The 270,926-nt window shown below is 41.6% G+C and overlaps 3 protein-coding genes across 8 annotated transcripts in view; 2 read left to right on the top strand and 1 right to left on the bottom strand.

Moving 5' to 3' along the window:
* The first annotated feature begins 52,029 nt into the window (after positions 1-52,029).
* tspan9a (tetraspanin 9a) lies at positions 52,030-238,701 on the top strand. 5 transcript variants are annotated; one of them, XM_078257655.1, is made up of 10 exons: positions 52,030-52,296; positions 74,092-74,148; positions 111,617-111,682; positions 162,148-162,227; positions 211,278-211,469; positions 214,446-214,520; positions 226,847-226,948; positions 227,243-227,374; positions 228,561-228,644; positions 237,809-238,701. In XM_078257655.1, the coding sequence occupies exons 4-10, from the start codon at positions 162,165-162,167 to the stop codon at positions 237,878-237,880; spliced, it is 720 nt and encodes a 239-aa protein (XP_078113781.1). In that variant the 5' UTR covers positions 52,030-52,296; positions 74,092-74,148; positions 111,617-111,682; positions 162,148-162,164; the 3' UTR covers positions 237,881-238,701. The 5 variants fall into 5 exon arrangements, with proteins under 5 accessions (XP_078113781.1, XP_078113782.1, XP_078113780.1 ...); XM_078257656.1 differs by lacking the exon at positions 74,092-74,148; XM_078257654.1 differs by lacking the exon at positions 111,617-111,682.
* An 8,361-nt stretch (positions 238,702-247,062) lies between these two features.
* On the top strand, positions 247,063-266,902 carry tspan33b (tetraspanin 33b). The gene is made up of 8 exons (XM_078257652.1): positions 247,063-247,158; positions 256,786-256,843; positions 257,279-257,406; positions 257,604-257,678; positions 261,192-261,287; positions 261,722-261,850; positions 264,901-265,062; positions 266,390-266,902. Exons 1-8 carry the CDS (start codon positions 247,063-247,065, stop codon positions 266,456-266,458), a joined length of 813 nt encoding a protein of 270 aa, XP_078113778.1. The 3' UTR covers positions 266,459-266,902.
* A 151-nt stretch (positions 266,903-267,053) lies between these two features.
* The window catches only part of ttc38 (tetratricopeptide repeat domain 38), a 19,743-nt gene continuing 15,870 nt past the window's right edge, over positions 267,054-270,926 (bottom strand). For both annotated transcript variants that reach the window (XM_078257650.1, XM_078257651.1), the window contains 4 exons: positions 269,929-270,094; positions 268,464-268,623; positions 267,534-267,607; positions 267,054-267,173 (listed from right to left, as the gene is read on the bottom strand). In XM_078257650.1, coding sequence (XP_078113776.1) covers positions 267,086-267,173; positions 267,534-267,607; positions 268,464-268,623; positions 269,929-270,094 — 488 coding nt within the window. In that variant the 3' untranslated portion in view covers positions 267,054-267,085. The remainder of the gene's footprint in view (positions 267,174-267,533; positions 267,608-268,463; positions 268,624-269,928; positions 270,095-270,926) is intronic.

The following is a 270,926-nucleotide window of genomic DNA, read 5'->3' as shown; positions in this document are numbered from 1 at the left end:
GCTTAAAATGCCACGATGGAGCAGTGCAAGCCAAATGTTTGTAAGTGTTGATGTATCCACCTGTCCTGCTCTACTCAGGAATCTCATGTACAGATGTACAGTATGTGTAGACTAAAATAGTCATTCAACAGCATAATTGCAACACTAGTGAACCCTGCAATGAGTGTGGTTAGGTTCACTTCAAGATTGTCGAACCAATGGCGTTTTAGTCTATATGCGAACATCTGAACACTCTTTTTGTGTATTGTGGAACTGACTGTTGTAGTCATTTCTTATTATACGTGTTTTGTCTTGTCTTTGTCTGTCTTTTGCTATCTTTTATATTGTGCTATGGACCGTTTTTTTGTGTCCTGAATAAAGAATATGATGAGCACATACTCTCGATCGCAACCCTGGCTGTTTAGCCTTCGCACACGTACTGTAGTGTTTCCTCCACAGAGAGACCAAAGGCTCCTCGCCTTCTGCTGTGACCACGTCCTCTTGGTTGCCCTGCCCGCTGCCTGATGTGAGCAGAAAATTATAACAAAAATCCCTACACAAATCAAATGGTAACAAAGTTCTTATTGATAAGTGTGGCTTCTAAGCTTGGGTGATTCACAATTAAAATAACTTGCTTTCAAGTAGCCATTAGCAAATGTTTAGGTTTTAAAAAACACTATGAACACTTCCCTTCTGCTGACCTGCTTGCAAATGCAACAGAATACATGTAATTAGAGTTAGGATAGCCAGCCTTTGTCATAACTAGAAAAAGTACAGATGAACATTCTTGTCTAATGTCATTCTCGTGGCTGTAAATGTAGCTATCATTACTGAGTTTGTTTTTATGCTGTGCTATAATAAAGCACATTACTATAAAGAAGAACCAATTAAGCAGTGCTAACACTGCATATGTACTGTATATGTCAACCTGTAGATAGAATACATTATATTCACAGCTTCTACATTGTAAAACTAACCAATACCCTAGCATGTTGTATTATCAGACCAATAGCAACCACAACAATTTGTAGTTAGCTGGATAATAATTTGTCATAATAGACCATATAGCTATGTTACAGACCTACCTGGGACAGCATGGTAGCTCTGCTCGGGTCCTGCAAGTCCCACAATGTTTCATTGTTCTACAGAAAGAGGACGATAATTAATACAGCGACATTGAGTAAGGCCTCACTAAGCCTACATGATTCCCATGGCAAATTAGCTCAGTAACGTAACTATAGTAAGCCAACGTTACTTGGCTTGGCTAGCATTTGTTTTAGATAAAGTTAGCAGTTAGCTAACGTTAAATGCTAACTTACACATCTTTACTAACTAGTAACTTCACACAACTAAACAAACATCTAACCATGCTTGCAACGTAGATCACAGACAATATATAAAATCAATACTTACACTTTATTAATCTTGTATGAATCCGTGTAGAGTGATTTGTGTGTCCTCCAAAGTATCGTTAGCAGGCAGGCACTGAACTGTCACTAAAACGTACTCCAAAAACGTATTAGTCAATGGGGACGCACCCCTGTAAGACCCACCCTTGGAAGAGCTTTGTGCCAGAATTGCAAACAAAGAGTTTGGAAGCGCAAACGAGAAAGCTGGGAGCACAATCGCAAACGTGATAGAGAGAGCAAAAGACTGATCATTGAGAAAGAAGCAGAGGGAACTGTAAACAAAAGGACATATTATCAAACGAATAAAAGACCAATAGTTTAAGACTACACAAATGTTTTGTTTGCAAGGTTTACCTTTGGTGACATTTTTTTGCTTGATTTTTGTTTTCTTGGAATTAAAAGGCACAAAAATAATGCCATATGTCACTCTCTGTGGACGGGATCCATATTTAATGACCCAGCAGTAGCTGCATGGAAATGGGCCACTGTAGAACCCAGCAACACTGGCTCATTTTTAATGCTGCACGGATATTTTAGGACAGCAAACTTTTATTATCTGTTATATTATACTATTATCAGTTTTTCCAATGGGTTTTACCATGAACTAAACTTTTCAATGGGTCACACAGCTGAGGAGTGCACAAGATGGCAGGATTTTCAAATGATCCTTTTGACTTTGCCATGCAGAATTTTATTATTTTCAATGTGTTGATTGTATGAGATGGGTGATGCAACTGTCTTTATATCTGAAATACTGAAAACATAGCCTCAATATGTATTTATCTATTCAGGAAGAATAGCTGCATCTCCACACTAACCTGTTATTTATTGTGAGTCTTCATAATGAAGCTCTTATCGCTCACTTGTTTTGTGTGTGTGTGTGTGTGTGGGGGGGGGGTCACAGCTATTTGTTTTGTTCGCACTATCATCACTGATCTCCATCTCATTATAAAGGGACTGAAGCCCAGATTGATTTACAATGTGCCTGCTCATCTACTCAAGCAAAATTGTGCTGGCTTAGATCACACTTCCAGGCAAAACGTTTGATGAATATGAATCATCAAAATACAACCCTGCAAACATTTTGACATTGAACAGCCTGCACCAAAGTTTAAAACCTAAAAAACAGAAAGTTTGGCTGAACCAATTGCTTAATTTAGAACTAATTATCTCACCTTATGCCATTTAAGAATGATTAATAAAGCACTTTTCATTTGAATTTGTTTCGTGCTGTAATATTGTTAACCCAAATGTGATCTTGGCCACATCTCACATATCACATTTGTCAAAAGTTCACCACGTATGCATACAATGTGTACATGGCATAAACATGAGTACTTAATGAGCATTTGGGCAGCGAGCTTAATGAATAATGGAGTAACCTGATCACTGTTTGCATGTTCCACCAGTATGGAGTGCCTCTAATGAACCGTTTTGGAAACATTGACATTTTGTGTGTGTGTGTGTGTGTGTGTGTGTGTGTGTGTGTGTGTGTGTGTGTGTGTGTGTGTGTGTGTGTACGTTCATGTATATCTGTGTGAAACTGTGGCTAAATCCCTCTAAAGCCAGGTTATGAAACCCATTTCATGTGTTCATCAGAGCTTGACGGTGCTGCCTGCACTCACTTTGTTATGACTTCTGGTGAAGTCGTTTAGCATTAGGCTACAGAGATTTAGACCTCAGTGTTGTGTCCTCAGGCCTAACATGTTAACTTTTAAGATTAAGTGTAGCAAACTAAACATTTGTAAAGGCAGAAGTTATATCAACCACTTTTCCGTCATGTACATGAATGCAAAATAGTATTATGTGTCTGCTAGATTGTAAATCTGATCACAATCCAGCTTTTATTTTCCCAGGTGTATGCAAATTAGGGTTCTCCAGTCCAGAAGGAGGTGGTCAAGTCAACTTTATTTATATAGCCCAATATCAAAATCACAAATTTGCCTTACAATCTCTTCAGCATCCAACACCCTCTGTTCTTTTCGACCCTTACTTATAGATAAGGAAAAACTCAGAACGGGGGGGAAAATGGAAGAAACTTTCAGGAAGAGCAACTCAGGTGCTATACCTCTTCCAGCAAGGACAGACGTGCAATAGATTTGTGTACAAAATAGACCAACATAACAAGAAGCTGAAGCTGTTCGGTAACTGACAAAATGCAATTTAGTAATAACATTAACAGTTTAGCTAACAACTATTTGTAACCTAACACAAACCCATGAGTGAATCATATTAATGAACTACGAGCAAGACAAAAGCTTTATCGTCTTCTTGGGCTATAGCTCACACTGCTCCCTAACCCTACACATCAATTTGCTCTCATACACAAACCATTTAGTGGCTGCAGAACAGAACAGTTATTTTAGTGTAACTTTATCTGCTGTTATCACAAGGACGAAGGATACAGACCATGAAGGAAATTAGAAAATCAGACAATGAGTGGCTATTTCCACTGATTGCCTACTGACGCAATTACACTATTGGAGGATTAAAGATTACGTATGCACCTTGGTGAGATGTATTCATTTACACCTTTTCAACATTGCATCTTAAAGCATCCACCTTAACCGCTTCCTGGATGCACTTACAATTCAGATAGCTATCTGAGAGATGCATAAAGTGGCGTAGTGTAAAAGGGGTCAGTATTTATGCCACAACTGCCCAGGTTACATTGTAGGTAACTTCACACAGCCGAGTTTTAACATTGGCTGCTTTAGCTGAGTTAAAGAGCTAAATTAATCACCATTAATTAAGACTGTGATTATCACCCTGTCAATATGGCTAAAAATTCCAAATGTATATGAACATCCATCAGGCTCTAACAGCCAATTGGCCCTGCTTGGTATGCAGGAGCGAGGAGGGCTATAAAACGGCTCATTTCAGGTGACATCCTCCTGAGGGTATTCAGCCAATATAAAGGCTGAAAACTCATTCATTCTGGAGCACCAATTCATATTCATTACTCTCTCACATCTGCAGAACATGACAGATTGATTGAGAGTGCCTGAAAATGCAGACCCAAACTGTTTCTCTGTAAGCCAACTTTCCATCAGCAATAACCACATTCTTGTGCGACTTGATTAATTATCGCTGGTGTCTCTGGAGCACGGCGCCAACTGGAGAGGGCCCGTGTGGAGACGGGATGAGAATGAAGAGGTTGAACATCAGGGAGAGTAGGCCACTCTCATAGAGGGTAACAGTAGCGCGTACAAGACTGGAAAAGGAAGTCCTTGAAGAAGAAAGAGAGGATAATGTACACCAACTAGTTCACTTTACAACAACTTTCCAGAGGCAGCAGTGGAGGTAGTATTCAGATGCACTACTTAAGTTAATTTAGCATTACAGCAGAATACCTTGTTTATCTAAGTAAGTACAGAGGTATTATCATCAATGTATTATGTAATGTAATGTGTTAAACTGCATTATGAAGCAGAATAGCTCTAGTTGTATAATATTAATATAATATTGTTGTAGCTCTAACTCATTTGAATAACTTTATATACAGTAACCCACACAGCGGCCACTTTATTAACCACAACTGTGCAGTCTAATGCAATCCAATACAACTGTTATGCTATACTTTTATGATGCTTAATGTTCATAGTTTTTTTTACACAGTCATCAAGGTGTTAATTCAATTATATGTTTTAGCACTGAGGTTATTAGTGATAGTGTTTCTAATATTCTGCTCCCCTCATGTATGTGAATGGCAGGAACAATAAAATAGTCTATAATGTAGTGCAGTTCACCACCAACTATGACCTGGATAATAAAGATGTAATTAAATCGACACGTCTGACTATGTCAGCCAAAAGTGCAGGGCTGCTGTAAGGAATTGCAACAGATTGTATAGATGTATTAATAAAGTGGCTACTGAGTGTGGAATTATACATTAGGATTTTTTAAATCATAATTTGCAGTCGCTACAGTACAGTCAACAACAGATGAAGAAAGAGAGACGGGAGATGTTGCATTGTAACAAACTCAAACATTTCAAGAATCAGCGATTCAACTTTCAGTATGAACACTTTTGTTTCTGGAAATAGCCTGGTCCCAAATAGCTAGCTGTTAGCAAATGGCGTGTATACGCAAGCAGCAAAACCAGAGACCAAGCAATCAAACCATTCTAAACAGGCATGTTTTGAACAGCCTACACCCTAGTAAGTATGAAACAGCTTGAATGTCAAACTTAAAGCTGCATGCTGAATCATTTCTTTATCCATCAAGGGGCAGCAGAACAGGCTGAAAATAGGACATTGACGTGTTATTGCCTCGTAAAGCTGATACGGCAGTTGCCTATTTACACATTCAACAGACACAGAGAACTCATTTGAAGTTGTGTGTCTCTCAGCATGACAAATGGAAGTCCAATATTCACTCTATTTTAGCTCTTGTAAGCCTTATGGCTATACCAGCATGCCACTCCTTATCTAAATGCCTTTGTTTCCACTCGAGGAAAGGATTCAAGTCACACCTGCCACAAGTGAGCTCGGCTGGCTTTCTGCAGTCTCTTCACTCATTAACTGCAATTCTTCCACTTGACTGCATGGTCCGACCAGCACTGTTCAAATCCGGTCTCTCGTTGTGGCAACTGTCCACTGAGCTAAGTTGGTTCCAGTTAATTTAGGGTTAACAAATAAAGGAAATACTTAAGGAATGAGTGTTGTCCTTCATTGTCCATCACAGTCTCAACAAAAAGAGTTATAACTGTAATTAGTTGCAGTCCACGGTCCAAAGGAAAGGCAAAGAAGTTGGTTTGTTATCAGACTCGGCATCTGAGCATTGGAAGAATGATAGCTCTATGACCTATATTCTACCTCATTTTGTGAGGAAAACAATGACATTAATCAAATAAATCCTGATGAGAGTTAATGCAACAATTCATGATTCAGTGGAAATTCTCCAAACTTTGAATCCATGTTTTGACAGTAGAGATTATAAACCCGTTGAGCGACAGCACCACTGATGTGTGCATTGATGTGTCTCTATTTGCCTGTGGAGGAAGCGGAGATGGTGGCTGTCTATCTGGGCCCAGCTGTGGCTCAGCAAGATAAGAGCTACCTGGCTGCTATCTTTCTGACTTTGATGCCTACAGATGGCAGAGGATGATGGACAGCGGACCTTATTATGGATTTGACATTCAGATCAGGGGGATCAGATACAGTACAGACGCAGGGCCTCACAGGGCATTGACGAAGTCCGTCTGCGGGTCTGACTGTCTGCTGGAGCCCTGCGTTTGTATAACAAGCCTTGGGGCTTTGCTTCTGTCATTTTGTTGAGGTTCAATTGATTCAGATTTCAGTTTAAAGTACAGGGTTTACATGATACATTAGCTGGTCATTCATTCATTTTGAGATACCACTCCATTGATCTTAAATGTGGCATTGTGAGCTTCAATGATAAAGGCCTCAATCCTCCAAGATAAGTGTCCTCATGAAGACGAATCCACTCTGGGAATCCATGGCGGTAGCTTTAATGGCACCTGACCTCAACCTGGTTAAAAATAAGTTGACATTTCTTCCTCTGACACCTTAAAAGTGTCTTTGTCCCTTATGAGGAGACACATTTTGCTGGGAATCTGGAGGTCAAAATGATAAGGACATAAAGGATATTCACTCTCCCTGACTTATAAATTGAGGACAGGAACACCAAGCTGTCTCTGTTACATTTAACAGCAGTTTGTCATCGGACTTGTAGAAAAAGCCAGGACACAAAAGATACAAATTCTTATCTGGTGTTTACCATAGTTTAAAAATGTGCTTTATTTTCTGGCAATTTTGACACTCTACAACAATTGAATGAGAAGCCAGCCAGTTCATTACATCTTGATGTTGAAATAAAAGGTTACACTTTACTTGAAGGTATCTACATAAGAGTGACATGACACTGTCATGAACGTGTCATAAACATTATAAACAAGTCATAAACGTTATGACATAACGCTTCTTTTAGTAAGTGTCATTTGGTTTTTGTCATGACAAGTTATGGTTAGGGTTAGGGTTCATGTGTCATGACTGTGTCATGACAGTGTCATGTGTTCATGACAGTGTCATGTGTTCATGACAGTGTCATGTCACTCTTATGTAAAGTCAACAGCAAAAGTGTAAGAAATTGTGTTTATCTGTGTTAACATAACCTGCGAACATTAGCACGTCTGGCTAACTAGCTTACCACCTAAAATAGCAACGATAACAGGGTGTTAACTTTCAAGGCACAGAATTCATTACATTATTTTGTGGGGTTACAGGTTAGGTTAGAAAAAGCCCAGTCTAGTAAACTAATTCAAACAGGGATTATTTTAGAACTGAGGTTTTCAAAGTGGGAGGCTCCAAACAGTTTTAGATGCCTTTTTCCAAGTTTTGTCACAGTCCCAGACTTTAGTATGCTCTTACTTTTACAAAGTTTTCAGACTGTTCTATAATCAGGCTAACATGTTAAACTCTACTTTCTTCCTGGAACATTGAACTTAAGCCTCAGACATTTAGCATGACAATAATAAATATAATTTGCATATTTAAGACCTTTTACCTATTTCTTGTTTTAAGGCCACTCAAGGAGTGTTAGTAACTAAGTCAATGTGTAAGTAAGTATTAATTAGCTTGCTCATCAGCTGATAAATTAGCTAACCGTCAATCAACTTTCACCAACTGGAAATTAAAAGCTGCTTTTGTCTACCTCTGGAATTAAGAACCCACAGTTTTTTAGATTTTCCAAAAACCTCTTCAGCCTCTGTTGTCTGGATTATTGTCAGATAGACAGATGGGTCTTGCTTGGATTGGACATGAGCATGCAAACACAAACAGACAAAACCCCACTTTGTGAGTTTACCCTCCCACTGAGGACAGTAAAGTCTAGACCGAATAATCAGGCTCCAATCAGCCTCAAAGCATACCCTGCTGGTCTTACACATACACACACACACACACACACACACACACACACACACACACACACACACACACACACACACACAGGTTCTCGTGAGTTAATTAAAGAGTGGTGCTGACGGGAACGAGAAGAGCTCAGAGGGCTCTTTCTCCATCAGTAGCTCCCAACCAATCTTACCAATCTTCTTTAATCAGGTTTAACTTCATCTGACTGTGAGGGGTAAAAGAGTTGATGCAGGGTGAGCTTGTGATTTCTCAGCGAAAGTGCTCAGATTGAGTGCTTTCACTTCCCCTGCTTCCTTTACTTGGTTTGTAATGTGATTAAAGCTCAGGGAAATGCTTTGAAGAAGCATCCAAATTCACTCTGGTTGGAGGAAATAGATCCTAACTCACACCAGGTGTGGAGTGGATATTTGTGATCGGAAAATGGGTATTGAATATTTTCCAAATTGGTAACAGTGTTTGAGCTCATCGCTCAGTTAAACTTATACAGTTTACTCCTCAAGATGTAAGGCAATCAGTGAGACTCAAGAGATTTTTGTTTTAAAAAAAACAAATGTCTTACTGTGATGATTTTTTAAATATATTTATATTCTGCAGGACACACTTAAATTCTCACAAATAACTAGTTGATACAAACTACATGATGTGTTTGGAATGAAATAGAAATATTTAAACATTTAGTAGGAGTAGCTGCAGCTACTTCTACGAGCTTCCACTGAGCTAAAACGGCACTTGTTGGGGCAGGTTTTAGATTGCCTTTGTGCCTCTTAACAGACACAAAATGCAATAAAAATGTCTGTGCAACATGAACAGGGCCCTTACGTGACAACAAGATGTGTTTTAACTCAGACATTGTTTTAATTCACCTACTCTGTCTCGATTCTGCTGGTAGCTAGCTCGCCCTGTTAGCTGCTAGCTGTTAGCTGCTAGCTGCCGTCCGTGATAAGTGTGTTCAGCCAAAATATCACGCAGCAGTTCCGTGTGTATTTGTAGCTCATCCATTTTGTGTGTGATCGATCTGGTGTTGGTGAGTAGGAGGCTTAGCAGTGTCGATTGCTGTAGTAGTTCCCTTAGCAGGCTAGCAGGCACGACCTTGCTTCTCAGAGCGATCTGCACACTGTTTACCTTTTCCTGCTACACCGGGACTTCAGCGCAAGCCTACAGATAGCCTTCATGTTTCCATGTAGTTACATAGTCACTGATATGGTCATAACCATTACAGTGCTCAATTACCTATTTTTGAGGGGGAATAAACTTCAAGTTTTCGTCGAGAAGGCATGACCTGTCCTCTGGAGGACATAGCCAGACCACCGTGCTCTCACTGGATTGTTTTCGGGAGTGGGAGGTGACAAAGGCGGGGAGAAATTCAGAAGCAAGGATGCCCGGTCGTGCCTGCTAGCACAGCTAAAACTACCTCACAAATCGACACTGCCAAGCCTCCTACTCACCAACACCAGATTGATCACACACAAAATGGATGAGGTACAAATTCACACGGAACTGCTGCGTGATATTTTGGCTGAACACACTTATCACGGACGGCAGCTAGCAGCTAACAGCTAGCAGATAACAGGGCAAGCTAGCTACCAGCAGAATCGAGACAGGGTAGGTGAATTAAAACAATGTCTCAGTTGAAAACACATCTTGTTGTCACGTAAGGGCCCTGTTCATGTTGCACAGACATTTTAATTGCATTTTGTGTCTGTTAAGAGGCACAAAGGAACTCTAAAACCTGCCCCGACAACTGCCGTTTTAGCTCAGTGGAAGCTTGTACACTTAGCTGCAGCTACTCCGCTAGCCTGCACCGATTCAGGTCGGGTTTTTTTCAAACAAAAGTACACGCATATTTATAGCGATCAAGATTAATGTATAAATTGGCCGGAATTCTCCTTTAAGAACAAATTTGTTCTTAAACCACACTTATGCAGTTTTCATTAAGATTCTGGCATTCACCAATGTTTTCTCATTTGGGATTTGTTCTTAGGTAAGAACAGAATCTATGAACACTCAAGAGCACTCTTACACACAATTGAGTGTATACAGTTATACCGTTTTCGTCCGTTCTTATTTCTCTCCTTTATAATTTTGTAAGTAATTATTCGAAGACATTGGGATTGGGATTCAACAAACCTGCGAACAATTCTGCTGTTTAAGAACGAATCAGACGTAGACTTTTCTTAAGAACAAATTTAAGAAAAAACGTGGGAAGATATTGGTGAATGAGGCCCATTGCTGCTACGCCAGGCAAGAAAATGATGTAAAACCTGTGTTACATAACCAGGTAGAGTTGCCACAAATCAAGCAGGGCTCTCGGGGTCCTCCCCCAGGAGATTTCTATTGTCAGATATTCATTTCCTGCATTCTGCTACTCTCAACTAGCCTGACCTCGTCATACTCAGATTCTAGTCAGAATGTGAGTCTGAAACCGCTCCATTGGGCTGTGATTATGGGGCGTGTTTCAACCGAACCAGGAAGTTCTCCATAGCAACCACTCTTTGTACAATGCACCTCCGTCCTAACTCCCTACTTTTAGACTTTTTTGAAGCTGGATATATCATTTGTTTCGTGTAAATATGAATGTGTAAATAGAGCTGTTTGTAACATAACATAAAATGGATTATTGATAATTGTATTTCTATAGTTTTCAGCTGACTTTACCAGCTGACTTCTCTATTGGCCGTTGAAACAGGTGAAGTCTCTTATGTTCTAAAACCAGCCTCTGTGACTTGAACAGCTGAGTCGCAGCGACACCATCAGCTGTGTGTGTGTGTGTGTGTGTGTGTGTGTGTGTGTGTGTGTATGTGAGAGAGACGTTACTGTTCATTACTGTATCTGTCCATCATCATATAAAGCCCGCCCTCACAACCTGATTGCTCCGAACAGATCTTGTTCGAGCATAATTGCTCCACAACGGATCAAGTCCAGACCGAACTTCCCGACCTCAAATGTTGTGGGCAGGGCTACGTTCGGCTGGCATCCAGGCTAACTCTCAACATGAATGTCAAGGAAACTAAAAGAGCACTCGGAGAGCACAGACCTCCACACTATCTCACAATTTGAATGCAGTGTGAATTTTCCCAGTCGGGAATTCCTTTCTCTGATTATTCCGACACCACATGAATGCAGCACGAATGCCCTAATGAAAGTGAAAAATAAATTATGTATTTGCCCCGTGATTCCGATCCGCTCCAAAATGTAATGGGTTTTTCCTTGGCCCATGCTACACCCTTCCACCAAGTTATTACTCTGGCTCTCTGGCCAGTAGTTTTTCCGTAATCCTGCTGACAGACAGAGTCAATAAGGCACAGCTACATTTGTTATATTTAAGATTAAGACATCAGATCCTAGACATTGGCAAATGTTTGGTCTGTCAAAATAAAGTATTTGGTATATTTGGAAGAATCAATTGATAAACTCTGAAATAGCACTGACCTGGTAGACCACAGATATCACTATGGTGGATGACTGAATTTATAAAAATAAATTCCTTTTACTTTTCACTTGCCGCCATTTAAAAAAATAAAAAAGTCTCTGTAACCAGGGCAACGGTGATGTTGAGTGGCAGACAACTTGCCATTGTCATTGTCATTAGTTGTCATTTTCTAACCTGAATTCTGATATTATATTTCTTCGCTATGTCTCATGAAACTCTTTTTGTTTTATTATTTCTCATGTCGGTGAAAAACGTAGTGCATGCATTAGACAAGGGTGTTCATGGAAATACGAATTGTGTCCCGTATCGATTCAGTAATAGACAGTGTGTTTTATTTTTCAATACGGGGGTGGCAACCCTAAAAGGAGACAGTTAACTTAGTTTAGCATTGAGGCAGAAAGCAGGGTGAAACAGCTAGCTTGGCCTAGACTTTCAAATCTTTTTTCTAATCTTTTTGTACTAGTCTTTAAGCTAAGCTAACTGCCCGCGAACTGTAGCTTCATATTTTGCATACACACGTGAGAGTTGTATCAATCTCCTCACCTGACTCTCAGCAAGAATGTTCCTCCCCCCAAACTTTGCAAACTATTTCTTTAAATACCCACGATTCAAAAAGACCATAAATGTCTTTCATTTCTTTTCATTACATCTTTCATAACTTGCTCTGTGGCATTTTGGCCACTGCAGCATCTGCCAGGTGCCACCGGGTTAGAGGGGGGCAGGTGGCTCGGAAGGCCCGGTGGTGGTGAACGTAACGTTTGCTGTGTCATCTCTGTGTTGATGCATCGTTACACAGGACGCAGCCGCCTTCTGCCGAGAGGAAAAGTTAGGGCACTGCAGATGCTCTCATCTCCTCTAATGGTGAGGAATGCCTCACTCACAAACACACACACACACACACACACACACACACACACACACACACACACACACACACACACACACACACACACACACACACACACACACACACACACACAGTCACAGATTTCTCACTGCTTTCATGGCTGCTGTTCTGATTACTCTTGCTAAGTTGAACAAATATCAGAAGTAAGTGAAGGGCCAACAGCGACTCATTTGCTGCGACAGTCATGTCCGTTTGCCAGAGTGGCACTATCACAGGTCGATTTCACAGTAAAGTCACAACATTTGAAAGGACATCCTCAACCACACTGTTTGAATGTGGCTCCTTTCAGTAACTAGTTTGATATCCAGTCCTTGTTATTATTATGAGTAATGGGATAATTTTTTATTGATTTTATTTGTTGGAAACTGGGGGAGGGGCATGTGGTATACTCCAACTGTAGCTGCCCGTTTTCCATCCACGGTTTTTGGGGGGGGGGGGGGGACCCTGGTGGGCTGGAATGGTTACCTTTATCGGGTTATGTCTGTTGGTCGCAGGTGCTGCACTCATATGTTATTTGATGCTCTGGTTGGGACCAACGTCTAAATTATGTCAGAACTTAACATTTTAAGTTGGAACGCTGGTGGTCTGAATGCCCCCCCCCCACAAAAGGGTTAGAACATTAGGATTGTTACGGAAGAAGAAAGTTGACATCGCATTAGTACAAGAAACACATCTTTTGAGTGGGGATGACAGGCGCCTAGCCGATAAGTTTTATCACGTTATAGCATCTTCCTCATCTCTCACAAAGACCAAGGGTGTGCCTATAGTAGCCAGAAGAAATCTTAAATTCAGACTGCAGGACACATTGTCTGATACAACAGGTAGGCTGACTTTGGCCAAAGCAGAACATAATGGCAATAAAATCGCTTTCTTATCTGCATACGCACCAAATAGTTTTGATAGGAATTTTTATAGTAACATGACTAATATTATGCTGGAGTTATCTGAATACTTATTCATAGTTGGGGGGGATTTTAATGCAGTTTGGAATCTAGTCTAGGTCTGATGGTTCGGAGACTAGGGACCAGGAATTAGCGTCCTCTGCGTTTTCGGGCTTGGGCAAATGGCCTCGGGCTCACAGATTTGTGGCGAGTTACTAACCCATCTGTGAAAGACTACACCTTTTTCTCTGCTCATCACAAGTCGTCCTCTAGAACTGACTATTTATTTGCGTCCCCGAAGCTCTTCCAAGACTTACATCATGTTAATTTACTACCTATAGCCCTCTCTGATCATGAAGCTGTATTCTGTACGGTGGTTTTTAGCTGTATGTCTTCTCGGGCACTGCAATGGCGTTTCAACACCACTCTGCTGAAGCAGGAGGCATTTAAGAAGCAGTTGGTGGAGAAACTCTGAGAGTTTTTAGATTTTAATGACTTTAGATTTTAACGACCCTAGGATACTGTGGGATTCGATCAAGGGTTTCATCAGGAGTAATGCTACATTATTTGCCTCTAACCGACGTAAAGCTCGACAATCTAAATTACAAGAACTGGAAAATACTTATGCCAATTTAGAAAACACTTTATCGGCCAATTATTCAGAAGACGTAGCTCTGCAACATAAAGTGGTCAAGAAAGAAATTAACAATATTATTGTATCAGAATTTTTGATCCACAGGACCAGGCAACGATACTACTTTCACGGATCTAGACCCAGCCATCTTTTAGCCATGAAAATTAGGTCGATTGAACAATTCTATGACTTTTCTTCAATTAAATTGCAGACTGGAGCTGTCACCACTGACCCTGCACAAATTAATGACACTTTTCGTAGTTTTTACTCTAACCTTTACGAATCGGAGGTAGCCTTTGACAAGAGCAAATGTGGAAACTTTCTAGCTCATCTGAACATGCCTTGCCTTGCTGATGATGACGCAAATGATCTGGCCAGGCCGATCTCACTTGAAGAGCTCAAGGCTGCTGTCCATAGCACGCAACAGGGCAAATCCCCTGGCCTTGACGGCATACCACCAGAGCTATACTTAGCTTTCTGGCACCTCCTAGATACATTTTTCAGTAGAGAAGGGCACTTTCTCTAGATACGTGAATATTGCAGTCATTTCCTTACTTCTTAAGAAACACAAAAAGATCCAACTGAATGTGGTAACTATAGGCATTGATAGTCTTCTGAATGCTGACATTAAAATCTATGCCAAGGTACTCTCCCGTCGCCTGCAGTTCTATATTCCATCGCTGGTGCACTGCGACCAGACTGGTTTCATTAAGCGAGCGCCTAGCCTCTGATAATGTATTATCACTTGATGCAATGAAGGCGTTCGACCCCCTTGAATGGTCCTTTTTGTGGTCAGTTTTGGAGGTGATGGGATGGAGAGGGCTTCATAAAATTAATTAAGGTGCTATATGCAAATCCCTCAGCGATGGTGCTTAAAGGTAATCTCTGCTCCACCTTATTCCCGATATCGAGATCCTCTCGCCAGGGTTGTCTTTTAAACCCAAGCCTCTTTGCGCTCTCACTTGAACCCTTGGCACAGATGATTCGACTTTCATCAGTTATAAGACCTATACAAATATATATATTATATATAAAGACCACTACATTCTACCCCTCACCTTTTAACGATATTAGAAGAGTTTGGAGCGCTTTCAGGATTTAAAGTTAATTGGTCAAAGTCGGCCTTATTGCCTCTGAATGAGGCAGCTAAGACAACTGCTTTACCTGCGATTATTCCATCTGTTAAACAGTTTAGGTACCTAGGTATTGATATATTCACCTCGCTGAATCGCATCGTTAAACACAATTATACCGAGATGCTGAATGCGGTTCTGGGTGACTTGGAAAGATGGGCGAGTTTGCCTAATTCGCTACAGGCTCGAATTTACCTCGTAAAAAATGAATATATTGCCCCGGATACATTTTGTAGGTTCCATGGTCCCGCTCTTTCCCCCTTCTGGTTACTGGGAGAAGCTGCATGCTGCGGTTTCCAAATTGATTTGGAAGGGAAAATGTCCACGTGTAAAAAACTTCCACTGCGCAGCGTGGCAGATTGGACGGGGGCTTAGCAGTTCCCAACTTTAGATGGTTTTATTGGGCTTTCACCCTTCGACCCCTTGTCGCGTGGTTTGATCCCTAGTTGGCGGTTTCCTGGCGAGCGATGGAAGAGAAGTTGGTGCACCCTTGGTCTTTGACAGATGTGCTATTTGCGAATGTTTCGGTTAGGCAGTGCCGGCTACTATTTGGTCCAATCATTTCCCATCTTTTTCAGGTTTGGCGCTCGGTGGAAAGGTACTGTAACTCTTCCTGCAGATGGCATCTTTATTCCCCCATTTTTAATAACAATGATTTGTTGATGGGGGGTAGGCCAATCACTTTCCCCCAATGGGAAAAGGGGGGCATTCACCTTTTAGGGGACGTTTTTCATCTAAACGGACTGTGCTTCTTTCTAGACCTCAAGAAAGATTTGAACCTACCAGGCACATTCTTCTTTTTTTACCTCCAGCTCAGAGCAGCTCTTAAGGCACACCGTGTGTACCGTGGCAGCATCCCTTGCCTGCACATCCGCTTCACGAGTTGTTCATTACTAAAAGTGATTCACGGGGCATGGTATCCACTCTATATCAGTATATAAGGGAAGCCTCACACCAGACACTTCCACTAGACAGAGTATGGAGGAGGGATTTCCCAGGGCTAGAGCTGGATTTTGACAGTGTTTGGAATAATGTCAAATTGGCTTCTAGAAATCCCGAACACCAGCAGATCAACTATAATTTTGTCCATAGGACTTATTTGACCACTCGTAGGCTGTGCCTGATGAAAATTATTGGTGATGCTTCATGCACACAGTGTTCGCTAAAGACCATGGGCACGTTTCTTCAAATGTTTTGGGAGTGTCCCCATGTTGCACGGTTCTGGCAAAATGTTGCCTCAGAACTGGCGACATTCGTCTCTGGGACAGTTCCCGCGACAATACCAGTTTTGCTGCTGAATGACACTTCTTCAATCCAAATTTCTAAATGTCAGAAAAGGATAGTCCTTGCCAGGCTCACGGCTGCAAAGAAAATGGTGGCGGTGCGCTGGAAGCCCCCACACACTTTGACTATTAAGCAATGGCTTCTGACCTTTCTTGACATAGTTTATATGGAACTTTCAACAGCCTGCATCAATGGTGCTAGACAGGTGTATGTGGATATGTGGCTTTTAATGGCAGAGACATTAAAAGGCCGACTGTGATTCCAGCCGCCCGCCCACGGGGTCCTGGGGAGGGTGGGTTGATATTGTTTTGAGTATACAGTTCTTATTTCATTTTAATTCATTAATGTAATTTTCATTTTATTTCATTTATGTATATATTATTTTATTTTTATTTGGGGGGGGGGGGGGGGTGTTACATGTATGTACTGTTACCTGTAACATGTTGCTGGTTGTCTCTATGATGTGTGTTGAATAAAAACATTTGATCATAAAAAAAACAGTTTTGGCAGCAGTGTGTTAGCATTTGAACAAAGTGCTGTAGATCCAGTGTTGTGCAGGTGGTGGTTAAAGTCATGGGATAAGTGTGTAGAGTTTTGAAAACTGTGTTCTAGCAATGAAAAACGAACCAGAGTTTGGTTCACATGAACTGCTGCTGTGTAGACTATAGTTAGAGTTTTGCACATGTAGCTCCAGTTGTGCCCACTGTTGTTTAGCAATCGAAAAAAACCTGTAAGGAGATAGTGACGGTCGACTTTAACAACCAGACTTTAACTGCTGTTTCGCATTGACTGAGCATTTGTCACATTACTGACAACAATGATCAACCCTTATCTTAGGAGGGAGTGCTTTTTAATGTTCACCATCAAGGAGAAGAGGAGGAAGGAAACCAATTTCCATCTTCTGCATAAAGCTATTTTCAGGAGTTCTCAATCCTTTACTCTTCTAATTAATCTGAATGAATTGCAATGTAAAAAAAGAACAGAATGTGTGTGTGTGTGTGTGTGTGTGTGTGTGTGTGTGTGTGTGTGTGTGTGTGTTTGTCATTGTACTTCTAACATGAACAGATTAGTTCAACCATGAATGTATACTTTGTGTATACTGGATTTGCGCTAAGGTAGGAATAGATTGTGAAGCAATTATTGCTGAGTTGATCCGTCTACACATGTTTATGTGTGGGCGTGTGTGTATGCGTGTGTATTTGTTGGGATTGTATTATGTCACTGTATTTGTTAAAAAAAAAGTCAATAAAGAGATATAACCATGTCTTATTGCCATGAGCAGCTACATGCTCTCATTGTAACATATTGGATTTATTTGTTTGTGCTTTGCTGTCTTAAAGTATTTGCTTGCACTGTGGTCACGGCCACCAGTGGTTTATAGTATAAACCAATGGTCACCCACTAGTGACTGTGGCCACGGTGTGTGTGTGTGTGTGTGTGTGTGTGTGTGTGTGTGTGCGTGTGCGTGTGCGTGCGCGTGCGTGTGTGTATTTCTGTTTACACTGTGTGAATATATGAAGGGAAGAGTGTGATACTCGCAGCATCATTAGAGACACTGGGATGACAGTTGTAATTCAATTCAATTTTATTTATAGTATCAAATCATAACAAGAGTTATCTCAAGACACTTCACAGATAGAGTAAGTCCAGACCACACTCTATAATTTACAAAGACCCAATAATTCCAGTAATTCCCCCAAGAGCAAGCATTTAGTGCGATAGTGGCGAGCAAAAATTATCTTTTAGGAGAAACCTCAGGTGGTGAGGAAAACTTCCTTTTAGGGAGAAACCTCGGACAGACCCAGGCTCTTGGTAGGCGGTGTCTGACGGTGCCGGATGGGGGTGTAATGAACAGTGGCAATAACAGTCACAATAAAGATAATGGAGCTATGACTTGAAATAGTAGTTGTAGTAGTTCAAGGCGTAGCAGGGCACAGCAGGGCGTAGCAGGACAAAGCAGGGCGCAGAGCAGGACCACGGCGACCGCTACAACCATGATTTAGGTGCCACCCTAATCCAAGGAAAACTGCTGCTGGGCAAGTCAGGCATCATTCAGAGATTAGCATCATTAACCTCTGCTGCAGCTGTCGCTTCTCTGGGCTCTTGTGGTATTTCAGCCACGAAATGCTGCATTAGAAAGACGTTTTTCTTCCTGTTTTTTATTTATTATTTTTTCGCACACTCAATATTGGATGCTTTTGTTCACAGAGGTTAGCATTATTTGACATATTTTGGCACAACTCAAAAACAGGAAAAAACAACATACTGTTATGCAGTTATACATTATTGTACCTAACAAAAGTTGTAGGGAGGTGGTCCGGGTGTTGCAGGACTTTGACACAGGAGTCTGGGTTTTGAGTCCTCTGTCTGGCATGTGGTTACATCATCAGTTAAGGATAGGAATAGATTGTAGTTGTTAGTCAAATATTGAAAAAAATAAACATGTTCTGTGTCCTCATTCATCTTGCAAAGCGTTGACTTTTTCCATATATAACAACAATCTTTCCTTTACATTAACCAAGCTCTTCAGTTGCTTAAACATAACCATAAAATATTAATCATGCTTAAGATGACAGGAGTGGATATTTTCAGGAAAACAAATTAAGTAAGTCAACAGTAAACATTTTGCAAAAATGTTATAACACTGACCAAAGTAATGGGAAAGAGACCACAATGTGAGAAGACATACAAGCTGATACATTATCAGAAAGGTTACAAACAATGTACTACGGCAAGTACGGTAGGTCAAAAATGAACCAGTAGGTTGTTCTGGAAGCTGTAATGTATGATTACAACAGACTTGTTCAGACATGTCTATACTTGACTTGTCCACTGCACAATAAAGGCCGCTAAACCTTGAAATGAGTCTAGCAAACCTGGAGGTCTGTGTAAAATGAATATGATTCTCTGATTGTTTGTGTTTCTCAGTCTGACTCTTTTTTTCCCAGCACATCCTCAGATCTCGACAACTAATCTAATGTGTGCAATATTAATACTACCGATATGAATCATGGTCAAAATGATTCATTTAAGTTGTAATAAACCGGAATGATCTTTTTGGACTTTATCTGTTTCTTGGATCTTATTTGACTTTTGATTTTTTTCCCCCAGAGGGTAGGATAGATTTTATGTTATCTTTCCTTACTCATGCATCTGCCTGAGGCTTTTCTCCTCCGCTGCGTCTCATCCATTCTCACCTCGTAATATATTCTTTAGCAATGTGTCTGCCGCCAGCTTTGCCCGAAGATTTAAGACCCCTGGCCTGACCGGTAGGTGATGTCCACGGTGCCTACAGCTCCCCGTAAACACTGACCAGTCATTTATTTTCACCCTGTCCCCCAAGGTCCATGGCCATATAGCAAGAACCATGACAGACAAACAGTAGGGACCTCGGCCCCACAGCCTCAGCCGCTCAGCCCTGATAGTGTAGCGAGCCGCACATGGGCTGCCAGCTGATAAATGAGCTGACAAGCCTTCTCCCTGTTACTCATTTCCCTCCTGAGGAAAGGCACGGAAAAGAGAAAAAATAGAAAGCATTAGAAAGGGAGAAAGACAGAAAGGGAAAAAAATGAATTGAATTTGCAGCAGGGCTATTTTTAGTAAGCCTGTAATGTGCTCCATTAGTTTGAGAGGGTACAAGAGGGAGAAGAGGGCTGAGGGGGGTTTAAGAAGGGGACAAGTGGGAGAGAGGGATTGAGTGGAAGATAAAAAGGTAAGGGGCAGAATGAAAGAAGGGAAGAATGATCTTGATGCAGAAAGGTTAGAGATAATAATGAAGGCAAATAGAGATAACGCTAACAAAAAGCTATATCATTATAAAGGCAAAGACGGATAACCCTGCACTTGGCAAAGAGAATACATTCTGTTTGTTTACAATCATTTCTTGGACTAATTGCCTTTCTGCTGCTTCACAATTTCTCCATCCGAACAGCCACAATGTTATTTTCCTCTCTCGTCAAAGCTGAATTCTAATTTTGTTCGACATTGTGCTGCCATTGATGTATGTCTGAAGTGTGGTAAATAGATCTGACAAAAAAAGATAGTAGGTCTGTTATCTTCCATTACAGGTAATTACAAAAGACATCCTCTACAATGTCTTGTAAAGTGTTTTTTTTTCTTTTCTGCCAGTCCTCATTCCTATACTTTGTGCGTGGTTTGGCTGCAAAAGCATTTTACATCAAAAGAAAACTGGTCTCTTCAACCTGCAGCAACACGATTAGAAGGGCAGTGTATGTTTCTCTTCACCACTTCACCTCTTTGTTAGGTGACTATATAGTTGATTCACTTCACTGAGAAATAGAGGAGCGTTTTTGAATAGCAGATGGCAAGGGGTTTGGGATCAGACACTATTCAGCTAGATATTCAGTAAATAAGACAGCACAGACAGTGTTTGAAGAAAATGTTTTCTGTATACCTTGGCTCATGCAGGCTTATTGGACCCATCCACGACAATCTGCCTGATACTTTCCCTGCGAGACCATAATGAGCAACGATGCCCCGGTCAGCCATTTTGGCTCTGTGTGGCCTATGTGGACTTAGATTTCCTGGCATCTCAACTCTGAAGACACATTAGCAGTAAATAACGCAACATGCTCTTCATCCTGGATCCCCAGTGGGTCTTAAAACTGGAGTCTTTCTTGTCTAGGACTCAGTGGCATCGCTGAAACAATCGTTTTAAAGGGCTTCTTATTGAAATAGGGAGAGGTTTGGAGAAATTTACGCTGGTATCGAATGAACTTTAATGCTTCCACAACATCTATCATACCGGCTTTTACAATACAGCTCAGACAACGTCTTGTTTCCGAATCATGGTGAGAAGAGAGAGAATCAATCTGTTGACAGAAGCCCCTTCCCCCTGCCCTCCCCAGCCATGCTTCATCACCCTAACTCATCTCACCCCGTCCACCCTGTGATTGGTCGGAGAAAGAGAGTTTGGTGCAACCTATCTAGTGACTGGCCACAAATCTGCAGCTTCACTGTGATTGCATGTGTTTCAATGACTTTCTGCCATTCGTATTGTTTGACCTCAGCAGTGTGTTGAGCTCTAAACAGAAAGGCACTGGGCTGGAGGCTGAAGGAGAGAGAAATGGAGGGAAGAAAGCTGTTTACATTAGATGTTCAAAGTTACAATCAGGGCACACAAAGATGTGGTCTGCTGCCCACAAACCCAATCCAGTAACCTGTCAGAGTGTCACAAGCTGCAAACAACAAGTGGCCTCATGCTCTAATGGACCTGAATGCAACACAAACACATTTCTCTAAGCATCTCTATCATCTCTGCAAGACGCATAAGGGTTCATTCTGCAGCATAAGCATTGGGAAATGATCAAGTACTAGTATGTACCCTATATATCAAGCCTTGCAAGGGTTATATGGATCCATGCAAATTCATATTGCATATTTAAAGCTGCACTAATGTTTTAATGTTAACAATGGGTGACATGACTATGTGTAATGTGAAAGGGCTCGCTTTTTAAAAGGAGCTGTTTGGATTGATGGACATACACAGAATTATTGCTCTTTAGCTCTGCAGAGCATTCTAGTTTCTTTCAGCTTCAGTCTTTTGGTTTTGCAGCCTGTTATGCTTTCCGTTTGAATTTGTTTGAAACTGTTTGAAACTGTTTAAGGGCCTTTTAACACAACCCGTTCTCACCCCAACTGGAACAAAGTAGAACATTTAGTAGCTAAACAGTCAGTTACTTTCCTTAAGTTGGTAAAAACCAACAATTTGACAGTTTAAAGGTCCAGTGTGTAACGTGTTTAGTTGTTCACTATCAAAATCTGTGTTGCCCGTTCACAAACTTGTCCTTTTTCATGAATATTTACCACCACCATCAATTCCAAGTATTCCTATTGGCTTAGAATTTTACATTTGCATTCGCATGAACTGGGGTAGACGCTCCATATTCATGCACCATCTTGAAATACATTAGCTTGTAAGGGACATACTGCTCCGCCTTTCGCCTTTTCGCTGTCACATGATAAACTCACAGGTACTGCTAATGGGTATCGTTGCTTCCCGGCCCCGGCAGGTCTTCTTCTTCGCCCGGAAAAAGAAAAAGGATAATGAAAAGAGCAAGAGACCGGCTTTTTGAAGCGTGAAGGCTACCGTAGCTGTTATACGTACTTTGAACTGCGTGGCGCGAGAGAGTTGATTGCGATATATGATCTCAACGCTAGAATTCCCACACACTGGACTTTTAACACAAACATGACTCTAAATGAATGTTGCTGCGTGTCTGCTGGTTTGCTACATAACAACTATCAACTTCATAATATGTCAGTGTTGTGTTTACAGCTTGTTACACTACTCACAAGTGGCAAAATATGGATGCTGATTTAATGTTTTTGGCAACACATTAGAATTTGGTCACCTAGACCCTAACCCTGTTTTGTTTTAATACGTATTCAAAGTTACTATACTATTGTCAACATAAAATGTCTTTTCAACAGTGTATTTATTACACCATTGGTGAGCTGTCACACCATTTTAAATACATTAAATCTTGAATGTGACTAATTTAAATAAAATAATATATCTGCTATTCCTTCCCTAGTTTAACACACAGTGATGGAATAAGATCATCAAGTGTGGCCATGTTAATATTTTAAAACGTGAGCTCTTTCTGCTCCTGCCAGAGACTCTCAGTACTTTATCGTTCAATTTATCATCAATCTTTACAAACATTTCCGGTTTCAGAGTGTTTGAATAAATGTTAATGCCTAGATTAATGTTTCTCTCCAACCAAGAAACTTTGACTTTCTTCATTTGCGGTATTATGACAGCATATGTGTTAGTTACATTACAATGACATCTTGTTTATCCATCTTTTTCTGTAACCATGGACTCTCCTTTATTTTGCCCATAATCAACCCACATCTCAAATGTGGTTGGTATCAAGGCGGAGTTGTAAAGAGTAAAATGGGAAAGGAATGGAAATTCCTGTAAATGTGTCTCACTAGCTGGGTGGAACTTGTGAGTAGAAAAGAATAAAACTAATTCAGGGTATTTGGTCTGCAGGCCATTTTAAGTAAACACTGTTTGTACCTCTCACCAGATGTTATGCTGCTTTGCTTAAAGGTTGAAAATAAAGAAAAAGTGTCCTTTGCTGTCTCTCCATCATTCATATGTTTTTCCCTTCCGTTTTTTGCCTTTTCTAAAAGCCCAAAGTTGACTTCAAAAGTGTATTTTGTAATTATGTATTTCTCACCTGTGGAGATAATGCTGTAGACTGTTGGACTCTGACCAGCAGTAAGCCGTCCATGGGTTTAAATCAGAACGAGAGAATGACTGGCGGACACACAAACAGAACTGGAAAGACTGGGTTGAATGAAGGTCTGGAAGAATGGCGGACTCTTGGGTTGGCGGGGTGTAGAGCTAATTTACAGGCTGCCAACTGAACAGTGGGTCACCGCAGTCTGAATCAGCCCAATGAAAAATATATATTTACAATCACTGGCCTAAGAACAATGACCTTCCCACATATTTTTCCATTAAGATATTTTGGTAGACATGGAGTAAAGCAATAGTACAGCATCAATGCACTTTTAGATGAAAGAGAAACCCAGCCCTAAGCATCAAGGCTACTTTTAATGATTGGGTTTGACAGAAATTCATTTGGTTCTCAAAAACCCAATGTAACAGTGAACTCTAACTCTCAGGACAGGAGGAACACATTCAGTAGGTGACATTTTGAATCAGAAACAGGCTCTGAATGGGTCTTTCATGTGTAGAATATGATTCTTTTCTCAGTTTCCCTAACAGCAACTACAACACTCATCATCAACCCATCCTCGTTCCCTTTGGCCTAGCCCAGTGGAAACACATTGTGATTAAATCTGTCCTTTAGCCTGTCTGTTTCCACGGTCATTGCCACTCCTGTCTCCCGCTCTCCATTTGCTGTTTATTCAGACTGTATTTTCGCTGTCTGGCACGTGGGGTGAAATACTAATCCAGTCTTCTGGATCCCTAGCCGTATTCGGTTTATTAATGAAAGTGCCATTTGTCACTTAGAGTGGCTGAGCAGAAGAAGGAGCAGGAAGATGTTTATTGTTGTTTTATTCAATGACAGACTAGCTGCGTAGTACACACGTCTGTCACATCTGAGTATTTTCTATACAAAAAATGTCTGATACACATACAGATATACCTACCTTTTTATATATAACACTTGTAGTCTATGATAAATTGTCTCTTTTGTTGAGATTGTGCATGGCATTTCACACATTTATCATGAGCAGGAGTACAAATGATGTTGGGCTACTGCTGTATAGGCTGTTTTCATTTCCTGTGTGCTGGCTGGCTGCCTCTCTGTGGTTTGCTCAAAGGTTATCTGACGCGTTGTCTAATTGGTAGGATGGAAACAAAAGTGGTGTTGGGAATTTTATAAACAACAAACTGTGGAAAATGACACCATGTGCTTTTCATTTCCAGACGGCTCTTGAAACATGCATTGGCAACTTGGTTTTAACAGTGGATTGAAGATTTAAGTTTGCTGGAAATATCCACAAAATCCATATATAGAGCAGTTCTCACGGCTTTTCGGAGCACAGGGAGATATTTCCAAAAGTTTTAAATGCTCCAAAGGCCAACGTATAGTGAGATAAGGAGAAATCCGGCAGTGGAATTAGTATTTTAGATGTCCTGACTGAAGTTTGAGCCTGAATCACAAAAAGGATTGTTTGAACAGACAGAAAGTCTGCAGATAATGCTCGTCATTTTAAAATCTACTTCATTTACAATATGTTATGCAACTCCATCATTTGCTATTTTATGATGGCTTCTTTCAACGCTGTTGGAATAGCTGCATTACAGTAATCATAGCCATTCGTCAGCCATAGATGAAATGTTTTCCGTATAAATAAGTTCATGATTCTGGAAATAGCATGTGTGCCACCATAATGTCTTTATCTGACAACCCAGATATAAATTAATTTCAAATGAAATCTACAGCATTAAAATAGTGCATTTAGCTATATTTTGGTAAAAAACAGTTTGGAACATATTGTGCATACAGATGAACAGACTTTTGTAGTTTAACAAGAGTCCCAGTCATGTCAGCAGCTCTGTGAACCTCTGTTTTGGCACAGAATGTCACCATTGTGTTGGCATGCTAACATTTGCTAATTAGCACTAGTACTAAGAATGAACACACTAGTACACAAAGTACAGCCGAGGATGATTGAAATGTCATTGTTGTGCTGGTAATGGGACAAATTCATGTTTTGAGCTGGTAATGGCACTAAATAAAACGTTAAGGGGTCATCAAAGTTGACTGTAATAATTGTGATGACATGAAAGTGGATCCCAAATTTGATGGCAATCCAGGTTGTTGAGAAGTTTCACTTAGATTTACAAATGTCAACCTGATCCCTGGCACTGAAGAAGATGATCACCAAAGTCTGTAGAAATCATCACCTGGTAACTACAAATGTCTGTACCACATTCAATGGCAATCTATCCGATGGTTGATGAGCTATTTCAATCTGTACCAAATATGTGGACCAGCAATGACAAGGCCATCCCGAGAGCCATAGTGTGGCTAAAATTGAAGTTTGAGTGTTTTTTTTTCCTGCTGGTAAAACTGGTTATTATTGTAATACATTGTAATGTCTGAAATACAAGCTGACCACAGCGTCTGTTCTCCCTGAAGCTACAAACAAACACATTTTACAGCGTTCTAACAGTCAGTAGTACGGTGAATCTTATAAGTAGCAATTGAGGTATCTGTCTTTCTCTTAGCTTACAGTTTGTCACACTGTTGGACTGGTACTGCTTGGATTTCTGTGCACTCCAACATCATACAGCTGCATGATAAATATAGCAGTGGTGGCTCCAATGGGTCACTGCAAAGACAACTGCAGACAAGAGGCTGCAATCCCAAGCATCTCCCCCAGCCTTTTCCTGCCTCCCTTGGTCCACTGGTCTATTACTGGCTCCACCTGCCTCTTCTCTCCCCTCCTCTTTCTGTTTCCTCTGGTCCATTAATGTCTCCCCCCTACCCCTCTTTGTTTCCATCCCTTCCCTCACATCCCTCTGGCACTTTGGGGGCACCAAAGGCCAGATGCCTGTTCTTGTTACTGTTCTATAGTGAATCTGCTGCAGTTTAAAATGCCATATTTATGGCATAATATATATATGGTCAAGTGATCCTGTTTTAACTCTTTAAATTTGGGTAATTTAACTGAGACCCCAAATATATCATGAACACTGTAATACTTAAAGTTCTACTCAATATTAGATTAGTTTTTCTTGCAACTCAAGGTTTAAAAGACTTCTTATTTCTTATTGGATGTATAGAATAGTGTATACAGGTAGATGCTTGAGCCAGAAGGCAACCAAGTCTGGAACACCCCCATCTGTCAGAAGGAAAAGAAAACTGTAACTTTAAATGCGGAATACATTTTATGATGAAGCTCCAGTCATGTGCCAAAAATTCAATAAATGAGTTGAATGAAATATTTATCAGCACAGTGATATGCTGTAGACATCTTTGTAGCTCAAAGCTGTGCCTTTATCCAAAGTGCTATGATCCTTACATGTATTCCACAGATTTTCCCCATTTAGCCTGTGGGGAGAGCAATTATTTTAAAGGGAATGACGTGTCTTTATTATGGAGCAGAAGGATAACACTAAAGAGCGCTGACCGTGAAGGAACCTGCATCTACATATTTTACAGATATTTATAAGTTTCACTCATGCTTTTCTCTAATGAGCTCCAGAATCACTGCTTGCATTACATTATGTGGGCCATCACCTAACGGCAATGGAACTTACTTGTGAAACAAAACATATTGATACAAATCTAATATGTATTTATACACTGCGTGCGCTCAAATATTATAGCTCAGATGATGTTAATGAAGTTAATGGTGCTGTAATGTATTTACATTAGGCCTCATTAGCCTATAAGAAAAAGAGAGTCAATCTGAGAGATATGAGCATGTGTCTTTCCATTTGTGTGAGCAGCTTGCATGTTTGAACAGTCAAGTTCACTGGAAGCCTGATGGAGAGTTTGTGGAGGAACTCCTGAGGCTCTCTGCACAAAATGCAAATTGTTAGGGTAATTTACACCTCATAATGCACACTAATGAGGTACATCCAGGTACAATTTAACATCCCTTGTTGATTGAGATAAGGCTTGTTGAATCAGTGACTTCTTTTAAATCATTTCTTAAAACACATTTTTATAGACTTACTTTTATGTGTTGCTGTCTTTTTTTAAATCTTTTTATCCTTTTGCCTTTTCTTTGTTCATCGCCACTTACACCTGACTGTCCTCCTATAACTCCTTTTTTTTCTTCTTTTTTTCTGTCTTTTAGAGCTGCCCCATCTTTTGTTGTGTATGTGTGGGTATGTGTACTGATTTGCTGTGTATATTTATGTTTTGTTTGTTGTTTTTAAGTTTAAGTTATTATTATTATTATTATTATTATTATTATTATTATTATTATTATTATTATTATTTCCACTATTTAATCTCTACCTTAAATCACAAAGTTGGATAAGAAACAAAATTCTAATTGCAAATGTAAATGTGATGGGAATATGTTGAATTATGATTTTAAGCCATGTTAGCTTTATGTTCTCTTGTTCCACCATTTTGGTCCAGGCTGAAATCTCAATAACTGTTGTCCATGAAATGTGGTACAGACATCTGTAGTGTCCAGAGAATGCATCCTTACAGTATGAATTTGGTCTGACATTTACTCAAGCGCCATTATCAGGTCAAGATTTCAATTTGTCTAATACTTTGGTTCATGACTAAATACTTCAACTAAATACAGAACTACAACATTCCCATCAGCCTCAGCTGCTTGTGTTTAGTAATAATTACCAAATGTTGGCATGCTTACACGGTTAACTAAGATAAACCCACTTAGCCCATTTTGTATTTTAGGCTATGCAAAGAAAAGTAATATCACACACATATCCACATGAGACTCCTGACATGCTGTTTCTCCCTTTTCAGAAAAGAGGCTTTGCTAGAGGTTACTGTTCCGTTCATTCATTCATCCGACAGACCTGAACTTCTGTTCAGCCCTTATTAGGCCCTTAAGGACCTTTCCCTTGTAGTACCTTCATGTTTTGTCAGGTGATATGTCACTGAAACTAAGTACGATCACTTTTGCATTTCAAGTGCTCTATTTTTTTGCACTCAGGGCCCCCTTGATCTCATTGTAGCCGGCGCTGTTTCATCAAACTGATGTGAAGCAGTGGTGTTCAGTAAATAGTGGTGAGAAAAGACAGATCTTTTACTATGGCTTCTGGATTCTTTCTATGGTAGCTGTTTTTGAATTTTTATTATAATAAAATGTCTGAAAAGATTCCTTGTATGTTAAATCACGTTCTAGTGTATATATATATATATATATTGTGTTAGCTGGAGTTAGATGAAAACATTTAATATGCATGCCTTTAACACTGCTGGATTATATATCTAAGAGAATGTAGAAAGAAAAAAAAGACTTCCATATCTCAGTTTTGAACCTACCTTGGCTGATATGATCTTACAGAAAAGGCGATCGCCTGTATCAGGGCTTAAGCCTATGCTCAAGATTTCAGAAACACTCGAGTCTCTTAGCAGCAATTTTGCCTCATAGCCTGTGTTATTACCCAGGTGATATGAGTCAGACCACTTGCAATTAAGGAGATTAACCTCGCCCTCTCTGCCTGGCAAAGTCACATCGCCTGCCTGTAACATTATTACATTTCAGGTCCTAATGACAATAGAAAGTATTGTTTTTTCTGGAAGCATGCACTGTTTCGAGGTTGTTTTCCTGCAGCCTGGTGTGTTCCTGCACACAGCAGTCATCAGCATTCATGTCAGGAAATTAGAAAACTAGGGGCTGTCTTGCACCATTATGACTGAGAGAGAGCAGATTTCTCTCTCTGGTTGATACTGTGTGTGTAAGGGAACAATAAACGTTGCAATAAAGGAAAAGAGAGAACGAGAAGGGGAGAGACAAAGAAAGGCGGAAGAAGACTGCAGCGAGAGAGAGAGCGGTTGATAATCAGTGCAGGGATTGAAGGGCTGGAAGGTGTTGGGAAGATAACAGCCTGAGTGAGAGAGAGAGAGAGAGAGAGAGAGTAAAACAAACATGGAGCCAGAGAGCAGACGAAGCGAGACAAAACAGCTTTGGGTGTAGACGTCTTTGTTACGAGAGACTCATAGAGCCGTAGTTCTGTCAGCACAGGCTGTCGGACCTGCTGGCCCACCAGCAGTTACAGCCCACACAGGGGTGGTAGTCCTCAACACAGCCGCTTTTACTGCCACTCACACACATGCACAGCCGAACCCATAGGGTCAGGCTGGGAGAATAGGCTTTCCTCATAAAGGAACATTCCTACCCTTTATGTGCCATGTGTTAAATATTTAAAGGCAAGTGGCTATTTCTTTGATCACAGAAGTCATTAGTGTGAGTTCACCTGCTCTTTTCCTGTTCTGGCTCACGGCAGCGTGTTGAAGGGCAGAGATACTGTGAAGGCCTAATCTGTAGTATTTCTTTAAGAATATATAACAATGCCGACAATACATACTATAGAATGTATACACTACACTACTGAAGAACGGTTGATGGTTGATCATGATCAATAAATATATCCCTTTTAAATTAGGCAAACAGTGCAGTTTAACCACGATGTGTTGTCGTGTGCCGTCCCAAACCGGAGGTTCTTTTACAGATGCATATATCTCTCGCTCAAGCTGTCAAGTTTGTGTTATGCCAAGATATTGATGGTGCCAAAACAAAAGATGCTAACCTAAAACCTGGTTGAGTCTATCTTTCTCAGGCCCCTTTACCGTGTTTCCACCAACCTCCAAAAGGAGACAGTCCTGGAACAAAACATTCCCTTATCATGCAGCTGCCTAGCCTCCCTCAATCTGCAGAGACACACACACACACACACACACACACACACACACACACACACATATGATCATACATCAACAGGTTTGCTTATTAAAGTCTGGCCGAATATTCTCATCCCCTGACTTGTGACTTAGGAATGACCTCATGTGTTCTAAGTTTTCCCCTTTGTCTCGTTTGATCACAACATAATGTTTCTGGAAATTACACCACAGGGAGGCGTGCGCCTACAGGTGGAAGATTGACCATCTGGTGACACTGGTGGGGACAAAACAACGCTCTGAAGACAGTGGAGATAATTGTGGATTTCCAGAAAAACACAGCCCCACCGGCTTTTAACCCTGGTTGATTCCCCACTCGACTCTGTGGGCTCCATCATTTCCCAGGATCTCAAGTAGGAGCTGAACATCAGCTCCCTCATCATAAATGCGCAGCAGAGGATGAACTCTAGGATAGTGCACTTCTACACTGCCATTGTTGAGTCCTTCCTCACCTCCTACATCAGCATTGAGTAAGCTGTGACTGCTGCCAAGGACAAGGGCAGACTTCAGCGCATAAATTGCTCAGCAGAGAAGGTAATTGGCTGCAATCTGCCATCCCTCCAAGACCTGTACGTCTCCAGAGCAATGAGGCGGGTTAGGGGAGATCCCTCCCGCCCCGGACACAAACTGTTATAAAAACAATCACTCGCCTTCTGCCAGGACCAAAACCTCGCACCCCATGCCAGTTTCAAGGCCCAGGACCTCCAATGACCGACCGCCATCCCCTCCTCCCTCCCTGTTACATTAACTGTTACAGGGTTTGAGAGTGTGACATGGCAGGTACAGTACACACCATCACACTACACTGCTGGGTACCTTAGCGATAGCAACACACAGACACTGACACAGAAATGTACCCTGCCTCTCTGCAATCATCACATCCATGAAGCTCATTTTACCAAAAGTCTTCTGCACGGAAACAATGTCATCAGTCAGTGTTTCAAGTGCTTTAAGGCAGCTACACACCGGGCCAATACTCGGCCGTCGGACAGCCTGGCGAGGTCAGTGACTCGAGTCTGTTCGGTGTGTTCCGTGCCGTCGTCCGTTGGAGGAGCTGTCGGCCTTCATTTTGGCCGACCTGACATGCTCAGTCCGAGACAGGGCAGTCGGGACTCACCCAGAAATGGCAAGCGGGATGACTGTGACTAAGCCTCTCAAAATCTGACGAAAATCTTTTAAACTGACCTTTGTCGATCTGAAATGAAGACAGATTCAGCAACTGCATGGCCTATTTCTCGCTTCTCGCTTTTCAGAAACACGTTTCGGTGAACTATTTTAGTACAATATGAGATCGTATTCTGAATAAGTCGCCATTAATGGCCGGTTGAAAAATCCAAAATCCGGAAGCAGCAACCAGACCCACGTGACACGTTCGTCCAATCAGCTGCCGGTTTGAATTTTTTGGGCGACAATACAGATAAGCGCCGCTGCTGTTATGGAGACGTATTACATCTCTTCGCTTTGGTGTGTTCCGAGGCACTTTTTTGACCAACTCGGGGAGACTGATCAGTCCAACTGACCTTTTCTGCCAACGGTCGGCCGTCTGGTTGGTCTGTAATGGCCTGAAAACAGAGAGGTGTGACAGTCTGCGTTGTAGGACGAACAAAATAGTCTCATTCTAGCTGGAACATTTACTGCTCAGTCCAATCATGCAGGTGCTCTCTTGCTCAGCATTGTAAACTCTGCTTTCTCTTTACAATTCTACTTTTGTACTTATGTGATTAAATGTATTATTCAGCAGACAGAAAGCAAACAGAGTGAGCCATAAAATAGCTTTTATTAGGGGAAATTTGCATCCAGACATGCCATTTAATTTCTTTCCACTAAACTGGCACTAATTACTGAATCATTGTGTGTAATTCATTTTATTTTATGTTGTCAAAATAACATTTTGATTGCTTTGTGTTAAATTATTGCTTTTGGTTAAAACTCATGCCATACTGCTGAACAAGGTGCCACTGTCCATTTAAGATTGTGAAAGTATTATTAGTTATATAACATATACCATAACTGTCATTTATATAAGACCTAAAATGAAAACATACTGATGTAGATTTATTTAGAGTACTTTTTGGTTGATTTTTCAACACAACACAACTTGCAATACTACTATGGGGGTCTGTTACCTGTTTTATTGGAGCACAGCCTTTGGCCAAACAGCCAATGAACAAAAACAGGGGTTTGATTCCTGTTTCAATGGTTTGGTGACCCTATTTAAGCCTACTGGAGGCATTTCACAAGGCAAGGCCAAAGGACTCTTACTGTTTCCCTCACTGATGTGACCTACCAGCCCTGCCCAGTTAAATCTATCAAATTACAGTCCACAGGTTTCAAGAAAACTAAACAGACTAGCCACTACTCGCATAACTACTCCAAAACCACTGTGTTTGGTGGACTACATGGAGTTTTCCTGTACGTCAATACATTGACTGTAATTGAATTGTGTAGGGTTACATCATCATCATCATCATCGTCATTCACGTCAACTCAAACATCACAGACACTGCTAACAAAGTTAGGAAACATGGATGACAGTCGCCAGCAGAGCATCTGACAGCATTCTGGATGTTAATTGTCACTTGATGCAAACAAGAAACATCACAGTACAGTGACTCTTGATAAACAGGAACGTTTCTGTTCCGTTCCACACAACACATGAGGGTCCAATCAGTCACTCAGACAGAAAGAAGACATCATGATTCAAAGGACACTTGTCATTTCACTTTGAAAGCCTGTCTTAGTGCTCCTAAAAAGATCAGATAAAACATTTCAAAATAAAAACAGTGGAACTGTTGCATGATACGATCTTTACTTGGTTCCTGACTTTGTCCAAGTAAACCTTTGCGTAAATAAGCCCACATATTCTGGGCATGGTTTCAAAGGAATCGTTTAACTTTTTGGGAAATGTGTTTACTTGCTTTCTTGCACAGTGAGAAGATCAATATCACTCTCATGTCTGTACCATGAATATAAAGACAGAGCCACCAAGTGGTTAGCTTAGCTTAGCATAAATACTGGAAACAGGGGTTAGCCTGGCTCTGTCCAAAGTTAAAAAATATCTGCCTCCCAACACTTCTAAGGATCAATAATAAACAAATTCTATCTAGTTCGCTTAAGCGGAGACTCTGGAAAAGTCACTTGTCTGGCCAAGAAATAGTTACAGCCAGTGGTGTAGTCTAATTAAGTATTGTAGTGGGTATACTGTACTGTTTATAAATATTGGCCAGAATCGGCGTTGGGGGGGGGGGTAGGGCATATCATAGTGGGGGGTCTGCGTGTCCTCCCCCAGGGCAGGTTTGAGCATCAACGACTTCATTTCCTGTATTCGGATACACTTTTATGCACCAATTTACGGTGGAAGAAAAACACAGATGACAATTCAAAATATATCAAAAATATAATGGAAAGTATGTTGTTGCGGGTCATTGGGCATTTTTAAGTGGGTATATGGAAATCCTGGAGGTTTCTTAGTGGGTATACTGTGTATACCTGTGTATCACGTAGATTACACCACTGGTTACAGCATGCAACTCCCCTGATAACCACAACTTAACTCTGGGCAAAAAAACGGGAATAAGCATATTTCCCAAAAATGTCAAATTGCTACCCGGAATGAACCATTCACATTTTTTGAATATTCACTTCTCTGAACTTTCGGTGACAACTTCATATTTTGTTCCACCTAGGTGAGCAGTGTGTCCTTTTTTTGGCTGAAGCTGTAGCCATAAAAGACCATCCTTGAAAGGGAATCATTCCCATATGGCTCCATCCACACTGATTCATCAGGTTGATGTAGATCTGGCTGGCGTCCCTGTTGTTTGTTATTAAAACTCTTCAGCTCACATGGATCCATTTAAAGGCTGCTCCGTTGCTCAGCAGAGCTTAATGCTCTATTTAAACTTTTAACAAGGGACTCTATGGATATGAAACCGCTTGTCAATCAGATCATGTTCCTCAGAGAGGGGCCAATAGTCGATGACTGCAAAAAAGCAGAATAGATTTATTGTTGATAACAATGTGTCCTCAATCCGGTTTAAGGTCTTGGCTGCTTTGTTTGTAGGCCTTGCTGCTAATGTTAAAATGCCTCTTGGCCATTTAAGTTTGTGTGTTTGTATTTTTCTGTTGATGGTTTCCACATGGAAGAGAGCTGGGATGACTAGAGCTGTAGGTTGAAGGAAAGCATGCTATTTCTGCCTCTTCTCTGCTTGTCTTTCCAATATCATCCTTGCTGAAACACACACAAACCTGCACACACACACACACACACACACACACACACACACACACACACACACACACACACACACACACACACACGCAGCATCAGTGTCACCAGCAGATGGGAGCTGAGCAGCTTCATTAATCCTACTCCAGAGGGATCAGATAATTAGACACTTTAATTGGAGTTAAAATGCCACTTTTCGTCTCCCACACTCTTCCCACAGAAGCAGCGCATGTGCTCTATCTTACACTCACAGTGAACGATCAGCTCCACTTTACCAGTGGCGCATGAGAGGATTGTTGTTTTTGTGTTGTATTTTATTGCTTTTAAAACGGTCCATTCCAACAGTAACTACTTCCCAAAAAGGCGATTTATGAGATCAAACAGAATTTAATTTGATTTTATGTAAGTGCTTGTTGTCGTGGGTGTGCAGTAAGCATTCTATCGATATAGACTCATAATCGGGCCTGGCTCTCCTTGCTGTCAGCCAGGGCATTGTAATCTTCCATAGTAATGAGTAAAAAAAAAAACTGAAAAATGGAGGATTGCCTCTGGTGTTGTACTCGCATGCACTGGGGCAGAGATACAAAGAAGCAAATAGAAAAGTTAATAGGCAACCAGAAAACACCAAAAGCACATTAGATTTTCTTCCCTGCAGGCAGATGTTAGTGCAAAAGAAAATATACTGTGTGGGCTCTATGTGTCAGCCAGCTTTCACCGCCGCTCTATTGGCAATGAGACCTGGAGGGACCTCATTCTGTTTACGGAAAATATCACAGCTTATCTGCATATAACACCATTAACTGGTACATACCTTGAACAACAGCAAGAGCAAAGGATCAAATTGGAGAACAAAGGTTATGTGGTATGTGCACAATGTTTACGATATAAATGTCACTACAGTATCTACAACGTGTGGCTGCAGACAAACTAGTCAATGGTAACATGCCAAATATGCTTAGATTTTCTTATGTATTCCTGATATTTTCTGCATGCATTCATTAATATTTGATGAATGAGATCCATTTACTCATACCAGTGATTGATGGCGTTGTCACTTGAGAGAACATATAAACAGACCTTTAGTCACTGAAGAATAGCAATTCACATGCCTGTCACGTTGCTCCTCTTCACTAATCACTCCTGTTTACACACAAGGAGATTGTTAGAGTATTATACGCCTTACTCTTATATTGATTTGAGTAAGATCTGTATACTTAACTCGGTAAATACCAATAAAAACGGCTGAACTGAGCTTTTTTACAGACCTGGATTAGACACTGATTGCTCTTCATAAAACTGTATTTGAATGTGAATTGCACACTGCTCAATTGTTGTGACAGTCCATTGCTCTTATTAGCAAACAACGTGTCCGATTTCTACATCTTATTATGCCAGCTAGTTTAGAGGCATACTGTGATGAGATATTTTATAAAGTAAATACTCTGTGTGAATCAGAATCCAAACAGCAAGAATCCAGGTCCGCTCGCAGGTCCTCGTTTGTGTGCCAGAAACGTCTTGGTTTAAATCCAGCTGACATCTTTTATGTCCTGAGGTAAAAACTGCGCTCATGCAGTTGTTCAGCGTAAATTAGCCGCAGTGTCCTGCTTATACAAATGTTATTGCTCACTTTTGTTTCTGCACTAATTAACGGGGAAACGTTACAGATACAGATTCCGGAATACAGCTACATTTCCAGAATGGTTGCAGTTTTTTTACACACTGCATGACAACTTCCCTATCTATTACTTGTTTCACAGCAATGTGCACTTGTCTTCTTCTTAGTATCACTAAGCAGAATAGCATGATCAGCTCAAGACTACACACAATGCCATGCACAACTGACAGACTGAGGAGGTCATTTGTCCCCAGGGCCATACAACTCTACAATGCTTCACAAAAGGGAAGAGGAGAGATAGACTTCTCTGCATAGTCTGTCTGCCTCTCCTCCCTCTCCACCACGTCCACTACCTCCTATGTTATGTACTGACCGTCCACTGGCCCACTGTTTACTGCTTACACTGTTTACTGGCTATATTAGCCAGTTATCCTTGCACTATTGGACTTATTTGCACTACCACCATGACACACACTCTCATAGAGCACCTTACCACAGAGTGCCTTATGCACAATATAATTGCCCTGTCACTGCAAGTGTCTCATGCTTATACATCCCTTAGTACATCCCTTAGTACATTCATGTGGATTTTTTATTTAGTATTTTTTATTTTATTTTTTGTCCATATTATTCATGTGGATTTGTTTGTTTTTTGTTATTTGTTATTTTATCATCCTGTTATGATGTATGTGTATGTTGTGTGTGATGTCTGTAAGCTATTGAGACCTTGAATTTCCCCTTGGGGATCATTAAATTATCTATCTATCTATCTATCTATTTATCTATCTATCTATCTATCTATCTATCTATCTATCTATCTATCTATCTATCTATCTATCTATCTATCTATCTGTCTATCTATCTATCTATCTATCTATCTATCTATCTATCTATCTATCTATCTAGTATTCATTTGAAACTATCGTCTAGCATATACACATGGCCAACAGATTTGACAGTTACATGGGGTTACAATGTCTTACACTGGTGTTCAGTTCTGCTCCAAAATCAATATACAGTTTACTTCAGCAGGAGCAGAAAATGTGCTGACATGAGTATGGCAAATGTAAGTAATTGCTAATGATTTGTGTAATCAGCTGATCATTCAGTGTTGACATTACTGATGACAGCAAGCAAAGGAATATGGGAGATGATTAGTGCATGTGATCATGCAGGTAATCATTACTGGTGGTGAGGTTTGAGTCAAAACGTGTGTCAATATATAGATTCTAACAGCCGGGGCTTTAAACGAAATGTGAATTTACATAGAAGACACTTGCGATAACAGATCCTTTTTACATTTTATGCACTTTCAAGTTAACTTCTGAAAAAAAATAGAAATAACAAGCAGATATATGTGGCACAATTCCATGACAGCAGCAAATATATTTCTCTGGATAGTTTCAATGTAAACAGGATTACTGTATTATGGGGAGTTGTTAGTGAATACAGTTATGTAAATGTCTCAAACAGACAAACAGAATTGTAATTGTAGTTATGGTGTAACTTCACAACAAATATCTGTACACATTTGCATTGAAAACATGCTGACAGGGATTTCACTGCAGCCTGAAATAGTAATTCAACTTCAAAAGAGACATCATCCACACTTGCCAAATTTCTGATTGCAATGAATCTGCATTTGGGGTTCTGTATATGTTGCCTTGCCTCTTGTACGGGAGAAACCAGCCTCTGTACTCTGCTGCCAACCCATTACAAAACTGTCAGTTTGTTATGATGTGGAAATGGACTCTTTTTAGAGGTGGTGAGAAAAGATGATTGGATTGGCCATTGTTGAAGCCCACCTAGAGTCCACCTCCTGATGGTGTATTTCACCTGACTTTGTGCTTTTGCCAACTTCTTGAAACAGTGTTCTGTAATCAGAATTAAGATTAAGAAAGCCTGTAACCTGACACGCCAGATGGTTTGTTAACACAGAACCATCTGAGAAGCCGTCATTGGAAACTGCTTGAAAAAAGGCAGGCACTAACTCAAAAAAAAATACCTGGCAGGTGAGTGAATTAACCATCCATCTATTACGTATGCTACAGTCGTGGCCGCCACCAGAGGCTGTGTCAGCCGATCTTGCCGGGGCTTCAGCCCCGAATGTTTTGAGTGTAGCCCCGAATGTATTTTGAAAAGTTGACTGACAAATATGAAACCGGACAATTGTAAAAGGTGACATTTTTGGAGGAATCATAGCCAAATCAGTCTAATACATTGATCCCATTAACACAAAAATTAGGAGCGCAATATTAATGATTTAGTTTGAAGTTCCTGTGCCGTGACGTTTACAGTCCATGGTTCAGACTCAAACACACGGAGCTCTGAAGCAGACCTCGCTTTAGTGTCCAATCTCTGTAAAAATAGAGATGAGCAGCATGGCTTCTGTGGTCTGTGTAGCTTCAGGTTTATAATGGACGAGATCTGCTGTGGGCATGCTGCGGCAGATGTGACGCGTTTGTGCGCCATGTATTTCTGCCGTAGTATCGGTTTTCCACCTCTGATGTAAAGCAGCGTACAGCCACTTCCCTAGCTTAACTTTGTGTCATTCAGAGACAGACCAGAGTCTCAAACGGGGCTCTGAGACTGTAGGGCCCTATGAAATCTGTTTAATTTTTTTTCAATTTCCATTTTTTTTTTTTTTCAAATTCCTTGTTTTCGGATTTCTTTTTAGCCCTTTCGGATTTTTCGGATTTGCTTGTTTTCTTTTCACTTCTAAGCAGTATTGACCTTTAAAAACTCGGCGACACAAACTCACAATTGGGCTTTTTTATTTAAACTTTAATATATTCAGCAAAGCACATTCAAAATGACCTAAATAAAAGCTTTGGATGCTCACCTATAACAATGTTGAGGACACTGCGATCTCGGTTGTCAGAGGTTTCGTAGAAACGAAGATTTTCTTTCCATGGATCTCTTGCAGCACTTTTTTGCGTGTGCAGGTCAAAGACCCGCGGCAGGCGGGTCAGCCTGAGGCTGCTGGAGTTTTCTGGAAATGTGCCTCTCTGCTTGCAATGTTTAACAAGAAACGGACGTATTCTTAACAATCTTCCACAAACTCACGCCTTGCATCTATTGATTTTGTCGTTGCCTCAGTGGTAACCTGGACGGATTTGCCCGCTGTGGATTTAGCTTTGTTCTTGAGATGAACTTTTGATTTCAAATGGTCGTTACATCAGGAGCCACTCGCGACATTTTTTTCCCCCCACGCAACAAACTCACAACGTGAACGAGAGGACGTATAGTAACTAGGCAACATGTTTAACAATGCCATTTGGCCACGGTTTAGGTAGAGACCTTTCTACGCTTGTTTTAAACAGAAAAATGAGAAGGAAGTAAAAAAAAAATGTTTATTTAATATGTCAACAAAATATATGCAAATTCCGTGCGATTCCGCGTGTATAAGAGAACACGCGTTTTTCATGTGGAGAGTCCGTGATTCCGTCCGCATCACGGAAATCATAGGGCCCTAAGTCTGTCAGAAGGTCTGAGATCTACCGTATCAGCAGAGCAACATAATGCACAGCAGACTATGGTGCAGGTAGATTATTTTCTGAAATATAGTGACTGTATTCTTGTAATAGCCTATTATCACTTTATTTTTCTCAAAATATCACGACTCCTCCAAATCTCAGAGAACACAGACATACTTTGAATGTGCACAAAGTTTTGAACATGAGCAGAAATCTTGCTCAAACAATCCAGAGGTTTATTAATTCATTAAAATGAATGAATGTATCATTGAGGTGAATAATTGTCATGTGCACATTTAAGGAGGTTACTTCCCCAACAAAAGATGCAAAAGAGAAGGTAAGAGTAAATGATGCCTAGGCTACATGTGTGCTGACTCAGATATAATTAGAAAAGTCGATCCAAAGGAGAATAAATAGTTGAAAGCAACACAGAAAGCCTGAGAGCCTTACTGCAAAATATTCCATTATGTTTTTATTTTTTGAATTGTCCCCTATGTTTCCCTTTACATAAAGATATTTTCAGCATAAATTGATTCAGAAAAAGGTAGAAATAGGTGCATAAAAATTCACCAGAATGCAGGAAATGAAGGAGGACCCCCACACCCCAGAGAAGTTGCAACACAAATCTGGAAACAAAACCTTGGCCTTTGGGTTGGTGCTATCTAACTAACATCTACAAACTGGGTAGCTAAAATGAACATACACTGGCTATTAACAAGCTGGGCAAGCCAATTACTGTTTTGCATTGCATTAAGTTTATTTAAATGGGTCCGGGCTAAGCGCCGAACCTCCTCAAGTCCTAGACCTGGCCGTCATGCACGCACACACTCACGCACGCACGCACGCACGCACGCACGCACACACACACACACACACACACACACAAACACACCAAACTTCTATTTCTGGCCTTACAAATGTAACTTGTTCATGGTGCATATTGTGTATAGGACATTTGTGTTGACATTCTGCTCCATTTGTCAGACATCATTAAGTGGGATTGAGGCTGTTATGTAAAAGTTGACACATGCTATGTAGTGAAACTAACAACAGCACCTCCACCCTGTGTTCCATATCAGTTTGGAAGAAAGCTGGCAGCTCTGTCTTGCATGAACGTCGTAGTTGAAAGTTGAAGTTTTCTATTTCCCTCAGTTACTGAAACGCTGGCACAGAAAAGACAGAAACCCAAAAGCATAACGACAATTACAAGTTGTTCAGACCTCAAATACCATTTCAAAACCATTTATCCCTTTTAGCAACCACCCTAAAATAGGAACAGCCCATAATTTACTTGTGTACTTGGTGTACTCTGATGGAGATTGCAAAGGGCGATGGCATGTCAGTTGCTTCAGTGCTGACTTTGGCATCAGGATGAACAAGCCAGGAGGAATAATTACTGACAAGATGGCCTGCCCTAAAAAAAAATATGTTGCCTGTTCATCCATGCCATAAGGACAAGGCTGCAATGTAACTGTGATCATTTGGGAATAAGATCAGCTGCATGACCTGCAGTACTACATCTTGATCCCATGAGTTAAAGCTAAAGAATAAATCTTTACTCTTACCTAATACCATTTGAAATTTAGCACCCCAAATTCCTAATGTGTTATTTCTAATCCATATAGGTCATATTGTAGTGTATTGCCAGGCACAATGTAATGTATCTCTATCATTATAATGCTATTAGGAATCTGTTGGTGTTCTAAAATGATTCACTGAAAAGTCTTAACTCACTGGGGGTTCAGCAGTGTGAAAAGGGGGAAGACATGGCTAACATTATCCTATCACTGAAGTTTACATTCAAATGATTTGTTGTAGCCTGCAAACCTAGGCCTTTTATCGTCACGTTTCTAACTACTGATCTGGACAAGTAACATATTATGTAATTCTTCCCTAAAAGTCTCAGGACAACACACTTTTTTTTCCACTGAGAAGCTTCATGGCTGTGGCCTGTGGCCCCATCCGTACCAAAAGACAAGAAGAATGTACGCTGCCATCCTCAGGCTGTAGCAAAAGATTCATTACGGCTTACATATACACTACTGTATGTTTACAGAGGGTGATTAGTGGAGCATGATTGCCAAGGTACACCCCTGTGTTCCAGATGGCTGGCTTTCAGATGCTCCTTATCATGCACACTCAGACACTCGTCATAGGGGCCTCACAAACAGACAGACAGAGAGACTCCCGGGCAGAACTTTGATGATGTCAGCCGCGAGGGACCATTGTTAATGCTCTGTAGATGTTTATACTGTAGTATTTACATTATCCCTTAATTTGCAGCAAAACGAGAGGGTGGTTTAGTGATAATGTATGGAAATTATATATATTATCTGGAGAGTAAGAATTCTGCCTTTGAGCTAATTTTGAATATGGTATGATAATTATGTTGATCTCAGTTTTAGTGTCTGTTCAGTCTTTAAAAAAATGCTGATTTGGTTTGGCATTTTTGTTTAATTTGCTGGCTCTGCATCATTCCAGGGCATATTTTTACAACCATTCTATGAGGGGGAAAAAAAATGAATTTCCCCATTTTACGGCAATAGTCAGATGTTGCCTTGAATTCAGATGATGTGCATACACTCTCCTGTCACTCTGAGTTCTCCCTTTGGTTAGACTAGCCTGTGTGCAGGCATCTAAGAAAGAAGACAGACCTGTGATGATCAGGTGAGTCATGAGAACGCAGCAAATGAACAGTGGAGTGTAAACTACAACAATCTGGCATGGCTCCTAATCAGCCCCACAGTGGGAAAGGCAGGGTCACCGTTCAACCTGACCTTGCGCTGTAATTGTTCTAACACATGAACACAAATGCACCGTACCGCTCACTTCTGTGTGTGTGTGTGTGTGTGTGTGTGTGTGTGTGTGTGTGTGTGTGTGTGTGTCCACCACTCTTTCTTTTCCCCCTAGTTTCTCTTTCTTAACAACTAATTACTGCTTCACTGGAATAACCACAGAGTCCTAGTTCCCATAGTAACTGTAATGTAGAAGCTTTCACGCCATAAAAAGTCTCCCCTGACACCCACCCACCTTATTTTATGAAGGCCGCTGGCTTTCACTGTACTGTGACAGAGATCAGATTTTACACGGTATTCCTGGTGTGTTCTTCACGAAATACATGGACATATTTTTACAGTAGAAGAGGCTTAAAGAGGAAAACCTGCTGGGCTTAGAACCAGGTAGTTTCAATATAAGGGAGCCATAAGATTCAGCTGACTAAACCTTGCCGTCCTTACACTTTGTCTCTTTTGGAAGTCGACAAAGTGCAGAAGTTCAGAACTAAATCTCTATCATTTGGGTAATTAAGTTGATCAGCTTAGTTAACATCCTCAGAGAGGCCACGTCCACACACAGTCACCTTGCCAAGTCATCTGTTGTACAACATAAAAAACAGTGTGCACGGATGATTGATGTGGATGACGCAGTGTGATTATATCAGCGGCTTCTCATGGTGCATCTTCACATGGCCTCACACACAGAGCACAAACTCTGCTTTAATTGCACAAAGATGGTACAGAGTGGATGTTTGTTTATTTGTGGGCTGGCTGTTGGTGGGCCGTGATGTGTTTATTTGCTGTAAAATCAACCTGTGTTTATATCTCTGCAGTACAATGTGGCAGAAATGCTGTAACTCATAAAATGTGTTTCTGTCCTCCGTTCATTGCTGTGTCTTTGATGACATTAGCTTGCGGCGCGGTCAAAAGCTTTGCTTAAGTCATTCCACATCATAAAGTAGTAGAGCAACTACTCAACATTGACCGGTTAAAATTCAATCTAATATTAAAGTTGTAAACCCTAAGTTTAATACTACAGAACACACTATGTCCGACCCATTCTTGATGTCTTGAGTGGGGGGTAGGGGTAATCACTTCATCAGGCTCATTAGGTGGGCACCCTCCTTTTTCGATGTTTTGTTGATAGGCGCACGGCACCTCCGGAGGGTTTAGCAGCGTCAGCTGGCACTCCCCTTTTGCTAGTCAATTTACAGCCCAGTTGGGGCCTTTCTTTTCAGCCAAAGCCAGTTGCTGCTTGGCACGGCAGCCTGTGGAAGCTAATTGACGGCTTGTCGGAAGGCCTTTCCTCAGACTCCCATCCTTTTCAGCAGCCTAGTTGTTGATGTGGCTGCAACCAACCTCTACTGAGAGCACCCGGGTTCTCCAGCCTCATTGTACTGCCCCGACTGCTAACCTTCACTAACTGCAGCCTCCCGAGGCACAGTTAGTTCCACGATGTACAGGGGCTTCTGCGAGGTAACTTACACAGCTGGAATACAGCGTAAGGATACAGAGTGCAGCGTAAACAGTGAGGCCGGTAAATAATTAAAAACCGTAACACTGAATCGTTTCCTGCGTGCGTAAATAGGCTATTTTAATCCGCAGGGGAATGGCGGACTCCGCCACTAACTGTTCAAAAATGTACATGTTTCTAATCGCTGGTGATGAAAAAATGGCCATAAATAGTATATCATTAAAATCTTAAAGGGGCTGTACTTTCAAATACTGAAAAAAACAGCGGGCTGAGAATGCCTCCACATGGCTCTCACAAACTGTTTCCCAATACTGCACATGAAATACCTGCATTTTTTCACGGCCACATGCACTAACATGCATGTGCGGCTGGACCGGCGATCAAGACAATGAACAGAGAAGTTCGAATTACAACACGCACAGAGGGAGTGTGACTTCATTCTCTGCTCTGTACACCATTACTCCCCTATATCTTTACATAGCAAATGTTTGTTTACTGCTATATTAAGTTATAAAGGTTGAGTACAGCCCCTTTAAGCATTACAACCTCATAACGCCATCTGTTTTATGCCATACGTTTCAAAAAGCTAAAACACTGTGAATGTATTTGAAGCTTGTGGGATTGCATGTAGCTTTACAAACTGCCATTTGTCATAAATTTCCAGCAAATTGCTTTTGATGATCACAGCAGGAGGGCTGAAAACCGGCTCAATGTCGCTAACACCAACGGTACATTCTTGCACTTTATTGACAGCGCTATTGTTGAGAAATAGACATATTGAGCTGCCTTTCCCCCTGTCTAATCTCACTCACAGCCGGTCAATTTCACTCTGCTGTGTTCCGGTGTGCCAATAACCCATGAAACAGACGCTGCTGTGAAATCACCACAGTAATAAGCAGAACAAAAAGCTATGACTGTTCTGTGACCCTGTCAGAAGGTCAGAAAATTGCAAAACAAACATTCGCGGAGGTCTCAACTCTGTTACTGCAGGGTGCAGAGTGGCATCTTACCACTCTATAGCCTGCAGGGGATTACTGTTAAATAAACTCAGCTCTCACAGCCCCACACACTTGCAGGTGTTTAACAATGGCTTATGGCTTCTTCTCTCGAGGGAAAAGCCTGTTATCCCTAATCAAACCTCCGAATACGCATTTCATTCGGCCTGAAATCGATTTTGCACGTTACTTTTAAGTAAGTACAGTTCAGGTTTTCAGTTAGTAAAAAAGGAAAAAGTTAATTGCATGGGACTGTGATGGGATGCAAACTCCAGTCTCCTACATGAGAATTGATGTTGCTACACACCCATCCATCACCCTTACCTTCACACTCTTTACTTTCGTACATGAAGGGGAAATGACTTAACCCTAACCCTAAATACGTAAATCAACACGCCCACTGAAAATGAACTGCTTTCATTCTTAGACTGCCACCAGTATCACGTTGAATATGACATTCAGTCTGTCCAGCTAAGTTGGCATCCTGATGCAGGATCAGAGCAGGCAGCCGGTGCAATGATGAAAACGGGAACGGGTCAATGGCAGAGGACAACCAGGAGCAGGTGCAGCAAAACATTTTTGCTTAATAATGCAGCTGGTGAAGAATTTATCAGCAGTTCGCCTCATTGCGATTCAAGTCCTTGACCTCTCAGCTGGTCTTCAGTGCTGCTCATTACTGCTGCAAAATCAAGAAAGTAGTCAATCATTGTGATTGGTGTCATAGTTTAAGAAGAATGTCTTCAGGAAGTATTGGGAAAACCTGTCCTGTCCTTTTCCTACGTACTGATTTACTGTTGATCTGTCTGTACTGTATGTCAGCCTTTACTGCCTGTCTTAAAAACATAGGTTTGGTGGATGTCAATTACACATGTTTTGAAGCCCAAAGGCATATAAAGGGCCACAATTTTCACTTACCTCAGGGTTCATTTGTGACAAATATGAATGATGTGTATTACTGTAATAGTGTTTAAAGTAGTTTCCCACAGGGGGAGTGTCAACTGCAAGCATATAAAGCCTCGTTGTTCACTAACTGCTGGATGTTAAAACCAGCTAAATGCAGCATGAAATCTAATATGAGCAAAGCTATTTAGGATATTATATGAGCTGCCATGGTAAGTTCCCTGTTGAGATTTTGAGTCATAAAACCAAAGCCCTTTTCCACCCTGCAATCAACAGTTAGTGTGAAACTACTGAGGGAAAGCCTTGGGCCTTTGGTCCCCAGGACACTCCCAGAGTGGGGAGCGCTTTGACATATGGACACGGAGGAAGCCAAGCATTTGCAGGGGAAAAAAAAGAATGATTTTTAATTTTATGAATTGACATTTTATATTTCTCTGCACAGCTAGTTGAGAAAGTCAGTATTATTTGCTCCAGAGTTCATTTCTCAGACACTGGCACTGCTGGGATGCTCATTATCACACACTGTGTTGGAGATCTAAATGTGTCCTGAGCCCAGCTGCGATTCTGTGTCCATCTCCTATAGGTCAGCCCGAAGGAGCTGATTGACTATTGACCCATTGATTTGCACGCCACCCTGCAGTGACAAGTTTGGGCTGACGGCTCTTTTCTTGTTCGGCTCTGCAGTGTGAGGTGCATGATATTGAGCTGCAAATACAGACGCGCTGTTTGAAGGGCATTGGTTAAGACAGCTGATGTGTAACAGTAGCGCAAGGATTAGTGAATAATTAATAACAAGGTTTCACTGTGTCTTTTATCCTTTGCCGGTCGCACACTGTCATGTCAAATAACTGTTCATTGGAAATAGTGTGGTGTTTATTGTAATCTATGGTAATACCATCTAACACTCAATTTTACAACTGCATATGTTAAAAAGTTGCATAAAGCCTTTCGTGGCTCTAAAGGGAGCTGCGCAAAGTCTGATGAACTGCATGTGATGTGACGTGAGTCACTGTCGGTTAGGGCTGAAGACTACAAGTTTGAAAATGAAAGAAATCTGAGATGGGGGGGGGGCGAGGGGGGTTAGAAAGATGTGAGCTTACCAGACCTCTGTAGCTAGCTAAATTAGCAGGTACTAGCATACCACCCTTAAATCTCTTACAGAGCTGTTGGCAGGCAAGTTGCATTGTTGGTAATGTAGGCACTAGGTTTTGGCAAGGAAGGAGAATGTGTGGAATAAAAGAAGTGATATCTCTGGTTCTGCTGCATGAATTTTTGATTGTTCACTTTACGTAGTTCCAGTGTTGTATTTAACAAAGTACAAATACTTTGTTACTGTACTTAAGTAGAATTTTAACGTTATCTGTAATTTACTTATATTATTTATATTTCTGGAAACTTTTACTTTTACTCCATTACATATCCTAAATAAAATGTTTACTTTTACTCCACTACATTTCCCCTAAGCATCTTAGGCACTCGTTACTTGCAAGAAATGTTTTCATACGTTGGAGTGAAAGATTCTTTCTCACAAAAAATTAAAATTCTTCTTTGTTGATGTCAGACTTGATGTTTAAGAAGGTGTGGAAAGTATTATGCTTCACTATAAAGGAAGCCACAATGAAGTTCATAATAAAAGCTTTTTTTTTTTTACTTTTACTTATAATAGTTAAGTACATTTAATATCATAACATTACTTTTGATACATAAGTACAGTAAATATCAGATACTTTAAGACTTTTACTCAAGTAATATTCTAAAAGGTGACTTTAACTTCTACCAAAGTCATTTTCTGGTAAGATACTTGTTCTTTTACTCAAGTATAGCTTTATACAAGACTGCATAGTTCTTACTGCTCTCTATACTAAAATCAGTATTGGGTTCCAGTATAGAGAATCAGTATATGGTTCAGTTATCCAGTCACTAGTAAAGGGTACCTCAGGCACACACAGCATTAGTCTACCATATAACCTTCACATCTATAATGCAGGTGAGTAAAGCCTGATTGAGAACTCAAATGTCTGGGTTTAGTTTGTTCAAGATGGCCACTCCTCTGTGTGCGCTGACAAAGCTGGGAGGAACATCTTCCACCTGTGCCAGCCACCGATCCGCACAGAGGGCCCCGGCAGCTACATCAACAAACACACCCTGATTGGAGTTTAAATTAATCAGCTACACCTAATTGGGTCTGATTAAGCCCATTAAAGTGTATTTGTGGAATTAGTCACTGTGTGGCCTTTGTCAGCTGAAGATTAACTGTGGTCTATAAGTCACAAACATATCAGTGATGAGCAGTAAGAGAGAGGATGAAGACAAAGGACCGATGTGGAAAGGTATTGTATGACAAAACACATATCACAACTGTAAGACACAGCTTCTAGCGATTTGTATGGATGCAGATTTTAGCTGTAATCTCTATATCTTTCATTTAGTTTTTTTGTTATCTCTATATAGTACATATAGAAATATGTTGGCATTTGTGCACCTGTATAACAAGTGTAAAGCAATACACAGGGCATTTCTACTGCAGTTCAGTCCTCTATTTGAACATCTAAATGTTTGTCTATATGTTTGAATATTTTAGAGCCAGTACAATTCTTAAGTTTAGTAGCAACACACCACGTAACTATAACCAGTGTTGGCAGAAGTATTTAGATACTACTAATATCGAACTAGCAATTTTACACTGTGAAAATACTACACTACAAGGTCCTGCATTCAAACAGTATGTGAAGTATATAAAGCTGCGTTTCGACCACAAGCGTCATATTCTATAAGATCATCTTCATTTGTACTGTCGCTGTCCTGTGAGAACCCTGTATCTCAGAAAAGTCAACTTTTCACAAGCTGCGGAAAAACAGTTTCAGTTTCGTGACGCTGCATTTTCCAGCTGATCCAACAGGGTTTTTAAATAGTTTAGTTTAAGATGTAGGAGAATTTGGTCAGCCCATGATGGAACACTGCATCCTGCTTCCTCCTTCCGTTTATCATGACAATTAAAAATCAAAATTGCCAAATTTGGAGACGTATGGTTTTCAGTGGACAGGAAGGGGATGAAAAATCTGAAAAAGTAACTAGAAACTAAAGCTGTCAGACAAATGTAGTGGAGTAAAAACTACAAGATTTGCCTCTGAGATGTAGTATAGAAAGGTGCATGAAATGGAAGTGCTCAAGTTCTCAAATTTGTATTAAGCCCAGTGTTGGAGTAAATGTACATAGTCACATACACACTTTTTAACACTAACATTTAATGGCCATGGTGTAACTCAAAGTGCAGAGGATGACAACAAGGACTTCAGGGGGCTGTCTCAACTGAGGCCACACAAACTAATTCTGCATGCAGGCGTGCTACAACAAGATGTTTTGGAGAAAGGTGCTCTCTAAATTGGCAGCTGTTGATTATAAAATCTGTCACTCATCATCTCATCATGATGATACAATCCATAATAGTAATAATATCTTACAACTGCTGTCCCTGCTGTTTCCCCACCTGTCTAACACCTTATATTTAACACAATATGGTGCAGCTTCATATCTGGAAAAATGACTTTTCACATAATGTGATGAATAACCTAAGCCATTTGCCACACTCTTGCATGATGCCTAAAGAGAAATCATTAGGTGAGCAGAGTAGAACACAAGTCAGTTGCCCCAAAAGTCTGAATCGAGTTTTCCCCCCAGCATGCTGTGCTGCGTGCGTTCATCTTTGTCCTTAATGAGAGAGAAATGCACGACGGCTTGACTGATTATCATTGGCATGCAGGTACCTTAGTTAGTGCAAGTCTGGCTCTCCTCCAGGTGCTTCCCATGCTGGCTGTTAAGTCATTAGCCCAGCATGCTCCACCAGGACTACTCTCCCATACAGTATATAGTACTGCTGCTGGGAAAAGAGGCCAAATTACATCATCTTATGGACCCTGCTGTGATGCAAATTAGTGGCCATATCAAGATGTACAGTTTGGGAAGTTGTTGAGTTATTTTGACAGCCATGAGACACATTGCCATGTGACCCTCATAGAGCATCTGCCCCCCACTCACTATAGGAAATGACTGGGGAATGCATGATGTGTAACTATGGGTATTTTCATTCCTGACTCAGAGGGATTCCTGACCAAACCCTGGCTGGGAATGTTTGTAAGCTGCAGTGATTCCCAATGCATTGCATGACAGATCATGAATTTCCATGCCAGTGGGAAAAAAAGCAATTATATAATGAATAAAACGTATTAGAATAAAAATATCTGTATTTATAGCATTCTATGGCAAGTGTTAGCTTGAAGAACCTGCAATACTGGAGGTATAACGTTTTTATTTTGGTACAGAGCACACCAGCTTTAAAAATACTGACAACGTATTCACTTTATTGCTGAATATTACATGATAAGAAAGCTTTTTGGTAGCAGATCAAAAGCTTAGAGAAGAGTCCCGCACACTGACCATTACGCAAGCAATAATTTATTTAGAAAAATACAACGTTTCGGTCTTAGACCTTCATCAGGTAATTGATATTACATGACAAAAGCAATCCTTCTCTTACTGTACATCTGTCTGTTAAATATGATGCTTTAACCATCAGACGATTAGCTTAACTTAGCACAAAGACTGGAAACGGGGAAACCGCTATTCTGGCTGTAGCTTCCTATTTAATGGGCATGTAGGCCTACGTATTGAACTTCTCATCTAACTCTTTACTAGAAAGCGAAGTGTAAAATGTAGAACTATTGCCTTAACACTGTAGTATTACTACTGGACTTAAACGCCACTGATGGGAAAGGCTGGTACGGAGAAGATCTTTTAAGTGCACTGTCATTACATACAGTTTAAACACATTAGGTCTGCATCCAACATGTGCAGTTGAATGATTATGTCTTTTAAATTGGTCACAGACAGTCATGATGAGTGATGAGTTCAAGTTTCCCCACCCATTCAGGCTTTCTCCTTGTGTTAGAAAACTAACACAAGATGATTATATTTTGAAGAGAACCCAGAGGGAGCTGATATAAGAAGAACTTGCACTTTCTCTTCCTATTTTTGTTTTGCTTTTGATTATAACATCAATGCAGGGACTACAGTAGCTCCAACAGACACATGGAGATGCATGCAAACATTCAGTTTAGTACACAGAAAAGAGGAAAACTGGATTTTAATGGTGGGAAATTTCAAATAATACATTCGCTGTATGCCATCCTCCTGCTATATTTTTTTTACTGTTTTGAGGCAAATAATATTTCATAATTCCCCATGTTTTGCTTTCTCCTGTACTTAACTACAAAAATAAATTAACTTGAACCGAGTGTATTCATGTGTGTTCCCTTTCCCCCGGCTGTAGCATGTTCCCGAAGGGACACACTGGGCTGTAGGCCAATGTTGGCTAATATGTTGGCTTTCATGCCTTTGAATGTCCTCCGTACTCTGTTAACGTTCAAGTTCATTTTTTGTCAAAATGTATCGATGGGGGGGGAGGAAGCTTTGAGCCAAATTTGATCCACAAAGCAGCCCACAACAGTCAATATTCTCTGCTGGATCATATTTGACCCCCAACTACACATTTGTTACTTTTTTTTCCCGAGACATTTACAATTTACTAAAATTGTGACATCTTTTGTTGTGTTAGAATAGCCATGTCTGATGATATCATGAAGCCTTGTTCCAATAAAACAAGTAAATGGTAATTTATACACATTCGAACTTGAAAACAGATTTGACCCTAACACAATATAAGGGTTAAGCTGTTAATTGCACAACAGGGATGATGGATTTGATGTTCAAGCTCTCTCTTTTTGTATTTTTTTTTTTATTATTTCCAACAACCTAACCTTGACAGCTTGTAAAAAAAGATGCATTGTAATTCACATTATGTATTTAAGGAAATGACATACTGCCCATACTATTTACATTAGCCTACCTCGGTCTCTGTGGTCAGCTGTCAAAACGTAGTTTTTCACAGCTGCCAAATTAATACAATATATTTCGACCTCTGAGACTAATCTCAATAAATCAAACTGGTTTCACTTTTTATGGGCTCCCAAGTCCCTGCACTTCTCATATAAAGCTCCGGAGCTGTGACACGCCTGTAGGAGTCAGTAACAGCCCCTTCTTCTTCCTCGAACTTCATTTCCTCCTTAACAAACCAGAAAACGCCGTTCCCAAGTCATCATCAAGCAGAGACACACAGCGGGTACCAAAGGTTGTCAGGAAGAGAGGTCTGATTTTTTTTTTTTTTTTGGGGAAAGGCGCTATCCCAGATTTTTGTTTCGGCAGGACAGAAATAGGTCCGACTGGGAAGTTTGGACTGAAGTCGCGTGGCAGTGATTTCACGCTACTTTCACTGTCGACAGGTTGCAGCCACTCAACGATAACTTTCAGAGGAGCTTGATCAGGTAAGAGACTGTTTCTTTGGTATTGTTCAGTGACAGCAGTGTTTGTTTATGTCCCATATTCAGCGTAACGTGATGTAGTCTACTGTGGCGTCCAACTTTACTGTAGGATGTATCCAACGATAACTTAGTGAGCTTTTTACTGTCCCAGCTACAACATGTAACATGATTGAAAAAGTAAACAACCATAATATAATGCCCTTATAATGTGTGGGCGAGTTAGAGTGTTTGTAGCGACCTTATAGTATTTAGTGGGACTCTTTCTACAATATTAGGCTACTGCACTTTTTTTTAATATTGTCTGTAGAACTGACCTTTGAGTGTTTAGTGGTTTTATAATCCTTTATGAACTCCTGTTAAGACTATAATATTCCCATTACTGTTATTTTATGACTCTAGGCTACTTATTTTTTGGCATGGAATCATGAGTTTATGCCAAGAAGCTTTGAATGTGAGCTTGAAACTTAGACCTCATACAAAGACATACGTTTACTTTTTCAGTCTGTCATTATGTGTTGCGTATTATGACAGCATAAAAGAAGAAGTTACTTTGCATATACATATATGTATGTAGGCTATATTCGTGGTATGAATGACACATTCTGCATTCTGAGCTGACACATTTTTGGTATGAGTTTTTATTATATGTTGTTTCACGTAAGCCTAAAGGAATGTCAAGGATCAGAGCATAAATTCTGAGTCCTTTCAAAGGCAACAGCTGAATGAGATGCTGCTCCGATCCACGCGAGCAACATGCCTCCTTCAACAATAGGCTCATCACTGGAGTTCCTCACTGATAGACCCTTCTTTTCAGCGTTGTGTGTTAGAGCACAGGCGCTCTGATGGGCCTAATCACTACGTTTGGTTATTATGACCGAGCATCACCTGAGGTGGCTGGAAACGTGACTCTAAACCTGATCCCTGAGGAGGAGAAGCCTTTTCCATCTACATATCTCGGTGATGTCGTTTCTAGTCCTGACTTGGCCTCTGTGTCTGAGAGTGAACATCCTTTCATCATCACCGTTCATTGATGGATCTACCAGATGTCGAAAAAGCTCTGCATGCTTTGATGCACCTCAGCAGTTTACTTTTTTTTGCCACTGTTGTTGACCACTAAGGGCAGTGGTTCTTTGCTTATTTAACGATGATTGTATTCAGGGGGGAAAGTTCAGTTTGTCTTATTTATCACATGCTCACTCCTTTTTAGAGGAAGTGTTGAATTCACTGGGGCACATTATGTTGGAAGAAATATAACTCAGAGAGCCAACACCGAAGTCAACTGGGGCCATATCAAAACATCAGCTCTTTTTTACCATGGTGGTATGCTGTGGATCATGTCTATTCTGGTGTAAGGGAGGGGAGAGTCTTCCACCATCCGTCTGACCCCACATTCCTGCTTCTCTCATGGCATGGGGGTCAGTGCCCCCCCCCCCACACACACACACACACACACACACCTACACACACACCTATGACCCACTGTTGAGAAAAAATATGTACATTTGCTACTGATTTTCACTCTTGTGGTTCATTCTTTTCGCCAACTTTTGGAGGGTGAATGTTCTTTTTCCCAGTCACATCTATACTTGCCATACCCACCAGCAAGCTACACTCAAAAGAGGAAAAAAAAACACGAGTGGTTTAAGCAGTCAGCTGCGTCTCATTGTGTTCTTCAGTGAGGCCTCTGTTTACATAATGAGACCAACGTACAGTCACTGACATCAAGGGTTGCTAACTTTCTCTCTGACTATTTGGAATCAGTGACAATCCTAACCTTTGTCAGGAGGTTTTCCTCTGGTGCCCACTGGCTGATTCTCTGCGGTGGTAAACAAAAGCAGCAATGTGAGCCTCGGACTGTGTTTACTTCCTCGGCTTTCTCTGCCACCACAGAGCTCTGCTCTCTGTTCTGTCCCTTCATGAACGTTCCCATTCTGTGGGATGAGAGGGGGGCAGGACCGTCCATGCTCGGCAGATCTCATTCCACCAGGCCTCACAATGGATGAGTTGTACTGCTATATCAACATTTATTTCTCTCATTACCCCCCCCCCCCTGCCAGTTTAATCACTTCTTCCCTTTGGGCCAATCATCAACAGGAAGAGCAAGGCTGTGTGCATCACTGTCTTTGTCTGTGTGAGATGTCGCTGGTTCAGCGTGTGCCATGACTCACTCTGACTTTACATATTGTGCCAGAGACGCCCCTGCTATAGTCCTTATTTCAGTTTAATGGGCGTGTCTACCCATTTTTATATGTGCCCTATACTCAAGTTGTGCATTCATGAGATGTAGATCGGATATCTAACTCTGAGCCGTATATATACACTGCGAGCAGCACATTCTGTGACTATATTTTGACCTCGCTATGTGAATGGCAGGCGGTTGTTTACAGTCAAGTCTATTTTGTGCAGTATGCCCTCCTGCAGATTGAACATGTCATGCTGTCCCATAAACTCAGTGTATGCATGTTAGAGTACATGCCATCCATACATGTCGTCTTTGCAGTACATGAACAGGGGGAAGTGAGGTCTTGACTGCTGCTGTCTGCTCCGCTTTTCACGCTACATCATGCAGTTTTGTTTCAGCGCTGACCGGGATTTGTAGTCAGACTTGTTGACTTTAGCCGACAGGGCTTCCTCTCCTGGAGGCCTGTGTAGCTATAGCCTGTGTCGGTCGCTTTTGTCTGTGTTGGCAAGCTGATGATGTGTAGGACTTTTTGTATCTGTTCTCAAAGCCAGGAACCAGCAATGGTGGAGAGATAAAGCCCTTCACATGGCAAATGTTTCTAAGATGATGTACTTAGAGTAACGTGTTGATAATGTGTACAAATTCAGTGTTACCTCTAAAAAAAATTTCAGCAGTGGCGGGGTAGTTTCTTTTTAGCATCTCACATCACACTTTCAGTCACTATGACCACTACTACGGTCAGAAACATTGTGCCAAAATATGAACGCTAACGTCGCTGTCAACGGGCTTATAATGTTAGCTACCGACCGTTACCTTGAAACCATCCAGCAAATATGCTCAGAGAGAGCGGATGACAGTTCGCTTGAGTTCAGTAGAGCAGACGGCTCTGCAGAGTCGTGTAATTACGACTTTATGACTTTTCATAAACAGCTGAAGGAGCGGCGGTGTGCATAGCGGAAACCCTGTTGTGCGTCTGCCCTATTTCTGATACCGTGGCGGCAGAAATTTTACCGTGGTGGGCCGCCACTGTAAAATCAACACAGACAAAACTCTGAAATTTGTTGTCGGAAATTGTAGTCCCATGATAAGAAATGGTAAAACATTGCAACAAATAATGATGTAAATTACACAACTTATTTTTTAACTGCAATAGATAACTTAACCCTCCTGTTATGTTGAAACCGAGGGCCACACGTTTCTCCTCTCGTATTCACGCTAATGTTGAGCAATGGTGGAGCTCAAACTGCAACCCAAGCTTAGATTACTTTAGATTTATCAGGACTGGATGGTTTTCAGAGGAGAAAGCGAGCACCTGGTTGTAATTAATGACGTTTTTGACTTATAATGTGACTTTATGACTGTGGAGATGGTCCATGGCCAAACCCATAGATCAGTTTTGTAAGTAGAGCTGGGCAATATATCTATATTATATCGATATCGTGATATGAGACTAGATATCGTCTTAGATTTTGAATATCGTAATATGACATAAGTGTTGTCTTTCCCTGGTTTTAAAGGCTGCATTACAGTAAAGTGATGTCATTTTCTGAATTTACCAGACTGTTGTAACTGCTCTATTATTTGTCTTTACCCACTTAGTCATTATAGCCACATTACTGATGATTATTTATCAAAAATCTCATTGTTTAAATATTTTGTGAAAGCACCAATAGTCAACACTACAATATCTTATTGGTCAAAAATATTGTGATATTTGATTTTCTCCATATCGCCCAGCCCTAGTTGTAAGTCATTTTATGAGCTGAGAGCTGTGTCATAGAGTTTCCTTTTGAAGGGAATGGGTCACATTACCGTAGCCATACAGTATATATTATGTTTGATGGGACGGTGTTGATTTTATTTGTCATCAGTTGCTTTAAATTTGGAAGAGATTTCTGTTTTATTTGACTGTCTATATGCTGTATTTAAATTGTATACCCTGTTATGGTTGTGACTGGTCCAGCAATGGGTGGATCTCATGGTCCTGCTCCAGACCATTTTCACCATTATGTATTAGAGATGGCTCCAGTGACTATAAACAGGACTTTGATCATGGAATACCGAGTTTTACTGTACATGTGAGGTCTCAGCTTTCAGCATATTAACTGTATAACTGCAGTGTATAAAACATGACCGTTTCATTCAGTGCAAGTGATGTCATGCTCTGGGAAAAGGGACAAAGCTGTCAACAATACAAATTAGTTTTGCCATTTAGAATATATTGCATTAGGTTACACTCACACACTTAACTTTTGGAGAGACTTCTGGATTTTGTCTGTCATCACAGCCATGCTCTGTTTCACATAAGAGGGAAAAAAAAACATACTAATGCATAAAATGTAGTGTCTGAAGAGATACGTGTCCTCCAGCCTCCAGCGTGCAGATTAAGGAAATAATGAGTTCTGTAGCCTGTAACGTCTAACCTGTGGAACCCTCAACTGTCTAATAGAAGGCGTCAAGATGATAATCCGAACAATATACTTTACAATATAATGTAACAAGTTGAGTCAACAACAACAACAAGGTTCAAGTCCCGCAAGGACCACAGTAGACAGTGTGAATTGGTAGCTAGATAGGTGCCGGTTCACCTCCTGTGCACTGCCATGGTGCCCTTGAGCAGTCTACTGAACCCCCTTGGAGTGCCGACTATGTGGAAGCCCCTTCGCTCTGACATCTCTCCACTAATGCATGTCTATAGGCCTTGTGTGTGTGTGTGTGTGTGTGTAATGAATAACAACAAAGTGTAAAAATGAGTTTCCCCAATTTAATAAATAAAGCTTCTTCTTCTTCTTCTTCTTCTTCTATATTTTACATTAGTCCTTATTTGTTTCTCATTTTGAAAATAGATTTTTACATTTAGTCATTGTAATTTTGAGACCAGAAGCATTCACACAGCAGTTGTATAAGTGTTGTTTTTGAATGATTTACACTATTATCAGGTGTGACAGAGGCTGGCATCAATCATAGCCATTCAAATCTGCTGCTCTAATCCTCTTTTAAGGCAATCCTCTCCTGTATGTAACAGACAGTTTTGTAATGGAAATTCAAGACTGGCTTCTCACAATAGGAACCCCTTTTTTATGTTGCATTGATGCTTTGTGTAGCTGGTCAGCATGTCTTGTGTGTGTGTAACAATGCACATCGACAATCTGCAGCTACACATTCAGCTGCACCTTATCACGTTGGAAAAAGGAACCGTAAGGGCTCTTTCTGTTGCAGCACAAACAATTCGATGCAATATCTTGAGGATCTTTTGTTTGAGGGTTGTGGGAACTGGTACGTGAGCTGTTGCTCGTTCTACTGGAACACTGGAACACTGCTTCTGCATTCTGAGATTAGCATTGTGGCTGTTTTGCATTGTGCTGTGTGGGGCACAAAATCGCAGACATTTGTGTAAATTATTTTCTGTGTGTGTGTGTGTGAGAAAAAGCTACACACTGTCAATTTGAAAGGCAAAATAACAACTTAAACGTTACCCCTCAAATTAAAGGCTGCAGATGAAAGACCTACCTGCACGGCCACCCATCGACAGCCAACTACATTTCATCAGACCAGTAATCCTTGACGCCAAAATGACTGCCACCCCTTTCTCTGTACCTCCCCTCACACATCCAGTCACTTTCAGGGTTTATCACCAAAATGCCATCCTAGTTGTTATAAGGTGTTAAACATATATGGATTCCACTTGAAAAAAAGCAGGCTGAGTTGCAACAATGGAAACCATCTCTGAGGGGAAACAAAGAGAGAAAAGAAAAAATCAATAGCACATTTTCTAGTCCAACAACTTTTGTTAACACAACATCGGGGGGGGGGGGGCATCCCGTCCTGTCCTGTCTGCTCGCCTAAAAACTTAACACAAAAGAGCCTCATTGCCAAGGCAGGGCCAGCTCTCCTCCCACCTAATGCCAGTTCTCCAATCAAAAGCATCTTTGTGAGTCCCTACAGATGATTTGCTTTGGATGCTCATTGGCCACTTTCTGTGACATACTATTTTGAAACCCGGCTCTTCCTTTCATTGGTGGTGAATCCTTATTCAGGAAAGATGTCAGCAATAAGCATCCACTTGTAACTTAAAGCGCCCATATTATGCTCATTTTCAGGTTCATAATTGTATTTTAAGGTTGTACCAGAATAGGTTTACATGGTTTAACTTTCAAAAAACACCATATTTTTGTTGTACTGCACAGCTCTCTCTCACTGCTGCAGATCCTCTTTTCACCTGGTCTCTGTTTTAGCTACAGAGTGAGACCTCTTTTCTTCTTTTTCTTCTGTACTATCTTTGATTGCACATGCTCAGTAGTTCAGATGTAGATCATGTCAGCTAGCTAGCTCCATAGACAGTAAAAGAAAGGCTGTTTCTCCAACTTCGGTCAGTTACAAGGCAGGATTAGCTGGGAGACTTCTAAATGAGGGTGCACATGGAAGTAGTTCTTTTGTAGATTATGGTGAACTTGTGTGTGTTGTAGCAGTGCTTTGCTATTGAGAACGAGGTAGCATGCTAGCGTTAGCGTTAGCATGCTAACGCTACGAGCTAACGGTTGCGGTTAGCCAGCTCGTTTCGGCTTGTGACGTCACAAGCCGTGCTGATTTTGAACAGCTCACCCGGAGACTGAAGGCAGGACACATTCAGAAACCGTATCTCACTCAAAACAGCATGGATGGATTTTTTTCAAAGTTTGTATGCATGTGGAAGCACCAGAGACACAAAAGAACACCCCAAATCCCAGAAAAAGTGTTTTTTTCACAATATGGGCACTTTAACATATTTGGAACGTATTACATTAATGCAGCTTGTTTGTGGGAATACTGCCCCTTTTTGTGTAACATGCAATGAATCAAAGGATGATGGATTGGATTGGACTCCAGTAATCATCCATCCAACAGGCTATTGTAAAAATGAGTGCTGAATCATTAGTTAAAATGAGTTTAAAACTTGTCTGATTCATAGGTTTTCACAGTGCCATTAACATGCAAAATCTTGTTGCCCAATCATTTACCCTTACACCCTAAAGTAGACACATTTGGTTTATGATAAGATGTATAAAGATTCAAAAAATAAAAGAAACCACAATTTCCTCTATGCTCTATGTATGCAAAACTTTTTTAGTAGGCACTAAATAAACCCACAATGAGCATTTAATATTACATAAACACCAGGGGGAATTTCTTCAGTAAATACCTGGTCTAAATTCAAGTTTGTGGTAAAATAATGTCATTATCTATATATAAACCTGCCAACCCACTGAACACTAAGGAAAACATTCCCCCGTGCTGCCAAATGTTCTGTTATAATGATACATTTAAAGATCGCAGATGGACATAAAATATATTGGATGTAGTCATTTCAGAGCATCTGGAGCCTCACATCACTGAGGGCTGCCTTTTTCGCTGGCCACTCTATACCATCAGTGGTATATAGGCTTCTGTCTCATGGGTCACCTGCCTTGCAATTTCACTCTGATTTGTATTCATGTCATGTGAAAGCAAGATGAACATGTGTTGGAATCATACATGCGTCTGCACCTTTTGCCGGTTGACTGCCTCTGACAAGTTGGTGTAATGGTGCAATCATCCACTCACCGAGGCTCTTCAGCAGGGCTTAATTTGACCCGGAACACGCCGGAACATATTCCGGCACCGCCGACCTTTTTTACGACCTTTTTTATTGGATCCGGCACCTCCTGTGTCACTATGAAAAATGAATCGCCTGAATGAAAAAAATAAATTACTGTTTGTGTAGTGTTCAATGTTGTTACCTGTCTTTTTAGTCTTTATACCCCATTGAAGTTCCACAAAAATCTTGTGTTTGCATTTTCGATGCGTTTTGAGGTGAATTTTCAGGGTAAGACAGAGCCCCCACCGGAGGGACGGAGGGAGGGGAGGCACTTCAAGTGACACATGCGCTTGTGCTGGTTGAGATTGCTGTTAGCCTCGTTTCACTCAGGCGAAAAATGTCAAAAAGACAACAAAGTTTGCTTAACTTTTTCAAATACGCTGGCCAGTCGGATCCCAAACAAGCAAAAATCATTTCCACCGATCAAGAATGTGGAGACATTACATTTCGTACCCATGCAGTGCATGTTCTGAAATTAAAATAAACATTGCCCTGATGTACACACAGCGTTGTTTAGATTTTTGAGTCGTCGGATCCACCACCGCTCTGCGATCCGGGACCTCCCACTTTACAAATTAAGCACTGCTCTTCAGATCTGATCTTAAAAAGGCTTTTACTTTTTACTCTTACTCTTAGTATATTTTTAGCCATGCTAGTGGCATGGTTTTCGGTATGGCAGTGTCATCCTGTCTGACACTCATTGTCCCCAGAGGATGAATCTTACCTCTGATGGTCCCCTGACTTTTCCTCTAGTGCCACAAGCAGGTTGACAATTATTGGATGTATTATGGTGCAATTTAGTACAGATATACATCTTGCCAATAAGATAAATTCTAATGACATTGGTAATCCTCTGACTTTTCATCTAGCGCCACCATCAGGTCAAAATCATCAGGTCAAAACTTGAATTTGTCATGTAAATTCAGTGCTTCAGACTGCGACCAAAATGGTTGGATACAAAACATACATGTATGTAAAACTTACAGACACAAAAGATTTGTTCATGGGTTCGCTAGCTATTTGCAGCTGAACAAAACAAACGAGTCCGTTCCCTTAAAAATTAATCAATAGATTATACGTAGGTAGAAGTTAGGACTCAGTTTGTATTCAAAGGGGTCCATGTAAGAAGAACAGACTCTTTTTCTTTGTATCTACATGTACAGTATAAGAGATACAAAGAGAGTGTAAGCATGAAACTGAGATTCAACCAGCAGTGAAAGTGAAAGATTTCATGAATGACGTGTTTGTTTACCCAATGAAGGGCTGAAAGCAGAACCTTTGGCAAAGCTATTCCTGAGTTCGCACATCCTGTAGCCTCTAACCTCGAAGACGGGAGACACAGTTTGACAAGTATGACACTCCGAAGAGTAGGTTACAGTCTAACCTTTTTAATGTAAAAAAAAATGGGGGCTTGGTGTGGATGTTTTGTGGTGGGATAGTTTCATCTTGTCATTACATTTGACAGGTTTTGACATTTTCTGGAATTTCCCCAAGATTAGAATCGGTTTATATTCATCTATGTCCTGTTATTTCAAGACACTTACAATGGTTTTCCAATTTCCTGCTGTGATGTTTTTATTTACACAAAAGCTAAGCAAACTCATGTTTATATAAGAAGAGTGGAGTACTTTTGCTGTGGTCCACTAACTGTATAATAGGCCAAACAGGCAGTTTAGGGATTGTCTTTGTCTTGGCCTTCAAAAGCTTAGGAAAATAATTGGTAAAAGCGCAATAATTCAGTCCTGCAGCTTAATTAGTGTATCTCCTGATTGAAATTTGATTAATCTGTAAATATCCCAGCCTTGTGCAGGTCTACAATTTTATCCCTAATGTCCTTACACAGCTCTCTGGTCTTGGCCATTGTGGAGAGGTTGGAGTCTGTTTGAGTGTGTGGACAGGTGTCTTTTATACAGGTAACAAGTTCAAACAGGTGCAGTTAATACAGGTAATGAGTGGAGAACAGGAGGTCTGTGAGAGCCGGAATTCTTACTGGTTGGTAGGTGATCAAATACTTATGTCATGCAATAAAATGCAAATTAATTATTTAAAAATCATAGATTTAGATTCGGTCTCTCACAGTTGCAGTGTACCTATGATAAAAATGACAGACCTCTACATGCTTTGTAAGTAGGAAAACCTGCAAAATCGGCAGTGTATTAAATACTTGTTCTCCCCACTGTAAGTCCAAACCCCAAGTCATTAACACCTGCTAAACACCTGCAATATCCTTAGTGGTTTCATGCCTAACTAAATATGATTAGTATTTGAGAAGCTATAATAGTACCATGTTTTTGTGTATACATTGCAGCCATTTCAATTGTTTACAGGCTGTTTTGTTGATATCTGAGTGTTCAAAATGAAGAAGTGGATATCTCACTTTCTTTTATTTGTAGGAATGCATTCAAATCTGCGAATGAGTTCTACTTCGAGAAGTAGTGATGCCCTTCGATTGAGAGCAATGAACCACTGTATGGTGTTGGATAACTGGCACTTTCTCCACATTGTTGTTCCAAAATGAGTTTCTTCAGCCAAGCATGCAGGGATACCACATACTGCACAAAAACCAGATATAGAACGGCAAATTTCATTTTTAATGCTCAAGCTAGCGTGTTGTTGTGTTGAGGGGAATGGAAATGAATATAGGTGCGCTTAAAATAGTAAACCTGTTTAAATCGGCCAAGGCCGTTCTCAGTTACCCAGGATGGTTATAAATGGTTGGCTCGCTAAATTAATTTAACTCTCTTTCTTATTAAAACAATAACGTTTTAGTGCATAGTGTTGAAAGCTGCACTGAGCAACTTTGCACACTGTTGGCTGCAAATGGCAGTCACTGCCACTGTTGAGAAACCTGACCCTGAAAAGTGGAAAAATATGTTACATAAAATAAAACTGCACATGGCTCACTTGTGGTTATTAATGATACAGTCTGTGATTCAAAAGATCTAATGATAATGATTCCAACTTTCTTGGCTGCGGTCTTTTCTCAGATTTTTACTTTTTTTTAATGAAGAGGGTAGTGACTTTGGGTAAACTGCTCAGTGCATTTTTTCCACAAAATGCTTCCTAGGACAGCTTTGAGTTTAGGCTAGTTGAGTAAAACATATAGAATGTAATATACTTGTTTTTCACATTGATTTGAGACACAAATATCTATCTTTTAAAGGAGAAATCCAGCGCAAAATGAACCTAGGGGTTAATAACACGTGTACCGAGTCGACTGTTCTCTGGGATATGTTTTCATGCTAATCGAATGTGACCAGTTTTAGGGCAAACCGCTAATTAGCTTATAAAGCTAGTCGTCAGGGCACGGGTAAAGTAAAAAGAAATCGCTATTGCTATACCACTAACACGGCTCAAAATAGCACCACACTTCCACGGTAGCATAATGAGGGTCCCTACATGTAAACTGAAGCATTGAGAACTTTGTAAGTGTACAGACAGTTTATTAAAAAGATAGTTTATAAAGACAGCACCGTTCATGTATACATGCAGGCGCCATCTTGGGTAAACAGTCATGATCAGTTGAACGACGAACGCCATGCAACCAGTAACCAGTAACATAGCTCAAGCATGGCATTCGTCGTGTGTCTTTGTGCCACAAGAGCAGGGTGTGAACTACGGGGGAGCAAGTGGGGGAGCCCTTAATAAGACATGGGCTCCCCTGAAAACGTGATTTGTGAAATGTTGGGGGGGTCTCTAAAAATATTGACAATGCATTTTCAGTTTTGTGTAATGTGATCATTGTGGATTATTATGTGTAAAATTGCAAAAATATTCATTCATGCATGACGGCGATTTAAAACTAATTCACTTCAGTAAAGATAACTATACATGCTATTTTTGTCATGAGCATCAAGGCGTGGCGGCGCCGCAGTGCAAATTCAACTCATGTTTAGTACATGTTAACTCAAAGATTCGTAGAAAAAAATATAAACGTTTGAGGCCATTAATCAGCCCACAAAGTCCTTGAAATCCATTCTGCAGTTAGCATCATATAGCTATGGCAAAAATAAAACAAGGCAGTTTAATTCATTTTGGTTTTACTAAGAAATTGTGTAGCGATGACGTTAATAGCACGACCGATTAACCTGCTGCAAGCCCTTTTAGCACACCTCCCGCCGGGGTGACAACGCAAGAAGAAGCTGAAGAAATAATGTCCTCTCTGGCTGAAGATGGTGGTGGTAACAGCTCATCAGAGGCCGGTCGATCCTAACCCCTCTTGCTCCTCTCTCCTGTTAAATTTGAACAGCCAGCAGTGGAGAGACTGGAAGAGCCGATATACATGGCTGTTTAAGGATGGAAGCTTGGGGTGCATCGCTTAGGCCTAATTGAACGGAGGAATTATGGTATTCTTCGGTAGCCTGACTAACTTAAACCGTTGTTCATGTGAAATCTCAAAGACAGCCTGATGCTTTGTTTATAGACTATTTGTGGGTGGCTCTGTTTGACCTATCAATTCCTGTCGATAAAGTATAATAGGGTAAATCCTGTATAGTGCATACACTTAGCTGTTATGTATCTTTATAAGTCATTGTAAGTCGCAAGCGCACGACCCCCCCCCAGTGAAAAAAGAAAGAAAAAGAAGTGGGCTCCCCCAAAGGCCACGGTCTAGTTCGAACACTGCACAAGACGGTGTCAAAGTAATATCCATGACGACCAGTAGGCTATCCCTCCCTTTTCATGTGCAGAGCTCGCTAATACTTTTAAGCTAGCTAAGGATATAGTTAGCTACACAGGTTGACCTAAAAAGCTGCAGCTCAATCCTTAGTGCTCCAGAGGTCCTGATTCACCGTTTTTAAGAAGTATTAAGCATTAAGCATTACATATTGCTGTGATAAGTTCAGCTAAAGGTTTAATTGGGGGATGTCAACTGTTGTTACCTAACTGTAGCAATGTTTGTTATCCCACATGGTGGACGAGACTGTCCCCAACAGGGCTAAGTTACCTAGCTAGCAGCTAACCGAGAGAGTAAGCAAAGTGGTGTTACGTTACAGATGCTGAGAGAGAACGGTTGAAGTTTAATTTTGTAGTGCTAACAAATTGAAAAAACATGGCAGACATTTTGACTTGTTATATTACGAAAAGCACAGTGGTAAATGAATACGTTCCCCAGTAAGCCATGCCAGTTAGCAAGCATGTATAATAGCAGGGCCTGTAACTGGAATATATGAATGCAGCCAACGTTAATGTTATTAATTACACCTGTGCTTGTCCTGCTATGGCACGTCAACATTTTGTGAAAAGGCCTATTGGCTACAGCTGATAGAATCTGCCAGGAATGGCTTTTATTTTTGCTCAGTTTAATTGTCGCTAAAATTGAGAATTCTGGTTACATTTCCATCTTTTTTCTATTGAAGGAGACGAAAAGCCTGATTTAAACTGCTGTGACCAAACATTGACTTGAGGAAAATAACACTTAAATGAACTCGAAGGTGAAGACTACACGTAAGATGTAACCTTACATCGAAACGTTAGTCACTGTTATGCACCTTTTTATTAAAAAAAAAAAAAGAAAAAGTAAGAAGACATCTGTGTTGCACCGGCGATTCTTTTTTACTCTATGCTGTTTTGTCCTGCCCTGGTTGCAACGGATTGTTGTGGATTGCAGAAGCGCAGAGAACCCTCTCTTTTTCACTTGTACACTTAATCTGACTTTGACTTCATCTTTTGTTTAATTAGAGAGAATTATGCGCATAGCTTTAGAGAATGTTTTTTTTCTTTTTTTTTTTACCACTCCCATAGTATCCAATAAATTCCCTAGAAAGGAATTGGTAGCGCTTTATTTAATGAATTAACTTTATCGGTTATCAGGCAAATGCAGCAGATACAGATAATCGGCAAACTGCCAAAAAACGGCCCGATAATCGGCCAGCGCCGATGATCGGTCTATCCCTAATAAATATAAACTTGAGTTTAAATGAAATGCCATTTAAGAAACTCAATACGTCTAACTACGGTTGAAATAATTAGTTGATAGAAAAATGTATTTGCAACTGTGTCGAGTGTTTAAGCCATTTTTCAAGCAAAATGCCCAAACTATGCTTCTCAATAGTAAGAATGTTCTGCTTTTCTTTGTCGTATGTGGGGGTGATCTGAATATTTGGGTTCTTGACATACTGTATAAATCCATGAAAAATGTCATTGTGTGATTGGAAAAGGCTAGAGTTACACAGGCCTGTAGGACGCTGGTGTTGCTGACAGGCGGTAAAGCACACCGGACATTCTTGTTCTTCCTGTCCTGGCTCACAAACTGCTTGGCATTTGTTGAAATGGTGCAGTCTGCTTGACCCATGAACCTCTCCCCTCGATCTCTTTTTGCCTTTTCTCCAAACACCACTGGAGGGCGGTAACAGGGGACCTCTCTGCCCCTGCTCTGAGCCTGTTTGAAGCATGCACTCACATATTTTGAGAGATCCTGTTTAACATGCAAATCAGATGGACTCACAGCTTGCATGTTGAATAGACTGGCTTATACTCAGCTCACTCAAAGCAGTTTTCAAGTTTACGACTGGGGCTACAAATGGGACACCAGTGAACTCTGTGAATCGACTCATTGTGGTTTTGAGGACACTTGATGAAGGTTAGGTGAGATTTTAAGATCCGCATTATACTTTTCGGAGAGAAGACAAAATGGTAGCCACAGCAGATCACACAGGGTGGCCCTGGTTTCTGCCCGAACTGTGTGAAAGTTCTGTATGGAGAGATTTAACAGAAACGTTTCCACAAGTATTGTTCTTCTTTTAGACACTGTAGTCGGGAGTGATGTCCCATGTTCCTGACTGACCACACTAGTCTCCCTCTGCCAGACCATCCTCCACAGCGCTGCAGAGGAGGGTCTGGCTAGTCCACACAGCATTCCGGGATGGGAAAAAAAACGTGGCGTGGATTATTTCTTTAAACCAATCACAATCGTCATGGGCGGCTCTAAGCACCGGCAGCTGGCCCAGTGTTGCTGCAAAATAGCCTCAAAAGTTGTTTTAGTCGTGCAACAGAAAACTGAGATTGGACAGATAGTCTAGCTAGCTGTCTCGATTTACCCTGCAGAGATCTGAGGAGCAGGTAACCCTAGTCCTCATAAATCGACCGGAGTTTAGAATGCCAACACAAAGAAAGCGGAAGGTACCAGACATCTGTCTGAAAAGAGTGAAATCCGGCGAAATTTCCTGGCGGCACATGTCATTCCACGAAGTGGAACGTCGTGGATATGGATTAGACCACACTGACTGACTCTGAGCTCTCTGACATAGTTCTCAGCTGTGGGAGTGCTGCTGGTCCAAGTTCTGACTGATAGAGCCAATGTTGGATGAGATCTTGTTAGTGTTTCAGTGCAGCACACAGAGCAATACTGCATGTTGTAACTTTAACATAGTCCTTGCATAGGGTTACTTAGGTTTCCTCAGATGATGTATAGTAGTTGTAAACAGCCTAATATAGCACTCCGAAGAATCCAGACTGACTGCTGCTCTCTGTTTGAGTTTTTGGGGAGTGCCCGTAAGCATGAAATTGGCTCCATGGCAGGCAGGCAGGCCTGTCTAATTGTAAATTGGAGGTATTTGATTTCCATTATAACTGTTAAGCCTGAGAATAGATAACAATTACAGGAAAGTGTGCAGTAATTTGTTTGTTTTTTAACAGGTTGAGTGTCAAACATAATAATCCCCTCTTTAATGTTTCTCTCCATCCCTCAGAGTTTCCATGCTAATCATGTACAGTACAGAGCACACATTGATTTTTCCTAATTAATGAGTTCATACAAATAGACTTTTATTTCTTGTGTTTCAAAGACAAATCCAACTTTGGCAGGGCAATTTGTGTAGTTTGACATAGCAATTTCTCCTGACTAATTATTATATTGTTTATATAAGTGGATGTATGATGTTTACAGATGTTTTATCTGTCCTCTGTTTTATAATCATAATCTAACAACTCCTATAAACAATCCAAGGACATGGTGTCATGAAAGACGCAGCACTGTGCTGAATCACATCCAGTTTTTGCACAATAGTTCCCCTGTCAAACCCCGTTTCCACTGCTGACCGAGATTTGTTTTGATGATTTGGTTTGTGGTAGAGTCGGGCTGCTGTTGGCGTCACAGGCCTGATTGAAGGATGTGGTTGAGGCATAACACTGAGACACAGGCTTGTTAGTATGAGTTTTTTTTTTTTTAACAGCTCCCCTGTCCCTTCATGGCAATCAGTGCGTCGTGATAGTTCCTTCGGGAGGACTTGACTTAAGACTTGGCTCCTCCTGACTCAGGGTAACTGTCCTGTGAAACCACTAGCAGGACTGGTGTCATTACTGTGTGCATACATATTCAACTTTTACTGCCTCACCATTTAATATGCATGCAATGCCATTTGGCTGCTTCATAGACTCATGCATTCATAGTTATGTGTTTTATAGGTCTGTGTGTGTCCATCACACATGAAGTCAAGATGTGTTTTGAGCTCTGAGGCATCAGTTCCAGTTAATCTGATGATGTCAGCAATTATATTGGCTTATGCGTTTTACTGGTTTTCAATTAAAAACGGCAAAATCCATATGACATTTAAAGAGTATTATTTCACTTATACCAAGCCTTCTTTCAGAGGTCTTGCATGTCCAAGAAAGTCCTAAATCAACGAAACTAAAGAAACAGATACTGCATTTAGATTATCTTTAGTATTTTTTTAATTTATTTTTTTAAACAATGTACTTTTGCTTTATACCCAGTTATTATCCGTGGTGATCTTCCTATAGGCTATGTACTGTATATCAGTTAGGTTTTAGCCTGGACAGCTTTTGCAACAAAATGCAGCTGCTGTTTATTAACTTTTTCCAAAAGAATGTTTGGATCTGTGTGTTTTTATTTTATTTGCCATATTGTTTTATTTAAACATGTTCTTCTCATTAGAGCTCAAATCTGGTCAATTTGAAATGGTAAATACTGGAAATGAACCCCCAAAACATCTTAGCATGGTCGGATGAATCTCTACAAACATTTCAAAGTGAAAAATAATAGGCAAGCCAACAATTTTATATAATTCTGTTGTGCTTAATCTGAAATAGCAGCTATTATTTCATGATATTGGTGATATTAAGCATTATACAGATGACCATAATACTGACCAATAGCAATAAGGACAATTTTGTCAAAATCATCTGTTTACTCTAAAACAAATCATCAATCAATAAACACAATATTGAATTGAACTTTATTTATTGTGCACATTAAAGAAAGTCTTACTCGAAAACCAGTAGGAAGAAGTATCATGCCCTTCTAGTTCTACACCTGTCCCATATTAATCTAATCAACACTCGGTCAATTACATAAGGCCTCAGCGTCCATTCCCACAACCAAACCATTATGTTCATCCTCTTAACAGACAACACAACTTCAAAATATGACTACTGTACTCTACATGGTATTGTAGTCACCCACATAATAGTTTGTGTTTGGCATTTCAGTAGATTGTTAAAGATTGCAACGAGAGAACATTGCCATTGCATTTTTTGCTTTGCTATAAAATATATACTTTGTGCATATGTGGCAAGTTTGAAAAAGAATGTTTACTCATTGAGATTTGAACACTTCAAACTAATTTGCGGGTACATTCCCAAGTTGCTGAGTCATGAGGTCACTGAGTCATCGAGTTGTTTTTGCACTCAGACAGTAAGACGGCAGCTAATAAAAAGCTCCTTAACAAAGATGCCAGCCTGGTCAGACAGAAATGTGCAAAATACTCAACAAAACTCACAGTTGTATTGTCTGTAATGTCTGTTTTCCTGGTTCAACAGCTGCTAATTCGTAAATAACCACTTTTCAATTTCACCCCATGCTAATTGGTCCACTTTTGTTTTGCACAATTTTTCTGAAATGAAACTACAAAAAAAGTGTCAGGACATTTCTTTTCCTTTAGTCGTAATTCTAAAATGTAAACATGGTACCAAACATACTTGTCATTCTTGCCCCCATTTGCACTGAATCTCTAAAAAAACCCAGGGGATTGAGTGTATGTTACTATGCATATGTCTAGACCAGCCAGTAAACTTTAAGAGGTGTGCTGATCAATAACAGCTGTGTGAATGTTCTCTTTGTGCTGCGCTACCTTGGTGAACAAATGTTCTTGGAGCCGGAAGGCCTTGGTAGAAACACTGTAGTGTCACAGCAGGCCAATATAATGCCGAGGGACGCACCAGTATGACAGAGGGCTTTTACATTGAGATGTTCAGATGGAGCAACCAGGTCGCTGTATTGTCGCTCTGCCTTGGGGCTGACAGGTCTGTTGTTTCTTACAGAGGTCATAAGTGGCTTCAGGCATCTATTAGGTATTTCCTGTTCAAAGGCCTGACCTGCTCTTACCCCATATTGTGATTCTTCTCCCTCCCTCGCATACCCATGGCTGTATTATACAAGCGGAGTGTAAAGCCGCTGCAGCATGCTATCCAAAAGGCCATATGTTTGCATGAGATGCAAATGCAGTTGCTAAAGTTGGTAATCGTATTTCTCTGGTTGCACTCTGGGCATCACGATCAATTATTTACGGCAAGAAAGTTCCCAGATGTAAGTTGTATGCCGGTCGTGCGAGTGCTTAAAGCTGCCAAATCCTTGCAGTGATTGATCACCGCCACATTTGTGTTGGTGTTCATCCAAAGCTGTGTGTGTCCCAGCCTCTTCTCTTGGCGTTGACTGTGTGTGTCATTAAAATGGAATACCTGGCTACTTGGGGAAAAAAAAAGGTCCAACTGCAGTGTGAGTATAAACAATGTTTTGTAAATCGGAAAACACACACTCTGGGATTCATATTGTCGAAGAGAATGCCCTGTGCCATGGCTGTGATGCATGACATCTCATCCCCCATATACTGTAGTAGCTCTTAATGTGATCGTATTTGACGATCTGATCAGGATGCCTGCCTAGGAGAATATAAATAGTTTTATCTCGCCCACTTCAGTCTTCCTGTTTGGAACGGGAACTACTCCCGAGGCTACAGAGCTGTCTGGCTCAGTCTGGCCGCACTGCAGTACTCTCTCAGGGTAAGATATCAGTCCTAACAATGTCAGACGTGCAGGCAAGCCAAGGGGCACACAGGGATTCAGGCAAGCAAAAACAATGAACACAGTGGCTACAAAGCAGTAGCTAACAGGGGGAAAGAAGGGCAGGCAGGTGTCTCCTGATCAGTTGTGACCACAGGACCGCATTAGACAATGACCAGATTTACCTTTTTTAAATTGTATATACTTGTAGTGTATAGTGGTTAAAAAGAAAATAGCACTATTCCCTGAATCCCTGTGGTTACCGTTTTACTGTAGATGTCCCTATACCGTTTTCAATGATCAATGTATGTGTTAGGGCTACAACGAGGGATTTCTTTCCCTTTTCGATGAATCTGACGATTATTTTCTTGATTAATGGATTTATTTTATCTATGAAATGTTAGAAAAGCGTGAAAATGCCCATGGTGACATCCTGTTTGTCCAACCAAAGTCCAAACTCAAACATATTTAATTTACTATCAAGTAAGGCAAACAAAAAGCAGCAAATTCCCACATTAGAGAAGCTGGAATCAGAAATTGATGTTTGTGCTTTGTAAATGACTTAAAATCGAAATAGTTGCTCTCTTATTTTTCTGTCGATTTGACTAAACAATCCATCGACTAATCGTAAAATAAAAATATATATACTTTGATCTGCAACGTCATGAAGATGTACAACTTTGATTGGAATAAACTACATAACTCATCATACTTTATTTTAAGTGTTAGTTCCTTTCTTACATCTGTATTCTGGTTTGGATAGAAATATGATATGATACTCTGTTTTAGGCTCTCATTTCTTTATGTAGCCTAAGTGTTGTGAAATCTTGCTGGCAGATTCCATTGTCACAGAGAAATTGAAAAATAAAAGATTGATGAGCAAAGCCTAAAAACAAGGCGGGCCTGGGATCTAGAGAAGGGAGAATAGACAGCCGGGAAGGGAGAGGCAGTACTAAGAATATACTGGAGGAGCTTCTCACGCTCTTGCTTTCATCACAAGCAGCTGAAACCTCATGGGGATATCCCTCCGACCTGCCTACTGCACCCATTTATACTGAGAGCTAGGGGATCCAACTTGCATCCACTTGCTATTTAGTATTATGAAACCAACCCAACTTTACAAGCATCCCTATGTCAAACTCTTATGTCAAATGATCCTTGAAAATATCAGCAATAACAAGGTTAAGGTGCAACTGAAAGTCAGGCATTGCTGTCCAGCTGGCTGAGGCTCTTCTGATGTGTAATTATAGCAAGCTTTGACATGACTCGCAGTGAACCTTGAGATTATATGTACCGTAGCTCAGCAGACAAACTGTCAGTGTCGTTCTTAACACATCATTCATTTCAACGTGAATGAACATTTGCAGTGCACGGCCTGGGGGCAGGTTTTTCTCTTTTTTTTTCTTGTCATTACCAGACGTGGCTGCTTCAGATGTTTGACTTTATAGTTGTTTTCCGGTGATACTTCAATCCTTAATGCCAGATACCCAACAAGGATGACTTTTAAAAGAGAAAATTTCAGCATGCAGTGCTGTGTATTGTCGAGTATATTATTATAGTATTTCAGATCATGGATCAATTTCCCCTCGCAGCCCCTAATGAATCAGCTCGAAGATTCTCGATTAGATGTTGTTCTCAGAGGTCTGCTGAGTACTGGCTCCAAACACATAAGACGTGTGGTGGGGTGTAATTCCCTTCTTTTGTTCTTTGAGGAAAAGAAAACACTTCTTTTTTTTTTTGTAATCACACATGAAAGATTGAAAATGAGGAAGGGAAATGTCAGCTCCTCCTGGCCTTATTACTTGTACCCCACAAGATTATAGTTTTGAAGCTACAACAGAAAATTAAAACTAATGTCTTGTTGACTGTGTTTGGCATAAGCGAGTAATAGGAAAATCCATTTAAAAGAACTGTGTACCCAGCTAACATTTCCTCCTTTGTTTCAATCTTTCCCTTACCGCTTTCTTCCTATAGATCCCCTCCTGCCACCCTCTTCTTCCTCTTTATTCTATATTCTATCCTCCCATAATTCTTTCCAGTCAACTGTCTTGTAGCAGAACTAGACTGCAAAATGTCAAGTGGAGCACCTACCCTGACTTAGTGGTGGCATGCCTGCCTGACCAGAAATTCAATGAGTAGTGCAAGTGGAAAGCCTGCAGGGTGTAGACACGCTCTGCACCATCCGAGGCCACCGGCTCAGGTTTTAGACTAGCAAGCTTTGCACCAGACAGCCACTCAGTCTGCTTTCTTGTGGAACTCTCTCCCACACAATGTCAGTCACAGCACACAGGGGCCCGGGGCCTGTGGTTTAGTGTGAGATCATAGGACACATTCTGGTCTCGTCTGCACTGTCAACCTGCAGTTTCCACAAAGACACTGAATCATGAACACAACATACTGCTACGCTCATAAGTCACCTAATGTATGAAACGCTGTGGTTTACTCATCTTAGCATGTCTAAAATAGTCATCTGTAAAAATAAATCTCAGGCAGTTGGACTATTTGATGTTGTGACAGTTATTTGCCTAGTGGTCAGAAATGGCATCATTTGCATGCTTGGCAAGTGCTGCGGCATGGCCTATAATTTTCCTGACAGTTCAGTGCATACTGTCATCTCCAATGGTAAAGATTTGTCCAGATGCTACATTAATAGCTCTGCCTGATGAGAAAGGCGGCCGTGCATAGTCACCTGGCTTTGTGCGTCATTCATTGTAGCATTGTGTTCAATAGACATGTTTTTAATATCCATATCAACCACTGACAGTTGTTTTTGGGTTTGTGTTGAACCGCATTTCCTCTTCCACTCTGGCGCTCTGTCGTTCACAAGCTCACGTAACTGTAAATAACTGTCACGTAGCTCTGTCATTCTCCAAACATCTACCTTTTAACAACCTACTTTTCAGCTTTTTATGCTCTGGGATTTTTACAATTAGCAGCTGATTAAATCTGCGTTCTCAGCCCCTGTTTTTCTTCCTCTGTTTGACAGGCTGTCACAGACGAGTTGGAGAGCCCACTGCCTCTGTTTCCGACCACATCTGAGCCGGTGAGAAATTACGCCACTTTCCACTCCACTTGGTTTGTAGTCCCAGCCTCGGGATGGCCTAATTCTGTCTTTACCCTATCAAGCTGCAATCACTGCTAAGTGACTGTTTGTTTGCAAACGATTACTCTCAAGTGAGGTTGATGAACCTTTTTCCTTTGGGTCACTTTGTTTTAGTTTTTGGATGTGCTCATGTATAAGTCAGGAAATGAAGATGTATTAAAGAATAAGATAGAATGGGCCAGGTCACACAGTTTTGGTCCTGACCTCTATAGTGGGTAGTTCCCAGTTTGCTCAAGGGTGTTGTAATAGAAAAGACAATGGACCTTCCAGGAAACACGCTCCTGGGACTAAATCACAGATTGTTTAGGGCTGACTTGCTGCTCTGGTATGGGTCTGCTTCCTGTCCAACTACCTCCAAACCTTTGGGTGGGTGACTACAGGAAATAGCCCCTTACGCACACATGCACACATGCACACACACACACACACACACACACACACACACACACACACACACACACACACACACACACATACATGCCCTATGCCTTAAATCTTAAGGACATGACTTGCAGCGTTGCCTGGACCAGTAATTGGGTATAGGCATAAATTATTTTGAACCATAAGGGCTGCAGACACACATGGAAAAGCAGCCAGAATTTTCTCACCATATGTGGTCACTAAGGTAGCTAAGTGTCAGCAAGAATAGTAAGTGCCAGACATTATTTGCCCCATACTTTTAAGTTTGCATCTTAAAATGCCTTTTTGCTGTCACATCTGTCGAAGTTATGTCAAACATACCTTGCTATTGTTCCTGTTTTTATATGTTCCCGCTTACTACACATGATTATGCTGTTCACACTGTGACACAAGAGTGGCTCTGCATCGTGTATATCTCAGTATGCTAATTCATGTGTCAACGTTTGTGGAGTAAGTGACATTGCATGTAGCCTACTGCCTGCTATTTCTAAATGCCACAACTTTTTGAGTAACCGACCACTGTTGGACTGCTTGTATCTGAATATTTGTTTTTTATATACTGTGCAGTCATGTCATACTATTAAGCTGTCTGGCCAATGGTGTTTGATCTGTGCACTTTAGCTCCGAGCTATATTGTGCTCGCAGAGACACATACTTGAGTGTGTTTGGAAGCACACATCAGCAATACAGATACAGAAAGCTGCAGGAAAGTGTTTTCATTGAGCCCAGCAGCAGCAGTTTTGTGTGTTATCTTCACATTGATCTGACCCTGAACTTGAGCTTAGACAGCCTCTGGATAAAAAACTTGTAAGGAATAACAGCGGCCATTGAGTGGCTCGTGTCTTAACTCGCGGAGCTGGGAGATATGTATCTCTTACAATAGCATTTATTTAATTCCATGGCAAGTGGTAACGCTGTGTGAAACCTAATATTAGAAAGACCTCAATATAATACATTCCAATACAACAATTCCACAAAATACATTGCTGACATAAACACAACTAAAGTAGTCATTGAACATTTCAATATGAAGTGTACTTTCTGGTAACTCGGAGCAGATTTACACTGAAAATATGAATGCTAAAGAGGGGGAATGACATTAGCTGCTCCCCTCTGTCATGTTGCGATCCTGAGGTGTGCTAACATGAATAAGGCAGCACTCTGAATCATGACTATCCATGTAAAACAGGCACCAGGTGCCAACCAGAACAGAGTGTGAAAGCGGGCTGCTGCTTTACATTTTGGGTCACACTGTTCAGGACAGAGTACCCAGTCAGCAGTAAGCCGTGGTGAAGCCTCTAAGGGTGCTTTGCTCCAAAAACTCTGTGTTCCTTAAATGTTCAGAGCTCAGGTCAAACACTTTAAATATAATGAGACGCAACGGCTTTACTTGGTCAGTAATGTTAGTGGATTGTGCAGTGTGGCAGCGACCTCTGGCAGGCACTGTGGGTTCTGCAGTCAGAAGCATGACATCTACTAATGTCCCGATGTATTTAAAAACAAATAGTGGCGTAGTTGCAGAAGTGTTAGCAGATTTTAGCTGAATACGAGGCATAAAGACGACTCACATCAACCATTCACAATGCAGAGCAAAAGATTCACAAACTGTACAATGTTGCTCTTTTTTATTTCAATTCACTGGCAGTAACATCTGGGTCATCAGTTAGCTCTGAGTAATAAAGGAGGTCGTCCATGGAGACTGGCTGGTCTGGACAGGCTTTTGCTGGAGGGGAAAAAAAGGGAAATTAATAGCCCACGTTGTCTCTATAAATCCCTGTGTGGCAGGGTAGATGCTCAGCCACAGGAGAAGCCTGTTATTTTCACGCTTATTCACTTTGCTTTTTAAATTCTGGTCTCCATTTTCTCCTGTAGAGAGGTCCAACAAGGAAAAGAGTTAATAGTCTGGTCTTTACATTCAGGCTGACTTTCTGTCACTCTGCTGTTTTAGATTGCTTCACTTTTCTCAGTGACAGATAATCCTCCGATCTCATTCTGTCAATTTACTGAAACTATTCCTGATACTTAAACTGCAATCACATTTTTTCCTTCAATGGTGTATGTGTGCGCACAGGTGTTTATACTGCCAGCTGGTGTGATAGTGTGTTCCTTTATGTAAAAGTGTCCTTTTGCTTCTGCTCTGCTTGCAGCTTTAGGTTTCACTTTGGACCACTGACAAGTGAGACTTTGAACACACGTTATTCCAGAGTTGGCAACTGACAATATTGGCTCAGAAAAATAGGATGGAATTTGTAAGAATTTAGCTTGTGGTCATGACCGTAGCCTATGTATTACTGACAAGTGGTTGCTTCACCTAGTTCTCGAGAGGTTTTTCTGTTTGTAAATCAATTCGCAATGACTGATTACATCTAGGGATGCACCGATAACCATTTTTTTCAGACCAAGTACAAGTACTAACAATTGGGTACTTGATACCGAGTACTGAGTATCAATACTAGTACTTTATAATCCCGCTGCGGTCCTGACACTGTTTTCAGACACACAGTTGATTTTGGTCTGCTCTGATATTGTTGTCAATTAGAACAAAGCAGTGTTTTCAAAGTACCATGCCTTTTTTTTCTATTCAAAGTGAGAAAGTGCAGCTGAACGATTATAACTGCGATAAAGGCAGCTGGCCTGAGCTCTCTCGCCATAGTGGTGTGAAAGTGTGGTCACTAAGGTAGCTAAGTGTCAGCAAGAATAGTAAGTGCCAGACATTATTTGCCTCATACTTTAAGTTTGCATCTTAAAATGTCTTTTTGCTGTCATATCTGTCAAAGTTATGTCAAACATACCTTGCTATTGTTCCTGTTTTTATATGTTCCTGCTTACTACACATGATTATGCTGTTCACACTGTGACACAACCGTGGCTCTGCATCGCATATAACTATATATATATTTATATATAGTATGCTAATTCATGTGTCAGGCCTACTGCCTGTTATTTCTACATGCCACAACGTTTTGAGTAACCGACCACTGTTGGACTGCTTGGACTGGCTCGTGTCTTAACTCGCGGAACTGGGAGATATGTATCTCTTACAGTAGCATTTATTTAATTCCATGGCAAGTGGTAACACTGTGTGACACTTAATATTAGAAAGATCTCAATATAATACATTCCAGTACAACAATTCCACAAAATACATTGTTGACGTAAACACAGACGGACACAGCAGTGTTTTCAAAGTACCATGCCTTTTTTTTTCTATTCAAAGTAAGAAAGTGCAGCTGAACCTTTTTTGAAGAACAGTTTACACCGATTATAACTGAGCTAAAGGCAGCTGGCCTGAGCTCTCTCGCCATAGTGGTGTGAAAGTTCATAACTGCTGGCTTCCATTTGTTTTTCGTTTAGTTTTATCTAACATGAGCTGAGTGTCTGTGACATTGGCGAGGATGTTTTCTGGCTTTCAGTTTGAGGAGAAAGAAATGAAAAGTGTTGAGGGGTGTCAGGCAACACCACTCAGTGCACAGTAAACCCTGAGAGAGGAAAGGGGGAGCGGGAGAAAGGGGAGGATGAAGAAAGCGTTTGTTGAAGGAGAGGGAAAAGGGCACTTTATTTCACAGCCCCAGTTATGTTTTTTCTGTAAAAACATCAAGGCTTTGCTTCACTGCGCTTCACAGCACGGCTCCCCAGTCCCTGCATTTGATGGCTGTGCTCACAACACACAACACTGTCGCTTTGGCAGGGTCAAATGGGTTCAAAGAGGATCCTGGCCTTTAATCAACCTATAAGGGGAAGTGATAAATGTGGGCTTTTTGGCCTTTTATAAAAAGGTGTTTTTTTTTGTTTGTTTTGTTGTACAAAACCTGCATATCTATATCACACTGCCTGTTTGTGATATTAGAGTTTGATCTTTGAATGTCCTTTAAAATGTATATGTTTGAATCCGCCATAGTTCAATGTCAAAGGTGTTACTGGGATTTTAAAGTGCTTGTCAAAGGTAATTGTTTAAGGTGTGTTGAACTACTAACATGAATATTTTTGGCCTGCAGAAGCTGATACACGTTGAGCATGTCGACCTTGAACGGAAGGTTGTATCTTTATTTTCATTTTTATAAATTAGGCACATTTCAATGTCTCTCTTGCGCAAATAAGGGTTTCTTTGCAGTGAAATTGAGTTTTGGCTTGCTTAAAACGTTTAAGTGTACATATCAGGTTTTGTTTATGTAATGATAAACAAGCCAGCCCACTTCTTTTTACTAGACTATGGCTGCTTTGAGGACATCGAGAGCATCAAACTGGGTCAACGCAAGATTTCTTTAGCTTTTAGCCTTTTAGCTTTTCCTAATTTTAAAATTTTGCTTGCACACCTTCCTTCCTTCCTTCCGTCCTTTGACATAGTTAGAGTGGCTCTCTACCAGCAACTCCAAGTGTGCCTAATGAGCTCTTACAATGGACACAGATGAGCAGATGTTAATCTCCCACAACTTCTCCGTGCTAATGTTGGTCTTCAATATCAAATGACTTATCTTTCCCTTCCTCTGCAGCAGAAAGGCTTTGCCCTTGAAGTGCCCTCAGCTGCTTTGACTCCACTTAGGAAGACTGTTTGTGGTTATGCATTTCAAAAAACCTTTAGGGGGTTTAGGTTAAAGACCTAAAGCAGGAGCAATACATTATAAATTGTACAAAGATAAATAAGATGCATTAAAATGGCAAAAGTTTATCATGGTCAACGACGTCTCTGCTTGTAGAGGAGTGCTGAACTTTCCTTCAGAGTCTCTAAAACGTTTTTCAAAAATATGTTATGGCTTGCGTGAACTCACTGCAGCACCAGCTATAGCCCACATTGTAATGACTGTGATTCATTCATTCTCTGTTGAATCAACTGAGCTAAATGGGGTAGCTCATCCAAACTTTTCTCTCGCTGCTTGTGTGCCAGTTGTGGTTGTTCAACATTTAGGCCTGGTCTCTTGTGAGGACCGGGATAGCATATAAATCCCCCAGAGTCACTGATGAGTGACGTTTTAGTGGCTAGTGGAGAGCTTTTTAACAATGCCTATGAGCATTTCTCTCCCACTCTGTGTCTCTGAGGTAGAGAGAGAGAGAGGTTTAATATTCATGCAGACTGTGTCACAGAGCCTCCTGCATACTGCCTGTCACTTATTGTGAGATTTTGCTAACCATGACCTAATGGCTCCACTCTCTAGCACCATGTGTCGCTCCCATTCATGTTAAAGCCCCTACCCTGTCAAATGCATACCGTAACATGGTATAACAGCAGAAGAGGCATCGATTGTTGCTGCAGAGAGAGAGAGAGAGAGAGAGAGGCAAATAGGGAAACTGCCATATGCCAGTCCTGTAACAGTCCTACTTAAATCACATATGAATGCTGAAGAAGCAAGTATCTTTAATCAGGGGCATGCAGGAAGTTACTGCTCTGAATCATCTGACAAATAATCACCATAACTTTGCCTCAAAGCAGCTCTCCCATTCTAACATAATTATGCCCTCATTTTCTTGCAGTAATAGAGTTCCAAGCTGAGTCGGGGAGACAGCCCTTCAACCAGAGTGCCATGACAACATTATCACATATTCTGTGGGCCGATCTAAATAGTAGTAGATAGACCCTTCTAATAATCACATATCTTCATATCATCAGCAGAGAGAAATACGGTATAATGCACACACTGTATTGTGTTGTTAGTATGTGTTGAGGGTAGATCAGTGTTGAGACATGAATTAGTTCCTTTGATGAGAATTGATTGCTTTAATATTCCATGTTAGCATAGTATGTTGAAGGAAGAACAGCACTGATGAACACGTTTCCTTGTAGTGTGCGCCATCTAGTGAATTTTGAGCGATATAACATGATTTTTTTTTTTAACAACTAATAGACTCTGCTACTGCTTTTCAGTGTGCGTCTTTCACGTGATTACTTTTGAAACATCCTGCTGTACTGCTGATGAAATAAGCAGTAGCACTGCACTAAGATACAGGCATGATTGGAAAGACAAAACAGCTTGCAGAGTTAAATAACAAATATCTTATCTTACGAAACGGTTATCGATTTGAAGACGTAATCCAACCCTCAGGGCTCTTAAGTTGTTGTGTAAAAATATCTAGTAATGCACTCCGCATCAAACCTCTAACTTCATTACAGAACTCCAAGGAAAGGTCACACTTTCTGGTCATCCCACTGCATAGAGAAGTTCTTTCATGGTTTTGTTGTAGGTGTTACCCGCAAAATCAATAGTGTTCAAATCGACACTTTCAAAAGGTATATTTGAAAAGAGACCAAAAGGAGGAAGGAGAGAGAAAATGGAGATACTGGGTGGGATGGAGAGAGATAGTGAGGGAGAGAGGGATTGTTCACTAGTGGATAATTGGAAAGCAGAAAGGTGAGACTTGAGTTCACATGGTATTAATACAAGCTGTTCCAAGCAGCCATTTATCTGTAATAGGTACTAGGCCAGTGTCACTGACTTAAAATCAATTTTCTGATAGAATTACCTCAAGAACAAATTATCGCAGTCATTGCCTGCTGACATGAGCCCTGTGTTCTTTTTGACACCACTAGAGGCCAGTGTGACCTGAAGTGTGCACATGAGAGTGAGTGAAGATGTCATGTACTGCTTGGATGGGTAGGAGGGGAGTTTGCAGTATGCTTTATAGTCATGCCTGCAGAATAACTGCATGGTGCAAAGCTTTGGCTGGTTTCTCCTTTTAAACTAAATATCTTTCTCTATTTTTGTTCCCCTTCTCTCGCTCTGTGTCTTTATCTCTTCCTTCCCTTCGCATTTCAACCTGGTTCAACCTGTTCATGCTATTTGCATAAGCTGGCTCCAGAAATCTGTGCTTACCCCTGTGTATTGCTCAGTCAGAGTGAGGTAGCTGTTCAAAAGGAATAGCAAATGACTCCATTGCCCTCATTGACACATGTCAGTCTATTTCGGGCTCAACAACTGACACTCTCATACATGGCCAAGTAAGAACTGATGATCTGCGTGCTGAATCGACCCCGCGACGTCAGTCTACCACTTGGTTAGGAGAGTGACTTTCAACAGGGCAGGGCACTTGATCCTCATGCCTATGACCCATCACCGAAGTGTATATTCTAGCCTTGTGTCACGCTGCTGACAACACTCCACCGATGGAGGAGACATACTGGGATATCAAACATGTGATCTGACCTGATGTGCTAGCAGTGGCATTTCTTCACCCCCAGCCTCCAGCACCTCTCTGCCCATAACAGGAGCCATTCTTCAGCCGCGTCTCCTTATTGATCCCCATTTGGCCAGGGTTCATTCTCTCCTCGGCCCTAAGGTCGTCCACCACTGACCCCTGCTCTCAGGATGAGAGGAGCCGTAATTGGAGGGGGATCGAGGTTGAGAAAGGGGGGGGGGATTTGAGAGGCAAGCCATAGAAGGGCCGAGAGTGAGCGAGCAAGAGTGGAGCTAAAGAGACAGAGAACGTGTACGAGAGCGATTGGGCAGCTGGGTAGAGACAAATAGCATTAACTGGACTTGAGTGCTGAATGCAGGGGCAGGAAGGGCACTGCCAGCCGCGGAGGCCTGTGGCCGGCTTTCACATGACTATCTGTATGCCGGGACGCTAGAGAGTAATAGAATCCCAACGTGATGTGCTGGGATGCTTGGGGAGGGGGGGGGGGGAGTAAATTTAGCCACAGCCGCAGGCAGGCAGCTCCGCGGGGCTGGGGGGGGGGATGTTTGCAGCTCTGGGGCCTTCTCTGGCTACCCCTCTCTGGTCCTCTCTACCCTTCTGGAAGATTCATGGAGGGCAGTGCTGCAATCACAATATGAATCACCTCCTTTCCATACCTTAGCAGGCTTAATGGCCAAATGGTGAGAAGTATCGCATTGCAATGTGATGGCAGTGGGTGTAGGGTGGGAGATAAGTAAGCCACACTTTATTTCCAGGCTCTGTTAGGGGAGCATCTGTTGGCTTGTGCGGCTATTGGATTTCAAAAGCAATAGCGCATGTCATAAACTGATGTTCTATGAAAATAATGAATATATTTGTCATGATTGATATACAGCGGTTTCCCTGATGTTTGTCATTCAGCCAGTTAGGCTACCATAAAGCTTTGTTTTGATGCCAAACACGCAGAATGAGATGGCGTCTCTGAATGTCAGTGGTTTTGTCCTTAAATGCATCTGACATTCCTCCCTCTGCATAGAGTCCTAATCAAGCCATGCTCCTGACTTCTTACAAACCATTAAGGAATATCAGGTGAAGATCAAAAGAAGGCGTCATGACTTTGGAGTGTTTGTATTCAAGTTCATGTAAATCTTTTGTCTTTGAAATGAACCCTTTCTCTTTACAAAACTTTACAAAAGTGAATTATTCTGATACCTATGTGAAAAGGAAACAAATATAAAACTATTGTTTTCATTTTTAGGAATTCTGTTTATACAGTAGCTCACTTGTTCAGGTATGCCATGCATGCCAAAATAAAAGCCTGTTGTGATTTTCTTTTTTTTTTATTTCGAAAAGGTGTTGGACCAGGTTAAGGTGTGTTTGTAAACATCCCATGCTATATTATAAAAGTATTCATGTTATTATTCTATCTATTCAAACACCAGGAACGTTCATTTGTGCAACTCTTCAAGGGAATCAAAGCGTGTACCTCACTGATGCAGTAAACAAAAATAACTCATAATTAGCTTGGAGTGGTTGGCTCCTCACCAGTTTGTATTTTTTTTATTATCATTTATCCTCTTGATTTAGCTTTAATTACTGTTGCTGAAGATCAAATAGCATCAGAGGCAATCATATTTCCCATCTGCAACAGTTTTCATCACATAGAGCTGGCATTTAAACAATCAAACATTTATCATATCTTGCTTGTTTACTCCAGCAAAAAAAAAAGATTTCTCAACCTATAGAACATCTGACCATAGTAAGTCATCTGAGCCAATTACCTTGGTGTTCATACTCTAAAAAGTGGAAACTGTTTCTGTTTGTGGTCAATCATCCACATTGTATTCATTTTCACGAACCATTGGCAGACTGTAATGCTTGTTGTTGTTTATAATTGCAGGTTTATGGTATAGCTGTATTATCTCAGATGAGGGCTGCAGTCCTGAATAACAAATACTGGCCATCTGTGCAGTTTGTGGAAAATTATGGCGCAAATGATTTAGCCATTCAACGCAGATAGAACTCAGGCCATAAAAAAATAATTCAGTGTTAACCAAATGTTGTTCTCCACTTTTCTTTTGCCAAAAGAGCTGAGGATACAGACTTTGAAATGACTGGAGGTTAAAATAGAACAATGCATGTTGTGTGAGTGAGTGGAGTGTCAACAGCATGCTTTATTTCTTTTCCTTGGTTTCTATTTGTTTTTGGCAGGGCTGGCCATTTGCCTCCTGGCCTGAATCTCTCTGACAGCCCTGAACAATAGCTGAGCTGGTCTGTTGGCAATCTCATTTTCATTTGGAAAATGGCAAATTCTTGTTAGAATGAAGTGACTTATGAATTAGTGGAAATAGTGGTATAAGATAAAGAGTAAAAGTAAACCTGGATTCCATCTGCATTTTGTAGTAATACACGGCCATGATTGTTTTTCTGGTGTGCTGTCCTGTAATCCTGATTTATGATGAACAGATGATGCAAATACTTGGCTTTTTTTTTTGCTTCATTAAATGTGGATATGAGTATTCTGGGTGAGCTAAACTAAGCCCCAAATTCACAAGTCCTACATTTTGGCAAAGAGTTGATAAGAAAACAAATTGATGGGGTTTATTACTGCTAATCTACAATCACTCACTAGTCTGCTTTGTTTTTTTTTCATTATCATGTCTTTAAAGGGTAGAACCAAAGTCATGCAGAGACTCTGTCAGATATGTTTACCTATTATTTGGCTTTTTAACAACCACACCAAACAACAAAAACACACAAACAAGTTTGTTTCTCTTCAAGAAACACATTTTGATAAAGAAAAAACAATGAATTTAATGAAAATAATGCATTACATAATGATTATTTAGTGATAGTTGCGTTGTCTTCATAGAGCATATGGGGCATGTCTGGCATCATTCAAATGGTCTGCATTATAAGCCGTACTAACGTGGAGCATCAAACAGCAAGTATAAAACTAATGTATTCACCCTTATGCAAATTACACAGATATAGTGGAAATGTACTATTATTACTGGGAACACATTAAGTAATCAGTTATTGATTTTATGTTACCTCAGTCTTGGCAGCCCAGAGTAAATGTATTTTCTTAGTTGAATCAGGCTTTTAGCCATGAACATGGGCCTGTACTATTCAATGTTGTATCCTTTTATTCATCTGTTTCCAACAGGGACCTGAAATCATTTTTAGTAACAGTATTTCTTAACCTGGATTTAAGCTTTGTATGTTCCTCTTTTATTTGATGGGTTTTTAAAACCTACTCTAGGCTGTCTGTCGTATCTATTAGGACTAATCAGCTCTCAGTACATAATGTGTTTAGATGAAAATACGAGAACATCATCGTAATATTTATAAGATGGAAACGCTTACTCTTCAGATGCGATGAAGCATCTAATTGAAAATGCTACAGAACTACAGTGTAATTTCTTTGTAGATTTCTGTAGCATTTTCTCATCAGTGAAAACTATTGTATCTTAGCACATGACTTGTACCTGACAGACAGCTCCAGTTGCTTCCATGAGGTCAGCAGTTTTGAATCCTGTTAAAGAAGCTGTGATTGCATATAGCTCATCATCAGCTGCCCTGTTCCTGCTTTTGTTCTTGCCATCACTTATTGAGGAATGAGACCAATTCTTTTAATAACTCATTGTCTAGACGGACTCATCCAGACTGTGGATTCTGGCCTGTACAGCACTGGAGCCACAGGTGTGGTAGGCAGACGTCTCCAGCTCTCTCCATTGCCTTGCCACTCAACCCAACTGGTCGGTGCCTGGGTGGTCAGCGGTGGTCAGTCAGACTGCATTGTTACATGGTCAGCATCTGACTTTTGAGGACTGTCCTTAAAATGTACAGAGCTTGACATTAAGCTTTTTGTTTAAGACACTTGCCCATGTTTTACTTGCCCGATATTATAATTTGTTAACTTAGAAAATATAGGGTGAGTATTGTTAAATTGGGACACTTTTTGAAAATTTGAATGGAACAGTTTACTGAATGTTCCTAATGTCTGACACACACATGATACCTTTTCTATAAACATCAACCCCCTTACTACAACATGAAAAAGAAAATGTATAAAAAGAATAATTAAACACAAAATCATGATTCCATCTCAAACACAATATGTCCTGAGACCACTTTTTTGCAGGCGCTACTGGCAAAATGGGACACCTTCATTGGCAAATGGGACACCTTCATTGGCAAAATGGGACACCTTCATTGGCAAAATGAGACACCTCATATGATACAAAAGACAGACGAGCAATTTCAACATTTAATGTCTTCAAATAAGACGTATATCCTAATAAAATACACAGCCAAAGTATAGCGTCGCTACAACATATTTTTTCCATACTTTTCCTTGCTCTTGCTTCTCTTGCTCCTGTCTTTTCCTGTTCCCTTCTCTTGGGTTTTGGTGTTTTAAACTATTCATTTACTTATTTATTTAAAATATCTAAATATAAAAAAAATTTTAAAAGGTTTTTGTGGCATTTTAGGCCTTTATTAGATAGGACCGCTTTAGACGTGAAAGGGGATAGAGAGGGGGAACGACATGCAGCAAAGGGCCACAGGTCGGAATCGAACCTGCGACCGCTGCATCGAGGACTAAGCCTCTGTATATGGGCGCTAGAGTGGTGAACGGACCGATTTTTCTGTCCGAGCCCGACCCGAGCCCAACAGGCATTAAGATATTTATGTCCGAGTCCGACACGGTTCAAATCTCCTTTTTTTTTTCCTCATATTAATGACACATGTACGTTTGTTTGTGTGGATAGCCCGCTTTTATTAAGCAACTGTAGGAAGGCAATCGGAAATGTCAACAGATGAGCACATCAGCGTACACGGGGCAACAAGCGCACGTTAATAAGCTGTTTAATTTAAAATGTTCAACGTGTTAACCTTTCCTGCTTGTTTCGCTTTCCGACCGTGATCAGAAAACCAGGGGAGACTCGTTACCTCCAGGGCCGACGTTATAAAATGAATAACGTTGGGGTTAAAATCCCGTTTCAGGTGAGCAAATGAATGAACTTGGCTTTCAGTCTAGGGTTAATTTCGGACACCGCACACACTGTGTACAAAACTTAAACTTATTCCACCAACTCTGCTCGGTCGCATCTACATGTCTGCTTCCTCTTTCTCTATCTCTCTTCTGCCCACTTTCCACACACACACGCACACACGCACGCACAAACACGCACTGAACCCTCTTAAGAGCCGCAGCACCATTTTACGACATATCGGGCTGATGTGACCGAGCCCGACCCGAACCCGAACATCATTTCTAAATATCTGTCTGAACCCGGCCTGGCCCATCGGGTACCGTCGGGTACCATCGGGCTCGGGTCGGGTATCACCACTCTAATGGGAGCACGCTCTACCAGGTGAGCTAACCAGGCGCCCTTAATAATTTTTCTTCACAATATTATACATCTCAGTTCTGGTCTCTGGTTATTACTGCCTTTTCCTTTTGCAGGGTAGAATAGCTAGCGAGAGCTTTCTGAATTGAAACGTTTCTTCACTTACCAGTAGTTCCAGCAAGCTAGCTGACATATTTAGAGAACTTATACTTGATCTAGTTTAGAAAAATGATTTATCTGATGATAGCAAGTGTTTTATGATCCTCAAAAACAGTTTTTCCCTCTCAAAATGACAAAGAGCAGTGTCCCATTTTGACAATAATAGTGTCCAATTGTAACATAGGCAACTGGTAAAAAGGGACACTCAAAATAAGCATTTTACAAAAAGGTGAAGGGCTTTTGGAATTGATTCATAGTAATTATTAACCATTTCAAAATATATTGGAACAAAACAGTGAGTGTTGGCTTTTAGATTTCTAAAAGCTTAACAATATTTAGGTCAAAACGCAAAGGCAGTTTTGCCAGTAAAACTCTGCTACCACTCTGCAAAAGGCAGACCGGTGAAGATCCGGTCACCCACTGCCAGCGGACTGTTTGGAAATGAATTGAACCGCTCCGGTCTGCTGTTGTTGAAGCTGCCTGTGAACATCTTAGTTTTATACATAATAATATAATATATATACAGTGGGGCAAAAAAGTATTTAGTCAGCCACCAATTGTGCAAGTTCTCCCACTTAAAAAGATGAGAGAGGCCTGTAATTTTCATCATAGGTACACTTTAACTATGAGAGACAAAATGAGAAAAAAGAATCCAGAAAATCACATTGTAGGATTTTTAATGAATTTATTTGCAAATTCCTCGGGAAAATAAGTATTTGGTCACCTACAAACAAGCAAGATTTCTGGCTCTCACAGACCTGTAACTTCTTCTTTAAGAGACTCCTCTGTCCTCCACTTGTTACCTGTATTAATTGCACCTGTTTGAACTTGTTATCAGTATAAAAGACACCTGTCCACAACCTCAAACAGTCACACTCCAAACTCCACTATGGCCAAGACCAAAGAGCTGTCAAAGGACACCAGAAACAAAATTGTAGACCTGCACCAGGCTGGGAAGACTGAATCTGCAATAGGTAAGCAGCTTGGTGTGAAGAAATCAACTGTGGGAGCAATTATAAGAAAATGGAAGACATACAAGACCACTAATAATCTCCCTTGATCTGGGGCTCCACGCAAGATCTCACTCTGTGGGGTCAAAATGATCACAAGAATGGTGAGCAAAAATCCCAGAACCACACAGGGGGACCTAGTGAATGAACTGCAGAGAGCTGGGACCAAAGTAACAAAGGCTACCATCAGTAACACACTACGCCGCCAGGGACTCAATTCCTGCAGTGCCAGACGTGTCCCCCTGCTTAAGCCAGTACATGTCCAGGCCCGTCTGGAGTTTGCTAGAGAGCATTTGGATGATCCAGAAGAGGATTGGGAGAATGTCATATGGTCAGATGAAACCAAAATAGAACTTTTTGGTAAAAACTCAACTCGTCATGTTTGGAGGGGAAAGAATGCTGAGTTGCATCCAAAGAACACCATACCTACTGTGAAGCATGCTTTGGGGCTGTTTTTCTGCAAAGGGACCAAGACGACTGATCCGTGTAAAGGAAAGAATGAATGGGGCCATGTATCGTGAGATTTTGAGTGAAAACCTCCCATCAGCAAGGGCATTGAAGATGAAACGTGGCTGGGTCTTTCAGCATGACAATGATCCCAAACACACCGCCCGGGCAACGAAGGAGTGGCTTCGTAAGAAGCATTTCAAGGTACTGGAGTGGCCTAGCCAGTCTACAGATCTCAACCCCATAGAAAATCGTTAGAGGGAGTTGAAAGTCCGTGTTGCCCAGCGACAGCCCCAAACATCACACAGTAGATCTGCATGGAGGAATGGGCCAAAATACCAGCAACAGTATGTGAAAACCTTGTGAAGACTTACAGAAAACGTTTGACCTCTGTCATTGCCAACAAAGGGTATATAACAAAGTATTGAGATGAACTTTTGTTATTGACCAAATACTTATTTTCCACCACAATTTGCAAATAAATTCATAAAAAATCCTACAGTGTGATTTTCTGGATATTTTTTTTTCACATTTTGTCTCTCATAGTTGAAGTGTACCTATGATGAAAATTACAGGCCTCTCTCATCTTTTTAAGTGGGAGAACTTGCACAATTGGTGGCTGACTAAATACTTTTTTGCCCCACTGTATGGCGAAAACTCAGCTTAAAGCACAATGAGACAAAGTTTATGTTGTGTTTTCAAAGTGTGCGGCGAACATAGGCGGCGACCTGTGACGACTGCCCCACTGTCATTTTCAACCAATCACATAATTTGTCCCGCCCCAGCTGTTAGCGACCCAGGCTATGCACAATTCACATTGAAATCGACCCTTGTCTACCCTGATCAAACCCACCTGGAGGGTTACCCCATTCAAACATACAGTCGACCTGGGTGCAACCCTGATTGACCCATCGGTGTGAAAGGGGTATTAGGTTAACAGTAAAGCAGTGTAGCCTATGTGTCTAGGTCTATTATTGTGAAGGGTTAGAACGGAAAGAGTGTTCTTGCTGTTGCTGGCTTTTTGTGCTCCTGGGTTTTAGCTCACTGGACGAGTCTGTCGCTGAGCAGCGGCTCTCACTCACAGGATTACTTGCCTAATCGGACAACTGCATGAGGCATTCCAATTGCCCGAACACAGTTTATTGCCCCAGTCAAGCGGTCAAGCGTTAATGTCATGCCCTTTGCGAGCCCTGTTCGCAAAGCCAGCATGTAAACAGTTCGCATGTACAAATCATTGGGCAGCGGACAGTGAATTTAGCCGACAGGCAAAAGAGATCAAAACAAACCTACCTTCGTTTACAAGTTGAGCAAAATTAAATTATAGCTAAATATTGATAGAGGGCATCAGTCTTCAGCAAACAATTTAGACATTTTGCTTTTTTGGCAAATCACATTATAGTAACGATTGATCAGCAACACAAAAATGCTACGTAACTGAAAGTAACCCAGCCAGCATTTTAAAATGTGTTGTTATTATCAGCTAAAGTGTAAGCCTGTTTTACACAGGGATGAGGCTTTTCATGCAAACCTCCCTCTTAGCTTGGCGCTCAATCTCTGCCTGGGTGTCAGTGCCAGACAGTGAATTTATATGCATTAAAGCTAAGCGCTCAGGTGTGGAAGAAGAGACCTGGCATTTTGCAGAGAGCAGCGTTGAGAAAGTGGGGTGTGAGTGATGAGGGATTGGCCCGACACTGACACTTTGAGTCAGCCTTTATTCAGTGTGTACCTTCTGTCATCATGCGGCCGCCACTACTTTCATCTCTGTCGCGCACAGAATGCCATAACTCCTTTAGCAACACCCACAACAAATACAGACCAGTCCCCCTTCAAAACACAAACATGTTCTGTACCATGTGTACCTTTCCATACAATTGCCTACCATCTGGGGCCACTGTTGTGTGGCATTTTAATGGATATTCATCACATCATGATTTATGCTTTGACTTCTGTACTCAATTGCCATTCAGGAGATCCTCTAATAGGTTGTTCCAGGCCAAACTCTAGACCTCTGGGAAGATTTCATGTCTTCATAAGTCATCTTTGCATTAATTTATTTTCTTCTTCTTAATAGCTCCAACAGGTTATTGGCCCAAGGTTTTATTTTACTATCACCCTAGAGAAATTGCAGGATATAAGACAGAAAGATGAAGGTGACACTTGGCTCTAAAATTAATCTTTTCCAATGAGGAACAGTCACACACACACACACACACACACACACACACACACACACACACACACACACACACACACACACACACACACACACACACACACACACACGCCTGGTGACCAAGGATAGAGAGGTTGTCGTATGCGGTTGTAAAGCCCCTTGAGGCAAATTTGTGATATTGGACTATATACAAACATGAACATCTGGAGAAAGAATAGCCACCCCAGTCCCAGACATAAGGTTCTGCACAACACATCGTGTCTAGATCCCCCTCAGTAGCCCCTGGTGAGCTCAGAGAGACATTTTGGTCACCAGGACACCTAAAGGACAAACAGTGGCCAGATGCCAGGGAGACGGCAAGGCGCCTAATTCATCACTACCCCTTGCTGAGCGACAGACTGGAATGACACTCACATGTAGTGTTCCGTACCCATATCTCTCTTTCTCTGTGTCTCCATCTCTCTCTCTCTCTCTCTCTCTCTCTCTCTCTCTCTCTCTCTCTCTCTCTCTCTCTCTCATTACATGGAATAGCTCAAAGAAGGCTAACGTGGCAATATCATAATTAGCGGGGCACATTAAAATCGGAGCCATGAAGCGTGTCATTAAAAATACACTGCTGCAAGCCACCTCCATCTTTCCAGACTCCCACATGCGAAAAGTGCTTACAGTCTCGCTGTGGATTTATCAATGCATCCCTGCAATTTCCTATTTGTGTTTCCTCTCTCATGTCCTCCTCATGCAGGCCGATAAATAGGCAGCACTGGACTGACTTGGGCCCATCAGTCACTCTTGTCAATCCTTGAGGGTTATTCGAAGCCGCACGAAACGTCCTGTCCCATCCGCAACATGATTTAGCCATAAGAGGAGAGGCTCCAGACATCTCTGTTCTTCACCGTGTCTGTTAGGGCACTGATAAATAAGAACCACATAAAGGGGGGCGTTAAGAAAGAGGGCTTGAAATGTGTCGTCTCTGCCCAATGTTCTTATCCTGTTATTCCTGTTGCGGACTGATAGTTAAAAGGAGAGAGAGAGAGAGAGATTGTGTGATGATGTGTTGACGTGCCTGGGAACTGGATTTTCCTCAGTCACAAGGCAGCTGCAGAAGTATATGAATCTCTCTCTAGCTCTCTGGCTGCCTGCTCAACACTCATCATCAGATGATGTAGCTCTCAATCAGCTGACCTTGTACATGAAGGGCTCTCCAATTTGCTGTTATCTACCAAGCTTACTGCTGTGAGTTCCCCTCTTATACTCTCCTGTCTACTTCCCCTCCATCTTGATCAATGAATCCCAGTATATCTCTCTTTTTTTTTTTTCAATTTCCATTTTTTTAAGTGTACCATCAGACCGCCCATGTATCCATCCAGCAGTGAGCTCCAGTATTAATGTCCCCGCCATGACGCGCTTCCTCAGGCTATATCTCATTTCAGCCCTTATCAACTGCAAGCCTCAATAATGCCGGGCTCTTTTGAGAGACTTGAGGGAGACAAAACAAATGGCAGGAAGCTGGTGTTTCATGTGCATCTGTAATTTGTCACACAGAACTTGTCCCTTTGATACACACAAACACACAGCTACAAATACCAATGCCAGAAGGAGTTGTTCCCTTGTCTCTGCAATGCAATCTGACTTCAGACTCTCTTATTTAGTGGAGCCTGCTGGTGCTCTGGGAATTTATATGAAGTCCAGTCCTCCATTTGTAGGGGAGGACTTACAGACCCATGGTAGTCCCTGTGGAGGGTTCAGCGGATGTGACTGTGTCTTTGTTTGTTTTGAGAGGACAGACTTAAGATGTCTGAGCAGACCAGTTAAAACCCTCTGGCTTTGCTGCATAGTGCAACCAATTAATTGTCGAAGGTCACATCTTCATTTTCCCTTTGTAGACTGCTAGTACACTCTTCTCATTTTTTATTTGAGTCACTGCCACTTGCTCTCAATTTCCTCTCCTCTCAAATCTCTCTTTGAGGACATTTCTCACCTTACTTCCTCCTGGTTTATGCTGTTTTTACCTCAATGTTCCCACTTTTCTCTGTCTCTCTTACATTCCCTCTCTTTAATCCTTAATTCTTGTCTGCATGCACTTTATCTTCCCTCTCACGTTCTCCTGTGTCTGCTGACACAGGGCCGAGTGGATGCCTGACACCTGGGGTTGGCAGCGTTTTCTTTCCTGCCTGGCCATGGCCCAGAGAATGAAAGGGCAGAGGAAAAGGGAAGACGAGGGCGAGCCTTGTGCCCCTGTCTCAGCTGGGAAGGACCAGTGGGGATTTGTGGAGATCTAAACACCTGCAGGGGGCTTGAGAGCAATGCCAAAATGTTCCTATACACATTACACACAAACATTCACAAATATGGGGGCCGGCACAGTCACACATCGGACTTTCTCTGCGTCGGCACATGTCCAAACAAACAAATGCACACACAGAAAGATATCCATGATATGAAAACATATAGGCCTACATTCTGTGTATGTATTCTGCCTGTCAAAACCTGCTTTCAGTGGGGAGATTGTAAAGGTGGTTAACCACCTCATTTGTAGGCCAGAGGTGTCCAGCTGATTCTGTGGAACGGAGCAGAGAGGGACCCGAAGGCAGGATTGCTTAATGCAGTGGTAAGATTCAAAGGGGAGAAAAGAAAGTCGATCCGCTAAAGCTAACAAAAGTCATTGGAGGGCAAGTTGGAAAGGTGAAATATGGGAGAGTTGTGGGAGGTGCAAATTGTTAATAGGGTGTAATACTTAAGTGCAGATGGAGAAGGCAGAGAAAATGATTAATGTTGGAAAACTCCAGGTAGCCAAAGTTAAGAGTCGGGAAACAGAGGTCCAACGGTTGCAAGGGGGTAATTCCCAGAGTCCCTCTTAGTGTTAAGATAAGAAGGAAGTTATGGTTCTACTTGTGGATTTGTGAAAGAGAGTATAAACCAAGGTGTTTTAATTTCCAGCGTGGGGAATTAAATGCACATAACACATTATGGGTAAATGAGACAACAGATAATAACAGTCAGGTAATAGAAGATGTATTAGATGAAAATAATTTAGTGTGCTAAATTATTTTCTATGCTATGCATCGATTACGCATCGATTACTGCATCGATGCATCGCGATGCGGACCTAGACGATTCTTTATGCAGTGACAGAACATAATCGATTTTTGCCTACCGATTTAACTTGTTGTTTTTCCAGTTGCTACTTTTTTTGTTTTTGCATTTTGTCTGTTGTCTGCTGTGTTCAGACTCCACTACATTCAGGAAGTTTTTTTTTTTAGAGCAGAAACAATGAAAAGGTGAGTTCATATACAGTGTACAGTACAGGCCAAAAGTTTGGACACACCTTCTCATTCAATGCGTTTTCTTTATTTTCATGACTATTTACATTGTAGATTCTCACTGAAGGCATCAAAACTATGAATGAACACATATGGAATTATGTACTTAACAAAAAAGTGTGAAATAACTCTTAACTCTTCAATAGGTCTTATATTTTAGATTCCTCAAAGTAGCCACCCTTTGCTTTTTTGATAGCGCTGCAAACCCTTGGTGTTCTCTCAATGAGCTTCATGAGGTAGTCACCTGAAATGGTTTTCACTTCACAGGTCTGCCTTGTCAGGGTTAATTAGTGGAATTTTTTGCCTTATTAATGGGGTTGGGACCATCAGTTGTGTTGTGCAGAAGTCAGGTTGATACACAGCCGACAGCCCTATTGGACAACTGTTAGAATTCATATTATGGCAAGAACCAATCAGCTAAGTAAAGAGAAACGAGTGGCCATCATTACTTTAAGAAATGAAGGTCAGTCAGTCCGGAAAATTGCGAAAACTTTGAATGTGTCCCCAAGTGCAGTCGCAAAAACCATCAAGCGCTACAGCGAAACTTGCTCACATGAGGACCGCCCCAGGAAAGGAAGACCAAGAGTCACCTCTGCTGGTGAGGCTAAGTTCATCCGAGTCACCAGCCTCAGAAATCGCAAGTTAACAGCAGCTCAGATTAGAGACCAGATGAATGCCACACAGAGTTCTAGCAGCAGACACATCTCTAGAAAAAGTTAAGAGGAGACTGCGTTGATCAGGCCTTTATGGTCAAATAGCTGCTAGGAAACCACTGCTAAGGAGAGGCAACAAGCAGAAGAGATTTGTTTGGGCCAAGAAACACAAGGAATGGACATTAGACCAGTGGAAATCTGTGCTTTGGTCTGATGAGTCCAAATTTGAGATCTTTGGTTCCAACCGCCGTGTCTTTGTGCGACGCAGAAAAGGTGAACGGATGGATTCTACATGCCTGGTTCCCACCGTGAAGCATGGAGGAGGAGGTGTGATGGTGTGGGGGGTGCTTTGCTGGTGACACTGTTGGGGATTTATTCAAAATTGAAGGCATACTGAACCAGCATGGCTACCACAGCATCCTGCAGCGACATGCCATCCCATCCGGTTTGCGTTTAGTTGGACCATCATTTATTTTTTCAACAGGACAATGACCCCAAACACACCTCCAGGCTGTGTAAGGGCTATTTGACCAAGAAGGAGAGTGATGGAGTGCTGCGCCAGATGACCTGGCCTCCACAGTCACCGGACCTGAACTCAATCGAGATGGTTTGGGGTGAGCTGGACCGCAGAGTGAAGGCAAAAGGGCCAACAAGTGCTAAGCATCTCTGGGAACTCCTTCAAGACTGTTGGAAAACCATTTCAGGTGACTACCTCTTGAAGCTCATCAAGAGAATGCCAAGAGTGTGCAAAGCAGTAATCGGAGCAAATGGTGGCTACTTTGAAGAAACTAGAATATAAGACATGTTTTCAGTTATTTCAGACTTTTTTGTTAAGTACATAATTCCACGTGTTCATTCATAGTTTTGATGCCTTCAGTGAGAATCTACAATGTAAATAGTCATGAAAATAAAGGAAACGCATTGAATGAGAAGGTGTGTCCAAACTTTTGGCCTGTACTGTGTGTGTGTATATATATATATATATATATATATATATATATATATATATATATATATATATATATATATATATATAATCAAACGATTACAACTTTTTAATCGTGATTAATGGCATGTTTTATCACAATTAAAATTCTATTATTTTGCATTTCAGAACTGTTTTTAAGTACATAATAACAATGGAAAACAATTCTTACCAGTGTATCTTGATTGAGAATCAAATGAATACAAAGAAAGTGACTTTATGAACTTGACTATTATTTATTTACTGTAAACAAATGTGTGAATCTGTCATTATTGCACAATTCCTACAAGTACCTAACCTAACTGAGATGTAACACTAACACTTTGCTTATACAGTACAAACAAAAAACCAGATGCCACAGCAGGACATTTAACCTTTACATTTTTAACAAGGATTGAGAACAATTGACTGAGATGTAACACTAACAACCACCGTTAAGGCAAACGAGTGCAAAGTCCAGCCAGAGTCAATATAGTGTTTAGTAACTCCTAAATAATTGTGATTACTCACTAACGTCCAGTGATCACCGGTTAATGAGACAGCGTTTGCACTTGGCAGCAGTTCCAGTTTAGCTGCTTTCTCCGTGTCGTACAGGCTGTGTACGGTGAAACTACTGTCCCCCTCGATGGCAGTGTATAAGACGGGTCAGAATATGCCAACCATAGCACTTCTTTAAGACCCGAGTTCTCTACGATGCTGACAGGTCTGCAGTTAGTTGCCACCCATTTTGCAAGAGATGTAGTAATTTTTTTGGATTTGGTTTCATCCACAGGTCGGCAAGTAGCACTCTCCAAAATAGTGCCTTGCCTGAGCCCGCTAGCATCAAACTGCGTCACGTTAATATGCTTAGCTCGTAGGTGGTAGCTCAAGCTTGACGTGCTTCGGTGATATTTTAATTCGGCTTTACACAATGTGCATATGGCTTTTGACTTGTCTACTGAGCCATCCGGGAGTTTTTTTAAAAGAAAAAACAGTGTTGCTGCTGTCTTTCTCCATGCCGGCAGCCTGCCTGCATTCTGCAGCAGAAGATGTGTTATGAAGAAGTACGGCAGCGCCAAAGGGTCAAAATAGTAGCCGTTAACATGACACAAAGCCGAGTGAAGTGTAAAATAAACTAATCGCATGCCAGCATTTAATGCGATTAAAATAAATTAATCGCATTGCGATTAACGCGTTAACGCTGACAGCCCTTAAATGCCCTTTTAGTGTTTACATTATTATTAAACATTTAATTTTGACTATATGGCCTTAGCAATAAACAAGCCATTCTTTAATGTCGCCAACTGTTTAGTACCCTTCTTTTTAACTTTCTTAAAAAGTATCAGTTCAGGCACCGTTAAGGCACCGGTACTGTTTTAAAAGTACCGCTTTAGCACCGGTATCCAAACCAAACAATACCCAACCCTAATATTGACTCTAGATTCAAATGTGTGACTAAATTAAATATATAATAAACAAATACAAATCTTAAAATCAAGTTCATAAAGTCATTTTCTTTGCATTCAATTGATTCCCAATCAAGATACACTGGTAAGAATTTCTTTCCATTGTTAATATGTACTTAAAAACAGTTCTGAAATGCAAAATAATAGAATTTTAATCATGTGATAAAACATGAGATTAATTGCAATTAACTATAGAAATTCAATAATTAATCGCGATTAAGAATGTTATCGTTTGACAGCCCTAATAAATATATATATATATATATATATATATATATATATATATATATATATATATATATATATATATATATATATATATATATATATATCTTCAATACAACCTATAGAATCTATATATACAGTCAGGTCCGATAAATATTGGGACATCGACACAATTCTAATCTTTTTTGGCTCTATACACCACCACAATGGAGTTGAAATGAAACGAACAAGATGTGCTTTAACTGCAGACTTTCAGCTTTAATTTGAGGGTATTTACATCCAAATCAGGTGAACGGTGTAGGAATTACAACAGTTTGTATATGTGCCTCCCACTTTTTAAGGGACCAAAAGTAATGGGACAGATTAACAATCATAAATCAAACTTTCACTTTTTAATACTTGGTTGCAAATCCTTTGCATTCAATTACAGCCTGAAGTCTGGAAGGCATAGACATCACCAGACGCTGGGTTTCATCCCTGGTGATGCTCTGCCAGGCCTCTACTGCAACTGTCTTCAGTTCCTGCTTGTTCTTGGGGCATTTTCCCTTCAGTTTTGTCTTCAGCAAGTGAAATGCATGCTCAATCAGATTCAGGTCAGGTGATTGACTTGGCCATTGCATAACATTCCACTTCTTTCCCTTAAAAAACTCTTTGGTTGCTTTCGCTAGTATGCTTCGGGTCATTGTCCATCTGCACTGTGAGCGCCGTCAATGAGTTCTGAAGCATTTGGCTGAATATGAGCAGATAATATTGCCCGAAACACTTCAGAATTCATCCTGCTGCTTTTGTCAGCAGTCACATCATCAATAAATACAAGAGAACCAGTTCCATTGGCAGCCATACATGCCCACGCCATGACACTACCACCACCATACTTCACTGATGAGGTGGTATGCTTTGGATCATGAGCAGTTCCTTTCCTTCTCCATACTCTTCTCTTCCCATCACTCTGGTACAAGTTGATCTTTGTCTCATCTGTCCATAGGATGTTGTTCCAGAAATGTGAAGGCTTTTTTAGATGTTGTTTGGCAAACTCTAATCTGGCCTTCCTGTTTTTGAGGCTCACCAATGGTTTACATCTTGTAGTGAACCCTCTGTATTCACTCTGGTGAAGTCTTCTCTTGATTGTTGACTTTGACACACATACACCTACCTCCTGGAGAGTGTTCTTGATCTGGCCAACTGTTGTGAAGGGTGTTTTTCTTCACCAGGAAAGTATTCTTCGGTCATCCACCACAGTTGTTTCCGTGGTCTTCCAGGTCTTTTGGTGTTGCTGAGCTCACCGGTGCGTTCTTTCTTTTAAGAATGTTCCAAACAGTTGATTTGGCCACACCTAATGTTTTTGCTATCTCTCTGATGGGTTTGTTTAGATTTTTCAGCCTAATGATGGCTTGCTTTACTGATAGTGACAGCTCTTTGGATCTCATATTGAGAGTTGACAGCAACAGATTCCAAATGCAAATAGCACACTTGAAATGAACTCTGGACCTTTTATCTGCTCCTTGTAAATGGGATAATGAGGGAATAACACACACCTGGCCATGGAACAGCTGAGCAGCCAATTGTCCCATTACTTTTTGGTCCCTTAAAAAGTGGGAGGCACATATACAAACTGTTGTAATTCCTACACCGTTCACCTGATTTGGATGTAAATACCCTCAAATTAAAGCTGAAAGTCTGCAGTTAAAGCACATCTTGTTCGTTTCATTTCAACTCCATTGTGGTGGTGTATAGAGCCAAAAGATTAGAATTGTGTCGATGTCCCAATATTTATGGACCTGACTGTATATATATATATATATATATATATATATATATATATATATATATATATATATATATATATATATATATATATATATATATATATATATATCTCTAACTGCTTGAATTTGCTAATGAAAACCATGTATATACAATATATAATAAAATTGAGGAGGTGACACACTGTGATGCATCGGGATATCGAATCGTTGACAGGATAATCGTAATCGAATCGTGAGACCAGTTGAGATTCACACCCCTACTTACTGCCCTGTAAAATGTTAGTATTTTTCACTGTGTAACAGATAAAACATGTCATGGATCATTTCACATATATATGGTGATATATATATATATGATCATATCATATCACAAAAGCAAAAGTTATAATAATAAAAAATATTCCAATTATGAAAAAAACTGTAAAATAATAATAAAAGAGGAATACAAAATGTTAAACCAAATGTTACACCAAACATTTGATTAATCATGGTCTTCACAATTAGCTAATCGCATTCTTTCAAATATGGATTTCCATTTGAAAACGATTAATCGTTTAGCCCTACTTGTGGATAAGAAGTCTGGGAAATGTAAAATTGTATTATAATAAGTTGTATAATTCATATTATAGTAGGTTCACTGTAACAGAAAACGCATGCGCTTTTTAATTTTAATTTTTTTAAATTTATTTTATTCTATGTCCTATATTTTCATGGAGATGAATAAACCAAGTAAACTATGCGTATATATTTAACGGTACAAGTGTCAACTATAATTTAAACCATTAACCATGGTTCTGTAATGTTTACACGAGAAGCTATTAAGCATTAAATAGAGGTATGTGGAATTAGGTGGAAATGGGGTCAAATAACAGCAGCTCTGGAGTTTGTTTGGATCCACAAGGACTTCATCTGCACAATGACAGAACTACACTGTGGAAAAAAGCAGTGAAATCATTGTGAGTTGTGCTCTCGGAACACTTTGTCCATGCCCTGTAGGGCTGCTGCAAAACTGTGTGCAAGGTCTTTTCTATAGCTACTCTGTGCAAATAATCCCCTCTCAAGATGTATAGAGCATTACGATGAGAAAATGTAGGATTGCTTTAGTCTGTAGAGGGGTTTTGTTCTCTGCACTGCAGAGGGATAGGAGTGTATGACAGCCATTATTGCTAATTATGTTTTCCAAGCACATATTTCATCTGCTGCTCACTGTTCCCTGTCCGCACTTATCATACTCCCCTCCTCCCTGTTCATTCAGCCCCCGCTTTAATTCTCTAAGACTGTACCACCAGCTTGTCTATTTCCTTCATTTAAAACGCTGGGAGAGTAATGAAATAATGGAGGTTTTATCAGCTATAAATCCAGTATGGCATTACTTGAGACTGACTCTCTGGATATTAGCATGGAGGATATGAGCCACTAATACCACATCTCATATCACACTGATGTATTTTTTGTCATTCATCCAGAATCTGTTTGTGTCTTCCACTTACTCTGTCGTCCTGTCAGGGGAGGAAGGGCACAGGGGTTGAGGCTTTGCATGTTCAGCAAAGGGAGGAACAATATGCTTTTTCTTGTCTTTTGGTTTCACATTAAAATGGTTATGCTTTTGATAAAAAAAACTAAATCTGTAAGTGAATAGGCTCATTCAAAAGTATAACATTTCCTATCTGAGTCAAATCAATCATACCTCAAATATCTCAGATTCTTTTGGAATCTCAGGCAGCCTTTGAACTCCCGAGCTGAGCAGAACAGAAGACTGTGAACTTGTCCAAATCCAGCCTTTGTCAATGATGAGCTGGATTTTGTTAGGTCATGGGTGGTGACAGCTCACCCCAGTAGCATTGGAACACTTGCTCACTTCCCAATCCCCCGTGCGCAGTGATATCTGGTGAGTGTGTTTCCAAAAATGTGTTTCTGGGTTGATGGGTGCACAGCTGCACCTCTCACTGGCATGAGTGCATCCTAACAGATGCTGTAGCATGTCTGTGTGCGTTTGGGGGAGACGGAAGAATTCTGACAAAGTGGACACTGCAGATGACTCTGATTGCACGCTGGATCAGGAAGGAAATTCCTCTAGGACGAGGACAGAGGACCAACAGCTAGAGCCTGCTGGGCCAACTTGGCATGGCTTCTGCGATGAACACAGGCAAACCGTATCCATGTGGGCAACCTAGACACGTAGGCAAGCAACACACACACACACACACACACACACACACACACACACACACACACACACACACACACCAGGGACATCAGACCTGGACCCAGTCCAATCCCCTGGTGATGATTGTACATGATGGCTGCTGTATCTACTGGCTGAGGTGATAATCTGCTCTCATGACTCCCCTGAGACTCTAAACCTTCTCTTGTACATTAAAGTCATGGTTGGCCAGGGCCACAGGGGAACAGTGGTATGAGGGCGGGGGGGGGAGGGGTGCAAAGTGGAAAACTGAGATAATATGTTGAAGCAGCGTCGCGGGGGAAGGTTGAGCACCTTGGGATGTGTAGCATTGTGTAGCAGGAGATCTGCAGCCCTCAATCTCTATATGCATTTGGGTGTGAGGATCTATGGAGGAAATATTTACAATATCAACACTACCCATTATCAGCAACCATTCATCCAATGTTCCAAAGGCACATTCTGTTTACTAATCTGATATCATTTCAAAAGGCTAACTGAGAAAACATTGGAGAACCCTTTTGCAATTATGTAAGCACATAATGTAATCTGAAAACTGCTGCCCTGGTTAAAAAAAACAATGCAGTTGATCTCAGCTGGTATTCTGTCTATAATGGAGTGGAATGGAAATTTCTAAGTGACCCCAAATTTTTGACCGGTAGTGTATGTGCAAATAAAAGCAAAGTATCAGCCGTGCCAGCTAACATTGCGTAGGATAAACTGGCATTTAACACAGAAAACCTGGCAATGGGCTGGCGGTAAAAAAAACAGAGGGTTTGGATTGTGCAGCTGTAGACAAGCTAACATGGATGAATGGTTACAGTTAATCATTGGCAGTCTGCAGGCTTGCTGTGAAAGCACAGGTCTGCAATGATAATACATAGTTGTTGGATTCATCTGCTAACGTGTATCATCATGAATCATGATGCATGTGGAATTAGCATATGGCATATATATCTACCATGTTCAGCATGCATGGGTTCCATACAAATGACTCCAGAGAATTGGATTCATGTATTTGGAAATCATCTCATTAAACAGTATATTTCTATTGATATAATGACTTGTTCTGTTACACTTGTCATAACTCTGAATCTTTTTTTGGTGTTTCATTTGGAATTTATTTTGCATTCTGCATTCGTCTTCTGAGTCCATCTGTTTATTTACCTCCCACACACACACACACACACACACACACACACACACACACACACACACACACACACAACTCAGACACTGAGACCATGGAGAATTAAGAAAAAGGGAGGAAGAAAACTAAAATATTTCATTGTAAACACACAGTACCTATAACAGTTTCCAGAGTTTACAGCAGAAGACACTGACCCTGAGATACAGTGGCAAGAACAAGTATTTGATACACTGCCGATTTTGCAGGTTTTCCTACTTACAAAGCATGTAGAGGATTTTTATCATAGGTACTCTTCAACTGTGAGAGACGGAATCTAAAACAAAAATCCATAAAATCACATTGTATGATTTTTAAATAATTAATTTGCATTTTATTGCATGACATAAGTATTTGATCACCTACCAACCAGTAAGAACTACGGCTCTCACAGACCTGTTAGTTTTTCTTTAAGAAACCCTCCTATTCTCCACTCATTACCTGTATTAGCTGCACCTGTTTGAACTTGTTACCTGTATAAAAGACACCTGTCCATACACTCAAACAGACTCCAACCTCTCCACAATGGCCAAGACCAGAGAGTTGTGTAAGGATATCAGGGATAAAATTGTAGACCTGCACAAGGCCATCCCGGCCTTGTGCAGGTCTACAATTCTATCCCTACAGGACAGGGCTACAGGACAATAGGCAAGCAGCTTGGTGAGAAGGCAACAATTGTTGGCGCAATTATTAGAAAATGGAAGAAGTTCAAGATGACGGTCAATCTCCCTAGGTCTGGGGCTCCATGCAAGATCTCACCTCGTAGGGCATCAATGATCATGAGGAAGGTGAGGGATCAGCCCAGAACTACACAGCAGGACCTGGTCAATGACCTGAAGAGAGCTGGGACCACAGTCTCAAAGAAAACCATTAATAACACACTACGCCGTCATGGATTAAAATCCTGCAGCGCACGCAAGGTCCCCCTGCTCAAGCCAGCCGTGTCCAGGCCCGTCTGAAGTTTGCCAATGACCATCTGGATGATCCAGAGGAGGAATGGGAGAAGGTCATCTGTTCTGATGAGACAAAAATAGAGCTTTTTGGTCTAAACTCCACTCGCCGTGTTTGGAAGAAGAAGAAGGATGAGTACAACCCCAAGAATACCATCCCAACACTTGTGAAGCACGGAGGTGGAAACATCATTCTTTGAGGGATGCTTTTTCTGCTAAAGGGGACAGGATGACTGCACTGTATTGAGGGGAGGATGGATGGGGACCATGTATCGCAAGATCTTGGCCAACAACCTCCTTCCCTCAGTAAAACGTGAAGATGAATTCGGTGGCTGGGTCTTCCAGCATGACAATGACCCGAAACACACAGCCAGGGGCACTAAGACGTGGCTCCGTAAGAAGCATCTCAAGGTCCTGGAGTGGCCTAGCCAGTCTCCCGACCTGAACCCAATAGAAAATCTTTGGAGGGAGCTGAAAGTCTGTATTGCCCAGCGACAGCCCCGAAACCTGAAGGATCTGGAGGTCTGTATGGAGGAATGGGCCAAAATCCCTGCTGCAGTGTGTGCAAACCTGGTCAAGAACTACAGGAAATGTATGATCTCTGTAATTGCAAACAAAGGTTTCTGTACCAAATATTAAGTTCTGCTTTTCTGATGTATCAAATACTTCTGTCATGCAATAAAATGCAAATTAATTATTTAAAAATCATACAATGTGATTTTCTGGATTTTTGTTTTAGATTCCGTCACTCACAGTTAAAGTGTACCTATGATAAAAATTAGACTTCTACATGCTTTGTAAGTGGGAAAACCTCCCAAATAGGCAGTGTATCAAATACTTGTTCTCCCCACTGTATATAGGGGCAAAACCTGTACCTTATATGTTACTCCTCCCTCAAAGGTGGAGACACATAACAAAACCACAAACTACAAGATGAACATTATCTCTGACATCGTATTAACACAATTATACAACGGTAAGCTTCAGAAGGCAGTATTGTTGCAATTGTATTGGATATCCAATAAGTGTAAAAAATAGGGAGATTGGAAAGCATTTAGCACTTAAGCAGCTCTTGCCGTCTTGATGACAAAGCAGAACCTTGCTGCAGGGTGTACAGGCCAGTTTAAATGTTTTGAGATTAGTTTTCCTTTCTTCACCCAATGAGGGACTAATCGTCGATAATCACAACAAGCCTGCCTGAGGGCTCTTTATACAGTACCTCCCTCTTCTTCAAATGTTGCTCTCTCTGTGCCACATGTTTTCCAATGAGATCTGTTCCACGGGCACCACATATCCTGCTGGAAAGCTAAACTTAAAGACAGTTTTGAAGGGCAAGTGTTCACTTATAAACAAAAATAATATTGTTCCCTTACAAGGAGAATGTAGCTGTGAAATGGTTTTAACCAAATTGCTGTTGTATACATTTTATTCCCTGTCCTTGTTTGTGTCTTGTGCCTTTTTTGTGGGAGTCTTATTGGACGAGGAGTTTTTAATTGGCTCATTTTAATTTTAGTCTGGCTTCATCCATCTCCAGTTCTTGGCTGTTTGAAGGAGCCCACATTGTGCATTGACACACACACACACACACACACACACACACACACACACACACATACCTCACATACAGAAAAAGGCCAACCTTAATAATATTACTATGGCCAGCTATCACGTTTGGCATTGGCCCATATGGTCAGCTCAGTTTGTGGCCTATTCTACAGTCGTCACTTTGAAGTGTAAGTGGTGGTGCAGCCGTACTGATGATTTGCCCACCAATGGCATTGTGTGTTCAACTGCGAGGCTTTCACAGATAAATGATGTTGTGTGAGTTGACATTCGGGCTGATGAGATGGAGCAGAGCTGCCGTAACTCTTCCTCACCAGCACACCATGAACCTTGGCCCGCAGCTGACCCCTGACCCCTTTCTAACAGCAACTGCATATCGTCGCTGTCGAGCAGAAACCTTGTATCTCCATATAAAGTCACTTTATTTTTTTTTAAATAAATCAATGCTATTGACCCAATCCTCAATCGGTGGGTTTTACAATTATTTAAACAGTGACGAGGCAATTCCATCTGATTTTGTCTGAGGTAAATAGCTCAATAAAATGTTTTCAAATTAATCTTTTTTCATTGCTTGAAAAGCAACGGTTTTGGACATACAAGGTTTTGGCCGAACAGCGGCGATAAGTGTGTCCCTTTGCAGTGATCTAGGCAATATCACATTAAACAAGGCATGAACGTGTTGAAGCAGCTATTTTCAGCTAAATTGGTCATCAAAGAAGAGGTGATACATTGTGACCCAAAATAAATAATGCACAGTTGAAGATGATGATTGCTTTCTTCATATGGGAAGAAAAAGGAGAATGTGAATTTGAAGATGTACCAGCAAGCTCAATAGAAACTAGGTAGTTATTATTAGAATCAAAGCCCATTGACAGTCCAAACTCTATTTGCTCATTGTTCTCTTTGCAATTGAAGATGTGCTCTGTACTGTAGCTATGCTGACAGCTTTTTTCACTCTCCATGTATGAAGTAATTGCATGGTTAAAGCTGTTCATTGAATTCTGTCCCGACTCGTATGATTCAGCTTCTGCAGGATCCTCCAAGGCATGTATCTCATCACTCAGCATGACAGCACATTGGCAATGCCACACAGTTTGGCTTACTGCCAGACCCCGAGCCACCCACAAGTAGACAGTAGAGTAAAGAAAAGTATAGCGAAAGTTAAGCTGGCTGCTTCAGCTCAAGACCCTGTTTTCCGTTTTACATTTACACATAGCCGTGTATGTGTGTGTGTTGGATGGGTGTGCGTGTTTTCTCAAGCATCCACGGTCCATGGAAGGGGATCTGTTTTGGCTCCTTTCCAGCATTCCTGGGCCGAGGCGTCATGCCCTTCATGCCCCATCCCACTGTGAGCAATGGCGTGGAGAAGCGAAACCGGGCGAGACCGAGGCACGACGGCAATGCAAAGAGACAAGGGACTGAGAGTCCTGATCTTACCAGTGCAGCTGTTGTGGATTTGGAAATTAGAGTTTTCTCCCATTCAGTGCTGTAGAGCGGGATTAAGCCAGGACAGCATATACTGCGGGGAAGCTTTGGTCTGAGAAACTTTGTCATGGGCAAAGGAGAGGATACAGGAAGTGAATAATGGTGAAGAGATGGATCTGAGCAGATATGAAGGGACCTCTTTTGGCTTCAAACCATAGACTGTATAATAGAAGTGGACGTAGCCTCCGTGTCTGAAAAGTGAAGCAAATGCAAAGGTGCCCTAAACCTGTATTCTTTCTAATGGCCAACAGGGAGCGACTACACTGGTTGTAAAAAGAAGTCTGCTTGTATAGAAGTCTATGGGAAAATGAGCCTACTTCTCACTTGATTTATTACCTCAGTAAACATTTTCATAATGAGTTGATTGTCTCAATCGCTAGTGTCCAGTCTTCTTCAATACAGCATGATGATCATTTAGTAAATTGTGAAAATGGTAGTAATTATGGTATTTAAGTAAAATAGTCAATAAAGCAGAGGATGCCTTAGGGCGTGACTACCTTGTGATTGACAAGTCGCTACCACGGCGACCTGTCAATCAGGATAGAGGCTTAGCAATGCGTATCCATGACACTGTGCACATTTAAATAGCCGTGAACTTGTTTTTGGGTGTGACCCTCTCGCAGCGTGCTTTCAGTTCAGAAAAGTTAATAGACCTTTTTCACAGCAGACATGTCGTAGTAGGAAAAGCACAGGTGTATTGAAAACCATTAATGATGGCTGCTTTCCACTTAGGAGAGGCCCTGGTGTTGTGCATGCTGACTCACTGAAACAGCTTACTGGGACACTTGATGGAATTGAGCCATCGTTAAGGTTTTCAATTCCAGCCGTGCTTTTCCTACTATGACAAGTCAAAATGTCTGCTGTGAAAGAGGTCCATAGTAACATTTTGGTCGCCTAAAAATGTTCAGCGTTCGGTTGTACTAAAAAGGCACTTTAGGGAGTCGGCTGTTCATTTTTTCCGGTAAGTAAATTTCGTTGTACAAACCAATGTGTGGCGTCACGGTGGCTACGTCCACTTCTTGCATACAGTATGGCGCAAACATCCTATGGAGGAAAAGAGAGAAGGGAGGGAGAGAGATGGAAATAATGGGAAGGAGTGGGAAGGTATACGGAGTCATTTTTACAGATGATGGTCTTCTGGTTTACCCTTAGGGCTGTGTTAACACAGCAGAGTCAGCAGTATGGCAACAGCAGTACACAGTAGATTTCTTGCACCTACCTTCACACACACATCCGCGCATGCAGGGCTGTGAGGCAATGGTTGGAACCTCGAGGCTTAGCCAAGGAACAATCAATAGCCTGTAATCTCCGTAAGAAGTGGTACCTTCATTTTACCCGAATGTGCTGTCATTTCAATTTCGCTGTCACTTACCCAAACTGCACAGGGAAAAGAGATTAAGCATTGTAGTCTCCCAATTTTTGAAAGAAAAGCAGATTGAGGAATGGATGGCACACTTTTTGCAGCATGTTGATAATCCTTGCAGGGTGTTAAACCTAGGATGGCTTGATTCATGGAGGCACAAAGCTCACAAAAAAGCCAAAACAGCCTGCTTCACACTAATTTCAGTAAATGCTTCATAACTGGAGTTGTGGCATCCCTGCCTAAAAAATGACTGTAATTAATCTAATGAGGCTAGTGTGCATAGCCTGCAGTGCTATTGTCAGCCAATTGTACCCTTTTATGACTGTATAAAATCTTTTAATAGATACCGTTTATACTAACATTTTTATCTTGAACGCTATCAATATCCAGAGCCATTGTTTATAATAAGTTTTACCTCAAGGCTTGTCCGGCGGCAGCACTGCATTTCCTGAACACTTGTCTTCCTCAGAGGAAAGCCAGTCGTTCTCAGCTGACTTCCCAATGTGTGCCAGCGCTGGCCGACACTGCCTCATTCACAGCTGTGTGAGGTCTGTATACGCCACAGCTGCAGGGCTCTGCTCTCTCCCATGAGATAAATGATACACCATTACCGCACACAGCACACAGCACAACAGCGGCTTTTTAACGCCTCTCCCCTTGCTTGTTTTCGCGGCTGTCAATGCAAGGCCACATAGTGTACTTCCAGTCTGTTAAAACACCTTGAGAGCCTAAAGTGTTCCTCTCAGTGTTAAATTCAATTTTGTACATTCTTGATTCGTCTCGAGAACAGAGGACTGTGTGTGCTGGAATGCCATGGCCATCTTACTTCTCTTGTCGGATCTTGAGGAATTGTGTTTTAATGCTGCCGTGCAAACACCCACAAAGCTGCGAGAAGACTCCCTGTGTCCACAGTGTAAAACAGAATACCATGTATGTCTCTCAAGATAACTAGCTATCATCATGGTTGCTGCAGGATGTCACAGAGGCACACATTTACTCATACACACATGCTCCAAATGCTGTATACACACACAAACAGGGTAAAGGGCCACAGATGGTAAATATAGCTCGTAGGGAGTGAGTGATCACATCTCAAGCCAAATTACAGTCTGTTTATAGCTATATGAACATTACTAACTCCTCTGTATGATGCCTAATGACCAGAAACCAACGTCCATCTCCGGAGCGTGACTTACTGTGGAAATGTTGTGCGAGCGTTGTGCTAAATGAATGCTGACAGCCATCTTTTTCCATGGCCACTGTTTAGAGTCGGCTGTCCAGAAGGGCTGTCCGCAGTCCCCAAGGGAACAGGAAGGAGCCATGAGGAATGATGAGGAATAATGATGTAACGTTATTATATTTGTCTTGTTACACAGTGCGCCAATGGAGCCCTAATTAATTGTGCCCGCTAATGGGAGGAACAAGCTGTCTTGTTTTTGCCTGCTGTGTCACTCTTTGGTTGAGTTTGTTCCGTACTGCGGTTGGTGTGTTGGCTCGCTCTATTGATCACTCTGTTTCTTCCTCTTGTTATCTTTTTTGAATGAGCACTCAAACAGTGTGCTCATTCTCCTCTCACTACTTACCTTCTTTCAGTTCCTCACTCCTGTTGTGCCTGCCCACCCAGCCACACAGTGCTTTTCACTCTCCACCTGACCTTAGGTCTTTTGATGTTTTATCTTTTGATAGAAATTGAAAACCCTGAAGCCAACTGATTCAGTCTTGTCACCGCCGTCATACAATAAATGTGTTTGTAATGAGAAGAGGTTGTGAAAAGATTGGGGGAAATCCAAAAGTATGACAATTCTGACAAGCATAGTAAGGTGATAGTAGGATACAGTATGAACTCATTGCTTCTATCAATCAAGCTCAGAACCCTCAGACGTTGTGCTTGAATAGACATTGTCTTTGCAATGTACTCCATCCCGAACCTCCTGCGTATGTATGAACACTTCGGGCCCTATCTTGCACCCAGCGCAATTGACTTTGTACACCGACGCATGTATCATTCCTATTTTGCACCCGACGCACAGCAGACTTTTCCCTCCACAGACTCACGTCGGTAAATTAGGGAATGAACTCCCGGGGACGGTTCAGCAAAAAGAGGAGGCGTGTTCCGGCGCAAACGTTCCCTAGTGCTATTTTGCAGTTTCAGAAAACAATTTCGCCACAGACCAGGAAAAACCTAGTCTAAAGTCAGTGGCGCGTTATTCAGATGCTATTTTAAGGATGCATGCTTGGCCGTAATGTAGAGTGTGCACACCGCACATACACTATGCTTCTCTCATCTCACGGACCCAGCAGTTCCCATTTTTGCAAACCATACATACATACAAGGACAAATATGACCTTGTTTTACACATTTCCATGAATCATGGATGTGTTGATGACATAAATGAGGAAATATTAGAGGACTTAAGGAGATGTGATGTTGAACTGCATGTGCCGATGCCACTTAACCCAAATGCCCCAGCAGCAGCACGGGAGAGGAGAGACAGAAGAGCTGCAATGTCTTTTTTTACATTTTGTCAAAAAGAAAAATCAATAGCAAACGTCGGTCTCCTCGGCTGTGAACCGCTCCTGGCGTGCGCCCATGGATGTATTAATAGCGTGCGCCTAGCAAATCCGCCACAAGTGCGCCTGCTTTTAAAGGGAATGTGAGCTAACGCTCTGATTGGTTTGTTGCACGTTAAGCCCAAACCACACCTATGAATAATGTAGCTACTTCAGACCAACCCATTTTAGATTTGCGTCGTGCGCAAGAGTCATTTATCCCGCCGGTGTAATAGCAACAGCGCCCGAGATCCGCCCACAAAGCTACTTGCATTTGACATTTGATACTTGCGTTTCAGATCGTTAAATCTCAGACAGATAAACCTTCAAAAGATTGTGCTGGGAATTGAAAACATAAAACTACCACCGCTATCCTTGTAGAAAACATGACATTGCCATACAGAAATAGCCTCTTTGGCATTGCCCTTCTGTGAGCTTATCCAAGAGCTTCTGCAACAGATAGAGGGAATCTTTAGCCACCATTTCTCACAATAAAATGGAAATGAAAGCAGCGGCTGTGCCCTCGTAAGTCTTCCTGTGGGGAGAAAAGTGACCCCTCTTGTACAAGATTGAGGCGCTAAATCAGCCTGCAGACACCTTCTGCTCCTGGTGCTCCTGGAGAACCATCATTCATGCTGGAGAGCAAGCCCAGTGCTTTGATATTCTCTGTAGCTTTCCTTGGCTTTGCAGTTCTGTGTGTGTTTTTGTACCCCAGCGTGTGTTTGATCTCAGTATTGTGTTTGACAAAGACGGCATCGAAAGATAAAGAAAGAGAATTGCATATGTGCCCTGCTACATAGGTGCGAAACGGACAGGCGCATTTGCTTTCAAGACAACGCCCTTTCACCTCGACATGTTCCCCCGTGCTCGTGTGTTTTTTTTTCCTGGGACATTATAATTGATGGGAGTCGGGGTATTGGAGGCAGGGAATATCAGCTGGTAGGGGAATGCTCACCAGTTGACTGATGAAATAAATGAAGCTGTAAATAAATAAAACAAAATGAACATAAATATATTTCCAGTGATAAGACCAGAAACTGACTGACTCACTGTTTGCTTTTACAGACTTTTGACCTTCTCAGTTTAAAGTGCAGACAATCGCTCCTCCCACTTCTCTTCCTCCTAAAAAAGGTAAAGATTTCTGCTTTCACCTGCCACGCCCCTCCTCCATCTGCTATGACAATCTGTTAACATTGCAGCAAAATTAAACTAATTAACAGGATTGGATAGCATTCCTACTCAAACAACTCGTGTGTATTGCTCTTGTTTATTCAAGAAGGCCCCTTGGATGGAAAAGCACTTCAGCACACATTCAAACATTTATTTAAATTCGGCACACTGTTGCACCTGGGATGGCCCTGCACGCAGAGTTTACCAAAAACACAGATGTCGCACGGCGGACAATCTTGTCCAGATTACAGTAGACCCTCATAGACGTGAGGCGTGAATCCCTCTCCCTCAAAGTGTAGGTGCCACACTGATACCACTCAGAACGCCCTGCTGCATGGTACCTGCTCTTTGAAGAGAAGCAAAGCTTAAAGGGGCTAACTAAAATTAGCCAGGCAACAGATAACCTGTGCATTGAGATCAAAGCAGGGCTGAACTGTCGGGCTCTCCGACGGCGCCTGTGGTGGCATAGCCGGTGGAAGGAGGAATGTTGAGCGAGAGAGGCACAGAGATGGGCAGAGCGTGAGAGAGGCTGCAATGCTATTCACGCAAGGGGATGAGTGTTCAAGAGGCCCTGTATCGAGGTGTAAAGTTCCACGGCAGGAGATTATTCACAGGGGGTTTGGATTGAAGGGGTCAAGGTTTTGTGTGTTGCACATCATGCTCTGAGAGCATGATGTGCAACACACAAAACCTTGAAGTCTTCCCGCAAGGCTTTACAGTATGCATGTGTTTGAGAGACAGCTATTTTCCAGTATAATGCTTCTCTGTGTGTTGTGTTGCACCCTCAAACCATGTTTCACTGTTTCTGGAGGAGTTTCTATTACCAGAGAGATCAGTATGTAGTTATAAAACTAAATTTAGTCCCACCTCAAGTACCTCCTCTTCATAAGTAACAGGACCTTGTTGGATCTTCCTGGCCAATGACAGTTTGGTCCTAGTTGTGGAAGAAGTACTCCGATTCTTTACTTAGTTTCCACTTTTTTTTATTTAACAGAAGTATTCCCACAGCCCTATAAGATAAACTCAAGTAACTTTCATGTTCCAAATGTTACCATTTGAAGTGATTTTAAACCAGATATTATTTAACCCTATTACCAGTGCTTAATTTGTAAAGGGTTGGAGGTAACGGAACAAAAGAAAATAAATTACACTGCCTACGTTGCGTTCTCTGACTAAAAAAACCTAAACAACGCTGTGTGTACATCCCACTTTTTTTTACAAATGGCACAGCCCAGTCCAGTTTTGTCCATTGTAAGCCAGGGATAACTTTTCTCTGTAAACTGAGCGTCCGTCCCGATCAGCCGTCTCGTCGTCATCTTCATCTCCTTCCCTGTGTGGGTCATCATCATCATCATACCTGCTAACGACGGGTGCATTAGCAGCATTAATGGTAGGCGTACTACTGCTGTGTCCACCGTGGGCTCTACATTCTTGATAGGCGGAAACGTTTTTTGCTTGTTTGGGATCCGACTGGCCAACGTTTTTGAAAAAGTTAAGCAAACTTTGTTGTCTTTTTGTCATTTTTCTCCTGAGTGAAACAAGGCTTACAGCAATCTCAACCAGCACAAGTACATGTGTCACTTAACGTGCCGAAACCCCCCTCCCTCCGTCCCTCTCCCCCCTCTGTCTTACCCTGAAAATTCACCTCAAAACGCATCAAAAATGCAAACACGAGATTTTTGTGGAACTTCAATGGGGAATAAAGACTAACAAGACAGATAACAACATTGAACACTACACAAACAGTAATTTAAAACATGTTCCGGCGCGTTCCGGCTCAAATTAAGCCCTGACTATTACCTAGGGCTACACTAACTAATCAGTTTAATCGATTATATAAATAGATGCCAAGAAATTTCATTATCCATTAGTTGGGTCTTTGTTATGGTGGCATCATATTTATGGAATTTTCATGCCATTAGTCAGAGTGAATCCTTTATTTCTTCACAATAGAAACTTTAGCAATATCTGATCAAATAGTTAGATGTTTCACTGGCATGTAACTGTAAACAGTTAAATAAAATATATAGATACAAATTCAAAATAAATAAAAAAAATTACACTTTTTTTCCTTTGTATTCGATTAATAATTGATTGATCGTCAGATACATTTTTACATACAATTGAACTGTCAATTTTGTTTAGGCTAAGCTTTAAAAACAGATATCTGCATATGAATGTGGAATCTGCAGGCAACGGGACCAGCTTTTTATATCGAAAGTAGGGTTGGTATTCCATTTGGTTGCAGTTGCTGGTCTTTGTATTCCTTTAAAGATGAATTATATAAATGTGGCTAACGGCTGATTTCCCTACACAACCTCTCTTCAAAACAAGCATCCATTTTTTTTTCTTCTTCTTCTTGCCAAACCAGCTAGAGGTGCATACCGGTGCATAAGCTACCAAGTGGGCCGGAGCGTGGAACAGCTGGAGCATGCGCATTAGGCGAGCTTTCTATGCGTACAGTCGGCGCTGCTACTTTATTTGGGCTGCGCAGACATCAGCCCGCACTCTCTGAAGTATAAATCTTGCTTTAGCCTGGAGCTTTATACTGCATAAATTAGCCTTGCTCATAGCTTAATCCTGACAGAACACCACGATTGAATTTCAGCTTAAAAGAAAATCGGCTGTTCGTATACTGTCATGCCTCATACCGAGCCACACAACACTACTCCGTTGTTGCTTGTGCACAGGACAGGGCAAAGGCCATAGATGTATAAAGAGAAAGGCAGTGGGAGCGAGAGGGCCATTTAAACTCTTTTGCTCACTCCTCTGCTCATTCATTTTTCAGCAAAATTAAGTAAATGTACACAGTTCTATTCCTCTGCTCAATGTCCCAACTGCTCAATGCATGGTTTTAAGTAGCCTTAATTTCAGTAAATCCTTTGTCATGATAAAGTGAATTTCTCCCTGAAGGATCAACATCCTGTTAATCGTGCCATCTTGTTATTGATTTCCTGCTTTAATTAAGCATTGGCAGCAGATTACAAACACCCTTTGGTCTCAGATCAAACACTTGTAATGAGGCTAAATGAGTCTACTAAATTGATAAAATATGGGAATGTGATAATGCCAATTCCTTTTTATTCTAAGCTTTAACTAAGATTTCTATTGTGAATAAAGGATTAACAAATAATTATTTTTATGATCATTTGTACTTAATTGAAGCGGCTCTTCCAGCCTATGTTTGCATATCAAATCGTATACATCATCTGCATAGCAACACAAGATAATGCAAAAACAGATGATAGCCTCAATGTCCTCCGTGTTTTGCAATGTTGTCTGCGGGGAGACTATTGTTTGTGTGCTGTCCCTTGCTGCTCCAGCATCCTACTGTGGATTGTTTTTTCAAATCTCTTACGGATTGTCAGTGATTGAATCTATAACTACATCTCTGGAACCAGCTGTATTCTGCTTGTCCCTTTTTCTCACCATGGAAAGTTTTAGAGAGTTTCTGTTCAGCAGAAAAAGACTGAGAGAGAAAGAGAGGGACAATGAGGCTTTTGAGGTTATTTGGAAACAGGGTTGTTCAGCAGGGTAGATGTTGCTTTACATCCAAAAGCATTGCATACAGTCAGTGACAGTGACACGATTTTCAGGATTTGGGCTCTGCATGCCACCACATTGGATTTAATATGAAATAACTGAGATGCAATTGAAGTGTAGCCTTTCAGGTTTTAATTTTGAAGTCTGGAACCCATGGCCATCACCAAACGCTGGATTTCCTCCTTTGTGATGCTTTGCCAGGCCTTTAATGCAGCTGTCTTCAGTTGTTGCTTGTGTTTGGGTCTTTCTGCCTTAAGTTTTGTCTTAAGCAAGTGAAATGCATGCTCGATCGGGTTGAGATCTGGTGATTGACTCGCCCATTGCAGAATATTCCACTTCTTTGCCTTATAAAACTCCTGGGTTGCTTTTGCAGTGTATTTTGAGTCAATTGTCCAATTGCCTTTGGTCCCTTGAAAAAGAGGCGGCTACATATTAAAGAGCTGTAATTCCTAGCCCTTCCTCCAATTTGGATGTGAATACCCTCAAATTAAAGCTGAGAGTCTGCAGTTTAAAGCCCATATTGATTATATAACTGTATCTTGAATATGTTTTGGTAAACAGCTAAAATAACATAACTTGTGTCACTGTCCAAATATTTCTGGGCAAGGTATGTGTTTCAGCCCTTCAACCCATATATCATTTAGTTATACTGACAGACAAGGACACGCACAAGTACGTTTCACAAGCCTTCAGCCTGGGGGTAACGGCCCCTTTGGGCCTCTCTGACCACTAGTGGCCTTGCAACACAGTACAGGGAGGTGTTGGATGTGTATATGTGTGGGGAGTGTTATTGATATCCCTCCTGTTGTGCTCGCTGAAAGATACTGACTTATGCTTTTCTGCCAGTGAACCATTTACATATTTATTTCCCCGGCCAAACAGTACCGCATGCACTGACGGCCACCGGAGACCTTATATGCCTGTCTTTAATTGGCTATTGATTGACTCTGCTATGGCAGTGGGAGACAATAAATTACTGTCTGCTTGAAAGAGGGAGGTGGCAGACAAGTTGAGTGTGGGGTGTAATTCTGAGTGTCAAATCTGTGTTTGCATTATTTAAACATTGCTCATTTTTATTTATGTAGCATTGATCAGACAGTGACACACAACAACACGCAACACACAACGGAACGATGGCAATACAGGCTCCTTCTTGGACACAATTTATTTGCATAGGTCAATGCACATTGGTTCTGTTTGGAAAGATGCAGTGATGCAGAACGAGGCAATGCATGTTTGGAATAGATGTGCGATTCAGTTTGAGTCTCAGAGAGCCTCCATTTGACATGAAATTGGTTCCTCCACAACGGTCTTCATTGACAAAATAAATAATGTAATATTATGTATGTATGTGCAACTGTTTGCATGTGTGCTTGTAGGGCTGTATGTATATGTAACCATGCAATATAATGACTTGCTCTTCTGAATAAATATAAATGAAAAAAAAAAACATAAATATGAACAACCTTTTACCTAATATTTTCAACATTTGCATATCATTGCAGTTGTCTAATAAAGCACACAATAATGATGTTTTGGAGCTAGAGAGATTTCCAATTTCTCCAGCTAGGAAGGTAATTACTCTGCCTATTTGTGCCTGAGTTGGAGCCTGATGTTAAGGAGCTCATCGGAGACGTATTGCACAAAAAAAGTCCAGTCAGTATTGATATTAAATCCCCAAATCGTATTCTCTAAAAATGAAAAAGGTTAACTCATACTAAATTAGTTATCAATGAAAATACTGTATGTGGTGTGATTTCAAGCTTTTTTGACAAAAATAAAATTACCCAATGTTATACACAATTATACTAGGGCTGAACATGGATATATTATAATCGGGGCTGACCTTAAATGCTTCAAAGCTTCAATCGTTGCCATGGTAATCAACATCCAAATCAGTATTTGAATGCTTCAGGAAAAAAACAGGAATAGCCTATGCAATAAAGAGTAGTAATCCACTATTACTTATGTATGCATTGACTTTAATTCATTTGAATTCATTATTCTCAGACGTAGCACTGTTTGTGTGGGTGTGTGTGTGTGTGTGTGTGGGTGGGTGGGTGGGTGTGTGTAGGCCTAGGTGCAGCGGTGTCCCGCCTACTGAAATTGATAGATGGACGGACAAAACATGTCACGGCCTGCTTTACTTCATCCTGGCGTCTAGCCTGAGCCGTTATCTAACGTTAACAGCACTGAAACTGAAAGTTTGTCCATGTGAGGGTTAGGGTTAAAAGTCATCAGGAATAATTTCAAAATATGCGAAGATGACATCCAAAAAGTCGAGTGCCAGATATGCCAATGGAAACTGGTGTATCACAAATCTACAACAAGTTTTATATATATATATATATATATATATATATATATATATATATATATATATATATATATATATATATTAGAGCTGGGGAATATATCTATATTATATCGATATCGTGATATGAGACTAGATATCGTCATTTTGGATATCGTAATATGACATAAGTGTTGTCTTTTCCTGGTTTTACAGGCTGCATTACAGTAAAGTGATGTCATTTTCTGAACTTACCAGACTGTTGTAACTGTTCCATTATTTGCCTTTACCCCACTTAGTCATTATATCCACATTACTGATGATTATTTATCAAAAATCTCATTGTGTAAATATTTTGTGAAAGCACCAATAGTCAACACTACAATATCGTTGCGGTATCAATAGCGAGGTATTTGGTCAAAAATATCCTGATATTTGATTCTCTCCATATCGCCCAGCCCTAATATATTCTATATATATACTATAATTTATTTGATGTGATTATCTAACTGACTACGTTTTCTGTAAACGTCTCTACCATCTGTCAGGAGCAGCAGAGTGCACAGCTGCTGGCAAACTGGCCTGACAGACAGCAGTTAACTAAACTTAAGTTAAAGTTAACCAAACTAAATCCTTGCTCACCTGCCAGCAAAAGTCTGTGATTGATGGACCGCATCCCCCGCCCCAATCCCTGAGCACGTAAAAGTTTTGAATATATTCAAATACTTCCCACAGAATTGTCGAAGCCCAAAAAACTGATATCCGGCACAGCCCTAAATTGGGATACATAAGAATACTGTGTGATTAAAATGTTTTACATGTATGTTTTGATTCCTCACTGAAACATTGCACTGCACATTCTCAGCTAATGGAGCCTCACAAAAACCACGATCGGCACCAGAGCACAATAAGGCGTCACTCACAAATGACCACACAAACATTCTCCCACAAAGGTTAAATGGCCACACACACACACACACACACACACACCTCGCAGACGCTTCGACCTGTTGATTATTTCTTCAACCTGTTGCTTTGTCCGCTCAGTCAGTCACCCAGCCAGTCTGTCCATCCAAACTGCCTAATTTAACCAGCCTGCGGAGCCTCTGTGAGCGGAATTCCTCAGCTCTGTCATCCTCCAACCACGCTACTCTTCTAGGCTGGGAACTATCCCGGAATGTCCCCTCCTGCCGTGTTGCACACATCCAGGTCCTGTTCCGGTAAATGCCAGCCGGCTCAGATTAACTTTGATGCTAGCCGTGGGTGGGTGGGTGTGTGTGTGTGTGTGTGTGTGTGTGTGTGGGTGTGGGTGTGGGTGGGTGGTGTGTGTGTGCTAAGTGCGAGCATGCATGTTTGTGTGAATGCTGACAGGCAGCCAGCTCGGGTATTGATCTGTAGCCATTCCGACTGGAGCCCAAAGGGCAGCCTGTATCATCTGTCAGTCTACTGAGAAGAGCATTACGGCCGCACTGATCTTAGATCACAAATCCCACTCAGAAAAGTAGAGCGGAGGGGGTAAGGGAGTCATGGAGGTGGAAAGCAAGAAAGATAGAAAGATGGTGAAAGCATGAAATAAGAGTTGGGGGAAAAAGTGTGTGTGCATGTACGTGTGTGAACATTAGTGTGGCTGCACTCTGTCTCTTTCGTGATAAAGCTGCCCTCCATTCACTCCTCCACAGTCTTTGTTGATTGAGACAGATACTTTCTTAGAAACCATGGGTGAACACAACACTGCGCTGACCTTTTTACCTCCATGACCACCCACGTGCTTTAGCCCCCCCCTCCCTCTGTGTCTCTGTCTCTTGCAGTGGCTCTCTCAACACATCAGTGACAACACAATTACACCCCACTCAGACAGCGTACAACACTGATCAACTAAATTACACGCACGTAAACAGCAGCGTATATATACTCTGTATACACACATGGGCATAGCCCCAGGGCCAAATAATAACCCCTCATCATGTGTGGAACATATCGCAGCTCTACTAATAATGACTGTAAAATGACTTCAAAGGTTACGTTATCTCTTGCTAAGATAAGGATGTGAATTGAGCTCATTTCAATGCTTTTTTTCTTCTCTTTGTAAGACGTTAAGTAACTCAGCTTTTTTGATCTTTGTCTATATTCTGTTTTTTCAGGCTCCCTCGCCGTTCTTGTCTTCATTAACTGTCCTCGGGTATAAAATCTATCCATTGTAATCAGAACCTTAGATGAGGTTTGACTTTAAGTTGTCTGGAAGACAAAACAGCCCTGTGTTGTTTTGTAAGAGATAGACACCGTTGATTGTATTGATGAAATCCAAGGTCTCCACAACTAGTCTTGCATGACTCCACTCCGCCGGCCTCCTTCACAGTGATTATTCCATTACCCTTAAATCTTCAAAATCTGTTCCCACCACACATTTATCACGCTGATGGGTCTCTGCGTGGCTTCCGTTCAAGCGTTTCGTGACACCAACCTCGGAGTGTGGGAGCCGCTGAGACTCGCAAAGTGGGAGTGCCGATAATGGATAGACGGAGGCCCAATTATTTTTGTTTGTTACCTTTTTATCCCCCGCTAATGGATGAATGACCTGTTTTTGCTCTGAGACATGTGCCTTTTGTGCTCGACCTGGAAAACTACTGATATAGATTTGATTGGAAGTCACAGTAGTAAACTGTCCTGAAACGGTGCCACAAAAAGTCACTTACACAACAGCTAAAAGTTGTATTTCAGGTTTAAGCACAAACATGTTATTTTTAATAAACTATTTATTAACATCTAGAAATCTTTAGTTTCATTTAATAGGTTGCCATGACGTTCAATGAATTCCCCATTCCTAAATTATATCGTCTGTTCCGAGGCAAAACTCACTAGCTGAAGTCCTTTCAATACCTCTGAATTATTAGAAGCCTAGTATGTTCCACTGTGGATAATTTCAGTAAGAATGACTCACGTTGCCTAGCATCCTGTACCAAATGCTGGGGTATCAATCTTTTGGAAGGTGGGATTTCTTTTTTGAAATAATGGATTTAGGATGAGGTTCAATTTAGCTTCAGTTATGTTTGGAAAATGTGTTTCTTATGAGTCATTGCTGTAAAAGATTTATGGAGTACATACCCAGTAATATATGTGGCTGTATACTGTAACTCAATCCACTCCCATTGTATATGGCCCCTCTTAATAACGGGCTGTATTTTTACACGTATATACTTTCACCTGTACTTCAATTTACAAGTCATACATGTTTTAGCTAATCATCTATCAATTAGCTGGAATAAAACAATGTATTGTATCTGTCTGCTAATAACATAGTCTGTGGTTTTGTGAGGCAAACACTGATAACAAAAGGGTTCTACCTTTTGAGGCAGATAACACATTTTACACACAGGGTTACCGAATCAAAACCATCTCTTGCAGGTATCGACCGTAAACCAGGCTGAGATGAGCAAGAGCCTTTTTGTAAGAGCTTCAGTAACCGCTAAAGAATCAACAAAGATAGCAAAACTAATCGTGATTGTTACAGAAATGCATGAATATTGAGCACAATATAGCTTATAACATGACTTTTAAACCTTACTTTGTGGAACCCTACACAAGCTTTGATATAGTACTATGTAGAATAAAAGATTGGAATAACCCTTAAATCCCTCAGTTTGAAAATGTTCTTTTTAATATTTAGTTTAACTATGTGTTTTGTTGTTAAAAAAATATGCACATAGGTGGAATTGGGGACCAATGTTTTAAATGCAGCTTTACTTTTCCAGGAATTCCAGAATCAATCAGCCATGTCTTGAGGCAGAATAAAGCACACCAGTCCATGAGTATTGAGAAAATGACAATAGAAAGTACTTGCTGAAAGACATTACAGGTTGATTTGAACTGAGAGTGAATTTCTTTTATCTTGAATTTTAATATTTATTCAACTTCTCTTTTCCAAAAAGTAACATCTCAAGAAAGATTAAAAGGGGAATCTAATTAGACACACTATGTCTGATATCATCCTGTGATCCTCTGAATGAAAGTCTGCACTCCTTCTCTGTTTTCTCCCAGTGTAGTCCTCTTGTGTGTCGATCTTGCTCTCGACTCTCAGTGGAGATAATCTTGTTTTCACACTGTAAAGATGAAGTATGTGGTTATGTAGCAAAGTGTGTGTGTGCGTGCGTGCGTGCGTGCGTGCGTGCGTGTGTGTGCAAGAGGAGCGAGGGAAGGGGGGGTCCTGTATTGTGCATGGTGTCTAAACAAATCTCTGTGTCGCCATGGTGAGGTGATTGGGCAGCCGCCATGGAGTCACTGTGTGCTGTGTGCTGTGTGCTGTGTGTGTGTGTGTGTGTGTGTGTGTGTGTGTGTGTGTGTGTAGCAGAGTGGTGTTTAATGTGCAGGGCTAGAAGGGTGAGTAAGGGTTAATGTGGGATGTCCAGTGTATTTTTTCTGTAGACGTGCCCTCTGTCAAGCCCTAATGTGTGTGTGTGTGTGTGTGTGTGTGTGTGTGTGTGTGTGTGGCAACTCCAAATCTTCTCATTCATGCTTCCCTCTACAATGATCTGATTCATGTCTGTTTACTGTAATTTGTGTAGCTGTGTGCCCGTCTGCTTAAAAAGCTTTACTCCATGTCCCTTTTACCGTCACTATGATTGTACACTCCCCTCCACACTGATCCTCTGATAATAGAGACCATATTTATATTTTTATCTTATTGCCGCCACAAGCTTTTCTATATTACCATTGTATACAGTATCTACATGTAATATTATGTGATGAGTAATAACCAATCTAATCTCTTTGATTCTTTTCATGAAATGTCATCCTGGACAGAATATTGAGACTGTTTTGATTTTCTGTCTGATTTGAGATGCTGAAATTCTTTTAAACAAAGGATTATGTAGTGATATAGGTCTGTGGCAGCTTAAATCTGTAATTGGGTTTTGTGTGTGTGTGTGTGTGTGTGTGTGTGTTGGGAGGGGTGGCTGGTATATTTGAAGCAATCCTACTCTGAGGTCTGCGTACAGACTTTGTAAACAGACAGATGGGACGTTTTAAGTGATGCTGTTGGATATTGCCACTAATGCCATGGATCAAAGGAGATCAGAAGTAACCTTTCACCTCACAGGCAAAGTCTATGACAAAAGGAGGCTGACCTGATTGCTGTATGTGTTAGGTCACCATGTCTTTTATATTTACAATCCAATACTGAAAACTCTGCATACCTTGACTGACATTATGGGCTGAGGGGAAGTTAAAATATATGGTTATGGTGTATTCAGACAGAATGCAAGAATAGTCTGTTTGATTGCATACAAAGTCAATGGTTTTTAGCTTGCTTACAGCTAATGTCTATACAGTTGGTACATTGGCTGTTTGGGGCGAATCAACATGGACTGCACAAATGGTCCAGCGAGCAAATTTGCACAAATGAATGATGTACACGTGTGAACACACTGGGTTAGGCACAACACACTTGGTTAGGGAAAGATTGTGGTTAGGAATAAAAATGTAAATTGCAAGCCCATGACAGGACTTCAACTCCGGTCTCCTGCATTATTCACCCCCATAGCTTGGCGTGTTCCAGGCAAACCAAATCGCCCAAGATGTTTGACACACTCGTAATAAATCTCTATGGGCTTTTCAAAAATTCCAGAAGATGTGTACAAAGCCAGCTTACTCGATTTGGGAACGCTACGCTACACTTACCTAACCTGACTCCGCCAGATGGATTGCTTCGCATTTGCTCAGCATATCCATCTGAGGAACTTTCCGTTGGAGAACTTTTGGGAAGAGGCGAAAATACTGGTTAGCTGATTGAATAAACCATCTGTCTATCACCACCTTCTTTACGACTAGCGGAGCCAGTTGATATATCAAACTCTTGCCGAAACCAGTCGAGAGAAGAGCAAAAACATCTTTTCCTCCAAGAAAAGCCTCCAGTGTCATTTTTTGCTCTTCTTTCAATGATGGAATACTTTCTAATTTGGATAAAACTCGCGCGATAGCTACGCTCATCTCATCCGTGGAAGCCGCCATGTTGTTTAGACTGAACAGTCGCTTCTCGTTGCGTCACACCTAAACCCGCCTCAAAACCAACGGCTCCAAATTTTCTCTGTCTCAAGATGCCAGACTGATCTGCGAGTGGAAAACTGGAGCTCGCGAGATCAAGACGGTCTCACGAGGCTAACACTTACCCAGAGAAGGTCAGTTGAGTAGGCGGTCCTTGAATGTCATGTACACACTGGCCCAGACCACCTCTGAATGTGGTCTGAATAATCAGATCTCAATGCCTCCTTAATGCATCTTGGGTGTATTCACATCTGTACTCAGAGCTGTCAAGTTGTGATTGGATTACCCAAGACGCAAGTCAATGCCAGGTCTGAACCGGGCCAATAAAACTATCTCCCAAGCCCCACCCCTAGGTGGCCCTTTTAGCACCTCAAGAGATTTACACAGTTTGTTTATGAATAGGGAGATTATGCTTGGGGTAGGGTGGACTGGTGTCTCCGATCGCTCCACATTACCTGCTACAGTATATGCACATGCATAGGTACATGTGTATTCATGTTTTGTGTGTCGTGTTATTTCTGTGTCGAGGGAGTGATGGGAGTAAGGTACGGTGGGCTTTTGCTTGTCCCTTTCAAGTCTCCCTTTGTCTGGAGTTCATCTACTATCCCAGCCTTAAGAGGATTACCACGTTATGATAGTAAACTGGAAGCACAGTTATCATGTCCTTCTAATGACAAGCCTTCTGCCACATAAGGCTATGCATTACCAAGCACATATATCAGAATAAGTGGGTGCTTACAGTTTGCGGCAGCCTCGCTTTACCTGTGGTGTTTGATTTATGATATTATGTAAACAGATTTCTGTGCTGCACAATCAGTGTCAGTCATGTGTATAGCATTCCTTGTGCACTCATACCTTCTGAAATAGGAGTTTAGTTATTTAGATTTATGATGTGCATCCACCCCTGTATCTCTGTGTTGCACAACACATCAAGGTTCTTCCATTGCCTCCTGTGCCCAGGCAAAGCATCATGCATACAAACAAATTTGTTTGCGTTCAAGGGAGAGTGCAGGAATAAAAGTAGGATGAGAATTGAAAAGGAGGCAGTAGACTTTGAGGTTGCAGACTTTTTCTTTCTTTCTTTTTGTTTTTTGTTTTTTGTTTTGAGTGTGCATGCTCCATATTGCCATGATCCGCCACATTCATTGGAATTGAAACCCCAGCTGGCCTTGCGAAATCCATTGTGATTTTTTTTTTTTTTGGTTCGTCTCCCAACCTTTTTAAAATAATGTATTCCTGTCTTCCAGGTGGACTTATTATTTTCTTCCTTCATATTTCACCACAATACAAAAAAATGTCCTCTTCCCCCTTTGCCCTTTATGAAAGATGTTTGAATGTTTGACTTGTGGCTTGCTGAAGAGTGACTAAAAGAAGAAGAAAAAAAATACCCTGGTATTTCTATAAATAATGGTTTGGATTCTCCTTGGCAACCTTCGAGGCTGAGCACCTGGCATACAGCACCCCCTAAAGTGTCTACAGAATTGATCTGGTCCCGCAACCAAAAGTATTCATCACAATGTAAAATGCCGCACCTCTGCAATACATCACAATCGGGCCACAGGGCCACCGTAAATCAAAACTACAATGCCCTTGACGTCTGCATTAGGCCCATAAACCATTTTGTTTTATTCAGGGCCAGTGGACCGTGCTAGATCCTTGTTGACCACAGTATCATATGTGTGTGAATGTACCATGTGTGTGTGTGTGTGTGTGTGTGTGTGTGTGTGTGTGTGTGTGTGTGTATGTGTGTATGTTGAGGCAGTTATGAGGGGAGTTGTAGGTAGTGTGACAGCAGGCGGAGACTGATTGTCTACGTCCGTCCCTGGCCTGACTGAACTGTGATTAATGTCCTCTACCTGCTCAGTGGCTTTGGTCCAGGTTCGGTGTGGTCTCTGCACTGCACAGCCAGACATCTTGATGAGAGTCATGTCTCCTCTGTTACAGCGTTCTACCAGGCCCTCTTATACGTGCACATATTAACACACAGTGACGGCCACACCTGTGTATGCACTGATTTGTGCTAAATTTAAAACGGGTTGGGCACATGCACATTCTGGATTCAGGGTGGGGGAATAGTTTGAGCAGAGGATATGTGCTTTTATTAAGAGTGAGGAGAGAGTGCGTTTAACTGTTAGATTGACTTAGCAGCTAGAGCTCATTGGTGGCAAGGCTCAGATGTGTCCAGCTGGTTTCCACATATGCACCAGCTCTCTGTCTGCAGCACGACTGAGAGCACTTTGTTCTCATCTCTTCTAGTCTCCCGTGCCGTTGAGATATCTAGACTGAAACTGATGTTTTATGAATCAATGTTTTAACACAGCAAGACCTTCACCTCCTAAGGAGAGTGGAGGCTTTTGTGTGTGGTTTAAAAAGCAATGAGCATCATAAGTTCTTCACAACATAACGATTATTCTAACCCTTTTGTGTTATTTCTATGCTTGATGGGAGTTTGCTCTATCTCTCTGTGGGGATCAGGGGCACAAAATTCTGGGCCCTGTAGAAAGGCATTTTCTACGGGTCCCTCCCCACATCCACAGCTATTCATTCTAGCATCTTTTTGAGCCCTCCTCACATGAGGGCCCTGGGTTCTCGGTCCCCTTTTCCCTCCCCAGTCCGACGCCCCTGCTGGGGATTACAGAATAACTTTCACAACACTCCTGTGGCTGTCGCTAGCCCGCTGAATAGCCCACAGAGGTACAAGATGCTGAAAGCCTGCAACAAGCACAGGGTGCAGCAGCTTTGGCAGTGGATTCAATTCATAGCCTTGGGCAAGGAACACAGTAGAGAAAATGTTACATGAAATCATTTTTATTTTTCAGTTCAGTGTTACGGAGAAAAAAGATCGTAAAATAATAAAGTAAAATGATTCATTTGTAAGTGAAACCAAGCAGTATTGAGGACGACAGACAAGATTAGTGTGCAAGGCGATCCAGGGACCTGCGTGTATTGCGTGAAATGTTAGCTAAACTAAACTAGCCGTGTGACGTGGGACTGCAGGGAGAGTGGATTTTTTCTTGCTGAAATGTGTGAGCTACACCCATCTTATGGCTGTTAGATATTACAGGGTGTTGAAGCTAAAGTTAAAAGAACAACTCTGCAAAATTTGCTTTTAAACTATGTTTCTTTGTTTCAATCATTGTAAACCATATTGAGCCTATACCCTATGGCTCCCGCTACAGTTTTTTGTCCTTTACTCCTCATCCCTTCCTTACGAGCCTAGACACTGGGCCAATAATCCTTTCACTGCCCTGTGACCACTAAGCAGGCTACAGGTGTTACAGGCGCATGAAATAAAATGCTCTAAATTGATTCAGCCTGTGCTGTTTAAATGGAGAATGCTGCTAATAGCTTTTCATTAACATGGGTCCATTGCCTGCATACTTGATGATCAAACAGTAGACCCCCGTTAGACAGAAGGCTGATTCATTCACTTTAAAAGGCGGTAGTATTGATACAACTTAACTTAGGGGTTGGTAGACACGTTATGCTTTTAGTGATTCCAAGTTTAAAGTGATTGTGCTGTTTTCTCTAATGTATTTTGATCGCTTTTATCCCCTTTGTGTAGTTTAGAAGCACAGTAAAATGTGAGGGCAAGTTTTACTGACAAAATGTTATTAGAGTAAAAAATGTCACAGTTGTGCTGTTGGTAATCAGAAAAAGTTAGCAGTGTCGGTTTTCATATGGGACGTAAAATATTAATAAAGCTGCCTACACTGAAGTTACCAAAAAAAGCAAAAGAGTCCATGACTAGGTACAGTTGGTGTGTTTGTCCATCTTTCTCTCTATTTTGAGCAGTTAATGTAATATTTCTCATGATATTAGGACTTCTTTGGTAGTGTCACATACTGGTATTTCACTAGACTTATTTAATATAGAATGTGTAATAAATTATTGCTTCAATACAAGTCTTTCTTCATCCTTTTTTTCCGCTCCAAGTACCGGTAGAGTGACTTACTTTACCATTGGTATTTGCCAAATCACTGGTGCGTGCCACTCAAGAACAAATCTGTTAATATGAGTGGTTCTTGCATGAGGCCCAATGTGTGTACTTCTCTGCCATAAGAGTATCTGCTACAGTACCTGCTTGTCTGTATACCACACAAACACCAAGCCTTGGTATTCAGCCTGAGCTCTTACTGTATGATTCCACACAGTGTTTTCTTCATCTCGACCACCTACCAGCACCACACATGCACTGAACTCAGGCACACTCGCACACCCGCCACACACACCTGCTCTCCTCTCAGTGCTCTCAGCAGGCCTGCCGCCAGGCACCTCAGCAGTCAGCCAATCAGTCACCGCTCTGTAGTTTGGATCAGACAATGCTCCCCTCATTGGCTGAATACGAAGCAGATAGCCAGACTCGCGGCGATGCTTTGGGAGAGCAGTTTTTTTTTTTTTGTTGTTGTTGCAGAATCAGACATCCTGTATTCCATTGTGTATTCAGGGCAGGGCTGTTTAATTAGTGTAATGCTTCACCAGGTTACATTTTTCATTAGCCAAATGCACCCTTTCTTCTCTAATCAGATCAGCAGAATCAGATCAGTCTGTATCATCAGCAACTTTTTTCACACGAGGGGGATCTCCTGCTGTACCAAATATTGGAAGTAAAATTGTTGTCCCGTGACATTTTCAATTTCAGTCAATCTCTCTGTCTCTCAGGCTCCCCTTTTTCCTCTCGCCCTCACTCTCTACTTCTCATTCAAACAGTGCATGCTAAATATGTCAAAAACTGCTTTTTCTTGAGCCTCTCTTTGCATTCTGTACGCTATTACTTTTGCCTGTGTAGGTGTTTCCTGTTCTCTGTTTGTCTCTGTCATTCATTCTTACCCGATGCTGCAGTCATGGCGAGGGAGGAATCCGCAATTGGCCCACAGTATTTCTCAGAGGACTAACTCCAAGGAAAACAGTCAATCTTCTAAAATGCTTTATTCTAAAAAGACAGCTCAGGACTGACATATGTAAATGTAGCCTGCAAAATACAGGCCTTGAATTTAGCAAATGGAAATAACTTTTAACGCTATACAGAAGGGAACCATTTTCTGCATCGCTCTAGAGTTTGCACATTGCTGTAAGTGCAGGGTGGCTCCTGATAGGTGGACATTGTACTGCAAAAATTAAAGAAATTGCTTAATACTTTTACCAAAAAAATCAAACGTCTGACAGTTTGAAAAGCACCAGCAAGCTGAAGCTCATTTTAGCCTCTCTTGAGCTCTCTAATGTGGAGCCCATTTGGTATTCTTGAACCTCTGACCTCACTTCCCTTGGTCTGTGCTTTCCTTTTCACATGCCTCCTCCCTCTTCTGGGGAGATGGAGGTGAAGCAAATGGATGAGATGTCTTGAAGATAAGTTTGTAATGTTGCTAGCTCTTCATTTTTTTCCCCCCCCCAAGCAGGTGCAGTTTTCTGGGACTTTATCACTTGCCTCTCTGTCTTTGTCATCAGTCTCACAGACGTGATGCACTGCAGATTCGTCTGTGTGTTTTTTCATGTGTGTTTTTGTGTCCATAAGGATATAAAAAAATATAGTAAACAGTAACACATTTATTAGGGTCAGTACTGGTATTTACTCTTTCCTTTGATCAGTCCAGACTTTACATTCTCTTCTGTGTTTCTTGCTGTTCCAGGAATGGTGAACCATTTTTTTTAGGCTGGTGATTATCCAGAGTAATTGATACACCTGAGAGAGTGGACCCTTAGCTTTCAAAGTGGATATGGTACAGTTACATAAACACCTGAGTAAACTACATAAAAAGGGAGAAAACACTGCATTCTATTAGCATAGTCATTCTTTTCATTCTTTTTCATTTTTTTAAAGCCTGCTTTCCTCTGGATCTGGTGTGTTTTTTATATACATTTTTTGGTCATTTCCGCCTTTAATTGATACAACAGCTACAGTAGATTTGAAAGAGGAGAGAAAGGGGGAATCTATCCCCTATAAGAGATCTATATAATCTATAAGAGATGCAGGAAATCGTCACAGGTCAGACTCGAACCCTGGACCTTCTGCGTCGAGGCATAAAACCTCTGCATACGTGCGCACACTCTACCAACTGAGCTAACCCGGCCACAGTGTTATTGTTTGTTGAATGAAGTCAAACATGTCATGTCATGTGGTCATGGGCTCCAATGTACCTTTTCAAACACAAATGAACTCCTAATGATCATTAGAATAATGGCTCAGGAACCATGAGAATAACATTTCCCTTTATTTTGCTAACTTGAAAGTGCTTCAGATAAAAAAATAAATAAATGTTATACCTTGAAACATCCAGTGTATTTACATCCAGTACAGTCAGATAGCGTTAAGACAGTGATATGTTTTTCATTGTGTTGGCTCTACTCCACCCCATTAGATTTACAATGAAACTATGAAGTTAAAGTGCTGACTTTTAGCTTTAGAAGTGTTTGAGGTTGTCGTGAACCCCGTTTTATACAGTCCCCTAACTTTATGACAATTCAGCAGAACGCTTACTCTAAACATGCAGATTAAGCAGCCGAGGAGCCATATTATTGCCAAACAGTGAATAAGTACCTGAAACAAGCAAGAAGTGAAGTTAGAATTTAGTACAAGCCAGCCAAGTGTCTGCGGATGTCTATCGGTTGCATACATAAGCTAGTCATTGACTGCAAGGGATCTGGCGTCAAGATTAAATATGACTTTAAGTTTGTCAAATTGTCCCATTCGCTATGCCCCACCCCTCTTAGATCCTGTTGCGATAAATGTCAAGCTTTCCGCTCTCACACAGCACATTTGCACTTTACAATGATAACGGTGGCATTTCCTTTACTGTCCCTATGATGTGAATGTAAACACCATCAAACCTAAAGCTGGAGTCAGCCCGTTGTCATATTCATTTTCTCATTTTCAGTCTGCACACTCAAGTACAGTAGCCTCGTGAGACCGTCTTGATCTCGCGAGCTCCAGTTTTCCACTCACAGATCAGTCTGGCATCTTGAGACAGAGAAAATTTGGAGCCGTTGGTTTTGAGGCGGGTTTAGGTGTGACGCAACGAGAAGCGACTGTTCAGTCTAAACAACATGGCGGCTTCCACGGATGAGATGAGCATAGCTATCGCGCGAGTTTGATCCAAATTAGAAAGTATTCCTTCATTGAAAGAGGACAAAAAACGGCACTGGAGGCTTTTCTTGGAGGAAAAGATGTTTTTGTTCTTCTCCCGACTGGTTTCGGCAAGAGTTTGATTTATCGTTGATCTGATTGGTTGATTTGGCCCGTCTATCACCAACATAGGTGGTGATAGACAGATGGTTTATCCAATCAGCTAACCAGTATTTTCGCCCCTTTCCAAAAGTTCTCCAACGGAAAGTTCCCAGAAGGATATGCCGAGGAAATGCGAAGCAATCCATCTGGCGGAGTCAGGTTACAAGTACAGGGCAAACGCTATGGAAAATGCTATGTGTAAATAAATGTTAGTTACTAGTAGTGGAATCATATTGTCATAGCTCTAACAAGAGTTTGTTTGCTGTACAACCAAAAGTAAGCTTAAGTCATATGCTTGCTAATTGCAGGAAATGCACGATAGTTTACCTAAAAACCACAGGTCAGGAAGAGCAAAACATTAGCATTGTGTTTTTGGCAAATGAATGCTGCATGTTTAGGGTTATAGACTGTGAAACTGGCATTTTGTAAGTCTGCTGTGTTTTTTAATGCTGTACAAAAATGCATGGAGCCAAATAGCCTCTACTGACAAGGAGAGCCCTGTCAAGACAAAGTGCAAACTGGGACCAAAATCTCAGTGTCAGACTAATCTGAGCTGGCATTGGTCCCATCTGAACTGAACAGAGCTGGCTCATTAATTACCAAACTACATCGGAGAGAATTTTCTAAAAAATAACGACAACCATATCTAATGGTAAGATCATCATGGTAAGATATGTAGTTATTGTTTATATAATCCTAAAACGTTTAAGAAACAATTGTGTACATTTTGTTTTGTTTAAAAAAAAAAAAAAAATGTAAAAAGCAGGTTTACATTGCTGGACCCCTGATCTGCACCACAAAATGGGTTGCATCAGTCTAAAGCTAAGCAATTGGGGAAAATGACCCTCCTCCCTACTCATGTTGACTTTTCAAGAACCAGGTCACAGCTATTTTCCAGAGCGAAATGACAATGTTTGTGTTAGCCTTTTATGTTGCATAGCTTACTTAGCTTACCTAGAGAGGTATTTTAAATACAGAGATTCTAATATTACTTCGAGTGGCACTCTTGAAGCAATGAAGCAGAGCTTGTTCTCTTGCGTGGTAGTTACCTTCGGAGCACAAGGTGAAACTGCCTGCCAATGTGACTGAGTCAGTGCAGGACAAACGAGAGGACTTTGCAGTGAGGCATAATGTTAGCTTGGTATGGGTGCCAAAGTGCCCAGAGAGATGGTCCACAGCCTCTGTTTACGCACTGCTGGAGAGACTATTCAACCTGGATGAGGTCCTACTACTAGACAGCCAAACAGGGAGACCCAATGTGTGCTGCTGGGGCTGTAGTACTAGGACAAAACAATGCATCAAAGTGAACTTAGTGCTTCTGTTTATCTTGAGTACTCTGCAGATGTGGACCAGGTGATTGGTGCAGGAGGCATTTAACAGTGTCAAGCAGCAGCTCCAAAGGGGAAGAGGGTGTAGGGCTATCATCAAGGGTCCAATACAATACCTGAGTTTTGGTACAAATACTTAAACAATACCTTTTATGATACCTTAGCTCAGGCAATATAAACATATCTGTATAATTTCTTTTCCATTTAAACGTACAATATGCCATTTTCTGCCGCTAGGATCGGAGAACTTCGGTTGGCAGTTGGATTTCGGCCAGATGCGGGCGCCAGCTTCTGGGGTATTATCTGGGGTATTTGATATGGTCTTGATTATACTTTAGAACGGACGCGTTCACGCTATTAGCTCTGTTTACACTAATTATACTATGTCATTCTGAACAGCGATGTTCACTCTCCACACAGCAAACCAGAGAGGTATAGTGTCTCACAACATGTAGCACATGTACAAACTAAACTGGGATTGATACAGAGATGAGTAGTAACTGTCCCTGGTGCAGATGGAAAAAGCATTGAAAAGAGGTTCAAATATTTACATTTGATGAGGATAGCAAATACACGATAAAACATAATTTTACTTAGTTCAAGTGGGTGGAGTCATCAACAGAATGAAACTAAATAGGTGGTTATAACAGGCATATGATACCGTTTGCCTTATCCAGTGTGTGTGGAGGCAGATGGGGTCACATCCAAATAAACTGCAAAAAAATTCGAACCGTGAATTGTTGCTATACATGGGTATCAATAAAAAATGGAGCTTCATTTATGCATGAAAAGGTTTGCTGTCGGCGTGCATGAGAGGAAGATGATTTTCTAGCGAGGTAGTTAGCAAAGTGAGGGAAGGTTTATATTCCTCCACCATGAAAAACCACACCGACGTGACAAACTGATTAAGCCACTTGATGTTTGAGCTCCTTTTTGACAGTAAATTGTTAATCTAGGGCTGTCTGAAAACCCACAGAACTCCACTCTGTTTCTTTGCAGATCTTTTGCTTTAGTGCAACCATGCGTTAAACCCAAAATAGAACTTCCACACCAGGGTTAAAATTAGAGGGTGAAACACTGGAAACAGATTGGAAACATTCCAACTACATACCTTTCTCATTACTCCCTTGGAGTCCACCTCACTTTCACTTTAGCGGAACTGAGAGCTGGGCGTGGATACTATACTCCATGTAATTACAGTGTGTGCGGATGCTGTGTAACGTTTTAGGGGCTAGGTCATCATACAAGTTAGGCCTGGATGAAAATGTTATCACAATATGTTTTTTTTATATTGGGCGATGTAGTAATAATAATAATAACTCACACTCAATTTACAATTTTAAGAGTATTCTCAGGACAGAACCCTAAAGAAACCAGAAGGTTAATTATGGTTTATAAATTAATATACAAGAATTTATTATCAGAATAGGTGACAAACATTCAACAGAACCAATATGGATTTACGTTAAACTCTGAATAAAGAAAATAAAATAATAAATATGTAAACAACTGCTGTGATTTCCATCACATCAAATGCCTTGTTTTAAGTGTCTCAAACATTTTAGAAGTAGTACACTGAACATTGATTAATGAGAATAAAATAAAACTTAAATGTTTAGGATGATTATGCTACTGTAAAATGCTTTGAATATTGTACATTCTTGGCAACTTCACTACAAGTTTCTTGCAAGAAAGACTAATCTGGCAACCGTCTCAGGCTTTAAAGCTGCCCTATGGCAGGATACAACATTGCCACCTGTGATGAAGCATGTTCTGAGGGGGGAACTGGTGGCAAGTATGCAAAGGTAGCGTTTTGCCAGGCAGCTAACTCTGGGAAAGGATGTTCCATGGATCTTTCAGCATGGCAGGGGATTGGTCTCACTGTCTACATTAGGAGCTAGCAGGTAGTTTTTCAGTTCAGATTCAGTAGCCGGCTGTTCTGTAAGACCTGATGTGGCACTGGTGTAGGAGGAGACTTTTAGCGCCAATAACAACGCCAAAGGCACATGCCCAAGCGTCCATATTTTACGTGATAGGAGTGAGAATGAGTGTCTTCTTTTGCTTCTTCGCTGGTGTAGATGTAGGTGCAGCAGCTCCTCCCTCAGCTCTTGCTTCTGTGGCTCTGACTTTTACAGTGTCAGTCTTCTCCTCCTTCATGTACTTGGTCTTAAATCTTCCAGGGATGCCACGTCGAGGAGGTCATCAGTGAACATGTCATTATATTTCTTGATTAAATATTTAATGACCGGTGTCTTGATGGTTTGGTCATCATTGCCATGCTTTACCACCTCATTGGGTTTGAGGGTAAGATACACTGACATATTCTTCCCCAGAGAGAGCGTCTGTGAAGTATACAAGTGGATTCATTGCCTTGTGGATCCGACTGACTCAATGATGTCGATATCCTGCCACGTGGGAACCAAATGTCTGGTCTTTTTGACCTGTGTGATGGCCTTCTCTTGTTCCAGCACTCTCTCTACCATCTTTTGACGCGACCCCCATCTTGTGACCATCTTGTGCTGAGGTAGTGTGAGCTCCCCTTGAGCTGCTGCCAGGTCTTTCTTCTTTTTCCAAGAGAAGGCACTGGCCACTCTTTTACATACTACAGCTGCTCTTTCAATCCTCTTGTCTCTCCCACTTCTCTCTGAGGATATATAAAAAGGCAATATAGAAAATGTTAAATAAGACTCTCACTGCTGTACGATTGGCTGTTCATGTAATGTTTTGTAGGTAGAGGAAAACAGACTATTGAAAATAAATCTCTTAAATGTATCGTGGAAATTATCTGGATAATTTTTATCACCCAGCCCTAGTACAAATCTGTCATTTTTATGTTGGTGGCAAAAAGTATAATAATAAAAAAAAAAGGTTTGGGTTAAAAAAAGGTTAGGTTTGCACACCTTTTCATTGTAAAAAAATATGTGTGATGCTACAGAAAACACACCCTAAGGATGGGAACAAGGATGGAGGGAGAGACAGAGACTCCAACTCTACATCAAATATTGGCTGTATCTTATCAACCCGTTCAATTATGATCAGTGATTAATTAAACAGGAGCCAAAAGGAAATTTGCCTTCTTTTTCAATTGAAAAGGTTTACAAGATGTCTACCAATTACTCTGTCTGCATGATCCCCTTGAGGTGTTTTATTTTATATTTTTGAGATTCCAATCTTTATTTGGAGCAATCTAACATTTTAAGAGTCCATGTCCAAAGTTTTTCCCCAAAGTCCAGTTGTACTGCTTCCTGAAAGGACTGAGCCAGGACTAAAGTGAGCAAGAGGTTTGCCCTTTGAAAAGTGTCTGACCTTAAAGTAGAGATGGTCCGATACCATCTTTTGCTTCCCGATTCCGATACCTGAACTTGCGTATCGGCCGATACCGAGTACCGATCCGATACCAGTGTGTCATATATTTTATTATGTTTTAACAGCTGTATACTACTATCCCTGTATGGATGTGATATGATTTCTATCTTTGTTATCGGTCTGGCTCAAGTTAAACTCTTTGTGAAACATGAACAATGAACGCCACAGAATTTTCTTTTATTATGCAGTTTGACAGTCAGTTATAACGGAAAAAGAACATAAATAAACTACTTTAACATAGATTTTCTTTAGGGCTTTATTACGTGGTATCGGATCGGTGCATAAACTCCAGTACTTCCCGATACCAATACCAGCGTTTTAGGCAGTATCGGAGCACATCTCTACCTTAAAGTCACTTGGAAGTAAAGTGTTTAGCCAGTTGTTTTAAAGCTTAAAGATTTTTTTTGACTCCAGGTAGAATTCCTCCCTGCCGTCACTTTTTTCTTCAAGGGGAATATCCAATCTTCTATGTTCTTCTATTATTTCACTGTAGCTCAGATTCATACTATTCTAGTGTTTCAGGCAATGCCATTTCATAAATTGCTGATTCAACCTCCAAATATGAAAGCAATTACAGAATAAGTGGACTCTGCTTTAGCCTGGGTTACCCTTGCTGATTGCAGGACTTATTTTGCATTGCAGCGTACATCAGTCAGAGTAATGGTCCTGTAGATGAGATTTGGCACTTGGACAGAACGGTAGTGAATCCATCCGTCCACCTGGCCCTGTCGCTGGGAGCATAAAGCAATGTGAAAGGGAGAGCAGAGGTGGAGGGAGCAATGTGTAATAGTGGTGAAAGCACATTTCTGCTATGTAAAAGCTCCATCCCAAGTTGCCTTACTCCATATCTCAACCTGTGATTGTGCCAGTGCGATGAAGTGGATCAGCTGACGTGACCACAGTGGATATTTTAGCATCAGTGCCACAGGCCTTTCCAATTCTGAGATACAAAGTGTCACAATAACACGGCCCCGTATGTCACAAGCTATCAGTCGTTATGTTATGTAAAACCATTTTGCCATCAGGGAGAATAGATGTCCCAGCTCTTTCACCTTGTAAAAAAAGCAGTGAAGCTGAGACTAGCATGGTCACATACAGTATATGTGAATGTATGCATGGGCATAAATGGAGGCGTGTGTCTCCTTCCAAGTCTGTAAATGAACATGGACTCAGGTAACCTTTCCAGCTGATAAGCTTCGGGGGAAGACGTGCTGCAGCGTATCCTGTCTCTTCAACTCTATGTCCTGGTGTCGCACCAGCCCTGAAGACTACTGTCGCTTCTTATCAAGGCAGATGGCCACCCACCTATAGCCCGGTTCTGTTCGAGGTTCCTTCCCATTACTGGGGTTTCTTTCCTTGCCGCCGTCTCCAAGCGCTTGCTCACGGGGGAATATTGGGTCGGACAGAGAGTACAGTCTAGACCTCTATTGAAAGTGTCATGAGATGGCTTCTGTTGTGATTTGGCGCTATATAAATAAAATTGACTTGACTCCTCATTTGTCACCACCTAAATAAGAACATGATTATCATTCACATTGACTTTTCTTACTCTATTGACTACCCACCCACCTGAAGAAATAGATGTGAAGTGGGCTAATGTCCAGTAGTTTTATTTTATTTATTTATGATATTGTGCAATATACTCTTTTTACTGTATTCTATTTACTGATGTGTGTATGTTATGTGCTAGATAAATAGCACTGTAGATGTCTGGTTCAGTGTCTGTGTCGTTAATTATGTGTCAATATGCCTGTACTGTACAACAAATTGCCTTTCGGGGACATTAAAGTTTTCTAAGTCTAATTCCACTCTCGAGCCGCTGCCCCCATCCTATAAATAGTGCATCTTATGATCTTATGCAAGTGTAATATTTATGGCTTTCATCAGGACTTTATGAAATATGTTGCATAGCTGGTTTGTACTATATGTGTTTGTAACCCTTTCCCTCAACCTGAGTTGAACTTGGCTTTGTTGAACAGGCGTTTTCTATTAAGGGTGTGATTTTGATTTAACGTTGTGATCGTAAAACATTTGCTATCCGACTCATCTTAAAAAAAAAAAGAGTCGGAGGCAGATGGAGAGAACAAGACAGAGGGAGTGGGTGTGCGATTGTGCAGACTGGTGAAAGAAACTTTATTTATTTGATATTAATATATTGTAAGTCTGCGGTTTAGCAGCGATGTGTTTGGAATGGCAATGTCAGACTGGAGTCTGTGCGAACGCTAACTGCAGTCTTGTACTATATGAAAGAGTCCAGCCTTCAGTGGAGCCATATCAGATGTGATAACACACACACACACACACACACACACACACACACACACACACACACACACACACACACAAACACACTTGTAATGAAGACACTGGGTAGCGGAAGAAGACTACATTAAATGCTAGTAATGTGTACTGTATCAAATTCATCATGCCTTGTAGATCCCTTGTCAAGTGAGCTTAGTTCTTAACCCAGATATTGAAATGCATTTCTATTCAGAGCATGGATATGATATGGTCTTTATTGGCTGAGGATATAGATATGTAAATGCTAGACAGTGGTATTTTGGCAAAAAAAAAGAGCCACTGTGTTCATGCTTGTGCATGTGTAGAGCCTTGTGTAGATTTCTGTATGAGTTGCACCCTCTCAAGTGACGTGACACAGGCTGAAAACATTTTTCATTAATGCAGGGTACTTGCGTGCAAACCATGCAGGCCAGGGAACAGGTGTTGTCGTGAATATTTCTCACTTCATTCATCACTCAGGAAATCGGAAATGTTAACATATTTCAGTTCAGTTTTATTTATAGTATCAAATCATAACAAGAGTTATCTCGAGACACTTTACAGATAGAGTAGGACTAGACCACACTCTATAATTTACAAAGCCCCAACAATTACAATAATTCCCTCAAGAGCAAGCATTAGCGGTAGCTATTGCGACAGTGGCGAGGAAAAACTCCCTTTCGGGAAGAAACCGCAGCAGACGCAGACTCTTGGTAGGCGGTGTCTGACGGTGCCGGTTGGGGGTGTGATGAACAGTGACGGTAATAGTCACAATAAACGTAATGGAACAGTGACTACAATGGTAGTCGTAGTAGTTCATGTCATAGTAGGGCACAGCAGAGCGTTACGGGGTGTAATGTGGCACAGCACAGCATGTGTGGACGCGACAGGACGCAGCAAGACGCAGCCGGACACTGCAGGGAATCGCAGAGCATAACAGGGTGTAGCAGGTCCCTAGCGACAGCTGCACCCAAGACCCAGGTCTTGGTACCACCCTAATCCAAAGCGATATTCTGGGTGAAGAAGAAACATAAGGACTCCGGTGAGTAAACTCCCCAGAGCTAGGTTAGTAACAAGCATTTCTGGGAGAAGGATGCACATAAAAGGAACAAATGAAAAGAGAGATGAAAGAGCAGCTCATTGTGTCATAGGGAGGAAGGAACTTCCCCTGCAGTCTAGAATTATAATAGCATAACTAAGAGAGGCAGGCTAAAGAGAGGTGCCGAGTCGGGCTTGAACTCTCCCTTGCCGGAACGGGCTGTACTTCATGCCTCCCTCTACTCTCACTATATTATTGATTATATGATAGGTAGATCTGATGACTATGAGGAGAAGCAGAGGGAAGCTGGGGTGTCTGTAGCTATACACCCCGCCCCGCCGGTCTAGGCGTACGCTGCAACTCCTCACTCCCTAACTAAAAGCTTTTCAAGGTTTCAGATGGACAAGGAAGAGAAGAGGAAGATTGCTTACCGTTCGGTTGGGGAGATTGTTTTTGAGGAACGTTGTCATTTGGCCGATCCAGGCAGTGTAGGCCACCGGACCGTCTGACTACTGCATCCCTCAGAAGCTTTCGCCGCGCGGTAGCAATTCTCTTCTGTGACGACGGCTGGTCAGTCGGCATTGAAGGGGGGCGAACCCAGATTGGGAGCTGGTTCCACAGGAGTGGGGCCTGATAGCTGAAGGCTCTGGCTACCATTCTACTTTTAGAGACTCACTAGAACCACTAGTAGCTCTGAGTTCTGGGAGCACAGTGCTCTAATGGGACAATAAGGTACTAAGAGCTCTTCTAGATAGGATGGTGCTTGACCATTTAGAGCTTTGTAGGTCAGGAGAAGGATTTTAAATTCAATCCTGGATTTTACAGGAAATATGGTCTATTTTCTTAGTTCTTGTCAGAATACGTGCTGCAGCATTCTGGATCAGCTGGAGTTTCAGTGTTTAAAAAAAAAAACAGACACTTCACAGTCTTATAGGTGAGTAATGCACTGGGTGTTTGATGAGTGAAGCCAAATAAATGTAGCATATGCTGAATATTTAAATACCAAAATGTCAAGATGTTTTTAAGTTAGTGTAGGGTAAAGCTCAGTTTTGGAAATATAGAATTAACCAGAATTTTTAAATGGATGAAGATTAGTTGAAGTTGAGGTTGGATGGGTAACACAGAGACAGAATGGGAAACTTTTGAAGTGGTAACAAAGAGATGATGCCATAGCAAAATTGCATTCCACTGAGGATATTTTATAGGTAGGGTTTATAGGGTCCAGTTATGTGTTCAGACACACATTTCAGCCTGGCAATGCCATCTTCATTAGAGTCGGTCTAAATGTGATGTTGGACACTTTTACTCGTTTTGAACCCGTCTTGAAAGTATGACATACTGTATTTCTGCAGTGTAGAGAGAGGTTGAGAGACTTGAGACTGAAATGGCGGTGTGCTGACCTCCTGTTGTGAGGAAGCATGTCATATCAACAGGAGCATTTAGTACTTCCTTGTTAATGCCGTCTTTCCTCTTGTCTTCTCCAAGTGGGCTTTGATTTTCTTCAATGTAAATAGTAGCTTTGATCTTGTATCTGGTCCAAGCCTAATTTACAGCTGTAATAAAATGTAAGAGTACAGTTGTAGGGGGGTGGGATGCAGCTCCCTCTAACTGTCTCTGTGTTCTGATATCCTACATTAGTCATCGTGATAATTTCTTCATTCAAAACTAACTGGAGAATTACACTGTTTATCTCCCCTGCAAGACATTTGCACTTGACATGCTGCCATCTTGGAGCCATCAGTAAGAATATTTGACTAATTAATTTGCAACAAACCAAATATATGTCTGCAGCGCCAATGCAAGAAACGATGTTGCAGCCCTGCCGAAACTAATTTGGCTCTGATGTAGAGAAAGCAGTGCCAGCAACACCTTAAAGCCCATAGCTGGAGATCACAGGAGGAAGCTGCTTCCCCCTCATCTTCCTACCATTTAACCCTTAGGGCTTCATTGTTCCCAGGGAATCTTGTGGAGGTGTCGGAGTCCTAGATGTGCCAAATGTTTTTATTTTTCTTCCTCTGGCTGCAGATTCATAGTAATTGTTGTTTTCTGTCTGCAGAGATGGCAGAAAGCATGCGTGACTTGCTGTGGTGCAGGGAAAGGCAACAGTACACAGGAGGCAGGCAAAATGAGCCTTCCAAATGTGACACTATGGGACCTTCCAGGCACAGACAGACAAAAAAGGAAAATCCACATGGATGCACATGCAAATCCAAATCCATGAACACACATGGTTCAACGAAAAGAGTTTAAAAAAAAAAGTATACACAAGCAGTCACAAACATGCACACGTCTCTTCCTCTCTGATGTGCACTTTTAAACAAACACACAGCGTGACATACTGTTTGTTTATGAAGTAATTCACTTAGGAATAATTAAAATGAGTGCCGTTATGGCAACACATAATAATGAATCATTAAGTTAAATCCAAAGTGGCTTACATCTTGCAGTGTTGTGCACTTACTTTTCACATTAGCAGCCTCTTACAAGCCTTCAGACAGCAGGACCACCATCTTTTATCTCTCTGAATAGAGAGGACACCAACAGAGGTGGCTGGAGGGGGCGAGAGAGAGAGGGAGAATTGGGATTCTGAAAGCACTTGGAGGAGATGAAATAGAGGCTAGACTTGGATGATTATATTTTGGGGAGAAATTGAGTTATTCAAAAAGTTAAAGCGAAGAGGGATGGAAGGAAAGATGGGAAAGCACAAATGGGCAGGAGAGAAGGAATCAGCAGAGGAGGGCATAGACACAGAGGAAAGGATCAGGGTTGTGACTTAGGAAGCAGAGTTGTTTAGCTTTCTTTAACCGAATACCAGCTCTGACAGCCATCCACTTAGCTTAGTGACCTGCATCACGCCACAGGGTCGCAGCCACACGGTCGCAGCCACACGGTTCTTTAATCGGCCAAAAAAGTAATCCATCTACAGGAGCACTGTACCTCATCCAATACACTTGCAGCACTCTTCTTCACTGGCCAAAATCGGCAGAGGTCCTGACTATAATCACGAGGTCGGGGCCTTGTTTGACTCGTCATTGAGTGGCGAGCACGAGGAGAGGGTTAAATGGAAGGTTACAAAACAACAAACAAACAAAATAATGATTCAGAGTGCAGATATAGCTGTAGCTGATGTCATACTAACAGAAATAGCTCAAGGTTTTTTCCTTTGCATTTGACCATAATTGCAACATTAGCCGTTTTCATCAGTGTACTTTAAAAGGGGTTTTAAAGGGTCAATTACTGTAAGCGTGATTACCTTGAATATGTAACTCATCATCAATTGTGAATTTACAGGTTAGTTGCAGAAGAAGATTGCCACTGCCTTTCCTTTTATAATTTGCTGTTTTAAACTAAGAACTGCTTCCTGTGCTATTGTTCTTGTGGGTCGTAAATGGCAGTGGATGCCATCAAAAGAGCATCTCTTCAGCTTGTGATGATCAAGGCATTGCAGATTGTATTTCCTTATTTTCTATTTCCCACCCAGTCCATCATAAATGTATGGAGTTCATATTCGTTCTCCAGTGAAGCGTGACCTCAAATGACCCTTGCTGTAAACGTCATATCACCAAAGCCACTGTCAAATGGCAAGGCAAGTGAGTGTGGCAGCACTTCAGAAACTCATGGGTAACACAGAGGGACGTCACCAAATCGTTGTGTCTTTCGAAGACACGTATTGAAGTGGAGTTGCCTATTTTACCCAGCAGGATGATGCTTTATTGAGAGGGTAGCTGAGGCTATTGGGAAGAAGGAAGAAGATGGAGAGGCTAAGTGACAGAGTGGTGCAGCTGGATGTGAACTAATAGGTCACTCGAAAAAGCTGCTACCAGTAGGCCACTTAACAGATGCCCTTCTCTTGTCAGTCGATGATTTTTTTAGGTGAAGAAGTGGAGTTGTGGTTAGCTCTTTTAAACCTTGCCATAAAGCGAACACTGTGGAAACTTAAATGACATTTTTATAAAGTCTTCTGAATGTATGAAGGGCCTTGTGTAGGATATCATGTTTTCATCTGTTTACTGTATATTCAAATATGATCCAAGATGATCAATCAGTACTTTGTTCTATTCAATTTCAATTGATTGAATTTCATTTTATTTTCAATTTTTAGACATTTTTAGACTACATTTAGACAATGGTATTGAAAACAAATAGTAACAGAAAGTATAAGGAGATGACCTACTGGTGAGGACACAAACATCACTCACATTAATAGTGTGTGAATACACACTCCAAATGGCAGGTCTGTGGTAATGAATGATGGAGGAAAATGTACATGTTAGTGGGCTCAAAACTTTTCTTTTTGCCAACAGCCTCCCAATTGACTGTTCGCCCTCCCCCGAACAGTGCGTAATTACAGCTGTAACTACGCACAGGGGGCCCATCAGGCTTTGGATTCTGCGCATGTTGAAGCAGTGTGTGTATGAGGCTGTAGTAAGAGTGATACTCAGTATCCAAAGAGTCTGGAAAAAGGTATCTGTTTTAGAGCTAGCCTGTGACAAAAGCTTGTTGAACAGCCTGGCTGACACCAGACCCTTCTCAGTTTTAACTGAGAGTGGGTCTGGGCAAGCTTCATTCACAGCGCATTTCCAAAGGGGTGTCCCCAACGGACGCCACTCAAATGCCTCTGGGTGCAATTGGATAGTCCTTCAACCAATCAGACCAACGATCCGGGTGACGTAGCAGCGACAGCGGCATTAACGGTTTCCTGCGCTTCGGTGGCCGTCATGTTGAATGTAAACAAAAATCTGCTTGCCGTCGCTGCACTATCGTCATCGTGTAAAGCCCACCTCAATGGTTGTGATTGGTGCCTCGATTTGGAAAAAATTGGAAATGGGCTTGAATGGACTCTTGGCCAGACTGACTTGTAGAGCAAATCTCAAATTTGCCGGAAGTTCACCAGGGTTTTCCCAGGCTAGTTGAACAGTGCTGAAGGATAATGATATGGTAAACTCTTCAAACAAAGACTAAGCACAGTGAGCCAAGTGGACCGATAGACAGCAAGCTAAAATAGCTAGCAACTGAGAATTGCTTTGTTGAACCCCCAAGCTAAATTTCAAGGAAAATGAGATTGTGTTGAGGAAGGGAATCACTAGCTGAACAGAATTCCTGCTGGTAGCTGCCTTCAACCCATTAGTAAACCGTGACCATACAGACACCCCTCTGGTAGGTAGGCGTAGAACCTGCTGTGCATACACTGCCTAATATTACATGGAAATAGGTACAATCTCAAAAAGCGTATTTAAGAGGTACATTTTCAAAGAAATGAAGCCACCTCAGGGCAATATTGCCTCTTCACATCCTTCCCAATCATTTCTGCTTTGTAGGCTGTAACTGAAGGAGTAGATTATGTATGTCCTCAGTCATATTATATTTAAGACAACATCATACAAATTTAATAATGTGGGACCTTGAATAGAAAATTACATTTTCCATGTACCATTTTCTTGACATGTTGTCTGGGGAAATGCTTCTCCATCTAAATTGAGACATTTTGCAAGATTCAGTAGTCTTTCTTTTTAATGCCAAGATATTACTACAAATCATCAGTGTACTGATTGGGCATGTTGTGTGTTGGGAAAATACCAGAGAACTGTATAGAATACTGCATTGCAGTGTTATGGCAAAAGAGTGGGGGTTTATTATTCTGTCATCTTGCTTTTGAACTGCTGAAGTTGTCGATACCTGGGTCTTGGCGGTGCCTGAGATCTGCGTGCCAACCTTGTAATGAGTATCCCTTGGGCCTGGGCTTGTGAGCCTGTGCTCAAGGCTGCATTAAACATGGATGCATGGATGGGGAGGGCCAGCTAAATGAAGGTCCTGGCAGAGAGCTCTCGTCCACACTGTAATCAGAACTCTATCTGGCTGTGCATGCACAGGGTGCTGAGCTCAGATTTCTCTTATCAGGGAAAGGCATAATCCAGAGGGCAGTCAGCTGAAACCCATGTATTAATCCTCCTGTATGGACTAGGGCTCAATCTACAGAGATGCCACTTGTACGCTGTGATCCCTCTTCCTTTGCTGTGATCATTTTTGGCTTATCCTGCTTCAAACGCTTACCTTTAGCCACACTGTTCTCATAGACAAACTTCAGATGTCAAAACAGCTTCTAACAGTCATGTGTACAGTAGTTCATGCATTTTCCAACCCTGGCAGGCCATGGTGTATTAACAAAAACTAGCAACTAATGAGTTATACTAAAAGTAGTAATACTATTATGTTGAGGACTGATTTCGCTGAGTTAATCAACTTTGCAATGCAGTGCAAAATATACTAAGTTAGTAACTACTGTACATTTTGCATACAAATTATGAAGCGTATTATGCGCAAAACACAACTATAACATATTAGGTGAAGAATGAGCAGCATCAGACATCTTAAGTCAGTAGTTACTTTAAAGTAACAGCTTATGCTGATTTTGTTCATTTCGTTAAGTATTTACTGCTCCAAGGGTCATCACAGATCAAAAGGCTCTCTCCTTCAGTTAAGTGTGGCTGTTGTCTGTTCTAACAGTTGTTTAAATTATTCCTTACCTCCCCAAATGACCTGCATCTGTGCTGTGGTTAACCAGCCCCAGAGCACAGAATGTCAGCCTAATTCACCTCTGTATTCTCACCCTGTGCCGTGTGTGTGTGTGTGTGTGTGTGTGTGTGTGTGTGTGTGTGTGTGCACGTGCGTGTGTAGTGATAGTTGTACATGTTGTCAACTGAGTTAACAAAAAGTCCAAGTGATCCTGTTTTTTTTTGGGTTTTTTTGTTCTCCAAATCCACTGCTAGTATTTGCTTTTCTATTTTTACCGTCTACCTCAAATCAGTTATTCATTTCTAACAGGATGCTTGCCTGAGTAAAGACTTTTGCTAAATTTTTCAGTATAAGCTGTATCAAATCAATGTCACCTTGAGGATCTTCCACATTTGTTTTACTAAGCAAAATAACTTTGCCCTGCAGCTATGTCTGGCCCTCTGGAAGCACCGTATAGAGGAAATCTTAAGAGTGCGAGTAAAGGAATGTGTATAAGCTATCTTTTTGAAGAATACTTATTAATTACCCATTCTGCATCTTATTACATACAGGAGAGGTTTCTGGACTCCCACATTGCATTTGGTTATTTCAATAGCTACTTCTGAAAACAGACAAACCTAAGAGCTCTCAATGACGATGTTTCATTATCAGAGATTATCAGAGAGCTGTCAACATGGTGTGATTTCTTTTTTTATTGCGGATGCTTCTAGCCTAGCAGTGCCCATTTCTGTCCAGTCATGTGGCTCCGTTTTTGTGTCTTATTCATGCTCTATATCCCTGTTATCTATTGTGATTGGTGTGTCAAACCCACTCAAGAAAGAGAACATTGTAGGGCCCTAATCTCTGTTAGAAATTCCTTGTCAGCACATTTCAAAACTAATTCGATTTGCCTTATTCGTGAAAAGGTGCAACAATAAGCAGAAATATGGGGGTGATATTTGGGGTCGGAGGGAGGGGACAAAAGGCCTGTCAGAATACAAAATGGAGGTGTGGGATGTAAAGCTGCAGGCATTTGTGGACCAGACAGAGGAAGACCTCTAACCCTGATATCCAGGCTGTCACAGATGTTGACACCCTGCGGATTCAGCTTGTCATTGTAATGCTGACATTCAAACACTCAATGTCACTCTGCTCCGCCTTGAGCTTAGGACACACCTAAATCTAGACACAGATCAGGAATGCATTACATATATGACAGTGCAGCTAACAAATCACTTCTGCTTGTTTAATAGCCTGTGTCACATATCAATTTAAGGTGAATGTGTCAGCTTTGCTGTGATTTGTGTAGACAATCGCAGCTCGCAGAACGCTGCTTTTTCATGATTTCTTGGAAGAAGCTGATGCCATTACAGCAACAACAACAAAGCTGAAAACAGTGGTGATTAAAGGCAAAAACAAATACCATCTTTTAATGAGGCAACTAACGATAGACAAATCATAATCAGAATGCATGGCAGTAATACTCTTTCCAGTGTAGCTGTGACACAATTTCCTGCATTTTTCAATTCCTTGGTTTATTGGTTAGGGATACATAAAGTATGAAGCATTATGTTTACCAGCATGAGCTATTACACCAGATTAAATTTCATTTAGCCCCACGTAGCAGAAGGTTGAAAGTGTCGTGTTGGGAATATTTGCTCAAACATTATCACACAGAGCCAGAGAGAGTGGAGGGGAATTGTTGAACCTGAAAGTCACATACTGTATGTGCTGTCCCTGGTACCAAAAAGTAGCTCAGATAAAGGCCAGTGAGACCTTTAACTCCAGTCCTATTTGTTGTGCTGCCTCTTTATAAACTGGCATGAGTCATAATGCTAGGGCTGCTTCCTTACGTATGTGAGCACCCTGTAGTATTTTCAGAACTAGCAAATTAGTATGCCTGTGGTGCCTTATCAGAGAAATCTGGACAATTCAAAAATGTCTTCCACTCCCTGCACTCTGAATTCCTTCACAATTTGTTAATCTGATGGACCCTTCAGCCGTCACAAACTGCCGTTCACTTGTCATTATGTGAGGTGCAGGCTTGTTTAAAATGGATGATGACTATGTGTTATGTTGAAAGAGCAAAAAGGACAGTCCCCTTCCTCCCTAATGCTTTCCTCTGCTTTAACATTCTGTGCAGTTGCTCTATGCCTTCACCTGTGATGTGTCAGGAATACCACAGTGGAGACAGACTGGAGCCGAGCACACTCTGAACAGGAAATAAAACTCCCGACCAACTGAATAAGGAACGGCTGACCCAGCTCGCGCAGATTCCACGTTTTACGCCGGCACACACTTAAACCCACATGAGGCCACACACAGACAAGGTGACACGTATAAAGGACACAGTCTCACAATGGTGTGTTATGATAAGAGAAATGGTAACATCTGGCCCTCGCTCAGACAGCTCTGTTGCATGACTGTCAGTTATTGGATTTTGATACGTGGCTTTTTTTGGCCCTAGGAAGCTTGACCATTATTTTCCCTTATCCAGATTATTTAAAATATTCTGCCATTGAGTGTGGTGATTAGCTTACTGTTACTGTTGAGTGAACACGGCACATTGTCCTTCCAGGCACAATGTAGAATTTTGTATTTATATGTGAATGTGAATCAGGAGAATAAAGAAGTTACTGAGGCTGTTTTCTCGCTCAGCTGAAGGTCAGTGTGTGAATATGAAACGACAGGGAGGAGAGCATGCATGAGTGTGTGTGCGAGAGCGAGAAGACTGCATGAAGTATTCAGTTGTGTGTGTGTGTAAGGATGTGTGTGTGTGTGTGCGCACTGAAGAGAGAGTAAGGAGAGATACAGCATTAAATGTGACTCTGCAGGCAGACAGGCTGTGCCTTAGCCTCATATCTGGTTTCTTATGTGGGGGACATATAGTTAAAGATCTCCCCTGTCCCTGCTCTGTGTGTGTGTGTGTGTGTGTGTGTGTGTGTGTGTGTGTGTGTGTGTGTGTGTGTGTGTGTGTGTGTGTGTGTGTGTGTGTGTGTGTGTGTGTGTGTGTGTGTGTGTGTGTGTGTGTGTGTGCGCGCGCGTGCGTGTAACAGTACAGCTGTGCTTTGGGAGTGACGTCTTTATATGAGGTCCACTGACACCCCCTCTGCAACAGCTGCAGAATATTGTTTTTTACCTGGCTGAGTCTGCGTGAGAACATTATCAGATGTAGCCAGAGACGTGATAATGTTGTGAGTGTGGTCATGTGTGCATATAAGTTGGTGTACTTTAACCAGTTCCATCAAGTAACTGAAAATGTGTAATATAATAACAGTTACTAGTTAATTCATTGCGATTGTACCCATTATCACTACAATGAAAAGTAAGGAGTTGACAATGAAACACAATAGATATGTTTTGAAAGGCCAGTTTGTTATAGCCTTGACAGGCCTTCAAATCACAAGTCAGTTTTTATATTATCTTTTGGCAGTAAAGAGTAAAACGAAATAACTGTTTCTCAGACAGTAATTTCTTATCAACAATGTCCTTATTTCCAGGACAGCAAGCTTAAATTGCCTGTCTGCCATTGTGTGCAGTGGCAGTCTGATGCAGATTGATAGATTCACGTCATCCATTGCGCCACTGTACATATGGTCGGGTGACATTAAAATCCGGGGGTACAGGCTGCGTTTGTCTGAGTAACGAGACCATTTATGTTACCGGCATTGTTATTTAATTTGAAAAAGTAGGTAGTTACATGTTTTTTAGTTACCGCCAAAAATAGTGGAATAGCACTGACTTTAACACACCTTTGCAAGTACATTAGCTGAGTGAACTAAAATAAGATCACTGTCAAACCTATAATGTGGGACTTTGTGCCTTCCTGCAATGGCATAAACAGTCGCCCTTAGCAAGTTGTTTTCCATGCAAAACCTCCCACTACAAGTAGTACGATTACTGTTTGATGTGTGCAGATTAGGATTTCAACACTCGCGAGGAGAAGGGCATTTTATATTCCATTGCTATGGGTGATAGGTCAGAGGAAAGCTATTTTCTGGCCTTAAATCATTTTGAGGTAGACATTGTGCTCTTGTAAATGATGTCAAATTGATGACTGAGTGCCAGAGTGGTTCACATTTCCTTCCCAGTGGCTCCTCTGCCTCTGAAGTTTTTGAGCATGTCATGGCTAATCTTGTTAGAATTCATATTCAATCATTTCCTCAGAGAAAATACATTCATTTACGCTGCTTATTTACATAGTGTATTTTTATATGTATAAGCAGACAATGAATAATGTTCAACCTATTAATGCTCCGCAGAAATTGTTTTTGCCTTCTTCATTATGTTTTGGGATTTGTGGTGAAACAAAAATTATTTTCATTTAAATCATCTACAAGCAATGTTCTTCCAGTATCACACTGCCAAAAGCATGACATGGGGTGCAAGAATATTGAGTTCATTTATAATCATCAGTCCTCAGTCCCAAGGAGAATGCGCAGAATTGGGAGCCATCAGCACGAAATGTGTTAAGTAGGTGAAATCAGAAAAAAGTAGCCGGAGCTAATTTCAGCTCGGACTCTTCAGAGACTGTCTGTCTGCAGACTTTAATTAAGAATAGTTGGCAGCTAAGCAAATGCCCTGTTTCTGTGTGTGTGTAACAGATGTTTTGGTAGGTCGCAGATATTCAGAGTAATAGATTACTTTATATTTTGGTAAACCTTAATGATTTTTTCTTTTTATTGATGCTGTCCACATCTTTTTTTAATTCTATTTTCTGCTTGAGGAACCTACTGCATAACCCCATATGGGATTTCACAGGGAAATGTGCCATACTACTATGTATGTTTATATTATGGTGCTGGTGTGTGTGTCCATCTTTGTAATTATATGTTTTTGTGTACGGTATCTGTCTATCCTCGGTGTGACTTTGAGTGAATTTGCATATTTTATGTTCATCCACTCAATTATTTGTGTTGTAGAATGTGCGCATTCAGAAACCTAAAGATAGATATTGTTTTGGCAGGTAACATTATGTTTTTCCGATTATCAGACAATGTGTTTCAGTATTTAGTATTTAGGCTGTGAAAGACACTCCTTTTGCCTTGTTCCCTACCATTTATGCAGCTCTGTAGACATCTGCTGTTCTTATTCCTGCAGCCAGGGAGGTGAAGAGGCTATGTGCGCCGCTTTGTGTTGTTTACATAAAACATCCATCAGTTCTTGTTTGTTCTCCACTGCTTGCTGTATCATTTTCTCATGTGCTTAGACTGGAGCGATCACAAATATGCTTTTTAGATTGCAGCAGAGAGATGTTCTTTTATGAAGGAAAAAAAAGACGCGTGCAGACATGTCTTACAAATGTGATTTTATGTGGCGTGAGGCTTTATCTGTTGCTTTGTCAGCAGTTGTTGATTCATATCCCGAGATTGCCCCACAAACGCACAATGACATGCCAGCTGCTTCTTTAGAGGAGGGCATTAATCCGCGGCAGGACAGTTCCTGTAGAAATGAAGGGATCCAGGGCGTTTTGCCACAGTCTGCTACCTTCACCCCCCCTGTCCTCTTCTCTCCTCTCCTCTGAGGATGTGACTCTTTGCTGGTCTGTTGCCCTGGCTCTCTGGATGGCAGTGACAGAGCGGCTGCTCATGAATGACCACAGCCATATTGACAGTGTATGTGCCAGGGGCCAGACCCCATGTCCCCTAGATCAAACACACATACACACACATGGACCAGTCAGGGCGCGACATATTGTGGGGAGGTGCTACCCAGCTGGTGGGATTGGAGCTGAACTCTTGCAGGCCATCTTCTGCTCTCTGCAGGTTTCCACCATACTTGAAATGTGGAAATATCTCTTCTGCCCATCTCTCTCTCTCTCTCTCTCGCTCTCTCTCTCTCTCTCTCTCTCTCTCTCTCTCTCTCTCTCTCTCTCTATCTATCTCTCTCTCTCTCTCTCTCTCTCTCTCTCTCTCATATCTCTGTCTTTCTATTCTCTCTCTTTCTTTCTTGTCATATGTGGGCTTGCAAATATTGTTTTGTGATATGAGATTATGTAAATGTAAAGATGGTAAATATCATAGCAGCTCAAGATCATGTCATCAGTGATACCCCGAACAGCAGTCTGGAAGATGGAGATGAGATGTCTTTGTGGTGTGCGCAAAATGGGAAAGCTCCTCAGGCATTCTGTTGTGCCTTTAATCCATCCTTGCCTTTGAATCCTCAGCCAGGAGCCTTAGCGTAGTCGCACGGATAGCAGAGAGATGCTCCGTCTTTTCCTCTCTCATCTCGTATCTTGCGCTTCCTGACGTCCAACGCCAGCTCCATCTCAGCACAGCAGTGTTTGTTTGCATTTCAGCAACAGCCAACTAAAATATTGATAAACCCCATCTGACCCCGCATCGCTGTGTCAGCAGCATCTTTGATGTGCTCATCCGCTTATTTAGTACACTCATGTTGGACCGACTTCACATAATGCAGACATGTGCTGTTTGTGGGGCCAGCTGTTTCCCACCTTCTCCTGGGTTATGAACTGGGTAGATGAAACTGTAATGTTGACCTTACTCCCTGCAGATGCTGACCCTTTAATCCCCATACATGGAGAGATCATACACAGACTTGAGCTGTGCCACAGACAACATACAGTAATACCCTCTACACCCATGCTGACAATACATGGTGAGAAAGGGCCTCGCTTACTGCCAGATAAAGGATCCACAGGGACTTCTACCAGTTCATAAAACATCACATTCTGCATGCCTTATTGTCTCTAATGATCTGTATTCGTCACCCTCCTCCTCCTCCTTCCTTTTTGTACGTCTCATTTTACCCTGTCTAACCCCTTCAGTACCCAGAGGACATGTTTGTCTTTAAGCTCTCCAGCGTGCCCTATAACCTTTCTTGAAGCACAGGAGGAGATTAAAGAATGTGTTGCATTGCTTATGAGGCGCCACACGATCATGACTAACCCACAGGGCTTTGGGGTTCCACAGCAAATAAAATACCAGACCACTATATATTTTTGTTCCTCCACAGACGTAAATAGTTTTTTATGTTGCGCCAGCGGCATCTGCAGTTTATAGAAACTTGAGCTCTGAGTGGCATCGCTTCCGTTGCGGCTGCCATTTCTTTCTCCCTATGACTTGGTGATAGCTACATCCTCTTTATCCCATCTCTCTTTCACTTCTTAACGCACATCGAAGCCTGCTTCCTTTTTTTCTCCTGGCCCTTGGGGTCAGTAACCTAACCCAGAAGAACTGCTAATACGTGCACGCAACAGAAGGAGCGAAGACGGCGCCAATTATAGGATTTTCTTCACATTTTTCACTTATCTCATATTTTTAACCAAAGGCTATAGATTTAATAATTGTGTGATCTCACCTGACGTCAAAGCACAGGCTCTCTTGCACACTGAATGTGTTGTTCCTCGTGGCAGAAGGCAAAAACTGACACCTTTTTGATTGTGTGATTTTACTTCCCTGCCTCTCTATAGAGTGTACTTGTAATATCTAGCAATTCAATCAGGAGAGACTTTGTTGCAGATATGCATTTATTTTTAAGTTACAAGTGAAAGTAAGAAGGTGTTTTTTTGTTTTTTAGAGGTTTAGAAAAACCAAAACATATCACCCGATGGAGTCTAGACACTGGTGGTGGCGACTAAAAAACCTGAAGACCGGACAAAAAAGCCAAAAGGGAGCCATCAGCCGGATGAAGACCGAGAACACCGTGGTTGAAGATGCCTGGAGGTAGAAGGGGAGGAGGTGGGTCGCACTCTCGTCTGAAAAGACAACTGACAGAAGCAGGGGAGAGAACAGATTTAAAACATGGTTGTCATGCTATGATTGGCTTGAACATACGTGCCCCGATTCTGATTGGTTTACACGAAACTTAATTCCCACAACCCAGCTGATCAGTTTAAGAGAAGAGTGTTAACGTTAATGAAGTCTCCCTGACAGAATTTACGCTGAGCTACATTTGTGTAACGGGTCATGTATGTAAACTTGTGTATATAAACTTACATACAAAATCATCAAACTGAAAGTAAATGACTGTGTTCCAATTGTATGCATTGCATTAAACCAAACTCAAACATTACAGTTATAGCGTTTTTTTTACAACTTGATCTAAGTAATTCAAGTTGCATATCATCACAATATGATTCTGTTAAAAGTCAATAAATGATAATATGAGAAATGAGAGAAATTTTGACACATTAGTTTAAGTGTTATAAATACTTTTTATTTTTCTGTTTTATTTTTGGCCTCATATCTGTGTAAGATGATTATGTTATAGCTTTATATCTGTGTGAATGTGTCAGCCTTTGTATCTTTGTTTATCTTCTTATAGTTTCAGAACAACTGTTACCATTCTATAATGTATAATGTTCTATAATATAAAAATCTGTAATGTACCATCTCAAATCTAGCAGTGAAGACAGTCAGCGTACTTTTTTAAAGACCCCCCCCCAGTCAAGTTGAATTAACTCTGAGCCAGTAAATCGATAACCAAGCCTTGAATTCAGTGGCTCGCTCCACACTTTGCCAGTGAACTGGATAAGATTCTTATTGCTGACGTTCCATCTTTATCACACACTTATGTCTCTCTTAAATATTACATAAAGCTTAGGACACTGGTGGACTTAGCTATTCCACTCCTTTGATCAACATTATCAGAACACACTGTCACTCCTGATTTATCTACGAGGCTATTCTGGGATTCATGTATCACACTGCTACAGACGTCACAGGCATTTGACCTCTCTGCAACGGCCCTTATTGAACAGGACTTTACTGCACTGTGATACTACGTTGCATTTCAATGGTGAGAGAGCCTTTTTTATCTAAATGCTAATGTAGTATCCGGTTAGTCGGAGTATACTTACTTTACTTGTAAAACCCTGCCTGTCTCTCTTGTCCAACCTTATCTCCCACAGCACTGATGGACGTGCCTGCAGGAATTAAGTTTAGATTGGGGCTTGGCTGCAGGACTGGCTGCCAGGGCTTTGAGGCTTTACATGTATTTCATTTTATATGGGTGTATGTGCGTGCATGTGTGGCCGCCCTGTGTGCACCTGTGTCTGTCTGTAGGTTTATGGATATGTCAGAACTGCTTGTTTTTTCACTCAAAATCCTGACAAGAGCCGCAAACATGCGTCTCCGGTTCTCAGCTGTTGGTTCACTTCTCACAATGTGACTGTCAGGGGTTTTTCCACATGAGAGGAGGAATAAACAAATACAAAACTGTTTACATAAGTGCATGAAATATGTCTGATGGAACAGTGTCGTGCTGTGTAAATGGTCAGTCAGCACCAACTTAATACTCCCAGATGTGGTCGGTGTTTAGAGCCTTTGACTTTAAGAAACAGTGCTTGATCCTTTCCAGCTTTAGTGCCATTATCTGGAGTCCTCACATGCTATCACAATTGGATCTTCAGGGCAACGTGATGTTATAAATCCCTAATTAACACCCTTTCCAGACACTTTTATTGACTTTTTGGTTGCAAATCACCCAAGAATGACTGACGAATGGCGGTACTGTCTGGTCAGCCTCGTCTCAGAAGGCAATATTCAGAACGTCATAAAAGGGCAAGATAGAACCATAAATATCATTGCAGTTTGACGTCTACATTTTAATTTTATTTGGGAAACGGGGTAGACTTCAGAAATAATAGCTTGTTAGCACATCTCCACATAACGGCATATTCTTTGACCAGAAGTCAATGCATGTTCGTTGACTGATCACTGTGGAATATGGTCCACAGAGGTCATGTTGTCAGTAGCGTCCACAGCAACAGACTCGGCCAAACGCCCATAGGATCTAAGGCCCACTGGCAGGGATATATTGTGTGGGAGAAAAATCCTTTGTAGTTCTGATCCTCTCCTCATGCCAAGGCCTTGATCATACATTCACTCCAGGATTATGTGCTGTTGCATGTCATATACTGTGTGTCTGTGGGTCTGATATGGTTTCAGATTGACTGGTCAAAGGTATGCAGCGCTGATTCCTTGTGTAATATGAGCAAAGACATATTAGCTAGTAATTATCTGGTAGACGTTCTTTTTTTCTTCTTACACATTTCTTACCCCTTTCTGAATGCTCTGATGTCGTCTGTACTGCAGACGACATCAGATACATTCCTCCACAGTAACACACTTCAACCCTATTCGCACGGGACTAGTATTACCTGGGGACCTCTAGTCATTTGTAACAATTACGGAGGTTGTCTGTGACTTTAATCACTTGTGAACCTGCCACGTCAGTAATTTGTCAAGTAAGAGTTCCACTCCACCAAGTTACCTACTGTATCTGTAACTGTATCTCTTTGATTTAGGATAGTTTTGGCTGCATTGCCAATTATAAATGAAAGTTCTGACAGAGCCTCGACATCATTTCAGTGGGATACAGTAAATTTGAATAAAATAGACTTTGTTTATCCCGTGTGAATGCGCCGTACGAAACACAGACGTTGGGGTGGGGGGGTAATTTTCAAAACCATGTGAGGTCCCCTGGTAATACTTGTCCCATGCGAATAAGGCTTTATACTGTCATCAATCTCTTTTCTCGAAGTCTCTCTACAATTGACATTTTAATCGAGCCAGTGTTTTATTTTTGGGATGCTGTCATGTGTGAGAGGACCTTGTGACTGTGGCTGTGATTGTCGTGATTCAATTCCAGTCAGTAAATCGGAGACATTCAGTGGCAGGATATCAAAGACTTCCAAAATATTCTGACATTTTCCCAATGAAAGACGTGATTCTGATCATTAATTCGGCTAAAAATAGTGGGCCTAAATTTTAATTTATTCTAGAGGCACGCAAGAAGGTTATTGAATCAAAACAACTTTTATATAACAAACTAAAAAAGAAAACTTGATTAAGTGTTTGTACTCAAAACAAACAAAGTGATTCAGCCACCAGATTTGAACCAGATTTCATCAACAGAGAGGCAAATATCTTGGAGATTTCTGTTTCGTATTAGTTGAATGTAAAAACAAATTTAGTGTAATTTACTTTAGATCACCTCCACCTTCGAGCTTTACATATTTTGACTGCCTTATCTTATGCGCGTAGTTATCTGAGCTGTGTTGAAGGTAACCGTGGTCTTTCATCCAGTGACATTTTGGGGAAAATTAGTTTCATAGATGAGTAGGGCTGAATTAAATGATTTCACAATATGGAATCATTTGATTAATAATCTAATTAGTCATGCAGTCTATAAAATGTCAAACATAATGACAAAAGATTATTACAAGTAACCAGAGTCTTAAGTGTTCATATGGCCAAAAACAAACGTTTATTTATACAAATGTATAAAATCTGAGAAAAGCAAGCATCAAGAAATAAAATCTACCAAAACAAACTTCTGAAATAATGACCAAAAGCGTTCAAGAAACAAGCACAAAAGCACACATATACACAGAGACACACAGACACTCTCATCTATTATGGTATGGTATTACAAAAAAAAACATTCTCTCAAGCAAACACAGCTTTCACACAAACTACTGTCATTTTTTGAAGGTGTCTCAGATAAAGTGCACCAAAAACACACTTTATCAAAAGCAGATTCCAGGTCACAATACAAAGAACTATATACTATGAGTGTGTTTAATTTATTTATTTTTTGCTTTGCCCATTCATATCCTGTCATTTTGTCTTCTTCTGTTGCACATACTAACGAGGCACTTATATCTAACCTTACCAGCTCTGCTCTTTACATGCTTGCTACTAAGTTATTTTAAGAGTTGGGTCTCTGAGATAACAGTGTTAGGAACATCGGTAGACTAACTTATCCGAGTTAAATTGAATGCATCACTTTTGGACAGATTTGTGCAGATACCAACCATTCGTGAACACCGGATTGATTCACTTCAGGAATTCGGCCATCCGTCTACTCTTTGAGAAAAGTCGACAGCAATCCTTCCTCCCGCTCATGATCATGTTTTGATTCAGAGTGTGCACCTAAAGGAATTTTCACAGACAGTCTGTTGTCATGTGCTTGTCAGAGAGAGAGAGCGAGACAAGGGCAAGGAGGGGCGAAGCGAGTCAATGTGCAATGTCTAAGATTTTACCCATTTTAAATAGTAAAAGAAGAAAGAATATCAGTTTGTGGAGGTCAATGTTGATAATGTGGCGGCCCGCCACAAATAAATCAATGTATGGGAAATGGAGACATTGGTTGAGATGACACCACTCATATGTCATTGTTTGTTCACAGTGGCACCGGGACTATGAAGTGTGTGTGTGTGTGTGTGTGTGTGTTACACCAGCAGCGAATAGTGGACCCAAATGCAGAGAGGCAGGAAGGCAGGAGAAGGTTTGAGCGCTGGGGTTTATTTAATCAAAAACAAGGAAAATGCGAACAGAGAGAGTCCCCAAAAACCAAGGGCAAAAACTACAATCCAAAAAATACAAAACACAAGGAAATGAAAACCAAAAACCACAAGAGTCTTCAAAAAACCAGAAACAGATCAAAAAAGGAAATCCAGGGAGAAACAAACTAGAATTAACTGACACAGGGAGGTAAAGCACACACAAACTGACCAGACGAAGACGCAAAACGATCTGACAACAGACAAAGGAAACGCAGGGGCTAAATAAACTAGGTAAAGAGAAGACACAAGACAGGTGACACCAGGGCTGGGGAACAGGTGGAGCACATCAGACAATCACACAGGTGGGAAAACAAAGTAAACCTAGACATGACAAGACAGAAGACAGACTATCAAAATAAAACAGGAAACAGAACATAAACAGGGAAATGCACAACAGGGAACAGAAAAATACTCAACAAAATATACACAGACCAAAGAATACAATAAACACAACAGGAAACGTACAGAGATAATAATACAGGCAACAGAAATGTCCAAAACCACGACAGTGTGCTTCCTATTAGCCTCTGGATAGTTGTCTGAAGAGCTCTAATCTCTGCGGCCCTGTCTGTCTTGGCACCATATGTCGAAAGAGCTGCCAGATTTACTCAGCATCATAGAGAATGTTTGAATACAATCTCAACCCACTCACACCCTCCATCTCGGCCCAGACTCCCCGCTCTGGTCTGCTCTGCTGTTCTCCGCATATTTTTCATCTTCTTTGTAAGCCTCAACTCTTTTATGTCATCCTACAGACTCCCATTTTCTCCCGAGTTTGGCTTAAGTGTCTTTCTCTCTTGCGTTACCTCCTCCTAACCTAATGCAGAGGCGCAGAGCCCCGTTGCTCCGAGTCGATGGATGGATCTGTGCATGGAGGGAATGGGCTCAGATGTGTCCTTCAGGCTACTTGAGGAATCAGTAACATGCACACTAAGAGCCCCACTGAGCTCTGATAAATGTGTAAACTCTCAAAGAGGGCAGGAGTGGCGTAGATTGTATTGAATTTGGAGTTAAGGGCCTGAAACTCATTGGATGCAAAGCGCCTGGATTCTGACAGTCTTTGCAGTTTTAAACATTTATTCAAAAGGGCTGATGGGAAACCTTGTCACTTGTAACTTGTGAACAGCTATTTCCATAATGTGACGTCTACCTTTGGCAACGTTGTGACTGATTTGCCTTAACGATTTGGAGTTGCTGCCTTTTTGCAGATAATAGATCTGTCTCTGGAACTGTAAAACGTGTGGTTAAAGACACTTGAGGCTAAAGCAAATGATCTGTTAAAATAGATCAGATCAAAGTCCCCCAACTTCAATGTGTGAGATTCTGTAATCTTTCAGTTAATCAAAGCTTTTCAGAGCCACATAGAAACCTCAAAAGAAGGCATGCACGATTAAAATAGGCATATCTTTTGTTAGATCCCGAAAGTGATTTTTCTCCTGACAGCAGGAATAATGTATTAACTGTGACCTTTCTATATATTAAAACCATTTGCATGTCTTCTTCATAACCACAACATGGCAGTGTCAGTTACACTTAGTTTATGTCTCTTTATAACAAAAATATGATAGAACTTGTACTTGTACTGATAATTCTTTCAGTAACAATTGGTTCACTTAAAGCAATAGATTTTGACATTTTGGGAAATTCGCTCATTGGCTTTCTTGTGGAGAGTATAGATGAAAGGATTGATAGCATTTTCATGTCTGTACGGTAAATATAAGGGTACAGTGAGCAGCTGGTTAGCTTAGCTTGGCATAAAGACGTAGGGAAACGGCTAACCTTGCTCTTCCCAAAGGTTAACAAAATCCACCTACAGGCTCCTCTAAAGCTCACTAGTCAACTCGTTGTATCTCATTTGTTAAAGCCCGACAAAAACCGAAGCATAAAATCCAAAATGTGTGGTTTTGCAGGAGTTATGTGCTGAAATATTTTGTGTCTGTGACCTGGTACTGGTAGGTAGATTTATTGTTACCCTGGGACGGAGCCTGGCTAGCCGTTTTACCCTGTTTCCAGTCTTGATGCTAAGCTAAGCTAACCGGCTGCTCGCTGTCATCTTATATTTAGTGTACAGACATGAGAATGGTATCAACAATTAATTTTAAATCGATACTGCGGGACCCAGGTGTAAATATTATTTAATATGCAAAGGTTTTAATATTTTGTCATTTTTAAACCTTCATACTTATTAATGTGCTGTTAAATTGCAATCTTAACCAATTGCTGAAACCGGATCTTCTATAATTTCTGTTTTTTACTCTACAATAGTGAAAGAACACGAGAGGTTTGGATTAGCTTGTCTTTGTCGATTGGGTATTACTGGGTTTACCTTTTAAGACCATTCAGTTGAAACTCTCTCTCCATCTGTCTGGAGGCTGAGCCATTACTGGCACTCAGCTGACAGGAGACCATTACCAAGGCAGAACAATGCGCAATCGAGTGGTAGACCAGATTTGGCTTGACAGTCCTGGAGAAAAAGTTTATTCTGGGAGAAAATAAGGGCATTTATATTGTTATTCCAATTTATCCTGTCACCTGAAGTCAAAATTAAGCTCAGACGATCCTCTTTTATTTAAATTTGACAGTTGCAACCCGCACAGTCGCTACCTTAAGGATCCTTTAGCAGTTAGCCTTTGATCTCTGATGGTATGCACATGTAGATGTTTGGGGAGATAGGTCAATTTAAGGTCAAAGCTCTGTGAGTGTTCAGCATCTTAAAGCCCCTATCCCGTTTCCATGCTTTAGATGGTGCCATAATTCCAAAGCCTGGACATTGCCAGTTAATGGGGTCCCCCTTACATGGATGTGGGCAGCGCAGTGATGAGTAACGCAGAGCAACAGCGAGACCAAACTGCAGCTCAGTACTGTCACCACCACCCAGAACAGATGCAGTAATCACTCCAGTGATAGTCGCCTTAGTTTCAGGCTGGTTTTCAAAAATATATGATAAATCACCCGCTGTGATTTATTTATGGCAGCATCATCACAAAGAAAATGTACAGATTACAAATTATAACAATGTGAGAAGCTATACTGGCATGTGTGAAATTGCAGGTGCTGATGTGTCATCTCTCAGTGAAAGCTCGTTGCATGCAAAAGAGCCTGCCAGCAATGATTTCCATCACACACACACACACACACACACACACACACACACACACACACACACACACACACACACCTAACCCTGCTTCTCCACACAAAAAGCTCTACTCATTTACAATTACCTGACACTTCATTTAGTTTTTTTTAGTTTTTTTATATTCTTAAACTCATCTGTGGCCTCTCAATTCCCCTTACAGCAAAGATGAAATTGCTGAACATGTACAGTCAAAGCGGTGATGGGCTTATTAAAGACACGGGGAGCGGAGAGGAGGAGCTCGGGTCTGGCTGCAGCTGCTGCATTGGCTGTCTGCTCAGTAGCGGGGAGGGGCAGAGAGAGAGAGAGAGAGAGAGAGAGAGAGAGAGAGAGAGAGAGAGAGAGAGAGAGAGAGAGAGAGAATGCCCGTGAATTGCGTCTGCCGATAATAGCACATCAGCCAGAGCGCTGCGATTGGGAGAGCAGAGCGCTGGCAGTGCGGAGGACTGAGCCGCTGAGCACAGAATGGTACACTAGACAAGACAGGCACACTTAGAAAGAGACAGAGAGAGAGGTAGAGTAAAGGAAGAGAGAGTGCATCAGAGCACGCTGAGGAGAGGTGGACAGGGAAGGATCAGAGCAGTGGAGAGTGGACGGGAGAAAAGTTACCAGGTCAGCAAGAGAACGTGAGAGTGGAGCAGCTGAGGCGCACCGGGGGTCTCTCTCCTACTGGAACAGCCTGGCAGCAGTAAGCAGCACAGAAGGAGAGTGATATTAAGAGTGGATAGAGGTACTGTAACTTCTTCCCCAGGAAAGACGGTCCAAAAGGCGATGGTAATGCTCCTCATAGGACTCTTCTGCACAGCAACTTCAGGACTATCACAGCAAGACAGCAGCAGCAAGCAAAATACACTTAAGCCTGCAGAGGCGCCTGATATGAGCAGTTCCACTCACTTCTGTGCTGAAGACTTTCTTACCCAACTGTGTGCTTTGAGGTGGATGTAGTTGTGTTTCTGTGAGGCTTTTATCTTTTTATTTTGCTTCGGAGTGCAAAGCAGTGGAGACTCGTGTTGTTCTGTCCTGTCATCCCTGAGACTATGGTAGACTGTGCGTCAGGGAGCCCTTCATCAGCAGCTGCAGCCCTAGAGCATGGAGAAGTCCAGCAGTGAGGAGTCAGCTATTCACCGTAGCCCGTCCGTAGATAGCCGTGACTCAGATTTTGCCCAAGCCTCCACGTCTGGCCGCCCGTTTGGTGGCCGTGGCTTCACTGCCGGCGCATTCTACGGCTCCACGGGGCCGCGCAAAAACGCACAGCAGGGGCAGGCTGCAGCGGCAGCAGACGCCAGCGCAGGAGACAAGACCACCAACAAGTACAGCTCACCCAAAGGCAGCAAATACGTGGTCTTTTACCTGGATCTATCCTTTGTGTTCCTTTTAGAATTCAAGAAGTGCAACATGGCAAGAGGCTGCCTCTGCTGCTTGAAGTATATGATGTTCATCTTCAACCTCATCTTCTGGGTAAGTGGCTCAATATTTTTTTTTTTAATGGTTTTTCATCACACTTGTTCACTGTGTTCTAGTTGATGATAATTATGCAAATGTGTGATGACAGAGTAAGTCTTGCTTAAGTAACTGATCATTATCCGTATCTGGGTTCGCAAATTTGAAGGCTTAGTGTGTCACAAGTTTCTTAAAATGTTAATTAAGAAACATTATGGCAAAGTGATGGTTGCTATTGCAATCATGTGTTTCGAATTATTACATCAGGCTGTTTATGCCTGTTTCTCCCTGTGCATGTTGCTATTCCTGGATATCATGACAGAGTAAATGGCATTGCACCAGGACTTCTTTGGAATGTGACTGGTGGGGAGGTTGGATTGTTGTGGGTTTATTGCGGTCATTCAGATGGTTATATGATTTATAGGTGAACATGGGCATTGACCACTCTATGTAACATAAATGCTGGACTGGACAACAGGACCATACCAAACTCATTCTAATAAAGTCCAGCGAGTTTATTCTGAACTTGAAAAATCTGCCTTTAGTTTTTGTGCGCTAAACACATGGAAGTATTTGCAACACTCTTAAAAAAATCGACACTCTCAATACCCCTGGAATTTATCTCACTTCGACTCAGTGCGCAGTTGTTTTAACTGAGTATCGTGCTTTTGCAAATGAGGGAACCCAATGATTTTCAAGGCTCAAATAAAGGTTTAAATGAATGAATGAGTGAGTGAGTGAGTGAATGAATGAATGCATGAATGAATTCAATTTGTTTAATGAAATGTCTTTGGGTCTGTGGGTAAACCTACAATCAATAATGGAGAAAATTATGAGTTGATTTCAAAATTGCCGCACCAGGACATTTGCCTCAATTTGTGTAATTTACAAATTGTTGTAATAATCAATATTTGTAGTAGGCCAATTAATCAATTATAATAAGAAAAAAAAAAACAAATGTGATGGTGCTGTATGTGCCAAATTAACTCACAAATAGATTAACCCAGAGAAACCTGGCCAGCGTGTGGCAGACTCTGTTGTGTGCCCATGCATGGGCATTTGTTGTAAAAGTGGGCATCCCTTGAATGCTTACACAATGGATTAGAGGGCTTATAGGTTATGGGGCCAAGTCTTTGTGTGCATGCAGCGAAGCGTGAAGCGTAAAAACACCCCAACACCGGGGACTTTACCAACCACCATGTCACTGGGTTGTGAGCCCTGCTAACTGGGGCATGTTGGAGGAAGCAGAGTGGGCATTAGCTTGAGCCCAGCTGTGATCAGGCCAGCATTGGAAACACACACACGTACACATGCACCACAGAAGCCAAAATCCATCCCATTGTCCTCTCCATATACACAAACGGACAGCAGTGCTCGTGGCAAGCCTCTGTGGCCTGAAGCTGTGGACGTCTCTGCTGCTTCCTGACGGTGTCTCCATATCATTCCCATGTCATTAGCCAGTCCTCAGAGGCACTGGCAAGAGCGATTTGGTAAAGACTTACAAATGGCTCGAGGGCTCTTCACAGTGACTTGCCGTGATGTAATGTTTGTTTAAGGGAATGAAAGGGTCGGAAACGATTAGCTGATGTTGGATTCATTAATGCAGACATTGACTTACCTTGATGTGAGCACCTCTTTTGAGCTCATTCACTATAGTTACAGTGCAATTAAGTGCTCAGGTCTTGACATACCTACTTTTTTAAGCATTTTCTAAATCGATTGCATCGACGGCAACAAAAATGATCGATCTGCAGCAAATAATCATGCATGTTTTCTGTTACTGAAACCTTCATTTTTTTTTATAGCACTACCTCAGTAAATAATGTAGATATTCTTGATTCTTTAAATTCAGAATGGTGATTTAATCATCAATCTATGATTACGACTGCTCATCATTATTCTTTCTTCGAGCTATGAGTGAAACATGAGAGATCAAGGCCGTATTAGAATCTACATTAACCGAGTGACACCATCAGTTATGTTCAATCAATTGTTCAATCAGCTCAATTTGTGCTTAACCCTTTTCAGTGCTGCTGTTGCACATCACTAATAGGGGAAGGTGGAAAAGAGGCTTTGGATTTCAAGGCTGGTGGCCTCCGATTCATGTGGAGCCTAGCTTGTTGACTTCCATGGAAATGCATTACAACTATCCTGAAAGTGTGCAAAAACTCTCCCTGTAGTGTGAGATGTAATGACTCTCTGTAATCGTGTGTGTGTGTGTGTGTGTGTGTGTGTGTGTGTGTGTGTGTGTGTGGGCATAGGGACCTTAAGTGGCTATAGACTTTCCCCAGCGCAACGCATCCCCTGCTGTGAAATAATAGAATTTTTACTCTGGTTATGTTCACTTAATGAACACCCACCATGCATTTTCCCTTCTATTCCCGCATATTGATACTCTTGTTCTCCTCCCACCAGTAGATTATTTTAATGGCAGTTTAAGCTGTGCCCCCAAGAGTGGGGTGATGAGGGGGTTAGGATGCAACACGTGGCTGGTGGGTCTGTCCATCAGCGACAGCGGCAGCGCAAGGTTCATTGGCGGCTGGCTGACTTGCTTTCTGGATTCTGGGGCAGAAGTGCGCCAAGTTGAAGGTTAGCAGAGCTGGGAATAAAGGGTTCGCTCATCAGGGTGCCTGCGCACTCTGTGACATAGGGAGGGAGGGTGAGAGGCATGTTGTATCTTGACACCCCTGGGACTGAAGTGCTCTACCTCTGACACTCCAGGAATCGCGAGGTTACTGCAGCTGGTAGGGAGGTTTGCCTTTGAAGCTCTGACATCATAAGGGGGAATGATGCGCTGCAGTAACCCGACACCAGGTACAGTAGGGGTCTCTTCTTCCTGACTGTACGCACATGCACGAGCACACTCGCTGCACACACACAGCCATTCTTGAAAGTACGCTTTCTTTACAGTGGTAACATGAAGCACAAGGTAAACAGCGGCAGGCACTCCAGGCATCTCCGCAGTTGTTCATGACCATCTGGCTCCTCTTTCTTATAAGGGATTAGAAGGGTCTGAGCTGTATGAGGGGGAGTTTCGGGCAGATTAGAGCAGTATTGGGTGGTGCGTTAGGATTGAGAGCACAACTCCTTTGGTCTAGCTCTACGCAAAAGCCAACAATCATTAAAGCAAATTGCTTTTGTGCTGTGACAATGTGTTGTTTTAGTGGAGGGAGGGGGGGGGGGTGTCTTTGTCCTCTCACACACATACAGTGATTGTTTGACCAGCCTGATTGGTGGTTGGTGTTGAGTCCTATTGGTGTCAGCCTTGTGAGCATATCAGTGTTGGTGTTACTCTGCACTGTGTCCCCTATGCTCGCAGCCTCCTCTCTTAATCTCTTCCATTCAAGATTCAATTTACTGTCCACTGCTGCACTTATTTATCTTGTCCAGTGATACTGAACACCTTTTAAAAACCAAAAAGGCCTGAAAACACCACACAAGCACAAGTTTTCTGCCAAAACACAAGCAGCATCACACACAAGCTCATTCCCTTCGTTAGAGATAGGTTGTACAGTAGCTAAATGGGCCCATCCCAGCTTTGCCATTATCGTGCCATATCAAAAGCTGAAGCCTCATTTGATATTCATATTTGAAAGAAAAGTGTTAGCTCAGCAGTCTTGTCATGATGGGTGGTAGTATCAAAGGCACTCCTTTGTTAGAGCAGAGAAAACCAACCAAATGTGTTTAGCATTCATGAATTCCTGTGCTTACTTGGGGGGATCGCTGCAGGATTTATAAACCATTTGGTTCGAGGCAACAGATTAGTTTCCCTATCGATTTAATCACTGTATTTGACGTTTGAGGTTTCAAATGTACCCGTGCTCTGATGCTACAAAGAGTAGAGCTATCGACAGACTCAATGTGTTTTGTAAGAAGTGTGTGTGAACGTCAACGTCTGGTTGAGTGGAATTCCATAAAGCATTTCACACAAGCTGTCCCTTTCCCCCCCGGGATTTTCGATCCAAGGTACTGAAGCAATTTGCCTGTTTCTCATTCTCCATATCAGCACATGAAAAGTTCAGTCATCTTTTATGGCTCAGGAGAGCGCGCATTCTAACAAACTTTTCTTTTTTTCTTCTTCTTCTCCTTTTACCTTTTCAAAAGAGGCACAGCTGAACTTCATCAGTCACTGCCAGGTGAAACAAGGATTGGGGCACAGGAAAATAGATGAGGGTTAAGTGCGCTCTGCAGGATGATGAAACAAGCTGTATATGCTGTGCTGTCACATGCATTTAATTCCATTAATCCACCATGAAAGGCGAGCTGTTGATATGGATTTGAGTTTGAAATGGCAGCAGCCAGTCTGTCCACCTAAATTTTAACTGTGATAGGATAGGATAGTCGGTGGATTTAATCAGTGGTCAATAGAAGCAGTCACAGATTATCCGCAGAATAATCCATACCAAGCGTTTGTACTACTGTATATAACGTGCTCCCATTTCATGACTACATAGTCGCCACACTGTCTAGCCTGAGCAGGTCTTTTCATTATTCTGCAACATTTACATAGAGAACATCACTGTATGTATATGCATTTTAATCATTTGAATTCTTATAATTAGCATCCCCCATAGATCGCTGGGCCTTGAGTCAGATTGGCTGACCTGCTTGGTAAATATCTCCGTATGCCTGCCTCTGTCCGGCGGATCGTCTGGGGAGATCACTCTAATTTACACGTCTCTCTGGCTGCTTCGATTTCCCAGCCGTGTTGTGCGGTGCCACTGAGCTCATTAGCTCGTGTTGCAGATCAACTGGGATACGCATCTGCAATGTTTCACTCTAAGGGGTTGAGGTAATAAAGCATGAGAATTGGAGGTTCGCATAGGTAGGCGGTGCTTTTGCAAGGGATTTAAGTCTCCCACCCCATCACTCATCACTCTTTGAATGAGGTGGGCTTCAGATTTGATGAGTTGTTTTTGTTTTTTGACACGAGAAGCAAAAAACTGCAACGACTTGATAACTTACAAAAGTGAAAATGAATTAAACCTTCCTCACAAACATGCATACAGTACAAGTGTACTAGTCATATAAATCCCTTAAAGTTTGATGTTTGCTACGAAGTTAGCTTTAAGCAACAGGGCTGCAGATGCAGTTTTAGCCCAGTTGCTACTGTGTCAGCTATGTGGCAATGACTTGTAGTGACAGGTGAACAACCTGAGAACAGATGAAATAACAGTAACTGCTGCATGTAGGTCCAGGACTTAAAGTACAGTATAGAAAACCTCAGTTTTTGGTACATGCCGTTCATTCTTTGTTCCCTCCCTTTTACTCATTATACACCAGTGTCCCTCTCGTTAGATTCAGATGGATAAGTGCAGATGGAGCATAGGGATGCCTGTATCTACTGTCTATCTGTCATCGAAAGTCTCCTTATTGGCAGATGTCAAATTCACAGTGGCCAACTTTCATGGTGTTAGTTTGTAAAATATCTCATCACAACTGACTATACATCACATCTTTTTTTTTTTTTTTTTGCTCCAGCACGTGCAACAGAGATCTTGCTTTTCTAAATATAGGCCAGAGGAGTTCAGATTACAGAGAATGGGGGGGGGGGGAAAGGGTGGAGAAAAAGTGTCATTAGTTCTGCATACATAAGCAGGATCTTTTGTAATGACTATGTGCCAATAGAGAAGGCAGCATCAGTGTTGTGTGGTCAACAGAAATGGGGACTCGAGTCGCACTTAAGTCGCACAAACAGCTGACTTCAGACTTGACTCGGACTCGACCCAAAAGACTTCAGACTTGACTCGGACTCGAGCTTCGAGACTCGTCAACAACCTGTTTCCATGCAATTATTGCTTTTTGAATCAAAATGTATTCATGTATTTCTATTTTCTTTTATTGGCGCATATACGGGGAAACGTATGACGAGCTGTCAGAGGGATGTGTTAAGTAGACCCCATGAAGTTATCCTACAACTGATTTTGATACTGTACTGTCTGGATGGTAGCTACAGGACATGCTTTGAATTCATAAGATTTAACAATACAGTGTTAGGGACAGATCAGATGGCCAGAGACTTGAGACTTGACTTGGACTTGTGGCAAAAGACTTGAGACTTGACTTGAACTTGCTCCTCAAAGACTTGAGACTTGGCTTGGACTCGAGCTCAAAGACTTGAGACTGGACTTGGACTTGCAAAAAATGACTTGTGAACATCTCTGGTGGTCAATAATGTGTTGATATTGCTGAACGGAAAAGCAGAAAATATCCTCACATTATGATTATTGATCAAAAAAGGTCTGCTCCATTCTTTTTGGTATTCTTTGTACATATTTGCAAACAGCTTAAGCAAGGCATCCACTCAGAGGCTATTGGGAAAAATGTCCACAAACACAAGATTTTCTGTGCAGCCTCACAGCTAAGGGCAATTTCACATTATACAATGGAATTAAATTTGGTGTAAATTGATTGTTATTATCAAGTAAACTGTTGTACAGAAATCCAGTAGTCTGGCTAAATGCGTGTTAGAAAATGAGTGTGATAGTTGTAGCTTTTCATCTGCCTTCGGGCATTTCACACATCATGTAGTGACACTTTGTAGCGCCTGTGGACTTGTAGGTATTTAGTAGGGGTGCACGAGTCAGAAAATGTCACGATTCAATTCGATATCGATTTTTAGGCTCACGATTCGATTCCAAATCGATTTTCGATTGAAAAACAATTCTCGATTAAAAAAAAATGATTCACAGTAAATGGGTTAGGGTTAGGTCACACATATCACATGTAAATGTTACTTTTCCCATGTGATTGCAGTAGACATACCATTTAAAAAAAAAATATGAATCAATATTTGGAATTCTATGAATCGATTTTGAATCGGTAGAGCTTGAATCGCGATGCGAATATGAATCGATTTAGTATTTAGTATAGCTGCAAGCCCATTTTTGCTGTCTGTTTGTGACATATATCTCTGAATGTACGTTATTCTTTGTCAGTCTTTTTCAGTGATGCATAACAATTCCCACTTAATTTTAGTTTGTGGTCCGCAAAACGTTTGTGTTCAATATCGGTGCGGCGAAACATGTTCGAGCTTTCACATGTCCTAGATGAAAAAACGTTTCAGCGTTGCTTGTGTCCTTGTGCTGCAGGAGTGACTACAAACTGCTATCTATTTCTTTTCAGCCCAGGAAGACCAATCAATGCTAATCTTCACCTAGGCAGTGAATTAATGTAGAATGTTGGAACAGCTTGCTAGTTCAACTACTCAGCATTTTCTCTGACACCTTGAGGCAAATCACAGTAAAATCAATGTTTCCCAGTAAGTATCCACCTCCGGCAATGCTGAGAGGAGGCTTAGAGAATATCATCATAGTCTTCTGAGAGCAAAAGACATTTCTTTTAGATTGCCCTGCTCTTCGTTAATTAACAGTATATGTGGTGTATATATGAACTAACTGCAGATCCATAAGCTGTGTAGACATTGCGTTTTGAATAGTGGTGTTAGCAATGCACAGGTTTTGAATGTCGCATGGGAAGGCTGTTTATCTAGAAATACTAGATGTCTTCTAAAGCTTCTAAAGTTAAGTCCATCAGAAGAGTGACCTGGGTGCAGCTCCCTAAGTTCTCCAGGGTTTATCAGCTGTAGGCTGAGGATGCATCAATGACTTTGAGACCTATTTCCCCAGGGCCATTACGTCAATTGATTTGATTCTTTTCCCACCATAAACCCACTCAAACAACCCTCATAGCATCCTCAAGGGCTTGATTCCACTTATCCATCTCCTTCTCCTTTCTGAACAACCTTTAAAGACTCCGGACACTCTGGGCAACCGCATCATAATACACTGAAAATATATGAGCAGCAGATTGACTTAGAATCTGTGTATTTTTTACAAGTGTCGTCTTGAATTTGGGTCAGGGACTCAGGCATTCACTGCTTGAATGGTAATGAGCCCAGGACACATCTCCAGCAGGGCTCCAACACGCAATGAGGCACACTCTCATCTACGTTGTTAGCCATGACAAATGAGAGACATTTTTTATGCCTTTAACATTAGAGCATATATGGATTTATTTAGCTGAACCGCCGCAGATTACTGCTGCGTTGTAACTCAGCCATAAAATGCAAACATATTGTTGCTTTCTAGATGGAAACGCATCAGTACATACGCTGACTAGATGATCCTTTGTGAATGCCTGACATGTTTTTATCGCTATTTGTTATGAATGAGGCAATTTCATGTACTACATGCAGTATGCTGTACATTTCAGACCATCAGCCAATGTATTAGACTGGTTTGTTGTAAGTTGAAATGGAGGCCTATCTTGTTGTTTTCAGAGTGAAACCCAGATCTTCATCAGAGCAGGTTGTTGCAGTGCTCTCGTTATGTCTGATCCAATTTGAGGTTGTGTCTTATTTGATGTGCATGAGGTGTGCTCACAACCCAGCTCTGATATTCTCCCTGAAGAGGAAAATGCAGTAACTAGTCAAGATCCTTCACTGCTCCAGTAGCAAGATAACTGACAGACTGTGTAAACCTAATAGCGATTATTGTCGTTCTTCCTGCATGCAGATTCATCCTGTTCCTTATCACAGCCGCGTTTTAGACTGTCCCCTTGACTTTGCCCGAGTCTTATCACACGACTGAAGCCAATGGTTCTGCTTGTTTATTTAACAACCAATTTGCAATTACCCGTCATATTGCCGGACATGACAGAGCATTTGCTTCGTGCGTCTGTTCTGTTTAAGAAGATATCAGGGTTTTATGTGTCCTGAAAATTGAAAATCTGAAGCAGTCTGGTTGCCCGCAGCATGCATAGTCCCATATAAAAAAGGAAGCATGAGAAACCAGCCTCGTTCCATTACTTTAGTATTCTATCTGGAGCACAGAAGGATGTCTCAGATCTTATTTTTTTTTTTAGAGGACTTGACAGTTTTATTGCATGGGAAAAATGCAGAAGGTATATGGTGAAGTTGTGAGTAATTGCAGATATTCACCTGGAGTGATGAATGATCAGGTTAAGGGTCTTCTCGTCCGTGTTATAAATTCTCTCTGTCACAAAATGTGAGTCTTTTAAATAATGCTGCAAATTAATAAATGCATCTATTTGCCCACATTCATTAACCTTTACCGCCAGTTAATAAAATGATGTACAAATTAATGTATTAGCCGCTGTTATATTTGCTGTAATTTCACTTTTAATATACTTTGTAATACAAACAATATAATATTGTATGTATGTGTACATATATATAAAACAATATATAATACAAATGTTCTTTAACATTGCAACATGCTCTGACTAAGATTGTAAAGATTTTTCTATAAACTGTATATGTACACCATTTTGTCCATTTGATTTCTTCATTAAAGATTCAATACAGTGAGAAATTGGTGTAGAGACCCCCCTCACTGGCCATGTGTCGTTTGCAGTCCCTGTCAGTAGTCATTATTTCTGCACAGATGTCTCCATTTCTCTTATTAAGCCACCCAGGCTTCAGTAATGGGTGACTTGGGATGGCGGTGGAATACAAAAGAGTGAGAGCATGGTGTGGGCAGAACGAGGTAAGGGATAGCAGTCTAATTTGAGAGGTTGATTATGGGGCCATCGCCACCCTCAGTGAATGATCTCATTCATCCACAGTGAGCCCCAGTAATTATTAACATAGACCTTTTGCCTGTGCACACACTCATCAGTGCAGTGCTGTGAGACAAATCCCCATCATTTCAGCAAAAGTAACAGCGGCTTGTTTGGGGTCAGCCCATTAATGCCCTCTTCCATTTCATACACTTTTCAACTATTTCCATGCTGTCATATCATTTTAGATCTCCATCATGACAGCGTTTTCAGTTTGCCCGCACTGGTTGCATGATCTTTTCTTTAGCTTAAGTGTTTACAAGTGAACTTAGACAGATGGGTTCGGCCAGATTTTTCGCCTCAGCCCCCTTCTGAGAAGACAGACTGGGCAGACCCAAAATGCTGTCCTTTCCCTGGGTGGGAAGAAGCGAAGCATGAAGGGAGGGAGTGAGAGAGGGAGGGAGGGAGGGAGGGAGGGAGCTCTTCCCAAGAGCAAGAGAGGTGATCACATTGATATTTGATGACAGCTCCCCGAGAGGTGAGTCAGCGTCACATTTAGATCCTTCTCTCTCTCTCTCTCTCTCTCTCTCTCTCTCTCTCTCTCTCTCTCTCTCTCCCCCTCTCTCCCCCTCTCTCCCTGGCATCCACATTTGTTTGTTTTGTTCCTGGGGACACACTTGAATACCATTTGCTCTATTTTAGGAAATAAAATATAGAAATCCAGTTCAACTGGTGGAAACGGAGATTGAAATGCTTTAGCAGTACAAACTCGGGAATAGTGTGGATTTTTGACCGTGTTTTCTTGACTTTGTCTTTCAGTTAGGTGACATGTTTGCGATGAATTGCACAATTAGCCCATCATTTTCCGCACACCATTAATGATGTGTTTTCATCCGGTAAATGCTCATACTTGATTAAAGAGCAACTCCACGGTAAATCTTAAATGAGCACTGTTGAGCTCACTTCTGTGGATCAGTTGCTTCTCTGACCATAAGGTACATCACAGTTTGGGTGTGATCAGAGAGTGGACAGAGAATGCTGCTACTGCTAAATGTCGGCACTAACAGGATTTTCAGCCTGTGTGTAGAACAAGAATCAGTTCTGGAGTAATTGGCATTCGTGAAATACCCATTGGTCGTATTATATGGCTGCAGTAATATGTATTATTCAGGTTTTTTTTTTAAACATTAGATAAGCAGATGCAAATTGAACGCAGGTGTACCCAGAGAGAGGCAGTCAGAAACTCACTAAATAACTAAGTTGCTTTTTTCTTTCAACAGCCCTGAACTCCCCAGCCTGATTAGCTGTGCTAAGAACATACAGTTAATTTTCTGAATCATCCATCTATAACGCACATGCTTTCGGGAACCTGTAATGCTGTGCTGGGCTTTATGAGACTAATTAGCCAATCACAATAGAATGAACAGGCCTCCTTCATTTATTCATTCATGTATCCAATATGTATCAAGCGCTGCCTGTGTACCCATGTATACACAGAAAATACATGTACAGCCAGGGTGGGCCTTTTAAATATATTCTGCAGTATACAGTCTACATATGTACATGCTGCTGTATTAGAATTTATGGCTGTGTATAATGTAGCAAAACTGCATTTTATGTGAGCATCAGAGTTAAACAACAGTTATTTCAGAACTGGGGAAAAGAATGTAATTGAGTTGTAAATGCAGATTATGGTGATATGATCTGATGAAAGACGATGGCAGCCCTCATCACACATGTGAAGGCAAACATGTCTGTTTGCTGGCCTCTGTTGATATTATTGAGAGCCCAGTTATTGGCACAGAAAGCATGTTGCAGTTTGCTTCAGTTGGAAACATACAGACACACACACACACACACACACTTCATTTTTTATTCAAATGCTTACCTTGCAAAAAAGAGGTGAGGGGGGGGGGAATATTGTGCTGCTGCATGTCTTTAATTCATAGTCTGTTGGAGAGATGATGGGATTTCTCTCTAGTCTATCCATTTTTTTTTTTTTTTATCCAAACCTGTCTGGCAAGGTCTGTGAATATTTCCTAATGGATCACCAGAAGCACCTGTGACAGGTGAAAACAACAAGTAAATAATTCTAACACTGAGGACAATTACGCCAAATGCAGCAAAAGTTGAATGTGGATGTGCCACAAGAAGACCGTAATTATAGTGAAAAATCTTCTGTCAAAAGCGATCACATTTCATGCTGGCCTACATCAGAGGGAGAGTGGCTTTATTGAACCGGTTTAGCTGCTTATCCAGTATTGCCTAAGAACGCACTCTGGCTGAGAAATCTGGCTGTTCTTCATATTAACTGTTGTGGGCGGTCAGCTTTATTGCCCATACAGTTCCTTAGTAATCAGCAGTTTCTATTTTCATGGTGAGACAGGAATAACTTCATTCAAAGACACATTTATTTGCAGAGGATGTGTAAAAACAAACCATCAGTATGCTTTTGAAAGCGTTTCACTCTGCATTAGTGTTGGTTACAGGGCGATGGAGAGTGCAGCTGCAGGGATCCAGCTCCTCATTGTACCAGAGTCCATCTCAGATCCGTGCTGTTGTGTCTGTAGAGATTCACAGGGCTTTTGCTAGTGACGATGGTAAGTGTGGAGGCATTGCAGCACAGCATAAGCACAGAGCTGCCTGCAGTTTTCGGCCAACACTTTTTGTATGTCTGCGTAATGCATCCACTTGACTTCCAGTGGACTGCGAAGGCAGCCAAGGTCAGGGAAGTGTGCATGTAATACCCATGGCTTCATGTACATTTAAATGCTGCTTCATTTGCTGTTTGCACTTGCCAACATGAACAGAACTTCCCGTTGATAGCGTTGCTTCAATTACTGACAGATCTTAAGATCTTACCTGGCTGGCTGTGCATCTAACCGTTTATAATACATCTCAGCTGGCTTGCTGATCTCCCATTGTTCCTTTTAGTGCGTGGTTGTCAGTGCAACAAAGCTTCTTTGAGATAGGATGCGCGATAGGAGTAAGGTGTCTTTCAAAAGGGACCTTTTCACGGTACAATGCTTTGTCTCAACCTCACCGATAATTTGTCCTATTCTTTATAGGCACAGGAAACATAAAGCGGTCGCAGCTCAAAAATGGGTTGAGGTGTGTCTGACTTTGCCGTGTTTTTAATGTGCTCTGTAAAATGTGGTTGAGGTTTAGCATTTTTTACAATGTGGCAACAATTCTGCATTTCTCAAGGAAATGCATCCGCTATTGAGTTGCTTTTTTCTCCTTTGGTAGTTACTAAATAACTTCCTGTCGTCGTCCAGTTAGCATAAGTTGACATCTGGCTGGTCTTTTAGGGACTACTCAGAGTAATATGTGATTAAACCTGGCATGAACTAGGTAATGTGATTTAGGGTAAAGTAGGGTAAGGAAAGTAAGGGTAAAGTGAGATGATGTCATTGTTGAAAGAGATCTGAAAAATGTTAATCCAAATGAGACTACGGATTTTTACATACGGCATTTAATTAGCCTATTGGAGATCAATCTTTATCCTTGTAATCTCTATTATTCCAACTGCCCTAATAGTGTTGATAGCCCAGTAACCCAGTCTCTATTGTGTAAACTGTTTCAGTTTACACAATAGAGAGGCTGGGTTGTGGCATTTACAACCACACTCCTCCTGAGCCAGCTTTTTCCATGTCACCAACACAAACTCATTATACTGCAGATACCCATCACACACGGGTCGTGCAGTGCACACAGGGGGTAACTCAAGCAGCTCAAGAGGAACAAATGGCCCCCCATTAGCAGCTGTACAAATAATACCCTCTCCTCATGTTCTCTGATATAAACCTATAGAAAGAAACCAGAGACTAAGGCTATGTTTAGATGGAAACGATCTGAAGAGAAAACGCAAAAGTCGTGTTGCGTTCTCACTTTTTATTCCGCGTTTAGACAAGAGTTTTGGGGGGGAAATCTGCGTGCATATGATCATGCAAAAGTGTGTGAAATTCGATGTAGTACGCATGCCTGGCGGCTAGGTGGCACTGCCACACAACACCGCCAAGGCCACGCGCCCACGTAGAACCTTCCTTCTACTTCTCTCCTTAGTAGCGCGAAAGCATAACATGTCAAAGCGAACAACAAAAGATGACAATTTTGTCTGGAAGGACGAGGAGGTGGAGTTGCATGTTTGTCTGATGATGACCGGCACAGTCGACCGTGATAAGCCACAGCACAGCACCCACGGGAGCACTACCAATATCCTGAGCCTCGCCGCCCTTCAGCCGCTGCCACTCGCTCTCTCTCTTTCTCTTCATCCGCAACATTGTAGCCTACTCTGGCTCAAATGAATAGCCTACATATGGTCATCGAAATCATTTAAATATTGAGCCATTACATTGAAAATCTTTTAGATAACAGGAGCCTATAATTTCTGTAGCCTACTGCGTAACAACAGACTACCTGGGCACCTTTTTCTCGTCTCTCTCCACACCGCTGACTTCAGACTTTTGCGTTTTTACCCTTTCGACGGTAATGCGACGGTGGAGCGTTTTTAAGATTTACACTCTGGAGGGTGGTTTCACTTTTTTGCTTTTTTAAGCCCCAAAAACGCTGTCGGCGTATAAACGAAAGGCACATCCGATAAAATATTTTGGTCGTTTTCACCCGCGAGCGTCATCGCGTAAACGGCCTAAACTGATACGTGCATTACATGATACATTCAGGAAATGTTTTATTTTTATATAAGGGAAAGAAAAGTTAACGCTTCAACATGGACACGAGGCACAAATATTGCCACAGAAGCAGCTAGAGTAATCAGCAGACGTCAGTTTGAAATGGCCTCTGGACACAGCGATAAGTCTGGATGGCATGGATCAGCTTTAGCTCTATCTTCCGCCTCATTTGTTCCTGTCTAAACGAGATAGGCCAGCTATCTGCTGGCAGCCGTCCCGCAGTGGCAATGCGACAGGCTCTTTAGAAGCATCACCTGTGTGGCACGCGTGTAGGACAGCAGACTTGTCACTCCAACAATATCCAGTACAAACTCTTAGGATGGAGGGCAATTACAGGACAAAGCAGGTGGACATGCACATAGTATTCCTCTTGAACATGTCCCTGGCACTTTGGTAATGGCAAGGGACGTGCTTAAGATGGAGCAGACTGTTCATAGCCGCTGCCTTTCAGCGAGGAGTGCTTTCTAAGCGCTCATTGTATGTGGATCCATCTGAGGTGGCCTACTTGAGAGACGCCCTGCACAGCACTTGTTTAACTGTGCAAGTGTAATCTAGAGACATTCCTTGGTAAACAAGCCCACTCTGAGGGGGGGTTATTTGCATTCTAAAGCTGAAGAAAGGGAGGCGCAAAGAGGGCAGAGCGAGGCACCTGTTGCAGCAGTGGCTGGTGGATGCCTATGATTATGCTTTGATTTATGAAGTAAAGCAGTCTGGCTTAATCTCTCCACACTCCTCCAGAGATTTGAGTGTTTTTTTCTATTGACTTTCAAAGGACTTTCTGCTATTTTCTTTCTTTCACATTCACTGGGCGTAGGGCGTGTAACAAAGCGCAAATAAAGCCGAGACGGAGCAGCTAACGAGTCCAGTTATAATTAAGACAAAGTGTGCACCTTCAATGTGTCTGTCCTTTCCAATGATTTCACTCAGTTTGAATATATTTGCACTGTGCCAGTCACATCCTCATTTTTCCAACCATTAGGCAAAGCTTTGCATTTTGCCAAAAACCCCTTCGTTCTGATTATCTAGCAAAAAGGTACTCTACAGATAAAAACTTAAAATGTCATGCACTAAACACCACGTTTACACTATAACGTCTTGTAAAGGTTAACCTTTGCTGTAGACTTTAAAGCTTGTAAAAGCGACTTTGTAGCGGTGGCAGAAGCTTTCTTTATCTGTCAAATTCTACTGGAGTGCGTGTTAGTGGTTGAGTATTAATAGCATGAAGAGCAAAGTGATATTTTCTGTGCAGCAGCCTAGGTTATCAGTGGCTGCCCACTGTAGCAGGACCAGACTCAGCAGTAGTGGCAAATCTTCTGATATTATCCTCATCTCTGTACAATCGTCTCACCGCGGGCTGTTCCATTACACTGAAAATGAAGAGTGAGAGGGGTCAGGGCAGTCAAATAAACACTTTTAGATGGAGAATTTCATTATGTGAAGACGGAAGAATGGTTTGCTGAGAGATTTGTTTCCTCAATTAACTGGCGCCTGCAGCTGCAGATGGGATCTTTGTGTTTCTCGAACGCTGTGATTAGCAAGTAGGAGAACAACTTTTGTTATCAGGGAAGCACTGCTTTGTTCTTGGACTTTAAACTCTACTTCTCCGTGCTCTGTTTCTGCTGCTCCAAGAGAAGCTTGTGCTTCGTTTGTCGTCCTCCCTCCTGTTAGCTCTGCAGACTCTGGATCAACACTTCCTCGACCACAGTTCTTACTCAGTACATGTCTGTTTGCAGTGTGATTGCTTTGTTGTATGTGTTTTATGTATTCTCTATGGGTGAGACTTCAGACCTTTTCAGATCTACTTCTGGCTAACTCTATATCGGTGTGGAAATGTCAGTGCCAAGCTACACATGCTCTAACAAGGAGACAGATGTGGACACTCGAACATATACTGTTTACGCACAAACACACACTCAAGTGCTGTACTGTATAGCCTAAAGGCTTAGCGAAGGTGAAAATTGCCTTTTTTTCTCTCTCTCTTTTTTTTGGAGCTCATCTTCTACTGTAGAAATGCAATATTCAAATAGCCATGGTGTCTTTAAGAGGGATGTTCGGACTAAGAACAGCTATCTAAATGCTAATTTTACCCATGCATTTTGTGTCAACTCTATATTTTCTTAACATAATCAATCATCTCAGAAATTAGTAAATAAGGGTTGCATAATGTATCAAGCAAATAGAAATCTGATTTGCTTGGATGGATTATTGCATTAAACCACGAGAGGCTACTTATTAAAATAATAACAACAGGATCATTTACAAATAATTTTGGGGATCCCCTGATTTTTCATGTCGTGCCACCATCAACCAAAAACTAATGACATTGCCATCAGCCTCAGCGTGTACAAATGTTAGCATGCGTACAGCTTTTTTTGCTTTTGCTTTTTTTTTGTCTTAAATTGTACTCATTTTAATATTTTTGGGTTTTGCAGGGCTCCACACGTACTTTTTATATTGGCTGCACTGGTGCGCCTATCTTTTTAATTAAGGTGCACTAGGACATCATTTATGTGCAGCCAAAGATTTTCACCACCTTTTGGCGCAGCAATTATACATTTTTAAATTAGATTATGTCTCATGTTATCACCATATTTTTGCTTTTTATACTGTATATGAAGCTAATGCTACCAGGTTAGATACTTATTTCATATTTATACCTTTCAAAACCAGATCTCAACTGCAATTCAATGTGTTCTAAGGATGTGGCAGTGAAGAATAAAGTGTTCAGAACCACAGTGGCATCCTCTTCTCCCTTTTGCAGTGGGACTGCATGTCTGACCACTTTTAAGTGATAGTGGTGATTTCCTCAAGCCACCACAGTTTTAATGTAAACATCCACAGGAAAATACGGCTTTAAAACTGAGAAAGTGATCATGAAAAATAAAACGGAACAAAAGAGAGCAATAACAGATTCCACAAGACGAGACATTTGATAACATCGCATTGTGGGTGGGCATGTTTCACGGTTTTCTGATGTTTTATAGACCAAATAATTAACCATATGATCAAGAAAACATCTGTCAGATGAATCCGTAATGAAAATAATTGCTAGTTGCAGCCCAAACTGTATATTCAGCCAATGCAGAAGCACAATCAGTTACAACGTGCATTTTTTCCACATACTTTTTAATCAGAACTCTGCGATGTTTAATTCAAAACAGTGAATCCCTGTGCCTTGTCATCCTCCTGCATTTGATTGGAGATTGAGCCAAAATGTCAGATGTTGTTTACCCAGATTTACTCTGTCACTGAATGGAATATGGGATAGAGCCAGAACTGATAGCTACTGTAGCAGAGCAGCCTGGCCTGGCTGATGAGCTGTCCCCGTGTGGAGAGACTGGAGGGAGGAGTAGACCGGAGATGAGACAGGTGTTTACAATATAAATGTGGAGGGGAAGCAAAAGAGCTACATGAGCAGCCATTGGGACTGAGTGTTTACAGCAGCCTCTTTCTCAGTCAAATCTATTACCAGCCATCCTTCTGTTTTGTATATCTCTGTATTCCTCTCTGATGTGCACCACATTATCAGTTAAACAATGTTAACCTCGCCGAGATGGAGTACAGAGAACCTGGAGTGGATTAGCATCTGCTTGAAAATTGACAAACATCAGAATCATATTTGTTACAATTATTATTCTCATTACCTCCGTGTGACTTTTTCCACCCCCATTTGTTAGTCAGATTCGAGCTGAGTGATTGCATATACAGTAATGGAAAAAAAGTATTAATATGGAATGCCACCATCCACGCTTTCAACAAAAGCCAAATGTGGAGTGGGTGTTTTGGTGCAACTTATGCAAAACCATGTGTTCCTCTTCGATGATGATTTAAACCTTTTTTCAACAGACACACCCTCATGTGTTATTCCCATGAGAACATTTCTCAACTAGATATTAGAGAAAGATTCATCCTGAATCATTTAAAAACTCAAGTATGTAAAAAGATACTCTGTTATGGTAATTTTTGTTAAAGGTCCAGTGTGTAACGTAGTTTAGTTTAGTTGTTCATTATCAAAATCTGTGTTGCCCGTTCATGAACTTGTCCTTTTTCATGAATATTTACCACCACCATCAATTCCAAGTATTCCTATTGGCTTGAAGTTTTATATTTGCATTTGCATGAACTGGGGCTCCATATTCATGCACCATCTTGAAATACGTTAGCCGGTAAGGGACATAAATGATATACTGCTCCGCCTTTCGCGTTTTCGCTGTCACATATCGTCGCTTCCCGGCCCCGGCAAGTATGAAGAAGGAAACGTGGAGGACCACACGTATTCAAAATCAAAATTTCAGGAACAGGAGTCTTCTTCTTCGCCCAGAAAAAGAAAAAGGATATTGAAAAGAGCAAGAGGCCGGCTTTTTGAAGCGTGAAGGCTACCGTAGCTGTTATATGTACTTTGAACTGCGTGGCGCGAGAGAGTTGAGTGCAATATATGATCTCAACGCTAGATGGGAGAAATGTTCTTTTTCCCACATAAAAAGTAAAAAAGAACCTCTTAGAGGCTTGAAGCACATCTACTCTTTCTCCCTCTTTGAGAAATCCTGGCTCTGCTCTCCCCCTTACCGTTAAAAGAGCAGCATGCGTCAACATGGCTATAAACATTGGAGAGATTCAGCCAAAGACCTACATGTTTGAGTCTAACATAGGGTTCAGATAGGAGGCCGCTGGGGAGCCCCCAGTGCTCTCGTGGGGGAGCCCAGAGCCCAGGCTGCCCATACATGAAGCTCCACAGGCAGGCAGCCTGCTTGCAGAGCTCTGCGAGCTGGAGATCTGCAACTATCGTTTCGGCGTCCTGAACCCGTCGTCAGTCCGACCCAGTCTCAAGTGAGGAGTCTGTTGTGTACTAAAATTGTATCACGATGGTAAGTGTAGTTAGCGTCTTCCATTTGTTTATGTTGTTTGTTAGCGTCTAACTAGCAGTGGCTGACACGCTATGATGACAGTATGTTTTCACTCTCTGTAGTGACGGTCCGCTCTGCTCTGGAGGTTTCAGGTTTCTTTGCTGGCTTTTGCGTATTAGACAGCGAATCTCAAATTTCAGGAAAGTGCACCTTGCCCTTCAGGAGAGGAATGTAAATAACTGTTTATCTGGTTTTTCATTTGGTGTCATATTTTTCATATTCAGTAAATATTTTGCTGCTCAAAGTTGACAAAAGCTTATATATATTCTGTTCTAAACATCAGATGTTTGATAATTAATTATTAATTCACATCCTGTAGTTTCAATATCTTATATAATATTCATTTCTAATTCCAGAGGCTTGTTTCCTGTTGTTAGCTGTTGTATAAGAAAGCTGATTTTAAATTGTTAATCTTCCTGCAGTCAGATAACTTTAATCCTGTCATGTACACACCACTCCAGCTAACAGAACTGACGCCCATGTCCATTACTCAAACATTTGTACAAGGGCACTCTGGAAAATTATAAGACAAGAAAAGCTTAGGGAAAATGGTTTTACTAGGGAAAGTAATTTACAGCTATTTATCACATAAGTTGCATTATACGGTGATATTCATAGATTAATAAATACAGATATATACAGAAATACATTTTTTTTTTTCAGCATGTTTCTCATGTTTGTTAGGGGGGTGTGTTTTCATGTCCTAATGATGTAAAACTGGGTGACATGTCATATATTCTGATGAATGTGTATGTTGTATTTGTAACCCAATAAAGAGAAGAAACAAAAGATTGTTCTCCGTTTCCATGACATAAAGCAAGGCACGCACCAGGAGCCCCCATCAGCTGGTGTGCAACTTTTTTGTAGTTGAACCGGCCTTTGAGCCCCCCTAAGGTTTTCTGTAACTACACCAGTTCTAGTTCTGGGAACGGTTGCACATTTTTTGATTTAGAATGTAAATGTCCATGTCTAGAATTGTATGTGTCTCTGACATTTTCTAACCGAGACACAGAGTCCAGGCGTGTCACTAACCCAAACTTATTTCTCTGGGTCTCAGTCATCCTGTGGTTTTAGCCAACATACCTTCCCCTCCCTGCTTCTTAGCAGTCGCTGTTATCGCACAGCACAGCCCTTCATGTCATTCAGTGACTCAGACACACACACACACACACACACACAAAGAGACGTAAGTGGATGCATATATTCAAAAGTGATGTCTCCATCCAAGCATCCTATTAACCTTCCAGACAAATTAGCGTCGTCGACATTTTCCAACCCTTAAAATTTAGATTTTGACACCCTTTAATTCAAACAGTATCAAAAATAGTTTAGTCCTAGTTTAAATTCACACGGAAAATGGCTATTGATAAAAGGGATGATATATATAATTGAGACTCCAAAATATTTAAAGCAATCCAAAGTATTTGGCATTTCTTTTTCCAAAGGAATTTTGCAGGCTGTCTAGAATAGAAAATGTGCTCTGACAGAAGGATAATTGAATTGACCACCTTCGCCGCCCACTGCTCTCCGCCTTTTGCTTCACACCTCCTCTGTGTCGGCGCAGCGGCTAGTGATTTCTTTGAGCTTCAGAGAGAAAATAGTAAGATGGGAGTGTATTGATCATTCTTCTCTAGCACTTCACAGATCACTGAGTTTCCTTGGCAGCCAACATTTTCACTCTTCACATCCAGCCTCTGGTTATCTCTCAGTGAGAGCATGGGCTGTTGAGAGGCTTTAACTTATCATTTGTCCGGAATATAAATCACCTTTTATATGTCCATCCTCTTGAATAAATAAAACAGGGAGATATCAGTTCCCAGGCGTCTGCTTCTCTTTTTCCTGCAGCCTCATCACTCCAGTGAGAAAAAGTTTAATGAAATATTATGACAGACGTAAAGTTTAAAAACCAAAATAGAGCACTCTAGGCAGTCATCAGTTTCCTGCAGTCCTCATAGTTGTAGTCATCCTGCGGTGGAATATAACAAGGCAAGGGCAGAGGCACGATCATTAATTATTGATACCCATGCAGGCAGATAGCAGAGAAGTGAGTACACCGTCGGTGCAGGTGAGATCTGCAAGAAAAGGTCTGTTAAATGAATATTTTTCCCACCCTTCCAGATATATTTTTATGGCCTTGCCTCTTTTTGCAGGAGCAGTCTGAGGTTATTAATAATGATCTGTTCATTTTAAGGTGAGGCTGATCTGGCAGAACAACAAAGAAATGTTTGTATTTCAGACATTTTAGATTATGTAGCAACCAGGCAGCTGGTGTAACTTGCCTTCAGGGCTTTAACCTATCACATAATTTAAATTAAAGAGCCTGAGATCTGCAGGCCTCATTCACAAGGCCCACAGTTTGTTTACAAGCTGACACTTACAGTATGACTTCATGCATATGAGAAATATGTAAATGTATGTGCATGTTTACAGAGGCACACTCATCTCTTGTTTTCCTATTGAGGCAGGGTAATCAGAGTTTGGATGTGATCAGGCAGTTTTGTTTATTTGATCTAATCTCAGTAATGATGTACGTTATCATTTCTGTGCACGGATGAAAGGGGAAGACGTTAGAATACGAAAAATATGGGAACATAATTCTTGCCTTCTCTATCTGTCCATTTTCAGCACTTTTTCGAATTAGCAACATACAGCGAGTTCTAGCCTTAATATTGCAGTGGAGAGCAGCCATCTCCCTTTGGGCAGAACGTGGAAACCAAATGCAGTGATGTGTCAAAGCGAGTTCAAACTGAAGGATCTGTGTGTGTGTGTGTGTGTGTGTGTGTGTGTGTGTGTGTGTGTGTGTGTGTGTGTGTGTGTGTGTGTATGCATACATCTGTCTGTTTTTGGTGTGTTTAGTATGACTATCCTGGATAGGCAATCATGCAGAACGGCTACAGTGTAGCACTTTTTTCTCACAGCCCCATTTCCAGCGGCGAGACGCCAACTTCAACACTACATGACCTCCTGTGGTGTTTTCTCATCTAATTACAACCCAATTATCTACACTGCACAGCTGTGATCAGGATGCCACAGAGCGGAATAGAGTCCTGACATGTTGACACAGATTCTTTTACATGTATATTCATTTTATAAATGCCTACTTGACAGTAACGGTTTAGTATGAGAAGAGTGCCATGCAAGGTTGCTGGGTCAGATGTACTGATTATTATAACTAGACTTTTGTCTGTCTGTGTGCTTTTAATTTTAATCTGGTCGAACAAATGCACAACAGGGGTGCTGGCTGCCTGTTGATTCTTCTCCTGTAATTTCCATTTTCATTGAATACGTTGATACGAGAAACACGAGAACATTGCAAGGCTGGGCATCGGAAAACATCCCAAAGATGCCAATTTAGATGTCATTTTGTCTGAAAGTCCAGCTTGTATAATAGCAGCAGAGAGAGGAGATGTAGCAGAAAGCTGTTATTGCCTCCAGTTTCGTATCATTCACTAGTGTCTGAATGTGTTGGATCAGGGGATTGGAGGGACTGTTAGGTAACAGCAGGTGATTCTTCATCGGGCCACACTGTCTGCTCGGCGTTTGGCACGCAGGCAGACGAGTGTCTGGATCCCGGCCTGCAGGTATCCAGCGGAATCCTAATGTGCATGCATCTGCAGCACAGAGGCAGAAATGAAACAAGAGCTGCTGCCTCCTGCAGCTCCACCTGGCCCCAGTCCTCATTTAAAACATGATAAGGTACACTGCATGTTTTATTCATAACTATAAAGTTTTCTTCCAAAGAGACTGAAAATACTAACCAAATTCATCGCAAACATTCTTTTAATTAACTACAATCTGAAGTGTGTGCCCGCCCCCAGAGGCTCGGTTGGCTCGGTTGTGCGATCTTATGTTTTTGTGCATTTTCCTCAGCAATCGTCTATCCCCGGTGTGCCATACTGATGTTGGAAGGTACTAATAGGCAGTTTTAAGTGTGCACAACAATGCCAAATGGAGTGTTTCACTCCTGCAATGACTATATAAGCCAAGATGAAATGACAGGGCATGCGACTAATGGACAGTGTGATAGCCACAGTGAATTTAAATATTCTTGTTACCAGGAATTGGATTTTGCTTTATTGCATGATAAAAAAAAATGTCAGGGTGAGATTGCTTTTTCAGGCATGTTCACGTGTTTGGAATGAATCCATTATTTGATCTCTTCATGCATTTATCAGCACCGTTACTGTCGTAACCAAAAACACTTCTGTTTGAACACATGCCTAACAAGGATAGGTTAAAGCCCCGTGAAGTACAATTGAATACAAAAAAAAATGCATTATTCATTTGAGAGTGCGTTGGCCACCTCGTTATCCAAATTCCACAGCTCACAAAGTGTGTACACAGAGATGGAGGAGCAGTGATTTAGTTGTATTCTAACAGATTTTTCCCTGCCTACTTGTTTCACTTTAAGTATCAGTCGTTCATTTTTTTTCACTCAAATTTCCGCCTCAACTGTCTGTTGGGACAGATGGAAAGACGTCACAAGGTTTGATTCATCCCAAATGGGGTCTGTAAACTAAGAGTCTTTATTTTTATGCGGCCCTTCATCTTCCCTCGCAAAATTATAATTGCTCCTCCTTTTCTCTAAACAGTCATAGTGTGAGCTACGAGCCAAACACCGAGCCCGAGGCAGGAGATGCCATCTCACATTGTGTTTTAAAAAAAACCCTAAGAGAATATATTCTTCAGGTGGTGACGAATGCAGAAGGAGCTTTCCCGTGCAGGGGCTTTTTAGCAGAGTTCGTTCGAGGATAGAGATAAGTTAAAAGCTCGCTCTTTCTCTCGTTCTCTATCTCTTTGTCGCTCTGTTTTTCTCTCGCCCTCTCTATCTCTCTCTCTCTCTCTCTCTCTCTCTCTCTCTCTCTCTCTCTCTCTCTCTCTCTCTCTCTCTTTTCATACCCCTCCTCACTCTCTCTTTCCCTTTTCTTCCATTGGGAGACTGACTCTGCAGATTTTCAATTAACCAGGGCAAAGTTGCTCATTAATTACACTACATTAAGATGATGCAGGAAGATTTTAACAGGGAAATTATGCAAGAGAGTTATGCAAGGGTCCCCGGTGTAGACCCTTTTCCTGTTGCTTGGCTGGATGTCCCTTATGTTGCACTTAGCTGGAGCTTTCACTAAAAGAGAAGTGTGAGCATGCCTAAACTGAGTTTCGCAAGCTGTCTGATCCTTCATGTCAATCCATAAAACATCACTTAAAGTCTACAGGACCTGCAGGAGCTCCTCGCTCAGTCCAGTTCATAACATTGCTCACTCCGCTGCCATGTTTGAATTCAAGGTGTATGATGTTCTATATTGTTTTGTGAGCCTAGCTGTAGCTACTGTGCATCTAGATATATTCAAGTGTGGTTTAGTATTATATAGTAATCTGGGAATGATGATCTTAGATTCTCATATCAGCTGTTTGAACACCTGCCTTAGACCTTGTGATATTTTTTAATTGCAGGCTCAAGGTGAGCTGCGCACACTGCAGCTTTTTTCAGTCCTGACCTGAATGTAGAGTAGCATTACTTTGTTTTCTTCCTGTTATGCATGACTCCCCACTGTGAAGAGGCTCTTTTGCCTCTCTAGACTCCCCAGTTTTAAAAAAATGAAAGTGGGGAAAGAACTCTTTCAACAGCTGAGCTGCTCTCTGCTTTGCTTCCTTATGGGTTTTAATTAAAACTACAGCGTGGATCAACAGCCAAGTGCACTTTAATAAAGACACAGACGGGACAGGGAAGTAAACAGGCTAGACAGCTCTCATCAGATGAATAAGGACTCCCATAAAACAACGTCCATGACTCCAGCATTTTGGGCATCTAGCCCTTCTGTACAGTATGTGTCTCCCTCCCTCTCTTTTTCTCTGGAGTACTTTTATTTTGAGTTTTTCATTAATAACGTAAACAAATCCCAGTGGCTGCTTTATTTTTGTGTTGCAGAGCTATTTATCTTTGGATACAAATGACAGTATCTCTTGTTAAAAAGCATCATAACTAATAGAAGATTTGAAAAGTGATATAAGAAGTGAAATACAATGTTTGACTGTTTATATCTGACTCTAAAATTATTTTATGACAGAAAATCAAATTATGGTGGAGACTTAATTAAATCATTATATATTATTATATATCAGATATGTTCTTGTGCATATGTATGACTTTGCAAATGTGCTCTATGTGCATGAAGTGTCTGGAGGCTATGGAAGTGTGAGGAACCATAGCTGTTTGTGCATTAAATTGCTCATGCTTTGTAGAATTTGGGAAGTCATCAGATGCTGTAATTTAGAAGCCGCTGTAATGAAGTAGCACAGGATAGGGTAGCCATAGATTTGCAGCGTCATGGAAGAAGAGCGAGAGAGGGAGGCTTAGATAGTCGGGGAAGAGCAAGGCATTAATGTCAGCTAGCAAATATAGCTCAGGGTTGTAGCAGTCCGGGCCACATGGGAGGGATATGGCAGTGTCAGGCCTCTGTGTGCCAGGCCTGATGGCTGAAGTGGAGCAACTCGTCAATCATAAGGGCTCCGGTTTCCCCTAATAGATCGGGCCTCACGTTGGAGAACCTGCCCTCCGTCACCAGCGCTCGCTGATGTCATGCCATTTAACCTGCAGCACAAAGGGGCTGACTCTCTGACTTCAGAGCAGGGTTCACACCTCCACAATGAACTAGACCTGAGACAGGATCAGTATTTGACTGTTAACTACATTTCCTTAAGGTCATATGCATATTATTATTATTATTATCATAGCTTCTCCGAAGGCCTATTTCTGACCAGCTCTGGTTGCATAGTTATCAGCCACAGAATACAGCTCCACTTGCAGTAGCATGTGACATTATAGCAAAGGCCAGAGCACTTAACCCATTTCCAAAGGGTAATGAGAGTATGTTTCTTAATTCAGATCAGCTGTTGTATTGTTAGCGTCCGTCCAATGAATGATCCAAAACTCCACATCAGACAATGGTGTTAATTCTGCTTTCAAAGCAAATATCACAGGTCACTCGATGTCTTAACGCTGCAGAATTACTTCTCCACATCTTACACACTACACACAGAGGTCCTTTTTTACATGCACAAATGGAGAGATGTCAGAGTGAGGGGGCTGCAACTGCTGGACAGGCTACCAGTCCACACTCCGTACTTCGGTCCGTACAGGGACTTGAACCAGCAACCCTGAGGTTCCCAACCCAACTCCCTACGGACTGAGCTACTGCCACCCCCCGCTACTGCCACCTTAGGGCTGAGTCCTCGCCCTGGAGTGCACTCCACATACCTCGACGACATGCTGTAATACACACAAAATGAGCTTCTCTGAGCAGGAATCTGTGTTGAGTCCATAAGCAGTGACTTCCTGTCTGGTTTGCCCAAGCTGCTGCATTAAGAGCGCACACACACACACACACACACACACCAAACTGCCACAACAGTGCTCAGGTTCCACAGTAATTGCACATGGTAGGTACTTCTCCCAGTTGTTTTGAACTGGTTTCGTTGGGAATGTGCGCATTTGCAAATGAGTTTTCCTTACTGTTATCTATAGCATCCAGAAATGGAGATGAGCTGGAGTTAAAGAGATGACATAAAAAAGCCATTCTTGGCACTCTCCATTCTCCCTCCTCTGCGTCACTATCTTTGCCCAAAAATGCTTTAGGGTTAACACTCCTTTACCAGTTCAACTCAGTGTTAGTGCCTCAGGAAATCTATGCTTTAATGGAGTTGAAGAGAGCACATGGGTTAAAGTCTGCTCCAACTTGAGAAACATCACAGCATCCACTCATTCAGCAGCACAGCGGGGAAAAGAGCAAATGCATATGTGTTCTGCACACAGATCTGCTCTGTATTTCCTCGAAACGTGTTGCTCAGTACTGCCTGTTGGGTGAAGGTATTTTCTTTTGATTTTCAACCACAAAAATGGCTATAATTCTTATTAAGACATTACTTTGAAGGATATAAAAAAACTGCTTTAAAGGCAGCGCCAGCATGTTAAAGTTTGACGTGAGTGCTTTGAATAATTGAGCAACATCTGGCATGCTGCAGATGTTAATAATTTGATGTTTCTTGTAAATGTGTAAATGTTATTACAGTAATTGTATTAGTAAAAGAAACACAACGCTCAGTGAAGACAATTGAATTTGCTGGACGCAGAAAACCTTAGATGGCAGTACTTGCTTCGCATTTTCCGTTGTTGTGTTCTTGGTAAACAAACACCCAGTCGCGTATTGATCTGATTTAATGAGAATCCTCTCTGACATCCTTCTAGACCTCAGGGATTTACAGAGCTAGGAATGCTTCACTAATCACCATCTGATTTTCTTACAGTTTGATTTCAACACCACGTATACACTCTCTCAGATTCTTCTGGGAACTGATCAAACCACTATTTATTTAAAAAGCCTTTCTGCCAGTGTTGGGTTCATGCTAGATTACATGAGATTGGCCTCATGAACAGCACGGAGACAATCAGATAATGTGAAAGGCCTGCTTTGTCACAATAGCAGCTCTATCGTGAGGTGACACAGGGGATGCAGCTTAACCTTTTCAAGGAGGATCTTAATGGAGAGCGCTGCAAAATGAAATGATTAGTGCTTTTGGAGGAGTTATTTTGCGACCATGGAGAAAGGAAAGCAGGGCGAGACTGCTGGGGAAAGTAGCGTGGAACCTCTCGACTTCATTGAGCATTATTTCTTCCTAATTTAGCAAAGGGGTCAAATCAGTCGTTTCATCATGTGGTGCGGTCGCAAAGCTCCAGTCTTCATGTTTCTTACTAATAGTAAGTAAGAGAAACAGAAAATCAACTTTGTAATTGTGTAAAATAAGAATTCTCATTGTGGCATTTCCGAGATTCTGCAAAATTACATTAGCTTGTTTGGTTTATAGCTCTGGCTTGAAGTAAATGTTTTTGCTCTTTAACTCCAACTGATGGTCTGAAGGTCTGTTTCCATGGAGAGAGCCGAGCAGGTTTGGTGTTTGGGTGGAAAAGATAAGCTAGAAGGTGGCCTACCAATATCTTTATCTGTGACATTTTGAATTTAGGAAAAGTACCATAGGCCTTCTTTTGATCATGGGAAAATTATCTGTTGGTCGAAGTTCAACGTAAAAACGTAAAACGGTCGCTCCTTGGAAATTGAGACATTTCGTGGCATAAAAAAAAGTCTTCTCTGGTCTTCAAACAAATGGAAGATATAGGCAAAACCAATCCATTGAGCTTTCCTCCTCCTCACCGAAACTTCACACTCTTTCTCATTTTTATTCATTCTGAAAAGAGACCGTCAACCACGTGTAAAACCTTCAAAATATAAAAGGCTTCCTTTTGCCCTCCCAGTTGACTGATATAGAAAAGTAGAAATTCCGGAAAGGTTTATACTGCTCGGTCATGTACAGAAATGCTCTTATTTTCCTTCCAGTCCAGCAGTCACAGCTAGGGATTTATCCGGGGAGTGTGTGAACTCTGACACAAAGCCTTCATACTGCTAAAAAAAAGGCCTGAACGATACCTTTTCTACATGTAAAGTGCCCAGTTATACTCGTTATACTAACCTAGATCATAAACATAATCTAATAATAAATCTAAGAATTGAAGGTATCCTTTTTGATTTTACTAAGAGACAATCAATGCCATTAACTGAAGAAGTCCGGAGAAGATTCAGAATCAGAGATGTCCATTCAGTCAGTCTTTCTTACTCTTAAGTGAGATTTAATCTTTTGGCTGATTGCCGTGAAGGTCTTCATTTCCTCAATCCCTCCTATTTGTGCTCAGCTAACAGGGATTATCACTGTTAACGTCCGCTAACTATGAGCAGCATGGATAAACAGATGTACCTCAAGTTAATTAATCAGCTCTGACATTTAGAGAGATACACCTCTGCTCCACCTCCTCTGTTGCTTTGCCAGTCCTTGGATACGGTATACACACACACACACACACACACACACACACACACACACATTCATTTTATGATTCATTATTTGATTGATTTGTTTTTCATTTATTTATTTTGCACACATTGGTCCATACAGTATCTGAAATGTGGTGTGTAATGAACTTAATAATTAATATTAGAGACGGATGGTGTCTTTTCAGTTTTGCTTCGTTTGGAAGGCAAAAAAAAAAAATGCAGCCTGTCTAAAGTCTTCCTTGGTTATTCGATGCTGTTTCCCACTGTTTCAACTTTCATTTTCATTTATGAGATGTGCATGAATGGGCTTTCTTTTCCACACTCACTCAAGAGTGATGAGTGGTGTGTCCAGAGTGTGAACATCAAGCTTAATGAATGTCTTTCCATTTTTATTACAAGAAAGCCCATCAATCAAAGAGTACCCTTGCTATGCAAAGTGACAAGAAAGAATGAGATGAAATTTAAGTGCAGCAAAAAAAATACGGTATACCTAGCACTTCCATCTATCTAAATGCATTTTCTATAAAAATATATATTTACAGTGGCTTCAGAAAGTCTTCTGAGCCCTTCACTTTTTGAACACTTTATTGTGTTGTAGATGCAAGAACAATAAACTTTGCAAAAATGAAGGTGTCTGAATACTTCCCGAGGCCACTGTATAGTATTGTATGTCTCCATTCATCTTGGTCCCACTTTATGTTGCTAAAAAGTAAAGGTTTTTCCACATCAGGACTAAAAAAGCCATGAGTACTTTTGTCAAAAAATACAGTTTTCTCTTTTTCATATAGCTGACCTGAATTCACTTGTCTTAATAAAAGGAATCTGCTTCTACATATACTCCTCAATTTTGCATCTTGAACACATCTTGATTATGGTGCATATCTGGGTGGTTATGTGCAAAGGAAGACTGTTCTTTTAAAAGTTACCCTTAAATGAAAGTGAACGAAATAGAAAGAAACTCCAGTTCTTTCTCTTTTTTCCCTCCAGTCTCTCTCCTTTGTCCTCTCATATCTGTGTGGTTCTGAAGCAGATTCGTAAAGCTCCAGCTCCAATTTGTGCTGAAGCATTTATGCATCAATCCGTTCCGCCCGCGAGGGCTTTTTGTATGCAATCCTGCCACTTCTTTGCCTTGGGTTCCGTCTGAACACACAGTTACAGTTGACAACTTTAATACATACGCTTCAATTCACTCAGGGGTTTTGTGGCTACAGCCTTCCTCGGTCTGGATGACCGTTAGCTTATTAACGTTAGCAAACTTTAGAGATGTATTGCTGTTTGACGGACATTGACTGAGTTTGCTGACTGAATTCATTGTTTTCTACTTTTTCCTACTAACCCTAATCCTTTTGTTACACTGCGTTTTAGCATTTGCCAACATCTTGTGACACTCCTCTTTACTAACAGAACTGTGTCTATGCTCCGACACTTTTTGGCTAACGTTCTATCAGAATTTCTGTTTAAATACAAATATAAATTATCTTGTACATTTTTCATATAACTTAATAAAAAGCTCACTGGGAGCTGCTGTTTTTTCGGGCGTATTAACCGTATTTTCCAGTTGCCCAAATTAACATCAATGCAGTCAACACATCCGGTAACGTACTTATTGTTCTTCACAATGAAATGGCATGCTTCAACAACTCCAAACCATGCAGTGAAAGCTCCTTTATTTAAATTTTTAATATAAAGTTATACCGCCACCATGAGTGTCGTCCAAGCGTTCTTAATGCTTTCTCTCATCAGAGTCACTTTCGTATACTAATTAGACATGTAAATGCCCATGTACATATATGAAAATTCACACATAGATTCTTATCTGTGTATAAATAACTTCTATTATTTACACTTCTGGAGCAATCGACCAGGAAAAGCACCGCAAAAAAGACCGGAAACTGCATCAGACTGGATGTGTCCGGATATGGCCAAAAACCGCGAACGGTGTCCAAACATGGACACAGTTATCTTTGCCATAACTTTAAAATGTGTCGTCTTGGCAAGAATAGGAACCTGTACAAACCCAGAATGTCTGTTTGCTGCCTTGGTGAGTGAGTGAGTTTGCTTTGCCTGTTGTGACATTGAAAAGATGGTCACACAGCAAACCCTCTGCTCCCACAAGCGTTGCATAGCCCTGCTCACATTAACATCTTCCAAAATACTGGGCTATTCAGATCATGCCCCCTGAATCCAACAGGCATGTTCCCTATGAGTCACAGAGTTAAATGGTGGTGTGCCCCCTGCTGCCCTGCTTTGGAGATCTGCCTCTTAAACTCTTCACTGCCCTCCCCTAGTGATCCGGCAATTAATGTCTCATCATCCTCCATTTATTTTGAATTGTTTTACTTCGTCTGCCACGGGGGAAATATTGTTCTGGTTTGTGTCATGGAAAACAGTCTGGTTCCATTACGCCATTGGCTGATTTTAGATTAAAGATCTTGCACTAAATCACAGCACGCCGTGTGACAGAGCCCCAGCCCGGTCCCCTGTACGAGTTAGCTTGCCAGTGCTATCTATATATAACCACCTCTATCAGCTCAGCGGCTGGTTTGACTTCAGCTGACTTTACTGCATTATATGGACCAGAGGGGTTTACTGACCCTCTAGAATCATCTAGAAGCAATCTAGAAATGGAGATAATGAGGGTCACGTGACAAACGGCACAGTCGAAGGCGTCAGTAGGCTATTCAGTAGCGTTTCTAGCAAGTCTACTTATCTTTAGGAGATGATCAGTGAAGAAGCGCATAACACAGCTGTCCTTGAAAATGTAAAACTCTCATTAAAGGGAGAAAAGTCATTTATTCTTCAAAATATGGCATTATACTGTAACTAGTGCCAAACATTTGTAGCATGCTATTTTTTTCAGATCCTGGCGGTTTCACAGTATATCACAGAATTATTTATATTTTTGCATGACTGGGCCTTATTATAGGTTTATAGTGGCTTATTCTACTTTCAGAGGAGTACAAAGAATATATTAAAAAGATGACATTTGGCAGTGCAATTTTGTAAGTACAATTATTAAGTGTTAGAAATTGTTGGGTGCCATGATGTTTTGCACTGTTAAAGAAAGTTAGTTGTAGGTGATTTATTATTAAGAATAATAGTAATACATTTTATTTTAGGGCACCTTTTAGGACACCAAAGGTCACCTTGCAATGCATTAAAATTATATTTATATAGGTCAAAACAGTGGAACTCGAGAAGACACCAGTACAGACAATCACAAAACAAGAGACATAAGGTGAGCAGACATGTGTAGGAGGGGAGATACAAAAGTTACTATACTAAACTGTTATTAAGAAGAGAATGCAGTTAAAAGGGGTTCCCTTTCAAAACACCCCAACTGTAGTGCACTTATAGAAACAAACACTATTATATATGTTGCTGCCTATTGAAGAGTTACAGCAATTCTTTCAGATATGCACCGGTATGGCAGTGTATGAATAACTCATATCGTACAGGAAATTAAAACCGGTATACCTTCCAGCACTTATTATACCCGTCATGAATATTCATACAAACAAAACCTCTAGTTAATTGGATCTTGAAAAGCACATTTAAGGATACCGTCACCGCTCCGCCCCCTCTCCTTTTGCACATGTACTATGGACTGTCTGACTCCCTCTGATCACTATGCACTTTATTGATGCACCTCAACAATGCACTATATATGATCATACTGCATTCTGTCTCTACTATTATAAGGACTATGGGCTGTCTTCAGAACTTTATGCCCTTTATTTGCCAAGGCACTTTAATAATGGATGATCATACTGCATTCTGTGTTTTATGTCTTTTTTTAAGCACTGCTATAAAGAAAATGCACTTTTAATGATTGCACTACTGGTTAGATGTTAAACTGCATTTCATTGTACTGGTTGTCCTTACTTGTGCAATGACAATAAAGTTGAATCTAATCTAATATAAGTGACATTATATATTGCAGTTTTATTATACAGTTTTGTTTAAGAATTTACCCTCATTCTTTAATGTGCTGTTCCATAGCCCAACAAAAGACTCTCCCCAGCTCTGTAAGAGCAAGAATGTCTGGCTTGAGAAAAATCAGATAATGATGATAAGAGCGCACACCTCAAAGCTATTGTACTAAACCAATCAAACAAACCTCATCTTCATTGATCAGTCTCTACTGAAATGTATCCGTTGTAACATTTTTCATAAACGTTGAGGTTGTCATTATTAAAATCCAATACGGCTGTCAAGTTGACATCCGGGAAAATGACTACATCTACATTTGTTGTTCTGTGTAGTTCCCACAAATGTATAGGTTTGCAAATCTCCGCAAAACCACCAGCAACCCGGCCAACGGGCAAATAAACACCCCTCCTTATGCCTTTTCCAGAGGGTTGTGTCCTTGCTACATAACTTTGGCTGAGAAAGATTGCATTTTAGGGAATCTTTTAAAATAACTCTCACTATGAAATTCATGGTGGACAAAGGTCAACCTGTCCCTCAGACACCCAATGTGAACACTGTAATCCTTTAGCAAATCTACCTAACCTCTTTGCCTGACGGGGTATAGAATAACTGAGGTCAGCATCTCTTAGAAGTTGGTGTACCCTTTTTTGGTTGTAAGGAGAAAACAACATAGTTTCCTCACTCCTCCCAACATGCAGGCTGTACTCCAGGTATTTATTTATAACTGCTATTCTGAGGGGACTCAAAACAAATGATGAACCGTTCAGCTGTCAACTCCCGCATAAAACCTACAGCCTGCAGCTTCTCCTCCTCCCCGTTCACTTTGCATTTAAATTACTCTGTGTCACTGCAAAAGAAGAACTCTGCGTACCAGGAAATAATACGTAAGGGTTTTTGCTTACTTGTATCATTTTCCTTCCGGGGACCTGACCTAGCTTGGCCCCCTGACATTGACCTGGACCACAGGCGTGCTTGACAGGTCTCTAAATCAGCCAGGGCCACCATATTCCCACGAGGACACTATTAACAAAGGCAACCAGAGAGGCGTGAAATGTGCTCTAATAATCACATACACCTCTCTATTCTAGGAAGCAGGAAGGGCCCAAAGGGAGTTTTACATATTCAGACATACACATAAACAAAGATTAGAGAATAAACAGTAAATGAATGTGAAGGATTAGCATACTAACACTACTGGCTTGGCACCAGAGTGAGAGTAATAGAGTTTGTGAGAGGATAAGAAGTAGCCTACAGTAGTTATTGGCAGCATACGTGAAGCTTTTTCTGGTTTCGTTCGTGCAAAGATTATATCGATAATCCAAAGAAAAGACTCACATGTAGAACTTCCAAATTTATACTCGCTTACATTTTTCCGTTGGCGTTGAACTGTTTCTCCCTCACGCACTGGCAGGGAACGGGAAGCCGATTGCTGAAGGTACAGCAGCGAGGGTTGTTTGTAAAGGATTTGTATGCCGTCGTGTTATTTTGTAATCGTGTTTTTTTTTGGGATGCAGTAGAGGTTTGTCCGCCGGTGTGAAATCCCCTGTTTGTCAGCAATAGTTTACCCACACCAGAGCCGCTCAGCCTAGTACATCATCGCAACATGTTGAAGCTGGGAAAACAAAATCATCTCATTTCGGGAAAAAAATAAAATAAAATTGCATTGTAAAATCAACTATCAGCTAGTAAATGAAAGTGAATTTCTCCTGCTTTGCTGTAAATACAGAATATTGAATTTGGCCTACAAAAATTGGATTCTGGATTTTTGGACTTAATTGAAACTTTGACATATTTCATGACTTTGATGTTGAAAAGGCTTTGTCCCACAGCTGGCTTTTTTTGTGTCCGCGCTAAAAACCTTTTGGCTGCCTTGATTTAAAATAGTTAGATCTGTGACCATGTGCTACTTTAAGCAGTGTGTGTTTAAGAACTTTGTGCAAGTGGCAAAGTTTGTGCAAAGTTTCACTGACAGGTAAAGCGAAAGGTTAAACTCTTACGATCACCATATTTGAGGGGCGTTGACTAAATGTTACACTTTCCTGGTGTGACTCATGATTTGGCGCGAGACCAAGTTCACAGCCAGTGTGGCAGTGTGGCGATCACGTACAGAAGTTACACACAATATACTGCTGAAACTAATCCCCCCGTTAGTTTTGTCTTTGAACTCGTGTCTGATGACAGACTGGCCTTCACTGCAGGCGCTAGAATTTATGACTGGAGGTCACTCGTGGCAACTGGAAAGTGAAATACACATACATGCAATTAGCACATAGGCACACAGGTGGTCGTGTGCACATTAATATATGTATTTTATTTGATAATTCAGTGCACAATATATATGATGTATCTTGTTTTTAGCAATGTGCTCTGCATACGCTCTGCAGTGATTGAAGGGTCTGGTAACCCAGCTATTTAGGTATGGGGGTGAGATCTCTCTTAATCTCCCACATTTTGTCGTTTTCCAAACTGCTTCACTTAAATATAATTGACTATTTTTGACTGACAAAATGGCGGCGGCCGGAAACAACAACAGCTACAGTGAGTTGTTCAAAACCTTTCTTTTTAGTAAACTCTGTGTACACAAATAATGTTCTCAATGCTCGAGTTCATGTGTAGAGACCCTGGTGATACTGTAAGCAAAGTTTCATGTTGTGTTGAGCCTTCTTAGTGTTTTAAAAATAGCTATTTTGATGCGATCATAGTAGTGCCCCTAGCACTCCCATTCAAAAGTAGCCTAGAAATCTAGACGCACCCTAGCGGCAGCAAATTTAATTTGCAGCCAGGGTCAGTCTAGCAACTCCCCAACTAGAGTAGGTGGGCGGGCTTATGGCTGCTACTTCTGGGAACAGCGGTCTTCTGGAAGACTTGGAGTTAAGCTTTTCTTTGAGAAAAGAACAAAGAACAGCACTGAAATCGTTCTTAAAAAAGGAAGATGTGTTCGGAGTTTTGCCGACCGGATACGGCAAAAGTTTAATCTATCAACTACAGTGGGGCAAAAAAGTATTTAGTCAGCCACCAATTGTGCAAGTTATCCCACTTAAAAAGATGAGAGAGGCCTGTAATTTTCATCACACCGCCCGGGCAACGAAGGAGTGGCTTGGCAAGAAGAATTTCAAGGTCCTGGAGTGGCCTAGCCAGTCTCCAGATCTCAACCCCATAGAAAATCTTTGGAGGGAGTTGAAAGTCCGTGTTGCCCAGCGACAGCCCCAAAACATCACTGCTCTAGAGGAGATCTGCATGGAGGAATGGGCCAAAATATCAGCAACAGTGTGTGAAAACCTTGTGAAGACTTACAGAAAACATTTGACCTCTGTCATTGCCAACAAAGGGTATATAACAAAGTATTGAGATGAACTTTTGTTATTGACCAAATATTTATTTTCCACCATAATTTGCAAATAAATTCATTAAAAATCCTACAATGTGATTTTCTGGATTTTTTTTCTTCTCATTTTGTCTCTCATAGTTAAAGTGTACCTATGATGAAAATTACAGGCCTCTCTCGTCTTTTTAAGTGGGAGATTTTGCACAATTGGTGGCTGACTAAATACTTTTTTGCCCCACTGTAGCTCCGCTACCTTCTTCGTTGCTCTGCCTGGTTGTAGCGCTATCCTATTGTGTGTAGAGGGAATTTGAAAGACAACCGTTTATCCCGCCCCTCGGATTGAGCTCCATCAATGGTGAGTTCCCAGACCCAACATCTTGATGTGGGTCTGGCTTGTCAGGCTAATTCAAAAGGCCAAAAACAAAAATACGCTAGAGTGGTGTTTCCGTCCTAAATATGCTTTTAAACGAAAGTTTGACTCGGGTACATTTACAAAACCACCCTAGGTTGCATTTTGGCGAGAATTACGCTTTAACAAATACTGTGCATACTTTAGTAACTAATTCAGACAATTCACTCAAAGTGTTGCCATGCATTAACAACATGAACTGTGCCTTTGCAGAATAAAAATGTATAATGTTCTATAGTGCTTCAAAGACAGTGATAAAGCCAGAGCAGATTTGTATCCACCATAGGGAGCAGATAGATTAGAATGTCTTAAACAAAAGAAAATGAAAGATTCAATAAAATGTCAGGAATGTATAGAACAATTGTTAAAATAAGAAATCAGTACTTAAACAAAAACAAAAGATGATAGACGATGTCATTAAAATGAATGGCTGTGGTACTTTTCATACACATATGACCTGTCCCAACAGGGCATTTGGAGCCATCCACTGAGGTGTGATAAAGTATGCACACTTGTGGGGTGTGGGGAGGCGGCTGAGAGTGTGACTTTACTGCAGTTGCACATAGTGGAGGGGGCTATACGTTAAACCGCCAACTGAAACAACTGAAACCCCACCCTACTCTACACCAGCTGACCGAGGGCTCTCCGATTTCTCCAGTGTGAAACAGGCTCATCTTTGGCGAGTAACATATATGGTGCTGAAAGGGTTATAGTATGACAAGCTTGTGGCAAGTTCATAGAGTGCAGATAATTTGTTTTCTGACAGACTTTTAATGCAGATCTTATGAGTATTGATTTATTCCAATACTTTTTCTGAGCAGACATTGATCCATACGTTCCTTTTCAGTCTGTTCCCTGAAAACAAGACTACTCTGTTGTTTCTAAAGAGGAGTAACTAACGCTGATTAACCTTTATTGCATTGATGCTTACAACATGTCTTTTATGTACTGACCCAACATTTACTCAGGTTAGGACGTGCAGTTGTGGGAGTTGATGTGGGTTGATGACTGCCCAGTGGAGGTCACAGATAGAGTCGTGTTGAAGCGCCCTCAATGCAACATCACAGCCTGAATGACGCCTCATTCATTCTCCCTCTCCTTCCTGATTTCTTTCTCCCCTTCGTCCCCTCTTACAGCCAGAGGTGGGTTACAGTGAATAATACAGCTACTATTATATCTCAACATTAATACAGGGATTGATGCCCTACTATTATGTAGTGGTATATCTCCTTGTGCGGTCCAGTGCATTAAGATGAGGGGCTGATGGGGATTCGTGGGTTGGCTGAACGGAAAAGAGTAGTTACACAGTCCATTTCCCCTTCTGCGCTAATTAGCATGTCAACTGTAAAGCTGCCTCCAATGAGCCGTTTAGGAGAGGAGAGAAAGCGAGGCAGAGCCAGTCAAGGAAGTTTTTTTCTGTGCCATCAAACTGCCACTAAAATCTGACCTTTACCGGTCAACAGGGAAGACAGCATTTATTGGCAGCGTGTGATTGGCGGCAGGGGGTTGTCATGTTGGTCTCAGACTTTCTATGTATTTGTGTGTGCTGTTGACCGAAGGTAATTTCTTTAGGGAGCACAGCATTGAAAGTTTAATATCCTCACAGAGCCTGAGATGCACACAATACCGCCTCATTCTCACCCAGTCATCCCATTTGAACTGTTTTTGAATGAATAAAAAGAAGCATTAGGATTCTGAGGGAGAGGAGGTACTAAGGGAGATAGCTCTTGCAACAACCACAGGGAACACTGATCAGGGCTTTACCATATGGCAATACCATGTACCATGTTAAAAGTGGTGTTTCCCAGTGTAAACCGAAGCATTAATGTAATTTTGTGTAATGCTGTCAAGGTTTTATCTTGCATCAATCGTTGTCTTTACCTCTCGGTCTTGTCTGAATCAAGTATAGGTTTTCGTAATGATGGATGAGCAGAGATTTTTGGCCTATTGACATGACTCAGGCAATGTGACTGTCTTGCCAAAGTTGAAATAAAATCACTTCTCCGGATAAAGAGCAGATGCAGACGTAGCGTCATCAACATTGAAACGGTGCCCACAGACACAATGCACCTCCTATGAATACAGAGGGTCTCTCTCTGGATTGGTTGATGGAAGGTCTTGTTTTCAATCCGTGTTCTCTCACACTGAGTTTATTATCAGTAATGATAATATTAGTTTATTATCCGTTCATTATTATTATCATTTTATTACCAAAATGAAGTCACTTTGGCAGATGTTCACGGAATAAGGTCATTTGTGCTGCTGCAAACTGGTGAAGAAAAGAGAGAGAAAGAGGGAGGGAGATGCTGTGTTCTGCAGAATTCCCTTATTCCAGCAGGTCTGCAAATATTCCCAAAGCTCTTTTCCTATTTTTTTTTTTTTTGCGTAATACACCATGAATTAGGGCATGAATTATAGGATGCATTGCAACATGGTTGGGTAGCAATGAGTAGAAAAAGAACTGATCCCTGCAGCATGAAAAGATGCAAAAGGGGGGCAAATAAGATATAAGAGGATGGGGAAAACGGCCAATAATAAAAGTATGTTGTACACCGTAGAAAAGGGTGTAATAGCATTAGCAAACCTCTCCCACCACGGTGTCTTTCCTTAGCTTTGCCTTTAAAAGTGTTGTGAATAATTTACTATATGAAGAGGAAAGGGCATTAAAAAGCCCTTTACAAAGTAAGTGCAGGGAAAGTTATTTACCCTGTGGCATCAAATGCAGAGCGACTATTGATTATATGTCTTTCAATCTGAATATCCCCTTTTCTCGCCAGGCTTCCGCCTGGTGCTTTGGTTTTCACTTAAGATGATTTGCATATTTTGCATCTTCATCTTCGCTCTGTCCCTCCAGGGATGCATAATGCCTCGCATTGCATAACAGGAGCGTTCCCATTCACAGTGCCGCGGCTCCAGGAATAAACATGTACTTAGATGTTCACAATTTTATTCTCATGCATTTGTTAAAAATTTGTCCCCCCCCCCCCCTGCAAAGCATCTAAAAGCACAAATAGCGAATAGACGCGGTGTGTTTTTCACAGCTACAGTTCACTTCACCCCTTCATATTTGTTTTGGGATTGCAGCCACCACACCCATCAGCAAATGAAATCCTTCCAGTTTATTAAGAGAGTGTGGGTGAGCCTGCATCACGTTGTAGTGAAATGTTAGGCCATGTGCTGTGCCAGTGTCTCTAATGGATGCTGTGTTGCAGCAGCAGCAGCAGGTCAGATCTTGGTAAGCTGTGCAGTTCTCCGACCATCCCTGCAGCAAGGCCACACACCCACTCCATGCTTTGAAATGAGATAATAAACTATCTAATACACACACATCCGCATGCACAAACACAGGGACGTTAACACACGCACGCTTAGTATCACCTTTCTCCCCCAACAGCTCACAGTGAACCTAGCAGCCTGTCTGTTTTTACACAAAGTCAGACAGACTGACCCTGAAGATAAGGAGAAATCCCAGGGCTGCTTTTCACCTCATTTTAAGCCCGGCAATTGTCAAACACTTGAAATACATTTGTAATGACATGTTTTGGTCTTCTGGCAATCTCAAACATAGCCAGCCAATGTCACCTCAGTTCATTCCACAAACTCCCTATGCCTATCAGGAAAAAAATTATAATTATGTTGCAGTTGTTGATAGTTGCTAGTGGATGTTATTATTTTGTTGCTTTGTGGTTTTCTGAGATGGGAACTCAAGTGGAGCGATGTGGGTTCATTACGCATATGATCATTGAGCTGTTGCCCTCCACAATGACATCGGGTCTTTTCAGTTTGATACTGTGAGGGGTAAAAAAGCAGCAGAGAAATGTGCTGAGGGTAACACTGAGGACTTTCTCTTTTACTCACAGCACACTATAGCTGCCACATAGTACAGCAGGGGTTTCCCATTTGCTTGAGCCCTTTGGTCCTCTGCACCAGGTGCTATGTGGGGAACAGCTCGAGTGTCCAACCTGTCTCTGGCCATGCTCTACCTCTGCTGAGCCAGCATACTCATTAAGCCCTTCAACTAGTGAAACTCAATGGGAGACGGTCCACCCGTCTGCCTGCCTCTGAGGATTTTCGGCATGGCTGCACTGGCAGACCGGAGTGAGATATTTATACAGGCCAAATGTTTGTGTGCCTCTACAGGCGTGGCAGTTTATGTTAAGGAAAACAGGCACTCATAAAAAGGAACTGCCTTCACATGAATTGAAATTTATTTTTCTTAACACATTGTCTTTTTTTATTGTATGCAAATGCCTCGTAAGATATCTTCATAAGCACATTTGATGTCAACAGCAAGCGGCAATATTCACATTTAATTAGTGCCTGGTGGAAAAACGTCTCCTTCTGTAATCAGCTCAGTTTATGTATTTATATCTCGTTGTCCTCATTAGAACATCACTGGGATTTTTATGGTCCTTCATTGCCTTAACGTACTGAGCACACTGGGTTTCTAAGCATTGCTTCTGGGCTGACTAGGAAGAGATAGCAGTAAGACAGGGCAGCTGCCGTCCCTGCAGCCTTCCCGCATCCGCAGCATGAAGTAAAGGAGCTTTGCTCCCCTGTGGTACTGTTTGTCTGTATTTGGACCAGGGCTTTGGTCTTTGGCACTGGGCTTTGTACTGTGCATGGCTTGCAGGCCCTATTTCCCTGGGCATGTCTCAGAGACTCCATCCACACTCTCACTCCCTCTGACTGACTGTGGCAAGCAGAGCTTCCTCGCTCTCTGGCTGCAATCTTGGGATGACTTTCCCCTTCCTGGTGCTATCCTGCTTGTCCTCAAAACATAATTGAAGTGGCTGTGGGTTCTTAGGCTGACTGAAGAGTCTTGTTGGAATGGTAAAGATCAAACAGCAGAATTAGTCAGGGATGTCTAATAGTGTTTCTTCTGCCATTGTCCTGGCTTTCCCCTTTTTTTCCATCTTGTCCTCTAAGGGTAGAGGCTGTTGTCAGGTGTGAAAGAGTGCGGAAGTGTCAGCGCAGACAGCAGGGATGGCTCTGGACAGGCAGAGAAAGGCTTGTTTGTCTTTAATCCTTTCTGGCTCGATTGATTTAGAGTCACTTTGTGGTGAATAGGCCTTTCAACTCTTCTCGGGAGATAGAGAGAGAGAGGGAGACATGGCAAACCTTACATCTTTGATAGGAGCATTACTGAAGACCCTAAACAGTGTAATCTAGGTTACCTTTGGCCCAGCTAAGGCATCCAATCAGAACCACCACAGAATTGCACCATTCTGAATGCTTGACTAAGCATGTAATGGATAGTGGAAACTCTTTCTGTATGGAGCATACCAGCGAGCCAAGTCTTTTTGTCTTGTGTTTTTTACCTGGACAGATTAGAGGTGTTGAAATTAATCAAATAATCGATGCATCGAATCGTGGACATGGACGATGCTGCTTCGATAATCGGCAGGCTCATTATCGATTATTTCTGTTTACAATTTAATGTAGGCCTAACAACCTTTCTGTTTACACATTCTGTTATGTTTTTCACATTCAGGAAGTGCCATGTGCTCAGCGCTGTAGTTTTATGCATCCAATTTATTTAGTATCAGAGCTCTGCAGAATGTTTTGCTTTTGAAGCTTGAAAAGCTATGAATTAAATATCCTACATGGCTTTAATAGAAAAACTTTGACGCATCGTGATGCATCGAGATATCGAATTGAATCGCTGACATGATCATCGTAATCGAATCGGGAGATTAGTGAAGATTCACACCTCTAGGACAGATGCTGGAAGTCAATTGAGATATGTAGAAAATATGTACTCAACCCCATAAAAGCTCAAATGTCTCCAAACTAAAGTGTACGTGTTCATAGAACCCAGCATGCAGTCGTCCCATCAGTCAGCGCGATTTTCTAGGTAATTTCTCGCATTGTGTGAATCCACCAGGACTCTAATAAAACTTTAACCAGGCAGATGGAGCTTTTTAATCTTACTTCTAGAGTTTATATTCTGAGCCTGAAAGCACTGTTTCCCTCAGCTACCATCGCATACCCTGTGAATAATTTACTTGTTGTACAACGGACGTCGGCTTTACACTATTCACTGGGGAATGACAGGGATGCCCATCGGAAGTCTGGAGAGACAGGGATGGGGAGTTTTACTGGAAGGCTGTATATTGTCTACAGCTTAGTTTGTTTACCATCATCAAGATAAATACTGTGTAAAGGGATGTAGTGAAATACATGGGCCTCATAATGGAAGGGTTTAGGGATTCATTTTATTATGCATTAAGTACCCATGCTTCACTGAGAAAAGTCAATTTTAGCAAGTCTGTTTTAAATTATAAATGTAATTTTTTGAAGCAGCTTTCCTTGGCCCAAGTGTCTTATCTATCTGGATATTTATTAATATGTTTTACTTAAGAAAAACACGTTTTCATTGATAGCTAAGAGGAATACTCCACTGAAAACCTGTGTTTTTACCACGTAGGCTTGAAAAGTGGTTCTGAAAAGTCTGTAGCCTGCACCTCAGTGAAGAAAAAGTATAAAAAGTCCATAAAAATATAAACCACAACTGCAGCGTAATCCACTTCTCTGTTGTCCGTCCAGAGGCTCAGTACAAGTGTTACAAACACTTGGGTTATAACCACAGCCTAATACACAGCTTCCATGCTAACAACAAAGGTAAGCTGTGTATTTAACTATGTTTTATAATATTGTAATATACTTTCCATGTCAGCAGCTGTAAAGTGGATTGTTAAAATGAAGACATTTTTTATTGTATTATTATAGAAATGTCTGTGCTTCAATCCAACAAAGAACCGTTAATAGCAAGTGCCAAAATCAACGTCAGGTTGCTGCTAGTGACACACATATTAACACTGAATAACAGCTTTTAGAGCAGTGCGTTTAATAAAACGCACTGCAATCCGGCTATTAATAAAAGGGACTAAAAGCATAAATGTTTCTGAAGGCTTGTCAAGAAGGAAGGTGATTCAAGGAATATATAAGGAGCAATAATGTGAAAACTAGTTAAGTGTTCTTCTGTGTCACCCGGGCTTTTGTTCTGTTTGCTCACATGTGGCCACCATGGAGGGTAAATACAGTACAACTTAAAACGTACTTATTTATTAGGAAGGTTTTATTTTAAAAACATTTTCTGACAGGCACACACAAACACTCTTTTGAGAGTCTACTCTCAAAATGGCTGCTTTTTCTTTCACAGCATGCCTCAAAGAAGACATTTTACACTTGCTGAGTAGAAAATACAAATAGCCTGTCTTTACTTTCAGGCTTTTTTTTTGCCATTCCTATTTGATGTTTACGGTTGCTTCAATATGTTTGTTGTTCTGTGACTCTGGTTCCCTCTCACAGTTGGCAGGTCATTAAGTACTTGTATGGTAACATGAATCGCAGGCTTGCGGGATCACATGGCGAGAAATTAAAAATGGTCCTTTATCTGAAGTGAATATCCTCTGTCTTCATTTGAGTGCAAAATCAATGCCGGCTAAAGCAGAAGATGTTGTGCACTGCAAGGGGAAAAAAAGTTGTACTTCCCAATGAAAAGAAAGATGGAGTTGCAGTAAAGGGCAAAGGGGATTGTAAAGTGATAAATTGGCTACATCCTAAAGCAGTGCAGTAAGGTTGGCATTTCCCCCAATTTTATGGTTTATTGTGCTGAAATGGTAGAAGTGCTTTCTAATTACTTAAACAAAAGGTTTTCAGTATGGCGCACCAGATGTCTACAGAAGATCATGATGTCTGTGTAAAAGACGGCTTCTTTGTCGGCCAATTATTTACTCTTAGCTTTAAAGCCTTTAGTAAACTGAAGTAAGCGGCTCCAACACGCGCTCTCAATGCACTCACACACACATGGATCACTCACTCAATTAAACTTTACAAACTCATTCACAGGAGCATTGAGCCCGTGTGATGACACAGAACTGCAGTAATTTGACAAAAGCTGTCATTCTTTATGACAGGATTGTGACCTCTCTGAGCGCTCAGAGAGTGAAAAGGTCAATATCATCCAACTTACATAAACACACACACACACGCACACCACTCTCAGACCCCCTTCCTCTAGGGAAGATTAAAGTGGGGTCCTGTATGGAGTGGCTCTGTGTCACTGAGCCAGTAACCGCAGCAACTGTTAATTCTCGGAGCCAGCCATTCGGATGAAGGGTCAGCCTCTATTTTCTTCTTCTTCTCCCCCTCTAAAGTCAATCTCTCTTTCACATTTCACGTCTATATCCAGTCTTTTTATAGATATCTAATACGTTCTATCCCTCTTTCACACATCTTATGGTTTGACCTCCTTCACCTCTCCTTCCTGTTTGAAAAGTTGCCGTACAGTTGATTCACACAGTATTATTGCAATTATTTTTCACCCTGTGCTTGTTAAAGGGCCACGAACAGCAGGGCTAGATTCATACAGCTAGATAGATTCACACCTTATGTCCTCCAATTTCCTCCACCAGAAAGTTAATGTTGCTCTTCTCTAGTCCTCGCTGTGGGGCTTCTTTTGTCGCTTTTCTACAAATGACATTTTGAAACCGGACTCAATTCTTAAGGAAGAGTGGCCATATTTTTTCTGAGTGCTAGAGTCTTTTTTTTCTTCAGTTTTGTGTTCCAGACAACAAATCATTTTTCATTATCACGGCTGGAAGATAAGTTCCTATCCGCTTCAAAGATCTCTGCGCTGCATGTATGCATGGTAACGTCAACGAGACAAATAAAATAACATCAGTAAGACAAAACAGCCATGTTGTTTTGACAGTGTTTTCCAGCAACTAAACCATAAATACATATTTGAAAATCTAGAGTGCTAAAGGACTCAGTACCTCACTGACGCTTGTTAAAATTGAAATAGCAGTGGACCTGGCAAGCTGTCACGTGTCACCCTCAGTGTTAAATGATAGCTCTGTGCTCTGCAAAGTTGCATACATGGATTGTGAAAGCAGAGTAATAGCCCAGAGCAATTGTGCAAACTGCACAATATGTTTTTTTAAATTGCCGTGTAGAATCACACTGGGTCAAGTTGCAAAGATAGGGTCCCCAACAACGAATAATGTAAACGGTGATAAGCTTAGCATCACTGTGGGATATTTGTGTTGAGGGACTAGCGGATCATATATTAAGTGTAAGTGCTGTTTGCATAAACTGTTATTTTTATATTTCCATGTCCCTGGAAAATATGGTAATAGGCCAAAGTATTCCTCCAACCCAAATGTTAATCATAACCCTGAAGCATCTACCGCTCTGATTGATATTATAACAATGACGGCCTTAATAGTAAGCCTTCTCCGTGCCTCTCCGGTATTTGGGGATTCCTTGATCCTAAACCCGCAGATGGGATATCAGAACATGACCACCCCACAATTAAAAGTAGATAAGGAGCTCAGTGGAGAGGCTTCAGGTCAAGCTCAGATGCACTCGCCGAGGTCAGATAACCAAAGAGATTAGAGCTTATACTGGAGGTATTTCCTGTGGCACTGAAACAAAGGTCTAATGACAGAGTGGTGTTGTTGTTGTTGTTGTTGTTGTTGTTGTAGTAGTAGTAATGGTAGTAGTGAAAGAAGCAGGGCAGAGATTACTCCTGGTAGGCTCAGATCAGACAGATTGCTGGGTGGTTTTACAGTCACTTAGGGGAACGACACACTTGGACAAGTTCCCTTCACTGGGCATTAAACACAATTAAGTGCAGGCACTGTGTCTCTCCCCACCTGGACTCTTAAACCTCCTCGTGCTCCCCTCGCGAGCTTTAAGTCCACTCTATCTATCTGGCCTCTTAAACCTACTGTTCCTCCCCTGCTTCCTCGAACCTGTCCTTGTGCTCTTCATAATCTGGCCTTCAGAAGACAGTCATCTGTGGTTCCATATATTAGCCGCTCTGCATAGGGACATGACCTTTACCAGCCTTTTGACGTTTTCAATCTCCCTTTTCTTAATCAGGAAAGCATAAAGCGCCTTGCAGCGAATACAGTTCCTTTTGAATTATTTAGACGCTAGATGATTGAAAGTCCAGCTACACCAGCAGCACCGCACCTCTGTCTCTCTCAGGAGTGGTCTCACTCAGACCACTCGTTCATTCCCGGTGATAAATCCAATGCAACTTTACTGTCATCTATGTGTAAATAAACAAGTGTCCTTCGCTTAGAGTGTGCTGGATGGGCTCTGTTTGCAGCCCCCCCTCGCCTTCCACATTGACAGCAGCATGCAGACTGTGTTTATTGAGCGTCGACTCCAATCTTTCACAACATCACACCCTGGGCAGCGCAGTCAATCAGTGTTGGAATTTGAGCACTCTCAAACCAGGCTTTTATCTATCCAATGTCATTCACACACACTCCTGATTATTTCTTTCTGTGTCTTCACTTTTAATTGCATCTAGTCATTTCTTAGTCCTTAGGAGAGCAAGTGTATCATTCATCCGCCTGAGTGCGCTCCTGTATACCTACTGAAGCACTCTCATCATGTGTGGTCAACCCGAACAGAGTCCAACTTCGCTGCTCAAAGGTTACAGGTTCAATGAGAGTGACACTGCACTCATCTGACACTTAAAAGGGGGTTGCTTGAAGTCAGTTTATGTATCTACAGATCCTAAAGGACTCATTAGACCTGTGGCGTTTCTCAGCACCTCATAAGGCTCATAAGGAAACCCCAACTTTTCTCTTACACATCATCACCTAACATCTCTGAGAGCCACTTAGGAGTTTGGTGAACTTGTAATGGGCTTTAAGTCACTTTGTTTGCCTGCGGTGCGACATCGCTGATCAACAGACTTGTGCCATTAATCAGACTGAGGCTACTCTTGTTTGTTGTGAAAGTGCTGCAGCACATTTCCCGGTTTATTAACCGTTTTTTATCACTTGAACATTATCAGATCGAGAAAATTAGCCCTGTGTGTGGTGGATTAATTAATTTATTCTAAAAGGCAAAAAGGAAACAGATTCATCCATAACTGCTATCTGATGATGACTGTGTGTGTCACTGAATGCATGTGTTTGTTTGCTTGCAGAGCAGGTTTGTTGTACATATTGCAGACAGGCATTAAAGTGTTCTAGAGCAGCGGTGCGAAGATGAGCAAGGAAGAGGGGAGCGCTGTGAACCGTGCGATGATTTACCATGGTGCTATTCCATATCTTACCTCATTTGGAATTTTTTTATTTTTATTTTTTTATCATAGCAAGATTGCCTTGGGTATTTCATTCTATTAGTTGCAGGCAAAAATGACACCACTTACCTCCTAGCCTATATTTCATCGAGTGGTAGGCATGCTGCATGGCTCTCCTCTCTGACTAATGGAGCAACACATCAGCAGGTGGGACACTTCGCCAATCAAAGCCTTCCATAAACACTTTCTTGCATTAATGGACTCACATTGCAGACCTCACACACATCAGCGGGGCCTGGCAGGGTGACAGAGGGGAATTAGGGAATTGCTCCCTCTAGGTGAAGTTCAAGTATACTGCAGGTAGTTTTATAACGCTTGGAAGTTTGCATTTTAGAAGGTGGCAGTAATTACATCTCTGTATGTTCTGGATTTAACGTAATCAGCTCAAATGTGCAAAACCAGCACGGCCCAAGTCCAATTTTTGCTCTAATCTCTTGCAGAGCTGTTATTGGCTTATCATCATTTTAATTGGGGTAAGCCCTCTTGTTTTTTGAGCAGTGTTTGGTGATGGATGACTGTGTCTGCATTTCCCCGGGCAGCCAGAGGAAAATTGAGCCTGTTGCAGTGGGCCTTTTGAGCTGGGATTTGTGTTCATTTAGAGCTAACCTTACTATATAGATTACTGTATTGTTCACAAGGTCTGTCATTATCAGCAAAACCTGCCACAGGAGAGCTGAAAATAAACTCAGTTTATAATTTATATAGCTATCCCTGAAAAGTGACACAAAAATCACAAGAAAATGTCAAGGCCCTCTCTTAAAAGGCCTTTATTGTCATGGCATAGTCATCTTCTTCTTCTTTATTTTATAAAGGACAACACACATTAATTAACTTTTCTGTAAATGTGCCAGTGTTAGCCTGTTGGCTAATTTTCTACTGTAGTCCTTTGGCCAGATGTTTTTAGACCAGAGCAACAGGAAACAGCAAGACATTGGTACAGGTTAAACTTTACAGACAGAAGTCAACAAGACACCATACAGACAGCTAGAGCAACAAATAAGCTTTCTCAGTAAGCCATGCAGAGCTACAGGAAGCAGCAAGACATTAGCACAGTTACACATCAACAGTATCCGCATTCAGTTCAGGAGGCCATGCAAGCATCAAAACACAGCCAAGCAACACAGACTCGAGCCATATTCTTGCACCGTTCAACCATGCAAAGCATGTTAGACCTAAAAACCAAGTCCGACGCGTTTCGGCATCAATCCTTCGTCAGGGAGTCAAAAAGATCTGATGTTATCTGTAGTTTGTTTTCTAACCTTGTTGCCTGTCTTCTCTCTTGCCTTGCAGTTATGTGGCTGTGGGCTGCTCGGCGTGGGCATCTGGCTCTCTGTGTCGCAGGGCAGCTTCGCCACCTTCTCGCCCTCATTCCCCTCACTGTCGGCTGCCAACATGGTCATCGCCATCGGCGCCATCGTCATGGTAACCGGCTTTCTCGGTTGCCTGGGTGCCATCAAGGAGAACAAGTGCCTGCTTCTGAGCGTGAGTTCAATCTGCATACCTACGCAATGCCCCATTATGGGGCGGCTGTGGCTCAGTGGTAGAGAGGTCGCCTGCCAATCGGAAGGTTGGTGGTTTGATCCCTGGCCCTGCAGTCCCATGTCAAAGTGTCCTTGGGCAAGACACTGAACCCCAAGTTGCTCCCAATGCTGCGCCATCGGATGTGTGTGTGAGTGTTGAGCGGATGTGTGTGTGTGAGTGTTGAGCAGGTGGCCTCGGCCACAGTGTATGAATGTGTGTGAATGGTGAATGGTTCCTGTACTATGTAAAAGCGCTTTGAGTAGCCATTAACTGACTAGAAAAGCGCTATATAAAAACAGTCCATTTACATTTAAAACACACATAGACGCATACATTCTCACACTGCAACTCCTCTCTCACTCTTTTTCTCCTCCTTTGAATATTCTCACATTCCCTCATTTTTCACCAATGCAGATATTTACAGAAATGTCTTGTGAAGACACCTTCTAACATTTGTGTCCATACACCCACACACACACACACACACACACACACACACACTAGTCACAGGCCAGCGAGAACTCCGCAGCGTATCTGTATTTGTCTTCCAGCAGAGGTAGACAACAAGAACCCCTGTGTCAAACCTCAGGGGCTTTCAGAGGAAAAATAGAGCTACGGAGTGAGATTTTCCCTTTCTGCAAATGAACACCAACACAGTCATGTCATTTCCATGGCTTTGGTCACCTCCCAGAAAAAGAAAATCTGTCAGTCAAGAGTTCTTTTGTGTCACCACAATTACTGTATGTACATGGCGCAGTAAAAGCACTTGATATTTTTGAGAATGTTCTATTATTCTACAGTATAAGACTCCTCTGACTCGACGAGCACGGTTTGCCCAAAGTTGTACAAGTGTTTTATCTTAAGCACAAGTTAATTACTAAAGTTCACCCAATGGAATGAGGTTTGCGTCGATCCGCTGCAAAAAAAAGAAAGAAAAAAATGTTCTTGTACAGAAACTTTAAATGAGAAGTGGAGTTGGGGCTCTGGGTACTTAACATCACAAACAGCTCAATCCCCTTGAAGCTCTTGCGTCACACAGAAGTCCCACCAAAGCCTCAGTGTCCGACATGGCTTCCTTTACCTGTCTAACAACTGTGAAGCGGAGAGAGGAAGAGAGCGGCGTGCGGGGGGTGAGAAAGACGGCTGGATTAAGAAAAAAGAACGACTTAATGGAAAATCTAAGTTCTGATGTCTCTCATTAAGTTTCTGGCCACATCTGTGTGTGGCAGCGTTTCATATTTGGCTCAGCACAACCAGGAATAGGGGGGTGGGGGGGGGATGCAGGACGTGGAAACATCAGAGTGGGTTTAGATCTCCCGCAGCAAACAGGTCTGAGCGTCTACCTTGACATATTATCTCTGAAGTTACTCTGTGGACAACTCTCTGGATTACCAATATTCAAAGCCTAGACAGCCTTTGCAGTACATTTTTAGTCTCTCTTTTTTGCTGCCAAGTAAATGTTTACTGAGAAGAATTTGAAGAAAAGAGAAAAACATGACAAAGTGGGAGAGAAAACACTATAATATCCGGCTGAAATGTTAACTCTTTAAAACCTTCAAGGTGTGAATTGCTAGCAAATGAGAACATACGTCCTCAAAGCTGTTTGTGCATGTGAATACATACAAACACATTCTCACAGTTTGCCATCAGAGCACCACCAATTTAGTGTACAGAAGTTGAACTCCCAGCACCAGGAAAATGTGACAAACCAACTATGAAGGCACAACAGTGATACGCTGAACTGGCAACCCAAATACTACATATACCAATCCTACACAAAATGTCGTTACTATTTCATTTGGGCCTTGACACAAATAATGGCCTACCCCCTTCCTCTCAAATGAGTTCGGAATTAATGGGGTCTTCTGGAATCTAGGTTTGCGGTCCTCCTCCCATGCTGTGCAGAAGAGCTTGGTAAATATTGAGCTGATGGGGAGTCAAGTAGAGAGAGGAGAATAGTAGATGAAATGCAAGGCTGTGTTGGAAATTAATCTAGGGAGGTATTAAACCTTTCCCTCTTCACACGTTCACAAGCACTCTAGCACTTAGTTTCTCCTTTTTTCTCTCCCTATATCTCTCCCACATCCTCCTTTTATCTCTTTTTGACTCTTTCCTTATCTTATTTGAGTGTTTTTGAATGTGTGTTGCTTGGTTTAATTATTGAGAAATCCCTGTTGCTGCATGTGTATACATTTTACAAACTGAGATCTACTGTAACCTTCAACATGTTGCCAAATATGCTTATTTGCTTTCTTATTGAGAGTTAGATGCAAAGATCGATACCACAATCATGTCTGTATGCTAAATGTGAAGCTACTGCCAACATTCACTTAGCTTAGCTTAGCACAAACACTGGAAATAGGGGGGAAACAGCCAGCCTGGCTCTTTCCAAAGGAAACAAAATCTGCCTACAAGCCTCTCTAAAGCGCACTAATTAACACGTTATAGCTTGTTTGTGCTGGGCTATTTCTTGTCTGGGCGAAGTAACACCCTGCGGTTTTGTTGTTATGGTCAGTGAGGCTGCCAGGCAACCAGCAGAGACTCCAGTCCAGCACATTACCCCCCATAAAACTACATTGTCTTTTTACACTTTGTACAGATTAAACAGACAAGATGTAACGTGTTAATTAGTGAGCTTTAGAGGTGCTGGAAGGCAGATTTTGTTACATTCAGACAGAGCCAGGCTAGCTCCCTCCCTCCGTTTCAAGTCTTAATGCTAAGCTAAGCTAACAGGCTGCTGACTGCAGTTGCGTATTTACCGTACAGACATGAAAGTCTTCTTTCCACCTAACTCTCGGCAAGAGAGCAAAAAGCATATTTCACAAAAAAGTTTTTGTTTCTAATAAAGTTCCTTCCTTTTCATCGGCATAACAAGGTAGATTAACAATACTGTCAACGCAATTGTTAAAACAAGGCTCTCCCCCCTCTCTTTGACAGTTCTTCATTGTCCTGCTGATAATTCTCCTGGCAGAGCTGATATTGCTCATCCTGTTCTTTGTGTACTCAGATAAGGTAAGTTAATTTTGTTCTCCATGTTATGCCTGATTGTTCATCATGAAGTCATCTGTTCCAGTAACTCTGTAACATTTTCTCAATGCAATCTAACACTTCACCACTTGTCTATAGCGTGTTACACAACGCCACGGCTGTCAGGCATACATCACAGTTTGAACAGCCTAGGGAAGTTAATGTCTTAAAACTTTTACACACAACTGCACAAAGCAATAAAAGGTGTTAGTGCGATAAACATATCGTTCTCCAGTTGCTTCCGGGTATCTTTTTTTATTTGGCTTGTTTCTCAGGCAGGAGGTTGAATATCTTCATTCAGCCATTTATCCAGCAGTCAAAGGTTAGGCCACAAAATGCAGCCCAATCCCCACCAGTTGGCTCCCTGTAATTGGCCTCAAGCACATTTCCCATGACCCCCACATGGGCTCAAGTCGGGCGTATGTCTGCATGTCGACAACAGATGACGATATTTAAAGCTCCGGAGATTATTTACATCCAGACAGACATGTTCAATCAAACTGCCTCACAAATGTTTCATTCTGAACATAACAAATGTCTTGTGCGTGAAAAGCAATGAAGACTTCTCTCTGTTTTCAAGGACACGACTTTGATAGATCCTTCTATTTATATATTCTGAGTCTCTATGTCGCCTGGCCCCCGGGGCGTCAGCTAATTCTCCTTCTTTGTTCTGAGGTTATTGCTCAAACTTAGTCTCTCAGGCAGATAAAGGAATTCATTTAGCAGCCAATCCATTCTCAGATTTGGATCAGGTCTCGGAGGCACACCCTGTCAGGAGTAAATATGTCTGTTGCCTTATCTCCAAAATATTACCGGCTTAACTTTGAAAAAAAAACTCCAAACCCTGATCCCCCCCGCTGGAATTTAAATAGAGAGACTCTTGACTTCACAGCAGTGCCTTCCCATCACCTGTGAAGTCGGGAAAAGATAGCCAAGCAGGGCCCAGGATTTCTTAAATGTCAAATCATATGTGTCTGCATTAGTAAGGGATAAGGCATTAGTCTGGGAGAACTTTCTCATTCACACCAGTTCCAGTGAAGAGCAGCCATATTTCTCCCATCTTGCCAAATTACAATAGTGTGTTTATCCTGGCTTAGACCTAATAGGATGTGAAACCACGATGCTACCCAATGTATTTCCTTTGATTAGTTTTCAAATGTCATTGGAAAGCAAAGTCATTACATCAAATTATATCCTTATTGGAGATGGCATTTTCAGACTACCTCCAAATAAGATGTCCTGCAAATTTAAAGAAATTGTGTGCCGCTGGTCCTCAGCCTTATATGTTAAGAATGTTAGGATTGGATGGACAATCGCAGTCTATCTCACACAGCCTTCAGACATCGCTCTGGTTTTCTCTTTCCTCTTGACTTGACTCTCTCCAGTGAGATCCCGTATGCTGTGTGAGGCTCTCCTCATCCTCTGCTACAGGCTCTGATCAGAGGAATCACTAATTCACTTCTTCTATTTCATCTCCTAATCACAAGGCATTTATTAACAAGTCTGGAAGACATACAGTAGTTGGCTGCGTTTGAGTGTGTATCCGCAGAGGCCCGCAAAACAGATATTTTAGTCTTTCAAATAAGTCATCTTTAAGTCATGAGTGACGCCTCTGCAAACTGTGATCCTTCCGGGTGACAAGCTGTCAACGAGATGTGGGGAAGAAATGAACATATAGTATCTGGTTTTGCTTGAGGAACAAATTTTTCTTCACTGCTTTCATTTAGTCATCAAGTCCCCCCCTTATTTCTGTATTTCCATCAGTTTAGTTTTTCTCAATGGAGAATTTCTCTCTCTTCTTGGTCACCCCAGCAGTCTCGCCTCCAGGTATGGCTTATATGTAGGTACCCCCTCTTTTCCTTCAAAGCCTGGTGGTGTTAAGCTCTCTGATTAAATGCCATGTAGAGGCTGTGGTATAATAAAGGCTGGCCCTGCAGTTAGCAACCAGCTGACTACAGCAGATGGCTGGGCCACAAACCAGATTACAGCCATCCGTCTTTAACGCTGTGACCTCATTGTGCCTCAGTCGACCCAGCATGCCGAGCCGAACAGCAGTGAAGGTTTACTAGCTCCGAAAGAGGAAGCAGAATCTGGCAAGCAGAGAAGAGAAGCACCAAAGCATGTGCATGGGTGTGTAGGGAGAAGGGGGAAATCCAGAAGGGGGCGGATATAAATCTAACTAACAAGCAAGGAATCTCTGTCTGTGTGTGTGTGTGTGTGTGTGTGTGTGTGTCACTCGGATATCTTGAGAACCAGACTGATCTCATGAAATGGCGTATGTATGGCACGCCAATTCGTATGTCATTATTGGCATGTTATAAAGACGCATTCTCCCTTTTTAGTGTGTTTATCAACGCCGTTTTGCCACCATTGACTTACATTACCTTGCGATTGCGTGTGAATTTACGCCGAAGCGAGTAGTATGAAGAGCGAAAATCCACATAGGGAGGTTGGTGGGGGTGGTGGACTGGTCTCACAGGACACACGACTTTCACCCAGGAGACCAGGAATCGCGTCCCACGTGTCACGTTTCATAAACTCAACAGTTGCTTTCTTCTTTTCCTAAACCAAACCCCCGTGTGACGTTTTCTAAACTCAACCGTTGCTTTCTTCTCGCGATAACACGCCACGTGGCGTGTATGTTTACGTCCGCTGTATACAGCGTAGACATCCACGCGGATGGCTCAAAATGCGTTCAGATAACACGCCACTTGGCTATGTTTACGTGAAGTCATGATGCCATGTTGTGAGAACCGTTTATACAGCTCGCTCGCCGTCACTCGCGCCACTACATTCAAGAACGGATGAAAAAGAGAGAGACCAGAGATGTTACATTGTAGCAAACTCATTTCAAGCATCAGCGATGTAACATTCAGACTGAACGCTTTTGTCCCTGGAAATAGGCTTGTCCCAAATAGCTTGCTGACAGCAAGTGACATGTATACATTTGCCATGACCTGCCATGATCTGCCATGACGCAACTAAGTCATGGCAGGTGTATTGCTCAGGACCCGAGGTGACAAGTGTGATGTTGTTTGCAGAGCGGTTCTCCAGAAAGCAAAGCATGGAGGAGGATGTCTTGTTTTTTGTATTGCATACACAAGAATGTAGAATCACACTAACGTGATATAAACCGGGTTTTATTCGCTCAAACCTGGAGCAACATGTGAATTGTGTCTCGGCTCATCGCTTACTCCAATTACACACACTGAGCATGCGCAGTTTACAAATCATGACGTGCATCAATTGGCCAACAGAAAAATCTCATATAAGTAATCCTTTTAACTTAAATCATGTATTATATTATATATTATATTACATCCCCCTTCTTATAGAAGTGTAAGGTTCTAATCCAGATACCTACACACAGTCAGTGTGGGTAAAATCTGAAACAGGATATATTCACTAGTTCACTATGACATATCTGTAGTGTGGTACTTACAAAGTAACCAATCTAACATGCAATGAGCTTTCCTACACTGAAATGAATGAACACATCTGTTAAGATATCAGAAAACACAAAATTGCAAACAGAACTAGATATCACATATGACCGTTGCAATCAGAATCAAACATCACATTCTTTTTTTTCTTTTTTTTAGAAGGGCAGCGATCCGCCTACACCCTTTACATGGTATTATAAGTCCAAAACCGCTCTAGGCTTGATTTCTCGTCCGGATCTTGTCTTGTAAGTGGTGGTAAAAGGGGAAGATTCATTTGCGGTCTGTGGAGTAGGAGATGTGCTGATGTGTGGAGTCTGTGGTGCGTTGTCCTCAGGATGTTTGTCAGTGTGAGTGTGATGTTCTTTAGTGGAAAGGAGGTGGCGTCTGTTTCTCCTGTATTCCTGTCCTCCTTCAGCTGAACGTATGTGATAGGAACGGTCGGTTTCAGCCGCTCTGATGACTACTGTAGGTTTCCACTGACCTTGCTCTTGAAAGCGGATGTGTTGAGCTTCCTGCAGCGGCGACAGAAGTCTAGCTGACCTATTGTAGTACGTTTTCTGCTGTTGCTGCTGGTGGATTCGCCTAGCATGAACCTTTCTCAAACTGACGACCTTTGGCTGAAGCTGCTGGTGTGTGCTGGGTAAGACTGAACGCAACCGCCTACTCATGAGCAGTTGAGCAGGTGATCTGAAACTGTCAACAGGAGTGTTGCGATATTCAAGGAGAGATCTCTCCTGCCACATCTGGCCTTTTTCAACAGTGCTTTTGCGATCTGTACAGATTTTTCTGAGAGTCCGTTGCTTTGGGGATAATGTGGACTGGAAGTTATGTGGGTAAACTCCCATTTGTCAGCAAAAGCTTCAAACTCTTTGCATTTGTATTGAGGGCCGTTATCTGATATAACAGTCTCAGGTACGCCATGTCTGGCGAAGGCTGCTTTGAGTTTGTGTATTACAGTAGAGGCTATTGTGCTGTGCAATTTGTCTAGCTCAAAGCTAGCTCTAGTCCACTGTAATGATGTATTGTTCATTGTTCCAGGTGAACAAATCCGTAGCAGCAGTCTGCCATGCCCGATCAGAGATGTTGTGGTCACATGTGATGAGCTCTTTTATCTTCTGAAATGCATCTTCATGCTGTGCATCCCATGTGAACTCATTTGTCTCTTTCAACAGGGGACGCAGAGGCGCATTGATGCTGGCAAGACATGGGGCAAATTTTGACAAATAGTTCACCATACCTAAGATTGTTTCCAGCTCACCTTTGTCCTTTGGAGCTTTCATCTCTTTGATAGCTGCAATATTGGCGGGATCAGGCTTGACTCCGTCTTTGGTGATGTAGCTGACCTCAGCGGCGCAGACAACACTCTTTTCTGGGTTGAGCTTCACTCTTCCTCTCTCTCTGGAACGTTGCAGCATGGCACGGAGGTTTTCATCATGCTCCTGCTTGTTCCTGCCATATATAAGAATGTCGTCCACAATCCCATGACACCTTGTAGATCTCCATAGGTCTGGTTCACTTTCCGCTGGAACTCATCCTGGGCAGATTTCACTCCAAAGGGTAACCGCAGGAATCTGTACCGTCCGAACACTGTGTTGAAGGTTGTCAACTTGGAAGACTCCTCTGTGAGCTTTATAGCCCAGTAGCCCGACTTGGCATCCATGACGCTAAAGTAGCACGCTCCAGCTAACCTGGATGTGATGTCATCGAGGGTTGGTGAGGGGTAGTGTGGTCGTTTGATTAACTTGTTCAAGTCTTTAGGATCAAGGCATATCCTCAGCTTGCCTGTGCATGGTTTTTCTGCTGCTACCATTGAGTTAACCCATTCAGTTGGTTTGGTGACTTTCACGATGACCTTTTGTTTATCCATGCTCCGTAGCTCATCCCGCAGGCGATCACGTTAAGCAATGGGAACACGTCTTGGTGGGTGAACAACAGGCACAGCATTGGGGTCAATGTGAATGGTACATTCACCAGGGAACAGTCCTATCCTTTTAAAAACGTCTGCAAACTCCTCCATTACAGGCACTTTTTGTTGAGCAGACACGGAGAGAATGAGCTTGATTAATCCAAAGTCCAGGCATGCTAGTAATACTAGCACTGGTGGTGCATGTGTCTACAACATAACATTTCAGCATCAACTGAATGTTCCTGTATTGGTATTTCATGTTGTACTTGCCTCTAACTACATGCTGCTCTCCACCATAGCTATAAAGCGGGCGCATTGAGGGTTGAAGCATATTCTGTATTCCCAATCCCTTGAAAGTACGCGTGGGAATGACGTTAGCTGATGCCCCGGTGTCCAACTTGAATTTGACCGTGTTTTGATTTGGTACCACTTGTAAACTTGCAAAAGCCTGTTCGGTATCGTGAGAACTGTTCCCCTCTGTTACTGCATCAATAAACAAATCTTTACCGTCGCATTTTCGTCTGGTTCATTTTTACCTACTGCATGGACTCCTTTTCCCGCCTTGGAACGACACACTTTTGCAAAATGGTTCCATTTGTTGCATATTTTGCACTGTTTCCCTTTTGCTGGGCAGCTGTTCGCGTCATGAGCCTTATTTCCGCAGTAACGCAGGTTTTAGCGCGAACACGGCAGTCGGCTGGCTTGTGTGCGCCATCGAGTTGTCCTTTTGTTCTCTCCTGGCACGCTCTCCAAGCACCTTTCTTGTGATACTGCTTGCCAATCACATGAACCGCCTGTTCATGTGAACTGTTGCTGCCATCTATTGTCTGAAGTTGCACTTTTGCTATTTCATGAGACCTAGCAATGTCTATTGCTTTATCCAGCATCAAATCAGATCCGACATTCAGCAGCTTTTCACGGACTTTAGGTGAATGAATGCCAAATACCACCCGATCTCCTCACTGTCAGCATATCCACAGTCCTTCACAAGTAGTTTCAATTCCGTGACAAATTGTTCAAAAGGCTCGCTAGCTCCCTGTATCTTCTCATGGAATTTGTAGTGTGCGAAAATGACGTTGGACGTTGGAAAACGCTCATAGTATGATTTTAAAACCTTTGCTTCTGCTTTTGCCTCTGTCAGTGTCCATGTATTATATATATATCTCTACCTTTTTCTCCGATCCACAGGAGAAGGTAGCTGCACTTCTCGTCTTCTGGTTTCTTCTTAAACGGACCGGTAAACATCAATTCCACATGAAGTTTGAACTTGCGCCATGCTACGGGCAGGTTGCTAGCATCCCAATCCATATGGGGTGAAGGAACTCCAGCGACGTCCATTCTGTTCGAGTCGTATTCACTCTTTCACTCTGACACCATGTCTTGTTTGTTGTATTGCATACACAAGAATGTAGAATCACACTGACGTGATATAAACCGGGTTTTATTCGCTCAAACCTGGAACAACATGTGAATTGTGTCTCGGCTCATCGCTTACTCCAATTACACACACTGAGCATGCGCAGCTTACAAATCATGACGTGCATCAATTGGCCAACAGAAAAATCTCATATAAGTAATGCTTTTAACTTAAATCATGTATTATATTCTATGTGAATATTACAGAGGATGGAAGGTTAATCACATAAAAGACTAGTTCAGAGAGCAGGGAAGGCTATGCCACATCCATGATTTATCTTACTAACAACCCAACAAATCAGCACACACATCTAGTCATGTGTTGCATTAGTTTACAGGCAAAATTATGTTCAATCCCTGGCCATGCTCCATTTTTCTTCCAGGCCAATTACAGAGAAGTAGTGGGGGTCTTCCCCTTGCTCTGACCAGTGCTCTGGCCTCAGGCTACCCGACACAGGCTTGCAGAGCAACTAAGGAAATTAAGTATCCCTTTTAATGATGTGCTGTTGGGGACCTCTGGCTGTGATGCTGTTTCTCTCCACATCATTTATAACACTTTCCAGGCAGTTAGCGAATACATTTGTCCAGAGCTGAGCAATGAGAGCAACAGGAAAATATTGTCAGCTTCAGTTCTTAGGGTCCTCAAAGGATGTGACGATTAGAGCCAGTTTGTTGTGAAGATATATACTTGACTCAGAAATGATTGTGGAACAGAGTTTAGGAGTACTGAACACCTCAGGGAGAGGTGCCTAAGAGTGAGCGTAACACATCACATGTGAAAAAGGAAGATGTTGTGCGTTCTCATGAGTTTATCCTTCAAAAGTGTACAGCTGATAATGGAAGATACTGTTGTTCAGCTGACTGGAAATAAGCCAACAGAGTCTCTGTGATTGAAAATACAGAAAAATATCTGCTTTCTTTCACTTAAAGAAGCAGTAAAATAAGTGACAAATGGTTCTGAAATGCTGTTTAAGACTGAAGACGAGATGAGAAGGAGGAGAACAGGGAATAGAAATTTAAAGAATAGTGGAAATTTGGGCAGTCGAGAGTCCTCTCTTATACAGTAAAGACTCTCAGGATTGGTGTCCATTTCCAGTTGTAACAGTGGCATGATTCTAACGCCTGCTTTATTATAAAATTCCTTATTTACACTTTTACTCATCGTCAAAACTTACCTCGACCATAACCAAAATAACTTGATGATACATGATAAGCCATCATTTTTTATGCTCTTTCCATGTGATTTCACATGAACCATTATGATTTTCCACAGTGAAGATAGTTCATTGTTGTGTTATGTGTATATGTCAAACATCTTCCCGGGTATTCTAAAGTGTAAAGGAAGGATTGTTTTAAGTGGCTATAATCAGTATTTTTATTTTAACAATGGGTGACTTTACCACTTGTATGTGAAAGGGGTTGCCCATATTGACAAACCCACAGAGAATTATCACCCGAGTCTGAAGTTCCCCTCATGTTCACTCCACAGCAAGCAGCTGTTTTAGCAAAAAGAACTCTAAAAACCCACTTTACACCACATTCTAGCACCAAACAGCACACAGGCAAAGTAGGCGACTAGCTGGTAAACATAGTTGGAGCATTTAGCAACCTAAAAGCCAGATATTTCTCTCAGGAGTTGGTGGAGACCAACCAACCAGAACTAAAAGGAGCATGAATATTGGACTTGCGCCAGAAATATGAATCCAAATGATTGATAATGTTGCTCCTTGTCTGCTGGAGGTTTAAATATACTCACACTTTAGTCATTGTCACGTTAGTGATAACCCGCTGCCCCAAGTGACAAAACAACAACAGGTATTACAGGTGGAATGAAGACATTTTTTTCAGTGTTATTTATTTTTTTTTTTCAAGTTAATCCTAATCACTTTCTTTTCTTTGACTTGTCCCTTGGCCCTCCCTCAGTTATGTATGGCAGGTTCACGTGTATCTCCAAGCTCTGTTCTCCTGTCAGCATGCACAGAAGGTGCAAGAAACTTAATCTTGCTATATTTTCATATACTGAATTTACATTTGTCTCATTTCACAGACGGGCTGTGTTTTCATTTAGTTGGCTTCATTCTCCGAGTGGTAATATGTTTACTAACCCTCCTGCATAGTCTGTTGCTATTCTTTTTCTTTAGTGAAATTGTACTGCAGAGACTGTGAATCATTTTGAATTAAACACTCTAACATCGTTTGAAGATTGTAATGTCTCAAAGTGATAAATAGCAGTTGGGTAAAAGTGAATAAAACTCACACAATACACTAATTGCTCTTTTGTCAACCATTACCTCACCTACTGTAAACAAGCAATACTTTCTGGTGTTTTGTGAGGAGCTCAACCTGCCTTCGTCCTTGGAGGCAAAACTAACGAGAGAGAAATACTCTCAACACTGGGGGGCAGGGGCAATAACATATCTATACACTTTGTCACCTACATGGCGCAGACTTTGCTGTCTGAACATGAAAATTGGATTCGAAAGTGCAATTTCAACATTGAAACACTAACAAAAAGCTCAGATCTTTCACACTGAAAAAAAGAAAGAAAAAGGGAGCAGTCAGCTCAGTCATGGCTATGCACTAAGCAGTGTGGATCCATGTCTGCACGGTGACAGGTCCCAGTGTACCTGGTCCCCTAGGTGTTTATATGTCAACAGATCTGGGGCCTGACAATCGGGGAGTCCTTGCATGGGAATAATTGCCTCCAGGATAAAACCAGGGGTCTGAGGCCCCTAGGGGTTCCTCAGAGTTACGGCATTAAGATAATAATAATAATTATATATATAAATATTAAGTATTTTCAAAAACTAAAATGTCTTAACATGAATCCAAAATTTTATTAGCAAATATAAATCAGCCTGTTTGTGAAAACAAACAACACATTAATGATACATAAATAATAGGTAAGATAGTCACTAAGGTAGCCATCCACAGATACAGTTAACCCTAAGGAGTCACTGTGCCACATGTATTTTTAACAATAAAACATGATTTATAAAATCATGTCAACAAATGTTTTAATAGCTTAGTATTCTCTGCTCTAAAAAGGTATGTATAAAGGCTTTAGGCCGCCCACACGTTATTGTAGGCCGTGTTTAATATTCAACTTAATTTTATATATGTAGTAGGGGGTCCCTGTTCCATCTCTCTCTCTCTCTCAGTAAAGGCTTGGCTTAAAAAAAGTTGAAGACCCTTGGTTTAAAGCATAAAAGAAAACAGAACATTAAATTAAGAATAGCTTTGATACCTTGCTGTACCATGTGGAAATATCAGTACTGTCTGACTTTATTGTATTATTGCAGCATCTTAAGTGACAGCCACAGGGTGTTAAGACAATCCACCACCCACTCTCTGTTCTCTGCTTCTGTGCACAGTGACAGAAAATACACACCAGTTTGGACAGAAAGCCCAATCCTTCCTTCGCCCTGTCAACCTGTATATCTGCATGTCTCCCTACGTTTTCTCGCTTTCTGTGGCTCTTGTGTGTTCATTCCGCTGGCTGAGCTGAAGCTTTCAGATTTCTGAGATGAATGTTCTGGCCTGTATTGCTGAGTGTGGACTTGGTCAGCCCAGAGGAAACCCCAAGCGTATCTATGTAATGAGAAGTATGAGCTGTGTGTCATGGTTTTGTCAATGTGCCACATCTGAGGAATTGCACTGTGGCATCTTTCAGAGAAACGTTAGATGTTGCCAAAGTATGGTGTTGGACTGTTGTCTGTTGTGAATAATTTCCAGTACAAGCAACATGAGCTTCAGTCATGAAGTTAGTTTTCCTCATCAGAAGAAAATAGGCTAATACAAAAAAATGTGTTTGTATCTGCTCCTTTTGCAAGGAGAAAATGGGTCAGAGTGTTGCATGATCAAATCCATGTTTGTTCTGCAGTCATTTGTCTGCCTCTCGTTAGCGGTAAATCTAGATCGTTACGTTTCATTTTCAGGCTGTAACAAAGACTTCCACACATGAAACGTAAGATACTGTATGCAAAGACTTATTGGCGACTCAGAAGATGATTTTTATTGTAGTAGTGGGCTCCCCCCTGCTCTCTAGTGACTGAGTTAGCGTGAGGAGTCAGTAATGAGCGAGCAGCAGCATCACATATAGCCTAGATGGAGAGGAGAAGATAGAGGATAGAAACAAAGTATGAGGCAGAGATTGATGATGCTGCTCTTCCTCTCATTTTGCTGCACAAGGACAGATATGGTAGGGCCTGCAGCCCGAGGTGCAATACACAGATACGCTGCTCTGCATCAGCAAAGTTACTGAGTGAGAAAGAACAATGTGATTTAAAATGATACTAATCTTATTTCAAAGGTTTTAGAGGATGTTTTAAATGGGTTTTGCATGATTAATGATTGCTAAAGCATTTTATTGCCAGGGAAACTTTAATTGCTTGGTAAGAAATCTGTTTGACTTTTATGTTTGATTCAGCAAATACTGTTCTTCTGCCTTTCAGCCTTATACAGTCAATGCTTTCAGCCCAGGAAACAGTAGGGTTTGATGTTTTTTCTTCCCACCATGAATTGCTGAGCCACTTATTCTATAGATGAATCCAGTTTTGTCTATGATCAAAGGAAGGTTTGTTCTGTCTCTCATATGCAGTGCAGTATACGATTAGAGGTCTCTGCTGAGCTACACAGGTAAATAATCAAGCAACTTTAAAATGGAATTTATTCTATTCTATTTATTATTTTTTTACTGAGGGATTTACTAAGCAGCCTCCAAACAATGTCTAGCTGAACACCAGTCCTCTCTGGCTGAAAGCATCTCTTATTGTGTGCAAATGTTCTTCTCCCCGGGCACAGTCTGAGGGCATAAGCTTTAACTAAAAGCGAAGTGCGTTCCTTTTGTTGTGATATAACTTGTACTGTCTGTGAAGATGTACAGCATGGTTCTGACAGTGCATGTCATTTTTCCAGTAATAATTACTCCATATCTGAAGCGCCACTCAATCTGTCCTGGCAGTTAGCAAATCCCCACGGGCAAAGCGAACTGCAGAAGAACTGCAGCTCTGATTTTGTATCTCATTAACACATCCAATGAGGTATTAATCTCCATCAGACATGGCACGACCCTGAGCATATTGTTGGGGTTCAGTCAAGAGGAAAATGATGTGCTCGCTCTGCTGAAGGGCATGTTGAAGCTGTGTATGTGTGTGTCAAATGTCCAAGTTGCTGTAGCAGGGTTATTTTTAGATGGCAAGAAAAAAACAGTAACCTGGTTCGTCGGTATCCGCTGGTATTTTCAGCCTTTACATTCTAGTAAATTTTGCGTTGTAACCGTCAGCTATCTTCACTTTTCATCATGATTAGTCAGTTCCCAAAAAAGTAATTCACGAACAATAATACATAGTCCGCGAAAAACACTAAAAAGCAACTCACTGCCAACATGATGATACATTTATGTGAAAAAGACATTGACAATGAATGCACCCTCCTTACAAACACTCAATCTTCAACTGCCTGCTCCATTATAAAGACTATAATTAACCAACCCCTTTAGACAAAAGGTCTCTAACCAAGGCTGCTGTTTTCTTTTCCCTCTCCAGGTGAGTGAGAACGCCAAGCAGGATCTCAAGGATGGGCTGGCTCTCTACAACTCAGAAAACAACATAGGCCTGCGAAATGCCTGGAACATCATCCAGGCAGAGGTAGGCAGACCTCACACAGAAACATTAGCAATGAATGTTCACTCACTATAAGTGATACATAAATGCAAAGTTTTACTAAAATATATATGCAACATTAAAATTCAAAACTAGCTGTTGAAGAACACTTCCATTCCATTACTGCAGTCCTCCAAAGAAAAGGGACTAATTACAATACTTGTTACATTAAAGTTAGTTTGAGGTCTCCCTGGACTGACAGGAAGCTTTAACTAATGTATGTGTAATAATTGTGTGTGTGTGTGTGTGTGTGTGTGTGTGTGTGTGTTGCATTCACAGTGGAAGTGCTGCGGCGTGATAGCATACACCGACTGGCATGAAGCCCTGAAGGAGAAGGTGGTACCTGACCGCTGCTGTCAGGAGCATTACCAGAACTGTGGCCAGAACTCCACAAACATGTTCTGGAACAGGGTGAGTTCACCTTGGCTCGAATGTAAATGCAAATATGTTTTTTGTATACATACACTGTATGATATGACTATGGAACGATTAAGTGGCCTACTGGGCTCAGGGACCGAGCCAGTCACAGGGCCCCTGAGCCAGAGCCTCTGTGTAAAGTGACTGTCAACATTTCTTGTTTGAAAGTCAATTAAACAACTACAAAGAGACTCAAGCTGACTACAAATATATGCAACATGACTACAAAGAGACTTAAAACAAGCACAAAGACACAAAATGACCACTAAGAGACGAAGAACAACCACAAAGAGTTGTTTATAGTCGTTTTCTGTCTCTCTCTCTCTCTCTCTCTCTCTCTCTCTCTCTCGACACAGGATTTTCAAGAGACATACAAATCATAATATTTATTATATTATTTGAACTTTTAGGTCCATTTGGTTTAAATAGTTTTTTCCACAACCCTGCATATTTAAAGTAGCTTTAAAGTTTCCATCTTATTGCTGAATTCTAATCACGCTTTACAATCACAATTTGTTTCCATTATGCATGAGACAACAGCCCCTTTTTCTCAAAAAGCTTGCAGCACAATGTTCACCAATCTCCCCCTATTACAAGTCTAATCTGCTATTGGTCTGGCATGTGCTTTGTTAGCAGGTCCAAAGTAGGGGATTAAAAACTGTAATATAATTGCCAAAATGTGAATAGGCAGACATTGAGCTGGCCCATTGGGAGAGTGCACCACTCAAAGCTTGTGTGTAATCCTGCCCAGAGGAGACGGCCACACACTATATAGTTAAGTGTAACATGCTGCCTCAGCACCCATACTCAAGAATGGGTGCAGCTGAAACCACCATAAGTCCCTCACACTGCCTCCCCTGCCAGGGAGTGACCTGTGAATGAACCCAGGTGGGAATACATTTAAGAGTAAGTGCACACGTCTGTCCATATGGCCCATGAGTCTGCATACAAAAGTCATCGCTCATGGGTTATTCACTTATTTTAACACCTCACCTGGTAGTTCATTCATCCGAGGGTATATCTTATATGTAAGAGATGTATTTGTGGAACAGCATGAACTGGATGGTTGGGTTTTTCTATGTGACTTAACAGGCTGCAATCGGAAGGACATGAATCCTCTGCCATACTGAAAGTGTGCATTTCTTTAAGGGTATCCTTACAAGCTTTTGTTCCATTTTAGGGCTGCTTCGAGAAAGTGGAGGAATGGCTGGATGACAACAAGCACCTGCTGGGAACCATCGGCATGGTCATCTTGGTAGTGCAGGTAGGAGGCTTAGTGATAAATTGTTCTTTCCTTCTCCCTTTGTTTTTGCTTCTCTCCCATTTATTTCCTTCCTGTTTCTTCTTCTTGCTTTGTGTCTGGGTGCATTTGTTTGTGTCTGCCTGTCTGGCAACGTGTAAAAAAATAAAAAAAGTGTGCATCCAGTGGCCTCAGTGCCACCATCTACAGAGCAAGTAATGAGGCCTGTGCTAAGTGGGCGTTCTGGGCGCCCACACATCCTGAAATATTGAAGTCACTGTCTTCTGCACCCTGATCCTGTCTGGGAGAATCAAAGACACATGGCTGTGTGCCAAACAGGCTATAGTCATGTATAAGGAGCCATCAAAAGATCGGACAGCAGAGATACTGAATATGGAAGAGCAGGTATAAAGGCACAGTAGGGAAGGGTGATAGATATTCCTCCTCTGATACCATTTCTCTTTATGTCCTTAAATCTGCTTTATATCTATCCCTATTTGTACAGTGAGTTTTCACTGTTGCTGCAGTACATTTTCAACTTACTTGGAGGTTGTGTGCTAAAAGTGTCTGCAGACTGAACAAAGCAAAGTGCACTTTCCCTCGCGTTTGCACAAATTTGATTGCTAGAGTGTTTTGCAGTTTATGCTTTTTTGGGAGTTTTTTCCTTAAATTGCACTGCCTTGAGAAAATCTTTTCACACCCACTTGACTTTGTATGCAATCACGCTTTGTCTATAACTCACATTGCGTTCAGTCTGAACACACTTTAAAGGTTATGCTCTGTCCCCGGATCTGTGCTGCAATTATCACTCAAGTCCATCTTTTCTTGCACCTACTTTCTATTCCTTGCTACATTTTTTCTTACAATTCTTATATTTTACGCCTTCAGCTCCTCTTCCAGCAGATACAAATTAAGTGTCTGTGTAACTTCCACCAGCTGTCTTTGCAAACCTTTAGAAGTCATACCAATATGACTTATCAATACTCCTCAATATTCAACTTTCCATTCAAATAAAGCAACTTTTAAACAAAAACTTTTAAACAAGAAAATCTGCAAATGAAAATTTAAAGTGTTTTTCCATCCTCTGTTATACATATAAGAAGTTGGCCATATCGAGATAAACAGCTGAGGGCACCAATTCTCCACTTGAGGGCCATTAAAGCATTGCAGAAGACGACGTGAGATATGGTCAACCGTATCTCAGAAATCATGACGTAAACACATCATTGTGTGAGTGCTGATTCAGCAGCATTCACAGTATCGTTATCCAATTCTTCGATTTTCGGTCGCCTACTACTTCTGCATACTTTCAGCTAGAAAAACCATTCAAATATCAAAATGTTCAGCTCTTTAAGGACATTTGTGCTTGTATTTAACTTTTCTCCACCATTTATAGTTTTTTAAATATTCATTTTTTTCTTTTTACATTGAAAGTCATTGGAGCAATCTTTAAATCTTCTTCAGGCTTCTTCCACTTCTAAATGCTACTGCTCCCACATACTTTCACCTACAGACGTCATTCAAACTTTAAACTATTCATAAAACCTTCAGCTATTGAAAATGATTCATCCTTTTGATATCTTTTACAGTTTTTGTGTAATCACTGTTTAAGTTTAGTGCTTCTTTAGGCTTTTTCTGCATTTTTAAGGGCTGCTCAGTGTGGGTGATGTCACAGCTACAGTGCAGAGGAGAGAGGAAAAGATTGTCTTAAAACTCTCTTTAACTTGCTCTCACGGCCACAATTCTTACTTCTCATACATATACTTCTCTACTTTCAGCCAATCTGCTTATTTAAGCAATATTACTTAAACATTTGGCTCAGTGAGCCTTCAAATGACAAGAGCCATAAGCATTCCTTCATTGACAGCCCTCCTTAAACAACCTCAACATTTCTTTGTTGTTACTTTTCTTGACACACTATACTATGACTTTGTTATCACCCTATTTCGACATATACATACGACTTTATCACTTTTTTTGACATGCTATACTATGACTTTTTTGTATCACTTTTTAAGATATACTATGACTTTTTTTTATATACTATACCATGACTTTTTTGTCACTTTTTTCGACATACTATACCATTGTTGTGTGGCAGGGAATAATAGGACCCAAACGCAGAGAGAGGCAGGCAGGAGAAAGGTTGAGCTCGAGGATGTATTTATACAAAAAAACAGGGAGCAAACCAACAAAAGGGATCCAAAAAGCAAAGGCTAACACAAGGAGTCCAAAACTGAGGAAGGCAAAAACAAAGTCACAAATCCAAAACGTCCCCAGAGAAAAAGATAACAAAAAACCACAGGGAAGATTTCCAAAAACAAGCTTGACAGGATATAGACACAAACTAACAGGGCAAGGACACAAGCTCACGCAGGCAGGACAACGGACACAAAACGATCTGACAAGGGAAACACAACGGCTAAATACACTGGGTAATGAAGTAAAGAGGGGCAGTTGACACAGCAGGTGAAACACATTAGGAGAGACAGGGTAATCAACAAAGGCGGGAAAACATAGGAAGTAAAACTAGACAAGACAAAAAACAGGACTATCAAAATAAAACAGGAAACAGAAATATACACAGGGAACATAAATATACACAGTCCAAAATACACAAAACAGGATAAATATACACAACGGAACAGAAATATACAGAATAAATATACAGGACAGGAAACAGCAAAATACAAACAGTCAACAGAAATGTCCATAACCGTAACAACCATGACTTTTTTTTAATATATTATGACTTTTAATCACTTTTTTTGACATAGTGTACAATTACTTTTTTCGACATACATACTATGACTTTTTATCACTTTTTTCGACATGCTATACTATGACTTTTTTCGGCATACTATACCACGACGTTTTTTGATATACTATGACTTTTTTGTCACTTTTTCTTTTTCGACATACCATACTAGGACTTTTTTTCGATATACTATGACTTTGTTATGAATTTTTTCAATATACTATACTATGATTTTTTTATCACTTTTTTCGACATACTATGACTTTGTTATCACTTTTTTCGACATACCATACTATGACTTTTTTATCACTTTTTTCGAAATAGTATACAATGACTTTTTTCGACATTCTATACTATGACTTTTTATCACTTTTTTCGACATACTATACTATGACTTTTTTATCACTTTTTTCGATATACTATGACTTTATCACTTTTTTTGACATGCTATTCCATGACTTTTTCGACATACTATACCATGACTTTTTTTGATATACTATGACTTTTTTGCCACTTTTTTCGACATGCTATACTATAGGGCTTTGACTTTTGCCCAAAAATCATATTCGAAGTTCGTTTGTTATTACTATTAATATTTGAATATATTAGAATATTTATTAATAATATTTTGACCATTAAATGCCTTCAGTAAGACTTATATTGGTATCAAACTTTGTATATGTCCTGTCCACCAGAGGGCAGTGTATCAATCAATAGGCGTGCCATGATGTTTTCAGAAGAAAAACACACTGCCACAACAATTTTTTTATTAAAAGTCAGACCCTGGATTAAATACAAACAGTATGCTTTCAACAGGAAGTTCGGATATTTCACCGTAGCCGACGTAAGTGGTCTGATGTTTATACTTTTGCGCTGGTGTTTGCGTCGAGCCACTTGCGTGTGTGTGTGGGTGGGTGTGTGTGGGTGTGTGTGGGGAGTGTGTGTTACGGCCCTGACACATCAACCAGACGGGCCGACCGTTGGCAGAAAAGGCAGTCGGACTGATCAGTCGGGTCCCCGAGGTCCAAAAAATGCCTCAAAACACACTGAGGCGACGCCGACTTAAGCATATGCTCTGCGCGTGCGCGAAACATAATACGTCTCCATAGCAGCAGGCGGCGCTACTCTATATTGTCCCCCAAAAAATAAAAACCGGCAGCTGATAGGACGAACGCGTCACATGGGGGTTTTTTTCTCCGGAAATTCACAGCCAGACTATCATGGCGGCTTGTTCAGAATACGATCTCATATTGTACTAAAATAGTTCACCAAAACGTGTTTCTGAAAACATTTTAAGCGAGAAATAGGCCATTCAGTTTCTGAATCTGTCTTCATTTCAGATTGACAAAGGTCAGTTTAAAAGATTTTCGTCAGATTTTGAGCGGCTCATCCGCTCGCCATTTCCGGGCGAGTCCCGACTGGCCTGTCTCCCGACTGAACATGTCGGGTCGGCCAAAATGAAGGCCGACGGCTCCTCGGACGGACGACAGCACGCAACACACCGAACAGACTCGAGTCACCGACCTCGCCAGACGGTCCGCCGGCCGATTATCGGCTTGGTGTGTCTCCTCTATTAGAGTGAGAGAGTGACGGTGATTACCGGTAGCTTCAGAGCGAGTAGCGACTCTAGAGTCATAGTGAGAGAAACAAAGTGTCTCCCCTGTGCTTTCTGACCACGGTGGGAAATCTGTAGCAGGAAAAGTTAACCCTCTCCTTGATTTCATGTTGTTTATGGAGAAGGAGAACCAGGAATTGAGTCGGGGAGGAAATGCAACGCTACCACGCTACAGCCGAGCGAGAGTTACATTTTGAAATGCGTGAAAAGCCTCGGAATCTGAATTGAAAACGTTTACAAGGAAACACATTTACAAAAAAACAATGCCCATAACAGGTTCGAATATTAAGGGCTGCCTAATATTCGTTCGAATATCAATATTTTTTTAAATATTCGAATTATATTTGAATAGCGAAGTTCGGAGTCAAAGCCCTACTATACTATGACTTTATCACTTTTTTCGACATACCATACTGTGACTTTGTACTGTTTTCAACAAAAATTCTTTGCTGGCACACTGGCTCAGTGGTTACCACTACTGCCAAAATGCAAGTAGTCACTGCAGACTCTGACCCAGGTTTGATACCCATTCCGGGCTGGCCCTTTTTATGATGTTTTTTTTGACATACTCTACTTTGATTTTTTTCAACATACTGTACCATAGTATGACTTTTTTTTAATCACGTTTTTTGACATAAGATAAGATAGACTTTATTAATCCCACACTGGGGAAATTCCCTTGTTACAGCAGCTCAAAAGAAAAATTCACACACATCAGAATAACACAAATACACATTAAATAGACATAGGGAAAAATATACAAAAATATTATAAGAAATATAAGGAATAGAATTAGTTATAATAATAGAGAGGGAGAGAGAGGGGGGGAATGACATGCAGCAAAGGGTAGCAGGTTGGATTTGAACATGCAGCAAGGACTCGGCCTCTGTACATGGGGTGCGCGCTCTATTGGGTGAACTACTTTTTTTATCACTTTCCAACATACTATACTATAGCTATGTTTCCATCCACACATTTTTATCCAAATTAAGTGATATCAAATGAAAAATGCCTAATGGAAACAGTAAAATTCGATTGAATTTCATGAATATCATCCATCCATCCATCCATCTTCATCCGCTTATCCGGGTCGGGTCGCGGGGTAGCAGCTCCAGCAGGGGACCCCAAACTTCCCTTTCCCGGGCCACATTAACCAGCTCCGACTGGGGGATCCCGAGGCGTTCCCAGGCCAGGTTAGAGATATAATCCCTCCACCTAGTCCTGGGTCTCCCCGAGGCCTCCTCCCAGCTGGACGTGCCTGGAACACCTCCCTAGGGAGGCGCCCAGGGGGCATCCTTACCAGATGCCCGAACCACCTCAACTGGCTCCTTTCGACGCAAAGGAGCAGCGGCTCTACTCCGAGCTCCTCACGGATAACTGAGCTTCTCACCCTATCTCTAAGGGAGACGCCAGCTACCCTCCTGAGGAAACCCATTTCGGCCGCTTGTACCCTGGATCTTGTTCTTTCGGTCATGACCCAGCCTTCATGACCATAGGTGAGGGTAGGAACAAAAACTGACCGGTAGATTGAGAGCTTTGCCTTCTGGCTCAGCTCTCTTTTCGTCACAACGGTGCGATAAATTGAATGTAATACCGCACCTGCTGTGCCGATTCTCCGACCAATCTCCCGCTCCATTGTCCCCTCACTCGCGAACAAGACCCCAAGGTACTTGAACTCCTTCACTTGGGGTAAGGACTCATTCCCTACCTGGAGAAGGCACGATCTGAATATCAACTCAAAGGAAATACGTTCGGTCTCATCGGATTTTATCTTGATCGATATACGGCTTATGCGATAAACGCTGATGGAAACGTTATTTGCCGAATAAATAATGAATTGCGATTAAGTTTTAGGTCATTTTATGGTTGCAACCAGGTTTCAAAATTAACTCTTTTGGCTAGTGAATGTTAAAATTTGACGAGCCACTCAATACATTACCATTGTTTTTTAGGCTAGTGAGTGAAGCAAATCTACCAGCCAGTTTCATATTTTACCAGCATTTGGCTAGTAGATGGTGCTAATTTTGAACTCTGGTTGAAACCCGCCACAAAACGAAGAAGAAGAAGTTTTAGTTCATTTCCGCCCAGTATTTCCGCTCTGTTTGGACACATGGCGAGGAGACGAGAGACTTTTTGAATTTAATTTACGAGCAAAATATAACGCTGTCGTTCCCACACCACAGGCCGCCTCCGTTGTCGTCGGGCATTTACGTGCATCTGCATCTGCATCATCATAGCAATGTGTTGATAGCGTCATTGTTTTCTTATTATAGCTTGATATGTCGCTATCAGCTGGCACATAAGCACTATTACAACTTGTGCAATATAGATCAATTGTTAGTAGATGGTGCAGTCCATTTTATCTAGCAAATTTTTGCTTGAATGTTGTGCAATTCAATGCAAAAATGAATGGAAACACCTTAAAATGTCTCTATTTCCAATTCCATATACCAATTTGACCGCAAAACACGTCATTACGCACAGGTTTTTATTCGCTTTAAAGCCGTTGGATGGAAACACACTTTCATTGTGTGTTTTTCATTTTATTCGCATGAGTTTTTTTTACCGAACTTCAGATAATTTGATTGACAAATGGATGGAAACTTAGCTCATGACTTTTTTTTCAATATACTATACTATGACTTTTTTTTCAACATTCTATACTGTGACTTTTTTGACATTCTAAACTATATCTTTTTTATCACTTTTTTTGATATACTGTGACTTTTTTGTCATGCTATACGTTGACTTTTTTTTAACCATTTTTTCTACATGCTATACTATGATAATTTTGGACATACTATATGGGGTTTTTTTAATCACTTTTTTAACATGCTATAATTTGAGTTTTTATCACTTTTTTGACATACCTATACTATGACTTTTCAAAAGACATTGTTGGTATTAGAATATTTCTATAAAATTCATACTGATTAAAACCATTCCCACTTTTCCAACCATTCTCACTACTTCACCTTCTTACACAATAATGCCAGCAATCCAGTTTAGCATTTTCTGCAGGAAATGTATTTTCTAGTTTATGTTTGTTTCACATATTAATTTGAGATACGTTACAGTCTCAACTTTCCACATACCGTATGTTTTCGTCTCATGCTTCATGCACATCATGAGTCATTTAAGTCTGTTTGAAAAACGCATGAAAACAGGTGGATGGAAACTCACTTAAAATGTCTGCTTATACAATGCATCATCCCCTGCACTCTGCTTCTTCCTTTTCACTCATACTCTCATGCTTTCAACATTCCCTCTTGCTTTATTTTCCCTGCCCTCACATTTCAGTGTGCTAATCCATGAGTTCAGTCAGAGAAAGTTGGCCTCGCTATGAAATCTCTGTGTTGAGGTTTGTAAGATCCATCACATTTCAAATAAACTTAGGGGAAGGTGCTTGACCTTCTGTTGTGAGAAAATCAGCATTATATATATATCAGGCAACTTCAGATCACTATGCACATGCATTGTAACTCACTGACTCTCTTCTCACTTTCTGACACTATCTCTTCCCTGTCTGTTCATTCTTCTGCAAACACAAACTCGCACACAGTATGCACATGCACAACAGTGACAAATGTTGGCCCTGTTTGGAGACTGATAAAGTATTGTAGAATTAAACCCCACACCACACCGACTCAGCTGGCGTTCATTTTAATGATCTCTCTCCCTCTCTATACACACACACACACACACACACACACACACACACACACACACACACACACTTTCTCGCATAACTCTGAGTCAGGTAACAGTGGAATACAGACCCTGAGCTGTCAGATAGCAGACTCGAAGGCAAGTTGGGGGGCAGGACAGAGGTGAGCATCATGAAAACCTGATGCCACACAAGTCTGCGATGTTACATAACAGCCAGAGGCGCAGAGAACTAGCGTATAAATGATTCAGACTAGCAGCATATATCACAGACTTAAGCAAAAGACTATATGTATAACGCCATCCACAATGGTTTCAGAAATCTCAGCCCTATTTATATATTCTTAAGCAGGGGCGGATGATGGAGTTTTGAAAAGTCCTGTAGGAGCGACTGTCATGCTGTCTGACTCAGACTAAATGAAGCAGACAGCAAAATGCTCTGTGAATGTCAGAGTTGCACAGATGAGCCATGTAAATAATTGTGTTAGTTTTTCATTGGTCCTCCTAACTCCATCTTAGCTGGATGTTTACCTCAAATGGCACTAGATGTTTTGATTGACAGCGGCTTAAGGTAGCATTTTCTCTGAAGCAGCCCTATGAATTAGGCTTTGACTGAAACTAAAGGGAGAGAATCAGCAGCTTTTCTGGCTAATCACATCCCGTAGGAATCCCCAGTGGAGGCTGTTTGCAGGTAGTCCACATTGCCTTTTTTAGTAAAGACTATGCACCATAGTACTTTGCCGTTTCTCTGCCATCCAAACTTTGCCAGATAATGGTTTTAGGATCAGACTTGTGACTGTGTTTGATGTAGAAGTATCAGGGGTAATGGAAACTTCAAAGAGATAGCTGGCTACTTTGATTCAGTGGCATCTCAATTTACGTCATTGACTTAATGCTTGTGCACGCTGTACATTTTCGTTTCCATCACAAAGATTCCGGAGCTCTCGTTTTGAAGGCCGTCTGAGAAAAGGAGAGTGAAAAACGAAAATGTGCTGGTGCTTCACCGCAGGATTTATAGTTCATCAAAACTCATTGCAGCCGAAGGCATCAACATCAAAAAGGACACACAGGGACACACACATATCATACAGAGACACACATAAACATGCAGACACAAATTCACGAGTCTCCTTCTCCTTTCCTCCACAGCTCCTGGGCATGGCGTTCTCCATGACGCTGTTCCACCACATCCACAGAACGGGGAAGAAGTACGATGCTTAGCCTTGGGGATGGAGGCACCCAACGGAGAGGAGCTGCACTGCCTGATGGGATAAGACTCGGATTGAAACACCCCGGCTTCCCCCCTCACTTTTACAACCTCTTTAGAGCATTCTTTGCCCCTTCCCAGACCTTCTGTACAGATTCCAGCTGTGTTCCCGCTCTTTTCTGCTCTCTCCTCTCACCACTCATTTTGCCAAAGAGTTAACACAACTGGAAAAGAAGGGACACCTACTTTTGGCAAGGAAGAGAATCCCATTGGTTGTCACTCCTCTCGAGTACATTTCGATTTTATTTTGTTGTCTTTTTTTGCTTGGACTAACAATTTGCTGGAAGGAAGGACAGACTTTGAGACAATGAAGACTTTACTAATGCCCACACCCCCCACTGCGAGGCAAAGAGAACATATGAAACTGATAATACCCTCCACCTCTTGTGGAGCTTCTTTTTCCTCATTGATTAAAGTCAAGCTCCCTTTTTCACCTGTAAATGAAAGAAGTTCCAACATGGCATGCTAGTTTTCTACTTTACTTATTTACCTTTGTCGTCAAAATGTCAAACATCTTCATTTGTTTCTTGTTTCTTTGTATGTCATCGACGCTCCTGTGGAATGATAGTGTTGAATAGATCAGTGCAATGAGCTCTCAGCTGGGGAGATGGTGTTTAATCTAATCCATGATTCTTATTTTTTTCATTTGGTAATGGAGATTTAGGCAAAGGGTGCGTGATGGAGGAACGTCATGTTAGCGTGAGAACTTGTCAGTGGATTTATTTTACACCCGAATTCTGCAGCATCCTCTGAAAAATAAATTGTAATGCACACATCTGCCTGTGAACACACACACACGCTCTCTCACGCACGCACGCACACACACACACACACACACACACACACACACACACACACACACACACACACACACACACACCAGCAGTATTCCCATTCCTATGAGACAATACAAATGGTGTAAAATGGCTGTTTATTAGGGCTCCACCCGGACTGTCAAGTGAAGAGATCTGAGTAATTTAGTTCCCCCTTCGAGAATACAGACTGAAGTGTGTGTGTGTGTGTGTGTGTGTGTGTGTGTGTGTGTGTGTGTGTGTGTGTGTGTGTGTGTGTGGGGGCTTTGCGGGTGTGTTTTATCACATTGTCCAAGCTGCAGAAGGAAAAAAAACACTGCATACTGTAGAAACATGGAGCAACGTAAGGGCACAAGGGACAAAAACAGAGCAGACATGTTTCCCTGCTACCATCAATTATGTTAGCGGAGGTGGCTAGAGACCTTCTCTCCTATATTCTTGAGGTCTCATCCATTTGCTCTGCCCTCCTTACTCTTCCTCGCTCTGGCTGTCGATTCCTCCCTGCCTCCATTTTTCTTTTTTTCACCCCAATTTTCTTCCCACATGTCAGAAAGCAATGAGCCACAATATCTCTGCTGACATTCCTGCTCATCACATCAGTTAGTCTGGTTTGCAACTTCACTGGTTTTATGTAAGCTTCCTTTTCTTGCAGCCACAGTGGAGGGGGGGTGGCGGGAGTGTAGGAGGATCAAAGCAGAGACAGATAGGTATGGCAACATGCCCTACATTATAGGACATGTCTGTTTACCACTGATTCACTGCAGGAGGCCTAAAGCATCAGCCTGCATTCTTAAGACTGAAAATACTCTGCATCTGCTTTGGCGACTTAAAGAAAATGCCCTCCAGTGTATTTGCTATTGTTATAGGTTTGTTTCAGTTAAGGCCGTCATTTGGTTACGATTCGTTGTCATCAGTTGTGATAATGTACTCAACAAAGTAAACAAAATATGACATTCAACAACTGCAAGAAACTGTTGTGAACAGTTTAACCAAATTAGCTACCATTTTATTCAGAAAACACACCAGTGAGTGGTCAGCAATAATCCCGCGTTGCGCACGATAATTGTCCGCACATTTACAGCAACAGGTCAAAGTTAAACCAGAAAGTCAGTCTGTAAACTCTTTTTGTATCTTTTTGTATTTTTTCAAAAGATAGTTAACTGTTCACATTTGTTTTGTCTTCCAAATAAGTTTGGCTATTCTGGGAAACCTATATGATCGTCTGACTGCTCATGTTCCTTCGTAGATAATCAGAATGAACAGGCCTCCCAGTAGGACAAGCACAGGTGCAAATAATGAAATTAATTATGGCCGAATTCCATTTAGCTGCTTTGATTTCAGATTCCTGGTATCGTGCAAGGAGGCATCATCAAAACACGTGCAGTAAAATCTGGTCTGCATTAGCCGAAAGGCTCAATAGCTGGCACTCGATCATAAAACATGGGGATTCGTTTCACTGAGGCATTGGCACTCAGCCTTGGGTCGGAATATATTTTACACGGAAAAAATAAACATATGTTGCCGCCATTCGAGTGTACCTGAAAAGTTCCGTCAGGCTGAGCGCACCCAAAGAGCACCATCGCTTTATTTTGTAGCATCAGAGAACATTCCCAGCCTTCATTTAATAGCCATGGTATTGTGCATGCTGGCTCACTGTCACTCTCACCAGCAGTGTTGTAGACTAGACCACCTAAACCAAGACCAAGTCACCAAGACCAGAGTGTATAGAGACCGTGTCAACACCAAGACCAAGGCAGGGCAAGACCGAGATTTGTTAGACAGCCAGAGCTGCTTCTCCTGTCTCCTGCATTCACTTTCTTGGGAGTGCAGACTGATCTCATTAAGTGGCGTATGTATGACACGCCAATTCATATGCCATTTTGGCGTTTTATCAAGATGCATAATCGCTATTTAGCATGTTTATCGATGCCGTTTGGCCTCCATTGACTTACATTACTTTGCAATTGCGTGTCAATTTACGCCGTAGCGAGTAGTATGAAAGCCCGAAAATCCGCGTAGGGAGGTTGGATAGGGTGGTGCATGGGTCAAACAACACAGGACTTTCACCAAGGAGACGTGTCCCGCGTGTCACGTTTCCTAAACCCAACCGTCACTTTCTTCTTTTCCTAAACCCAACCGTGCCGTTGTTGTCCCGCGTCCCGTTATTGTTTTCCTAAACCCAACCGTCCCGTTCTTCTTTTCCTAAACCCAACCCGTTCGCCGTGATGCTAATTCCTCGAGCCATCTTTCCTGCTATGTCTCTCTGTCGCTCTTACACTGTTGCCCCGGGCAACCGATAGCTTAGGATCCCAAAATGGTGGGCGGGCTCAGACACCTCCCAAATCGTCATGTAACAGCAAGCTACCATGACGTATGTCCTCATTCTCAATACAACGCAGACATACATGCGGCTAGCTCAAAATGCGTACAGATAACACGGCACTTGGCGTGTATGTTTACGCGAAGTCATGATGTCACGTTGGGGAGTGTGTAAAGGGGGCAGGGAGAAGGGGGTTAACAGAAACAAATTTAAATTTAGATAGGAGTCAAGTTATTGGTTGCATTTGCAAGTTTTAACACAAGCCTAAATCAGACAATGCACAGGCAATTTAGTGAAACCCCTGAAGACGAGACCTTCAAAAACTGGTCTTAAGACCGGTCTTAAGTACTACAACCCTGCTCACCGGGACACTTGAATAGAACAGAGCCATCGTTAGTGTTATTAGTAACACCTGTGCTTTTCCTTCTATGACAAGTCGAAATGTCTGCTGTGAGAAAGGCCTATTGCCATGTTGCTTCGTTTCAATACTCATCATGACGTTGTGGTCGTATTAGCCGTTCCCTGTACGGGAGTTTCCAATTACCCTGGCTAATTAGACCAATCCATTAGGAGAAAGGGCACTGTGTGGTGCACTGTGTGGTGCATAACTTTCACACTCAGAATTCGGATACAAAAAATGTGGGACAGTAAGAATAGTGCATTACATAGCAAACGGGGGGTGATTTCAGACAGCCCATTTTTCTGGCTTTTTTGGCTTGTTTGTTCCTCCAACAATCAAAAAACAGCCATCAATGAGTACAATACTTTTAGAAAAAGTCTGCGCTGTGGGCAGTAGAGTCATAGAACCTGGCTGTGTTTCTTTTCTCATCAGCCTTCCCAGATCACTGCAAAGAACTTGCAGTACTATTACTGATAGGAATGATGGCCCAAACTACAAAAATAAGACCAAGTTGTAAACTGGAATAATCAGGAAAGGTTTGTTTGCTGCTGTGACAAACCGAGTAGAGAAATAACTGAGACCAGAAGTGGCTGCGTTCTAAATTGTATCCAAGGTAATCATTGACAGGAGAGTTTGTAGCTTTGGATGAATTCTTGGAACTCTGTGCTTTGCTGCTACAGACGCAAACAAGTGACAAAGCATTACCCACCAAGATTCACTCATTAGACATTCTTCCAGCCATTCAGCCGGTATGCCTCAGAGTATCACCAGAAGTTATTTTTAACAGATTGTTTTTGTTATTGGTTTGATGACGACTTAATATAAAAGACACTTAAAGAAGAGGTCCCTGCATCAGGGAGGAAAATATGTGGGCTGTGATGTGCAGCTACCCTGCTGGCTGTGATTCACTGCTTGCCCCCATATGCTACGACTCTTCTTGTTGTGTCCACGGGGGGAACACGACAGCTGCTGATGTACAGCGCAAGCACGAGTGGTCACATCTCCACCGCTTGGCTGTCTCCACAAACTCTCCACACATCCCTTATTTACTGCCCGACACCCGGCGCTACATACACAGTAGCTGGCAGCAATTACACTGTGGAAATACAGCTGTGCTCTTTAGACGCCTGGAAGCAGCTGTGAGGTATATCCTGCACCCGGGAGGGGTTATAAGAGAAACAACTGTATCTAGTATGTACATCAGACTGCATTGTAACCCTCACTGCAGGCAAGAAGTTCAGAAAAAAACCAGAGATAAATATTTTGTTGTGGTGCTTTGCCTCACATTGGGTGGGAAAGTGTTTAAACGCAGGTGTCACAGAAAATGTGATAATGGAGAATAGTGGAAATAAAACAAATCCAGTGTCTGTCTCCAAATCTTACGTCAAACTTCATAGAGCCTCTTTGCCCCCGACTGATCTGACTGTGCTGACATTGACATTTTCTCCTCCGTGTGAACTCCCTTTCAGCTCTGCCACTGTCACCTAGATTTTACGGTTTTGTCAGAGAAAATGTTCCTTCGTGTTTTTAGAATGCAGGGATGAATGCCGTTTTAACAAAAGCTGTTTAATGTTATTTTTGTACAATGGTTGTCGCTGTTTTAATGTTTGTTTTTATACGACTGTTTTTCTTGTTGTAGGCCGTTTTAAATGGCTTTTAATTGCATTCGTGATGGAGGCTCATTGTCACTCATTGTGAGAACATGACACCAATAAGCATTTGTTTCATAGAGGATTTAGTCTTTGCGGTGTTCCTCTACAAGGTGCAAAAAAAAAAACGCCTTTCTGTCTTAACATTGCTACAGACAGTTAAAGCAATTAAGTCAGAATTAATAGAGAGGGAAAGTTTGGCATATAGCATCGGGTGAAGCCCACAAAAGACATACTGCACGCTTGTCGCCGTGCTTCTCTGTAGTAAAACCTAGTTTAATTAAATTAGGACGTGCTGGTATAATCTGCAGTATGTCTTTTAAAACTGCCAGTGTAAGAACCATTATGTATTTCTAGAGCATGATCTATTAGATGGCACTGTACAACACTGAGCTCATGTCACTGCAGTATATCAGCCCTGTACGTTAGCCCCGGATGTAAATATGCCCATTTTACAACTGATGTAACTTACTGTTATACGTTACCCCTGCCTCTTGTAATCACATTTACATTGACAGTTTAATTGCCATTTTGAATTGCCTAACAACCCATGCTATTTTGTGCTCATTTACAGACCCATATGTTATCCATTCTCTCATGTTTGATAGTTGTTCTGCCTCTGTGCAGGAGCAGTGTCAATTTGTATAAATTTGTGTTATTTGTCAGTATGGTTTTATCTGCATCTTGTAGTAAGACACATTATTTTCTGTATATATACATATTTCTTTTGCGGGGGGGGAGGTTTGGGGTAGTATTCCCTGTTATCCATGGAAGCACTCCCAGTGGTAAAGGAAGAATGCACATGCAGCCATTGGGTTTTGTCTGCTGTGAAGAATTTTGACACATAGAAGCTATTTTTTATTTTATTTTCTTTTTGCCACCTTCAACATATTATTTCTGTAATCTCCTCCTAATCCTTCCCCCGTGCTACAGCTGAATATCTGAGCAGTGGAAATGTATGCTCTGGAAATGGTGTGTTTGATGTTGTGTTCTGCTGGGTGGCACTATCTGATACCTGCCAGCCTTGTCCTGTGGAGTTTTCTGCTACATGTGAAAGCACTCTGAATATCTATATACTAGGTGGTTCACTACCTTCTCTTTATTCTCTAAATCAACTATTTTTTAAATAAAGAAAAGAGTGTCACAAAATCCCACGATACCGTACGCTCATTGCCTTTCAAGTTTAATGACTCGGTGCTCCTGATGTATTCCCTTGTTATGCCACTGTCAATTATATAGGCAGCCTTTTATTTTTATTTTTTTTTGGGGGGGAGGGGGGTGGTTGGAAGACAGTGTCACAGCATATCCCATGGTGTGTTGAATGAAAGAGAGTGGCATTGCCTCCCTTAAAATTGCCTCTTTTTTTTTAAAGAATAACAAAACCTGAGGTTGTCCTAAAGACGCTGAGATGAGCGAATGGTAATCAGCCAGTCGAGCAGAGGTTGTTTTTTTTTTTTTTTTAAAGAACAAAAGGGAGATGATGAAAGTGGGAACCATCGCCAATTTGTCTCTCGTTTCTACAGCATTGAGGGAGCAGCAGAGTATTTTTGTACGGAGCTTTATCCCTTTTTCAACCTAATTGTTATCAGGCCCATGTGTGATAGTAAGTGGAGTTTATTGTGCCATTCCATCCTGGCTTTTTGTTTTACATCACTGTTCCTTCTATGCAAAAAACAATTATGACCTATTTTAGCCTTTGTACAGATTATTTTGTATGAGTAACATGTACTGAAATAAAGCAAACAGAATCAACCGTGGATACTTTTTTCCCTAATTGTTATTACAGCATTTCACTCCCCCCCGCCTCATCCTCAGCGGAAGTCATTACATTAACCTGCATTGGGAGTGCTTTTATTTCAATGAGACTGTTTAGTTTGTCCCCACACAGCATTATTCAGTTTGTTAACCTGCAGTGGATCTAATCTCCTCCAGTTGTTTCTGCTGCTATCTGTTCCCAATCTGTCGCGTTACCCCGAGTAAACTCGCTATCTTTTCAACTGCACGGCAGCTTTTTAAGTATTTGTCATGGTGTTTTGACACGACTTCACATGCAAAAACAGCATGACTAATGCAGCTGCAGGCAGGCCTACTGTAGCTTCATACGGTTTGTTCTTCAAGACTTTTTTATACTAGTTAGCTGAACATATAGCCTATTAGTGAATGTTCACTAGATGTAAGTTTTACAGTGTTTGTATGAATGTAATTAAGGTCAAATTGGGATTTAAGGGGAAAAGCTGGGTTTTTTGTTGTTTGTTTTTTAAGGACTAGGTCGAAATTTTGGGAAATACGCTTGTTTGCCTTCTTGCAGATAGTTCGATGAGAAGATTGATTCCACTCTCATGTCTGTATGATAAATATGAAGCTACATTTAGTAGCCGGTTAGCTTAGCTTAGTACAAAAACTGGAAACGGATAACCTAGCTCCGTCCAAAGACAACAAAATCCACCTATCAACACCTCTAAATCCCACTAATTAACGTGTTATATTTAGTTTATTAAATCTGTACAAAAACTGAAGAGTTAAAAACATCACTGTGGTTTTATAGGGGGCAATATGTGCCATTATGTTACTCCCGTAAAAACCACAACAATCTTTAGATTATTATTTTTTGGGGGGCTTTTCCTTTTATTTGTAGTGACAGTGGATAGACAAGAAAGGTGGGAGAGAGACGGGGGATGACACGCAGCAAAGGGCCGGAGGTCGGACTCGAACCCGGGCCGCTGCAAAGGACTCCGCCTAGATGGGGCTCTTCCTGGGTGAGCCCCAACCACAACAGTATTTATGCTAAGCTAAACCAACCAGCTGCTGGCAGTAGCTCCATATTTACTGTACAGACATAAAAGTGGTATCAATCCTGTCATGTAACTCTTGGCCATAAACCCAAAATGCAGAAGTTTAACTATTCCGAACAAGAAAAAAGTTAAAAGCAAAATGCATGATTAGTAAGGTCAAATTCTTCCCAATTAGGTGTCTGTGGGACTAAAAACAGAGTTGTATCCTGTCTAAAGAAAGATAGATCAATGTCATTAAGTCTTCATGCATCTCTGGCAAGATACTGAGGTACCTGAGGGACCTCATGCCCTTCTGTCACTCCACAGGAGACACTTGATGTAATGACAAAAACAAACCTTGTGATTAAGTATTTACATACAGTATTCCTATTTCCAAGGACAGTTCTACATGTCTGAGTTATGAGTTAGAAGAGAGCCGGTAGGGAATCCATCATACATTCACATTCAATTTTATAGTTGTGCGATCTCTCGTCAGTCTGACAGATGTATCATCTAAATCTCATTACAGAACAGGTGCCCTGAAATGTACTGTATGCTCCTTGATTCCTTTGAGTGATATTTGGCAGAACAGCACAGCGGAAACGTCAAACAAAGTGCCTAATGTAATTTAACTACATTAGATGTCCTTCTTCTCAAAGATGTCATTGTCCAGCCTTTGTCAACTGGGATTCTGCTCTGATCTTTGCAGGAGAGCATCCGTCTTTGAGGCGGTAATTTGTAAACCAGAACCAATCAGAAGCAATAACCACTAATATTGAAACAATATGCCTGTAGGCCTTTTATACAGCTTCTAGGAACTTTGAAGTAACAGAGAAAGGCAGCAAGACAGAGAATGCATGAGGGTGAAAGGTGGTCTACAATGTAGCAGCCGGCAGACAATACTAAAGCTCGTAAGCCATTCAGCTGCAGTCAGCAAGAGATATTTTTTGTGTAATCTGACCTGCCTGCCTACATAGACAGTTCTGGGCCCTACCAGCATGGCGGAGCAGCGTCACAGCCCTATGCCCCCTTTTTTAGCCAGCCTGACACCCCCCTACAGCCGGCAAACGACCCCCTCCTTTACAGATTCACATGGCGGCTGAGTATCTGCGGGGTGGGGCTCTGTCTGAGGACTGTTTTCGAAGTACTGTAGCTCTATGTGACTGTAACAACACCAACAAACAATGGACAGGAAACAGAATCTAAACCGAGCCGAGACCTTCTCCTTTGTCAACCCCTGGATCAGATATTTTCTCTTCTTCTTCAGCTTCTTATTTTGGGTGAGTAGAGCTGCCCTGTCGAAGGATTCTTCTTAGTGTAGCACAGGCCAGTAGTACTGACAAAAACACAGCTGTTATGGTGTCCCGGGACGCCATATATTCTTAATATTTCTGAGCGTACAAATCACCAGCTATCGGGGAGTTGCAGCTTTCCAAAAGAGTCAGATCTGCTACAAAAGGATTCCAAACTAAAAAAAGGCAAAAGCAAAAAAGCCTGTAAATAATAAATGACCAAATAAAATTCAGATAGTGTCCGTAGCTGCAAACAGCAGGAGCACCCAGCCACCCTGCTGCTACCTATTTTAAGTTTACTACAGTTATATATGGACACTGAGATTGCTCATACATCACTGTAGCAAATGTTGAGTGCTGAGCACTGAATCATACTGAAAGACAAAACACCTGTGTAAGTCTGCTGCTAGTCCGTATCGGACTGTTTCTATTTTCTATCACATACTGTTACTTGAATGTATTGTAGGCTGCATTGTTTCACAACATGACTGCACACATTCTATATAATATGCAGCAGTTATTCCCAACCAGGGGTACTTGTACCCCAGGGGGTACTTCTGCTGCTGCAAAGGGTATGTGGAGAGATTGTGAAGTAACTAAACTAATTTGAAAAAAGGTTAAGAAGTAGTTAGAAAGCAAGCGGGGACATGTCTAAAGAGCCAACATTAATGGATACATGGTTACATAGTTAGCTAAAAGATAATGGATACAATGTTATAATTTTTAGCACGACTTTTAGCTAGCTTTATTCATAGTTTTATTACATTTATAGTTACGTACTAAAAGCATTGGATAAATGAAAGATCAAAGAAAGAGTAACTGATAAAAGGTTAACATTTAAAATGTTTATCCATGACATTTAGCCACCAAACATTGACAGTTCAATTGTTATAATTGTATCCACAATATTCACTTTGAAATGATTCATTGTGTCAAATAACTTCCATCCATCCATCTTCATCCGCTTATCCGGGGTCGGGTCGCGGGGGTAGCAGCTCCAGCAGGGGACCCCAAACTTCCCTTTCCCGGGCCACATTAACCAGCTCCGACTGGGGGATCCCGAGGCGTTCCCAGGCCAGGTTAGAGATATAATCCCTCCACCTAGTCCTGGGTCTTCCCGGAGGCCTCCTCCCAGCTGGACGTGCCTGGAACACCTCCCTAGGGAGGCGCCCAGGGGGCATCCTTACCAGATGCCCGAACCACCTCAACTGGCTCCTTTCGACGCAAAGGAGCAGCGGCTCTACTCCGAGCTCCTCATGGATAACTGAGCTTCTCACCCTATCTCTAAGGGAGACGCCAGCTACCCTCCTGAGGAAACCCATTTTGGCCGCTTGTACCCTGGATCTTGTTCTTTCGGTCATGACCCAGTCTTCATGACCATAGGTGAGGGTAGGAACAAAAACTGACCGGTAGATTGAGAGCTTTGCCTTCTGGCTCAGCTCTCTTTTCGTCACAACGGTGCGATAAATTGAATGTAATACCGCACCTGCTGTGCCGATTCTCCGACCAATCTCCCGCTCCATTGTCCCCTCACTCGCGAACAAGACCCCAAGGTACTTGAACTCCTTCACTTGGGGTAAGGACTCATTCCCTACCTGGAGAAGGCACTCCATCGGTTTCCTGCTGAGAACCATGGCCTCCGATTTAGAGGTGCTGATCCTCATCCCAGCCGCTTCACACTCGGCTGCGAACCGATCCAGTGAGTGCTGAAGGTCACAGGCCGATGATGCCATCAGGACCACATCATCTGCAAAAAGCAGCGATGAGATCCCCAGCCCACCGAACTGCAACCCCTCTCCACCCCGACTACGCTTTCGATATCCTGTCCATAAATACTACAAACAGGATTGGTGACAAAGCGCAGCCCTGGCGGAGGCCAACTCTCACCTGAAACGAGTCTGACTTACTGCCGAGAACCCGGACACAGCTCTCGCTTTGGTCGTACAGAGATTGGATGGCCCTGAGAAGGGACCCCCTCACCCCGTACTCCCGCAGCACCTCCCACAGTATCTCCCGGGGCACCCGGTCATACGCCTTCTCCAGATCCACAAAACACATGTAGACTGGTTGGGCATACTCCCAGGCTCCCTCCAGGATCCTTACGAGTAAAGATCTGGTCCGTTGTTCCACGACCAGGACGGAATCTGCATTGTTCCTCTTCAACCTGAGATTCGACTATCGACCGAACCCTCCTTTCCAGCACCTTGGAGTAGACTTTACCGGGAGGCTGAGAAGTGTGATACCCCTGTAATTGGCACACACCCTCTGGTCACCCTTTTTAAAAAGGGGAACCACCACCCCGGTCTGCCACTCCTTAGGCACCGTCCCCAGACTTCCACGCAATGTTGAAGAGGCGTGTCAACCAAGACAACCCCTCCACACCCAGAACTTTAAGCATTTCTGGACGGATCTCATCAATTCCTGGGGCTTTGCCACTGTGGAGTTGTTTAACTACCTCAGCAACCTCCACCAGGGAAATTGATGCCAATCCCCCCCTCATCCTCCAGCTCTGCCTCTACCATAGAGGGCGATTAGTCGGATTTAGGAGTTCCTCAAAGTGCTCCTTCCACCGCCTCTATTACCTCCTCAGTTGAGGTCAACAGCGTCCCCATCCTTACTGTACACAGCTGGGTGGTTCCCCCGCTCCCTCCTGAGGTGGCGAACGGTTTTCCAGAAGTACCTTGGTGCCGACCGAAAGTCCTTCTCCATGTCTTCTCCGAACTTCTCCCACACACGCTGCTTTGCCTCTTTCACGGCAGAGGCTGCAGCCCTTCGGGCCCTTCGGGTACCTTGCAACTGCCTCCGGAGTCGTCTGGGATAACATATCCCAGAAAGACTCCTTCTTCAGTCGGACAGCTTCCTGACCACCGGTGTCCACCACAGTGTTCGTGGGTTACCGCCCCTTGAGGCACCTAAGACCCTAAGACCACAACTCCTCACCGCAGCTTCAGCAATGGAAACTTTGAACATTGTCCACTCGGGTTCAATGCCCCCCAGCCTCCACAGGGATGCACGAAAAGCTCCGCCAGAGGTGTGAGTTGAAAGTCTGTCGGACAGGGGCCTCCTCCAGACGTTCCCAATTTACCCGCACTACCCGTTTGGGCTTACCAGGTCTGTCCAGAGTCTTCCCCCACCCCCTGACCCAACTCACCACCAGATGGTGATCGGTTGACAGCTCCGCCCCTCTCTTCACCCGAGTGTCCAAAACATACGGCCTCAGATCAGATGAAACGATTATAAAATCGATCATTGACCTTTGGCCTAGGGTGCTCTGGTACCAAGTACACTTATGAGCATCCCTATGTTTGAACATGGTGTTTGTTATAGACAATCCATGACTAGCACAGAAGTCCAACAACAAACAACCACTCTGGTTTAGATCAGGGAGGCCGTTCCTCCCAATCACGTCTCTCCATGTGTCTCCATCATTACCCACGTGCGCGTTGAAGTCCCCCAGCAGAACTATGGAGTCCCCGACTGGAGCCCCATGCAGGACTCCAGTCAAGGTCTCCAAGAAGGCCGAATACTCCGAACTCTTGTTTGGTGCATATGCACAAACAACAGTCAGAGTTTTCCCCCCCACAACCCTCTCGTCCACCGGGTTAAACTCCAACGTAGCGGTGCTCAGCCGGGGCTTGTGAGTATCCCCACACCTGCCCGGCGCCTCACACCCTGGGCAACTCCGGAGAAGAAAAGAGTCCAAACCCTATCCAGGAGTATGGTTCCAGAACCAAGACTGTGCGTAGAGGTAAGCCCCCACCAGATCTAACCGGTAGCGCTCCACCTCCCGCACAAGTTCCGGCTCCTTCCCCCACAGAGAGGTGACATTCCACGTCCCCCAGAGCCAGCCTCTGCTGCCCGGGTCTGGTCCGTCGAGGCCCCCTGACCTTCACTGCCACCCATGTGGCAGCGCACCCGACCCCCAGCGGTTCCTCCCACAGGTGGTGGGCCCATGGGATGGAGAGATGTCCGCCATGTAGCTTTTTCGGGCTGTGCCCAACCGGGCTCCGTGGCAAACCCGGCCACCAGACGCTCGCTGACGAGCCCTCCATCTGGGCCTGGCTCCAGACGGGGGCCCCAGGCTTCCTCCGGGCAGGGTCACTTCATCCCTTCCTCGATTTTTCATAGGATTTTTGAACCATTCTTTGTCTGGCCCCTCACCTGAGACCACTTTGCCTTGGGAGACCCTACCAGGAGCACAAAGCTCCAGACAACACAGCCCTCAGGTTCATAGGGACACACAAACCTCTCCACCACGATAAGGTGATGGTTCCCGGAGAAGAACCGGTCAAATAACTTCCGGTGTAAAATCAACTCAGTTGAACGCATTTGGAATATGAAGGGTGGTCATAACAGGTTTCAGGTGACAGCGCTGTGAGCTGCGTCAGAGATACAGTATATACCAAGTGTGAGGTTATACAAGCTCCACTGCTGGCTGTTAGTTTAAAGAGGCCAAGGGACAACGGGGAATGAGAGAAAGAAAAAAATTTATAGGAGACACTTTGACACTCCATCAGGCCTTTTGTTCCTCATCAGATGTCGCTTTCACACAAACACACACACACACACACTTAGACTCTATCCGACTCCCTCACTTCCCTACCACATTACTACTTCAAGCACAAGGATCACATCTGTAGCTATCACAGTCCCTACACCTCCATCATATTTCTGTTCATCCAATCCTTACTGTGTTTAGAGCCAATCAGCAGCAACTGCAGCCCTAGCAGCCACACAGTTTGGCCCGTGTTGACTTTGTTTATCAGACACCAGCTCAGAAGTGAACACTGCAGGCCTAATCCATCAGGTCTTTGTCCCTGCGTCCCCATGGCTCAGTTCAGCTGGCTCTCACCTCTGACCACAATCCGCCAGCAGAAGCCTGATTCATCCTTTTGAAAAGGCCAAAAACAGAGCTAGAATACATTCACTGTGCATGCGCGCCTGCATATGTGTGTGTGTGTGTGTGTGTGTGTGTGTGTGTGTGTGTGTGTGTGTGTGTGTGTGTGTGTGTCACATAAGCACACAGTGGCCAACTGACAAATGGAGCTGCAGGTGCACACGCTCCTGCACAACAGAGAATATATAGAATTTTAGAAAAACTGTGCTTTCAAAGATCTTGAAAACACTGCAGTTCCAAAGAAAGTGTGCATTAAAGATGTCTTGCGTTTTGCCAGCTATTGACTTGTCAAGTCAGATAATTGATTCAAAAATGTGAGGGAGCTAAAACATACCATATCAAAGCAACAATTTTCTCTCTGTGGAGCGCAAAAAGAAATATTGGGTAGGACGCGAAAGGCTGTCAAACTAAAATGTCACCTCTTTCACAGCAAATTATGCCCTAGACCCTCATGACCTCCAGGGATCCAATACAGGCTTTTCACAAAGAACCAAAACAAATCCATGTTTGTACAGGCTGAACAAAAGGCATTCTGTATACAATCACGCACAAACACTGACACATACACAATCAGTAAACAGGAGACTGCCTGTGAATCTGGAGGCTGGAAATGAAAGCCAAGCCGTACATATTGTTATTCAAGGTGAGAAAAATAATCAAGGAAAGGAGGGAAATTAGTGTTGACAATGCAATCAAGAGGAAGCTCTAATTCCACCTACTTTCCAACCTCTACGCCGTTTTATTGTGTAGCTTATTTTAGGGTGAGCTCACATCTTTACAACATACGACCACACGCGAACACACACACACACACACACACACACAGGTGTTCAATATTTTGCTACTGTTTATTTCTGTCTTTTTACAAAAGCACAGAGCACATCTCAGATAGATTGACACCCTGAACTCCTCACACACACACACACGCCACCTCTTTCACCTCCTCCATATGTCCTCTCTGTCTCTGCTGTTGTAGTTCATGACACTAAAGAAAAAACAAATAGTCAACGCTGCTCAGTAAAGCTTGGGTAGATAATAACCATGATTTTCCTAACCAAGGTCAAGTTCTACTTGACAGGGAGACTCATACTCTCATCTCATTGAATGCTGTAGGTGGACCGAGTTTGTCAGAAAAAAAGAATTCTCCACTTTAGTTTTCCACAGCTTCCAAATTCAGATGATTAAAAGCAAGCTCCATATGTTTAGTATTTCTTTCCCGCTGACATCCATCTGTCGGTTGATCATAAACACATAAAACTGCCGCTGTTGTCACGACTACAGGTGCTCCGCATGATCAGCACCTGAGGAAAAAGTTTCTATGTTGCTAATCCAATCACACTAGAGATTAGAGACTAGATGGATACCCGAACCGAGACCATGAGGACCCGGCGGTACCCGATGGGCCGGGCCGGGTTCAGACAGATATTTAGAAATGATGTTCAGGTTCGGGTCGGGCACGGTCACATCAGGCATTGAACATTTTAAATTTAAAAAAGCTTATTATGTAGGTGCGCGCCTGTGTTAACATGCGCTTGTTGCTCCGTGTGCGCTGATGCGCTCATCGGTTGACATTTCCGAATGCCTTCCTACAAACATACATGCGTCATTAGTATGAGAAAAAAACATTAGATTTTAACTGTGTCGGGCTCGGGTCAGGCTCGGACATAAATATCTTAATGCCCGTTGGGCTCGGGCCGGGCTCGGTTACTGCTCTGTCGGACGCGGGTCGGGTTCGGACAGAAAAATGCGGCCCGATCCGCACTCTAAATCACACCTGTCCTGGTTGACAGTGCAAATAAAGTCTGTTCAAAACAAAGCCAGCTCGCTGGAAGCACCATATTTACCTTGCAACAAGTTAAGAATGAATAAAGAATACACCTAGAAGAATTACACATCAATAATCGTGCATTTTGTTTGACTTTGCAATTGATAATTAGGAAAAAGCTGGATGTGGTCATACAGGTTTTCTTATGGATCCCAAATGCTTATCCAAACTTTTTGGGACTAGTGCAGGAGTTTGTGAATTATGCCCATTCATTTGCTTGTTGAGAGTTAGCCAAGAAGATTGATACCCCTTTTCCAGATATAAGAGTGGATCTATCTTCTCACCTATCTCTCTGTAAGAAAGGGAATAAGCGTATTTCTCACAAATGTCTAACTATTTATCTAACCAGGGGCCTGTTGCACAAAACCAGGATAAGGGATTAAGCCGAATTTAGCTTTGACTTGGTTGCACAAAAGTAGGTTGAATTAAACCCAGCCAAGTAACCATGGAGATTTATTCTTTGCAGCTAGCCTGCTCCAGAGCAGGCTAACAGCCAGGCTAAGATTAATCCTGGAGTCTGATGTGTTAGATCATCTGCCGCTCTGATCCGAAATAAACGTGTTTAACATTTTTTCCGTTGTCTTATGTGTTCTGCTTTATTTTTTATTAACATGCATTACTTGTCACTATTGCTGTCACAAGTTTGATGTAAATCCTACTATTGCAGTTCTTTACATGGTAAGAAATGGTTGCACTGGCACCGGAGATAAAGTGGGACAGTGCGGAGGAAATGGGCTTTTCCTCCGCTGGTCTCCCAGTGAAATTTGCCCCGTGCAACATGGAGAGGCGGGGTGGGGGGGGGGATCCGTGCAGCGGACTCTAAAGGAGACTTTTAGCGTCAATTACGACGACAATGGCACCTGACCAAACGTCTGTATTTTTCGAGATGGGAGTGGGAATGTGTTGGAATGCCACAAAGCTTCTTAATCTTTTTATTTTGGTGCTGTCACACATCTGGGAGTGAGAAAAAACCCCTGAATAATAGGCTATATTGTTTTACAGATATGCTTACAGTGTGTTTTGAAGTCACTTACTTCTTTTTCTAGTTTTTGTCCAGTCATGTTTGTTCTGTATGAACATTTATTGTAGAAAGATATTTAGAATTAGACATAGCTTATAGAGATTTGTGCATATGGTTGTAAAACATATTCTTGCATTGTGAATACGGGTTTGAAATTAAGCCTAGTCCTTAGGGTAAATTTCCCGAGGAACATTAATTCCCTCTGCTCACTTTTAAGGCAAAGTAGGCTAAATAATAAAAAAGTTATTTATATAGTGCTTTACAGGCTACTCAAAGACACGTTACAGTAAAACCAGCACATTTAGCCATACAACCAACACATAAAACAAGCATATTAAAAGCCATTAAAACACAGTGTACAACTTGTAAAAATGTGGAGTGACTAGTAAGTAGATCTTTTTAAATCCTTACGCATTCAGTCGGTCCGCTATTGTCTGTTGGGCTTTATTTCTCTGTCTGATAACAACAGCCGTATTTCCCTTTTTGCATATTATATGTTTCACCTCCTCGTAATTTTCCATTAAAAGCTGCTGCTCAGCGGGTTAAAGATATGCCGCACGCGTCTTCTCCATTTCTGCATCAGTAAATCTGTGATCGACACCGTGGTCTATTTAAGAAAGCCGTGAACGTGAACTTACCCCAGCTATCTACACCTGAGGCCTGTACTACGAAGCGAGATTTGGCGTTAACGAGCTAACTTCAGGTTCAACCCAGGGTTTTCTGTACTACGAAGGTGGATCACTTGTGATCGGGTTCAATCGCCGTGGTAACTTATGCTGAACGCCTAACCTGGTCGGGAGCAGGTTAAGTTGGAGATCAGAGATCAACCGGTGTAAAAGCACTGCCTACTGACCAATCGATACTCGATTGATAACGGCGTCACCGTTCTTAGAAGATCAGGTGGAGCTCGGTGCGCAGAGAGGGAGAAAGGGGTGCGCATATAAAAGTTAAAACATTTAGAGACCGACAACCCCGTTAGCATTCCCTGATGTGTATATTTATGAAATATATAGATTGTAATGGGAGGGAATTACATATCGGCTCGACTTCTTGAACCGTGTGTTGCCAATTGCTGCAACTGAAATACTAGGCTAAAGCAACGACAGTTTATGGAAAGTGCACAAGTGTAATTATGGTCAGGTCTTGGTCCTGACTGATGGGGAAGTGATATTAATAAGCGTTGTGATTTACGCATCAACAGCGTCGGCCAGCTTTCCTTCCTGTTTTAGGAAGCAGCGACTGCATTGCGTTTTGCCTGCAAAACCGTGTCTGTGTTATTCATATTTATGTAGAATTATAATTTCCTCTTCTTATGTAAAATATGCGGCTCTGGTAGATGTTTGCGATTGGTCGTGCAAACACCGCCTCTTTTATGTGAACGCGCGCGCCGCTGGATTGGGAAACCCTGAGTTGACTGAACTAGTTGATAACCAGCGTCGTGACACAGTTTATGCGGGACCGCGGGTGTTAGGTTAGGTGAAGCCGGGTAACTGAAAGAAATCCAGGACATGTTGATCTCGCTTCGTAGTACAGGCCTCTGGCTTGACATAGCTTCACCTTCTCATCCTGGCTCGGCAAACGTGCAACCGATTAAGCCGCGATGAGCGGACAGCACTAAGTCAAGCTGCGCTTTTTCAGTTATCCTGGATTTCTTCATTCTACTTTTGTGCAACAGGCCCCCGGCCGAACCCTGCCCATGCCCAGGTTTGGTTTAACATCATTAACAAGTGAATGGGGAGCATTTAGCAGCCAATTTAGAACTATTGTATATTACATTGTGTTAAGCAAAATGTAAAGCACGATCAGATCAGAGCACCCATAAGAAAAAAGAGAAAATAAGTCATCTGCTTAAGGTTTTTGTTCTTTTCCCAGGTTTTCTCCTTGTTGATTGTTGCCATCGGGGTGTATGCCAAAGTCCAGAAAGCTACAGGTAAGTACATGATGCACCTTTAAAAAACATTTTTTTTTAAACTTCTCAAACTCTACAGAACGTGTCTATTACACTGCGTTAGGTGCACACCTATTGAGCCACCCCAACACAAAGCAATCGCTTGAGTTTTAGCTTTATCCTTATTTCACCTTGTCATTATTTTGATTATTTCATTTGTAAAATGCAGTAGACGGACAAGACAAAGGATTAACCTGGACTCATCCCATTGATTACGCCTCTGCACCCTCTATAATCCCCAACAGATCATTGATATTTTAAGAGAATGAAGGCAGACAGTGCAGGAAGGAAGGATGGGGAAAACAAGAGGGTTAGAAAAAAAAGAAATAAAAGCATTGAGGAAAAGACGTAAAAGGTAGAAGAAAAAAAAAAGTAGGAGTGATATCTAAACAGGGGCTGTTCCTGTCTTTCTGCCAGACACGGTGCGGGACACATTCCTGATCGACCCGGCTGTCATCCTAATTGTGGTGGGGGTGGTCATGTTCTTCATCACTTTCTGTGGTTGCATCGGAGCCCTCCGAGAGAACATTCGCCTTCTCAAGACAGTAAAAGACATAACAGACACATTACTAATACTGGCGCTGTGCTTTGCTTCCGATACGGTAGCTCAAATTACATTTAATCCAAAGCCGAGTCTTACATCTCATGTGTAAAAACAAATGACAGTTATGACTAGGTCTTAGTCAGACTGTCTTTTAATGTTTGTGTGTTTGTGTGTTTTTGTGTTTTTTTCTTACTCTAGTTCTCCTTCAGCCTGACATTGGTCTTCCTCACCCAGCTGGCAATAGCAGTTCTGGGCTTCTTCTACTCTGATCAGGTACTCGTCTCTATACTGACAACTCTGTGCACATACTAACTCTGTAATATGAAGTCACTATAAGGTCACATTTGGTCTCCAGTTCTCTTCCACAGTGACACCACCATCGACCACGGTCTCTGAGCTACATTGATTTAGTGTATTCTTTTCCAGCTTTTAGACATACTGTGCATTTGTAAACTACAGTGTATACATTGTGTATAAAAGTTAATAAGGCACGGCATCTGAACCCACAGATGGGCCCACTGAGCCCACAGGGGGAATGTCCTGAGCCATACCACACACACAGGAAGTAAAACACAAACACCAGCACTACAGTGGGAATACTGTAAGTGTTTGTGTCACTGTCTAGAAGCCCTGAAAATAAATGTCTCCGGTTTGTTTTGTACGATAGACCTTCAGAAAAGAGAGGAGAGCATCCGAATTCTCTTTAGGATGCACAGTACTTAAACTGACTCGAATGGAAAATACTTTAAGTATAATTCCAATTATATACAACTTGGGTCTTACTTTCATAGTTTTGGACATCGTTCCTATTTGTAATAAAAACAGTAAACTCTGGGCGCCTGGGTAGCTCACCTAATAGAGGTTTACTCCTCGACACAGTGGCCGAGTAAGACGAGGCGAGAAACCCAAACAGTCAGACGATGATCAGATCGTCACATAAACATAGGAAAATACGTGTATCATTTTTGAGTGGAGGGGGACTTTTAATAAATTGCAGACGGCGGAGAGACAGCAACTGAAACATCTAAGAAACCAAAAAATAAGTTGTAAATCTTTAGAGACGAATGAATGGCATACGATCCTGTACTTTATCATTACCAGTTAGCTTAAACAGTAAAGTGTGTTGATTTTATGTACACTAACTGCATAAACAGGACACTAGAGCTTTGTATAGTACATACAGTCCTGTATACTGTATCTGTAGTATAAAATGTATACACAAAAACCAATGCATTCTCAGATAGTTTCATCTGAATGAGTTTTAGAAGCCTGAAGAGGTACAATTATACAGTATTAAACAAGAACAAATAACTAGTTTAGAGAAAGAACAGAGAACATTAAGAGGTTTTATTTTTTTGGCATTCCTGCTTTTTTTATTTTTGATAGTAGACGAGAGGATGACAGGAAAGGAAGATGAGAGAGAGGGGATGACATGCAGCAAAGGGCCATGGGTAAGACTTGGGGGGGCCGCTGCGCTAAGAACTCCGCATAGTGGTACGCTCTCTACCCAGTGAGCTCGAGGGCACCCCAGAATAAACATAATTTTGTGTTTATGAATATAGAAAATAACAAATATAGCATCCACTTATCTACTACAGTAACATCCCATCGGGGCTCCACCGAGAATAAAAACACAACAGCCGGCAGTGGCAACGTTCCTAGGCGATACCTCTTCTCTCCCTTGTGTTCTCCGTTAGCGCTCGGACTGCCTGCTGCTAAACAGAGCAGTTTAACAACCCTCCCAGCATCCTTCCTCGCTAAATGATTCAAATGCTTCGGCACTTCAAAGTGGAACCAAATGTTCCATTTCAACAGATCCCTTAAAGGGGACTTTGCCACTAATAACATGAGGAGGTGTGGCGGTGGGCTCCGAGACACACGAGCATACTGCACCACGTGGAAAGACCGAAAGAAAAATCCTAACACAATTTAGTAAAACTACTTCAGGATAAGGATGTAGGGCTATTTTGATACAGCTCACAGTATTGAACAACATGACCTGTTCCAATGGCGGCTGTATGAAGAACAATTCAGAGAAACTTCAGCAAACCGCTCACAGCAGTTCATTTCAAGCTTAATGAAATTTTAAAGTTCAGCGGCTCATTAGCATACAGTGCTCCTATTAGCATATAATACATCTGAACTCAGTCTGTATAGCCGTGGCCCTCTTTTCAGAATTTGAAAGGATGGCGATTCTCTTTGAATACATTGAACACAATTTATGCGCAAGACTATTAAAACTAAAAAGGAATATCATGCACAATGAAAGCTAAACAAAATAAAGTAGCACACAATTTTAACGTCTGAATCAACCTCATCTGGTTTTAAAATCCTCATTACAGATTATTCGACAAATAAATGCATTTCATTTATATTTCATGTGGGTTTTGTTTATTCAGCTCAAGTGGAGCTGATGAAAATTACATTAGAACAAATGGGCATATTCAAGCAATTATCCACTGCAGCTGAAATGGCGTAAAACCCGTGTGTGTGCTCTATATTTGGTATGCATCGTGTACGTTGATCTCAAAAGGCATGAATGATTGTATTATGCTGCTGCACTCCTGCAGCCGTCACACCGCAGCAGCTCCCGCTCCGCTGTCTTGTCGAGATACAGCCCACAGGATGCTCAGACAACACAAACAAGATGATGTAATGTGTCCCCCTCAGACATCTATTATTGTTATTTAGGTTTAATTTTTACATGGGCAGACGCATGAGCATAGAATATTCAATGAAGAGACTAATGCTGCATAGTTTATAGCCTAAAAGCTCATTTGTAACGTGTGTATCTTGATGGACTTTTACATTTAAAAAAACAAAACATTTGCAGTGCAATGCAACATGAATAATGCAAACGCAATTTACAATCAAAAGGTAAAAGTAATTAAAATCCAAAGAGAGATACCGGATTAACCATGAAATGGTTTTAACTTGGATTTGAAATGATCTCACATTTGATCCATTGTGTGTTGTGTGAGGATTCCTCCAGCGTCCGTCTCTCTTTCACAAAACGACACTTTGCGGTCCTCCACTTCCATACGCCACAAAGGCAGCTGCAAGTAATTAACTGAGCCACGAAACCTGAAAGGTTTTACCACGTCACGGAGCAATTTAGGAGCCTGGTTATAGAGACATTTCTAGATAAGAGCACCTCTGGCAATTTTAATGAAGTTATTAAAACTTGACGGATTTCATTTCTTTAGAACATGGCAATATTGATATCAAAGTGCTCATATTGTGCTCATTTTCAGGTTCATACTTATTTAGAGGTTGTACCAGAATAGTTTTACATGGTTTAATTTTAAAAAAACACCATTTCTTTTTTTTTGTTGTTGTACTGCACATTGCTGCAGCTCCTCTTTTCACCCTGTGTGTTGAGCTCTCTGGTTTAGCTTACAGAGTGAGGCATCTCACTTCTGTTCCATCTTTGTTGGGAGTCGCACAAGCGCAGTACCTAGGTAAGGACTACTAGCCAGTCAGAATACGAGGGTGTGCCACACTAGCAGCTAGACGAGCATTATAACGCGTGTTACAAAGAGACGCAAGTAAAGGCTGGACTACAACAGAGCTGTTTGGAGCAGTTTGTGAACAGTGTTTTCTCTGGAAGATGGTAAGTCCCTTTGGGGTGGACTTTGGGCTTTTTCACTTTGTAAACCTACCACGTGCACAAAAAGATATACAACACAATAAAGGACAGGGGAAAAGCCAAAAAGCATAATATGAAAGCATAAGAATTTAAAGCCATTAGTCTGTGTATAACCTTCCACATGCCCCCTCTCTTAGAGTCGTGATGCTTTTGGAAAGTTTGTGAAGAAAGCCATCGTGCACTACAGGGATGACCTGGATCTGCAGAACCTGATGGATTACATCCAGAAAGAGGTGCTTTGGCCAATTCCACTTAGTGAGAGTGGCTGTGTTTGTGACTGCTATCACAACTACTAACTACTATCCACATCACACCAAGTGTTCAAATTGAAAGCTAGCTGTTTTTTTGAATATGTCTGAGCAATAAACCAGGAAACCACAACCAGAGACCACAGAGCTGTAGACTCTTATGTTCGTTATCTTGGCCTTGGTGAGGGGTTTCCACATGAGAGGCTACATGTTACATACAGTTCCTGTACTCTGCCAGATTCCTCATGCGGTATTCCTCTTCCATCTGCACACACTGGCACAAATGCACAATGCAAGCCTGGGGGTTTCCCATGGGAGAAGCCCAGACTAGCAGGACGTACAGTATAGAGTAAGACCACATTTCTAAATATAAACCTGTTCTCTCTCTCTCTCTCTCTCTCTCTCTCTCTCTCTCTCAGTTCAAATGTTGTGGGTGGAACAACTACACAGACTGGTCTTGGAACCTGTACTTTAATTGTACAGATGAGAACCCCAGCTCCGAGCGCTGTGCTGTGCCTTACTCCTGCTGCACTCCTGTTTCTGGAGAGGTGCGTGCTTTTCTATTTAGCCTCATGACATACACAGTGTGGACAAACTACTATTAAAAGCGCCATGAAAAACTAGACACTTCTTCTTCAAAAAAAAAAAAAGACTCAGATTAGGTTAGTTAGCAGCATTTGAAAGATATAAAAGCAACTAATTGAGTTCCAAGTTGCTCTGTATAAAAAGTTGTAGATCAGTCCCCGAGGTTTCAGACTTCTGGACCTGCACTACAGTTCAACCATCACCACTTACAGGCAAGTAAAAGTATATAAAAGGAAGAGTTTAAAACTAGGTTACTTGCCAAACATCGGTTCTTTGAGTAACATGAGTGAGATGCTAAGATGCTATGAAAGAGAACTGCAAATGTAGATATGCCGTTGTGCACCGTCTACAGGAAAGGAAAGAAATAGCTTCTGAACAGATGTTACCTGCAATTTCTACAGGCAAAGAGCATTATCCAGGTCCCAGACCTGTGAATGACATCGGCTGGCTAGGGACAGATGCGTCACTCGCTACTGATTGGTTGGGGCAAAACAAAGGCTGCGGTCGAAAAGTAAAAAAAAATGACCTTTTCCCAACCCCTTTTTCCTTAACCCCGATGGTAAATGTCATGAGGTCAAGGAAAGGTGTGAAAGAGAATTAAAAAGGAAATAGGGGGGAATCCGACTGCCCTTACACTTGGCTGTAATCACGCGACGGCGGATGTTACTGACGTGGATCTGCCAGCGCATCTGGATACTTCGCCCTGTGCGTTCTAAACGTGATGTTTCATGCAGGCTTAATAAACGTGGAAATTATTACTTTTACTTTATTATACAATAGTTATGTCGTTTCATGTGAAGTACCCGCTGCATGTCATTTCGTTATTATAAAACACTGGGCTGTAGGCGGGTTCTTGTATGAAAGGTGCTCAGCAAATGAAGTTTTATTTTCATTTGTTGCTCAGCTCACCATCCTGTCCACTCATTTTTATCCACATGAATCCCGATAAGGATGATTGTATGAAAATAATTGTTACATGTATGCAAGATAAGCAGAACGCGGTAGACCTACGAATCTACTGTAGGCTACATATTCTAACATACAGTAAGACAGCTATGGAGAGTAGCGCTGAGTGGGAGGATTTGAGCCAAATGACATGCTGCTGGGTCATTCTGTGTCAAATCAGACTAAATCCAGGATAACAGTTGCTGCACCCTCTTAGATTTTGCTCAAAGTTTATGCTACCCTTAATGTCAGTCTTTTCACACTTTTTCCCCAAATCTAGGGCATGCCGTACAAACTTGTAATAGTTCAGTCATATTGACACGTTTGTCTTCCACCCTACAATGTTTGGGCTGCCTATGAATAATACCTTTCATTATTAATGTCCAAATATTGCTTCCCAGATAATGTGATCATCAGGCTGTAAAACTGAAGTAATTTCAAGTGCTGAAGACAGGATTTGAACAGAAATATTTCACAGGCCTTGGTTTTGGAACACATTCTTGATATAGACAAGGTTTGAACAAAATCTCAGACAGTGCAACAACAACAACAACCTGTAATTACATTTTAACTCAGAAGACTGACAGTGCACAGGCACTTGCCTGATAAATAGCCTATATTAATTGAATTTTTTTTTATTTCATTGCCAAGACATATACATTTATCTACTGGAATAGAGCAGTGTAAATATTGCATAAAGCAGTTGTTTTCTTTTTTGCTAATTAAGGACTTTTTCCAATGTTACAACTCTACACCCTGACTGCTATTAATTAGAAAAGATAGAATAATACAAACATCTTAAAAGCGTTAATCCAAAGTTATCCATACAACATACAGCGGCATTAGTGGTCTGTTGATGCACAAATGTAGCCAGAGTTTCTTGACAATGACACTATTTACATTATTTTGACTGTATACAAGTGTGTCAAAACTGCAGAAGCTATTTATGTCTTTGCCTGGAGGCTACGTCTGCAGGTATGAACCTGGTGTTACTTTCCTTGCCTTAGGGTGAACTAGGTTGCTATGCTTAGAACTGGTATAATAACCATTCCCTTGTGAAGAATCTGCCGCTTACATGAATGATTGGTGTGTGACTGAGTGTCTTAGTGAGTCAGGAGTCAGCTCCATGAGGTGATTTGCAACGACGACAAAATAAAGTCCAGAATGATGTAATAATCAAGGGAAAGTCTCTAAAAACTAAGCCAGACACTGCATTAAAAAAAAGCGTTACTGTGGACACGAGCTGAAGCTAACCAACTGGAATATTACGGTCATATCCAACATGCAGAGCGTTGAAATGCTGTTTCATATGCAACCTACAGTAACATGACCAACCTTTGTAGCAGTGTTGGCAGTGGGGATTTACCCGTTTCAAAAAAAAAAATAAGCCCCTTTTTCATGAAGGTTTTATGACATTTTGTCTACACAGAATCAACATATGCAGCCGCCTGCACATCCACATACATATATGCAAATACCATTCTCATGCAAGGATGAATACACACATTTGCACTCGCACAAAAGCACATACATAATGCTCGTCTAACCTCTGTAGACACACAGCAGCACAGCTTACAAGCCACCAATGACAACTCCTTCTAGTTTGTGTGAAGACAGAAAACTTAAAGAGTGCATGTAGGTCCATCACACCACTATTGATTTAACATCATGCTACAGGAAAACAGATCACAGCAACCTTTTTCTACATGGGTGAAAAATCAATTAATGAAACACTAGAGGAGCTGATGCATTGCTGCAACCTGCTGCTCATAGCCTGTAACTGCATGGCTACTTATTGGACTGAATAGCCTTTCTTGTCACGTCAACTGGACGTGGTCGTGTCGCTCTTTTGCCGTTTTCATTCCTCTTCTTTATTCCAAGTGTCTACAGTCAACAGGCTACTGCAAAACTCTATAGTTAATACGTTTGTCAATGCAAATGTGGAACAGCCGCCTACCGAAAGCATCTTCTGAATACTATTTCCAGGGTTTCATGTTTTCACCGACAAAAAGAAAGACTCTCAAACACATGTTTTCTGTCTCTCTGTCTTTATCCATCTGGCGTACAGACGGTTATCAACACTATGTGCGGTTTTGGGATTCAAAACCAGAACTTTCTGGAGGCAAACAAGTCAATCTACCCGGTAGGCTGTGCGGACAAAGCAGTGATGTGGATCGAGTCTCATCTGTTGCTGGTGGGGGCTCTCGCCCTTGGTCTGGCCTTGCCTCAGGTAACTCCACACACGTGCGCTTACTAAATTCAGGCTGTGCACTATTTTGCCTTTAGTAACCTCAGACAATTCTGGGCTGAAATGGCTCTAGCCTTGTCTTAAATACACACGCACGCATCAACCGGAGGCTCACCGGATTGAGCATGTAGCAATCAACATATTGACAAGCCCTGCTCCCTCAAAGGAAGACTTGCATGGTGCAGTTGGGCGGGACTGCCTTATAGTCCAGGGAACACTTCATCAATCAGGACCCTGCACCTGTCCTGAAGTAACACACGTACAAACAATCAGAGAGCTTCCAACATCTTCCCTGCGCACAATTACAGATTGTCTCAAATAGAATAAACCTTTCCTTGCACAGAAGGACAAAAAAAGAAATCCTAAAAAAAAAAAAAAAAAAAAAAATCTTACTCTAAAAGAAACCGACAGGATGTAAGGTTAATGTGAGGCCATTGGGATAGAACAGATTTAAAATGGAGGGTTATACCTAGACAGCAATAACTAGGCACAATGGGACAATTAATTTTTAACTGCACATTATTCATTTATTACACTGTTCTAGACCGAAAAGCTCAGGTTAATGTGCAACTGCGTGTGATAATGTAAGATTATGCGCCTGAGAAAGAAGCATACTGACGATTCCTTCCTACTCACTGAGCACCACTGCACACTGCCCCTCAAATCCCAGAGCATTAGGTACTATTAATAAGTCTAGTCAACATGTTAGATTTGCCATAAAATCTAATTAGCACTTATCAAAAGCTGCCTCGTAATAACTAGCTACTGTCGTACTGCATTCTACCACAGCATGCAGCTTTGCCACTGGATCTTGTGCTGGATCCCTTTCGCTCTCGTAGCTGGCTGATTGGGTCCCCAAAGATCCTGCTGAGAGGGAAGAATGTGAATTACCCATGAGTCCTGTCAAAACGATTGCACTAGTATTCCAGTTCGCCTTGATGTGCAGGAAATTCCGATGATTACGGGGTTTTTTTTGTCTTTCACATCCTAACTAAAAACTATTACTAGATTTGTCTGCACGACAAGCCACATTTAAATCAAACTTAATTCTATTAAAAGCTGCGTTTTCCACTGAACGCGTGTTCTCGCTGTGAGAAACAATTGCTGAAGTTATGCATATAAAGTGTTAGAATCTCGTTAATGTGGGTATACAGTCATTTCAAAAGACACAATCCAAACAGTTTTCTCATTTCCTCTGTGTTTCCTCCCTGTGCCAATTGTCTACGAGGGACCTTGAGATGCTCGGCACAGGCTGTACAGTTACAGAGAGTCTGTTCTGTAATCTAAAGTGGCTGCTACTGTCCTCTAGATTGCAGGCATTGTGCTGTCCCAGATCCTGATCTCTCAGATCCAAGATGAGATCATCTCAGTGCTGTGAGAGCAGGCCGACGAAGGGGAAGAGGAGGGAAGAAAAGAACTTACAGTACTCCGCTCAGCTAGTCTGATATGTGCAAGGACATCTTTTTTACTGCTACTGTATCACTGCGACATTGGAGTTCATTTCCCATTATTTTTGTGCTGTTGCCTACAAGCATACAATTGTGGTGCACAAGTAGTCATCACATGCAGAATGCATGCAAAAAGTGTATATTTATTGGTTTTGAACATGTTTTTTTTTTATTGACGTTTGCTAATAAATTCAAAAGAAGTTACGCTGCTCTATATTGATTAGGGATGTCAGTCATGTTAGCTAAAATCATCAACTCACATTAAGCAAGTCATTTAAGGCTTTTAATCATGCAAATTGGCAACATGTTTTTAATGTTAGCTCATAATCTTGTGAAATGTGCAAATGTGTTCACTTACAAAGCTTAAAAAGGTCCCAAATCTAAAAGGGCACTGAGCTCTACATTGAAAAGAGAGTTGTATAATAAGTTTCAGATGTCTTGGCCAGTGCCAGGTTTCTACCAGTTGGTAAAGGAGTCTCCTAAAGCTAAACACTGGCATATCAGATTACGGTGTTGTTTGATGGGTTATTTTTTTTGCATGGGAACCGCAATACAGTCTAGTTGTGAAGAGCCAAGGCTCTCTGCATCAGCCGCTCAGTCAGAGGGGAGCCTGGCCTCATGGCATCGCGCTCCACCAGAAGACATCTGGAATAATACAAAGACGTGAACACAGATTTAGAGAGACAAGCTGAGAGGCTAACCTGATCAATAATGAAAGTATAACAGGGTGTACAGACAGGAGATGTGTGTTACATTATGGGATCCTGCAGCTTGTGTTCTATATGAACATGGAAGGACAACAACAAAAGAAAACTTGAGTGGAGCCCCAACCGCAACTACACTGTATCATGATGAAATCCAGGGCTTCAAATAGTGCAAGACTTTTCTTTTTTTCGCCTATAATCTCTCAGCAGACTTTCACATACAAACACGGAAGACGCACAGCACTGAAACTGGAGAAGATTAAAGCATTCTGTTTGGCCTGGAATCCCTGCTGTGCATTACCTTCCTAGTTTCTGATGCCGCTTATTCTCCGATTTCATGGCTGCGTGAACGAGCAGTTGGTTGAAGATATCCCTCTGTGAACAGTGGACAAACAGAAATAAAATGGTAGAACACAACCCTGTCCCAAAACTGTATATACAATATAGTCTTTTAAACCCTTTTGTGCTATACTGTATGCATGTATACTGCTGCACCTTGGGGAAAGGTTTTCTGAACACAAAAAAAAAAAAAAGAAAAAAAGTCCATCAGCATCCATCACAGATTCATTATTCATACGCTGGTGCACTATGTAGTATGGACAGAAAGGCTTTGGCTCCTATGCAGAGTGTTCTTCACCTCTAGCCTTTTTCACACTACCACGGATTTCTGTTTTACTCACGAAAACACAACACCGTGTGATGAACAACAATGAACAAATGATATACAAAGAGAAAAAAGTAAAGCCTCAAGGCTGTATGCTTTGCAACTGTGCACAAGAGAACTGCAGTTTGGTTTGGACTTGATTTTTTTTTTATTTATTTTTTTACTTGTTAGTAGGGCTGGGCATCGTTTGGATTTTAACAATTCTGATTCCAATTCAGATTCTTCCTTTCGATTCCGGTTCTTATCGATTGAGGGGTGGAGTTGAAACGGGTCACAAATAAAGAGGAACGTTTTATTTTGATTCAGTGGTGGTTTGCATTTTACAGAGTTTTTTCAATGTAACATAAAGCCACACTAGAGCGCTGCTTACTGTTCTCCTGGCACACTTCGGAAACCAAAACTTGCGCATATGAAATTGGGAAGCGATGATCGGATTTGAAACCGAATCCTCTAAACGATTCCAATAAAGAAACGATTCTACTGGAATCGTAATTTTTGAAACGATTCAAAGTAGGAATCGGTTCTCGATGCCCGACCCTACTCGTTAGCCATTTCTGGGGACCTTACCTGTGCATCACTGCCACCTATCTCTACCACGCGGTAGCGTAAAGGGTACAGTAGCTCCACAGTTCGATTGTAGTTGCCCTGGTCGTACTCCATAATGGCCTGACACATTGGAACACCTATAGTCCCTGCCAGCTGATGTTGCCGATTGTCCCCTGGCTCTCTGTGAAGGAAAGGAGCGGTTTATAACAAAAGAAGAGACATTTCTTGGTACAGCTGGAAGGTTTAAATTCTCGCGTAGGGGCAGCAATGGTTTTTGGGAGTGTTGAGGTTTGATTTGTTGAGGAATGGCAAGCATATAAGGTTTATTCTGTTTTGTTATTTAATATTTTTAATCCATATACCACTAACCTAACTGTTTCACCAATAAGGAAAAGACACAAAGCAACATGCATATTTATTAAAGTCATATGTGAGACCATGGTAAACAACTTCTGAGAGGAGTTCTTTCTGGAAAATGCAATGTACTATCTTCTAAAATCCAATATTTGATACTAGAGATTGTAAACAAACAGGATATATATATATATATAACAACAGGACTACAAGGATTACGACGATACAGGACAACAAGGATTTACTTCACACAACTAGGCTCCTGTCATTTCTATAGGGGAAACTCTAAAGTTTAATTAAATGAAAGCCGTGAATGATGCTAACCAAGGCATGTCATCTCCTTCATTACAAACTTTATTTTTGTCATTATTTGTATTACAGACGAACAGGTGTATTAAGAGTATTACTCTACTGAACTGTTAAAGGCTTGAACATTGAGTAGGATTCGCTTCACTGTAAGGCCAAAGATTCAACACTGTTGTGGGGCTTTCTTGGATTAGCTAATGTTTAGAGTCACTGCCTTTGAATGTAAGAGGGAGTATGTGAAATGACATTATAGTAAAATATGGATCATGTAAAGCTATGCAGACCAAGGTAATAAAAGTGCCACGGTATATGTGAGTGATGGAATTAATTAAATGCAAAGCTCAAACATGTCCCCATGGTTTGCCTGATAATTCAAAGTAGAGCTGTGTTTAAGAGAGCATTTCTGTGTCTTACTTGGGAATTCACTTCCAAGAGCTGCTTTTCCCCTGAAGGTGCATCATCCCCAAAGTCTTGTGACTTGCATTATATTACGCAACACAGAAAAAAAATAACTGGTTTTAAGTGGCAGCTTTTCTGTGGGTTGTACGCCTGACATAATGGAGAGTACAGGATGTCTGTGGTCGGGATGCCAGAATACATAGTAAACTGCACAACTCCACAGAGGCAGCAGCTGCTGGTACATCTGCTACAGAGGGAAGACCCTGGTCTCCGAGATGGACTGCAGCTCTGAATTCTCTATTCTGACTGCATCAGCTCTCCATCTCGGCCATCCTACGCTCAGCCTTGTTTCTGTCTCCGTTTTACATCTTATGTAACGCTGAGTGTTGAGGTGTGCAGTGAAGAGAAGAAATGGTGCAGAACTTACTTAGCTAATTCCTGGAGGCCCTCCAGCAGACGCTGAGAAGTCCCGACCTCTTTAGCTCCCAGCGACGCCATGAGGAAGTGCATGTCGTTAAACAAGGTCACGTGATCATCGGTGTGAGGCTGTGTAACCTGGAGCAGCTCTCGCCAACGGTCCTTCACGCACACACCTGACACATTCACCATCACAAACACACAAATATTGCTTGAAGGCCACATAAAAGGCCAGAAATTATAAGAAATATTTTAAAAATGCCAGCCGGTTAATCCCTGTCTTAGTTTGAACCAGAGGCGGGGTCATTTTTCGGGGGTACAGCCCCAAATGTTTTATGAATAGCCCCGGATCTCCATCTCTCTCTCTCTTATTTTTTTTTTTACAAAAATAAGTATAATAGAATTTTTCTTAAAAAACACTCCAGAATGGCACATGCAAATTAAGAAGAAAAGTATTTTCTTTTTTTTAGAACTTTTTTGGTAGAACTGTAACTTTGTCCAGTTTATTTTTCCGAGGCGAATAGAACAGGCAGCTACGTGTGGGGTCCGACCGTGCCGTATTTGTTGCTATCACCTAGCAACCGTCTCTACGTGAGGAAAGCTGTGAAAGGTTTAATTTTCGGAGGAATCATAGCCAATTCAGTCTAATAACATTGATGCCATTTACACAAAGTTTAGGAGCGCAATGCTAATGACTTAGTTTGAAGTTCCTGTGACGTTTACAGTCTATGGGTCAGACTCAAACACACGGAGCTCTGAAGCAGACCGTCGCCGAGAGTCCACTCTCGCTGTAAAAAGCTGTGCAGCTTCAGGTTTATGGACGCGCTCTGCTGTCGACATGCTGCGGCCGATGCGTTGCGTTTGTGCTCCGTGTATTTCTGCAGTAGTTTCGGGTTTTCCGTTTGTAATAGCCTATTATCACTTTATTTTTCTCAAAATATCACTCCTCCAAATCTCAGAGAACACAGATGGGATGAGTTATATTTTGAATGTGCACAAAGTTTTGGA

Source organism: Sander vitreus, chromosome 8 (genome assembly GCF_031162955.1).
Source record: "Sander vitreus isolate 19-12246 chromosome 8, sanVit1, whole genome shotgun sequence".
Taxonomy (NCBI): domain Eukaryota; kingdom Metazoa; phylum Chordata; class Actinopteri; order Perciformes; family Percidae; genus Sander; species Sander vitreus.
The sequence above is the reverse complement of the archived record's forward strand: the minus strand, read 5'-3'. Positions and strand labels throughout refer to the sequence as shown.

Excerpts from the sequence above, each read along its gene's own strand:
- tspan9a (XM_078257653.1), top strand. The coding sequence starts at position 161,859 with ATGGAGAAGTCCAGCAGTGAGGAGTCAGCTATTCACCGTAGCCCGTCC. Across the intron at positions 211,470-214,445 it reads ACAAGTGCCTGCTTCTGAGC|TTCTTCATTGTCCTGCTGAT; the intron begins GTGAGTTCAATC and ends TCTCTTTGACAG. Across the intron at positions 226,949-227,242 it reads GGAACATCATCCAGGCAGAG|TGGAAGTGCTGCGGCGTGAT; the intron begins GTAGGCAGACCT and ends TTGCATTCACAG.
- tspan33b (XM_078257652.1), top strand. The coding sequence starts at position 247,063 with ATGGACAGGAAACAGAATCTAAACCGAGCCGAGACCTTCTCCTTTGTC. Across the intron at positions 247,159-256,785 it reads TCTTCAGCTTCTTATTTTGG|GTTTTCTCCTTGTTGATTGT; the intron begins GTGAGTAGAGCT and ends TTCTTTTCCCAG. Across the intron at positions 261,288-261,721 it reads TGGATTACATCCAGAAAGAG|TTCAAATGTTGTGGGTGGAA; the intron begins GTGCTTTGGCCA and ends TCTCTCTCTCAG.